The sequence below is a fragment of the Marasmius oreades genome, chromosome 7 (genome assembly GCF_018924745.1).
Source record: "Marasmius oreades isolate 03SP1 chromosome 7, whole genome shotgun sequence".
In the NCBI taxonomy this organism is placed as follows: Eukaryota; Fungi; Basidiomycota; class Agaricomycetes; order Agaricales; family Marasmiaceae; genus Marasmius; species Marasmius oreades.
Window position 1 is genome coordinate 3,218,919 of NC_057329.1, and position 259,448 is coordinate 3,478,366.

Here is a 259,448-nt window from a genome sequence, read left to right on the forward strand (position 1 = left end):
TCACTCATGATCATCCCCACCATGTCGTTCCCAATTGGCACTACTACTGCTAGTTGTAAACACAAAATACCCGCCTAAATGCTCATCCAAAATCATCCACGAAAATCAGAAATGCATCATTCGATGCCATGCCTTTTAAGATACTCGGACACGGTTACGCCCCGCAACGTCGAAGTTCCGAAGATCGGACCACGGAAGGTAGCGGATCATCTGCCCGCTTACTATGGACTTCGTCACTTTAGATGAGGTGAGGCCAACCATATCGTCGCGGCTGATTTTTGAAAACCCACTTGAATTTTTTCTTCCCAGTCGCCGGAAAGAAACGGCTGGAACATGGCTCCATCTACATCGATTTTCCGGTTAACCCATCTCCCCACTGCAGCGCTAATCACTCAGTTTTATGCTGACTCCTATTGGTGGTTCAGGCAACCCTTGCTCCAACCACTATCGCAATACGATGATCCATATCCTTTGTATCACACAGACTCGGATCTGAGCGAGCGGACCACGTCTCAATTGAAGGATATGTGGACGCTTATATCCGATGGAGATCGTAGCTAGCCCATCATCATCAAGGACGACGACGATTAGCACGTTGCCTGGCTGTTTCAGTTCAAGCCCAGTGGTTGAAAAATCACACCACCACTACGCCCGTTCTCTAAAATGCTCACCCAGCCCCAGAGCCTGTTCCGAGCCACTCTAGTATATCACCACGACCACCTGCTTCTTCAGTGCTCAGAAAGGATGTCAAACTTTCCGTACCCAGCGGCTGCGATGGAAAGTGGATTCACTGTGGCATGCAGTGCATGATATGAAGGATGTACTACTGGCAAATATCTGTTGCCGATGGCTATGTGGGCCTCGACAGGGCATTCCATGGTCATGTTCATGTTGCGATCTATACAAAACATAAATTGCACCATTGTGCTTCTCTGCCTAGTCTTCCCATCAATGAACAGATGGATGGCTTTGACCTCGCTGCCGGAAATTTAAACATACCCATGTTTTGTTTCATGCTTTCTTCGGTTATCCCGTCTCCGTGTTCACCTTCTTTCGCTCGATTCCAAGTTGTTTACGTTTCCACATAATTTCTCTACTCGGATTCTCCTGCAAATCGGATTACGAGTTGGGAGGCGGCTTATGCAAGGTTCGCCTCGCGCCAGTCGCGTCTTGGTCGCGTCGACGGACCTCGACCATGCGTGACGCGCGATGCGTTGCCAAGCCAGCGTCCAGACGTCCATGGCTGGTCTACGGAGTCCACATACACGTTCCCACGTTCCCAATTCCCCGACATTTTTTTGCGTTGCCGCGTACTTCCATGGCCAATTTACTTGATGCTATTCCTCTATCTATTCTCCTCAATCTACTTTCAGTCTGGCACCGACTTGGACTATCTCTTAAGCGAGGCTCAAAGTTACCAGCACTCACCAGCACCCTCTGTTCGCAATAGTATTATGCCAATGGGATTCCTTGACTCATCATCTCCCTTTTGGGCCATGTCTCCTTAACCAGTGGATGCCTATCCATAAGGTTTTTTTCAGATTCTAGTTTCAGACTCATGTCGTAAGTAGCCTAAATAGGTAACATTTGACTCCATTTGTCCAGGCTGTGCTCGCTTGCCTCTCCTGTGGAGCGTTGGTGGAGCGTTCCAGACTGGTTATCTGAAATGACCCCCCCCCCCCCTTTCCAGACGGTTTTCACGATTCCAGACGATATAAATGGTAACTCGACCGCGCTTATCATAAAAAAGCACCACATTCACACAATTTTACGTCACACCTTGTCGTCATGTTCGTCTGCCTCCCAATGGATGCCTATCCATAGGGTTTTTTCTAGATTCTAGTTCTAGATATGTGTCGTAAGCAGCCAAAATAAGTAACCTTTGCCTCCATTTGTACAGGCAGTGCTCGCTTATGCCCACTGTGGAGCGCAGGTGGGGCTTTCCAGATAGCTCATCTACAGAGGCCCCCCACCCCCCTCTGTAGATTTGCAGACGACGTTTATGGTAGTTCGACCGCGCTTAGCTGACGCCAACCCAGCATCTTGACTCCCGTGGCGATGTCACATTTGGTCATGTGATGCATGAAGGCTAATGAATTTTGAGCTGTTCATCGTCGTCTTCCCTTCTCCGGGTCGTTGTCGTCAATATATCAATACCCAGAATCAAATTAGCATCCTCTATCCAGTTTGTGACACCTTCATTCATTGAGTAACCTGCAAGAGAGAGCTATGTACAAAAATGCATAGTTTTCCCATATGGGGATTGAATTTAGAAAGTTATCGGGAAAAAAATTTGCCTGTGGTCTGGATTCGTCATTTCCAGACTGACCCCAACAATTATCCCCGAAATCTAGAAACAAAAATCTGGAAATAGGTTCTATGGATAGGCATCCAATTACGCGGTCACCCGTGAGTCCGTGACCCCACCAACGCTCAAGTTTTCCTTAAATTGCGCGTCCTTTCTGTCGTGTCAGTGCAAACTGCGTCTTCAAGGTAATAGGTAAATGGGTCGACATTTGAAGATTGCATTAGTGGGGTTGGCCAGCAGGGCTTAGTTGTTTGTATGTACAACCTATCTACTCACAAGTGCAGCCTGCTCGACGACACTAAGTGTCACGTGTCCCTTACTATAAGGGGAATAAATCTAGAGCAGAATCTGAAAAATTGGCTTATGGTCTGGAACTACCATTTCCAGATGTGCTCCACAATATTACCCCCGAAAATCTGGAACTAGAATCTGAAAAAAACCTTATGGATAGGCATCCAGTGTCGTGGTAACGAAGACTATTCAATTCATTTCTAGGTCACTTCATTGAGCCATGGGGAAAGATGCTGTGCTCGACAGCATTAAATGGGGCATTCCTCACTCCTTATTTGAAGTATCTTTCACTATCACCACCATTATCCCATCATTCTTGACCGCCTTAACCGTTCGTTTCCAGCTTCCTCTGTTAACCCCCACTCGAATTGGTCTACAATGGAGATGTTCACCGCGGCTACCAGGGCCACCATCAACAGAAGTCATTTCTCGAACGTCGGACGAGATCAGAACAACTACACCACGATTCATCAGACTATCGTCCAGACTCGAGGGAAGAGGAAGGCCAAAAAGGACGTAATCGACCTTTCCGATGTACGCGTCTCCGTATTCTGTATCGTTATTCAGACTGTAATATTGCCTTCCCAGTACACCGAGATCAAGCGAGGCGATATCTACAAGGATAAAGACGTCTGCTATTCTTGGCGGTTGTGCTCGAATGCGAGTGGCACAACTGAGGCGGCGGTCTATACCGCAGAGATCATGATAGCTGGACGATTTGGTACCAACAAGTTTACCGTCAAGACATATCATGGGAGAAATGCGATGAAGGTGAGAGCTGAGTTTCATCTGTACCTCGGTACATGTGGACTCATACTTGTGTCAACAGGAGTGGAAACGAGATTTTCAGCGATGTTCTCAAGACTGGCGCGGGTACTACTATGGATTTCTTCGGTTATACTCTACGGACTGAAACTTTCGATTAGCAATGTTCCAGTTTTTGGTTATAGCAAGACAACGGTTCCTTTGTTGATATTCCACGGAGGTATGTCTTCATTTGACAGAATCCTGAAATTTGTTAACCAATCTCAGAGCTCGTACCTCTGGCACATATTGAACCTCAACTAGTACGCTTTGCGGGGTTCTACTATGTCAATCTATTGATAGTCAGTAACCATGGTCAATCACGCAACCTTTTTGGAAATTGATGCCAGCAATATATGATATAGGGCAGCTTGGGGTGTACGCCAAACGAATTATGGATGGATCCTATCCGAGGAAAGTTTTGTCGTGGACCAATTGGGCCTGAATGCCGTGGTCCCTACTATGATCGTGGGGCTATTACGATTCCATCAGACGTGGAATTCCTCGGAGAAGACATGGTCGTTCGATATCTCTCTAACACACAATATGATTTCTGGTGCCTCAACGCGCTTAGTTTTTGTGCTTATATCGAAAGCCCCAGCTACATCGACACAGTCATTGATTACCCACAAGCCATTTCGGGTCAGACAGGATCGACAATTGCTTTTACTCGGAACGTACGGTGGTGGAAGTACAATGGTTGCCTTGGAAAAGGGCAAGTGATGATACCATTTGAAGTAACAGCGTAATATTTCAAAAGAAAATTCAACTTACCTTGACTGATACATCTTCTAGGTTCCGCCTCACCGACAATGGGCGTGACGTGGGAGTATTCTCTGATTCTGAATCATCGTCATGGCTATCGCAAGCCTTGAGTATCTTTCATACTCGTAACATCTCATTGGACGAGGACCTTTCCAACTACAGTGAGTATTCGTCGATGTTGACTGAGTCCGGTCTAACCATTGGTTCAGAGTACATTTATACCATGCTCGAGCTCACTGGAACACTTCAGAAGTCCAAACGCAAACGACAAAGACGCCAGTTATGCGGACCCATCTACTTGATTCTCCGACACCATCAGTCCCCTTTTGCACCTTCACATTTTTGGTCCTTTGATCCAACTGGACAATTTTTCCTCTCGCCAGACACGTGCAAGTACCTCGGCCTTCCCTTTAAGCTCTGCCTTCACCGTAGTCCCCACCAACGCTCCTGGCCCACTAAGGTCTACAATGCCCTTCGTGATTACCAGATCGCAAAGGGATTTGACCCTCGAACCACCGATTTCGCATATTCTCATTACTATTTCATCTATGAATTTCCTGTACCGCACGAGAACCGCTTCCAACTTGAAATCGAGGAAGGTTAGGATATATTCCAGTTCTTTTGCCCCGCCACGGCTGACGCAATACTTGCCTCTGAGTAGAAGAAACCGAGATTCTCTCTGGATCCAGAGATTCATGGCCAACGGCCACTTCTTCCGGACTGACCTGCGCATTCGAGGACGACATCGAAAGACCAGATGATTCTTTCTCGCTCGAGCTGCTATTCGATCGAATTCAAGTCAAAGGTGAAAACTTTCCGACGTGTTTGCTCGCCGATTAGGAGGTTTGACTCAGACAACGAATTTGTTATCTGTGTTTGGCGGTCGGTTTCTACCTTTTGCTTCGGACCTGTCACCCAGATTCTAAGTATTAGACGGCGTTCCACCAAGGTCGCGGTGTGTGGTATATAGGTGCTACCGATGTTAAGAGTTCAGAAAGATTACAGTCTACGAATGTCCTTGTCTTTAGCATTGTGAAATAGAAACGAGGGTTTACTATCTCAAGTGTAGGAATCCGGATGCTGATATCGAGCGGCCAAAATGAGAGTTAGCATAATCGTATGAACAGCTCCTGAGATTTGTACATGACAAGGAAACCTGTTTATAACATGTAGCGCAGGTTTAAATGAGTCGGTATTGTGGGAGCCTCAACGAATACCAAACACCAGATCCAATCAGGAATATCTGCAGTACATCGACTAGATATCTGCACAACCCTCCAGCACTTCCGAAAAGCTGCCAGTCGAGGGCCAAAGAGGCCGCAAAAAGCGAAGAAGCAACAGTAGGTGCAAGTCCTCGCAGACCCGACGAGATCATCTGTTGAATGCCGTTAACGGTTCCAAGCACGTCTTGCGGAGACGCTTTGATGATAAGCGTTGATATAGAAGCTGTGAAGAGCCGTTAAACTGGAGGGCAGGTGGAAAAGGGAATAAAACGTACTATACGCAGTAGCAGCCAACGTAGACGCAGCCATCTGGATACCAACCAACGCCCAAACGAACCAATCTACCTTCCCCGCTCTAGCTACCGCGATTCTAGAGAGCATCATCAAGAAGACTCTGATTATATGAAACGTATACGACAAAATGAACATGTTTTTCGGTCCGATGCGTTTTAGCATTGGCTTCCAGATGAGGAGTTGGAGGATACCGTTAGATACGCCGAATGTTCCTAGGATGACACCGATCTGGTAAGGTGATAATCCAAAACCGCCGTTGGAGATGGAGGTGGAGTATATGAGAGAGATGAGGACATTGTAAGACATGTTGGTGAAGGAATGGAAGGCGTGGCTGACGAGGCACCGGCGGAGAGGAGGGTTGGAAGTGACAATGGTGTAGAGGGAGGGAGGTGCTTTCTTTTGCTGACCTGACGTGTTTTGATCGGCGAGGAGTGGGTCATCCTCGGATGGTTCACGGTTAGGATTGGTGTTTATGTGGGGTTTGAGGGTCTGAGAAAGACAAGAAGATGCTATTACTGAGGAGAAGCGGAGAGGAAGAAATATATACCTCTTTTAGAAAGAAGAAAGAGGGTACGAATGCGGTGAATGCGAATACTGAAGCGGCTGCACATGCGAGGAAGTATGGGTTTTCAGTGAAGAATGCATTGCCAAATATTTGAGGCCAGCGCTTCGCAGGTTCTGATAGAAGTCCACCCATAGCTGGTCTGTCATCGCTGTCAGCGGCTTGAAGGGAAGAAACAAGGACAGACTCGCCCTATGGTAAGGCCAACAGTCCACATGAGTGATGTCAGCGTAAACGCGTCTGCGATATTCGTGTCGTCAGTTATCTGATGGTAAAGAGTCAGTTTTCAAATATATCTTCTTCACGCGTCTGACACCGACCTCAGCAATGAAGGTCCTTACTACACCTATGAGAGAAATTTTAGGTCGTGTTCGCCGAACATGAGATGCAGCCTTACCTATATTTCCGTTGAACACTCCCTGAGCACATCGAAACAGGACGAGTTGCCAAAATGTTCTCGATAAACCGAATGCCAACATTGCAAAGGTGAGTCCTAGTGGCCCTAGTAGCAATATAGGTCTTCTTCCTATCCGATCCGAAGCACGACCCCAATGAAAAACGGAAAGACATTCTGATATGAAAAACAGGGATTCCTGTATAGTTCGATCAATGTGGACGCTCGAACAGAGAAAAAGCAGTGGGAGTAGACGCACGATTATCCCAGCATAATAGCCAGTCTTTTTCTCGTCACCCTTGGTAATACCGGTCCTTCGAACGAATGCTGGGATGAAAGGGTAGATGACAGTCGCGGTCACAGGTTCTGCATGGAAGATGAGCAAGGCGAGTGATATTTGAAGTTTTGGGAGAGGCGTTGTTCGACGGATTTCAGTTCCTTCAGTCTCCGTCGTGGCCATTAAGGTGATGTCTGGGTCTCCGGGAACCTCGCTGATAACGTGAACGGGTGAGGGTGAGTCTAATTGTCGGTATTATGACTCATAAGCCAATCCCGAATTGATAGATCTTCAGAGATAGCCATGTAGGTAGTATTTTGATTTGGAATCGTGCTGTTAAGTATGGTTGACAGGGCTGACATTGACAGTTGGACGTTGGACAACGCGGTCGAATGGTCACACGTGACACAGCCACTCTGGCTTGCCCTAGTACCGTAGTACGATGTCGACGTCGTACATCGCCATCGATGTTCCGTTTAAAGCAGGTACGCTACGCTTGCTCCTTGTTAAGTACAAAATTGATTCGAAGAAACAGATATCTGCGTGATGGAGGGTTGATCGCGAGTAGGTGATCCATATGAATGAGCAGAGCCACCATAAATACTGGTCCGTGCTCTTCAGAAAGGGATGGACGTCTCTAGAAGTACGTCCAATGACAATGGCACCAGCTTCATTCTCCATTCACAAGCAGTAGTTATACCGATGAGATTCCATTAACCATTCACTTTTTGGCCGCGGTATCTCCTCAACCAGCGCCGAGCGACGAACACCACCCAATATGTTGGAGGTCATTCCATCATTTGGCCATGGGAGACATGCTGTGCTCGACAGATGCCATGGGCATACCTCAGTTATTATGTTATTCGACTACCACCATCATCCTATCCATTCTTGACCTCCATACCACTCTACGTTCGTTCTCCGGTTCCATACCTCAATGACAGACCATAGTCGTCCTACAATGGAGATTTTCACTGGAGCTTCCGGGACCACCATCGACAGAAGTCATTTATCAAACGTCGGAAGGGATCAGAACATTTACACTACGATCCATCACAATATCGTCCAGAACCGAGGGGAGAGAAAGTTGAATAAGGACATACCAGATCTTTCCGAGGTACTTATCTCTCATAATGCTACCTTCAGTCAGACTCTAATGTGACCTTCCCAGTTCACCGAAATCAAGCGAGGCGATATATTTAAAGATGACCACGTTTGCTATAGTTGGCGGTTGTGTTCGAATGGGCAGGACGGAACTGAGGCAGCTGTCTTTCTTGCACAAATCATGATAGGTGGCCGCTGTGAGAACAGCAGATTCACTGTGAAGACATACCGCGGGCGAAATGCGATGAAGGTAAGATTCGGGGGTTTGGTTTGATTCGGTAAATTGATAGCTGCATTGACAGGAATGGAGGCGAGATTTTCTACAATGTTCCAAGGACTTGTGTGGGTACGCGTCGTGATTATCTCTATGTTCGATAAACTGAAATGGTTCGGAAGGAATGTTCCACTTTTCGGGTATAACAAGTCTTCGCTTCCTTCGTTGATTTTCCATGGAGGTATTTCTGCATTACGCAAAATCCTGAACTGTTGCTAACGTACCCGTTTCAGAACTCGTACCTCTTGCACATATTGAGCCTCGATTAGGGAGAATGGGGGCGCACTACATCGACTTACTGATAGTGAGTGATCAATCACACAGCTTGCTCCGAAGTTAATGACAAGCGTTTTATGATGTAGAGCAATTTAGGTTGTTTAGCAGACGAGTTGTGGATGAACCCCATCAAGGGAAACTTTTGTCGTGGTCCGACTGGGCCTGAATGTCGTGGAACTTATTATGATCGCGGGGTTATCACAATTCCATCGGACGTCGAATTTCTCAAAGAAGACACAGTAGTCCGATATCTCTCTAGCACAACATATTATCTCTGGTTTCTTAATGCACTCAGCTTTAGGAGGTCCATAGAAGATCCCGACATTCCCTTTACAACTAGTTACCCAGGGGTCATTTCAGGTCGGACAAAGTCGATAATTGCTTTCGCGCCAACCGTATGCTGGTGGAGGACTCCGTTTTCTGGTTGTCTTGATAAATTCCCGCTCGAACTGGCTGGGGCGTCAAGGTAAGCCTAGTATGTCCAAAACATCCAACCCTCGTTGGCTGATCCATATTGTAGGTTCTACCTGACAGACACGAGGCGTCGCGTGGGAGTATTCTCTGATTCCGGAGCGGCTTCGTGGCTGTCGCAAGCCTTGAGCATTTTTCATGCTCATAATATTTCATTGAACGAGGATCTTTCCACCTACAGTCAGTACCTACCAAGCACGGACGGCTTCTGTTCTAATCCTTAGTTTAGAACTCATCTTCCCTAACTTCGTGCTCGGAGGAGCACTCAAGAAATCCAAACAAAAACGACAAAGACGCCAGCTATGTGGACCCATTTACCTCTTTCTCCGACTTCCCTCTGCCCCCGAAGATTTGTGTTCTTGGTCCCTCGATCCAACTGGTGAAACTGCACTGTCGGCAGACATGTGCAAGTACCTTGGCCTTCCCTTTCATCTTTCCCTCACCGTGAGCCACCACCAGAATTCCTGGTCCACCCAGATGTACAAAGCTCTACATAATTACCAAGTTGCGAGGGGATTTGATCCTACGACTACGGATTTTGCACGAGCTTGTGGACATCATATGTATGAAATGTTCGTAGAGGACCTGGACCGTTTTGAAGAGAGTTCAGAGTCCACAACCGAAACAGGTGAGCAACTCCTTGCCCCGTGTTTTCCTCTCAGCGGCACGATTACTGAAATCTATTCATCTTTCAAGCACCCACCAAGCGTTCGCGATTGGGTAAACTATTTGCGCCCTTCATTCGAGGGTTTAGATATCTCACCTGCAGAAATCCGGATGCTGCCTAGTTGGTCTAGCGGTAAAATGCGACAATCCGGCTGTCTATGTAGTTTATGGACACATCTTGTAAATACGTACATGACGGGGGACCTATTTATCAATACGACAACTTGTAATGTGGGATTAAACGAGTCGGTCCAACAGATCGAACCAGGAAGTATGCTTTCTCGCCCCCTTTTTGAATGTTGCTGCCGGCCGTTAAGTAGGACTCTCAAGTTCCCATTTGATTTTGGACCTCACCCGATATCGGAGCGCAGCCGCCGGTGGCTGGCCATGAAAATTCGTTGGATGAGACTCGGATGTGTCTCCCGTAACCATGCTCACGGAACCGTATGGCAATTAATTACCTTGCTTTCTTTTTCTCTCCTCAACTTTCTTGGGCCCCCGACTGGTCGAGTTCTTGAGAATTGTGGTACAGGTATACTGCAGACCTTTGTACTCATTTATTGAAACTCCCTAACTATCGATTCACGTTACACGGTGGCGTTGGAAAAAAAACAACATGTGTACCATTTGAACATTTTCCCGTATTCTATTAGTAAGCTTCAGTTGGGATCCTTTTCATTTCAGCAGCTCGACCGAACTACTAGATGGTGACATCCGGGCTACAGGCGAGAAATTTCAACCCTCGGATGAACGTGTATAATAAGGCACCCCTTAATGAGCGTTTCGTGCCTACTCGACAAAGACGATCAGACAGACGTGGAAGAAAATATCAACCGATAATCGATAATGGCTCACCTTGTCGAGTAGAGATCAATTCTGTTATCTCAACGTTCTTCGGGGACTCTGATGCACAGGAAATACTCGTAAATAGACATCTGCAAGTATGAAAAGCGGATTTTTACCTTCGGTGTTATTGAACAGCAATTCGAGCAAGAAAGACTCCGAGGAATCATCTGCTTCTTCGGAACTTTGGTCTAAGCGACATAATGCAGGTAAGATTGTGTGTGTAACGAAAAGAAGTAATAGTTTTTTCACCTTCCACCCAGTTTTCGTAAGATATGGATGAGTCTGGAACAGGTAATGGTGACGATAAGTACCAATGATCAGACTACAAGTTGAAGTGAGGGCATCTCACGTTCCGAGTGTCCTTCAGGATTGTTGACCTGTGGCAATAGTTCGGCTTCCGATTCTGTGGGCAATTCATGGCATTTTTGTGCATGAGTAAAGATGGTTGGATCTGAAGATACTAATTTACCTTCGACAATCTCGTGGAGGCGGTTCTCGGTAGGAATGACATTAAATATAGGGTACGAAAGAGACTGTGCGAAATCGGTGGTTTTGGGGTCGAACTTCCTCGAAATTTGGTAATCGTGAATGTGTTTGTAGACCTTGGTAGGCCAGGACCATTGGATGGGAGACACTTGGAGGGAGAGCTTGAAGGGAAGGCCGAGGTATTTGCACATTTCTGGTGAGAGCTGAGTTTGGCCAGTTGGGTCAAACGACCAATGATAGACGGGATTTGACGAAGGAAGGATAATGAAATAAATGGGTGTACGTAGTGATTGGCGTCTTTGTCGTTTGTGTTTAGATTTCTGAAGTGTGCCGCTGAGCTCAAGCCAAGGGAAGAGGAGCTCTGGTGACGTTAGCGCAGAATCGGCACTGTTTTCAATAGATACTTACTATAGTTGGAAAGGTCTTCGTCCAATGTGATGTTGTGAGCGTGAAAAACACTCGACGCTTGTGAGATCCAAGGGACTGATTTACTGAGAGATTCTACTTGTATCTTGCGCCGATCGTCTCTGAGACGGAACCTAAAAATAGATCAGTAAATGAAGGTCAATTCGATAGAGGAGTGATTACCTTCGTGCTCCATCTGGCATCACTCGCCTTTTATCAAGACAGCCTTTCGAACTCCACCACCATACATTATTGGTGAAAGTAATCGTCGGGTTTGTCAAACTTGAAAGGACGTGGTTGTGACTGATTGGGATATCGTCAAGTATTTCAAAATGGCCAGTATAAGTAAGTGTATAAAGAAACACCCGATCGTTTTGCTTCATAGCGAAGTGTCGAATGATGACATCTTCTTTCAGGAATTCCACATCGGAAGGAACTATGATATCGTCGACTCCACTGTGCCAATCGAGACATTTTGGCCCAGTTGGTCCACGACAAAATTTTCCCTGTGTAGGGTCCATCCACAGCTCGCTTCTTGCACATCCCAAGCTTTTCTGTATCATAGATTGGTCAGCTTTGATCGATTGATCATCAAGGCTACATTGTCCACTCACTCTCAGTAACTCGATATAGTGTAACCCGACCCATCCCATTCGAGATTCCATATGTGCGACCGGTACGAACTCTAAAGTACATTATCAACGAGAGTTCAGGATGCTGTGAATGAATATTTACCTCCACAGAATATCAATGAAGGAACTGTCGACTTGTTATAACCAAAAAGTGGAACTTCCCTGCCCAAACCGTTCATGTAGCACAATCGAAAGGATTCACGACATACCTGAGCCAATCCTTTGAACATCGTAAAAAATCGCGCCTCCATTCCTGTCAAATCCAATCATTATGAATTTTCCCGGACGGACCAATGCTCCACACCCACCTTCCTCGCATTCCGTCCGCGGTATGTCTTCACAGTGAACTTCTTCTGTCCGAAGGATCCAGTGATGTTGAGCTCTGCATGATAAACAGCTGCCTCGGTGTCGTCCTTTCCATTTGAACACAGCCGCCAAGAGTAACAGACTCCGTCTTTACTCTTGTATATGTCACCCCGCTTGATTTCGGTGAACTGGGAACGTGTCATGAGGAACCAGGGTTGTACATATGGAATTAAACAGGTATGTACCTCGGAAAGCTCTGGTACACTGCTGCCAACCTTTCTCTTCTTGTCCCGAGTCTGGACGATGGTATTATGGGTCGTGTAGTTATACTGATCTCTTCCAACGCTCGAGATGTTGCTGTTGCCGATCTTGACTTTGGATGCACCGGTAAAGACCTCCATCGTAGAATGCTTCGAGTCCGTCATTGAGGGATAGGAGCGGAAAACGAGCTGGGGAGGTGTCAGAGGGAGAAAGAATGGGGGAAAAAGTGTTAAGGGCAGAAGCTGTATGGCATATCTGTCACGACAGACAGAACTTGATCATCTTCATCACCTCAACACTTCTTGACGAGATATCGTGGCCTAACATGTCTAGCTCGGTTGTAGCTCGGTTGTAGTATTGTTCCCATGAACTGAACGTCAGGACTCGGACTCAGGCCTCAGGTATAGTTGACCTCATGAATGTCCGGCCTGGCTCGACTGCAGTGAACTGAAAGACGATCGATGAACCTCAGAACCTAATCGACATTTAGAACACAAGAGATACGCACCTCGGGATTAAAACTCTAGTCCGATTTCTCTCACCTTATTCTTGTCCATCATAGAGTAGTGATTAACCTTATCCAAGTCCCATGCAACCAGTGAACATCGGCGGACCGAACCTAACCGTCTCCATCGCCCTTGAAGCAATCTTGAAGAGATAGTATCACAGCCCAAAAAAGAACCAAGTTATCGGATTGTGAATAGAGGACCAAGAATCGGTCAGGCCTCCAACGACTGTCGATTATAAGACTGAGATATGATGTAAGATAAAGCATGGAAAGAAGCTTACGCGTTAAAGTGGGCAACTCACCAGTGGTATACCGTTATGAGCATTCATTGGAGCCGTTGATGAACGTCGCGGACGACGTAGTCTACAATAAGACAGGCTCTTGAGAAACGCCGAGAGGGAGAGGAAAGGAAGAAGAGATAACAGACTTAGATATCAGTGAATCTAGATCAGTGTATCCTGAGTTCTGTTATATCTCAGTAGGATGGGTTTGCCAGAGGCTGGGCTCCATGCGTTTGGGGGCACGTGGTAAGCACGTGGTGAGGCGCGTCTCGAACGCGAAAGGAGAGAGAAAGGGGAAAAAGAAACCCAAACGAAAGGAGCCTGAACGAGAGCAAAAGAGCTGGAGGAAGTGATGAGAGATGAGCGCGTAAGTAGGAACTTGGCGCGCTATCTGTTGTACAGGCGTGACTACACGTGTGGGCGCCTGTACACCCTCTGTCCTTATGGGAAATGGCGTGATTTAAATTATGAGTATTTTCGCCGTCAGCTGATTAGTAGTCGCGTACATTACTACATACCATGTCCATGTAAATAGAGTTTGCCTACTGTACAAAAACATGTAGTCAGAATATCTTAGGCCCTGTTCGGTAAAAATAAGCTGCAGCTTATTCACAGCTTATTGTGCGGAGCTTATTGTGACGGAAATGTTACTAAATAGTGACTCAATGTGACCAGCTTACACAATCGTTGAATGACTCATCGCAACGCTCTTCCGCGGGACTTTCCGAAATCAAGAGAGGTTGTGGGAATCCTGGCAGGTCGGCTTGACACTGGCGGCACTTGGACGGCAAGGTCACGGCACCAACCAAGAATGCGACGGTGTGGCTTTAACCGTCGCCTCGTAGATTATAATGTCATTATTGTCAGTATTGTCACTAAAACCACCTGAGCAGGCCAACAACAAGATGTATGCAGTAACATGGGGTCCGAAAAGGATAACAGAGTCGGGCTGAGAGAAGGGCATCTACCATGATGCCTTGATTTGATGTTTCTGCCTCGCCGCCGCCCGGCAAGTCATCTTTTCCTTGATACCATGTGCCAATGATGTTATTTATTCATGTTTACATTACCGTCACTCCGAGCTAGCCGTCTATCACACTGTGACAATACAGGAATAAGCTGCGCACGAATAAGCTGAGAATAAGCCACGAATAAGCTGCAGCTTATTTTTACCGAACAGGGCCTTAGCTCGGAGTCGGGTGTTGTCCCTCAAACACGTCGAATATTCCCCAAGTTGAGGAACTCAGCTCGAAATGTACGACCCATGATGTTCATCAGCAACTTACACAATTTACTGGTAAACTTTCTTGGCTTTTCTCGGCTTTCTGGGCTTTTCGGCTGGTTTGACCAGCCCACCAGTTCATGAGTCCACCGGCTTGTCTGTACCTCCCAACTATCCCCCCCCAAATAGGACCCAAATAGCTTTATTTAAATTGCTGAACATGATTTCTGCACTCCAAGAACCCCCAACATTGGAGGCTGTCTCATAAACACACGTTTACCGGAAAACTTTGGCGGACGGACCCGAGTAAATCTGAGCTTGTTGGAAATCGGACATAACTTGTGGCTGGTGACTTGTCGACTTGTACAAGCCCTAAAAAGCCCTAAAAAGTTCCCACCAGTAAATTGTCAAGTTGCTGATGTTGATTGACTGGCCAGCGCAGACAGAGCCAATGGGGCGTGAATGGGAGACGTTGTCGAGGGATTTCGCGCAGGAGAAGAATCCCTTGCGAAGAAGAGAAGGTGCAGAGCTCCTCAAAAGTCATGTAGTTATGCGTATCGGAAGAGAAGGCGTTTTTTCTCTCTCTTCTCATCGAACTCGCGACGCGGCAGCACCGAGTTACATACTACACGTGACATAAAAAAGTTCCCACAGGGAGTGTTGGTTTAACTTATAGTCTACCTCGCCTCAAATCTGGGACTAATTCAGGCCCCATACCGTACCTATCATGTGCAACTCACAAGATACTTATAAGGAAATTTTGATTGCGGTCGTGTCGCGCAACGATCTGCGCGATTTCTCCTCCTTTCAGCCTTCCTTTCCATTCAAGTCTCAAACAGGGTCAAGAATATATCGAGACTAGAAAACATCTTCTCTTCAACCTACATCATGACTGGAGTCTTCAACTGCGGTAAGTATGTGCGTGCTGACGTGTTATCCGGGCATTTGTACTTGTATGTTTCTCTCTGATTCTCGGACACTTACATCATTCTCGCCGAGCCGACTGTGCTTTGGAGCCGGACCAGTGCTCTTACATTTTCGGACTCTTATTTACTTCCTTTGGACTGCATGTATTTACAGCCACTGTAGTCTAGTATTTTTCTCTTGTATTTGTGTCTTACGGTTTCCACAGGGCACTGTTAAATGGACTTGGTAGCCCGAAAGTATTGTAGTATAAATAGGCCGGAGTAACTCAATATACGGTAGAATTCTCTTGCCTTATTTATCATCTGACCGTCATCAGATCCGACATAGAGAGGGCAATACTTCAGACGCGACGTTGCACGTGGCTCGCTCGCGTGGCATCCGATTCCATGACGTCAATTTCTAGGTCGAACACTTGAGATTAATCTGACGAATATGATTGGCTAATACATAAACCATACCAAATTAGGACATACGCCTCCACTGACACTGTCCACGAGCCGAACGCTTGACCTGTTCGAGCTTCATGATCTGAAGTTTCAACAGATAAATTATTTACTCTCAAATTTCAAGACAGGTGTTGAGTCAACTCAAAGTCTTCCTAACTTTATTATTTTTTCTTGTCATATTCTCCAAAACCACTACTACTCAAAATCCCATTTTTTATTGAGGGTACACCTCGTCCCAGTAATCGCAACACCAAGAAGAACGATATAAACAAAGTACCCTCCAGCAATTTGCGAATCTAGCGATAACGCAAACAACGAAGATGCTACAGACGGTGCAAGGCCTCGGAAGCCCGATGCAAGCATCTGAGCTAACCCGTTGACAGCCCCTAATGTTCCTGGCGTCGCAGCATCAACCACTAACAGAGTTATAGCACCTAGTCGCAAAGAAATCCGAATCAGATAAAGAGAGCAAACGGTGCACAGTCGACAGACGGGAAGACGAAGGTACTCACTATACGCTGTATTAATCAGTGTAACGACAGTAAATTGAATCACGATCGCCACCCAAACCCCAGCGGTCACTTTCCCATACTTGTTCACAAGGAACTGTTCGCACATGAGCATCAAAATGGGGATGGCGACGCTAGGATAGGCGATCTGATACATCTTTCTCGCGCCTATTCTTTTCAGTATCTTTTTGAGGAATGTTAATTGGATAATGGTGTTGGAAAGGCTGTATAGACCTAGTATGGCGCCGACTCGTTGGCGAGACCACCCAACGACAGACGCAATACATGATCTTCATCACCTCAACACTGCTTGAGATGATAGTCGTCGGATAGTTGAATAGATTAAACGTCATGGTCCCTCCAGACCTGGTGTGGCGGCCTAAGGAGAAGGGGAGAACGTAAAATGCAGGATGGAAGGAACAGGCCTTACTTTCTGTCATAATCACACAGTCAACGCAGATGGCGTTCGAAGTTTTATCGTGCTGCCAAGTATCCTAAACAAAAACACGTCCATAAACCGTTTGAATCTACATCTTTCATTTCTGATTCAGACCGCCCGCGAGACTAGGCGTAACCATTCGGATCGCTACAATTGAGATACTTAATACCTCGAATGAATGGGATAAATAACACGCCCAGTATTGAACTCTTCGTGCCTAAGAGAAAGATGATAAGCACCGGGAGGAAACGTCAAAAGCGAGAGGATTTCCCACGTTTTCGAGTAACAACGGCATTTGCTTTCTTTTCGTTATTCGTAGATCCTGACGAGACAAGGGGAACTAGTCAATAGACATCTAGAAACAACGCAATTTGGAGGTTGCTGTACCTTTGGCCTGGATGTCCTCGAACAGCAACTCGAGCAAGAAAAGTTCATCTGATTCTTCCAAGCTTTGGTCTGGGCCGAAAAAACGTGCAGGTAAGTAACAGCGCGACGAAAGAAACCATTTATTCCACCTGTCCCCTGATTGTCGTCAGATAGCTTCGGTTCGGAAACTGCTGTATTGACGATGAGTACCAATAATTTGAAACTGCGAGTTAGAAGTGAGTATAACTCACGTTTCAAGTCTCCTTGACGATCATTGACCACCGGCAATGGTGCATTTTGCGATTCAGGAGGATTTTCATGATGTTCTGTTCGTAAAATAGTATTATTACATCGATGGCGATGGGCAGATAGTTCGACTTACCCTTCAACGATCTCTTGGAAGCGGTTCTCGGCAGGAATGACTGTGAATATAGGGAGTCCAAGGGATCGTGCGAAATCCGTGGTTTTGGGGTCGAACTTCCTCGAAATTTGGTAATCGTGAATGAGTTTGTAGACCTTGGTTGGCCATGATACTTGGTAGGGAGTGACTTCGAGGGATAGCTTGAAGGGAAGGCCGAAGTATTTGCACATTTCTGGCGAGAGCGGTGTTTGCCCAGTTGGGTCGAACGACCAATGATAGAGGGGGCGAGGGGAAGGAAGGAAAATCAAGTAAATGGGTGTGCGTAGTAATTGGCGTCGTTGTCGTTTGCGTTTGGATTTCTGAAGTGTGCCGCTGAGCTCAAGCCAAGGGAAGACGAGCTCTAACGATGTTAGCGCGGATTCGGCATTTTCAATAAATACTCACTGTAAGTGGAAAGGTCCTCATCATATGAGATGTTGTGAGTATGGAAAACACTCAAAGCTTGTGTGAGCCAAGCAGCTGATCGGCCAACAGATTCTACTTGTATCTTGCGCCAATCGTCCGTGAGGCGGAACCTAAAAATAGATCAGTCGATGAAGGTCAATTCGATAGAGGTTTACCTTCTTGCTCCATCTGGCATCACATACCTTTCGTCAAAACAATCTGTCCAACTCTGCCACCGTGCATTCTCAGCGAACGCAATCGTTGACTTCGTCAAACTGGAAATGAGCTGGGTGTGACTGGGGATATCATCAAGTATTTCAAAATGACTAGTATAATTAAGGGTATAAAGAAGCCCCTGATCGCCTTGCTTGCTAGTGAAGTATCGAATGACAACATCTTCTTTCAGGAATTCCACGCTGGAAGGAACTATAAGATCGAGGTGTTGTTCCGGCCAATCGCGACAGATTGGTCCAATTGGTCCACGATAGAAGCGTCCCTGCGTAGGATCTATCCACAACTCGTTTCTTGCACATCCCAAGCTTTTCTGTATCATTGATTGGTCAGCATTGTCTATCATACATTGTCCACTCACTCTCAGTAACTGGATGTAGAATAACCCCACCCATCCCATTCGAGATTCCATATGTCCGACAGGTACGAGCTCTGAAAGTACATTATCAAAGAGAGTCCAGAATTTTGAGAATGAATATATACCTCCACAGAATATCAACGAAGGAACTGCCGACTTGTTGTAACCAAAAAGTGGGACATCCCTTGCCAAAACCGTTCACGTGGCGCAATCGAAAGAATCCATAGCGTACATACCTGAGCCAATCCTTTGAACATTGCGAAAAATCTCGCCTCCACCCCTGTCCAATCCAATCATTATGAAATTTCCCGGACGGACCAATGCTCCACACCTACCTTCATCGCATTCCGCCCGCGGTATGTCTTCACAGTAAACTTCTTCTGTCTGAAGGATCCAGTGATGTTGAGCTCTGCATAATAGACAGCTGCCTCTGTGTCGTCCTTCCCATTCGAACACAGCCGCCAAGAGTAACACACTCCGTCCTTAGACTCCTTACTCTTGTGTATGTCACCCCGCTTGATTTCAGTGAACTGGGAACGTCACGGTGTCGTAAGCAACCAGGCTGTACATGCTGAATCAATACGTACCTCGGAAAGTTCTGGTAGACCGCTGCTAATCTTCCTCTTCTTGTCCCGAGTCTGAACGATGGTATTATGTGTCGTGTAGTAGTTATACTGATCTCTTCCGACGCTTGAGATGTTGCTGTTGCCGATCTTGACTTTGGATGCACCGGTAAAGACCTCCATCGTAGAATGATTTGAGTCTGTCATTGAGGGATGGGAGCGGAAAACGAGCTGGGGAGGTGTCAGACGGAGAAAGAATGGGGGGAAAAGCGGTAGTGACAGAAGCTGTATATTGGCGCACGACAGACAGAAATAGATGATCTTCATCGCGCCTCAACACTGCTTGAGGAAATATTGCGGCCTAACATGTCTAACTCGGATGCATTGTTCCCATGAACTGAACGTCAGGACCCGGGCCTCAGGTATAGTTGACCTCATGAATGTCCGGCCTGGCTTGACTGAAAGATGATCGATGAATCTCAGAATCTAATCCAGGTTTAGAACACAAGAGATACGCACCTCAGGATTAAAACTCTAGTAGTCCGACTTCTCTCAACTTATTCTTGTCCATCATAGAGTAGTGATTGACTTTATCCAAGTCCCATGCAACGATTGAACATCGGCGGACCGAACTTAATTGTCTCCATCGCCCTTGAAGCAACCTTGAAGAGATATTGCAGCCCAAAAAAGAACCAAGTTATCGGATTGTGAATGGAGGGCCAAGGATCGGTCCACGCCCCCAACGACTGTCGATTGCAAGACTGAGAAAAGATGTATGAAGATAACATGTGGAAACTTACGCGTTAAACTTAAACTGGGCAATTCACCAGTGGTAGACCGTCGACTGGAGCTGATGAACGTCGCGGATGACGAGCAAAGACAGCTTTGTCAGCCGCATTCGGCCAAAGCTAGGCCTACGCTTGACCTGTTCGAGCTTCACAGATAAATTATTTACTCTCAAATTTCGGGACAGGTGTTGAGTCTACTCAAAGTTTTCCAACATTGTTTTTTTTTCTAAATCTTGACATATTCTCCGAAACCACTACTACCCAAAATCCCATTTTTACGACAAACTTCGGGGAAGCATGAGGGTACACGTCATCCCAGCGATCACAACCCCAAGAAGAACGATATAAACAAAGTACCCTCCAGCGATTTGCGAATCTAGCGATAACGCAAACAACGAAGATGCTACAGACGGTGCAAGGCCTCGGAAGCCCGACGCAAGCATCTGAGCTAACCCGTTGACAGCCCCTAATGTTCCTGGCGTCGCGGCATCAACGACTAACAGAGTTATAGCACCTAGTCGCAAAGAAATCAGAATCAGAACAAAGAGACCAAACGGTGGCACAGTCGAACAGACGGGAAGACGAAGGGTGCTCACTATACGCTGTATTAATCAGTGTAACGACAGTAAATTGAATCACGATCGCCACCCAAACCCCAACGGTCACTTTCCCATACTTGTTCACAAGGAACTGTTCGCACATGAGCATCAAAATGGGGATGGCGACGCTAGGATAGGCGATCTGATACATCTTTCTCGCTCCTATTCTTTTCAGTATCTTTTTTAGGAATGTTAATTGGATAATGGTGTTGGAGAGGCTGTATAGACCTAGTATGGCGCCGATTCGTTTCGACGAGAAGGCGAGACCTCCCAAGGAGTTGGAGGTCGAGTAGAGGATTGGGATAATAACAGCATATGCCATGTCGGTGAATGTGAGGAAGCTGTAGTTGACGAGGACGATTGTCAGCGTCGGGTTAAAGATCGATGGGGCAGCGGTCGTGGTAGCGGTCGTACAATTCGTCGGCGAAGATTGATTTCGCGTTGCATCGTAGCTGTGGTCATTACGGTCGGCAAGAAGAGGTGTTTGAGAGGTAAGGTCACCAGTGTCCGCTAGGACTTGAGTTTTGGCTTTGAAGGAGGGATGAGTCTATTTCGCAAGCGGCTGATGAGCCTAAAAACACTAGGTCATAGCTTAAAAAACGCCTACCTCTTTCAAGCCGAACAGAGGAATGACAAATGTCATGAACGCGTATAACCCAGTAACAAAACATGGCAGGAAATATGGATAGTCCACAAACAGTGGTATCCTCCCAAAGAAGTTAGGCCAGCTTTTTGCGGGCTCAGCTAGAAAACCACCCATCATGGGACTAAGTGACGAGTATAAGTCAAGGTTCAGTGGCCATATAGCACAAGGAGATAATTGACGTACGCTATGGTCACACCACAAGCCCACATGATTGGAATGAGCATGAAGGCATCTGCCCTGTTGGTGGAATCGGTCAACTGAAGTCAAAATGAGTATCCGAACACCATCCAAAGAATTGATCAGCAATTTACTTCAGCCATAACGGTCTTCGAGACACCTAAAACATCACTAATCTTTAGAAATAAATACTCTTCAAGGACTGAATTGACGTACCAATATTCCCATTGAAGACACCCTGCGCTGCCCTAAAAACCACCAACGACCAAAAAGAGTGAGACAATCCGAACCCTGTCATCGCGATAGCCAACCCGAGAGGTCCCAGCAATAATATCGGTCTTCTCCCAAACTTATCGGACGCAAGACCCCACTGGTAGCATATGAGGCTTTCAGATATGAAGAAAATAGATTCCTAACCAGTCGTTCAGTCAGTCCTGAGACTTCAGCCAGCGCAACTAGATAACTCACAATAATCCCAGCATAATATCCGACTTTCGCTTCTTCCCCCTTCGTGATTCCAGTGCTGCGAATAAGCTGGGCGATAAAAGGATAAATCACGGTCGCAGTAATTGGCTCCGAAGATTGAATTAAAAGCAAAAGAATGAGCTGGCCATAAGGTAGAGGTGTCTGTCGTTTTCGTTCGCCAGAGTTACTCTCAGAATCCATACAAAGTGGTCAAGGTCGTATGGGAGGACGGAAGAGGCACAAACCACATTTGTATGTAGGTCCTTTTTATCGTGGTTCTCGGTTAAGTCGCGGGCCCGGCCCATTCGGCAATTCCTTTTTGCCATTCCGAATTCACCGCGTAATCGGCCAAAGCTTTTGGCTCCCGAAGAATGCATATCAGTCGACATTTTTATCTACACATTGTACAAATATGACTCCCTCGATGCTTACCCATTATGAAGTCTACTGTATGAAGAACCCTTGCCAGGTGCTCTGCTGATAAAGTTGACGAGTCAACTGATCAAAATCCTGAACGTCGAAATATTGCGATTGGCTCCGAACCGGTAAAGGAAGGAGTCATTTACTCTCAACAGGCGCGACATCCGGAGGTTCTAGATCGTGTCATTAACGGTCATTACACTGTCGTACAATCATTATTAGCACAAACGGAGGCGAATGGAAACAGCAAAAGGAAGCAGGTGGTGCAGAATTGAATGAAATAACTCAGTGTTTAAACGTAAAGAGATGCAGCAAACGAAATGGTGAGACGATATCAGTATGCAAAACAACAACAGAAAATGATGTAGATGAGAGAAATGAGATACAGCAGTCCCAGATATGATGAGATGACAGAGAGAGAGAGCGAGAAAACAGATACAAAGATATCATGTCGACTGGCCCTGATATTTCTTGATGAGGTCCCGCAGTCGAGCTTGCCCAAACGCCAGTTCAGTGGCCGGAGATTTCGACGGAGGCGAATCAGATTCATCCGTGCCACCGCTTTCAACAATCGCCTTGAGATTATTCACTGCGGCACCGGAAACACCACTCGATTTGGATGAAACGGCGGGCATCGACAACCTCTTCCCCGGTGTATCTTTCCTCATTTCGCCGACGGTATGTGGTACCCTTGTCGGGAGTGGCAATGACCGCTTCCTATCGTTAGCCGAACTGGTAGGTTTGGCAAGTGATGCCGTACTAGACAGAGTAGGTATAGCGTGAGAGGAGGATAAGGCAGCAGGTGACGCCTTGATTCCGCCCGTACCCACGTCAAACTTCCTCGAGACACCGACGGGACGAGGGGCCGCTCCTGCACGACAAGATGACGAAGAATTAGAGCTGGTCGACGATAGCTGATTGGGTCTGAGTGATTTAGGTGAAAGGAAATCGTTGTTTTTCGGTCTAGAGGATGTCAATCCGGCAGGGGGCTTAAGTGGCTTCGGTAAAGGTAAAGTTATGCTTGATTTTGGTGGCTTGAGGGGCTTTGACGGCTCCTCTTTCAAAGTAGAATCCGGTCGTTTGCTCGGGTCTGTGACTGAGGCCCAAATCGCAGCAACAGCAGTGACCTGCCCACCTTTTCCACCTCTTGCAGATCTAACATCGTACTTCACTTCCGAGTATAGCTCTCGTTTCAAAGGTGGAAACAGTGGACCCCCATTCGATTTCCTTGCGAAAATAGGTGAACGGATACTCTGCCACGGATTTGAGTGTTGTGTGACCTGGGGGGATGCCGCGGATGCCTTTGCCTTGGTGTCTTTGTTATCCTTGGACCACAGTTGGGTGATCCTCCTGGCATCCTCCTCGATACTGTTTGAACTTGCAAAAGGCGAGTCCTTTGGTACAAGTGTGCGCTGATAGATATCAGGCTTGAGTGTACCAATAGGCACGAATCCGGACGAGCGAGGATCAGGTAACCGAGACGAAGTAGACGGGAGAGGACCATTCTTTGTTGGCTTCTCCTCCTCGCGCTGAGAGAGGCCTTGTCTCGAAATTTCCTGTTCTTGCATTGACACACCGACGGGGACCGGACTAGGCGTGTGCGCGATAGCATCTTCCACCGGTGGTGTCGGAATTTCGGCCTCAACATCACCCAACCAGGCGGCCACTCGTGCATTAGCAGCCTTCCCCCTTCTTTTCCCATGTCCGCTTCGACGTTCTTTCTTCTCACCTCCTTCACTAATCCCATAACTCCCCTCCCCGTCTCCATCGCCAGTTCTATCGCGTTCCTTGTCTTTTCTCTTCTGCCTCTCTGTCCTCCCAGACAGAGATTTGCCACCAACGCTCGTCTTGTTATCCGAATCCTCATCTGTCTCTCCTCTCCTCGTTCTACGTTTCTCACGTCTTCTCTCCTTCTTTTCCTGTTTCTGATTCTCTTTCAAGTTCTCCCACTCTCTGGCATTCTCGAATTCCAACAACTCCTTCTGCAGGGCTCTCCCATCAACACCTGCACCACCACCACCACCAACTTCACAATCCGGTAGTGTCAAACTCGAAATCGCCGAGTCATTCAATGGATCGACAGGCCCTTGCCTGGGTGTGGGTATGGTAATTGGACTCACACCCCCGTTCATCTTCGGAGTATTCCCGTTATCAACTCCAAGAACACTCCAAACATCAGGTCTCCTCTCACTCTCAATCTTCCTTGTTCCAACCTCGGCCAACAACCTCTTCTCCAACGCGTCTAACCCACTTTCTCCTTGTCCATGTCCAAGCCCGAATCCAAGCCCTTTGGCACCAAACTTCTTCACAGGTGGGACCGCTGCCGCCGCCACCTCAAGTGCAGCAGTCGCACCTCCAAAGTAATCTTCGTCAGGCTTCTTTTTCGCAATCGCGGCAGGCGACAATAACAGCGGTGAAGTCTGAAGTTTAGGCAATGACTTGTTGATATCCACCATGTCCTTCTCGGGCTTCCCCACCTCCCCTTCCTTGGGTAAATCCCCGCTCAAATCTCTCGTCTTCGCCCCAACTTCATCAGCCATCCTCTCTAGTTCTTCCACTCTTTCGCTCTTCACGCTCATACCACCGCTGACGGCGTCCTTCGTAAAACTCCGTTTGGGGGACAGTACCGGCCTAGGCGAATGTAACGGCGGAGACAAAGACGCGGTAGCAGTGATGGGGGGTGGCATAGGTATGTGAAGTCCTTTACTCTTGTTTCCATGGACGGTAGCGACGGCATAAATCTGCTTATCAAGTTGTTGCTGCTGGTCAGGCTGCTGACCCTCCAACTCATGTCGATACCGCATCCCACCGACAGGAGAAACACTCCTCCCTCTCCCCTTTGCTGTAGAAGTAACCCTCAGGTGGTGGGCGATCCTCGAGGCACGAAGTCCAGTCCCAGACCGGGCAAGTTCTCCGGGATAGTTCGTTGTCTTCGGCTCTTCAGACAAAGGCACGGAAACAGGAGCGGAACTCAGCTCCAGATTCTGTATACTCTTCGTTCTAGATCTTGCCTCAGAGGGCGCAGGGACAGAGGGAGGAGAGAGTGTGGCCCCGCTAGAAACCTGTCTGACGTCTCTAACGGACGACGGCGGTAATCCGGGAGGAATTAGTGAAGGACCTGGCGGAAGCATTGGCAAGGGCTGGGTGCTTTCCCGCCCACCGCCAGGTCCAGCAGATGCAGGTCGAGGTGGTATCGCCCAAGGAACTTGTGGACCAGGAGACATAGGTGGTTGATACAGTTGATGGTGATATTGGTGATTCTGTGGGTAGCCGTACTGCGCTTGCGGAGAGTATTGACCTCCAACAGCGGGGAAAGAACCGGGAGGAGGCAGCCACACTAATCCCTCATTAGGATCAAACGAGTATGACGCAGGAATTGGCGAGATGGGAGGTGCAGGCGGCGCATGATTATAATAAACGTTTGATAAAGGCCCAGGCGACATCATAGGTGGTGTTGAGTGATAGAGATGTGGATCTGGGTGGTGAGGATAGGGATGGAGATACTGGTTTTGAGGGTGTTGGTGTTGGTGATGATTGTAGTCGTAGTCGTAATATGGCACTCCTGGAGGTGGCAAGGAAGGGAGTGCGGATGGATGTACGACCGTGACCGGAATATCCACAACGATATCTTTACTGCGGTGATTGGAGCGTAATAAGAATAAGAATTCGCGAGAAGGGGTCGCAGATAATGAGCCAGAAGCGAAGAAGATCAAGGAACACGAAAGTCCAGACGTATCGATGATGAAGGGCGGAGAAGAAGGCATGAATTGTAGCAAAGAGGCGTTAGTTCATTGAGGACGTTAGAGAGTGAGTATCACCGACCTCCCTAGACCCATGACCATCTTAACGCCTAGAACGCATGTAACTTCGAATAAGGCACAGGTTGTCTTCCTCTTTCCTACTTCCTTGTCGAGTTCCACGTCTCCGAGGTACATGCCGCCCTTAGCTCCCCTAGCGCTTCTTGGGACATCGAATACCAGACTGGCAACACCTTCGACTCCAGGCTGTATGATGTATTCTGGACCTTTGAAAGGTACCGTCGTGAGAGTATCTGTGATCTGGAGAGTGTTTGGAGGGGATTCTCCGGAAGGAAGGTGGGGCAGAATAAGCTGGCGCGATAGACCTATTTGAAGAGAGGAGTTCTAGAAAGGACATATAGTATCCTAAGCCGAGGGCAGACGAAAGATCTAAATGGAACATTACCTTCTTGGTAGAATGGTTCTTCACTTGCAGTTCTATACAAGCACTTTCACCTGCTACAATCAACCCTCCGACGACCCTTGCCTGCATCCAAATCTTTCCGTTCTCTGCCACGACAAAGCCCTGCGGGTCACCCCTCGGCGAATTGTCTTCACCATGGAAGGCCTCCTCATCAAAACTTTCAACGAGATCGACATCTTTCTTCTCCAACAACATTCTCCGCTCCTCCTTCCATAAAACACCCACACTCGCTCGTACTTCATACCGCACCGTCGCTATACCATCCCCAAACGATATAGAGTTTGGAGAAGACTTTGGAACGGGGAGTTTGAACAAGAACGTCGAATGGCCTTTCCTTGCGGTGTAGTAACCAGGTGGAAGTGGTGGGTCACCAGGTAAGGGATGGGGTTGGACAGCATTCGAAGGGGTATAACCCGGTCCTTGAAATACTCGACGAGAGTGAATGAATGTGGACGTCGCATGATGATCTCGAGAGCTTAATTCTGAGGCACAAAAGTCTTCAGTTCCACCGCTGTCAAGGCCCAAAAATTCAGCCAATCGAAGCTCACCCTGGATAGCAAACAATTCAACCATCATAACCCCAATTCCCAGCCCTTTATCGGCCTTACATTCCATCTCCATCTTTCCCGTTATCGCATCGCCAGCAACAAATGACGGATCAGAGAGTGAGAGCGAGATTCTGACTTTGGCGTGATGAGTCGCCACGTTCATAGGCTCTGGTCGATTCGGTTGCGTCGCCATTTCTTCTCAGGGTTGGAAGAGGAGAGTAATAAGGATAGAAATCCAGTAAGAAAAAAGCAGAAAAACTAAAGCGATTGGGTCTCTGTCGTCATGAGGGAAAGGTCAAAGGGTGTAGCGTGACAGTATCACATTTGTCACGGAAATCAGGGGGCGACTTCCGGATCTCGCCCGGGATTGCCGAGCAGCTGATTATAGCTCGAACAACTTCGAGTTGGAGATGTTTGCTCCTTCTTCCTTGAGTGGCCGGTATTGGGAATCATCAATAAATATAACAGCAGACTTACGAGTCGGCGGTTCAGAGGTGAGGATAGAGTCAGCGTTTCTGAAACGTGAGCGTGTTGATTTTGTTTTTTCGGGTGTTTTTCGGGCGCTTAGTACAGGAGGGTTTGTTGAATAGAAAGCATGCCTTCAATAAGCAGATACTCCTCGAATCTTTCTGTTCATTTCTTCTGCCAAATGTCTCCCAGTCTGTTCACTCGGATGAAGTTCGTCCCACCACATGAACGAGTCGCGTTGATCTGGAGTACAATCTCCACTGTAAACGACACAATCGTCGATCAGTCAACCTATGTCCACGGAGCTGGTTCGAAAGACTCACATATCGCACTGCCTCCAATCGTGAGGATCAGGGCATTGATGACAATGTCCTGTCACGTTTGCTGGGATACTGCCATTGAAATACCTCTCTGGATTGTGATAGATATCCTCGAAGAACCGATACGTGTCAAACCACCCCACATTTCCATCACCCTTCCACTCCCTATTCAAATTCTGCACTCCATCATTCAGTATCCTATTCAGAGAATGAACGAGGTTATATATCCCCTTATGCCAAACAGTCCCATTGTGGGGGTCAGGCCAATAGATGGTCCCGTCGTCAGATTCCGCGTATAGTTTGGTGAGGTGGAGAGGAATTAACGAGTTAAGGATGAATCGACGCGCTCCAAGTTTATGCATTTTACGAAGAGCGTTCAGCTGACAGTCAGCAACGTCTACCAGAGAAACCTTCGCGGGTTGGTCGGATGTGACGAGTGAATGAATTCCAACATCGTTCGTTCCTATCCAGACGATGATCACAAAGGAGTTTGGGTCCGAAAGAAGCTTTTGCTGGTGGGTTCCATTACCAGAGATGTGGTCTTGGATGAACCAGTCTTGTTGGCCTGTAAGAACATCTGGGGTTCCAAAAAGGGGCGTCAAGTCATTTGAACAGACCGATCCACCAACAGCATAATTTGAAATAGTGTAATTTCCGTACAAACCCAAGTAGAATGGCCACTGAAAACCGCCATCGGCGGCATGGTCAGCCTGTAGATACATCGAAATAAGCCCAAAACCGATGGAACGGGGGGGGGGGGGGGAAATGACTTACCGGTGGGTAAACTTGTTGGTAGTTCCTGCCGGGAAAGCTTCCATTGGATATACTATGGGATCGCGACTGGTCTAAAAGGACAGCTGAATGAGGTATATGATGAGATTCATTAATTGATATGCACCCGTGAAAGAATCGCCAAAGAGGACAACGTTGGTGATTCTCGCCTCAGTACTGAACACGAACGCAAGAAGGAAGAGAATCACTACCGGTATCATTACCAGTCACACTCCAGGATGGGTTCGTTCCTTTATAGTACGGCACGGACCATTCTTCATGGTGACTCTCATTCATAGATCACCTGGATACGATTCCTCGCCATACATCGCATAAATTTCGGTGGATCCATATTTTTGGAGCCAAGAATATATACTTCACAAGACAGGCGTACCTGCCTTGAGAAACATCGAGGGGATCCGGAGTGACCGTTGCGATTAGAGCGAGAAGGTGGCTGTGTAATAACGATAAGATATCGAAATACCACGTGCGTAAGTACTCCATTCAACACCACCACGACGATTAGTGGTACCAACCGTTGTTAGTGCAGTAGAAAGGCGAAACTTCTCAAGTGGAAATCCTGGTAATGCCATCACCACATGTACGAGACGTGTCACCATCCCGCATTTCACAGTTTTACACGATGTAAAGCCCCAGACGTACGCTACTCGCCTTAGAACCCAATTCGGGGGCGTCCAACCGTGAAAACCGTAGTTCATTTGAATTTAGGCTTTCAAGATTTGAAGATTTCCTCCGAATCGACCGCGTATCTCAACAGGTTACATGATGTCAATGTCAGCAAACATTTTCCCTCTCATTTCAAACAACATTAGTATCAGCTCAATATACCTCTCTGAAGCGAATAGCCATTCACCATGATTGATTTTTTGCGTCATAATACCTTAGGTGACCTGATAAATATGTGGCCGTCATCTCCAGCGACTAGGCGCATCCTCATTCCTCCATATCATCACCCGGCTCAATGGCCACGACGGATTCTGTAGAAACGCAACTTCATCGAACAACACCTTTACCAAAACTTCAAATATCACTTGCTTTGCTCATTTCATACGCAGAGCCTGTAACCGCGACAGTCATCTACCCTTTCATCCCAGCGTTCGTCCGAAGGACTGGTATTACCAGGGGCGACGAGAAAAAGACAGGTTATTATGCGGGATTAATCGCGAGTCTATTGCTTTCTTCTCTATTCGAACGTACATGCTGATTGAGCGACACAGGAATCCCTGTTTTACATATCGGAATGTCTCCGTTTTTCACTGGGGTCGTGCTTCAGACCAGATAGGAAGGAGACCTATTTTGTTGCTAGGGCCACTAGGACTCACTCTTGCAATGTTGGCATTCGGTCTATCGAAGACATTCTGGCAACTCGTTCTATCTCGATGTGCTCAAGGCGTGTTCAATGGTAATATAGGTAAGGCTGCACGTCGTGCTTGACGGACACGAGCTAACGTATGTCCCATAGGTGTAGTACGGACTCTCGTTGCTGAGGTTGGTGTCAAACCGGTTAAGATGCGAATTACTTGCAATCTGACTCTCGACGTACAGATAACCGACGACACGAATATCGCAGACGCGTTTACGCTCATGTCACTGGTGTGGACTATTGGTGTTACTATAGGGTGAGCTGGCTCTTTTTTTTGTGTCATTGAATAGCTAATATCGATGGCAGTCCTGCTATGGGCGGGCCTCTATCAGAGCCTGCAAAGCGATGGCCACAAATATTCGGCAATGCATTCTTCATTGAAAACCCGTACTTCCTCGCGTGTGCCGCCGCTTCAGCAATCGCATTCACACCATTCGTGCTCTCTTTCTTCTTTTTAAAAGAGGTATAGTATACACGTTCCTGCCTCCCGTTCCTCCTCAGTAGTAATTCTATTTTTCGTTCCCAGACCCGCAAAACCTATCCCGGGCCAGATCTTAACTATGAACCATCTGAGCGCGACCCCCTACTCGCACACCAGTATGCCTCAGATTACTCAAAGAAAGCACCACCCACCCTGTGCACTATCGTCACTTCCAACCCTCCTCTCCGCCGATGCCTCATCAGCCTCGCCTTGCACTCTTTCACCAACATGTCCCACCAAGTCCTCATCCCCCTCGTATATTCCACTTCAATCTCGAACGGTGGCCTCGGTTTATCACCTTATCAAATCGGTGTTATCTTGGGAACATTCGGCGTTTGTAACGCTATCCTTCAACTTTTGGTCTGGAAGCCAATGCTAAAACGCATTGGACCGAAAGGGATGTTTATCTTGTCGTATACGTTCCATATCATCAGAGTTTTCTTGATGATGCTCGCTAGAATCGCAGCAGCTAGAGCGGGGAAGGTAGACTGGCTCGTTTGGGCATTGATTGTTATCCAGATGGCAGCGTCTACGTTGGCGGCTACTGCGTATAGTAAGTTGTTGTCTATTTCAATTTCCCCTTTCCCTCGGCTTCCGGTTTTTAATAGCTCGATGCAGATTCTATATCAACGCTAATCGTCAAAGCGTCTCCGCAACACATTCTTGGAACTGTGAATGGCATTCAACAGATGGTCGCGTCTGGTCTTCGAGCACTGGCACCGACAGTTACTTCCTCTCTTTTCGCTGCCTCTTTGGCGCTTGACTGGCGGTTCTCTGGAGGCGTTGGGAGGTTATCCCGATATCTCGTTGATATATTGCAAATCTTCCTGATTGGATCCGGTGTTTGGTATTCGTTGCGGCTTCCGCACTACCGACTCATCTGATTCACGCGCTGCATGTTATTGTAAATGTACAGGTTTCCTGCTATGTATTACTTACGAGTAATATCCACAAAATACGACTACGTTGGGATTCGCATCCTCTCGTTTTCACTACTCGTACAGACACGCGCACGCCTGTCGCCAGTTTTTGCCTTTCCTCCCTCTGATTTGTCCACAACCTTCCGCATCTCAGCTATTTATTATGAGATTCGGTAGATTCTGGGTTATTTTTCCACGACTTTCATTACCTGTATTGTTATTATCCAGAAAGCGAACCATTTTGGCCTTGATTCCTGAACGTTTGAACATTGACTCTACAAAATCTTCCTTTAAGAGGGTCAATCCATAACTCGTCCGCTGTACACCCCATGCTGCTCTACAGGAAGAAATGGTTTGTCAAAAAACTGATCAGGACTACCAATCAGTTTGGCCACTCACCCTCAGTAATTCAATATAGTATACCCGATTCGATCTTCAATATGCGCAAGCGGTATGAGCCCTAACGAACGTCGTATACTTGGAATGGTGGGGGACATGGCGAGTTTGTAGGCGACAGATTAGAAACGGCCTAGCATGATACTTCTTGGAGGGCGCCTACAAGTGAACGCGCCATAAAAGTGCTAATAACACTACTGATTGCGCAGGTATGTAGGCCGGATATTTTTTGGCATGACGGAGATGAACGCCGAGGGTTGAACGGAACGTTGAATGTGCGAACAGCAAGACGCGTCGGCTGGAGAATTCGCACGGTTGACCTTTTTCTCGATATCCATGGCAATCCACGACCGCCTCAGTTGTCCTCAACCACTGGTCTGCTACCGAGACGTCCAAAGATCTAGACCGCTTTTCAGTTCTTCGGAAAACATGTTGAAGGCAGTCGCATTCAGCGTTATCATGTCGCTCTGTTGGCCACGTTTCGATCACAGAAAGATTCTTCCAATTCCGCTAGGGTTCCGCATATAAAACCCCACTGGATGTCGGGTCCTATATCATCCCCCGTTGAGAATGACCTCGATGGGGAAGAAAGCAAATTTCAAGGGTTGCCATACGTACGTTGCCGATCACATCAATGCTGTGTTTTCTTGTGCACACTTCATAGATGGCTAACCGCCTTCATATTTGACCACCGCCAGGACGATGAAGTCCCTTATACCCCGAGTTCTACGCACCCGGGTTACACAGAGACAGAAAGTCGAGGAGGACCTACTAGTTCGCATTCAAGCTCTGTTCATGGACGAACGACGATGCAAAAAGCTACTGGAAAGTAAAGGAAAAGAGGCACAGAAATGGTTGGACCTGTTACAAACAGTGCGTTCTGGCTTACACGTTTCAATTCCCCGTCAACTGAATCCTTTGAAGCTTTCAGATTTCCCGGGCATTTCTTCGACTTTGCGATCTTCGATCTTCAAGATGCTGCTTCATCTTTCCAAACGTTCAGGATTATGTCCTCAGTGTCTAACGATCAACAACGTTAAGAAATTGGGCGAACATCCTGTTGGAGGAGGAGGATTTGGAGACGTGTGGAAAGGGATGATTGGGGAACAAGTCGTGTGTTTGAAAGTCGTTAAGGTGTATCTTGCGTCAGACGTGCAGCAACTACTCCAGGTAATTTCGATTTTCCCCTTGAAGATCTTCCAGAGCTTGACCGTTCTTGTTGATGACTAGGAGTTTATGAGAGAAGCCATAGTCTGGAAACAGCTCAAGCATCCGAATCTATTACCGTTCATGGGGATGTACTACCTGAACAAAACACGTGGACAGTTATGCTTGGTCTCGCCGTGGATGGAAAGAGGCAACCTCGTACAGTTCTTGAAGGAGACACCAACAAATCTGGTAGACCATCGTGCACTCGTACGTCGCTCTCAGTTCGTTTTCTATGACCTTTGATCTTACTTCACCCTAGGCACGCGACATTGCAGCTGGCCTGTATTATCTCCATGCAATGAAGATTGTTCATGGAGATTTGAAAGGTGTCAGTATCTCTTGTTTTCGGTATCGCTACTCCGTTCAACACCAATCCAGGTCAACGTCCTGATCACCCCAGAAGGAAGAGCATGCATAGGCGACTTTGGGCTATCCTATGTCGTAGATTCAAACGCTCTGAGGCTATCATCTTCCATCTCAGGTCGCTCAAAAGGCACGCTAAGATGGCTCGCGCCAGAGCTCTTAATGTCGGAGCAGTCTAGTGTACCATCAACGAAAAGTGATATGTACGCGTTTGGTTGTGTGTGCTATGAGGTGCGTAAAAATCAGTCTAGCTCTTTGGTGTGTCTCAATGTTCGAACAGATCTTCGTAGGGCGTATCCCGTTCCATGGTTTAACGGACGGGCAGGCTCTTCTTGCCGTCGCGGTGGATAAAAAGCAACCTCCACGTCCAGATCCCCTTGAGTCGCCTGAACTGGGGGACTCAATCTGGGAAATGATGGTATCCTGCTGGGACACAGACCCGTCACTTCGAGCAACTGCCATGGATGTACTGGCACATTTAGGTGGCATGAAAAGTTCGAAAACGGGTCGTACTATAGATCCTGCCCCAGAATGGAACTATTCTGCCAATTTCGATCTATGGAACAATGTCAAGCAACTTCCGCTCGACCTCGAAGCTCTTGTTCAGCTGAAAGACATTTTGAATGATCCATTGGAAGAGCCGGCGGTAGGGGTACTGTCTTTAATCATTAGTTTCCGCTATTGACTGATCATGGTCTTCCACTACCTACAGGTAATCAATACCATTGGCATCCTTGAAGTATCGTCTGTTCCGTTATTGAACGTGTCCTCGTTACCCGGTCCCTTGGACAATATGGGCTCTGAGCTATCGAAGGCTCAACCTATTTCAGATGCCATACAAACACCACAAACTTCCTTGCTACATAAGGTTGTACATGAGATTCTGGTGTCAGAGCGGAAGTATATACAAGGTCTAGAAGTCATGCAGGTTTGTCCCAATCTTGTCTATGCTGCCGTATAACTAAGCATAGTCGTTCCCCGTTGCTCAGATCTTTTCAGCTGCTGTACTAAGAAGCGATGTCCTCCCCACCAATAACATGCTACATCGACTCCTTTCCTCAGTAGAATGGTTACTCTCCAAACAGCGTGAATTTCTTATTCGCCTCGAGGCTGCTGCTGGAAACGATATGTGGGATGTACAACGCTTGGGACAAGAATTTGTAAAAGCTGTGAGCGTCGCCATCTGTTATAGACTAATGTTCTGCTACTCAGCCCGTCAATTGCAGAAAGACGAGCTCCTGGCAGTGTATATTTCGTATGCTAGTCGCTTTCCGGCCGCCTCCCACTGCATTGATTCAAGTGAGTCGAGTCTTTCTGTAGGTCGCTTTTTTATTCGTACCTTGGTCGTGGGGTTTGAAATCTGGTGATAACAGGTGTTCAACCACATCCTTGATACCAGAGTTGAATTACATTGGTTGCTTACGCGGCCTGTTTCGAGGGTTCGCAATTATCCTCTCCTACTTGAAGTGAGCCTTTACCTGATTTTGGTGCTAGCCGTCAACTAACAACATGTGCAACCCTCACTGTCTTGCCCTTAGTCTCTCGTCAAGGCCTCCGCTTCGAACGAACATTCTGAGCAAGATCTCGATGCACTGAATGCGGGCGCCGAAGCTACGAAAATGATCGCTGACAGAGTCAATGCGGTGGTCCTTGACGCTCAAAACGCGATTGAAGCGGAAAATCTCCAAGTACGAGTTGAAGATTGGAAGGGAAACAACTTTGAAAGTTTTGGAAAACTCATATTATTGGACGATTTCCTCGTTACCCAGAAGGGTTCCAATTCTGGGAAAGAATACCGCGTCTTTCTGTTCGAGAGGGTTATCCTTTTCTTTACGCAAATTCGAAATGGGGAAGAGGTTTGGGGTGGAACGTTTCAGGATTTTTGGAGAAGGAGAAATATGCTTTTACTCCAAGGCCAGGTCTACGTTCACAGTATAACTAAAGTCGAGACAAAGAGGTCCTGTGAGTGTCACTTCCTGACACATCCTACCGTAGTCCTTGTCCTCACCGTTCGAACAGTCTCAGCTAGTGCGACACACTATCCGCTAACTGTTTGGTGGAGAGCATCGGAGGGTGCTCCTGATTATTTCGTCCTTCGGGCTCGCCGAGAGCACCAGATGCGAAAATGGGGAGGTGCGATTAGTGCTGCCGCGAATCAAACCCGACTTGGTTGAAAGAATATATTGATTCAATTCGCGAGTTCCGAATGTCAAGGAAGTCCTGCGTGTGGGACATCCAAATCCACAACCCTCCAGTCCGGCCGCTTTCACGACCCTTGCAATAGCATCTCCCCGCCATCGACTACTTGAAAGGAGTGGTGGACACCCGGGGGAGTTTGCTAACAGGGAGTAGGGAACAGCTATGCAGGATGAAGATGAGATGGTGTCTTCGTCGCCTTCAGCTGTATATGCTGAGAAGATTGATCATGCGAGAGGGAGGTGTTGTTTGATTGCAGGCACGGCGTTGGCTGAGGAGTTTGAGGAGGCTTTGGAGAGTGCGGAGATGGGTGTGCTTGATAGCGAGGATGTCATCGACAAGTTGAGGATTTGGAATCAAGGCAGAAGGAACGTGGCTGCGAGAACCCGAGAAAGTGGTCACGTCGAAGTCCGTAAAAGAATAGACCGGGACGTACATCATGGGTGTTCACCGTATTTATACTGTAGACCTTGTAAAGCGGTTGGCAATCAAGAAGTCCTTGCATCCATACAACTTTTTCTCCCTGACTCTTAGTTGGGGAGCTGGACCGAGAGCGTGGCAAGAGGGTAACTGGTGCTGTTGAGGACGTTGAGTGGTCGACGCCAAATGCTGACAAAGCCATGTTGCTCATCGTTCGCGACGTTCATCAACGGCTCCAGCGGACGTTCATGACGGTATACCATCCCAGTTGACGCGTAAGTTTCCATGCACTAATTTCATACATTTTTTTCTCATTCTTGTGTCTTATCGTTTCCTTTCCAGTCTTGCGATCGACAGCCGTTGGGGGCGTGGACCGATTTCTTTTTTGGGCTGCGATATCTCTTCAAGGGCGATGGAGATGATTATGGTCGTTCTGCCGATATTCAAGATCTCGTTGCATGGGACAAGGTCAATCGCTACTCTGTGATGGACAAGGGAAAGTTGAGAGAAGTCGGACTATTAGAGTTTCAACCGAGGTGCGTATTACTTGTGTTCTAAACGTTGATTAGATCCTGAATTTCATCTTCCAGTTCACCGAACTCGAGCCAGGCCGAGACTTATGAAGAATTATACCAGACATTCAGCTTACTGTATGGAACAATGCAAGCGAGGTTGGAGGTTTTAACCGCGATATCTCGATCTCAGCAGTGAACATATTTCCGTCCGACATGTTCTAGGCGTACAGCTTTCGCTGGTCAGGTGGCTGCCCTTATGCAATCTGCCGTCGCCCATCGCTTTTTTCCTTCACCCACCAAACTCCTCAACTTTCGTCCACTCGTCGAAAATGGAAGCATTGACAGGTACATCTGCCAATATTGGCAGAGGAAATCAACGATTTCACGATCATTCAGACACGAGGCAAGAAGACGAAGGTTAGCAGAGAGGCCTACTAGAACTCTCCTAGGTGCAAATATGTGTAACTCTACATGTCCAGCCAAACTTTAATGACTCGTTCCCAGCTCGCCGAAATCAAGCGGGGCGACGACATCTTTAAGGACAAAGTCATCTGCTATTCTTGGCAGTCGTTCTCGAATGGGAAAGAGAGGCAACCGTGTATATTGCACATATTATGATAGCTAGTCGACGGTTGACTTGGGGACAGCACGTTGATTTTAGTGACACGTCTTCCTTGTCGCGGTAGGATCTACGAATAATGCAACGCCGTTTTACTCGAGAAAGTGAGAAATCCCCTCGCTTTCGATGTCTCCTCCCAGTACTTATCGTCTTTCTATTCTTCGAGTAGGCACAAAGCGCTCAATATTGAGGACGTTCTTTACCACATTCATTCGAGGGATTAAGTATCCCAGCTGTGGTGATCCGAATGGTTACACCATCGAGCGGATGCGGGTTCAAACGCTCCATGGACATTTTGTTTAAGAATAGCTGACGGGACAATAACATCTTTGAACGCCATCTACGTTGCACCGACATTCTACGTTCTGAAGCCGTGATATCAGCTCCGGGTTCCGATCTCGAGGACGACCAGGCCGTGTAATCTATCCGTCTCCCCATCTATCCATCTATCTTCTCAAGCAGTGTTGATGCGACGAAGATCATCTATTCTATCTGTCGTGATGGTAGAAGATATTCAGCATTCAAACCTGTGCCTTCCTGCCCTAGATTCTACCGCCATCACCTTTAGGCTTTCTTCGTCTACCACACCACTCCCCCTTCATTTTCGACTTCCTTTCAACAACTTTGACAGACTCGAATCCTTCTACGATGGAGATCCTTACTGGTGCATCCAAAGTCAAGATCGGGAACAGCAACATCTCGAGTGTCGGAAGAGATCAGAACAACAACTACTACACCCAGACTACCATCGTTCAGACCCGAGGCAAGAGGAAGGTTGACAGGAGTCTACCAGAACTTTCCGAGGTATGCATTCATTTGGTATGTACAACTGGTTACTCACAACACGTTCCCAGTTCACCGAAATCAAGCGGGGCAACATATACAAGACCAAGGACGGAGTCTGTTACACTTGGCAGCTGTGTTCAAATGGGAAGGACGACACGGAGGCAGCTGTCTATCATGCAGAGCTCAACATCAGTGGATCCTTCGGACAGAAGAAGTTCACTGTAAAGACATATCGCGGGCGGGATGCGATGAAGGTAGGTGTGGGGCGTTGGTCCGTCCCGAGCTAACTCATAATGATTGGATTTGACAGGAATGGAGGCGTGATTTTTCACAGTGTTCAAAGGAGTGGCTCAGGTACGTGCGCTATAAATTCATTCGATTATGCCACGCGAACAGTTTTGGAAAGGGATGTCCCACTTTTTGGTTACAACAGGTCGGCAGTTCCCTCATTGATATTCAGTGGAGGTACATATTCATTCGCCGAATTCTGAACTCTCATTGATAGTCTAGTTTCAGAGCTTGTACCGCTTTCACATATGGAAGCTCGAATGGGATGGGTGGGGTTACTCTACATCGACTTACTGAGAGTGAGTGGACATTGTAGCCTTGATAGTTACTGCCAACCAAACAATGATACAGAAAAACTTGGGATGTTCAAGAATCGAGCTGTGGATGGATCCTACGCAAGGAAGATTCTATCGTGGACCGAGTGGGCCAAAATGTTGCCATTGGAGGGATGAAAAGTTCATTGTCACAGTTCCTTCCGATGTGGAATTCCTGAAAGAAGACGTCGTCATTCGATATTTCGCTAGCAAGCAAGAGGATCGGGGGCTTCTTACTACGCTTCGTTACATTGGTCATTTTGAAATACTTGATGATATCCCAGGAACCAGTCACGTCATCTCCAATTTGACGAACTCGACCATTGCGTTCACCGAGAGTGTGCGATGGCGGAGTTGGTCAGATTGTCTTGGCAAAAGACGAGCGATGCCAGATGGAGCAACAAGGTAATCAATTCTCTATTGAACTCGGCCTTCATTGACTGATCTATTTCTAGGTTCCGTCTCAGAGATGATCGGCGCAAGATACAGGTAGAATCTGTCGGCAAATCAGCTGCTTGGCTCACACAAGCGTCGAGTGTTTTTCACGCTCTCAACATCTCATTGGACGAGGACCTTTCCACCTACAGTGAGTATTTATTGAAACTGCCAATTCTGCGCTAACGTCAACCAGAGCTCGCCAAGTTCCCTTTCATCAAGTTCACAGGCACACTTCAGAAATCCAAACGCAAACAACAAAGACGCCGAGTACTACGTACACCCATTTATTTCATTATCTGTCCTTCCGATCACCCCATCTATCATTGGTCGTCGGACCCCACTGGCCAAACACCGCTCTTGCCAGAAATGTGCAAATACCTTGGCCTTCCCTTCAAGCTAGTATACCTCAAAGCAACTCCCTTCTGTTATTCCTGGCCTACCAAGGTTTACAAACAAATTCATGATTACCAAATTTCGAGGAAGTTCGACCCCAAAACCACGGATTTTGCACGATCTCTTGGGTATCCTATATTTGATGTCGTTCCTCCCGAGGACCGCTTCCAGGAGATTGTTGAAGGCAAGTTGACTAGCAAATCCAACATTCTCATTTGATGCAATATTTTATGAACAGGACAGCACCAAGTTCTCGCTGAATTGGAAGACCTATATTTGCCAACAGCCAAAGACGACTCGGAACGTGAGCTCTACAAGTCACTTCTAACTCGAAATCTGAACCACTCATATCTATTTCTACCAACATAACAGGTCTCAACACAAACCTATCTGATGATAATCAGGGGAAAGGTGAAAGATTGATTTCTTGCTTTTGTCCCGCTCCTACTTACCTGCATCTTTCTTAGACCCAATTCCCACAGAACCGGACGATTCTTTCTTGCTCGAGCTGCTGTTCTATGGGATCAAGGCCGAAGGTAATCCCCAATCACATAGTACTTTTATTTCCATGAACAACGCAAACAGAGTAAAACCTCGAAAACGTGAGCTATGTTCCCGTTTCCTTGTACGTCAGAACTCCTGTCTGATTGTTTTCCTCGAGTAGGCACGAAGAGGAAACGAATAAGCGCGTTATTCGCTCCGTTTATTCGGAGGCTCAGATACCTCGGCTGTAGCAATACAGACTACTGACTCGGATACCTAGCCTTGTCACGCGAGGCGAGATCAAACTCTGAGTTTATGGACATGTTCTTTATGTAAAGGATACTTGACAGGAACGTACTTCATACTTTCCAATGCCATGTAGCGCGGACCGGGTGAAATGATCGATAGATACTGAACTCCCAAGTACAAAGACCTGCGATAAATCAAACAGATATTATTGTGATCCATCAAGATGACCTCGAGAGTCCAACGGGGCGAAGATTTGCAAAGACACGCCTAGACATTGAATTAGGGGCACTCGTATACCAAGTAAAAGGCACGCAATCGGACAGTACTACGCGCATTGGAGGTCAGAATGAAGGGGAGTTATCGGGATGATGACGCCTTTACCACATCTACATTGGCCGGTAGTGAGTATAATAGATAGAATGGCATAAAGAAAAACCACACACACTTAGACGGGCCTTCAGATTGCGGAGGACCTTGGAGAAAGCCATCGGTAGCTAGTAACCAGAATATATCAGTGATACGAGCAACTTTCAAGTAATCTAAAATCAACGTTGGAAGGCCTTCATCAGCATTTGGGCACTTTGATGGTGCGGCTGCCCCGGGTTTTGGCGGGTTTTGGCGGGTTTTTGGATGGTCACACAACCACACCACCCGACAATTCCACACAACCTCACAATCCACATATATAAATTGTACATTAATCAATAATTTTATTTATACATGAGTTTAAAATCTGCCAAAAGGATGAATGAAAAGAATTACTATAATTTAGAATGGTCTTATGGTGAGTGGTAAAGTTTAATGGTAGAGATTTGGGTGGTCAGACAGGTCCATCAATCGATTGCGAATAAACGGACTGGGGTTGCTGATGGCGTGGTTGTCAGTTGTTCTGGGTTTTCTTGGGTTGCACAACCCAAGAAAACCTGCGGCAATCAAAGTGCCAAGATGCTGATGTTCAGTTAAACACATTCCATGATTTGAGAACGGAGAAGGAACTGGAATCGTCTATTACCTTTCGTAAATAAATAAGCTGTCCAGTTCAGATCATGAAGCTTGAACAGGTCAAGTGAGTGCACAGACTGCTGGAGAATTACAATTATTTAATCCCTCTCAAGCGTTTGAACGGCGCTTTGGCCGAATGCGGCTGACAAAGCCTTCTCAGTTGCTTGTCATCCGTGGCATTCTCAATGGCGATACCTGTCCAGTTCGACACGTAAGATCTTCATATATCTTTTCTCATTCTTGTTGAACTTATCGTTTAACATGTGACCGTGTCAGTCACAAGACTTAGACACAAGACTCCATAGACATTAGTAGTTACTCATGTACATACGTCTGTCACTATATTTACACTATCATTCACATGGATAGTTTACTTATCTACCAATAGCTTATAGACCTCACAGTAGATGACTGAGCATTCTCTCACATCTACTTATATCTACCAATAGCTATATGACCTCTAGAGATAACAAGAACCTTGTTACTCATACACATTCATTAGATACTATCTTTAGTTCTAACTCACACAGACGTGCTTAGCACGACATAGCACGACATACCTATTATTATACCTACAAAGTAGTATAAAAGCTAGGTAGTAACAGCATGTAAAAATAGGCTGTTCTATATGAATATCCTACCTCTTAACTCTAACAAGTTATCATCTCAAGTCCTACAAAGTAAGTCATCCACTGTGCATATAGGCTGACAGCCTTGCACCCTGTTGCTTTCAATAGGTTATGGGCCCCGCACGCCACAAACATTCTAGTCAGTGTCAGGCGGACAGACCTATGACCCTTTGCGGGACATAGAAAAGTTCACCAGTGGATAGTAGACATGGCACAAAGGCAAGAGTTATTTCCTTTATCTCTTTCCCTCTATACTAGTATCATGGGCCTTCATTTTCGTACAAGCCCTATATCTACATTTCACACTTCTTACTCCTCTGGTCGTGCCCGCACGCTTGTGCAACGCAGACTGAGAAGGTTTCATCCATTTACACGGATGATTCACTTGGGACAACCGTTCGGACCCCAAGTTAGATAGCTTGTAAAATAGTCACGGTCACTTTCGTATTTAAATAAGTAAAACCTCCACTATATGCTATCAGTCATATAAACGCCTAGTAGTTTATAAGCTTGTTGTTTTGGGATCGCTCATTGGACAATGCCTAAACATGAACCTGCGGGTTTCATGTGAGAAAGCTTGTGTAATTGATGCAGATCGATCAACAAACTTTAAAACAAAAAGCTTTCTATTGGCATATAGATTTTTACTATACATAGTGAGTCCGGGATTGAGACCGGATCACTGAAGTGACACATGACACATGGAATTAGTTATCTTAATTGATAACGACCGTTTGTGGCCAAACGGACTCATAATCTAGAGAAAGCAGATTGTTTAAAAGCTTTTGCTTACAATCTTATTTCTTCTAGCAAATGTCTTCTTCCGAAGAATCAGGTGTTTTCGTCAAAACCCCCGCTGGATTTAACATTCCAGTAGTCTCTGGTTCTGACAAAGCCTTCTCTGTGAAGAATGATCCAGATTCAGACTTCCTAGTCGCCAACTTCAAGCAATATCCTCTTTATACCCAAATGGTCAATAACACCGAAACTCCTTCTACTGCCGGAATTTCCGTCATCCCGATCTTCGATGGAAATGCACGCAAATGGGAAGAGTTTTCTGATACATTCACGAACTACTGTAGAGTACAGAAATGTGTAACAGCATTGACTACTGTGGCACCTACTATTGCTGCTGCCGATCATGCATCTTATCACACATCTGTCTCCACATACAACACCTGGTCTGAGAAAAATGAGCAGACTCTTGGTTACCTCCACCTTCGCACTTCAAAAGCTATTAGAATTTCATACGGCAAAGACAAAACCGCTATGCAATTCTTTGACGCCCTGAAGCTGGCATTCCAATCAACTAAGGTTGCCAGTGCAAATGAAGAATATATTAAATACAATAATATCTTCATTCAGGATGGTGTAAATCCAATACCTGCCATTACCCAGATCACTTCCCATGCAGCTAGACTCCAGGAGAAAGGATACCCACTTGCGGATAAGCTCATCGCTTTCCAAATTGTTAGCAAGCTACCTCCTTCCTTCGGGAACGTCATATCAATTATCAACAATCTTACTGAGCGGGAGTTTACCACTCAAAAGATTATTGAAATGGTATCCACGGAGTGGATGCAAAAACAGTCGATGTCTTTGGTACAATCGAATACTGCGAGAGTCACTGGGCTGAAGCACTTCAATCCAAACTTTCGACCACAATGGAATAATGGTCAAAAGAATCGGAACTTCAACCCGATTCAACAATATAACCCTGGTGCTCAGCAGAGCAACCAGAAAAAGAACTGGAAAGGAAAAGGAAAGGGGAAGCAGCCACAGCAGAATCCTGGACAGGGTTCTAAGAAACAATTTAATAATAACAAGAAGCAGAAAGGGGGAGGAAAGAAAAATAAAAACTCTTCCGCAAATCATTCTGCTCCTGTTAAAATCAATTGTTCACGACTAGCCGATGAGCTCCAACTCGTCGAAATACACATGAATCGTGTTGGCTACTCATGGGATGGAGAAGAAAGACAAATTGCGTCTACTTCAAATATTCCCAGCACTGCTACCCGAGATCTTCAAATGATAGGAACGTCTACAAGTCGCAATCTTGGACGACCACTTCCTGATCATGAACCAGTTTCCGATCCAGATTTCAAAGACTTAATGGAAACATTTGGTGATAATCCGGATTTCTTCCAACCACCACTTGCCCGATGCACCATCAGTTCCACCGCATCTGATATAAATCCACAATCTGACTACCAGGTTGAATTGGATACCAGATTGCCTCATACTGTTCCACCATCTCCTGTATTTATTCCTGAAGCTCTTCAGTATACACAACTCGAAGCTACGCAGCAAAATTCCTTTGGAGAATCTATCCAGTCTAAACGTCAAGAAGCTACGCTTTGATCGAGGGGGAGAATTCGTCTCTAGGAACTCAGATGAATTCTTCAAACAACATGGAATTTCTGTACAATCATCTGCACCGCACATACATGAACAAAATGGACGAGCAGAACGTTTTAATCGGACACTACGGGACAAATCTGAAGCACTACGGCAACAAGCCTGTGCACCAGAAAGCTGGTGGCAATTTGCCATTGAAACGGCTGTCCATGTATACAACAGAACTCCGATTCATTCTAGAGAATGGAAAACACCTATAGAAATTTATAGCAACAAGCAACCTGATGTTTCATACTTCAGAACGTTTGGTTGTGGGGCTTATGTTCATAATCACAAAGAAGTGCGCAAAAACAAACTAGCACCACGATCAGAAGCAATGATCTTCATTGGCTATGAACCAGGATCAAAAGCTTATCGTTTTATGCGCATTACTAGCAACTCTATAGTTGTTAGCCCCAATGCTACCTTTGATGAATCATGGTTTCCGAAATGCAAACAAGAAGCACCTGGATCTATCGAGATAGATCAATCTTCCAAACCAATCCACTCTACGCCTTTTTCCCAATATCCTTACGACGGTCATGATCACAATGATAATCATCCAAATTCAAATCAAAAGGACGCTTTTGACGAATTTTGGAACCTTCCCAATGATGACTCTGAAGATGAGACTCCTATACTGGATCCTGAATGTAATATTCCCAAGAATGAACAACCTCAGGAAAAATCTCATGAACAGAATCATCCTCCACAACCTCCTCCACGAACTCATAAAAGATCTCAGAAGGTTAGAGATCCTTTGCCACCTAGAGAAGTCGAACCTAGAATTCGCATACCTAGGATACAGGAAGGAAACGTCTATACAGGCGATCCTCTTGAAAACCAACAACAAGGCATGCGAAGTTGGCAGAAGACAGTTAATCCACTTGGAATACCTGAAAAAATACCAGTAAAGCCGAAAGAAACTGTCATTCCTGAGCAAGGAAACTCTGAGAAAGAGCTTCTGACTAGACTTATTCAGGAAGGGGGAGAACAATTCATTAAAACATTCCTTTCATCCGCTATCAAACCAGATTTTGATACAGTCAAAGACTGGTCTTATTCTGAAATCCTAAATCTTCGCCCAAGAGAGGAACAGATAGAATGGTTGAAAGCTTGTGGAGAAGAACTGAAATCACTAAATGAAAGACAAGTGTTTTCAGTAGTAAACCGTCCTACACACAAGAAACCAATCAAATGTAGATGGGTATTCGACAAGAAGTCAGATGGACGCTACAAAGCGCGATTAGTAGCAAAAGGATTTTCACAAATCCAAGGCATAGATTACGACGAACTATTTTCACCAGTTGTACGCTTTGAAACAGTACGACTACTTCTGGCACTAGCAGCACTAGAAGACTGGGAAATCTCAGCGCTCGATGTCAAAACCGCCTTTCTATATGGCGAGTTAAAGGAAGAAATCTTTATGGAACAACCAGAAGGATTCGTCAAGGATAAAGACAAGGTTTGGAAGTTACGCAAAGCATTATACGGCCTGAAGCAAGCCAGTCGAACTTGGTGGCATACGTGTACACAATCAATGATGAAAATGGGCTACACACGATGCACTTCAGATGCTGGCGTATACATCTTCCAAGAAAACGGCAAAACAGTAATTGCCATCATTTATGTCGACGATGCCCTATTCATGGGATCCGACAAAGACCTTCTCAATAGAAAAAAGAAGGAATTTATGAAAGTCTGGGAATGCAGAGATTTAGGAGAACCGAAGGAATTTCTTCGAATAAGAATCAGGAGAGATCGCAAAAATCGAAAGATCTATCTTGATCAATGCGACTATCTTGAAAAAATAATCCGAAGATTTGATATGACAAATGCGAAATCAGCAAACACACCATTACCTGGTGGATATACACCAGTTACCAACACAAATACTCCAGATCAAAAAATTCGATCACAGTTCCAATCAGTAATAGGATCACTACTTTACCTCATGCTTGGAACACGGCCTGACATTGCACATGCTGTTATTAAACTATCACAGCATGGCGCGAATCCGTCCCGAGATCATCTTGATCGATCAAAGTATATCCTCAAATACCTCAGAGGAACTTCGAAATATACACTCACATACGATGGAAAGTCAAACATGGGATTCATGGCCTATTCAGACTCAGATTGGGCAACAGATCCTAGTAATCGAAAATCACACACTGGATATTTAATCAAGTTTGCCAACGCACCAGTCTGTTGGGTTTCTCACCAACAAAAGACCATTGCATTATCATCTACAGAAGCCGAGTACATGGCACTATCCGACTGTGCTAGACAAATCAGATGGATTGAAAACCTCTTTGGAGAAATAGGATTCCCATTAGAGTCAATTCCACTAATTGGCGACAATCAAGGATCACTATTCCTAAGCAGTAACGAAGTACAAGAAAAGCGAACCAAACACATGGACATCCGCTTTCATCACATTCGCGAATGCCTCACCGAAAAGAAGATTACACTCTTCTATTCTCCTACAACCGAAAATCCTGCAGATCTTCTCATGAAGAACCTAGACAAAGTCAAGTTCGAAAAATGCCGTAGAGAACTTGGATTAACCTTCCACTAATTCTACACCATATGAATTCAGTGAGGGGGAGTGTTGAACTTATCGTTTAACATGTGACCGTGTCAGTCACAAGACTTAGACACAAGACTCCATAGACATTAGTAGTTACTCATGTACATACGTCTGTCACTATATTTACACTATCATTCACATGGATAGTTTACTTATCTACCAATAGCTTATAGACCTCACAGTAGATGACTGAGCATTCTCTCACATCTACTTATATCTACCAATAGCTATATGACCTCTAGAGATAACAAGAACCTTGTTACTCATACACATTCATTAGATACTATCTTTAGTTCTAACTCACACAGACGTGCTTAGCACGACATAGCACGACATACCTATTATTATACCTACAAAGTAGTATAAAAGCTAGGTAGTAACAGCATGTAAAAATAGGCTGTTCTATACGAATATCCTACCTCTTAACTCTAACAAGTTATCATCTCAAGTCCTACAAAGTAAGTCATCCACTGTGCATATAGGCTGACAGCCTTGCACCCTGTTGCTTTCAATAATTCTTACATCTCCCAATTCATTTTCAGTCGTGCAATCGACAGTCATTGGGGGTTCTCAAAATCAGCGTGGAACCAATTCTTTGACCCTCCATTCACAATCAGACACCTTGGTCCTTTTTTCAGGCTGCTATATCTCTTCAAGGCGATGGAGACAATCAATCAGTTCGTTTCGCCGACGTTGTATTTTTGCATGGGTGACAAGAATAAGTTGAGAGAAGTCGGACTACTAGAGTTTCAACCAAGGTGCATATTACTTGTGTTCTAAACGTTGTTTCATCTTTCAGATCACTGAAGTCGAGCCAGGCCGGGGATTATGAGGACAATTATGCCAGACATTCAGCTTACTGTACGGGAACAATGCAGCCGAGTTGGACGTTTTACCGCGATATCTTCAGCAGTGAACATATTTTTATCCATGTTCTAGGGCATACAGTGTTGTCCTTATACAATCCATCACTACCTATCGCTTTCTTCCTTCACCCATCAGACTCCTCAACTTTCGTCCACTTGTCGAAAATGGAAGCATTGACAGGTAAATCTGTCAATATCGGCAGAGGAAACAAACGATCAGTGCATGATCATTCAGACATGAGGCAAGGGGACGAAGGTTGGCAGAGGCTTCTCCTAAGTGGTGTGATTCTGTGTAACTCTATATGTCCAGTCAGACCCTTATTATTCATTTCCAGTTCACCGAGATCAGTAGGATCTGCGAAGAATGCAAAGAACGCAAACACTGTGTTTACTCGAGAAAGTGAGAAATCGCCAGGCTTTCGATGTTCCCTCCCAGTGCTTATCGTCTTTCAATTCTTCGAGTAGGCACGAAGTGCTCAATATTGGGTGTGTTCTTTACCACATTCGTTCGAGGGATTAAGTATCCCAGTTGTAACGATCTGAATGGTTACGCCTAGTCTATCGAGCGGGTCGGAAATGAAGCTTTGAAGGATGCGGGTTCAAACGCTCCATGGACATGTTTTGTTTATGTAAGAATACTGACCTTCGAACGCCATTTACGTTGACCGTTGTAGAAGGGACAGTGTCGACAGAGGGAGACAATGGGGGGAAAAGAAGGAAAGGCTCCCTGTATTTGTACATAACTAGTACTATATAAGGAAATACGGAATATGGAATACATCTATCTCGGGATGGACGGCGATGTCGGAGCGACCACAGCCAACAACGTTCGGCTGATCCTCAACAACCGTATAAGTAGATAGGACAGAAAGTCAGTAGCATTTTTATCGATACGCCTTCCACAGTTGTACTGGCATTTTACATTCTTAGGCCATGATATCTCCTCAAGCAGCAATGACTCACATGATCTAGTCTGTCTGTCATGAAAACATGTGCCTTCCTGCCCTTATACTGCCGCTACCCCCTTTCTCCGTCTACCACACCACACCCCCACTTCCATCCATCAACTTTGATAGACTTGAATCCTTCTACAATGGAGATCCTTACTGGTGCATCCAAAGTCAAGATCGGGAACAGCAACATATCGAGCGTCGGAAGAGATCAGTACAACTACTACTACTACATGACACCGACATGAGGCAAGAAGAGGAAGGTTGGCAGGGGTCTACCAGAACTTTCCGAGGTATACACATGTTAATTCGGTATATACAACTGGTTGCTCACAACACGTTCCCAGTTCACCGAAATCAAGCGGGGCGATATATACCAAACCAAGGACGGAGTCTGTTATTCTTGGCAGCTGTGTTCAAATGGGAAGGATGACACAGAGGCAGCTGTTTATCATGCAGAGCTCAACATCACTGGATCGTTTGGACAGAAGAAGTTCACTGTGAAGATGTATCGCGGGCGGAATGCAATGAAGGTAGGCATAGAGAGTTGGTCCCGAGCAAACTCATAGTGATTATTTGACAGGAATGGAGGCGTGATTTTTCACAATGTTCCAAGGATTGGCTCAGGTATGTACGCTATGAAGGCTTTTTGATTGTGCCACGCAAATGGTTCTGGCAGGGATATCCCACTTTTTGGTTACAACAAGTTGGTGGTTCCTTTGTTGATATTCAGTGGAGGTATAGATTCATTCGCCAAATCCTAAACTCTCATTGATAATGAACTTTCAGAGCTTGTACCTATGGCACATATGGAAGCTCGAATGGGATTGGTGGGGTTACTCTACATCGACTTACTGAGAGTGAGTGAACAATGTAGCCTTGATGGTTGCTGTTGACCAGTCAACGATACAGAAAAGCTTGGGATGTGCAAGAAATGAACTGTGGATGGATCCTATGCAGGGACACTTCTGTCGGGGACCAATTGGGCCCAAATGTCGGTTATGGAGGGATGAAGACTTTGATGTCACAGTTCCTTCTGACGTTGAATTCCTGAAAGAAGATGTCGTCATTCGATATTTCGTGAGCAAGGAAGACGATCGGGCACTTTATATGCTTAATTATACTAGTCATTTCGAAAGACTGCACAATATCCCGGCAGCCAGTCACACCTGTGTCATTTCCATTTTGTCGAACTCAACAATTGCGTTCATCGAGAATGTACAGTGGCACATTTGGACAAATTGTCTTGGCAAAAGGCGAGTGATGCGAGATAAAGCAACAAGGTAGTCCTCTATGATCAAATTGACCTTCATTGACTGATCTATTTTCAGGTTCCGTCTCCGAGGCGATCAGCGCAAGATAGAAGTAGAATCTGTCAGTGGACGAACTGCTTGGCTCACACAAGCGTTGAGTGTGTTTCACATTCACAACATCTCATTTGACGAGGACCTTTCCACCTACAGTGAGTATCTGTTGAAAATGCTGATTCTGGGCTAACGTCAATCAGAGCTCGCCTACCCTTTGATCAGGCTCACAGGCACACTTCAGAAATCCAAACGCAAACGGCAATGATGCCAATTACTACGTACACCCATTTATTTTGTTATCCTTCCTTTGTCAACTCCCATCTATCATTGGTCCTTGGACCCAACTGGCCAAACACCGCTCTCGCCGGAAATGTGCAAGTACCTTGGCCTTCCATTCAAACTATCCCTCCAAGTCACTCCCTGCCAATTTTCCTGGCCTACCAAGGTCTACAAATACATTCATGATTACCAATTTCGAGGAAGTTCGACCCCAAAACCACGGATTTTGCACAGTCTCTTCGGTACCCTATATTTAATGTCATTCCTGCCGAGAATTGTTTCCAGGAGATTGTTGAAGGCAAGCTGGCTAGCAAATCTGATCCTCTCCAAAGTTGATGGATTATGGTATGAACAGGACAGTGCAAAGTTCCCACTGAATCAGAAGATCTACATTTACCAACAGTCGAAGACGGCTTGGAATGTGAGTTCTACTCATTTCTAACTCAAAATCTGAACCACTCCTATCCATTGTTACAACACAACAGGTCTCAACGCAAACCTATCTGACAATAATCAGGGGGAAGGTGAAAGATTGATTTATTACTTTTGTCGTGCTCCTACTTATAACCAAAGAACCAGACGATTCTTTCTTGCTCGAGCTGCTTGAGATCAAGGCTGAAGGTAACCCGCAATCACATAGTACTTTTATTTCCATTCACAAGTGCTTCTTGTCCATCCAGGATCCATGAACAACGCAAACAGGGTAAAACCTCAAAAACGTGAGCTATGTTCCCGTTTCCTTGTACATCAGAACTCCTGTCTGATTGTTTTTCTCGAGTAGGCACGAAGAGGAAATGAATAAGCACATTATTTGCCCCATTTATTCGGGGGCTCAGATATTTTGGCTGTAGAAATTCAGACTGCTGACTCGGATACCTAGCCTTGTCATGCGAGGCGAGATCAAACTTTGACATGTTCTTTATACTTATAAAGGATACCTGACAGGAATGTACTTAATTTTCAACGCCATGTAGTGTGGACCGGGTGAAATGATCGATAGATACTGAACTCCCAAGTACAAAGACCTGCGATAAATCAAACAGATATTATTGTGATCCATCAAGATGACCTCGAGAGTCCAACGGGGCGAAGATTTGCAAAGACACGCCTAGACATTGAATTAGGGGCACTCGTATACCAAGTAAAAGGCACGCAATCGGACGGTACTACGCGCATTGGAGGTCAGAATGAAGGGGAGTTATCGGGATGATGACACCTTTACCACATCTGTAACATTGACCGGTACATCAGCATTTGGGCACTTTGATGGCGCGGTTGCCCCAGGTTTTGGCGGGTTTTGGCGGGTTTTTGGATGGTCACACAACTGTACCACCTGACAATTCCACAATCCACATATATAACTTGTACATTAATCAAAATTTTATTTATATATCAGTTCAAAATCTGCCAAAAGTATGAATTAAAAGAGCTAGTATAATTTAGAATGGTGTTATGGTGAATGGTGAAGTTTAATGGTAGCAAAATGGTAGAGATTTTGGGTGGTCAGACAGGTCCATCAATCAATTGCAAATAAACGGACTGGGGTTGCTGATGGCGTGGTTGTCGGTTGTTCCAGGTTTTCTTGGGTTGTGCAACCCAAGAAAACCCGCGGCAATCAAAGTGCCAAAATGCTGATGTAGTGAGTATAATAGACAGAATATAAAGAAAAATCACACACACTTTGATGGGCCTTCCTGTTCTACAACTGAATCCCAGGTAGTGAACGAGATTGTGGAGGATCTTGGAGAAAGCCATCGGTAGCTAGTAACCAGAATATATCAGTGATATGAGCAACTTTCAAGTAATCTAAAATCAACGTTGGAAGGCCTTCAGTTAAACACATTCCATGATTTGAGAACGGAGAAGGAACTGGAATCGTCTATTACCTTTCGTAAATAAATAAGCTGTCCAGTGAGTCAGATCGTGAAGCTTGAACAGGTCAAGTGAGTGCACGGACTGCTGGAGAATTACAATTATTCAATCCCTCTCAAGCGTTCGAACGCTTTGGCCGAATGCAGCTGACAAAGCATTCTTGCTTGTCGTTCTCAATGGCGATACCAATCCAGTTCGACGGATAAGATCTTCATATATCTTTTCTCATTCTTGCATCTCCCAATTCATTTTCAGTCATGCAATCGACGGTCATTGGGGGTTCTCAAAATCAGCGTGGAACCAATTCTTTGACCCTCCATTCACAATCAGACACCTTGGTCCTTTTTTCAGGCTGCTATATCTCTTCAAGGCGATGGAGATGATTGATTAGTTCATTCCGCTAACGTTGTATTTTTGCATGGGTGACAAGAATAAGTTGAGAGAAGTCAGACTACTAGAGTTTTAACCGATAATGGGCGAAGTATACCACTCAAGAGTCAACCTAATATCAGAGCTACGGGAGTAGCACCAACACCAAATCAACCCAAAAACTAGTAAACCTCCATGTAAAGTCTATCAATAACTCTACACACCAGGAAAGATTGCAAGGGTGGACTGCTTGGCAAAGGTTACGCACAAGATCACAGTCTCAATATCGTATGAAGGTCTTATAAAATCAATATGTAACTGCAAGTGTAAAAACACCACAGCTACGGGGTTTCTAGGGTTTGTAGGGGCTCTGTTTATTGTCCAGTGGACTAAGTGGGACTATGAATTTCGTCTACAGTAAGACTAATTCAAACGATTGGAGACTATTGCCCTCGACGGACATGAAAACTAAGTCCTCGACAGACACAAATGCTAAGACCCTCGACAGATCACGAAACAGTAATCAAGACCTCGGCGGCCTACGGACAGATAGTTCTCAAGTTTGACCTCGACGGTCTCGTATAGTTCAAATCAAATCTCATCATATCACTGCACAATGACAGGGCAAATCTCTCTATTGGGTGTCAAGAGCAGTTACTCATGGGCAACCCACTCAGGACTTTTCTACGCACAGGTAGTACTTTTTTATCTACGGATACATGAGCTGCTTTTATACTACTTCTACGCTAGCTTTGTAATCCTATCTCTACTTGTTTCATCTCTAAAAATAATGCACTGTAGCTACGAATCCATGCGGAATCTTATCGCTGGGGACCGTTGCATGTGCAGAATCTCATCTATGGAGCTTTTCTGTATTCGAATCATATGTTTTGGACCAATCTGGACCGTTCTTCATTCTTGTTTCAGCATGTAGAATGGACCTACATAGGCGTACCATATGGTATTTCCTGCCTACAGACCTTATCCTGCATTTTGACATTATCAAATCATATGGACTTTGTGTGTCCAAGTGGTTCCAGCATATGGATCCAGAGTTCTGAATCGCTGTAGCACATGAACAGTGCGGACTCCGAGATCTGTTGTTCATCCCTGCCTGGTTCCTAGGTACTCTATCTGTGACCTGGGATCTGTATCATGTCTTTTTGTCTTTTCCTCAGATCGGGACTCGATCTACAGTCATATCAAATTTCTCCTAGTCTGCGTGGTCCTATGTCCGATTTCTTGTCAACTAAATCCCCTGTAGAAGTAGGTACTCCTAGTATGAAGGTCTTTAGACTTCGTTAAGTTCTGCTATGAACGGTTCTGTAAAGATTACAAGTCTTCTAATAGTACAATCCCTTGATATGCCAGTGCATAGTAGAATGTAGAGAGTAGAACTCGGTGAATTACCACTTAAGTCCTCTGCTCATAGTGTTCTACAGGTTTCGAATGGTCATACAGTTTTCTGACACGATCTACGGCTCTCTCTAACTGGTCTAGTTGCACCTACGACACATTCTACTAGCGGCACTAGCTTTAACTAGCAGTTCGGGCTCACTCTAGTTCTTAATACGATAAATATCACTCTGTAGCACTGTTTAAAGTGCAAAAAGAACCTTGTAGCATAGTCAACTAAGTCACATTACTGAGGTGCGTATTACTTGTGTTCTAAATATTGATTAGATCCTGAATTTCATCTTCCAGTTCACCAACGACACTTATGAGGATAATTATACCAGACATTCAGCTTACTGTACGGGAACAATGCAACCGAGTTGGACATTTTAACCGTGATATCTTCAGCAGTGAACATACTTTTATCCATGTTCTAGGGCGTACAGTTTTCGCTGCCTGTCCTTATACAATCCGTCGCCGCCCATCGCTTTCTTCCTTCACCCACCAGACTCCTCAACTTTCGTCCACTCGCCGAAAATGGAAGCATTGACAGGTAAATCTGTCAATATCAGCAGAGGAAACGAATGATCAGTGCATGATCATTCAGACACGAGGCAAGGGGATGAAGGTTGGCAGAGGCTTCTCCTAAGTGGTGTGATTCTGTGTAACTCTATATGTCCAGTCAGACCCTTATTATTCATTTCCAGTTCACTGAGATCAGTAGGATCTGCAAAGAATGCAAAGAACGCAAACACTGTGTTTACTCGAGAAAGTGAGAAATCACCACGCTTTCAATGTTCCCTCCCGGTGCTTATCATCTTTCAATTCTTTGAATAGGCATGAACCACTCAATATTGGGCGTGTTCATGACCACATTCATTTGAGGGATTAAGTACCCCAGTTGTAGTGATCCGAATGGTTACGCCTAGTCTATCAAGCGGGTCAGAATGAAGGATGCAGGTTCAAACAGTCCATGGACATGTTTTGTTTAAGAATAGTTGAGGGACAATAACATCTTTGAACACCATCTATGTTGAGTTTGTAATAGGTAGGACAAATTGAGGCCTTTTCCTTCCAGCTTGCGCTAACATGCTGACATTCTATGTTCTGAAGCCACGATACCAGCTTCAGGTTCCAATCTCAAGGACAACCAGGCCGTGTAATCTATCCGTCTCCCCATCTATCCATCTATCTTCTCAAGCAGTGTTGATGCGACGAAGATCATCTATTCTATCTGTCGTGATGGTAGAAGATATTCAGCATTCAAACCTGTGCCTTCCTGCCCTAGATTCAGCCATCACCTTTAGGCTTTCTTCATCTACCACACCACTCCCCCTTCATTTTCGACTTCCTTTCAACAACTTTGACAGACTCGAATCCTTCTACAATGGAGATCCTTACTGGTGCATCCAAAGTCAAGATTGGGAACAGCAACATCTCGAGTGTCGGAAGAGATCAGAACAACAACTACTACACCCAGACTACCATCGTTCAGACCCGAGGCAAGAGGAAGGTTGACAGGAGTCTACCGGAACTTTCCGAGGTATGTATTAATTTGGTATATACAACTGCTTGCTAAGTTGCTCACAACCATGTTCCCAGTTCACCGAAATCAAGCGGGGCGATATACACAAAACCAAGGACAGAGTCTGTTGTTCTTGGTGGCTGTCTTCAAATGGGAAGGATCACACGGAGGCAGCTGTCTATCATGCAGAGCTCAACATCACTGGATTGTTTGGACAGAAGAAGTTTACCGTGAAGACGTATCGTGGGCGGGATGTGATGAAGGTAGGTGTGGAGCGTTGGACTGTCCCGAGCAAATCATAATGATTGGATTCGACAGAAATGGAGGCATGATTATGCCACGGGAACGGTTTTGGTAGGGATGTTCCTCTTTTTGGTTACAACCAGGCGGAAATTCCTTTATTGATATTCAGTTGAGGTATATATTCATTCACAGACTCCTCAGGCACTCTCGTTGATAATAAATTTTCAGAGCTTGTACTGCTTGCACATGTAGAAGCTTGAATGGGATGGCTGGGGCTGTTCTACATGGAGTTACTGGGAGTGAGTGGACAATGTAGCCTTGATAGACAATGCTGAATCAATGACATAGGCCAGCTTGGGATGTTCAAGAAATGAGCTGTGGATGGATCCGACGCAAGGGAGATTTTGTTATGGACCAACTGGGCCAAAATGTCTCGATTGGCACAGTGGAGTCGATGATATCATAGTTCCTTCCAATGTGGAATTCCTGAAAGAAGATGTCCTTATTCGATACTTCGCTAGCAAGGAAGATGATCAGGGGCTTCTTTATACGCTTACTTTTAGTGGTCATTTTGAAAAACTTGATGATATCCCAATCAGCCACACCCGCGTCATTTCCAGTTTGACAAACTCTCTCCAAGAGTGCGCGTTGGTGGAGTGGGACAGATTGTCTTGGCAAAAGGCAAGCGATGCCAGATGGAGCAACAAGGTACTCCTCCATCAAATTCACCTTCATTGACTGATCTATTTTTAGGTTCCACCTCAGAGACGATCGGCACAAGATATATGCAGAATCATATGGCGAATCAGACACTTGGCTCACACAAGCATTGAGTATTTTCCATGCCCACAACATCTCATTTGCTGAAGACCTTTCCAACTATAGTGAGTATTTGCTGAAAAAGCCAATTCTGTGCTAACATCAGCAGAGCTCCATCAGCAAACCTGTTTTTGACTATGTAACCGCCGCCAAGGCTACATGTAGTACTCATATGCCCCATAGCACCGGGTTAGCGCTACATAGCACTACATAGTTCATGCTCGTTGCTATGTAAGTTATGGCTGCTATGAAGAAAATCATCAATTATATAGTTAACGTTATACATCAAGACTCTACTTACGAATTTCTAAACCTTCTCCATCATTAACCTCAGGCTCTTCCCTCATCCTTCCTGCATAACGAATGGTATACAAAGATGGCCAAAACTGAAGAAGTAAGTAGTCTCGGGGCTGTAGGTAAGGGTTATGAAAAAACCAGGATGCCTGACCAAGTACATTATCCGATGTCCATAATCTGTGATGTTTGACTTAAAGAATCCTCGAGTCACCACCAAGATCACCAACTTATCCAAGGGACAGGGTATGCGTTGCGACATGTCGTAGCTATATATATTATTATTGTAGTCACCGCCGAGATCACCGATTTATCCGAGGGACAGAGTATGCATTGTGATGTGTTGTAGCTATATATATTATTATCGTATGTTTTACTTCCCTTCCTTCCACTTTTTCCCCTTCCTTCATTACTACCACTTGCACTCCAAACTTCCTTCTCTCCCCAACTCTCTTATTTCCTTTTTTTGTGACAGGCTCGACAAACAAAGGCCGGCAAATCTGGACCTGGAACTTTCAAAGCCACACTAAGAGTCAACCGGCATAAGTCTTGACTGGAATCAAGGTTGTTCTCTAAGGCTTATGCTTTCTTTTTCAAAGCACGGCCTTCTCCCGGGTGTCTAAATCCTCCGATGTCCAGACTCTCTCCGACAGTTTAGTCAAGCATGCAGCTATGGAAATGCAGGAAAGAATGGGCGAAACAGATAGTGAAGTGGATGAGCTGGAGTCAGGTCCTGAAATGGATGATGGGAATGAGCCTGGTGAATGGGGACCAGTTGGTGCCACAGAACTTGCATGGACATTGCAGTTGTTGGGCTCAACACTCGACGGCACAGGGTTCTTATTTCCTGACACTATCATACTATACATAACTCGTGAATAATATCCGGTTTCTTTTGATTTATTGCCTGGGGCAAGCTGCCTGATGAATGCACATTAGATACAGATACACAATACTATCATATTGGTTCAGGAGATCAGTAGTCTATCTAGTCTACATAATAGCTATAGCCCCTGGTTATGGCCAGCTATGGTGTGCTATGTACCATTGTGTGAGTACTATATAGTGTTACATAACTTATGCTGTGGGCTAATTAACACTATATAAAGGGGCCACTTTCTAATCTGCTATGCACGCTAGATAGTCTACATACAACATGAACAGGTTTGCTGATGTCATCTTGCCTTATTTCAATCTCACAGGCACACTTCAGAAATCCAAACGCAAACGGCAACGATGCCAACTACTATGTATACCCGTTTATTTCATTATCCGTCCTTCCACTCACCCCATCTATCATTGGTCATCAGACCCAACCGGCCAAACACTGCTCTCACCGGAAATGTGCAAATACCTCGGCCTTCCCTTCAAGCTATCCCTCAAAGTCACTCCCTGCCAATATTCCTGGCCTACCAAGGCCTATAAATACATGCATGGATACCAAATTGTGAGGAACATTGACCCCAAAACCATGCTTTTTGCACAATATCTTCGGTGTTTCATATTTGATCTCATTCCTGCCGAGAACCACTTCCACAAGATTGTTGAAGGTAAGTTGACTAGCGAATCCGGCCCTCTCCATTGATGCAATATTTTATGAACAGGACAGCATGAAGTTCCTGCTGAACCAGACAGTGTACCGTCTTTGCCGATGTTCAGAGATGACTCAGAATGTGAGCTATGGACAAGTTGGTAATCTAATCACTGGGACTAATTTTACCGACACAGCAGTTCTCAACTCGAACACTGACAGTGATCACGTAGAAGGTGAATCACTCCTTTTTTTCATGCCCACACTCACCTACATGTTGTTTCTCCCAGATCCCGAAGAACTAGATGAATCTTTTTCACTTGATTTGCTGTTCTATGAAACTGAAGGTAAACCTCTGATTCAATTAACTTTACTTCTAGATTTCCATTCATTTCTGTTTCTTTTGTGTCCAGGATCCTCAAATATATCAAGCACAATCAATGCTAATCCCATGCAAACAGGGAATTCAGAGTACACTGAACAAGGTGAGCATCCGATGTCACCTGCCACAGTATAACCTACTGAGTGTCACCATTTTTAGGCATGATGCACTCGATACTGCACACACTATTTGCCCCATTCACATGGGAAGCTATCAAAGGCTCAGGTGTTTTAGCAGCAGCACTCTAGATGCCAACACTATCTCGGAGATTGGTAGTATGAACATCAGCATTTTGGCACTTTGATTGCCGCGGGTTTTCTTGGGTTGCACAACCCAAGAAAACCTGGAACAACCGACAACCACGCCATCAGCAACCCCAGTCCGTTTATTTGCAATTGATTGATGGACCTGTCTGACCACCCAAAATCTCTACCATTTTGCTACCATTAAACTTCACCACTCACCATAACACCATTCTAAATTATAGTAGCTCTTTTAATTCATACTTTTGGCAGATTTTGAACTGATATATAAATAAAATTTTGATTAATGTACAAGTTATATATGTGGATTGTGGAATTGTCGGGTGGTGCAGTGTGTGACCATCCAAAAACCCGCCAAAACCCGCCAAAACCCGGGGCAATCGCGCCATCAAAGACAAATGCTGATGGTTCAACCACTGTGCAAAGGCGAAAATGAGAATTCACATAGACAGGTGACAATGGGCCGGGTAACGATCTTTCGGACATAAGCCAGTCCACGAAAAACAGGAAGTAGACGAAGCCTTCCTTGCCTCCAATTGCCTTCGAATCACAGCTTTCCTGGTCCAAATGATTAACGGAATCCAAGTTTACAAATCATAGTAAAGCGAAGAGAAAATTGAACTCTATAACCTCACACTGAATTCGAACTTAAAACTTGACATCCCTTTCATCCTCAACTTTTTCTTCATCGTTAGCATTGTAATGAGCACCCGGAACCGCCTCTGTAAGACTCCCGGCGACAAATCTACCCTCCCTCAACTCATTTTCGGCAGCATGTCTATCCTCCGCCTTATCATAACCACTAAATGGAACGAAAATCGGCGCTTTCTCGAATAGCGCATCCATTTCTGTACAACGCGAGACACCGTGAGCAACTCGAGGCGAACACCGAGAGGAGAGTGGGATTAGTCACCTTCAAGCCGACGACCACTGGTCTCAGGGAAGAACGACCAGATGAACGCAGCACTAATACGAAAGTAAATCAGTCTCCTGACAATACGGAGGAAATCGCCATCGCGTACTTTGTATGACTCAGAATCGCAAATACCAAGTAATATCGCCACCCAACAGCCTTGAACGCGAACGGTGTTACTTGTGCGATGAAGCTGCCAATTACAGGTCGCTCAAACCAAGGCTTCTAAATACGAAAGGAGAAGTGGGCGCACAAGTTGGATATCCACGATGAAGCACTGGTTATTGCTGTTGCTTTTGCCCTTGTCCTTGTGGAGCTAGTTCAATTGAAGGTATGCGTTAGTTGTTGGGTTCTCAATCCAGAAGGTCTTACTAGATTTCCGCGGGGTACGCCCAAGAGAGAGGACCTATACATGCACTGAAAAAGAAGTTGAACACCCAGGTTCTGAACAGCCGTATTGGTGATATTATAATCAGCTTGGAGGGAGAAAGTCGTGGTGATGAGGACGTACGTGACTGGTGTTTCGGAAGCGCAGGCGAGGTAAAAGTGAGTGGATGTAACGAGCGACATGACCTGAGTTGCAACGTACTGATAAAAATCTAAGAGAATCAAGAGTCATAATCCGACACTCATTGTACGAATCCAAGATGCTCACATAGTGCGCGGCATCACTACAAAGACGAATGAGTACAGGCACCACGAAGTAAAACAAGATCCACATACTTATCAACACTTCCCGGCCATCTTGCCATCAAAATGCTCCCGACCACAAATGACAGTCCCGACACTATGTTTCCGACGACAAGTGGCCTCCTTCGTCCAGTATGGTCAACCCAAATAACACAACATGCTTCCCCGATGAGCGCGATAATACTATTGATCGACTGGAATAACAAAATTCGGGTGGAGGTGAAGCCCATCGTGGTGAAGATCTACAGGGGCAGGAGGTCAGACGGACATACCAATGGCCAAGGAATCCAAGGAACATACATCGGTCGAATAGTACTGTATCGCACTGACACCTATTCATTCAAACCGTCAGCCTCACTTGATAGTTGAAAAAGATTTGGCCATCCTCGACACTCACCAGTCATCTGCACAGAGAACTGTAGAATAAATCCCAAACTCAACCTCCTAAAATTACTCGGCACGCGAAACAACTCCCCCCATGAAGCAGAACCGATTTCCTTCGACTTCGCGATTTCGGCCTGAATATCCTCGATCTGGGCTTGAACGAATATGTCTGACTTGTTTCCGTGGGCGTGAAGCCGGGCCAGAGCGGATGTTGCTAGTTCAAAGTACAACAACGGTGGGTGAAGTTGTTCCCAGGAGTAGTGAGTGTAACTGACCATCCTCAATGCGACCCTTCTCTGCTAGCCATCGCGGTGATTCGGGAAGGAGAGGAATGAAAGCAAGAAGCGGAAGAGCTGGGATCATCTGCCATGCAACAAATCGAAACTCGGTTAGAAAACTGCACAAGATGAGCAAGACGAAGCCGAGACCGTACCTGGATACCTAAAGGTACTCTCCACTCGGCTTGTGTACCTGGGATACCTTGAGCACATCCGTATGTCTGTTGGGAGACGCGTCAGCATGGGGGGTCAAACAAGGAAGAAACAACGAACATACAATCCAGGATGCACAGAAGGCTGTAATCGGTAAGTAGCAGGTTCTTACACTCAATACTGAGGATATGCGTACCTCCGATCCCCAACATGAACTAGTCAATACGAACGACATGAGTAACAGATTTATTAAAGGCGAACAATCAAGCGCACCTGTTGAAGCGTTGTCAGTCTTCCCCGGATACTCGGATGGGCAATTTCAGCTTGGTAAAGAGGTGCAAGGTCCGCCAAGATTCCAACTCCAAAACCTATGCAACATGATCAGCGAGGCTCCGGAAGGCGAAAGTTCGAGCCAACCCTACCGGCAAAGAATCTCCCAGCGAGCATCATGTCCATATTCCGCGCTCCTGCTTGCATCGCTCCACCGAAACTACGTTCGAAGATGATAAGCAAGGACGTTTAAGGAAAGACGGGGCCTAAGAATATACATACAGATAGACCAGACACGCCATCTGAATCGTCATCCTCCTTCCAAAGTGGTCTGCCGCATACGCGACAGGGATCATTCCAGCAAAACTAGAGGTTGAGATAGTTTGTTCAGACCGTGGTAAGGTTTATAATTTTAGCAAGAACGCACCATCCAAGCACTGTGCAAAATTCATCAACAAGGTGATCACTAACAAAAATATCTGGACGATCAATGAAAGAACACACCAAAAATACTCGTAATCAACCCCACAAGATTCGGATTGCTATATCTCGGACCCATAACAGTTTGGAAATCCTTTGCTGGCAATACACCTGCGATGACACCCAAGTCATATCCGAAGATAACACTTCCCAAACCTATTTATTTTGCAAACGTTGAGACTATTTCGCGACGGAGCGAACAAACGAAATTACTTACTCGCGAACAATCCACAAAGCCATGTATAAACCTTAGGAGGAAGTGGCATCTCTGGAGAAATGCTAATGCTGGGGAAGGCGGGGAAGGATGTATAATGAGTCCAAGACCGTGAATTATTTAATGAGTGTCGTCCCATGTGCCGAAATCCAGGCGGTCCGGAGGTTGGCGAAGGCTCAAGTTATGGGTCATGAGGTATAATAAACCCCGGCATAAATAAAAAAGAAATAAGCGCATGACTGATGTCTTCCCGCTTGGAGCTTCGTCCCTGGCGTTGCTAACGGAGCAGTGCACTAAGAAGTATGGGCACCTGATTCAAGCTGTGGTTCGGTATAACAGTAAGCGGTCGGTCGCGACGCGTCGTCTCGTGCGGAGATAAGAAGATTATAGGCTGGTCGGAGAAGGGATAAGAATGATATATCTGTCGTACAATTGCGTAGTACACACAAATGGTGTGGAGCTCTCATGAGATGCTATTGGGTACGGCTCATCTACGCCTTCGTTTGAAAGACAAGCACTGGAAGAGAAGAATTCAGAGATGCCGACAGTAAAGAAGACAACTCCCTTACCTTGGAAAGAATGCTTCTTTACCTCATACTTGATTCCATCCTTTCCCTCTTCTACTAGATCCACCTCTTTCTTAGCCGTCTTCACCTTCTCTCCTCCATCGGCTTCAAACCCATTTGTATCTTCCAAATGATCCGAGTAAACCTCATACACTTTCACCTTCCCTCCAACAATCTCCGTTCGAGGACCAAACAGGATTGGAACCTCAAAATCATCTGTTGGGTGACGATTCACGATCGCTACACGGATCTCCGAAAGAGGTTCCAAGAAAACAGCCGAAACGTCTATCCATTTTCTCAAATCCCTCGAGCCACCAACTTCTTTTCCCTTGGGTGATAGATCTTTCACAAACGAAGGGACCGTCTTGCCTTCGTACACGGGCGATTCAACGTGCACGCTTAGGGAGGTGCCGTGCATGAGCGTTGAGAAAAGGTGAAGTGGATAGAATGTCGTTTGTTTGTATAGACCAGTAGGGGAAGTTATAATTGGAGATATGACATTGACCGATCTGGATGGGGCAGCCATCAGAAAACTAAACAACGTGAACTTGCTTGGCGCACTCACTGGGCGATACAAGCAATTTTGACCACATCGGCTTTCCGGACGAAGACGTTTAACCAAGACGCCACGGCTATGTGGGGGAGGGTTAGGAAGGATGTTGAGACATTGAAGCAACGTGGATATGTTCACCGAGAGCATCACTCAGATCGTAACGCTCTTCAGCACCTTTCTCCCCTGGCGCACGGACTGGATCCCAGACGTTCCACTCGTCGAAGCAACTGTGGATTCAGAAGTAGAGATCAGACAACGAATCGTGAAGGACAGAGGGTCCGAGACACACGTACACAGGGATTTCCTTGTCCAACCCTGCCTCGATTAGAGCGAGGTCAGTGAGAGATTTAGTTATTTCGATTGCTTTTTCTGCCGCCGCCGCTGAGGGAGAGAAAACAAGTGTAAGTTGCGAGATTTCAAAACACTGGACGCGACATACGACCCATGACGTTGATAGCGTGGTCGCCTTGACTGACGGTATAGACTAGAATGAGGGTGAATCCGAGTAGTAAGGCAAAAACCCAGGCGTGAGGTCGGGAAGTCCCTACTATGGATAGAGTGAAAGTCAACGACAGGAGCAAGCTTCTTCAAGACCACTCTATCCCAATCCGCGTAGCCAGTTTCTGAATACGAAGTTCAGCCCACGCGCCATCTGTGAGATCAGAGGGATTCCGCACCCCCACAGCTGATGAGCTTTATGCTCGGATCCAACAACTTCAATGCTTTTGCCCACTGATACGCCTTCTTGGAGTAATCTTCCGCTGTCATTTGCCCGACCTGCCAGGGTCCCCACACTTCGTTTCCTAAACTCCAGTACTTGACATGGTAAGGCTCTTCATGACCATTTTTTCGGCGAAGGTTGGCGTAATAAGTGTTAGCGGAACTGCGAAAGGTTGAGTGAATAATCGATTCGTCATTTGATTTCCTCTACTTTGCGTACCTATTGCAATATTCCAACCAAGCCAATGCGTCTTTGAGAGTACCAGTGCCCATGTTGAGACAGATGTAAGGTTCGGCATTCATTTCGCGACAGAAAGTCATAAATTCGTCGGTTCCAAATTGATTCGATTCTTCAGTTAACCACGCGAGTTCTGGCCGACGAGGACGATGTTCCTTGGGACCAATTCCATCTAGAAGGTAAGGTTCATAATCAACACCCTTGCCCCAGTTGTCACGCATTAGATTGCCGCACCTTGCCATCGATAATTACTGACGAAATTTCCTCCTGGATACCGAAAAATGGGAACACTGAGAGACTTGAGAACGCTCAGAACGTCTTTTCGTAAACCAGTATTGGGGTCAGAAAGCCCATGTTTGTTGTCTATCGTTAGGTGGCAACGTCAGGTCGCGTCAAACAAGGACGAATTCCATTCCTAAAACTCACCTGGCTCGTAGATCCCTCCATAGATACATCTTCCCACATGCTCTGTGAAACCAGAATAGATTCTAGGATCCACTGGTGCAATTTGACGGCTCTTGTCGATATAGATCGCGGGCATCGCTCTTCTCCGTCGGATAACCTGAAGGCAAGTTGGCGGTCCCGGTCGATGATCAGGATCATGAACGACAAACGGCGAGGTGACAGTCCAGATGACCTCGAGAGCACGCGTCAGAAAAATCAACGAGGTAATTTCTAATTTGTCCCACAAGCCGGGCCGACGAAAAAGCTGCAATTCAACGTCGTTCGTACTGCGACCCCGATGACCCATATTTAAATATTCACCACTCAAAGACCTCCAGTGCCAATGGACCTCGACAATATAAAGACGTCGGAAATCATTAATCAGGTAAGGCTCATTCAGTCGTCTATTACTTATCTCTTATTGATTTCCGACTTTCGTATACTACCGGCTATGCGAGAGCGTGCTATCGTCCTCGCAGCTGCATTAGCCTGCGCATCCATCCTTTTGCCCTTGTCCCGGTCCAGATAACGCGCAACCTCAGGAATCATTTACGCATTGAATTTGTTGCCAAATCTAAAAAATAAACTAAGACTTCCTTCGCCTCGTGAAACTAGAAGATTGTGTCCTCATGGTCTGAGGAATAATCGCTCAGCGACGACATCGAACATCTTGCTCAACCGTTCCTTCATCTCCTTGGTTTTCTCCTCCATCTTCTCGATCCGCTCCATCAACTCCTCTACCTCCACCACCTCCTCCGCCTTCTCCATCATCACCTCCTTCTCCTTCATCTCCTCTATCTCTTTCTCAAATATGGCCACTCTTTCCTTCATCTCCTTCAACTTCTCCTCAAATATGCCCTTTCTTTCCATCTCGTCCTCAAGCTGCAATGGCTTCTTTATGAAAACGTTATCATTGTCAACTTCTGTGGCAGTGAAGTTACCTGATTAGTACCTTGACTTTAGGAAAAAACTGAAGTAAAAGTGTTTGCGTAGACGCACCTGAGACCATTTGCATCAACGTGGAAGACGAGAGGGGACGGCGAGAAGGTGAATGGGAGGAGGAAACACAGTCAGCGATCGAGGCAAAACCCCTCTTTTGACAAATGCCTGCCGCGGTGACTTTCATTCTTACGTGCACGTGGTTCCGAACATTTCTCTCTAATAAGTCTCTCTCACCATGTCCGATGGATCTATGTCAAGTCAACCAATTGAGTTCTCTACCGGCAAAGTATGAAAGGCCTAACACAACAATGACTGAAATTAACAAGGTGCGTTTCCTTGGGGTTCTCGCCAGTGGCTACATATTGATTTATCGTGCGGTCGTGGTTGATCTCTAGACGCTAACGCTTGACTACATGCTTCAACACGAACCATTTGAAATTCTACCCGCGCAATATTTTCCAGATGAGGAGTGCGACCATTATCCTCCCATTTTCGATTACGGCTTCGCACTTACCGACAAACAGGCCAGCGACTACGCTCGTGAACAAGGCATAATACCTGCGGATGTGGTAGAGCCGTCATCAGGTCAATGGAGTGTTATTTCCTGGCGTATATTATGCGTATTCAACGACGCCTTGGGACTTCGGATACCAGGCCAGCAAGTGGAGCTCGTGTTGCCATGCATCAACACAAACGTGGTCATACTCAAGATTGGAACAAATTACGAGGTCCCGTTTCCGCCAAAGAAGGCGCGTAAGCTCCTGGAGATGATGAAGGAAGCTTTTAAAGTACCTCCGACATGGTATCTTAGTCAGGAGAACGGTGGAGAATTGGAAGCTCACTATCACCTGGATCGCATTTCACCTAGTGAGTGGTTCTGCATCGATAGTTCTTCTCCCTAATCTCATATCTTCACATCCCAGAAATTCAGAGGGGCATGGAAGTGCTTTCGAACCTGCGAAAGCGCAAGGACGAGGTGCAATATAAATAACAGATGCGCCCCTCGCATCTTGGTCTTGTCGTGCTCATGGCAGCGGCCCTAATTGCTGTCTAATGCATGTATACTTAATCGCCCCAACCAAGGCGCGCGACGCGGCATTTTGAGTTTTCCGAGCTCTGTGACCACCATGCTACGAACTAAACGTCCTCTTGGATCCCATCTCACCTATATGCACGAACAATTCTCTCGAAATAGCTTCTGTCGCATAAGACACGCAGTCACATTTCGATCACCCAAAAAAACGGCGGTTTTGACCTTGGTTCATCTAGTCTCTAACGTTTGCGTTTGGAACGACAGTGTACAAGTCTTTTTCTTTATTTCATCAGCCTGAGGTTCTGCTATAACAAACAAAGAATTTTCGAGCTGGTGAACAAACGCGGTCACGGGACGTATTAGCCTGTCTGAAAAGGGTTTCTTCAAGCCTTCTTCTCTACCCTCACGACCTCTTTCCTCGATTTCCTCAAATATGTCCAACACAACTGTGGCGACTCTCCAAACTGACGAGATCTCCAAAAAAACCTCGAATGAGCCTTTAAAGACGTTGATTCTAGATGAAATCAACGAGGTGCGGCCCATTGGACTCTCGCCACGACTCAAAGACACTGATCTGTTGTAGCTATTCTCTAGACACTAACCCTCGACTACATGATTAAACACGAACCATTTTGACATTCTACCCGCATAGTATCATCCAGATGAGGAGTGCGATCATTATCCTCCCGTCTTCGACTACAGCATCGCACTTATGTCCAAACAAGCCAGCGAATATGCTCGTGAACGAGGTATATACCTGCAGAAGTGGTAAAACTGTCGTATACCACGGTTCCACGTACTTTACATGGAGTCGTTGGTGGATCTAAACCTCTAGCTCTGATTCGCCGACCCTCGAAACTCAGTCCGTTACGCCAGCAACAAGTTACAACTGCCTACTAAACTTTCGACACACCCAGCTTATATCGAAGCAAGTTAGCAACGGATGGTGGGGTATTCGTGTGCGGTGACCGATATTGGCGCGAACCGCTTGTGCTTGGGGAAGCGGATGATGGATGAAGCTTTGAAGGCTAAGGGTTGAGTTATGTGATGGATGGTAGAACGGGTTCTGCAGGGACCACTGACTGCAATTCTGGACCGGCTCTTCAGTGGTATGGCTGGACGTGTCGGATATCCATCCACTTTCTAGTTTCTGCTTGGTTTCTGCGTTCCACCGCGGCTTTATTTGCGTTTTTGGTTTTTTAGTATTTTCTCGTTTGGACTCCATGGACCATGGTGATACCTATCTTCAAAATAATGATACAAGTATCTTTATGACTTGTATCTCGTTTACGGTTTTATGGAACAACGCGGTCACGCGTATTACTTAACATTATGTCCAACACACCTGTGGCAACTCACCAGACTGATAACATCTCCCAAATGGCATCGAATGAGCCTCAAGAAACGCCGACTCTGGATGAAATCAACAAGGTGCGGTTTCCTCGGGGCTCTCGCGACGATCCAGAGATATTGATCCATCGTGGTTGTGGTTCTCTCGACACTAACGCTTGACTACATGCTTCAACACGAACCATTTGACCTGCTACCCGCACAGTATTTTCCAGATGACGAGTGCGAACATCGTCCTCCCATTTTCGACTACGGTTTCGCACTCACGGATGAACAAGTCATCGACTATGCTCGTGAGCAAGGTTTAATACCTGCGGACGGGGAATGGTCATCAGACCAAGACCCATGGAGCATCATTTCCTGGCGTATGCTATGCATATTCAACTACGCTGTGGGACTTCGGATACCGGGCGAGGGAGTCGAAATTGTTTTACCATATATCGACCCTGGAAACATGGTGTTGCTCAAGGTCGCAACAAATTACGAGGTGCCGTTTTCGCGAAAGAAGGCGGATAAGCTCCTGGATATGATAAAGCAAGCTTTTAAAGTGGATCCGACATGGCACATGAGTAGGGAAAACCGTGAACGATTGCAAGATAACTATTACCTGGATCGTATTTCACCTAGTGAGTGATTCTATACCGATTGTTCCCTTTCTCTGATCTCATCTTCGCATTACAGGTCTTCAGTGGGGCATGGAAGTACTTCTGAAGGACGAAGAGGAATCTGGAATAATAGATACCCCCTAGTATAACCTGGCCGATGTTCCAAGTTCAACGAGTCAAAGAATGGCTTTGTATTCTTAGAGTAACAATTATCTCTATAAAGCCTGGGGCCAGGTTCCTTTTTGAACTTGAGCGCTTGAGCGCTTGAGCCCCCAATGTCAACACCCATGCTGCAAACCAAACGTCTTCCTCAATCATCACGGTATATCTTAAAAAACATCTCACCTACACGCACGAATAGTCCTCTCGGAGCCCTTCTGCTACATAGAACACGAAATTATGCATCACACTCGGCTCTAGAAGACTTCTATCACCCGAAAAAACGGCGGTTTGGACCTTGGTTCATCGGGTTTCTAGCAGTTGGGTTTGGGATGACAGCGTATGGCGGGTATGAGTCAATTTTGGTGTTTTCCTTCTCATAGATCCCGCTGAAAAATCCTGCCATAGATACATTCTGTACGAAACACTGACAATATGGCCACCTGAAGTTCGCGCCGACTTGAGAGACGCACTGACGGCCAAGATGAAGGGTGATTTGCATCTCAGCGAACGTTACTTTCATCGGTACGTAGAGAACTGGATCGTTTCCTTTTCATTGCTTTGAATTCAGGCAAGGTCTTTATTTCTAGGGCTTGGAAAACGATTCAAACATTACCTATATCATCTCTCGGCACTCAGCCTTATCTCAAACTCACTGGCGTAGCCGTTTCTCTCGCGGATGTTTTGGAAGTGGCGAATAAACCTGAACGGGCATACGACGTGTGTGCAGAAGCACTAGGGATTCTACAACGAGAAGATGTCATGGGCACCCTGAAAGGGCCAGAGAGGCTGAGAGGGGTAGCTCTGGCTTCAAAATTAGGTGAACTAGCGGAACAGTTGGGGAAACCACGAGAGGAAGAAGAAAAGTGGAAAGTCTGGGCTGTGGAGGAGATATTACGGGTTGTCAAGGCCGAGGCTACAGAAGAAAAGAAAACGCTGGATTTGCCTATGATGCCGTTGCCTAAATGGATCACGAAAGCCGATGTGGGAGCTCCCTTGCAACAACTTGGAGCGTTTTATGCGAGGACCGGAAAGTTAGAGTAAGTGTTGTCTGTCTTCCCGTCTTCGGAGCAAGTGGTAACTAACAGATTCGCCAGATATGCAATGCCGCTTTACCTTCAAGCCATATCTCTTCTCATACCCCCCGCTCCAAAACAATCATCTCCAGAAGATCGATGCAGAGGTGCAAATTTCCATTCTACTTCTCCCGGCTTGAACTCGCTTACCCTAGTTTTCGTTTCTCATCCAGGGGCACAACTCATGGGGGACCTATCCGAGTTGCTAATGCGGGGTAAACCAACACCAGAAAGGATTCACCAAGCCGAAGCCTGGGCCACACAGGCACTTGCCGTACTACAGAAAACGAGAGGAGAGTTGAACCGAAAGGAAATACGGATATGTGAGGCGGCTTATGCAGCTGCCCTTTTTAATGTGGCTGCTTTCAAGGAGGTATGGCTAATTTTCAACACTTCCTTGAGCTCATATGCTCACTATTGTCTTTCTAGATGGCCAATGACACACAGACCGCGAGAAAGTTGTACAAGGAAGGGCTCGAGCAATCCCGAGCTATTTCGATGCAAGAGGGCATTGTTGAAGCGTCAGAGGCGCTGATGAGATTAGACTCTGAACCAGGCAGGAAGGAATAATGATCTTAGCTTAGGTTTCTTTGGAATATTAACCGCTATCTGCGCTTCTTCTCATTCTCGTTCTCGTTGCGGCTTACCACGGTCAAGACAACCCGTGGTGTAATCCTTCTCGCTTCAACAATCATCCGTTTCCCTCATCTCCCATCTCGTCGCGTTAAACTGCGAGCATGCGGGTACTATTTTTGGCGACCAAAATCTACTCTGCGTTTCCCTCCCCCGGCTATACTCAAAACGCTGGACGCTCTAAATCCTACCGCACCGCTGTTCAGCTCGACCCATCGAGTTCTATCGTCCATGTGGAACGTGATGTCTAATAAATAAGGAATCACTCTCGTCATTTAAGCGGGATCCGCATTCAGCGCTGTAAGGCCAATACTTATATGACCGAAATTCTCGTTGTTTTGGGGACACCAGACCGGGTAAATTTACCTCTCCGTTTCCACTCTTCTTTGCCTCCGAGGCCATCCCCACGTACCCATGAGATTCAAGCTCTTCACGTTACTCGTAACTGGGACAGCTGGTTTTGGTTTTACTTATGCTCAAATTACGTTCGGATCAGCTTCCACCGGTACCGTTCTCCAATCTGAACTTGTCAAACATGGTATCAAGACGGTCTTTCCCGGTGATGTAGGGTATCCTAACGCGACTCGAGCGTGTAAGTGCACGCGCGCTTTCACCACGCTAGCCGAGCTAACATTGTTTTTTTTTTGTTATCAGACAATCTACGATTCACAGTCCATCCAGTAGCTGTGACCTTCCCTCAAGATACTCAACAAGTCTCTGTTGTCGTCAAAACAAGCGCAGCGCTCGGTCTCAAGGTCGTAGCACGCAGCGGTGGAGTAAGTATGTGCTTATAGACTTCGTTGGGCTATCAACCTAACCCCGGGCATCTCGTAGCATAGCTACATCGCCAACGGCCTAGGAGGAACCAACGGTTCACTTGTTGTCGACCTGAGCGTGTTTAAGAGAATCAGCTTCGATCCCGCCACTAATACTGCGGTCGTTGAGCCTGGAAATAGGCTGGGTGAAGTTGTGAGTAGACTGAATGAAGTAGGGAGAGCAATTCCGCATGGGAGATGTACGTTTGTTGGCTTTGGAGGACATTCTGGTCAGTAAAGATCCGTTTTTTAAAAAAAATATCGATTGGCACACCCACTTTCTGACTGTTGTCGGTTCTTTCTAGGTTTTGGAGGGTGGGGGTTTCCATCCCGGATGTGGGGTCTCACCCTTGATAACGTCGAGTCTGCAACGGTGGTTCTTGCCAATGGGACAGTCGTAGATGTGTCGGATAGTCAACATCCAGAGTTGTTCTGGGTACGTCTTCCCCCACTTTCTCTCTCCCTGGGTGATTCTTCTCATCAAGAACGGATGAACTAGGCAATCCGTGGCTCCTCTGCTTCCTTTGGCATCGTCACATCCCTGACCATGAAGACCTACGCCGTTCCTCCCGTTGGAACCTTCTTCCAATACGCGTGGGATATGGACGTTACGAACGCGACACACGCGTTCTCCTCGTTCCAGACCTACGCTACCGATCCAGCGCTTCCCAACACGTTCGGTGGTGAACTACTTGTCCTGAAAGGGAGTGCAAGAGGCCGACTACTCGTTGTGTTGTTGGGGAGTCATTACAGTGCAGTCGAGGAATACAATCGTACTGTGGCTCCGTTTCTCGACGCATTACCGGCCCCCACGAGTGCGAAAGTGGTATCTGGGAGTTGGATTGACGTCGTGACGGCAGGAGCGGCTGGACAGTTGAATACTACTGGGGTTGAGATGCCACGAGATACGTTTTATGCGAAGTCGTTGATGACTCCTGAGGATGGCCAGTTATTGACTGAGGATGCGTTTAATGGGTTATTGAAGTATTTGGCTGAGGAAGGGTACGATTCTGATACGGTGAGTCCCCCCCTCCCCCCCTGTAATGGTCTGGAATTCTTCGGGATGACACGGAGTTTGGTAGTTTTGGCATGTGGAGATGGAGCTTTATGGAGGACGAAATTCTGCGATTAATGCTGTCCCTCTTGACGCGACGGCGTTTGGACATAGAAATACTCTATTCACCTTCCAGCCCTACGCTTCAACCGGAGATCTTCTTCCGCCATTTGATAATGACATCTTCGGTTTCGTGGATGGTATGTCTCCCCTTCATAATTTTTGGATGACATTGGTTTAACCCTGCGTTAGGTATGGTGTCGAGTATTACGGATAGAATGCCAAATGACTGGGCCTGGGGGTACGTTCGAACTCGTTTACTTCGTTTCTCATATATTCTATGTAATGACAATTCTGGTTTCCCCCAGTGGTTACGCCAACTATATTGACTCCAGGTTAGATGACTGTGAGTTGTGTTATTAATTACGACATTTGCGATCGAGGAGCAGTTTGACATTGACATTTATGGTTGTGGACTTGCTTCTAGGGCAACACCGTTACTACGGGCAACACTATGAAAGGCTTCAGGCACTGAAGAAAAGTGTGGATCCGGCCAATACGTTTCATTTCCCCACTTCGATCGAGGAGTGATTGGAGGCATGTCAATGAGGTTTTCGGACCCGTGCGCGCAAAGGGTTTATATAGCATCGTAATCCAGTAGTAGACCTAAGTAAAGTGTCTACATACTCTATGTTGTCGGGGGATTTAGACCAGAAATTGAAATTGACCAGGGTCCTTCGTGAACTTGGCATGTATAGACGGTGGCCGTACAAATGTTCGACCATATAGTCGCGAATATCACTTAACTACTAAGACTTGTCAACCTCCTTCCCGTGCCGTGGAGATTGCTGCGAGATGGGCTTCCCGACCCCAGTTGACAACATAGTACTCGCCGATGTACGTTCATGAATTATGCCATTGAAGAGAGGCAGCATGGAAGACACGCGAGTGGTTCGGAATTCACCCGTCCGTCCGAGTGTCCGAGCAAACACTGGGTCACTGGTCACTGGTCACAAAACGTGAGAACTCAGTATAAGTAACCCCGAAAGACTTAGCCCGGCGTGTCACTGTCAGTGACGCCGGGTGAGCATGTGGTCGCTGGTAACGGAAACTGTCGTGGCGGGATCAAATACAGAGCGGGCGCAGCGGCGATATACCGACGACAGCGACAATCCCGACTCGGGACAGCGTGGGGATACCGATGTTGCCGTGCGCCACGAGCCCCTTTTCGGTAAATTACGGGCCGCTCGGGACGCAATAATGACATGTGACGTGTCACAAGGAACTCCGTTTACTGTGTGACCCTCCCCACAAGGGCCCGAGAAATGCCAGCATCATTCTTGGTTCTTCGGGACGCAATTTTGCCAAGAGCGTTTGTGGCAACGTTTTCAAAAACCTAAATTCGCATTGCGTCACCCAAGAACCCAATCTTGCTCATGTGGCAACAGCGGGGAGTCAGAAGACAGTTGGAAGACAGAGGCGTCGGAGGAAACTCGGTGCCAACTTCATCGCCAACGAGAACTCATGCTCGTGAAATCGACTGTCGAAATTCACGAAACGCTAGGATTCGAGAGGTTCACAAGAAGTTGAGCCTGAGCGGGCGTGTGGAACAAACTTTGATCGTCGGGCCTAAACCGGAGCTGCTCATTGGCTGTCCAGGCCCCAGTTAGGTTTTACAGCCTCGTAAGGACTGCAGATCCAAGCCCCTGAAAGACCCGGTCAACTCATGGGCACTATATGAAAACGACCACCACACTGTAGAATTTGGGCTTGAACTTCTGGGTGGCTGCAAGCTGAAGCGCTGAAGCTCCAGCGTGTGAAAAATCCGGGAATTTGTGACTTTCCGTCCGGCAAACGTCTTCGGAATGTCCAGGCAACACACTACCTTCAACCGTCTCGGGTTCTGAGGCGTGCCCTCTCACTTGCTATCTCCTCAGCTTTCCTTTCAGGCTATGAAGTTTAGGTAAGTAAAATTTCTTATTCATCTAGCATTGTCTCAACTTACAACTCGAACAATCAAAAGCTCTGCTCTCAAGTTCAATGCCGTTTCGGAGTGGTGGGACGAATATATCGAGTAAACGTTTTCTTAGGAGATTGTTATCAACTCTCGCTGATTACCAAATTTTTAAGCTATGACACGTTAAAGAAACTCATCTATCAACTGGAGAAGCAACAGCAAACTACGGTTACTCCATATCAGGACCTAGAATCCAACGAGCGCAGTTCTTTGGTCGGACGCCGTGTTGACCGCCAGACCGACGCCGCATTCATACCCAAGCTGGATCGCGAGCTAAGGAAGCTTACAGCATTCTACGAACATCAGGAGAAGGAGTTGATGGATGAGCTGGAAGATCTCGAAGAGCTTGTGAAGCAGCAGGAGGAACTTGGACTAGAAGGAGACCATTACAGTGACGCATCCATAGATGAGGATGATGAGGACGATGAAAGCCTGTCGCATAGCCGTGAAGCAACAGCAACTTCAGGTCGCCGACGACGAGGGTTGTCCACTTCCACTGGGAATGTGAGAGATAGTGAGAACCTGCCCAAATCATTCTGTTTCCTCTTGCATTAATATATCGTTTCCCAAGGTGAAAACGTTGCTTCCGAAAGCCCCTTATTACCTACAGACCGTCGAAGACGCTATAGCATCGCCTCAAGCAGCGAAGGCGAGGCCGATATGGACGGGAGTCTACTCTCCTTACGCCGAAACAGACCTCTGTCTGGTACCATAAGCAAACTTGCAAACAAGCTCAACGCCATGAGAGATAGTGTCACTTCCAGCATGCCCTCAGATATTTGGAACGCAAAAACAAACTACGCCTATGACACTCGACTCCTGTTCAAGAGACGCATCACGACCCTCTTCATCTCTTTCTCTTCCCTACGTTCCTATGTCGAAGTCAACTACTCTGGTTTTCGTAAGATTCTCAAGAAGTACGATGTTTTCCCCCTTCTCCCATTGAATCTCAACTGATATTCTATTCCTCTAGGTATGACAAAGTTACGTACAGCGAGGTGAGATTCAGTCCCTTTTGCGACGGAATTTAGGGTTAATATTACCTTTCTTAATAGCTCAAGGATGAATACCTCCATGAAGTCGTGGAAAAGGCACTCCCCTTCACCCAGTCATCCAAGGATCGACTGCACAACGCCATGAACCGTCTGGTGGAACTGTACACAAAATGTGTATCACGAGGTAACGCAAACATCGCCAGACACCAACTAAAGCTTCATCAGCGGGAGCATATTGCTTGGGAGCGAGATACAGTCTGGAGACAAATGATCGGTCGTGAACGGCGTGGAGAAGGGGGAGGGGATGCGGATCGGCCTCTTGGAGCGACGCTGGTGAAAGAAGAAAAGCCGGGCCTGTTCGAGATACCTACACCTGCAGGAAAACTGAAGATCACGAAAAAGAAACTTTACCTGCTCATCTCAATGGCGATATTCGCCGCTTTGCTAAGCGTGTCGATTGTCCCCGGGAAGGAGGCAAACAGATGTTTCGCGGTCTTGGTGTTCTGTACCATTTTGTGGGCAACGGAAGTGAGTTTGTTCCCTTTTTTTTTCTTGGAGGTTGCTCGATAAATGAACCTACTCAACAGGCAATACCGTTGTTCGTTACCTCACTATCGGTACCATTCTTACTCGTTTGTCTACAAGCCCTGCGTGGACCTGCACCTGAATCTGAACCCCTAAGCCCACGGAGAGCAACTGAGTGAGTGGAAATTGCATACCCATACCCCCACTGATTGGTGTCTTACGAAACTCCAGGTTCATCTTCTCAGTGATGTTCTCACCGACGATCATGCTTCTCATAGGAGGATTCACCATCGCATCTGCCCTGAGCAAAACAAATATCGATCGGATCCTAATTACACGTGTGTTAGCCCTTGCTGGGACTAAACCGCGGACGGTGCTATTGGCGTTCATGGGTGTCTCGTGCTTTGCTAGCATGTGGATTAGGTGAGGTTTCTGGGTGCAACTGTTTGCCGGTAGGGTTTCTCATCAGGCTTTTTTTTGGTAGTAATGTTGCAGCTCCTACGCTTTGCTTCACGCTTATACGAGTAAGTTAATCCCCATTCGGTCGAAGGGTCAGCTAACGATTTGGAATATCCAGCCCATCCTTCGGACACTTCCTCCGAAAGCTTCATTCGCTCCATGTTTGATTGTACGTTCTTCGCCATATCGCATATCAAATTTCGTGGGGTGAACTAACAAATATGAAATTCCTTCCCCCCCCCCCCCCCGGCAGCTCGGTATCGCATTAGCAGCAAACATAGGCGGCCAAAGTTCCCCTATCTCGTCACCTCAAAACCTCATCGCCCTCGGGGAAATGCTCGACGGAGGTCTAGACTGGGGGAGATGGTTCGCCGTCGCCCTCCCCGTCTCCGCCATCTCCGTCTTCTTAATATGGGGTCTCCTCCTAGCTTCATACCAACCTGCACGAGGCCCAGACGGGGAGAGTCAGATTGAGATTAGGCCAATTAGGGCTACAAGGGAGGCGTTCACGCTTAAGCAGTATTGGGTGGCGTTTGTGTGTCTACTGACGATTGGGTTGTGGTGTGTTGCGCATAATATTGAGGAGTATGTTGGGGATATGGGGGTGATTGCGATTATACCTATCATGGCGTTTTTCTCGACTGGTGTTTTGAAGAAGGTGATTGCTCCGAAATTTTCGTGCTTTTTGGTTTCTCTTTCCTCATTTTGCGGCTTCCCTTTTGCTACAGGATGATTTTGAGCAATTCGCGTGGACAATCGTCTTTTTGGCCATGGGAGGAATTGCTCTTGGGAAAGGCGTCACTTCTAGTGGGCTGCTGGACGTCTTGGGCGGCCTCATCCGTGATATGGTTGATGGCTTTGAATTATACACAGTTGTTTTGATCCTATCACCCATTGTTCTCGTGAGTGGTGCTCTTCCGTCCTCATGACGACCTATCCTTCTTTCTTTCCATTTAGATCGTTTCGACGTTCATCAGCCACACCATTGCTAGTGTCCTCTTGGTCCCCATCGCCAAAGAGGTCGGAGCTAGTTTGGGTGGACACCACGAGAATCTGCTTATATTCATTACTGCTCTCATCTGCTCTACTGGAATGGGTATGCCAGTCTCGGGCTTCCCAAATCAAACAGCGTGAGTTCTTTTTCGTGGGGAACGTGTGGGGGGAAATAGTTTGAATTTATTTCCTATTTTAGAGCTGCACAAGAAGACGAACTAGGAGAACTCTATCTGTCCAACGTTGATTTTCTCAAGAACGGTGTTCCCGCGAGCGTTGTTGCAACATTGGTAAGCAAAATTCCCGTTCCCGTTCTGCCCCGCTGACGTTTGGACTAAATGTATGTTTTTAGGTTGTGTCGACCGTCGGATTTGTATTGATGCAGGCCATTGGGTGAGTAGATTTTATTTATTTTATTTTATTTCTATCATTTCGAAACGCCCGTCACCCTCTCTGACAACGTGTCCATACAGTTTATGATGATCCGTTGCAACTTGACGTGCATATTATAGATCTCTTGGTTAGCTTTAACCCCCTCCCATTTGAACGAAACCCGCACTTTGGGTTATTCGGCTTAATCTAATTTATAAATTCTGGTAGTCGGTCGCGAAAAGTGCCTGTACCCCCTCGTTTCAGGGCTCCCTCTATTCCGTAAAAACGTGGACCTGCGGCGGAAACGGGAAAACAAAAAGACAAAAAGAAACAACGTGGCCCGAGGGGCTCATTTCGCTTACTATCGATAACTCATGTGTTGAAAAATTCGGGTACAATAGGAAAAAGAAAGAAAAAAGAAGGAAAAAAATTCCCTCTCTCTGCTTGAGGAGATGTTGGAGGTGTTGTAATGTGACGTTGTACATTGTCCGTTGTTCGCGAAGCTTATTATCCGACGCGTCGATAGACACACACACACACGCGAACCTGGGGTTGCTAATTGTTATATTTGTTGCTCGGAATCGGAAGAGGGGACCCGTTTCCGGTTTGAGTGGGTGGGCACACTCTCTCGAGTAAGGGAGGACAATTGTTACGGTATTTGACGGAAAATGAGGGATCATGGGCGTTGAATGGAACTTACCGTAGCATTTGGAGTGAAGATTTCTCTTCAAGTTCGTGGTCCGACTGTCAGTGTGAAACCTCTTAGCCGAGCTTTTAGCAAGTTCTTGGGACCCGGCTCATCCGGAAGGGAAAGCGGCCTATTCTAGTTCCAGCAACAGTAACGCCGACTCCCCCGACGCCGACCCCCACCCCGATGTCGTCAGGCTTTTCCATGACTGATTTAAGTGGTAAGTGTTTACTTAGATCTAGCTATTTTATTTTATTTTATTGGATCTGGCCGGTTGCAATTGAAAAAAAACCACACTTGTCACCAGACCTGTATATGATTACAACTATAGGGTAGGGTAGGGAGCTAGTCATGATTCAGAACGCCCCCAGATGCTATTGGGATTTGGAGTGTGGGAAGTTCCATCGACATTCGCCCATATCATGATCTCATTTCATTTCAATCCGCGGGTGTTTTTTCAGTTTTGAGATAACTGATACTCCCGTTGTTGGGGGATGAGCTTAGATCTTGCGGAATTTGAACAAGTCAAATGGCAAGGGAGTCAGTAGTTAAATCCCGGTTGTAGGGGAAATGGCAGGACCAGGGTTTCGGACTCATTTCGGGCATACACAAGAATCCAAAAAATTCAGGAAATTTTTACAAATAATCTCCAAGAAACCAGTAACTAAGTATAATCCTATGCGACCGTATTCTCCAAGACTGAATTCGTGTAACCATGAATTCACGGTTTACTGAACGTATTGTACTGGTATAATTATAACTAAAGGGCAACTCCCAGCTGCAGGTTGGATAAGAGAGGGGGAAAATAAAACTATAGACTTGTGAACTCGAAATTAGTATGTTACGTGCGTGCCGTCGAAAGAATCGAAGGGACAAAAAAAGCGGTGGTAGGGAGGGGCGAATTAATGTACGAATTTTGAATGGGCTACTACATTACGGTCGGTCAAAGTTAATAATAATACAACAAAAAACTTTTTAACTTGATGAGTTTGATTGAGGGGGCCCTAACATAAAGAGGGGGGGAGACGGAAAAAAAATTAAGAGAGAGAAAAAAGAAAGACAAAATTCCAAAATACTACAAATTCAAATAGGGAACAAACTACCAGGGACGATGGGGCTGGTGCCGATGATCGAGATGCATCTCTGACGATTCCGACGACCGTCGACTCAAGGATTCACTACCAGACGAACCTCTCCTAGAGTCAGTGGGGAGCGACACTCGAGAGTGGTCAGAGGACGGGTGTTGGGAGAAAAAGAAGTGATGATGTTCCTTTGACACTGACTCCCGGCCAAAGGCCGAAACCATGCTGATAGCGCTATGCGGAGTCGCAGGAGTCGACGGAGAAGGAGGGGATATTGGTGAGGGAGCACACGAAGAGTCGGAGGTTAACGAGACGCTTAATCTACTCGAGCTCATGCTGTCCCTCGAATCATAGCTCCGGAGGGTATGATGAGAGCGCATTGAGGGGTCCGAGGGTAGCTTATGGATAGAAGGCAACGCAGACTGAACAGATTGATACTGTGGGGGCGGCCAAGACAGACTAGAAAAGTTGGAGGTAGAACTTTTGCTCGAAGAAGACGGTCTTGGAGTCCCCAGATGGCGAGGACCATCGCCAGGCTGGTCAGGACTTTTCAGCCTCCTTAGTACCGCAGCCGAATCGCTCGCGTCCACTCCTCTCAAATCCTCCAGAGCGGATATGGGAGGGAGGGCGTACGAAGCACCCCCATTCATGAATGTTGACCCCGACTCTCTTCCGATTGGTGGTAATACGATTTGGGGGTGAGGGTGGTGTTGTGAAGGAGATAGAGGCGAGATAGATCTGACGTCGTGGTGTGTCGACGGAGGCACAGATACGGACAGCGGAGGTGAAGGGTTGGGGTAAGGAGCATATCTCACGTTTCCTCGCTCCCTAGAAATGGAGTAACCCTGAGATTCGATGGGTGAGGGTGATGGACGGTTAGGAAGGTCCGAGAATGGCGCATATTGTGGGATAAACTGTGAATGTGATTGAGAGGACCCTACTTGACCACCCGACTGAGTCTGGGAAGTGAAGACCGTCCATCCTTGGTGCATCGATCCAGGTGCGGCCGAGTTGGATGGGTTGGTCGGGGCCACAGAAGCTTGGACTGCGTTGCTTTTCCTCGTCCTTCGTCGGCCAGGGCCAGAGGCCACTACTTGTCCATACCCAGGTTGGTCAGGGGATAGGCATGTGGATGGAAACGTGGGCCTGAAGTGAAATGAAACAATGGGAAGTGTTAGTCTAACTTTCACAGCAGTAATTTGAATGAGGTATTCTTACCCGAACAGTGGTACGAGGTCCTCACGGATCGTCCAAGCAACTCTAAGAAAGTGGGCGGTTAAGATTCATTTCGGCTTCGAGAAGATAAAACCATAATTTCTTACGTACCGTCTTGATAGACGAAGAGCGACCTAGACAATAAGAAGAGACATAAGCGACCTTTGTAAACGTAAGGTTAACAGAAACGTACTTCATAGGGCATCCATGTCCCTTGTATCTTGAGGTAACCACCTCTAACCCTCCTTATTTGGGCCGCTAGGTCAGGCTGGGAGTCGATCATTTTCACAATGTCGGCTGCAAGGCAAAGTGAGTCGAGGCTAGGTATGAAGACAAAAAGCGGGGACTCACCCTTGGAATTTCCGAGTGCTAATGTGGCGATCAGCGAGTGTGGGTTTAGAAAAGCAGGGCAACGCGATCAAAATCTGTTGCCACGAACCTTTCCATATTCCAGTCCATAGAATGTACCCATCGTCAATGTCCATCATGATCCACTGTCCATGCAAGGGATATTCATATACGGGTCTGATAATCATCTTATTCTGAATTGTCTGAAAGAAAGGCGTCGCGAATGGAACTCACATGTAACCTCTTGGGTCATTACTCGTAATGTATCTCCCCTTCGTAACATGATGGTTTGAGCTCGCGTAAGGTCGGAATTTGGGTCCTCCGGTGTTAGAGGAGGAAGGTGGCGAGGATGCCGTGTCCTGAAGTTTAATAGTTTCAGTAAGGCCGTGCATAGCGAGAACGAACAAGGGACGAACGCACTTGGAATGGACCATTCGTCATGCTGTCCTCCGGTATGAAAGTAAAGCTGGGTGTGGTGGGTGCAGGTATTGTGGGTGAAGGGCTCGCGCTTTCTGTGGTGTGGCGCATTCCACGAAAGGAACGACTTTGGGGAGGGGGGTAAAAAAAGGGAAACAGGGCTAGATATGAGGGGATATATATGTATCGAAGTGGTTTGTATGTATGTTTGTGGTGTTCCTCTTAGCGGCGATTTCGGATTGGCATTATTATATCAAGGGGCCATTTGAAAGCGCGTAGTAAAATATTCCGAAAACGCGCGCGACAACGTTCCAAATTTGGGTATTGGGGCAGATTTGATGATTTCGAACAGACGCATAAACAGGTTAAGCGGGAACCGTTTCCATTTCTGGCAGTAATAGGCCGCCACAAGTGGCTCTCGGCCCCGGGTCTCCGTTTGGGTTGGATAATTTGGCATTTTTCTGCATAGGGAAGTGTTAACCCCCTTCAGCGTTTTCCTCCCATTTCTTCGAGATTCAGATTCGACGATGAATCACCGCTTTTACTCCCCTCCCTTTTCCAACGCTGCGTACTTCACAGAAAGTCCGTGAACGCCAATGAATATTAAACGGACAATACAATAAAAGACTGACCTGTGACTAGCCAGAAGCCCTCAAATTTTAACATAACATATCGCATGCCGTCTTCCAGCTCACTTGCTCCAAGGACAGGGCAACATAAATCAATCTCTGGATCTTGAATGCGGCTACGGGGCGTTTTTTTTTTGTGTTTGTTGCGGGTCATCAGGTGAGCCTCGATTATGTTGCCCCCATTCGGTTGATTTACCGCCGTTGTCCACTGTCCAGGGATATTTGAAGATGCCTGTTTACGGCATGTTGGGTTTAGGCCGGCACTCTCTCCATTCCTCCGACCCCATCAGTTGGGCCCTTGAAATTGACCCGTCGAGGTATTTCGAGAGATTTCGAGAGGGGGGTGCTAAGATTCGAGCTGTCGAAGAAGCACTTTTGTGAAAATTTTCTACACAGGTTACCTCTCGAGTTTTCGTATTTTTATTTATTTATTGGAGGGACTGTCGGAGTCGATCGGGATTTAGCCTAAAAAAGGTTAAATATGCTTCGATCATGACGTTCTTTGTTACCAAGGACAATAAGTTGTTCCTGAAATGTTGATTCTCGATCACCATTGCCTCGAGAGCATGTCACGAGTTCTCGGCCTCGGAGCTTTTGTTACCCTGAGAAATTCACCTCCAAAAAGGGTAATGACGGACCGCGATAAGAGCGGGCCAGGTTTGAAAAAGAATACGACATAGAAAACAGAACAATTGGCAATCCGAAGCTCGCATCTGATTCGTTGTCGTATTCGTGGTTCGGAACCGCGATGTCAGTACAGTCCTAACACGCGTTGAGAAACCTTGTTGTTGGGGGAATATTGGGGGGATTAAGGCAAGTTTAAAAACAGACATCAGCGAAGGCTACTTAGAATGGTGCATGAGTCCAGCTGAACGGCGGTGGGTAAGACGGCTACTCTAATGAGACGTATCCGTTGTATCAATGGAATATGGATAAAAAATCTGCTCCCGAAACCCACCACTCTCCGTCACCCGCGCTGTCTAGAAGCAGATGCGAAAGCAGCGAGTATGTTTCGTACTTCAGTGGCGGCGGCGCCACCACCGGTGGTATAAATCACTTTGCTGACCTCGAATCCGTTGAACTGGCTGGCAGCACATACAGTGTACGCGCCCATATTATCAAATCCAAGCCAGTCACCCACCCGAAGACTGCTAGGCAAGCGGGTAGATGGGCAGACGCAATCGATAGAGTCGCAGGTGGGACCCCAGACGCTGCAATTGGTTTGAATCTCCGTCGATGGAACGTGGAACGAACCGTCGAGGGAAAGAACGTAAGGTTGCACTGTTTGATGATCAAACATGATACAATTGAAGGCACCATATACCCCATCATTGATGTAATCTTGAAATGAGAAAAAAAAAGCATGAAAGTTCAGATACGCGTCAGTCAACACGGAAAGATGAGAAAACTTGAATACAACTCACACATAACACTCGGTTGATCAGCTTCAGCGTCAATCTGTTGCGCAGCCTCGTTCCAATTACAGGTGGGGTGCGGGAACGGGGCTCTCCGAGCAATGATGTTCGCGGCTAAACTGAACGCTTTTGCCACAAAGAAACGTCCAGGTTCAGCGATCATCCTGATCCCTCGACGATCAGGGAAGTATTGATCGATGGCCTCTTTGACAACCGCGGCACCTTGTTCGAACAATCCATCTTCAAAGCCGCCTCCAATGTCCAGCAGATCAAATGAATATCCCGCATTTAACCCCATATCGAAGACAGACCTGGCGCGCCTGATAGCGTCCATATAAACGGAAGGATCATAGCACCCGCTCCCAACGTGAAAGGAAACCCCAATCACGTTCAAATCGAGCTCCTTCGCTTTTGCCAGCAAACCAGGCACAGTAGACAGAGGAGCGCCATACTTAAGTCCGAGCTGGCACAAACTTTTCGTATCGTCCGTGAGAATACGAACAACCAACTTGGCGTTCGGATGAACACGTTTGACCTTGTACAGCTCATCGCAGTTATCAAACGTCATCATGTCGACGCCCATCTTGCAAGAATTCCGAATGAATGAAAGCGCTTTACACGGGTTGGCGAAGATAATTCGGTCGGGACTGATACTTCCTCCGATCTGAAGAACCTGAGATATTTCGTTGTTCGAAGCACAGTCGAAACCGGTGCCCAACGCCGCCAGAAGCCGGAGAACGAACGGGTCCGGGTTACATTTAACAGCTATCATACACAAAAGAAGAACCCGACATCAGCACAAAAGAAGCCTCGGGGGTTTTAATAAGTGAGAATGATAAATAGCTCACCGTAGTAGGGTTTAAATTCGGGTAGACAAGATACCCATCGTCGGTATTGGGCATAAACCTTGCTGAGGTCAGCGACAAAAAAGGCTTTTTCAGCATCGACTTCGCCTTCACTAGCTAAATGAGAGGCGTTCATGATGCCTTTTCGGAGATGTAGATCTGAGTGGCCATAATGAAGAGGCGGAAGAGATGGGAACAACCGTTCCCCATTTGTAGATGAAGCAGAAGAGGGTGATTCTGCGGAGAAACCTTCGGCTGTTAACCGAAGATGGTTGGGAGATGAAAGCAATTCTTGAACAAAGTCGTGATAAGATGTGGTAGATGTAGCTGTCGTCGTAGCTGTCGTAGGAATGGTAGGAGATCGGGAGATATCAAACTCAACCGGGTTGTGTGTAGGTCGCAAAATTTCTACAGTTGACATTTCGTGTTCTTCGAGAGATAAGGATAATCTTTTGATATGGGTATGTGTCTTTGTGCTAGTAATTGGAATGGAAAAAGAAGAGTCTATGGTGGAAGCGCGTTTGGAAAAAGTAGATTCCAGTTGTTGATCAATGGTTGAGCAAGAAGCGAAGGTGGTTGGTATGTTTGGGTGGCAGAAAAGCAGTTTTCGTCGTTTGGATAGGTCGAGCCGGATTACCGAACCTCAACCGCCAGGGTCTGCAACGATCCGGGCGGGAGTAGGACGGTAACTATAGCAGGAGCTTCAGCAGTTGTGGGTTCCTCGCTCCCTGTACAGCGAGGAGAGAGCTTGAAGGGCGAAAATGTTTGGGTTGAAGATGAAAGATGAAAGGGGAAAGGAAGTGTGTTCTATTCTTGACAATTTTCTTTGTTAGGGTAAACGTGTCAAGGCGGTTCACCTTTACAGGAAGAAAGGTAAAATGAGTCAAAGAAACGTGCTGGATAGAGTAAAAAGCTGGTTCGTACCTCTAACGGATGACCACCTCCATGAAAAGAAGAAGAAAAAGCAAGCGTAAGTGTACGATTTGAGGAAGACGACAAAGGAAAAAGCGTACTCAAGGGTCAACAGACGAAGATCGCTGTTTCTTGCTTGGTCAAAAATATTGAAACAGAGTGTCTGCAGTCGTTCAGCTGTACGACTACAAAGAACTGAAAGCTTTCTTTTGTTGTCGCAGAAAAGTCGTTGGGAAATGCGTATGGAGAAAGAAATAATCGATGGTTGATTTTTTTTTCGACACGTGCAGCACGGACGCATGGTTCTTCCTGACCCTGACTGACTCACGGCAGCCGCAGCCGCGTGTAGAGTGCCACCGCCATCGGTCTCCTCTCCAGAATAGCACTGGCGTTCTCCTGGGAGCCAGTTTTCGAGCGTGCATCGTTGTTCATGTCGGCCCAATAACGCTGTTGCTCTGTACGAGGTATTTGCTATCTGGGATTCAAAACTCGATAGGGAGGATGAGCCCCCTCCGACGACACTTTCTAGGCTACAAATGCCAGCTCTTGAACTTTCTTAGCCTTCGTTCATCGCGGAGACTGTACTGCCAAAGTCCTCTCCGAGGTGCACGAGGAACGCGAGTTGCGCGAACGGGATATCAAAGAGCTTTTCATGGACCAGTCATAGCGGGTTCCAAGTGAGTGTCTGGTTACCTGGACTCCTCCCCCTTTTCATTACAGGCAACATCTCGACTATATCCTGGTATATTGTTTTCGGTTCACCGGAGGACGGCCCGCAGCTATCGAAATGAAAGCCACGCCTCTTTACGGGACACTTGACGTTTTTATTTTTTCGGTGGCGTTGCACTGCACGGTGGATAGGCACCGGTAGAACCTGGTTCATCCAACCGACCTAACCTTCTTTCCTTGTTTCGTCGCTCTCTGAGGTACCCCGATCTTCCCGCGAAAATGGGTCAGGGAACGTCTTGAATATTGCAATACAAGGCACTCTTCGTGGAAGGCGTGTAAAATTGAAGCATCTATTCAGTCGAAGAAACCTTTACGTTACCTTCACCGACTATCCCAGTTCGAAGCCTACCAGAGCCTACCCGGGGTAAGGTCAGAGGCTATCAAGGTTTTCGAGCACGCGGGTGCAACGCTTGCTTCGGAAATAACACAGAATCCCCATGTCGTACAATTCGGTACGTGACTATTCCGTGTCTTCCCTTCCTTGCCTCACTTGTGTTCCGAAGACCGTGATTTACAAACTACAGGGTGGAGACCCGTAAACATGACGTTCCACATTTATTCTGGTTTCCTTTCAGTTTTCCTTTTATATACCCGGGCTATCGGAACTTCCAACCTCAGGTTGGCTGTGCGTCTTTTTCAATCGTTGCAAGTTCTCAATGACTCGACCCAGTCTTTTGGAACAGGATAGGGTACGTATAAGGTCTGGACCGAACTCGGCCTTCTCAAAGGAATTGAAATGGTTGTCAAACAGTGATACAAGATTTCTGGCTGACCATTGGAAAGGAAACTATTCGATACACGGTCTGGAACACCATTTCTCGACAACTTGTCAGCTACTGTGTATATCATAGATGTCAGTGCTTCAGACTACTTGTTATGGACTTCGTTCACACATCACCACCACAGAAGACGCTCGACCTGGACTAGGGGCGAAACGCTCCCCGCAATCATCGCATCACCCCAAGTGGACATTTCTACAATACTTGATTGGTTCCCATCTGGAGTCGAGGCCTTCTTTTGGCGTCGTGTCGTGTCAATTTATTTTGGGTGTAAAGATGCAGAATTCATTACCCGGTAAGTTACGACCCACTTTTACTATACTCATTCCCGAAGACTTCTAATTTCTGAATTGAGTAGAAGAATCATACCTGTAAAAACCTCCGAATCCCGATGATCTTTCAATTCAATGTGGGGACACGACAGGCCGGGATGGCGTGAAGCAGAAGCTTAGGTCATTCGATTTTCAGGTTTGCTAAATCTAATTCTTTTCCGGGATGCCCAGGTAAAGTGGCGCTGGTCACCGCACCTCTCGATGTGCCATTGCGCAGTTAAAATGGAGGGGAGCTCAGGTTCAGAGCGTCCGGATGGCGCCTACAATGGTGTCGGTTTTTCATACCCAAATTAATACTTCAAAATCGAGTCCCTCGGCAGCAGTTGCTCCTTTTTGGTCTAACATAGTTACCTGAACCTCTCAAGATCTCAATGGACCATCCTACATTCCGATATTTGGGGCCCTGACTACGGCGAACTCTGAAGTCTGAATTTTGTGAGTACCAGACGTATGACGCGAGATGTGGTCCCGGGAGGTCTGACGTTGTCGAAGACTCGAATCAGAAACTGGGTGAGGGAGATTGTGCCCTGGAAAGCCGACCTGATGCTGTAATTGCTGAAGGCGAACCTGCAGCGCTTGACGTCCCCTGGCCAAAAGCAATCTTTTAATCATAAATAATAATAATATAATAATGGGTACGTGCCCGAAAACATAACATTTCAGGGTCTGTTTCGGCCGTGCAAATCCGTCTTTCCGCACACAACTTCATTCAACCAGGAGTCTTACTCTACTCCTCTACTACGCGTTGTCGATTCGAATTGGCCAAGCTCTAGAGCCTAAGCGACTGTAAGGGACTGAGGGAGTGACATTTGTGGAGCCATATCCCCAGTGGACAGACGAATTTATTACATGTTTGCGGATTCTGAAACCCACTGGTGGCAGGCCTGTTGGGATACATAAAATCTATCTATCTAACTTATGCATGTTCATGTCAAGCGGCGCTAACGGTAGCTTGACGTAGGGCTCGGACGCCGACTATTCCAAGTCATTCAAGTTCCTTCCGTGCCAGACTCCAGTTGATGCCCGCGGGATCGTATACTCAAATCGTACAGTAGGCTGTACTTTTTGCATCCATTCCATCCGAAGAGCGCTATACCGAAGACCATCGGCTAATAATTTGAAATCCGATAAGCGCTTCAAAGTTTCAAGCTTTTCCCCAAACTTTCCAACTTCCCAACATCTCCTCAACCATCGTTACCGTTCTTAGGTATTTGACCTGGAAAAATAGAAGGGGCGGGTTCTTTTACTTGCAAGAGTTTGGGACTTGACATCGCGGGAAACCAGCAACTGATTTCCGAACCCTGAACTCGGGTATGCGTATGACAGGATATGACAACCTGTTGTTCTTTTTTTCGCACGAATTGAAAAAGACCTCGAAGTTTCCCTCGCGGTTTTCCACGAGCTCTGAGTGGTTATGGAAAAATACGGTTGTCAATGTGTAGCTGCTTTCCCGTATGCAACGGACATGCATCATGCGAGCGGAGTGGTCGTCTAGTGAGGTAAGGATAAGAATATCGTCATGTAAAAGTAAAAGTCGGTCGTATTGCCATGAGTAAAATACATATGTGGACCCTACTTGCATCGAGCTCTCGTATCTACATAGGTATTTACGATTAGGCCGACCATCGTACAATTAGTATGTGTTGCCACTCGGATAGACGAACAGATGAATCGGGGGGCCAAAAGGAAATCACCCCTTTGCTACCAACTCGCCGGGTTCGTGGAAGAGGTCAGACTGACTCGGTGAGGGAGATCACCTATTGTTGGCCCATGGGGCTCGAGTCCGCGTATCCGTATCCATCCTACTCGCACCGTTGAGAATTACTGGGGGAGACGCTAGGGCTGGTAACGGTGAAGCTTTAGGGTTAGTCGAGGTCGTCTCTGTATTGGGAATGGACCATTCCAATAACCCTCCAAGCGGAATGTGCTGAACTACGACCCTCTTTCCAAGTACCTCTGCCTGTAAATACAGATTTGGGTCCTCGGGGGAAGATGAAAGTAAACATAATAATTACCTCATACATCTTGAAAAGTCCGGAGTTAACCTTACTCCAATTCGGGACGCCAACAGCAATAGAATGTAGTTGTGAGGAATGTTCGTGAAATGGGCCGTTCTTTACATCATGCACCCTCATAATTAACATGAAGTACAGGTTCGTGGGAGGTAAAGGGGGCCTGAGAACTGCCGAGACCGGTATTTCTTTTTGATCTATTCAAATACTTGTTCAATGAAAACCAAGGGAAGTGGAACGTAAGTGTTACCTCGAAGTTGGCCACTCCCGAAGATATAACCAAGGAAGTGGAAGTCATCCAGACCCCAAACCCCATGGCTACCAGCTGGTTCGAGTTTATATACGTCTTGAAGTCTCCAGCACAACCGGAGGTATCGAAGGAACACCCTGAGAACAAGCTCTCGCTCTTCATCTGGTTTTGGTTTGAAGAAACGAATGAGGACCAAACATAGTAAGAATAGCGCGAAGGACGTTTCATGGCCAGTCCCATAGTCCATTCGGAGAAATGAGCCGAACGAAGTGAGGAGGTAGGGTTTAAGGTGAGGAATCACTGGTGAGTATTCAGATGGAAGAAGGGCATTCAAAAGTTCATCCGATTTCTGGGGAACGAAGGCCATGAGCAGTCGGGCGATACCGTTGTAATCAACAACTGACATCTTCCAAACGTGCACCCCATTTGCGAAAAGAAAGGTTCCCAAATCTCTGAGGGGTTTCTTGCGGTGGGATCTCGTCGATCCAAGAGTCCAGTGTATCTAAGAGTTTCACCGTATTGATTATCGCCTGTAGCCATTTCAGTGAACGAGTATTCTTGACAGAAATTCATGGACACGCACATTGCTTGGATTCTCAGATGACCAGGGTAGATAATAACCGACTACTGAGTCGTTGAGCCGTCTGAGAAAGATGGCATAATCGCCATAAGAGCGAGTGGTCTGCCAAGCCCGAATATCCTGATCAGAACGAATTTTGGGGTTCGGGGTCTCGAGTTGTTCCAAATCCGAAAGAGGTACTTGTCGAATATCCATGATAACTGCTGGGTTATAATTCCAGCAAGCCTTGCAACATGTACGGGCTCAAGTCGATGACAAACGTTAGCTTGATCATGTGAGGTCACGCGCAAAAGTTTGGTGACACACGCGTCGTGACGAGTCACAACCTTCGTCTCCACCGCGTTTCTTGACCTACACGAATACGACTTCATGGCACCGTATGATGACTGGAATAGGGTAGACGATGAAGAGGACGAGGAACTTCAGGATACCTCTGTAAGTTTCCTCGACGCGCGCTGGCACTAAGTATTGACCGTGATTCGTACGAACTCCTACAAGTTCATGGAGGCGAAGAAAGATGTCATTCTATTCTGCATCGACTGCTCCCCTTCAATGCAAGAGCTTTACGACGACCCCGTGTACGAAGGGGTTCAAACATGTCACTTGTTTGCTGCCCTTGACGCGGCTGTTCAAATCCAGAAGAAGAAGATTATAACCGGCCCAAATGACTCTGTTGGAATTCTCTTATTCAACACAGTCAGTCACGTCCAATATGTTACACCACATATCGCTCACGTTGAGTCTAGACAAGAAAATCCGACGCTCCCAGAGGACAAGGTTCTGAAATAAAGAAAAACACGTATCTGTTCCAACCGATCTCGCCTCTGGGTGCCCCTATCATCCAAGAGCTAATGGTATTGCTTGAATGTACGCGTGGATTGGTGTCTTTGTCCGATTTCCAGCTGAAAGACAAGATTAGCTGCCAGAGAAAACCCTGAGGAGTTGCGCACGACTCTACCACCGTTAACTGAAAAACGCGTCGCTATGGGGGACGTTTTCACGAGTTGTAACTGGGTCATGCGGGATGGGTTGGTTTCTCCTCTATCGCTGCTCTGAAACCAATGCTGATAAACCTAGCGCGCCCAAGACTGCCTCGAAACGAGTCTTTTTGATCACCAATGAAGATAACCCTCATGCCGGACCTGGGAGCAAACAGTTGATAACTTCCGCTCGGACTACATTAACTGTAAGTGGACAATGCCTTCAAAGAGATGTAATATGTGACGGCTTTCCAGGATTTGACCCAAGCTGGAGTGACCATGGAACCATTTTTCATCAGCACAGAAGAGAAACATTTCAATGTCTCAAAGTTTTATTCGGTGAGTTCACACCCTTGCGACGCTTGATATTAATTTCGCTAAGCTACTCTTTCCAGTACGTATTGCAACCAACCTCATTGGCGGAGGATGAAGACAACGCAGACGATCCCTCCGTACTCCCTGAGTCTATATCGATATCACGAATAGAAGATCTTCTAGCTCAGATGCGATTTCATGAAGTTCCGAAAAGAGCTCAGTTCAGTATCCCATTTGAACTAGGCAAAAATTTCACCATTGGAGTCAAGGGGTAATGTGATTCATTGCTGTTGATGCTTCTATACAACTGACTGTCAAATTCAGATATGGCCTAGTGACACAACAAACGAAGGGGACATACAAATATTTCGTTGACCTTGGTGATCGAATGGAACTAGTAGTGGTGAAGACAGATAACGTCGATGAGGTACGTTTCAATTTTTCAAAATCATCATGGCCGCACGACTGAGAATAAACCCAGGACCGGCAACAGGAAGTAGGAAAGGCTCAACTCCTCTTTGGGATGGGCTTAGGTGCCTCCAATAAGGACGATGAAGAGGAAGAGGATGACTCGCTTTCGGCGGTCCGCGTCGTCAAAGCCGGTAAACGTGCAAGTCATCCTTTGTCCACTATAACGCGCTAGTTTTTCTTATGTTTTATAATATAGCCCTTCTACACGGCGGAGGAAGTACGAAACTTCCGGACGCTAGGTATGGAACCTAGTGAGCACCTCGTTGATATTCCTTCAATTGCTATCTCCTGACTTGTTCTTCCAGTCATCAAGCTACTGGGGTTCAAAGATCGCAGCGAATTGGCGTTTGAAGACAATGTCAAGCATTCCCTTTTCATTTACCCTGACGAGATGGTATGTATCACCTTATTGTTACGCGCGCTTCCCTCTGCTCATAACCTTTTCAGGCGTATTCCGGCAGTAGGAGAACTTTTAGTGCCCTGCTGAAGTCAATGGTCAAGAAGAACAAGATCGGCCTCGTCCTTGCCCTGACACGTCGTAACTCCTCTCCTACTTTCTGCGCCCTTTTACCTCAAGTTAGTCGCGGTTCTCGCTCCTGGTTTCGTGCATTCAAAGAACTAATCTTGCAATCTAGGAAGAGAAAGTTGAGGAAGGAGGCTGGACCGACCCTGCCGGCTTCCATTTGATAGTTCTACCCTTCGCGGACGATATTCGGGCTGCGCCCATCGATAAAGGCGAGATTGGTACGTGGTTCTTTGGACAGCAAGACCATGATTAGTACTTATTGAGATTGTGTCGGAAGCGTCTGACAATCTAGTTGAAGAAGCGCGTACATGGATGGATAAGCTCACCCTAAAGAACGGATCATATCCTCCTGATTCGTACCCTAATCCCGGTATAGTAACTAGTAATTTACCTTTGGAGTTCGAAATGCTGACCCGACTTTCGCATTCATTTTACGTAGCACTGGCTTTCCATAATGCTCAGCTCCAGGCGAGTGCATTCAATGAGGAGTACGACCCCGAGTCGTTTGAGGATCTTACAATACCGAAGTACGAGATGGTGCATAAGGTTCGTTAGGTTTCTCTGGTTAAAAGCGATCGGAGTTATCTCTTATGGTTTCTCCAATCACTTAGCGAGCAGGCAAAATGATGAAAGCATGGAAGGATGTTCTTATGGATGATCCGAGCGCTAGTATGGTGGTAGCCGTTACTGGGTCTAAACGCAAAGCTGTATGTTCCATTCTGACGGTTCCATTCGGTCTAAACGTCTCTCGTGAACAGGATACCAGTGTTAGTGAGGTAGAGGTGCGAAGTAAATATGAAGCGGGACAGCTGTCTAAGGTTTGTTATGTGTCTTGCTTTCACTGTTCAGTGTAATACTCAACCCTTCTGAACCTTCCTCTAGTTGCGTGTGGATCAGCTCAAGGTACTTGGAAACCTTAATAATTATTGGGTATGGCCTGATTGCTAACCTCGTTCCCCCCCCCCCCCTCCCCGTCTGTTAGGAGTTCTTGAAGAGCAAAGGAACATCGACTCAAGGCTTGAAAGCCGACCTCGTGCAGCGGGTCGGTGAGTGGCTGGAAGCGCATTAGGTTTTTTTTTTGCATACTTGCATACTTGCATATATCCCAGATAGTGTATATGATATTGATCCTTCATCTCATCTTGTCGATAATACCAGCTGTCTATATCTACAGCTATATCAAATTTTTTAAACTTTTGTTAGACGCGCTCCCTAACTTTAAGTTACATGAAGACGGACTTTATGATCCTTGACACCCGCAATGCCGAAGAATCTGAAAAGGATACCGATCACTATGGGGCGGGGGGGGGAACGCGCACGAGTAAACCGGTGTCTTAGAACTTATGACTCGTTCAGAGATTCAGCGCAGTGCTCGTATATTGACGTTACCGTGTTCCTTCCGCCAACTACGGGAAAAAGGGAGGACGTGAAAATTCCAAGTCGTATCTTTACATAAACGAGCAAAAAAACTAAACTTTTGTGGTCCATTATAACCGAAGATTCAAACACATTCGTGAGGCCCTAACTCCGTTCATACATACATACATACTCTACAGTAGTCGGCGACCGACGGAGAAGGGGGATGGCGATGAACGGGAAGAAGAAGAAGAAAAAAAACTCAACGAAAAGAAAACTCGATTCTATTCATACACTTCCCCGCCCACTCCGACCGCCTAAAAGCGGAACATATCTGTTCCTTGATCGTTTGGTCCAGATCACTATCCGACCTACAATTAAAAATCTCAAAATGAACTAGCCGGAGTTGTTGGAATTTGTTGGGAGCGTCCAAGAGGCTGATAACGTGGAGCAGGAAGGGGAGGTCAAGAGAGAACTGACGGGATGACGCGAATGCGATTTGTATAGAACACAAAGAGGACGGAGCGTTGCTGAGTATAGTAGGGAGCCATGATATCGTTCCCAACACACGATCAGGAGAGATGAATTTGAGTTCCGAAAGACGGAGGTTCTGTGAGATGTCTAATGATCGTATTACCGAGTCACCAAAGACCTCTGCTTTTTGGGATGGAATCAACCCATTTTCAACTTTCCGATAAAATAGCGAAAAAGAACAAGGAAGCCCATACCGGATGATACGATTTCTAACGTGTTCAAGAGTGGACCCAAATCGCGTAATAGGGCTGAAGAATCGAGGTCAACACGGGTTTGCGCACCAAATTGGGCAAGGGTCAAGCGAGAATTGGAAGTAGACACTCCCGACCATTTAAGCGCCTTCTGTAGAGAAGGACCACAGCACCGGAGGGTTAAACTACCCGTGCATTCCCTATCATCATCTGGATTCGAAAGTAACCCATACGGGGGAATGCTCATCGGATCCCATCCAGGCGACAACGAGAATCGTAGGTCCTCAAAGATGAGTTGTTGGAGCGACCTGAACCTGCCGACGAATTCGGAACATTCTTCATAATGTGCGAAATGGACATCAGCGAGCTCGAGTGAGTGGATGGAGTCGATGGAAGAGAGGAAAGACACCAAGTCGCAGCCTAATTCGTTCCAAGTGACAGCTCGGAGTGATACCGAGCGTACCTTTTGCAAACTGGCAAGATGGGATAGGATGGAGGTCACGGCCATGATGTGGGTTGGACTGAATGTAGGTGACCAATCGGAGCTTTGACCAAGAATACTGACGTGTTGAACAGGCGTGAATATCGGTGAGCGTGAAAAGGGGGAGTCTAGAAGAGATTGAAAGGCAGAGATGGACGATGGATGGAGTGTGATGGATGAAAATGCCGTGCGATAGACGCAAACCCGCCAATGCTTGCAAACGAGGCTGGTATGTAAGGACTTCGAGTCGGTATCTTTAAGAAGCATGTCGATGATGTTTTCCTGAACCTCGATTGGGATGTACCGTGACAGCCCTTGGATATTTTCAGGTTGAGCAGTGGACTTGGACATTTCCATTTTCTTTTTTTCGCGTCGAGATGTCAGTCCAGATAGTAGGATATCAAGTCGAAATAGAAAGGGACGAACCACGGTGTGTTAACTCTTATATACGAAACCCGCTGGCATCTAGTGAAAACGCCGAGGAGGTCAATTTCGGGAACATCTAGAGTTCATTTATCAAGCCCGATACAGGAATGCGCTGCATTGAAAGTCCCTGTTGTATATGTCGGGTGTCCAGCTGGGCGGATTTTAGAGGCGTAGAGGGGCTCGCGGCGAAAACCGTTCCCCAGCAGGCATGATGGTAGCTGAGCAAGGTAGCTCACGAGGTCCGGACCGTGACACCGGCTAAACGACTTGACTGCGAAAAAACAAAAAAGCAAATGGCGTAATCAGTTCAAACCATGCCTACCTCCAACTATCATCAAGTATCATCTCCTTCGTATTTCCAGAACATATTATCCGAAGACTTGGAACGAGTCTCTGTTTTGAATTTCTGGGCAGAATGGGCAGAGCCATGCAAGCAGATGAATGCTGTGATCCTTGAGCTTGCGAAAAAGTATCCGACAATTCTCTTCCTTGATGTACGTCGACTACAAAGTTCCGATAAATGATCTTGCCTGATTTTATTTTTATTCAGATTGAGGCAGAATCGCAGGAAGATATCTCAGAGTCGTTTTCTATCGAAGCTGTACCGGTATACATTATTCTCCGGGTCAGCAAGCCTTCCCTTCCCTAGCCCGATCGAACAATTGACCAATTGGGATTATTGAAACTAGGGACACACTCTTTTGAAGCGAATAGACGGTGCAGATGGTCCCACGTTGGCTTCTGCCGTTGCGAAATATGCCTCGACACCCCAATCTTACACAGACAAATCACCCCTTGCACCCGCAGCTGTGGAAAATGACGCTGAAACTCAGGAAGAGCTCTACGCTCGTATGCGCAAGATCATGAACCAAAGTAAAGTGGTTCTGTTCATGAAGGGAAATCCAGAAGTTCCGAGATGCGGTTTTTCGAGGCGGATGACTGTGCTGTTGAAGGATCGTGGTATTGAATTCACTCATTTTGATATATTGTCGGATGAGGATGTTAGACAGGGTGCGTGTGGTGTTTTCCTTTGATTCGATAATGGTTTAACTCTCTTCGATACACAGGCCTTAAAGTTGTGAATAACTGGCCAACGTTCCCGCAACTCATCATCAAGGGTGAATTCGTTGGCGGTTTAGACATTGTACAGGAAATGGCGGATAATGGAGAGTTGGATGAAACACTTGCGTGATTATGTCGTTTTTTGTGTGCTTTGTATTATGGTGTGTGTAGTATTCTTATCCTGCCTCATTACCGTACTATACACTTTAGTTTTTCTTTCCTTGATATCATCACGTGGTACAATGATTTTTTAGAACCTTCTTCCCGTAAAAAACATTATCTGAATATTGTCATTTTAGCTTTTCTTTCATCTAATTGGACTGCGCATAGCCGCAAGCGGAGTTTGGACCTGAATATTAATCTCAGTGGGTTCAAGCTTCAAGCTTCAAGTCTCCCTCCACCTCAACGAAAACGAACGGCAAAATTCTACTCTACTCACATGGACCCGCTCGACCCCGACTTCTACGATAACATCATCGCCTCTGCTCGCGTGCGTTTTTCTTCCTTTTTTTTATGTATTCGGTGTAAGTTGGCTCAGATCGTACTACACATAAAGGCAAGACTCGCATACCTCAAACAGAAACTATCGGAATACGAGGAAAAACGTCGAATGTGGGTTGGATATGAAGTTTCTCGGAGGATAGCTGAAGGTGAGGTTTGTTTTCCTTTCGTTCGTTACGCCGCGGTCGATGTGTTAAGCCTATCAAAACTCGGACCTACATTTACATTGTTAACAAATCTATTCTAAAAAAAATGACAGTTGCAGATAAAGAGATATCCGTGACGTATTCTGGGTTCCACGACAGGGTTCTTAGGTCTTTTTATGAAGGAGAAGAACGAGAACGAGAAAAAGAAAAGGAACGGGAAAAGGAAAAGGAACAAGAAAAAGAAAACACCCCTGGCAGTGTTAGCCCTCAAGCGAGTCAGCCTCAAGGAGCCCTCGTCGACCATCCCTACACCTTGACCTACAAACCAAACCCCGCCGCCGCCGCTGTCGTGACAGCAGTAACCCGGGACTTCTCATCATTAATCATCGACATCTTCGTTTCCTTCACCTTCCCTTCCTCCGACTTTGACCAACCCCAGAACTACATCGACCCCTACCACCACCCCGGGCCTTTGGTATCCCTCCGTCCCCACCTCCACCACCACCAAAGACTCCCACTTGAACTCGTACTCCCCGCATACCCCACTTTATATACCCACCGAAACGTGTTGGGAGGAGAGTTTAGGGATAAGGTGGGGTATTTGAGGCAGACCGTGACGTGTTGGCCGGATCCCGATCCCGATGTAGTAGATGTAAAAAACAGTGTTGGTGTGACAGAGGGCGTGTTGATACCTCTTTTGGGGTGGCTTGAGGATGTTAAGGTGAACGTGAACGTTCACACGGCTTCCGACCGGGGGTATCATTCGCATTCACATTCGGGTTTGCAGGTACCTGAGGGGCATTGTCAGTGGCAGTGGCGTACCGGTGCCAGTGAGGAGGAGGGGGTTGAGGAAGGGGGGGAGGGAGGTGCAGCGTTAATGGTACTTGCGGTTCATATGCGTGTGGTGCAGTGTGTGTGTTGGGTGAGGATGAAGAAGGGTAGTAAGGGTCGCGGTAGTGCCTCCGACGACGAATCGAAAAACCGAAACAAAACCCACAAACAGCCTACGACTACCACTCAACTCAACGGACGACCAGTCCCCCCACCCCAAGAGCCCTTTTTACTTCCATCCCACACTCGGACTCGGACTCGAACGCCAGCACCAATAACAAACCCAGAAATCCAAAGATTCTTCCACAAAGGCAAAGACGAAAGCGGCCTCTACGACCTTTTCAGTTCGATGTCAGAGACGGAGGGAGTTAAGAAAGTGTGTCAGGGGATTGTGGGTAGGGAGTGGGGGGTTGATGTTATGTTTTGAAAGTTTTTTGATTTTTTGATTTCTGATTTTGGGGTGCTAAAATGCCAGTGGGTACTTTGGGTTCCCGTTAAATGCGATCGATACGGTGCGAGTTGGTACATATATGGTTCGATTTTGGTCTCATGATGATCCGTTGTGGTTGGTAGATGACGTTAAGATACATCCCATTCAGTAGATTTCGGTGTTTGTGTATAGAACGGGGCTCGGAGGAATAAGTAAGTAGTAACAACTAGTGGGTAGGTAAGGGACTCCATATCGTTAATCCATAACATCACAAACACAATTTCACAGAGCGGGTTTAAAAAAATCAAGAATCAAGAATCACAAAAAAATCAAGAAATACTCAACACTAAACCCAACACCAGCGCCAGTAAAGAGCTCGATCTACTATGACTCAGAATACCGCCATTCCCTACGTTTTCCCTTTACTCTCGTAAACGAAACCGCCGTCGTGAATTGGGAGAAGTTGCCGTCAATGGTTCCCTGGGGGTATAGCGCGTGAGGTGGTTGAGTAGAAGAAAAAAACAAACTAATACACACCTTGGGAGGATTATTTGGGATAGAATCTTTCATCGAGTTCCAGGTAGCTTGACCAGCAGAGTCGTCGGGAAGGAGTTGGCTGCATCCCAGACTTTGGGGAATTTGCTTAGGTTGACGACGCTAGTAGGATAGGAGTACGCTGTGCATTTTTGAAATGGGTCCGTACGAAATGGGTTGGATAACAGGACTGTAGGGAGCGGGGGGGTGAGGGGGAAATACCAGCTCGCTCACCGGTGATTTTAGACTTGCGCCGCTCGTCCCTGCTCAGTAGTGTAGTCTTGAGCGAAGACTGGCGTCAGAAGAAGTGGCAGCAGAGTCGAGGTACGCATCGTGAATGCGAGTTACAGGATGCATTAGATGCGAGACAATTTGAGTTATTCGGTGGGAGGGTGGTGGAAAGAAGGAACTTTGGAAAAAATGGGGTAGGACTCGAACTCCAAAGCTTCTCCCGCCCATCGAATTCGTGGACGCCAAATATTTCAGTTGCTCAGTTACCTGAAGTTGAGAAAAAAAAATCAATTAATACTGCACACCGATGGATGGTCAAGCATCCGATTTTGCTGAGCGTCGATCGTACGGAAGGGTACCCGTGCGATCCACGACGATACGATACAGAGTACAGGCAGTGTTGCAGCACCACATTTTGCGAATAATAGTGATGTTGTAAAACCAAGTTCGACTTCGTTCGGCCGGTGTTCGGCCCCAGGAACTTCTCGTACGTTTCAAAAGGCGTTATGCTGGCCCATCTTACACACAAAAAATCCGTAGGGATCTCACGGTACATAGAACTGTGAGTTGGCAACACGACCGTGACTCCACATAGTAAGGAATATAACTTTTCAAGAACTTTCGGTTTCAGTCATAAACGCTGGAGGAAAAAATGGTGGCTCACCATACGACAAATCAATGCACGTTCAAGTTCAATATTGGATGTGACAATGGAAGCATTCAATCCGACCGGCGCCGCCAGTACTGACGAAATGACCAGTTAACAAGGTGGGAAAAGCTTGACAACATGAACGAAACAGAGCGACACTAAATTTTAGAAAGCAAGAAGAGGCTGGAAAGCTGTTGGCGGGAAGGCTACAGCACTGAGAAATTCTGGAGATCTGTGGATCCCCCAACCTCGAGGACAGAACAAACTATAGTCTACCAGCGTGTAGCCACATCAAATTCACGAACGACAAGGGAAAGATATTAATTGGTAACTCACGACTTGTTCTGAATCCTAAGATCGGAAATCTGCCTTTCTCATGTGGACAATAAGGAACCAAAGAACCATATCCGACGATGTCGATGAGTCCCCCTCGGAAAATGAAGTCCAAATGAAGTCGTAACACGATGGATATACGCTATCAAACATTGTGGGAGGTGGGCCAGCGGAGAACTGAAACTTGTGGAAAGAGGGAATGTTGGGCCCTTCTGAGTTCTAAGTTCTCCGTCAATTCGTTGGGTTGAGTACGTGCTAAGATGAGTAGGTCAACTGGGAGAGCACTCTGCGTCATCGCGTGCGGCGTCACAACATAATCGAGAATTCCCACAATCAGTCTTCCTCAACGTCCACCACGGTCTACAACGAGCACGGATCGCCACCAACAGTCTCAATCACCGTCAATCTGCTCTCATATCATCTCGACAACGATACATGGACCAGAGAATTCCAACTTCGGCAGATATGGACGGTGGCCAGTCCAAACGCGTCGGTTGATTGGCAACTTGGGCATTGCTGCTTGCCCATGTTTGGTAGCTCACCCATGAAAATAGCCTGCAATATTGGAATCGGGGGAACCAGGCAAAAACGTCTACGTGATGGATAAACCGGTGTGACGACTGTTGTCGTTGGTGTTGATCATGATTCGGTATGTCAACCCATAATGCATAGCCCTTCGTATTCATAGTCTTGCACTAGCATGAACCTCGCGAAATTCTACAGCTCGAGACGGCCCTCTAATCTCGATGAAATTCGCCGCGTTGTGGAGAGTGTGCTGAGCGATAAACAACAATCCAGGAATCTTTCGGAAACCAAAGGAGAAGATGCGCAGATTTGGCTGGATACACTTCAAGTGGCGAGTTTGTTTTTCATTCCTGAAGACTAGCAAGCGTCGTTATTTACTGAAAGCCCTCAAAGCTCGCTGAAGTTCCTGAGGTGGGGAACAAACTACGTTCGTCGATTCTCAAGGTGATGCTTCACCTGTCCAAGCGGTCCGGCCTCTGCCCACAATGCCTCATGATCAAAAACGTGAAAAGACTCGGAGATTATCCTGTTGGAGGTGGTGGTTTTGGAGATGTATGGAAGGGCAAAATCGGGGCGCAAATTGTGTGCTTGAAGGTTGTGAAGGTTTACTTGGTTTCTGATGTACAAGATCTACTGAAGGTGCGTTGATCGTATGGGCCTTTGGTGACACAGACCCAGCTGATGCGGCATCTCCATAGGAATACATGCGAGAAGCGATTGTTTGGCAGCAGCTCAGACATCCTAATATCCTCCCGTTCCTGTGAATGTACTACTTGGACAAGGGTCGAGGACAGTTGTGTTTGGTCTCTCCGTGGATGGAACGAGGGAACCTAGTACGGTTCTTGAAAGAGACTCGCAGGGAAGACGTGGATCATTATTCATTAGTATGCCCATCTTGTTACTCGACTTTACCCTTTTCTCACCATTTTATATTATTCAGGTGTACGATATCGCTTCTGGAGTATTATATCTGCACAGCAAGAAGATTGTTCACGGTGATCTGAAAGGCGTAAGTGGAAACTATACAGCTTCAATTCATTTCCGCTCATTGATAGAAACTTAACAGGTCAACATACTGATTACACCGGATGAACGTGCCTGTATTGGAGATTTTGGGTTGTCGAGAGTAGCTGACACTCATGCACTAAGGATGACTTCTTCCACAACGATCTATTCGAAGGGAACGACGAGATGGCTTTCACCCGAGCTCTTGAAGTCGGATCCACCGTGTCCTTCTTCAACAAGCAGTGATATATATGCTTTTGCTTGCGTGTGTTATGAGGTGCGTACGTATCAACCCTCGTTTGCGATAGCTTCTTAAGCTTTCTTGCAGATCTTCATGGGGAACGTTCCATTCTACGAACTTGCGGAAGGTGCAGTCATTGTCGCTGTATTGTTAGACAAGAAGGTTCCATCACGTCCCATATCGCCTCTGAACGTGAACGACTACATGTGGAATGTTATGGTGTCTTGCTGGAACACGAAAGCCCAGCTTCGACCGAGTGCATCTGAAGTGCTCGCTCGTCTCGATGGGATCCAGAGTTCGAAAACGGGTAGCAATATTGAACCTGCTTCTGCTTGGGATACCTTCGATTTGACTCAGCTCTGGAAGAACGTGAAGTACCCTCTCCTTGACACCGCAGCGCTTGTGCGACTTCAGAAAAAACTCAGAATACAGCGGGTGGTGGCGCCGACACAAACGTTTACTCTAGATATGCAGGGTACAGATTTCGGGGTTCGTGTGTATCATCGCTTTGGCCGTTTATCACATCGCTGAAGGGTTGAAACGTTGACATATCAGACCAGATTTGATACCACCCTGGACGTCGGAGGGTCGACATTTCAGCTCGAATGTGATGCCGCACAGAAAATCATCGTTGGAAGATGGAAGGAAGCACGTCGACAAAAGGTGCTTGATTTCGCGTACGCTGATCTCGGGGCTAGAGTCGCAGATTGGAGAGGGGCCCCACTGCACACTTGCGGTCGGCTCATCTTTCACGAAACCCTCGTCTATATCGGCCCGAACTCTGATGGTCAATATCGTGTCTACCTCTTTGAGAAGATCATCTTTTTTTGCTGGGACCCCACTCCTGCTCACTATCATTTTGCGGAGAACGGGAATATTGTGTTCGCGCCGAGACAAAGACAAAGACCGATTACAGTCCGAGGCCTCACTGATTCGAAGACCATAGTCAAGACCGAAGCAGCTGAAATAGTCGGAACGTGTATGCTGCACCTTCTTTCTTCTTTTCGATTTATGCTGACCTTTGCTTCCCACCCTTTCATCGTAGCTTCGGTGCAGTACCTGCTATGTATATGGTGGAAGGCAGACAATCGTTCAGGAAACTATTCACTGGAGTTTCCTCAGAAGAGTCAAATGCTCGCATGGTGTTCAGCGATAACGAGCCTCATCCGCCCACCTGACACTGATCGTGATCATGAAGCGCAGACGTCAACTTATCCATCACCTCCTAACACACCGAGCTCAGATCACGCTCCAGAACCGAACAACGTATCCAGGACAAATAATAAATCCAGTCGAGTGGTGGTTGTCGGTCATTCTGATCGCGAAGCTCTAGATGACGGGCGGCCCCTTCCTCCATTGGCAGACTTGCCGAGCTCAATCCAGGAGAGGGAAACCGAAAAGACAAAGACCACTGGCAATCAACAGAGTCGAGTCCATGGTCTACACACATCACCTTGTCCATCACCTCCTACTACGCCGAGCCCAGATCAAGTTTCAGAACCTAAATCCATCTATACGAACAATTTCAGTAAATCAAGTGGAGTGGTAGTTGCCGGTCATTCTGATCGCGAGGCTCGGCCCCTTCCTCTATTGCCGGTCTGGCCGAACTTTTTCCGGGAGAAGGAATCAGATATGAAGAACTGGCTGGAATGATTTGTCGAAGGATTGGCCGTCGTATGCGTTCGATACTTATTGATTGGGAGAATGAGAGGGAATTTGGTCGGTTGGTGACGCTTATAACGGATGCGGATGTTAGAAGGGCGTTGTCGGAGGTGTATGAGGAGGGGAAGATGACTATGTTACATGTGTCATAGCACCTACTTCGACGCTCTGTCTCTACGGTGGACTACGTAGAAAGTAGGCGCCGTTCCCACCTTTTGTTTTCAACGTTTTGTAAAGAATACAAAACAAAAGCACTCAATCTCGCGCTCCTTGTCACTTCAACTTGACGTTTTGCCAACAAGTTTGACAAGCATGCGCGGCTAAGCCTTTTCTCTAGCTTTTTCTCCCACCTCGACACGACGGCCCAGTCACAGTCATTCTCGAGAGTCGACTCCATATCTGCCGTCCACAACGAACATCACGATGGAATTGAAGGAACCTGTCAGATGAGGTATGTACATATCGATCAGGTTACTGAATCCTGATACAACCCTACAAAATATCGCAGACAGCTTCGTAACGCGTTCAGTCCCCTTCAAAATAGTCTCTACGACTTCAGGTGATAACTTTTCTTCGCTGCCTTGGATTTTGTCCAGGTGCTCTTCCTGAAAGAAACTGGGAAATCTCGACGAATGTAATTCGCGTTGTGATTCGTGAAGAGCGTACTATAAGGCGAGCCAGCAGTCGAGGAATCGATTGAATATGATTAGAGAGGGCGTGCAGATGTATACGTACATTATAAGTGGTAAGTCGTGATTAAGTAGGTAACTGAGGCTGTCTTCAGCTCGCCGAATTTCCCAGCCTTTTCGAGCAAGTTCAAGTTACGATCCTCAATGTTCGATCGAGATCATGCACCACCTTTCCAAGCGATCGCGTCGATATCCACAATGCTGAGGACGTGATGACTTCTGCAAAGTGGGCAAACAGATCGTGTTTGTACTAGGGTAGTTGGAGTCGTCGAACGCGTTCTCTGACGTGCCACAGCTGCTAAAGGTGTGTTTATCCCCGATTCTACAGTACCGCATACTTTAGCTCATGATGGCACAAGAAAAGCATTTGGCTGGCAACAACTGAAACATCCCAATCTTTTTACGAGGCGACCTTTTAGGCTTTTACGGTTCCTGGCACACGCAAGTGCGAAAGAGCCACAATTCTTCGACCCGCCTTCCGGTTATCGCTGGCCAACAGACCCGCATCGGTCTCAACTTCCAGACTTGCGGGTCTCAGAGATGATCCTGAACTTGGTCTTTTTTACTACCCCCGGGCCACTGAAGTTTGAACGGAGAACCGGTGCCCCCCTCCCCCGCCCCAATAGCCCTTTCCACTTCCACTTCCACTTCCGCTTTCACTTCCATCCCACACTCGGACTCGGACTCGGACTCGGACTCGGACTCAGACTCGAACCCCCAGTCCGATTCCCAATCCCAACCCCCTACCCCAATAACAAAACCCGATATCTCAAGATCAAGATCCTTCCGGTCGATAGGGAGTGCGGCCGTGGGTGGATTCATGTTTTTTTATTTTTTTATTTTTTATTTATTTTGGAGGGTGATAATTGATATTGTGTTTTAAATTTGATATTTGGGGCGGGGAGGGGGGTGCTAAGTAACAAGTAAATCGTAACTAGTTAGTAGTTAGTATTTGGTTCCCCCACCGTTAAATGCGATCGATACGATACGGTGCGAGTCGTAGGACGTCACGGTTAAGATACATTCTAATTCATTGGGTTCGGTGTTTGTGTCTAGAAGGGGGGGGGAGGGGGAGGTGAGGAATAAGCACTTGGGTAGTAATACTAGGTAGCTGATAGTACGTAGGCCAGGGAAGTCCATATCCATAACATATCACAGACACAAAAGCGGATAAAAAATCAAAAATCACAAAAGCCACAAAGCGGGTAAAACCCTCAAAAAAGCACAAAAACTCAAAAAAAAAAAAAAATTCAAATCCGCAAACACACAACCACGAACCCCACGACCATCAGCAAAAAGCTCGAACCAGTACCTCCACCAAACCTCGAAATCGCACCATTCCCTGTGCCTTTCCCTTTACTCGTTGACGAAACCGCCGTCGACGACGACTGTCCGGGACCGGCACCGGTGGAAGTAGTACCAGAAGATTGGGAGCCTGAGCCTGAGCCTGAGGGCGTAGAGTCGGAGTCGGAGTCGGAGCTTTTTCGTTCTCCAGAGACGTCTAGTAGCAATAAATCAGTTTCAACTGACCCACCCTACCACCAAAAAAAAAAGGAGGGACGACGACGACTCGGAAGGAATGAAACTCACATTCCGCAAACGAAGGTTGCGTATGATCTTTCTCCACATAGGGCTGTGTCTTGTTGTAGGCTACTCCTACAGGTACTAGGTGCTGTTGTTGTTGTTTTTTTGTTCCGGTGTCAGTAACCCGAAGCCTCCGACCCCAAGGGAGGGGACGAACCTGAAAAGCCTGTTTCATCACAGGATACCACTTCATAGCTTCTCCCATCGTATAGTTGTTAATCTCATGTGTAAGTATGATTCCTCCCCTCTGTAAAAAGAAACAGGTCAATCGTTAATCCCCCCAAAAACCCAAAACCCAAAACGCACCTCGTTAAACTTCCCATTCTTGGCGCCATCCACAAACGCCTGATAATTATTATCCACCTGTTCCGGTGTCGCTTTCCCAGCGTTCACTTGCCAATCGTCTGAATCGTATTCCCAGAGGATGGTATCGAGACCGAGAGCTTTGGCGATGGCTCGGATGCGGTTGTCGACGTCGCCGAAGGGGGGCTGCCAGTGGGCGCGGCGGGGGGTGGGCGGTGGGTGGTGGGGTGGGGATTGGGGCGGGGGTAGAGGCGGGGGCGGGGATTGGGGATTGGGGCGAAACGGAAGCGGAAAGGAAATAGAATATCAATATCAATATCAACGCCAATACCAAGGAGGGGGGTACGTACTCTCCAGCAAGTCGGAGTTACACCAGTGACGAGTTTGATCGCTTGCATCTGTGTGTTATACGTTAGTGAGTGACTTCTTCTTCTCCGGTACAACGAAAGTTGCGTACGGCTAGAACATGGGAAAGGATTTTAGGATTAACGTTAACGGTCGGCAACGGCCATGCCGAGGGGATTTTTAGAAACTTACTATACCACAATTCTGCAAACGCGTCTTCACTTGCGAACGCGGTCACTTTGTGTGTGTGTGTATGAGGGAATCCGATCATTACCAAGGCGGTATGGATAGTACTCACTGTAATGATGAGACCAGGTATCTTGAGGGGGTGGGCGGTTAGTAAGTACTATACAGCAGTAATGGATAAAACCAGGGTTAACAACTCACGAACACAGATCTCGTGGCCTATCCAATTCATTAGTTATCAACGAATCATGATGCATGATGGAACAACGATAAAGCTCACGTACCATCCGCAACGCCTCTCTGTGCTTCGAGTGGCCAGTTCATCACATTGCTCCCGATGAAAAACATAGCTGGTGGTTGAAGTTATACTAAACCGCGGCCGATTAAGAAGAAAGTTATTCTTAGGACTCACTAGCTTTTTGATCTTGTTGTTGAAGAAAGTCGTAGAACGCGTTGTGCGAGCAGTTCGGACCATCGTCAAAGCCGTAGCCTACTGTCAAGGGCTAAGAACAGGAATAACAATTAACATCGATTCAGTCGCGGTGTCTTTTTTTGGTATCATACCTCCGGTACGTTAGCAATATCACTTGGAGAAACACATTGCTTATAGGTCCACCAGCAGTCGGGATCAGATGTACTGTAGGTTGGTGTGAATTGGGAAAAATTGCCGTCGATGGTTCCCTAGGGGCGTGTGAGGTTGTTTTCCTTGAGTAGAAAAATATATATACCTTGGGAGGAGTGTTTGGGATAGAATCTTTCATCGAGTTCCAGGTAGCTTGTCCAACGGAGTCGTCGGGAAGGAGTTTGGCTGCATCCCAGACTTTGGGGAATTTGCTTAGGTTGTTGACGACGCTAGGATAGGAGTACGCTGTGCATTCTTGCAATGGGTCTGTACGAAATGGGTTAGATAACAGGACTGTAGGGGGGAAAAACACCAGCTCGCGTACCGGTAATTTTGGACTCGCCCTGTTCATTAGTGCGGTCTTGAGCGAAGACTTGGGTAAGGAGAAGTGGTAATAAAGAGAGTAATGTCGAGGTACGCATCGTGGATGCGCTTTTTTGTTTTGTTTGGAAAAGAAAAAAACGAGTGACAAGATGCAGTAGATGCAAAAAAAAATTAGAGTTATTCGGTTGGAGGGTGGTGGAAAGAAGAGACTCGAAAAATTGGATAGACTCGAACTCAAATGCTTGACCTCCCGCGGCGTCTAAAATTAAATATAAATTTAGTGACCGCAGCGCGCCCGACAAATTGTCCGAGTGGAGCGGCATTGTGGGCGTCAAACATTCCAGCTGAGCGTTGGCACCCGTGATAACGACGATACGATACAGACGGTGCACCACATGTCGCCCAAGTTCGGCTTCGTTCGGCCAGTGTTCGGCCCCCAGACCTTCTCGTACATTTTAGCAGGTGTCATGCTGGCATATACAATCCGTAGGCAAGTGGACAGCCCATGGCTGTGAGCTGGCACCACGTAAGGAATATAACTTTTAAGAGTCAATTTCAGTAACGGTGTGGCTCACCATACGACAAATCAAAGCACGTTCAATATCGAGTCAATGGAAGCCCGGCCGGCGCCCCCATCAATAAGCTCGTCTAGAAAGAGAAAGCTTGACAACATGAACGAACAGAACGAACAGAAGCTTGGCGGAAGGTTCGTGGGAACGTGTCCACAAATGATGGTTGTAACGTGACTAGACTAGGTCACGCGTGCGATTGCGATTGACGATTTTGGACCCACAAGTTCCCTTACTTAATGCGGAAAGTTGCTCGGAATGCCATAATCAGAAACTTAGTTTAGGGAAGATCCTATTATGTGCTACGGGTTAGCCTTAACTTCCGTTGAGGGTTACAGTTACTAGGAGTGGTCTGTGGCGGTGGTTCAAGCACTATGTTTCTTTCATCCACCTAACGGCGAAAACAACATTATTCGCAATGGAGGTGTCGGTGTCTTGCGCCCGGTACCTTGGGAAGAGCAGTGTACTTTCCGAGGGTGATGAAGCGGTCTATTTTATCGCCCATACATGCTCTCTAGGGATAGGTTTCGGAATTCGGATAACATTACATACAAGAGGAAAGGAGAATCTTCACAATCACATACAGTCGGCGTTGCGGCCACCGTGAACCTTCGAGTGGTCACGTTGTTTACAAACTTGAAGGCTGCAGCGGTGAGGGAAGAGGCGGAAGATTAAAGCGCCTTTCATTGGGAAGGAAAAGGAGAAACGACTTACCGGAGCTGAGAGGTTGGAGTTGCGGGGTACGGGATGTTCGGTTGAAGCCTGAAGGAGTTTCCCCTTTATATTGTTGAGCACAAGTTGGGAACTCCAAACATATAACCTAATTCTAACAGATCCCAGTGACAGTACTGAGCGATGAGAAATCGAAATCGAACGAGGTCAGTTCCATTCGGAGCTAGTAGATCGAGGTCAGCAAGGTCCGACTCGCCGTGATTTCATACTGCCATATCATGCACCAGGGTCCGCAAACGGTTCTATGATCTTGGAACGCTTTGATAGCTCAAGTTTGACACACACTGCACAGCGGCCTGGTGAATAGGTAAGTACAATGATCGAGATGATCAAAAGCAACTTTCATTAACCAAAAATTGGGGGGCAAGGCCGAGATCGAGATCGAGATTGAGGTGGAAGTGGGGTGAGGGGAAAGACTGAGGAAGGTCGAGATTGAGGTGCGCGCTGATATCATGATCAACCCATCGATCTGAATTATGATCGGGGGGGTCGCTTTGATCATGACACACAGTGACAGCATTGCAGCAAAATAGGTCGGAGTCCGCGTTGGCTCAAGCACGCCATTAATGAGATTCAGATTCCACCAACACCCGCTGAATCGTGGTCGGAGACGGTACTGTCCCATCAAGAATGGAGATACATGTGGGATGGCCACCGGCTTCTGCGAGGCTGGTACATTATGTATACATCAGTACCGCAATGCAAGAGACGTTGGCGTTTCAAACTCACACACACATGAAGGATGGGTGACCTAGTGGCCTCCCACACGCATGGGGAGGAAGGCAGCGTGAGGCTCTTGAGCGCTGGGTTATTAGAGCACTTTGACGCCCTGTGGTTTGATTTCTGCCGAAAGAAAGGCCCTTCCATGCAAGCTGTCTGCCCACAATTAGACTCAATGCCTCGCCACATTGTTGCACTTGCCACATATAAGTTTCTTTCTATTCGGATGGCAGCAGGCTCCAACTCGTGGCAATGAAGTAAGTATCTGTGCATTTGAATCCAGAGCAACAGGTTCTTCAGAAGATCTCGAATGCCGTGGACACGTCAGGGAGCTGGCTGCCGAATGTGCTTGTGAATCGTCGTGGCTTTTCAATTCTAAGCTTTGATCGAACCGAACACTGTCAAATTGTGTGATTAAAACTCTGCCCGGTCTCGAAATTTAGAATTGAAAAGTACGAAGAACAGTTCCTTGATGGGGGAGGACTGAAACTTGTGGAAAGAAGGAAATGTTGAGCCCTTCTGAGTTCTAAGTTGTCCGTCGACTTGTTGGGTTGAGTACTATGCGCGAACTTGATCATGATGAGTGGGTCAGAGCACTTCGCGTAATGTATAAAATTCCCACAATCAGTCTTCCTCCACGTCCATCACGGTCTACAACGAGCACGGATCGCTACCAACAGTCTCAATCACCGTCAATCTGCTCTCATATCATCTCGACAACGATACATGGACCAGAGAATTCCAACTTCGGCAGATATGGACGGTGGCCAGTCCAAACGCGTCGGTTGATTGGCAACTTGGGCATTGCTGCTTGCCCATGTTCGGTAGCTCACCCATGAAAATAGCCTGCAATATTGGAATCGGGGGAACCAGGCAAAAACGTCTACGTGATGGATAAACCGGTGTGACGACTGTTGTCGTTGGTGTTGATCATGATTCGGTATGTCAACCCATAATGCATAGCCCTTCGTATTCATAGTCTTGCACTAGCATGAACCTCGCGAAACTCTACGGCTCGAGACGGCCCTCTAATCTCGATGAAATTCGCCGCGTTGTGGAGAGTGTGCTGAGCGATAAACAACAATCCAGGAATCTTTCGGGAACCAAAGGAGAAGATGCGCAGATTTGGCTGGATACACTTCAAGTGGCGAGTTTGTTTTTCATTCCTGAAGACTAGCAAGCGTCGTTATTTACTGAAAGCCCTCAAAGCTCGCTGAAGTTCCTGAGGTGGGGAACAAACTACGTTCGTCGATTCTCAAGGTGATGCTTCACCTGTCCAAGCGGTCCGGCCTCTGCCCACAATGCCTCATGATCAAAAACGTGAAAAGACTCGGAGATTATCCTGTTGGAGGTGGTGGTTTTGGAGATGTTTGGAAGGGCAAAATCGGGGCGCAAATTGTGTGCTTGAAGGTTGTGAAGGTTTACTTGGTTTCTGATGTACAAGATCTACTGAAGGTGCGTTGATCGTATGGGCCTTTGGTGACACAGACCCAGCTGATGCGGCATCTCCATAGGAATACATGCGAGAAGCGATTGTTTGGCAGCAGCTCAGACATCCTAATATCCTCCCGTTCCTGGGAATGTACTACTTGGACAAGGCTCGAGGACAGTTGTGTTTGGTCTCTCCGTGGATGGAACGAGGGAACCTAGTACGGTTCTTGAAAGAGACTCGCAGGGAAGACGTGGATCATTATTCATTAGTACGCCCATCTTGTTACTCGTTTCTACCCTTTTCTCACCATTTCCTGTTACTCAGGTCTACGATATCGCTTCTGGAGTATTATATCTGCACAGCAAGAAGATTGTTCACGGTGATCTGAAAGGCGTAAGTGGAAACTATACAGCTTCAATTCATTTCCGCTCATTGATAGAAACTTAACAGGTCAACATACTGATTACACCGGATGAACGTGCCTGTATTGGAGATTTTGGGTTGTCGAGAGTAGCCGACACTCATGCGCTCAGATTGACTTCTTCCACAACGATCCATTCAAAGGGAACGACGAGATGGCTTTCACCCGAGCTTTTGAAGTCGGATCCACCGTGTCCTTCTTCAACAAGCAGTGATATATATGCTTTTGCTTGCGTGTGTTATGAGGTGCGTACGTATCAACCCTCGTTTGCGATAGCTTCTTAAGTTTTCTTGCAGATCTTCATGGGGAATGTTCCATTCTACGAACTTGCGGAAGGTGCAGTCATTGTCGCTGTATTGTTAGACAAGAAGGTTCCATCACGTCCCATATCGCCTCTGAACGTGAACGACTACATGTGGAATGTTATGGTGTCTTGCTGGAACACGAAAGCCCAGCTTCGACCGAGTGCATCTGAAGTGTTCGCTCGTCTCGATGGGATCCAGAGTTCGAAAACGGGTAGCAATATTGAACCTGCTTCTGCTTGGGATACCTTCGATTTGACTCAGCTCTGGAAGAACGTGAAGTACCCTCTCCTTGACACCGCAGCGCTTGTGCGACTTCAGAAAAAACTCAGAATACAGCGGGTGGTGGCGCCGACACAAACGTTTACTCTAGATATGCAGGGTACAGATTTCGGGGTTCGTGTGTATCATCGCTTTGGCCGTTTATCACATCGCTGAAGGGTTGAAACGTTGACATATCAGACCAGATTTGATACCACCCTGGACGTCGGAGGGTCGACATTTCAGCTCGAATGTGATGCCGCACAGAAAATCATCGTTGGAAGATGGAAGGAAGCACGTCGACAAAAGGTGCTTGATTTCGCGTACGCTGATCTCGGGGCTAGAGTCGCAGATTGGAGAGGGGCCCCACTGCACACTTGCGGTCGGCTCATCTTTCACGAAACCCTCGTCTATATCGGCCCGAACTCTGATGGTCAATACCGTGTCTACCTCTTTGAGAAGATCATCTTTTTTTGCTGGGACCCCACTCCTGCTCACTATCATTTTGCGGAGAACGGGAATATTGTGTTCGCGCCGAGACAAAGACAAAGACCGATTACAGTCCGAGGCCTCACTGATTCGAAGACCATAGTCAAGACCGAAGCAGCTGAAATAGTCGGAACGTGTATGCTGCACCTTCTTTCTTCTTTTCGATTTATGCTGACCTTTGCTTCCCACCCTTTCATCGTAGCTTCGGTGCAGTACCTGCTATGTATATGGTGGAAGGCAGACAATCGTTCAGGAAACTATTCACTGGAGTTTCCTCAGAAGAGTCAAATGCTCGCATGGTGTTCAGCGATAACGAGCCTCATCCGCCCACCTGGCACTGATCGTGATCATGAAGCGCAGACGTCAACTTATCCATCACCTCCTAACACACCGAGCTCAGATCACGCTCCAGAACCGAACAACGTATCCAGGACAAATAATAAATCCAGTCGAGTGGTGGTTGTCGGTCATTCTGATCGCGAAGCTCTAGATGACGGGCGGCCCCTTCCTCCATTGGCAGACTTGCCGAGCTCAATCCAGGAGAGCGAAACAGACTCAACTAGCCAGTGGGGTCAAGCGGCGGTCATTAGTCGTTCCGATTCCAGTTTTGAAGGCAAGAACAGACCAGTGATACTAGTTCGTGTGAAGGTGCATTTCCTGCAGGATATCTTTCTCCTCGATGTTCCACATTCAGTCGGATATGAAGAACTGGCTGGAATGATTTGTCGAGGATTGAGTATTAACCGTTATGTGCGTTCGATACTTATCAAATGGAAGAGTGAGAGGGAATGTGTTCAGTGGGTGACGCTTTTAACGGATGCGGATGTTGGAAAAGCGTTGTCGGAGGTGTATGAGGAGGGGAAGATGACTACCTTATATGTGTCATAGCATCTACTTCGGCGCTGTTCTACGGTAGAAAGTAGGCGCCGTTCCCACCTTTTGTCTTTAACGTTTTGTAAAGAATACAAAAACAAAAGCACTCAATCTCGCGCTCCTTGTTGCTTCAACTTGACGTTTTGACAAGCTTGACAAGCATGCGCGGCTAAGCCTTTTCTCCCACCTCGACACATTCTCGAGACTATCCACAACGAACATCACGATTCACGATGGAGTTGAAGAAACCTGTCAGATGAGGTGTGGACTTATCGATCGGGTTACGACTGAATCCTGTTACAACTACTCTAAATATCGCAGAGCTGAACGCCTTCAGTGGTCCTCTTCAAAATAGTCTCCATGACTTCAGGCGATAACTTGGTTCACTACCTTGAATCTTGTTCAGCCCACTTTTCATGCGAGAAACTGGGGAATCTCGAGGGGCTCAACGAGCAGCAGCACACCACAATGAAAAACCAGATGTGCTATGTGCTGCATCTGGTTTTTCATTGTGGTGTGCTGCTGCTCGTATAGACCCGAATCTCGACGAATGTACTTCGCGTTGTGATTCGTGACTGAGAGCGTGCTACAAGACGAGCCAGCAGTCGGGGAATCGTTTCAAGTTTGAATATGATTATTAATCAGAGAGGGCGCGCATCAGATGTGGTTGGATACATTTGGGATACATTGTTGTAGCGTTCAGGATGCTTACATCCTGGTTTCTCCCCATTCCGACTGTCTCCCGTTTGCTTCTGTTTGGCTACTAGTTAAATTTCATATATAAAGAGTTTTAGTTACTTTAGAGTAGAGCAGCACTCTTGAAATCTCACGTCTTATACCTGTTATTTCGAGGGATCGACTCTTCGTGAAACCTTGCTGTACAAGCGCCGGTTTCATATTTTTAACAGTCCAAGACTCTTACTCTTACTCTCTACTCTCTTACTCTCATCCTACTCGACTATCGGATCCCCTTTGTCTGATCAACAAAGTCCCCCGACAACGACTAGGACAACTAGTGATGTGCGGGCTCGGGCTTGGCCTGAAGCCCGGGCTTGGGCTCGGCTTGAGAGGGCTTGGGCCTGTAAATTCTCAAGCCCGAGCCCTGAGCCCAAGCTCCGGGCACTAAGCCCACGGCTTGGGCCTGGGCCCAGGCTTACTGTACAAATTTTTAAAAGAAGTATGGCTGTAAAAATATCAAATTTTTAGTACATTCTATGAACCCAGAGCCACCTTCCTTTGTGTCTGTTGAACTTAGTGCCAGAATTTGGCAAAGAAAGCCGTTTGGAAGTAATCGGCAACAGTGGGGCCAGCAGCCGGCATATATTTACGGCAAATTTACGGTCATGTGAATTATTTATATTAAATTCAGAGCCGGCCATTAATACTTCGGTGTAATGGACCATTTTGGTAACCTGCCAGTCCCGAAAAAGATGTACATTGATTACATATTAGAAGCCCGGGCTCAGGCCCAAGGCTTGGGCTTTCCAAACTGCAAGCCCGAGCCTTGAGCCCTTCAAAGCCTTATCCCGGGCTCGGCTTGGGCCGGCCTAGGGCCTGAGCCCGAGCCCGCACAACACGAAGGACAACAACCCCAGAAAATCTCTTTTTGACAAATTTTCGCAAATCTTTTGACAATGGTATCTACTCGCTCTCGTACACGCAAACAAGGACCAACTGACTCCGCTGACGGCGTCGAGAAATTGGTCCCTCCAGGTGAGTCTCCATTGTTATCCTCTAGTTCTGATGCCTCCGACAGCGACCACCCTGATCCCAAGGGTGCGCAGGCGAAAGCCGTAAGTCGGTCTGGGTTGGCTGGGAAGCCCTCCTACTGCGACATGGTAGTGGCTGCTGCCCGAGATTCCGGCTCTGTTGAGACCGAGACTGTACTGGTTACTAGTAGCGGCTCTACGTTAGGCACAGATGTTAGAATTACTACCTCAAATAATAGTACTGGTTCTGCTAATGACAATACCCCCAAACCTGAAAGGTCTAATAGAGCTCCAGACCCTGAAGGTTGGATTATGCCACGCAGAGCCCGTAGCCATGAGGAATTGCGCCATAAGGATACCATCTCCAGATTAAGATTTGAGGTCCCACAGGACTATCTTTCTCTGGATCAGGTCCACATGGTGAAGTTGGCTGAGAAACAGCTTACTTCAGCACAACGGAATGCCATCCGAATGCGCCAGGAGACTGTAGGTCAAGACCGAACTGACCATGATGATACCCCTAGTGAATCCGAGTCTGAAAATGATTCGGATAGAATTCCCGCTGAGCTAAAGTGAAAGGGGAAATTCTCATCAGATAACAGCTCCGACGACATCAGTGACCTGGAAATAGATATGACTGCTCAGAAGGCAGCGTACGAGGCATACACCAATGCCAAAAAACCTGCTAATGATAAAAATGTATCAGCAGATAATGTTCCTGTTCAAAAGGTAACGGGAAAGGACGTACCGAAGAAACATGGTACCACTAAGGTCATGCCAAGTGAGCATGAATCCGAAACATCCGATGAAGCGGATGATGAGTCCGACGAGCAACCTAGGAAGTCTCGCCGTAAAGACAAAATTAAGAAGTCCTCACTGAGGAAGTCTCAAACCGGTCAACGGGTCAAACCGTTAACTGAATATTTTGACCGCCAGCTGCAGGATGTAGTCAGGGGCAAATCCAGTACCCCGACAGTTCGGAAATGCAAGGATAACGTTGCTGTCCCAGCGAACCAACTCCCTGGAAGTAACATACTGGGAAAGATGTTCAATAAGTCTAGCCGAGAACATGGGCGTAGCAAGTCCAAGGAAGCCAAGAAGAAGAGGGACCGAAAGAAGAGAAAGGAATCCTCATACCCATCATCTGATGGTAGTGGATCCAGTTCACCTCCTTCGGAATCATCAAATGATGATACTACTTCACCATCTGATCCCTCCGAGTCGGATTCCAGGGATACGTCCACTGATAGCTCATCTTCTTCCATAACTGGCTCTGTGAATTCCCGGATTAACCGAGCTTTTCCCACTGATCCCTCTGATCCGTCATCGTCAAGTGATTCGAGCTCTTCGGATCGCCGAGATGAACGACGACGTAAACGGAGGTCAGAATGGAAAAAGAAACAGTCCTCGAGGCAAAAGAGCTGTGAAAGAAAGGGAAAGAAGCGACGTACAAATAGGTTGATCAAGCCTATTGCTCCCAAATCGTATGATGGTTCTCCAAACCAAGAAATCTACGAAATGTTCATCATGGAAAGTACACAGTATGTTAAGGAAGGTCTAATTCCTAAAAAGGAACAGGTTATACTGATTTCCCATTTCCTCACTGGTAAAGCTCGTAAATTTTTCCTACACAAAGTGGCGAGAAATCATTCTAAGTGGGACTTACTTAAATTCTTCCGAGAACTCTTCAATTACTGCTTCCCGTTGAATTACCGAAGCTTGCAGCGAGAGAAATTGAGGAAATGTTTCCAGAATGACCGGACAGTTTCCGAGTACGTATATGAACTTGATAACTTGTATAGTCTTGTGGGTGCCACTAGTAAACGTGAAAAAGTGATTAAACTTTGGGATGGATTTAACTCACATATTCGCCGTGAACTACATCGCGAAAAACTGAACAAGGAAATCCATAAATGGGATGATATTGTCAACGCTGCCGAATTGATTGAAATGGCAGAGTTGGAAACGGCCCCCAGGAATAAACACAATAATAACGGACCCTCAGGCTCAGGGTCCCATAGTGGGAAAGGTTCTGGTCCGAGTAGCAACGGGCGTAACAATCGTCCGAACAATTCCCCAGGTGGAAATAACAAGCCCAGTGAACCTTCGAGTAAGAAAAACTGGGACAACCGTGGTAAAAGTTCAACCCCGGGAAAGAAAGATTTCACAAAACCCTTGGGTCCTTCCAACTCAAACTCGGGCTATAATCAAAGCAGACCCGGGAATGGAGGGCGAGGAAAATCCTCCACGCCTCACCAGAAGCAACTCACAGATGCTGAGAAGGCTGAACATATGGCGAGCAATAAGTGTTTCAGCTGCCATCAAGTCGGACACTTCACCCAAAACTGTCCCGAGAAAAATACATTCAAGGGGAACGGAAAAAAGGGTCCGCCTGGCGTACAAATGAATAGCATGAGGTTCGTTTTAGATGATGATCTCCTCCACACTACGCAAATTGTGGACCATGTCACGATAAACATGATGTCTATAAGTGAGGACTTGAGCGACACAGATAGTGATTCTATGCCGAGTCTCCAGACAGTGTCTGACACTGAGTCATCCGAAATGGATATCGACTCGGATAGTGACAGCGAGTGGTTTAGTGCGCGATCGAGTCTCTTGGATGATTTGGAGAATGATGGCGATGACAGTATTGTGCTGAATTATGAGTCTGAAAAAGAAGACTTGTTTGATTTTTCTGATTATATTGAGGAATGTAAACCACTATCAAAACGCCGACCTGCGATTGAGAATTTGCGCCGAAAATTTGAAATATCGGAAGCATTCGAAAACCGTAAAAATGGGAAGCCTAGGTTCTGTTGGGCCGATGAAGCTAAAGAGAATTATGGATATCCTGACTCTCCATGGTCGGATTTTTACTTGAATGAACAGATTGATCCGTCGTTCTGTCCTTGGATGATTGGTAACTTCCACGCCAAAAACGCCGAATTTATCCTCGAACATTACGCGCCTTATCCAGGAGACGAATTCCGCTGGGGATGTACTGAATCCCATCGGATCAATGTCTTTCAGATAGATGAAGACACTTTTGAAATCTGCGACTTGGAATCAGAGCAAGGTCCTATAAGTTTGCCAGCTCACCTGTTGCGCAATCCAAAGTTCAGACTAGCTGCTTGGTACGCTAAGCGACGGGCTGAGGAACAGGGCCTGGATTACCGATACTATAGTGAGTATCGAGACTATGATACGTCGGCTGTCGGTGACGCTTACCGAAGAGGTATCAAAATGACCCTTGCTCATGGATCGCAACGATACCCAGATCCTGGTCTTCCAGATGAACCAAGCTGTGGGAGATTTATTGTGAATCAATCTCATAAAGATAGGGTGAAGGAACAGTACCATGTCCACGATCTGGTTGAAGGATTTTCAAGGAAACTAAGTTCGGAGTACCTTGAAGACCCGAATTTTGATTTGATCAGATGGTGGCGTGAAGCGATCCTCAGTGTCCCGATGGAAAGCCCTCGAGACTGCTCAGAACGTCGGTATCAGGTGGCTAAAGAACGGAAGGAATACTTACAATTCGAAAAAATGCGTGCCTGGATTAACTGCAGACAGGATGATATGTATGCAAGAAGACTCGAAGCTTGTCTAGAAAAGAGTCAACCATTCCCTGGAGATGAAGGGGAATGGGGCAAATACAGCAGGTTCACGGCCTGGTCTAATCCTCGGGAGGGCGCGATGGAAACAGTGGAAGTCATTGACCACGAACGGGACTTGCACTGGAAGTTTGACGGCGACGACCTATGTAACCCGAAATTTATACCTGGAGAAGTGTGGTCTTTACTATGTGCTTCACAGTCAAATATCCTAGACTTCGAAGACATGGATCTACCTAGAATGGGTGACGTACTCGCTAAAACAGCAAAATTAAAGCTTACCCGATGGGTTCCAAGCGATTCGACAGCCAAAGTTCCAAGAGAACATTGGTATTTCGTATACAAAAATCCTGAACGGACTGATCAGTATGTAATCGAGGACAATGTCCGAGAATTCAAAATAAACGTACCGTCAAAACTGTTAGCTAGCAGGAATTTCAATCTACCAGCCTGGTATCAGAAACGGCTGGATAAAGCTGAAGTGGAACTCCGGCGTAAGCTCGCTGGACCTGTTGAATACGAGTTCCTATCTAGATTATTTGAGGAACCTGAAACAGAATTCCAACGAGAATTAGACCAGCTTGTTGAATTTTCAGATAACTATCTCCACTTACGATATGAAAATAACCTTGAATGGGAAGAACGAAACGGTTATGCCCATTTTGTAAGCATTGCCAGTGTACACATTGAACCTAAGACGTTCCCAGGTCTCCAACGTACTTCGGCGCTGGTTAAGGGTGTGGCGCGGGTCATACCTAGACCTATAGTGATTGTAGTTCAGGTCAACGGAAAATCGGCTAGAGCACTCGTAGACTCTGGCTCGCTTGGCGATTTTATGTCAACACAATTATCGGATCAGTTACAGGTAAAAAAGAATTATCTAGACAAACCGTTGGCTTTACATATGGCAGTTCAGAGTTCGAGATCTAAAATCCACTGTGGAGCCACAGTAGACTTACAATATCAATCAATAAGATGTCCCCATTATTTTGACATTGCGAACATAGCTGGGTACGATCTCATACTCGGCACGCCGTGGATATTCCAGCACAAAGTCCGTATCGGACTTAACCCATCCACAATCGAAATTGGGAGTAACGAACCCCAACCTGTTCAAGGAGATAATGTCAGTGAGATACGGGCACAGTCTATACAGGTGGAGGAACATACCTTGGAAGCTGCTCGTGAAGAGCTACGAAAATATGCACAACCCATATGTAAAACCTCTGCCGAAACTCCATTCCCCCCGTTACGAGCCATCAATCATACCATCCCGTTGATTGATGAAAATAAGGTTTATTCGTGGCGACCGTCGAGATGTCCTGCTGCGTTTCGTTCCCAGTGGGATCAAAAACGGAAGGACTACGTCGGTTCAGGGAGGTGGGAGATAACGACGGCTCGAAACCCGATGCCGATGATGTTGATACCTAAATCTGCCAAGCAGAAGGACCTACTACGAATCGTTGTGGATCTACGTGAGCGCAATGCGAATACGAAAAAGGTTGCCTCACCACTTCCGAATATCGAGGAGATCACGCGTCGAGCAGCAAGTTTTCCCTTTCGAAGCATAATTGACGGCAAGGATGCCTATGAGCAGATTCGGGTAATACCTGAACATGTTCCCCGTACAGCCGTATCGACACCTGACAGAACCATGGTCAGTCATGTTGTTCAACAAGGCGACTGTAATGCGGGCGCAACATACCAAGCGTTAATGAACCACATATTCACGCCACTGATAGGTGTATGTATGGACGTTTATCTTGACGACATCGTGATCTACTCGAAAACAATTGAAGACCATATAAAGCATGTCAAAGAAGTCATCAACATCTTAAAACGCGAGAGATTATACTTAAATGAAAAGAAGTTGAACTTTCTCGCGCGAGAACTCAAGCTGTTGGGACGCGTCATTGACGATAAAGGTATTCGCATGGACCCGGACAAAGTCGATTCAATTGCGAAGTGGAAAACTCCTACATCGAAAGACCTCATATCAGGTTTTTTGGGGGCAGTAGGATTTCTCGCAGACGACTTACCTCAGATCCGAGCACCTATGGGCATTCTACACTCGCTTACAGCGAAATCGGCCCCATTTCAGTGGACCTTTACCGAGCAACGAGCCTTTGAAGAAATAAAGAACATTGTTGAGAAACATAGGAACCACTGCCGAGTACCGATAGACTACTCACCAAGTCGGAAACCTATATGGTTAATTACCGACGCTAGTTCGGCGAGTATTGCTGGCGTGGTCTCGCAAGGAGATGAATGGAAGTCGTCCAATGTTGCAGCATTCTATTCGGCGAAGTTAAACGCCACCCAACAGAACTACGCCGTTCATGAACTGGAAATGTTGGCGGGTGTCGAGGCCATGCAGAGGTACCGGGATTTACTACAAGGAATTAAATTTACTTGGGTAACGGATCATAAAGGTCTGATTCACTTACTGAAGCAAAAGAACTTGACGGGTAGACAGGCACGTTGGGTTGAAAAGATGAGCGAATTTGATTTTGAAATTCGCTATGTTCCGGGTACTGAAAACGTACTGTCAGACGTGTTGTCACGGATATATACGAATGACGCACCTGGCACTGTACGGTCTCGCTCCGAATACACGTTATTTGACGATGTTGATAACGAGCACTTGTCTACCCATGCCATTTCTATGCCGTTGATTGTCGGGGATGAAGCTGAAAGCGTTCGGTTAGCGAACCACCGGCCAAAAAGTCGGAAATTGCCCACCTCGGATGCTGATTCTGGACGACCAGAAACCTCAGCTGAATTTGCCAGACGGATGGTGCATAATGTTCGAGTCAAAGGCCCACGACTCGAGCAGGAGGGCGGGAATCCTACGAAAAATTCAATTCAGTCTACTAAAACAACTACTGAAGACTCACCTAAACTGATTATCCGAATACCCGTGCAACGTGAACGACGCTTGGTCAATGGCGAAGGCGGCGACGACGGTCATGACGGTCAAGAACAGGCTGTACACAGAGGAACCTATAAAAGGAAGGATTCGTCATGCGTGACCGAAACGATAACGCCTAGCGGAAAAGACTGGACTACCGAATCCGGTAGCTCTTCCTCTCTGGTTGACGTTGTCACTCGAGCCATTGGAGGCGCCGACTTCACAGCTCTCATCAAGAATAAATATTCTGAAGACCTATTATTCAAGAAAATCCTAGACAACCCAAAACAATTCAAGAATTTTGAGTTACTAGATGGTTTAATCTATCTAAAACATTCTGACTCTAGCAAAGCTTTGTGTATTCCTAGAATTACAATCAACCAAAGAAGTGCTCAAGAGATTTTAATATCAGAGGCACATTCTGTCTTAGCCCACCTGGGAGCAGCCAAAACAGTGGATTACCTTAAGGATCATGTATGGTGGAAAGACATGGTTGCAGACACTCGCTCTTACTGTGAGTCCTGTCATGTCTGTAAAACCACCAAACCTGATAATCAGAGGCCATATGGTTTGTTGAACCCATTAGGAATTCCGTCTAGGCCCTGGGATGCAATTGGAGTGGATTTTGTGGGTCCGCTCCCAGAATCAAGGAACCGCGATGGTACGTTTGATTCAATCACGGTTATCATTGATTTGTTTACGTCTATGGTACATCTCGTACCATGCAGAACGACCTATACCGCACGGCAAGTCGCCGAATTGATGTTTGAACACGTATACAAATTGCACGGACTCCCTCGTCGGATTATTAGCGACCGTGACTCGCTTTTTACCAGTATTTTCTGGCAACGCTTACATGAACTTATCGGTACAAAGCTAAACATGTCAAGTGCGTATCATCCCCAATCGGATGGAGCGACCGAACGGGCTAACAGAACAATCACACAGATGCTTCGTCAGTGTGTGTCCCCAAACCAGAAGGATTGGGTGGCTAAACTACCGGCTGTTGAATTTGCGATCAACAGTGCACGTTCGGAATCGACGGGCTATGCTCCATTCCTCCTCAACTCTGGCCAGATGCCCAGATCGATGATCTGGAGCTCCAACGTCTCAGATGAGTATCCATCTGTCCGAGTTTTTGCACGCCAGAGGCGATTAGCGCTAATGGAGGCTCATGATAGCATCCTCGAAGCCCGTGTAAAACAGATAAGACTGGCGAATCGACGACGACGTAACGAACCATTCAAAGAAGCGGATTTAGTATATGTTTCGACAAAGAACTTGTCGTTCGAAAAGGGACTCGCCCGTAAGTTAATTCCTAAGTATATTGGACCTTATAAAATTCTCAAGGATTACGGAAATCATTCATACAGAGTTGATCTCCCTTCTAGTTTCCTCCAGCAAGGCATCCATCCGGTGTTCCATGCATCTTTACTTCGAATTCATATTCCCAATGACAACCGTAGATTCCCTGGAAGGATGGAAAGCCAGCTCGGAGAAACTCCACAAGCTGAACAACAGTGGAAAATCGAAGCCATTGAAACACACACTGGTGCAAGAGAACAATCCTTGTTCAGGGTCCGTTGGAGCACAGGTGACAAAACATGGATGTCCTACCAAGAATTGGCAGGGCTGCCATGTGTCAGTGAGTATCTAGATCTCATTGGAGTGTCAGATATCTCCAGTTTGTCATTAGGTCCAGGGAAATCCGAAGAAATGGAGGACTCCCTTGATGGAGTCTTAGTATCATTACTAAGAATAGGACAGGAAGAAGTCTATATAAATGACAGCGACATAAATTTAACCCACTCTCTTTCGTCGCCGTCTATCTCTTCTATCCATCCATCTCCCTTCGAAACTCTCTCCTCCTCATCGTCGCCCACCGCACCAACACTTGCCATTATGCCACCCAAAACCGTTACTGTCCCTCATATCATCTATAGGCCTGGCCACTTCGCCGGTGATGGATGTATCCAGCGCGCTCACCCCACCATCTTCCACTACACCGATCCTATCCTCGGACATGTTCGTGAGCCCGCCATGGCGGTTAATTTCTACCTCAAACACGATATGGACTTTCGCGAGAAACAATACTCACTCGAGTATGCTCCCGGGCCCGGCTATCAGTTCTTCGCCACTCTTTTCAACAATTGTGTTGATAATTTCAAATTTGCAGAGTGGGATTACAGCTACAAGAGGGACGAAGACGATCCAAATGACAAGTCACCTATCCTCTACCTCGACAAACCCTCACCACCGCCGGAACTGTTCGGAGTTGAACTCCGTCAGTGTGTCGAAAGCGAAATCCTCCTACCCGGCCATATCTCTGTTCCTCGTGTCGAGTACGAACAGCTCTCTCGCCTCGCTAGTCAGGACGCTCTCCGCGTCAACAAATTTCGGAACAGGGCAGTTAGGGATCGTGCCGAGAGGAAGGCTTACAAGGAAGCCACCTTATTCGGCGCTGGAGGCTTCGGATATGTTGACCCGGTCGCTAAGGCCAAGATGGACAAGGCTAAAGGTCGTGAAGAGCTTCTTCATGGCGTGGGTCAGTCCTCTGCCTCCGCCATCATTGTTGATGAATAAATTATTCAGTTGGAATATTGTTACGGTGTCGTATTCTCATTACTTCCTTTCTTCAATTACTTTGCGTCCACTCGATATACGACTTTCCTTTTATCTTCTACTATTCCGTATATTTTATATATCTCTTATGGTCTACTGCGTAGCCCAGGAGGGCGTATGTAGCGTTCAGGATGCTTACATCCTGGTTTCTCCCCATTCCGACTGTCTCCCGTTTGCTTCTGTTTGGCTACTAGTTAAATTTCATATATAAAGAGTTTTAGTTACTTTAGAGTAGAGCAGCACTCTTGAAATCTCACGTCTTATACCTGTTATTTCGAGGGATCGACTCTTCGTGAAACCTTGCTGTACAAGCGCCGGTTTCAATTGTAATAGATAAGTCGTGATTTCAGAGAACAGTGTAAAGTAGGTAACTGAGGTTGTCTTCAGCCCGCCGAATTTCCCAGCTTTTTCGAGGAAGTTCAAATTACGATCCTCAACATTGAGCGCTTGGTGAATCGGATACCCACAAACTTCAAGCTTCGGTAGTAGCTCCAAGTAAGTTGGTCATCAATGCATCACCGGTCATCCCTATAGTATGTATATGATGGGCGTTTCTGTGCTGCGTGGCGGCGACGTACTGTACAAGAACCGTAAAAGAGAAACCTTCTGAGAAAGGCGCCAAGACGACGGTCACGTGTAAAATTTTAATCGGGATTCGGATTCCCTCCCCGATGTCCGATATTACTCTCTTTCAACGTCCTCGATATTGTTGGCTTGGTCGCGTTACCAATGTTCTATATCTCGCACGTATATACTTAAGAACGGTTTTTGAAGACAGTCTTAGCACCAACTTCCGTCTTCGCCATGTCAACTGGTGACATTGTTGATTGTTCGGGCAGTCCTTGTTCCAGTTCTGGTCGTCATCAGGCTTATTGTCGACCATGGTATAACGATCGACTTCAGAAGGGCAGTGTACAAAGAAACTTGACCTTTTCGGTGTTCAGGGAAGGGAGAGATGTACGTAGAAGCGTGCTAATAAGAGCTGGCAATCACAAAGGAGTAGGATTCAGTGTGAGTTTTTTGTTCTAACGTTTCTTTGTTCCGTCGCGGCTGAAAATGATCATGAACAAAGGTCTTTTCGAACCGATGCTGGGGAAAACAAAGCCTGCTTATGAGTGACTGTCATTGCCATAGTGCGGGGCTTGTATGTGACATCCGAGTCGCTAAGCTTAGGCTTGACCTTAGTAACGCCCAGGACGAATCTCGATTTGTAGGCGAACGAGAAACACTAGAACAGACCACGCATGGGTTTGAAAGGCTGTCTCAACGCGTTCAACTCGCTTTCAGGCCCTTTGTTTAGGAAAACAAAGCAAAGCCTCGCTTACTCCACGACACGAAGGTTCTTAATCTTCATCTAGATCCACTGAGGAACGTGCAAGAAACGTTGACCCTAAAAAGCTTGCTTCCATCCACGCCACTTCTCGCTCGCTCGCTACCCACCTCAGCCTCCTTACCTTCCCACTTCAATGGCTCAGTTCTCCAACTCTTTCTTTTCTAGCGCATCCCACCTCAATATCTCAGGTGGTGAATTCAGCAATGTCAATGGAAATCAGACCAAGAACGTTCACCATGACACATCTAACATCACTGGATCATATAATACGAATACGACGACGAATACGAATTCCGGGAATTGGAATTACAGTTCGAAAAACGAAAGCAGTATGTTTTCCCCCCTTTGGATCGTTTTATGTGGTGGTTGATTCAATGAACAGGGGACAACCGTCAAGTTTATCAAGACCGCAGAAGAGTGGATGGTTCATCGTGGAATAGTCAGTCATCAGAGCGCCGCTCGGTCTTTCTCTCTCTTCGGATTCTGAGTCCTGACGCCATTGTTTTTTTTTTCTTTTTTTCAAAGATAGTGGATCGGGTGGATATGCCACTCGTGAGCAGCCCTGGGCACAGGGCAACGCACCTCGGTCGTACCAACAACCGCAGCAGCCAGTACAGACTGCTTACCCGCAGCACCGAACGATCGAAGCCCTGCCCAAAGCCCAACCCAGACCTTTACCTGTCCAACATGCCAGGCATGCGATTACTGATGGTGATGGTGGTGATGGCTACAGTGGCCAAGACAAAGTCCTGAATGACCAGATTATGGCGTCGTTGAAAGTGAAGCCAAATGTAGAGAGGGTCCCTAGACAAGTTGGTGTTGGTGCACGGCCGGGGTCTGCACCAGTTCCGGAAGTCTCACAATCACAATCACAATCGCAGCTACGCCGGCAAGCTCAAGAAGTTAAGCAGGTGTCTGCGGCTTCGACCTCGGTTCTCCAAGTTCCACAGGTGAACATGAACTCGCCTCGACCTCTTCCACCGGTGGTACAGGCGAACCCTTTTCGCCGGTTGATGATGACACAAACACAGAATGGGTTGGGTGCGAGTTCGGGTGCGAGTACTAAGGTTGAGAGCGGTGGAAGAGAGGAAGTTCAGGTTCCGGTTTTGCCACAAGCTCCTGCGCCTGAGTTACTGCCGTCGTTGTCTCCGTCGTTATCCCCGTCCGAGTCGCCGTCACCGACACCGACACCATCGCCTTCGTCGAAGCCGTCTCTTTCAACAGACCCCCAAGTGCCGGTGATCCCTCATAATCAGGGAAGCGTCACTGGGTCTGGGTCTGGGTCTTCCTCTTCCTCTTCCTCTTCCTCTGTTAACCAGAACCATCCGAGTCGTGATGAGACGAAGATAGAGGTACTGAAAGCGGCGCATAGTCAGCCTGCCAGTGAGGTTCAATCTCAGGCTCAGGCTCAGGCTCAGGCTCAGACCCATTCTCTTAATCTCAGTCGAGTTCCTACGAGAACTGACCTCAAGTACCACCTAGAGCCCGAGACGAATCCGGAGCTACAGGTTAAATATCAGGAGAGTCATAAATCCAAGCATGGAAAGGGGTGGAAGTTTTGGAAGAAGAAGGAGAAGAGGGTGAAGGAGAGGGTTTGAAGCTTGAGGCCGAGGGTTCGGATCCGGATTCGACTTGAATTGCGAGATTTTAGTGATTTCGTTTGCCATTTACCTCGTTGGGGGGTTCGCAGGATTTTCCTGGCTGGACCGGGAACGGTGTATGATGATTGTTGGAGTTTGCATGTACATATGTATCGTCATTCGTCAATGCCGCTTTGGGTTCTTTTGGTATTGGTGAGCACTGAGTACTGAGTATGGACTCTCGTTTCCTTCTGATTAGGGAGTCTAAGAGAATTAAGAATGAGAGTGGTCGGTATGATATGGCTGCCACGGCGGAAGAACTGCCGGAATTCGAACGGCGCGGCTGCCGCTTCTCCACAACCTTCATCACCTGGAATTTTTGCTCTATCTTGGCCGGCTACGCCTAAAATGTTATCAAATATCAGGTCAGGCAGCTGCATTAATCGTGCGCCTGGGTCTGCCAGACGTAGAGACATGGGCTTCGGAGCTGAGGTTCGTCATCGCACATCGATTTGCGTTTCTAGTGTTTGATTTTACGTTTCACTAACCTATTATCCATCTGAACCTCATTACTCGTTGTTCGATTTTGTTCGAGCACCATATGGATATCTCAAGAATCAAGTATCTACCGCGTCGTATAAGGAACTCAAAAGAATAGTGCGAGAAATTTTCAAGAGAAAGACTCCGCAGATGAGGGCTGGATTGTCTGCATGGGATGGATAAGATCCAGGAGAGGTGCTGAACGACTGGTACCGGTAAGTGCTTGTTTCTCTCTTCTGCTCATCAGTCACAGGTGTACCAGCTTCACTGCCCGAGCTGTACTTTCCATCGAGTCTCTTTCGCACAACACAATGCTAAAAATACTGGCCTTCGATCTCAAACATAGTACGGTGATGCCCATGCCAAATGTTGGGAGTCCCTTGCCGTCAAAATCAAGAGACTTCCTCCCTATGGCCTCGTACCCTGTTCGCGTTACAGCCTTCGAAGCGGTACGATATGCCTCTTTCTCAGAAAGTTCTCATGGGTGACTCGCTACTGCCTGAGACCTCAAGTTCATCTGAGAACCTGACAGCTGCCGTGCCTGAGAGTGTCGTTCATCCATGCAAGTTCTAGATGATTCGCAAGGATATGATGTTCTGCCGACCTGCCAGGAGCATGCTTTCTCTATCATGTGTCAAAAAGGAGTACTAGAGAATTCGGTGAACGAAGATATTTAGCCGTGGGGTCCACATATAAATGGTGCCTTGCTCTGCGATTTGGACAATCTGACTCCTCGACTGTCACAACTTGGTCGTTTTTCATCAGCTATTTCGAGGAATTGTGATGATAGCATATGGCAATCAACGAGCGATCAATCGATCATGCTTTTCATGCTTCGGAGCGCTTCAGTATAAAATTCCAGATACTGTATCGACTCTGTGTCCTGAACCGCCTCGCGTGTGGAAGTTAAAAATGACTCTCACTCGTTCTTTCACCTTCCTGTTGTCCCTCACAGCTTTCACCGCTTGCGTTGCAGGCCCTGTACAAAGTCCGTCATTGGTCCTACCTCCAAGTGCCGCAGATCATCGTCAAGCTGTCAAAGATATCTTTCAACGCAGTTACAATGCTTACAGGTATGCTTGTTAAACACTCTCTCCTTCCGCGATCTACTTGGATTTATGCTCTTCAAGGAAGTTTGCTTTCGGGCACGATGACTTGGAGCCTTTGAGCGGAAGGTTTAACGATGGACGTAACGGATGGGGAGCTTCCATCGTGGACGCGATGCCGACAATGGTATATATTGCGGTGTTCATATGGGTTGTGCGTCATTGGCAATCTGACTCGTTATTGTTTTATTTTTCCTCCAGTTCATCATGGGATTCGATGTAAGAAAGAGACCTCACCGTCCTCGGAAAGCAGAAATACTCACGGAATGAACCTCAAAGGATTTTTTTAACGAAGCGCTCACATTCGTCGGGAATATCGATTTCAGCAAGTCTCAAACACCTGATACCGTCAGGTATGTTTCGTTTCTGAAATCGTCTGTTCACTTTCGCGAGCTAAGGTAGCGATTATTGAAGTGTCTTCGAGACGACTATCCGCTATCTGGGAGGACTTCTTAGCGCCTACGAACTCAGTGGACAGAATCACGGAGTTCTTTTGGACAAGGCTAAACAAGTTGCAGACAAGATGGCTTTCGCTTGGAAACAACCTGTGAGAACCTTGATCCTTCTGCTTCTAGGAGGCGAAGTATTTCTCTAACTGCGAACCTGGTATAATTAGAACCGAATCCCATATGGGAACATCGATTTTTCTACTAATACTCCGACTGTTGGTTTGGTGAGGATAGCTTATCATGATATGACCTGGCGGATCACTGAAATTCCCACTCTTCTCGAAAGAGTAGTATCGCCGGGGCTGGAACGGTGGGTACCTCGGGCATTTGGGTACAATATCCATCCGACTGACCATAGTACCGCTATTTTATTGAAGCTTGACCTTGAGTGGGCCACCCTGACAAAACACACCGGCAACGACACGTACAGGAGCCTGGCTGAAGGCACTGTCCGAACTATTGCAGCTATCGTGAGCATGATCTTTCGCGTCTCCTCTTGCGACTCAACCAAAGCTGGTTCAGCCTCCTCCTTTGCCAGGTAATGTTGAGAGATACATGCTTCAGGAAGCCTCGTTCATAGTGATTTCCTCTATAGGTCTCGCGGCTCGAACCGTTGACCCTGCAACCAACAAGTTCACCGATCGCATTATAGTGAGTACAGGTCCAGTTCTGTTATCCTTTTTCCTAAAAGCGGCCGTCTTTACAGTCTTGGGGAGGAAGTTCGGACAGTTATTTTGAATATCTGATTAAATACGCACGACTTACCAATACCAACGACAACCTGTTTGCGGATACTTGGGCTACCGCCGTCGATTCTTCCATCAGATTTTTACTTCGGGTGTGTCTTTATACTATTCAACACTACTTGAAATTTGACGAGTTCTGTATGAATAGATATCGACTGTTGGCGATCATGTCTATCTAGCTGATCAGGATGGTTCCGGCAACATTATTGGCGTTGGTTCTCATTTGGCGTGCTTTAACGGTGGAAATTGGATCTATGGTACGTGGGCCGAATGTCTAGGAAGGCTTCGATTTTTTCTTTCTGAAGTACTAAAATTCTTTACTTCCTCAGGAGGACGGCTTCTGAATAACGAGACTATTTTCAGGATCGGGCTGGACCTGACAGAAGCATGTTGGAATACCTACGCCAGCACTCAGTGCGTATACATTTCCCCTCGAAGGTTGTTGATTGGTATCATCGATATGTCGCTAGAACGGGTATCGGTCCAGAAGTATTCCGATATGTCACCACCAACAAGACCGATTCTTCGAATAATGCAACGCTCACTCCAGAGCAACGGACCTTCTATGAAAAACACGGGTTCTATATCACAGGTGCTGATTACATTCTCAGACCCGAGGTATTAGAGTCCAATTTCTACGCCTGGCGTGCTACGGGGGATACGAAGTATCTCGATCGCGCCGCTAGCGCCATTGAGAGCTTCAACACGCACCTCCTGGCGTCGAAGACGGGGGGATACGCAGGCTTAAACAATGTCAATAACGTTACTCAAGGGTTGATCGATGATACAGAGAGCTTTTGGTTCGCTGAAGTGTTGAAGTATTTGTGCGTTTCCCCCCTGATATAATCAGATCTTTTCTTTGAATCTAGAACTGACGTTTTTGTATGCCTTCGTTCTTTAGGTATCTAACATTTGACGATCCTAACCACATCAGCTTGGATGAATGTTGGGCCGTTCTTTCCGTTCTTAGGACTGTGGTTATACTGATATACATCTCGTTTCTTCCCTTCAGTTGTATTCAATACCGAAGCTCAACCTTTTATAGCACCGCAAGGAAAAGGTGTATACGGAAGCGGAAGGCTCGTAAGCTACACCGAAGCTTTCAGCCCTACGTCCATATCTGCGCCTTCACCCAAAGTCAGTCCCAGCAAATTTTTCCCTGAGGGTGTCAGCGACGGATTCTGAGTTGGTGTATTGTAATGTCATTTGTCTAAATTCCAAAAGCTTCTTTTACGATTCTCGTGATATTTTGAGGGCTCCTTTAGAGTGCTCTTGGGTGAGCGTGGTGAACTGAGCCACGTGACGGTACAAGAGGCAATTTTGTCTATTTCTCACGCTTGCAGTCCGCAATTCGACCATGCACCCACCAACGCACACATACTAAACAAATCTTCAAATCGTCCGCTTTTCTTTAACCTGCAGATGAACTGAACTTCTACGCCATCTCCGTGTCCTTGCCGTCCTTTCGCTTTATTCCCTTACATGTTCCGATGGACGTTGACGAGACGAGACGCGAAGGACATTTCCCAATACAGTAATTTCTACGAGTTTTGCTCAGCCTTGCCTTTTTGGTTGGGCCCCCACATTCTCCAAGGGTATATAAAGGACTCTGTACCGCCCGAGGGGTCTCTCCCACTTCTTTCCTCCCATTATAATCATCATGCGTTTCTCTTTGATTCTCTCTGCTCTCGCCATTTCTGTTGGTACGTTTTCTTGAGCTCGCCTTTAATAGAAGACTCGTATAGTTATCTTCCTTTCCTCTTAGTCGCGACCAGCGTCAACAAGCGCCAAGAAGCTAACGAAGGCGAGAACGGATCCACTGTCGTCGACTCGAGTGCTGCAGGCGAATCTTCTACGATGATCATGAGCTCCAGTTCAGGTGCAGGCGGAAGCGTCTCTACCAGCGCCCCGGCATCCTCTGGCAGTGGAACCTCTACCTCCAGTCAATGCGTCGCGCTTTGTGACAAGGCTTCTACGATCTACGAGGTACGCTCTTGTTTCGTCGCCGCCATCGTCGAACATCTATTCATCTCTATGCTGATATAGACCTGCCATAACCAATCCAACTCGCTCACCTGCTTCTGCACGCCCGCCAGCATCGATGGTCTCGCCGATTGTGCAGCCTGCAAGGATGCCATTGGAACGAGTGACGCTAAGATGGAAGCTTCTGCTCTGAAGGATCAGATTGGCGGTACGTGCCGTGCTTAACGTCCTCTGTCACCAATAACTCAACTCGTCCATGGCCCCACAGGTATTCTACAGGCCTGTATGTCCCAGAGCATGACCGTCGCCTCACCAAGCAAGATCACAATCACCTCCACTGCCAGTGTTGGAAATCCGTCTCAAATCACCGCTCCCCCTGCTGCCAAAATCACCGGAGGTGCAGGCACCAGCAACAAGTCCGCTTCTGCCTCTAAATCTGGAGCTTCGTCCTCACCCTCGGGAACCTCTGCCAACAGAAACGGCGCGGATAATGCCTTCGGTATCTCTGCTAGTCTTGTTGGTCTCGCCGTCCTCGTCGGTGCAGCTGGTGCAGTCGCGTTTTTCATTTAGAATACAGGGACTCGTGTGATATTGTAGCTTAGGTTCGTTCGGTTACGATTTTGTTTGAGTTAGGACATGTAAGTATGTAGCACAGTACTAGTATTAGAATTGAGAATGTATATGACTTTACTAGAGCGCATATATGTGGTGAAAACCGCGCTAACGATCCCTTCATGGAACGACCATGAAACAATGTCCGTCGATGCTACGTTCGTTTTAGTTCCATATGAATCGACTTGCAAAGCATAAGTACATTTGTTACGATGCGAGGCTTAGTATATACAACAGCGAAGAGGGAAAAAAAAAGATAGAGAAAAGATAACGATAATGTCGAGAATTAGACGGTAGGGTATATCAACCGTCTCACTGCACATGTAAAATTTACCTCTCCTCCCTTACCGAGAGGCATCTGAACATCATCGTTCGTCGGATAAATCAAATCCCCGTGGTCATCCTCATAGCTGATACACAACGACGCCGAGTCCACGAACCGGTCATCCCATGGCTGTAATGTGCTACAAATCCCATCGGCTAATTCCTTGCGGGAAGAATCCGCTGGCAGTTGAAGACGAGTGACCTTCGTTCGGAAGGTGTACCTTCACTTTCACGATTTCCTCGTGGTCCTTGGAGTTATCATCAAGGGCAGGAGTCGCTTGCAGATGAACCGCTGTAATTGCAGCACCCAGAGCCGTCTCCCATTCTCGTGCCCGAGACTCCCGACGACAATGTAGAACCAAATAATCTAGACCATTGTCGTCTTCAGCTTTCCACCAAATGGCTAATGGATAGTGTGTTCGTGATCCCGGATATCTTGTAACTGAAACCAAGTGGGGTCAGCGGAGAACAGGGAGGAACCGATTAGTAACGCTTACAAGATGTCAGCGGCGTAAGTTCCGTGATATTACGAAGGTATATCCGCCCTTTGAGTGCTAGCTTCCCTTTCTTGCTTCTCAGATCCACCGGAATCCTGTTCCGCTTCGACTTATCCACCGAAGAAGAAACTTCTCCACAACAAAGAAGAATCCCTTCATACAGAAAGACGTGATATTCCCTCTCACTGTCCTTCCGAGTGACGGTAAAGACGTCTTCGAGAAGGAGTTTTCCGAGTTTGTCTACCGGGATTCCTTTCCAATCTTCCACACGAGTCTTGAGATTATGGGTTATGACGGCATTTTCTGATCCACGTATGAACTCGCGAATCCGGTCAGCGTTTCTTTTTGCGGCTTCCGCGCCGGCTTTGAGTTCATCAAAATAAGGGTGGGAGGTGGAGTATTTAAGGAGATGCTGGAATGGTAATACGATGAGGAAGGAACAACCGAGGGAAGAGATCGCACTCACGTTAAGAATGAGAGGGTACTTGCAAACCCTTGATATAGGTCTGGTGATGAACGCAGGTACTTCTGTCCTGACGTTGTATAGATGGTTGAATGCCTAATTGTAAATTTGAGTCAGCAGGTATGAGGGAAAAAGTTGGGGAACCTGGCTCACCGAAAGCTTGTCTTCGCTGACTCGAAGAATTTCCATTGCAGCTTGGTAGTATTTAGAGTATGATGCGTACACAAGAAAATCATATTCCTGTTTGGTGGAGGCATCGTAAGTCCTATAGGCGACTCGGCCATGACGACTACACTCACGCACTGCAAAAACGCTTCCCCCCACCGTTGTTCGTCCCGCGATCGTTGAGCATTAGCCTCAAGCAGTTGAAGGAACCGTTGCTGAAAACGAAGGAGCTTGTCGACATATGAAAGGAGCAGATGGAGCGGGTCGTCATCTTTAAGGATATTGGCTTTCAAAACAGCAGCTGCATATTGCTAGAAGTTCGATGGTTGGTGATAGGTCTTGGGCAATGTAAGCAAAAAAAAAAAGACCGACCTGAAATCTTTCCATATCTTCGACAAAGTTTTGATCTGTGCAGACGAGTTCCTGTGCAATGTTCCGTGTCCCATCTTCTTCAACGAAATCTAGTATGGCTTTGACAGTTTTCGTGACCTGTTATCGCCACAACCAGAGGCTGAGATCAGAACTTGTGGGCGAGGGATTTAAAAAAAACGGCCAACCTTTTTCAATCCGTCCACCGAAGAACTGCGAGACCACAAATCGTCAACTGTAAATAGCTCCACTCCTGGGATATGTTCAACTATATCGTGTAAGTGACGTATAAACAGCTCAAGACCCGTTTTCGCTACGTATGGCTCCGCCAAATATTCGGGAGGAATGTATCGAATTTTGTGAGCAATATGGTTGGGTAAGAGGTCGAAAATGTGACAGAGAGGGGTTCCTTGTGAGAATAGGTCGAGAAGTTGGGAGGGTGCGTCCTTTGGAGAGCTAAAGGAGTAATAGCAGTCAAAGTCGTGGAGCCGAAGTAGGCGGGATTTAAGTTGTTCACATTCTTGCTGGAAAGAGATAGAGGTTGGAGAGCTTGGGTTAGGCCTATCCGGCTACGACAGAAAAAACAAACAGCTGAGCCGTCCAGCAAGAAAAACCAAAAAGTCGCTTCCATACCTCTGGCTGTGCTTCGTCCTCATTACCCAAACTCCTCCACATCTGAATGATAGACTCCACGTCGATCGTTGGGTACTTGACATGATTCCTGATTTCGCTCTGGTCGATAGAGTCCGTCCAGTCTCGTACTGCTTCATTCCCCTGCCCCACGTCACCAAGGCGCGACAGCAAGTCTGCGGCAGTCGGTCGTGACTTTGGGTCTGTATTCCAGCATGATAACATCATCTCCCACATTGAATCCTGTATTTCAGGCAGGCCAGGTGCGACAGAACGAGACGGGTGCTTCTTGTCCAATAAAACAGCGACTATGACTGCGCCATCATTGAGCTCGTAAAAGGGAACGCGACTCGCAAAGATCTACGTAAATGTCATCAATACAGGTTCTGAACAAGCAATAAAGGATTTCTGCGCACCTCATAACATACGCAACCAAAGGCATAAATGTCGCTCTTGGTGGAAACGACGTTTGGCGGGTCGGACCTCAGTAATTCAGGCGCCAGCCACCGTATTGTACCCTTGAACGAGCCTGACATAGAAGACGAGAGACCAGGCGCATGGGAATCTGCAATACGAGCAAGTCCAAAGTCTCCGATGCAGGCCCGTTCGTCTGGCATGACAAGGACGTTTAACTGTAACGAGAGAGAACGAAAGAAGTCATGATCGGATTCGCCCAACGAACGATGTAGAACGTACACCTTTCAAGTCGCCGTGAGCGATCTTCATGCTATGGAGGTGGGAGAGACCGGCCGCAACGTCTCGTGCCTTGCGATGCAATCATCAACCACAAGTAAACAAGCCATAGTTGATGTTTAACTTGCCAATGAGTGACGCTTCACAAGGTGCCTCGGTGTTTCCTTCAAGAACCGGATAAGGTTGCCTCGGTCCATCCATGGCGACACCAGACATAACTGTTCTCGAGCTTCGCCGAGATAATACATGCCCAGAAAAGGCAGGAGATTGGGATGCCTGAGCTGTTGCCATACGATTGCTTCTCGCATGTACTCCTAGCAGTCGGAAAGAAACAATCAGTGTTACGCAAATTTTTTTAGAAAACTGAACAACGCACCTTGACCAGCTGTTGTGTGTCCGTCGCAAGATATACCTTCACTACCTTCAAACAAACCACTTGTTCGCCGATTTTTCCTTTCCACACGTCTCCAAATCCACCCCAATCGACAGGGTGGTCTCCAAGTTTCTTCACGTTTCCGATAGCGAGGCATTGCGGGCATAAACCAGAACGTTTGGAGAGCTGAAGCATTAACTTGAAGATCAAGGATCGCGAATTCGTTGGAGTGCCAGGAGATTCTGAAATCTTCAGAGGAAGTTAGGTTCTTGAACCCGAGTTTTAAAGACTGAAGCTCACCGCTTGCAACAGATTCAACCATTTCTGCGCCTCGTCTCCGGTAGTTTGGAGCAGCTTTCTGCATCGGGGCTGGTCTTCTAACAAGGCTAAAATACGACCTATCTCTTCCTCCGCCTTTACGCTAGCGACGGACTTCATTGTTACGGGTTTGGTGGATCCGGCCAATCAGTAAGGAGGAAAGCAGAACACAGCATTCATGATAGCGTGGTTACAACCATCAGAGGAACTTCGAATTCATGAGAGAAAAATATTGAAGTATGGTGAATTCTATATTCAATTGTGGAAGACTCAACGAAGGGGCGTCGACGGTCGTTGAGCGAAAACAAGTAGGGCTGCAGTGTGCACTGCGCACACGTGTGCGGTTGCCGCTTGGCCGTATCCATAATTCGACCGTGACCTTGCTCCTCGATTTACTCCATCCACACGGTGCAGTAGTCGCTCGTATAAGGTTCAAAATCTGGTATGTCTATTCTCTCATATGTTCTCTATAATCTGAAAGCCCCTCTGATTCAGTCTTTCTCTAGCTCTTCAATGTCAAATTAAAAATACGCCCAATTGTTGCTACTCTCAGAGGTAATCCGACAAATACACGCGGAAAAACACTAAAAAAAAATACGGAAGCGAATGTCCAAAGGGGTATCGAAAACCAATGTTCAGAGCAACGAAAGCAATCATAGAAAAAAATAATTCACGACGTCCAGGATAGTAACGAAAAGAACAACAGAGTAAACCGTTCAAAAGTGTCCAATGCAAACAACAGCTTCGAAGCAATCAAGGCAATCCCCTTCGAAGGAGACGAACACCAAGTTCCAACAGACTCTCAACGGCCAATGTGAGAGTGCCTCGTTTTCTGTGATGTACCCTGATCTAGCTCTCCTGCCCCTCTTTCTCTCAGGCTCCACTACAAGTCAAGGTGACCGGGACCTGGTTATTCAAGGGACGTTTACAAGTTTATTAGCTCAGGGGGAGGTTGGGGGAGAAGGTTGGGAAAAGCAGTCTGTTGACCACACGATTCCGAATTGAATGCCCGCTTCTTTCAGTCGGTACTATCACGAAACCAAGAAATAATTGTTTAAGCTTCAAGAATAAAACGATTATTAACAATCCCAGTTATACGTGAATTCAAGCACAGACATATTTCAATTATCAATCAACGTCGATCAATGTTACCACCTCGCAAGGAAAAATATCGGACAGGCCATCGCTAATGAACTTGGCGCCGTCCTCCGTCCCGATCTTAATAAACCTCTCGTCCGTAAAGGCCTTGGTTCAGGCGTAAAGGTTAGCTTCGAGGACGCCGAGGTAGATATTGGCTTACCTCCATAACCTTTGCAATTGACTCCGCTTCGAATACGCCGACTCCATCCCAATCCAAAGGACTCCCAGGCAAGATTTCCGGTCCCTGTTGAACATGAAGCTTTGAGAGAAAAAAAATAGTTAGTCTACACGCCGTCCTTGTTGAGCGAAACCATTCACCTGCTCGTACTTGGAAATAGAGGCACTGGTAGCCAGTAGATCTTTGAATAACGGAGCATGGACGTTCAACCAATGTTGACTGAACTCCGCATGACTAGATCCATCTTTTCTGTGAAGGGGTAGAAGCACCTTCCCAACATCCTCTCGAATGAAGCACCCGACTTTGGGCTTGGAATTTTTGGCCGATTTGTCCACGATAACAGCGATGTTGAAGACTCCTTGGATAATATTTTCAAGTTGGAGGATATTCACTGCATCACCAGCCACTTTTTCTATATATTCAGGGTCTCGGTTGACCTATGTATTGGCCTGGAGTGGTCAAGGAAAGCAGTCCGGTGGTTGAAAGGGATTTACTTTTTCCCACCTCTATGAGCTTTTCCAAAGACTCTCCTTCCAATACGACTACACAATCGAAGTCGGGTATTCTCATTCCGGGGCTTTGACGAAGTCTTTCTTTCCATTCTAGATTCACATAAAGCTACTCGTCGGGATCAGTAAGCACATTTTCGTTTTTGAGAAGATAGCGAACCAACGAGCCTGTTCATATTTCAACAAATTTCTCTTAACGATTGGAACTCCTAGAGCAATTTGAGCGTGGACCTCCATCCAATGGCGCCATTTTTCGTAAGACATGCCTTTCTTCTTCTGTAGAAATGTAAGCGCCCGTATGCGGTTCTGCATGAAAGGAGGATTCAACAGTTCTGCCATCACTGTTACAAAGGCTGGGATAAATCTGTGTAACAGAGGCTCGCTTTGTATTTATAAGTAACTGTTTTATCAGCCATCTAAAAGCCACTAGCATAAAAAAATGAGCGGCTGACCTAGTTCCTGGCAAGGGGCTGTGTGAGTAAATTTGTATATCCGAAGCTGCTGATAGCCGATGCGGCAGTCAGTGCCGAGAAAGGCGGAAGGCCAGTGCAATTGACTTTAGCTTCGGGTGTTAATGTATATTTCATAGATGATTGACATCGTTGCTGATCTTAGACAACTTTCATCAGCAAAAATCCGGAAACGCTGTAACCCCAATACCACAGGTAGCGACGGTTACAATTTAGTACTATGGTTGGGGATGGTTAGAACAGTGTTATGAGAGTCTTATAGCAATCTTACAATAGTATCAAAATCCAAAGTAACTGGATGAAACTAATAGTATGAGTTTTACAAGTTGAATTCCTGTTATACTACAGTTACCGCTAATGACAATCCGATGGAACCATGGCAAAATTTGATGCAAGAGTGTTGAAACTTGATACTATTGTGGGAGAAGGTTGTTTTGCTCCCAATTGGTAGTAAGGTACTTAATGGTTAGTGAGGGATTTTGGTGTACCAGCGAGTTGTGGCCGTTGTATTGGCAGGCCGGCCGGCGCTGCACAGCGACATTTTCGGTGATAACTCGGTTGACAAGGCCGACGTGGCAGTCCAAATTATTTTTCCCACGATCCTTTGCCCTCTACCACTATCGCGTCTTCCACTCAACGCGTCTCCCAAGGCTTGTCCTCCCTCTCCTGCCCTCTTTGAGTCTTGGTGACAATCAAAATGACGTACAACTTGTCTTAGCATGCATGGACTCACCCAGGATCATATATAAGGCCAAGAAACTCGAACTTGCCCCCGCCCTTCCTTTCTCCCTCCATACACCGCCGTCTCGTTCCTTCTTTCCCCTTCTTACCAACACTTTCCCTCAAGCCTGATCATTATACAGCTCTTCGTAACTCATTAATCTTCAGCTCCCAAGTACTGAATGTTATTGCTTCATGGAGGAAGCCCGTAAGGTATGTCGCATGTTCTCTTTAATATTCAACGAAACTGAACAACGCCTAGTCATCAACCCTTTCTCGCAAGCTTGTACATTAACCTTGAAGCACTCAACACAGTTGACAGTTGTTGTCATCGTCAAGTATCCCACATATATGCGGCTAATCCGACTACCCTGAAGGTTCGTAATACGTACCTGTGACCTACGGCGCGAACGAAGTTCATTGTCCTTTACAGCCCACCAGAAGTACCTTCACTGACCCTATCACCGTGCTCTGCAGTAAGTGCCCATCAATTAGACCATACCGACTAATGACAAACTGCGGCTATTAGGTTGACATCATCCAGAATGTAATTGAAGCTTCAAGTGTCTATGACGATGTCACCGACCCGCTGCCAGATTGTTCTTATGGTATGTAACGTTCATTAATCTTGCCTACTATTACTTAATATTTTATCAGGTCTTCAGGGAGATCGGACAGGAGGGTGCTGGGATGGTACGTATGTGTCGTATTCTAACATTCTGAGTACAGTGTTACTGATACCTTTCTAGGATGACATTGTTAGTGGTAGCGAGATACTTTTAGGGAGCGGTTCAACCAGCCGAGCATATGCTTATGTTTTTGTGTATTTAAATTGAATATAAGCTTTTTTTATTATTCTCTTTTCGAAGGTTTCAATTGTTATTGTTTTTTTTTTTGAGGTCGTAGCAACCTTGAGTTGTAACTGCATGATAACGGCCGCTACACATTCCAGCTATCAATATCAGTCCCAACGGTTTGAGGCCGTTATAACCTTCACAACTGGCTGCCACCTCCACCTTTCATTATGAACGCAGATACTCATTGCAAGCCCCGCATTTGATTCTAACCTTCCAAACTCGCTACAAGTATCACAACTTGCTACCACTGGCCACAACTCGTTGAAAACTCCCTCAGGTGTTACAACAAAATATAGGGTTTGCGACAGTCTCGCAACAGTGTCGTGACTGTATTGTAAGACTGTCGCGAACCCCCGAGATTAGATAACAACGGGCAGCTTGGAGCGTGCCCGTTATACCAGATCGTGAGGGCTGTAATGGCATTACAGCATGTCAGGAATTTTGCTGATGTTAAGAAAAATGATAATTGGTATGTGAGAACATGAAGACTACTTACATTGACAGCAAGATTGATGCAGTGATTATGTCATGTCCAGCACCCTATCATGCCGTTATCATGCTGCCTTGTGTATTGGTTCCTGGTTCGATCGGAACTAAAGATACACAGCTAGCCATTCTATGAAATTCTATCCATGTATTTTACATAGTCACAATGTGCCAATGAATTAAAATTTTGTGGAACTTTCTTGAAAAATGACCGAGGTTCAAACAAGAAAATTTAGTATACTGTTGGAGCCGTGGATGCCAGACAGCTTGTTAGTAGATTCTGTTTACCACAATGAATATGAAATGTATTGTACTGTATTTTAGCTCAATCTCTCACCATACCTCATGGGTAACTCTCACTAAGATATAATAAATTTAGAGACTGTTGAGCCTGAGCTATGAATATTTTTCATGTGCGACCTCCAAACCTCAGTTAGATTGGGTAGCCGGACATGTGCATACATAGGTGGCAGGCACTTGTGGTGGCTATGCAGCAGAGACATATACTGCCTGTATACCTGCATATCTCACTCAGTTTTGGACCAAATTGAACAAGTAGGGGCTCATTACATAGGGAATTTTAATTACAGACTGGTAAGGTCAAATATTTTTTTAGTCTTCAGATATGCTTCCAATGCTTCCAAATCCTCAACATTGTCCAAAGGTTCCCAAGTTTTGTCACCATCTGCCCAGGAAACCCAGAATTCCAATATACCAGCCTTGCGACGGTGCTTGGTAATCTCCAGGACATGGATTTGTCAAAATACTGAAATTTACATGTTTTAACTATATTTAGGGCACATTTTGACACTGTGAGTCATATCTGCCACTCCAGAATCATAATTTCAATGAGTGGGAATGTTTTTGTGACATTTGACATCACTGGTGGGTCATATGAATTGCTCAGATCCAGATTTGAGCTCAAATCTAGAAATATATATGAACTACTGTAACCCCCTGTATATATCTGTCACAAAAAATCTATAAAATCACCAAGTATGGTTAAAAGCCTTATTTAGTAGTGTACTTCAGATCCCCAATGTCTGAAGTTGATTGGATAAGGACTTGGCTCACAATGGTTCTGTCATTGTTTAGTCAAAAAAAGGGGGGGAAAAGGGAAAAAGTGAAAAGATTCAGTGTTAACAAACTCTGCATGAGCTGAAGGCCTAATATTGCATCTGTTAGAGCTTGGGGAGTGTCTATAGAGCATATAATAATAGGGAAGAAAGGGATTTTGGTAGGAGTGTCACCTTGTGTGGACATGTGCTTACATTGATCTGTATTCCCAATTAAGGAATTGGTGCCTGATTCAGACAAGACATGTGAGAATTGCCATATTTCCCTTAGTTGTGCACACCTTGCCCTCAAACTCATAAGAGAGCTCAATGAGATGGTAAGGTACATTTTCATTACTATACATATCATAGGAAAGTTACTAATTATCATGCTAGGACGCTGCCGTCCGAGACAGTATTATATCAAATATTATATACCATGTACTACCACTCCTGTGGGCACCACGTTCGCCGTTCAGCATCCGGTTTGCTGGTTTGCCAGTCCATACCCTTTACCCTATACTACCCAATTGTTCTCGCTGCTGGGGTTCCAGTACAGTAGATAATAAAGAACTCTTATATTGCTGTAGCAGGAAAGAATACAGATGTGTGCCCCTTTGTCTACCTCTCGTCAAGCAGACATGAACACGTTGAAAGTAGCGGATGCCTATAGATGAAAAGACGACGTTAATGGGCGAAGTATACCACTCAAGAGTCAACCTAATATCAGAGCTACAGGAGTAGCACCAACACCAAATCAACCCAAAAACTAGTAAACCTCCATGTAAAGTCTATCAATAACTCTACACACCAGGAAAGATTGCAAGGGTGGACTGCTTGGCAAAGGTTACACACAAGATCACAGTCTCAATATCATATGAAGGTCTTATAAAATCAATGTGTAACTGCAAGTGTAAAAACACCACAGCTATGGGGATTCTAGGGTTTGTAGGGGCTCTGTTTATTGTCCAGTGGACTAAGTGGGACTATGAATTTTGTCTACGGTAAGACTAATTCAAATGATTGGAGACTATTGCCCTTGACAGACATGAAAACTAAGTCCTTGGCGGACACGAACACTAAGACCCTCGATGGATCATGAAACAGTAATCAAGACCTCGGCGGCCTACGGACGGATAGTTCTCAAGTTTTGACCTTGACAGTCTCGTATAGTTCAAATCAAATCTTATCGTATCACTGCACAATGACAGGGCAAATCTCTCTATTGGGTGTCAAGAGCAGTTACTCACGGGCAACCCACTCAGGACTTTCCTACACGTGGGTAGTAGTACTTTATCTATGGATACATGAGCTGCTTTTATACTACTTCTATGCTAGCTTTGTAATCCTATCTCTACTTGTTTCATCTCTAAAAATAATGCACTGTAGCTACAATTCCATGCGGAATCTTATCGCTAGGGACTGCTACATGTGTAGAATCTCATCTACAGAGCTTTTCCGTATTCAAATCATATGTTTTGGACCAATCTGGACTGTTCTTCATTCTTGTTTCAGCATGTAGAATGGACCCACATAGGCGTACCATATAGTATTCCCTGCCTACGGACCTTATCCTGCATTTCGACATTATCAAGTTATATGGACTTTGTGTGTCCAAGTAGTTCCAGCATATGGATCCAGAGTTCCGAACTCCTGTAGCACATAAACAGCGCAGACTCCGAGATCCATTGTTCATCCCTGCCTGGTTCCTAGGTACTCTATCTGGGATCTGGGATCTGTATCATGTCTTTTTGCCTTTTCCTCAGATCGGGACTCGATCTACGGTCATATCAAATTTCTCCTAGTCTGTGTAGTCCTATGTCCGATTTCTTGTCAACTAAATTCCCCGTAGAAGGAGGTACTCCTAGTATGAAGGTCTTTTGACTCTGTTAAGTTCTGCTACGAACAGTTCTGTGAAGACTACAAGTCTTCTAATAGTACAATCCCTTGATATGCCAGTGCATAGTAGAATGTAGAGAGTAGAACTCGGTGAATTACCGCTTAAGTCCTCTGCTCATAGTGTTCTACAGGTTTCGAACGGTCATACAGTTTTCTGACACAATCTACAGCTCTCTCTAACTGGTCTAGCTACACCTACAGCACATTCTACTGGCAGCACTAGCTTTAACTAGTAATTCGGGCTCACTCTAGTTCTTAATACGATAAATATCGCTCCATAGCACTGTTTTAAAGTGCAAAAAGAATCTTGTAGCATAGTCAACTAAGTCGCATTAACGTATCAGCAACAGTTGTTAGAATAAAGACAGTAGGTGACTCACATCGAGATACAGCTGCTGTAACCGATCTCTCTGATTGCCCGATGCCCCAAAATGAGAAACCGCGGACAGTTGAATTGTTGAACGTTGAGGTCTTGAGCTGTTTGAGCCTGGCCTGACTTTGGAAGACTCGGGGGGTTGAGGCGTTGAAGTTTTGAAGACTTGAAATAGATGGTCTTTGAAGCTTGTCACTTGAGATTTGCTTGAGAGCTTGAAGTTTGAGGCGTTGAGATGAAGGCGTGTCTTGAATGTTTGGATGCACGGAATGGGCACTTGCTGGCCTTGAAGAAGTGACTTGATTGAGAATTGACATTTTGCGACTTGATGAGTTGGCTATGTTTCTTCTTGTGGACAGAGGTCTGAAAGCGTGTAATTGCAGGAGGTTGTCTTGGGACAATATAGTGAGAACAGAAAAGTTGAACCTGACGTAAGCAACACGCCGACCTGATATCAAATTTTGTAGACCATCTCAGAGACACATTCAGAAAATGGTAAGTTCAATCACGATTTGTTGCAAATATACAGTACAATAAATTAAAGAAGATTAAATCTCAGAAAACGTTGACTTTACAACTATACAATTAATGCCGCTTCATCCAAGTTCAAGTTCAAATTGTGCGCCTTATGCTCAATCCGACCACCATATGGCGACGGCAGGGGCAGCAGACACGTGATGTTTGACGCCATGATTCTGCCAGCTTTGCACATTGTGTAAACTTTATTTACATGTTGAATGTATTTTCCATAAATATACACAATATTTGGGGAAACATTTGATACATCCTATCTTTAACATCAAGGTAAATAAAAGCTGAATTTCTATCTATATACTTTCTGTATTCTGCTGAAACTTCCACAATATTTGAACAAAATTTGATACATTGTGGGTCATAGATCAACATACACAAAATTTGCATTTATTGTTTATATTGTATCAAATCTGGGTTTGTACATTGTATCATGCACACTTTTGGTAGAAAGCATCATCGAAGGGTTGCCTGTGTAACAAACAACAGCAATGTCTGCGAATCTTGCGGCTACAGACAACGCTGACAGTGTTGACAGAACGGCTCTACCTGTATGTCTACCAGGCTTCCAGAACAATCAAAAACACACCCCGATAATGTTTTCCTTTTTCTCCAGAATCTGACATTTCAGTCCATGTTGGAAAGTGAGCCTTTTGAGGTGCTTCTCCACAATGTTGGCCATGTAAACCCATAAAACACTATCCACCGCTGTTTTAGTACAGCATCGCACTCATCATCCAAGAAATTCAAGACTATGCTGATCGTAAAAAAATATTAATGGAAGAGTAAAAACGTGCCAGAGTGGACATATTCTCAGCTTGATTCCCCAAAGATTGGCATCCCATTTCCAACTCACTCCCCAACAGTCAGTTACCATTGGATTGCTGTTTGCCGAGGGCACAGGACTAATCCTGTTCACAATGTTTAATTACAGATGTTGGGTCACAGATGAAAAATCAGAGCCTGTCATCAACACAACGGAGGAGTTTGACAAGACTGCCCAGTGGTATTTGAGTAATGCAAACGAGAATCTGAAAGAGGACTATAGTATTCCAGGTATATATTCCTCTGGTTGCCCACTCTGTGTTACTGAGTCTGCCATCATCTTGCTATAGCTCACAAGCATGACAAATGGTTTGCTCTATTGAAAAGAGATGTTAATCGAGAAGAAACAAGAGATATTGCAGAAACAAGACTGTGATCCATGTGCTATATATTCTAAACATCTATCATTGCGTTTTCATAATTGATTTCTCCTTGTCTTGCTGGCACTACGCTTCTCTCAATAGAATGAACCAAGGTTCTCTTCGAACCTGAAGTGCTATCAATAACCGCCAATTCAGACTGTTGGTCCCGACTCGCAAGGGTTATACTTTAAACTAGTTCTTCTCAAACTTGCTCTTCTAGCAGTGAGCACACATGCTATCCTATGTGAGGCCCACGGCCTCAGCCAAGTCCTCCTCTTCCTTCCTCGGGAAATAGAACTACACCGCTCAGAGAGGTTGGTAGAGAAATTGAGGACGGAAACACGTAGCATGAGGGTGGTTTGATGAACATTCTACACTTGCATTCCATGCCTTACACAGATTTTCTTTGGCCACGATATCTCCTCAATTAGCATTGGCACGGCAATGAAGGTGACTGAAGTCACTGGTTCATGGGAGAACATGCTGTCCTAATAGACCTGTGCCATCCCACCCTTTATATTCCGCCACTGACACTCAATTCTCAACCCATTTCCTGACCACCACATTAAACTCGAGGGTGTCTCGCCTCAGGAACCGGAGATAGCGTGGGTGTTCTGTGGGCAAGGACCAAGTCGTAAGTTTGTTTTTGTTTTCTGAGCTTGTTCCAGACAATTTAACGCATTCGATCCACAGTGGCGGTGCATACAATGTCTTTCTTCAAGTTTCATCCTATTCAAATTTTTGGCAGGAAAGTCGACCTCTTTTCAATCCAAGTACACTTATCAGAGAGGAGGGTTCACAAAATTTCCGGTAATTGCTGGCTATATAATACAAGCTAGGCTATCATACCCATTCGACCTCATAGTCAGCACAACCTCCAACGAGACTATAGTCAATGGTAGCCATCCTGTGGCCACTCTCAAGTAAATGCTTCTAGCCACCAATAAGGACGACCACAAGATATTTTGGAGGTAGGACAGCATTAATTGCACTCATCGGTCGACATGTTGATGTAACCCGAGTTTCAGGTGTTTCAGGTCACACTGCTGAGGTGACTTACAATCCAACAAGCTGTAAACTTGTAACCAGAGAGAAATGTTGTTAGGAGAGAAATGTTGTTAACATCTTCAGTGAGTCAGACTAGTCCTGTTTTATGTGCCAGTCTAAGTCGGCCTTTTGGATAGGGAGAAATTATAGGTGGTGCATATTTGTCGAGCGGTGCCCAAATCCTGGTATAGCTGCGCAAACCCTATGAGTTATGGCATCAGTTCTGGTCATATCACCAAGAATTGGATAATTTCAGTATCAACACTGGGTGTGTCGTGAAGTTCATCTACCCCACACTATTGTCTGAAAGTAAAGGAACCCAAGGCATGAACAGTCAGCTTATGACAATATTGAAGAAAATGAATGTGAACTGGCGTAGATTGCATGTGTCATGAACTGAACCAGGAGTAATACCTACCGCTGACTTTTCCGCCTATACGGTCAACTGCAGTTGGACTCAACGTACGATCAAGGGAAATATCATGTGAATGGGTCGATTCATAGGAGAGTACTCCTAACCCTAACCCTACCATCTATCTATGCTCTCATTGTCATTGGAGTACCGGCTTGTGAGGATACAGTCCTCATCATAGGACACTCTCATTGCTGAAGGTCTACTCTTGTTATAGGAGTATGGTTTGTCATATGGTTCACCACACGGATCACGGATATTCACGATACCGGACATCATCATTATTCATTCTCCTTGGTTGCCAGCTCTTGTCATCCTCTATTGCCGATAGGTCTGTAGGATGGTCTGCCAGCATTAGTCTGGAGTATGATCTTGTAGTAGGTTGGAGTATTGAGGCTTGGTACCCCTCAGAGTACACCGTACGTGGGTGTTGGGTTGTTTTAGGTGTATGCTATCCTCAGCGTCAGGGCTCAAGGCCTGGCATATGCATAGGCAGTTCACCCTCCTGACAGCATGCAAATTTGACCAGAAAACGAGCTGCTCAGGGGTCAATTCTGTTGAGGTTAGTACTTCACCCTCCATTCCAGCCCCTATGTTATAGTTCCGGTTTCTATCGCTACTAGTTTGGTTGCCCCTATTTTCCTTAACTTTTCCTTATATACTTTTTCTCGTCATTCTGGCTCCCTCAGTTGTCATTCATCACACTGAGGTGAGCCCTAGTATTTTTCCTTAGTTATTGTCTTTCTAACTGTTCGTTATATAGTCAGACTACAACAGGTATATACAATACATTAGTTGTCGTTCATCACACTGAGTCAGACTACAACAAATTCGACTAGCCGAACCAAGTTTCAAAAGACTTGAAAGGTGGTAACCCAATCCACGTTCTTCAATCTTCCAAGGCTCAAATGTTCATTAACCATACGGAGGTTTCAACTACATCTTAACAATTTAGTAGTAAGGTTGTCCACTTTTTACGGCTTTTTGGGGCTTGTACAAGCAAGACCCAAAGTGTTGCATGGTAAGCTGATAGGCAAATCAGCAGGCCATGCTGGGATGGCATGTGACTATCATGTCAACGATCGATGGCAAATCGACTGTGGTCGTCAAATGTTGTTGAGCTGCTTTCTTCCTCACACACACCCTCACAAATCTGCCAATTGATAGATTACATGTAATCTCAGAATTGAATGAATTTTCTATCTATGCTATCACAGTGTTTTGCATAATTCCATGCACACGTGAATTTGTGTTTCGCACTTGGCAGCGCTCATGAGATTGAAACTCCACTGATAGTGTATCACCACAGCAATCATCGACTGTCCCTCTTCCTCAATGTCCCTTAGGAGGAGTAGCTGTCACTTGTAAGAGCTAAAAATAATTGAGTGGGCTAATCTATATATCTACAATATACTCTCAATATTTCTATGATTCAATTTTTGTTTTGCCCTTTTAGTTGAAGATTCAACAGCAAAGGTGGCACAAAATCAGTACTAGTCTGAAGTAGGGCTGCTAAATGTAACCGTACACTGTACGGTAGATGGGCCCCGTACTACAGGTCCCGTACCGTACCCGTACTCGATCCTGGCAAGGACCTGGTATGGTACAGGTACTGGTGTGCCGACCCTGTATGAAACCGTACTGTAGACGGGCATAGTACGGGCGTAGTACAGTTCAAGCTGTAACTCATAAAAAACAGTGTTGCAAGCACCTGTGATGCTGTGTGCTGCCCTGTCGTATATGGCCCTACTTATTGGGGATAGGGCTCAGTGGTTTATGTCAATTTAAATTCCTAATAATAATAATAATAATATAATATCAATATTCCTCCAGAACAGATGAATTAGTAGTGAAATACACAACACTGTTTTACCTCAGTTTCTGATGGTCAGCAAGTTCAATGAAAAGAGTTAAACAAAGATTGGATAATAGGCATTTTGAAAGTATAGTTACTCACTAATTTTCGGACGGAGTGACAGCCGACTCCTCGCTATTGCCTACCTGTGCGCTGGTGACTGCACGGCAAGGCGGGCCGAATCGCCTACTTCATCACCTACCGTATACCGTACCACGGCCGTACTACGGGCCGTACCGTAACTGTAATGCGCTCCACCAACCTCAACATACGGGCCGTATAGATACTGCTGTCGCCCGTACATAACCGTACAAATGTACGGGCGTACCCGTAGTACGGTACGTTTGCAGCCCTAGTCTGAAGGAAGTTATTAGTACTGCTGCAGTTATGGTTGCCAGCTGGTCACACATCGGAATAATGGATTCTAACATCAAGTAGCCAAAAAATAAAGGCAAAGATCTGCATTAGAGGTGTACATCAGAAAGCAAAGGGAAATGCAAAGATAGAATCACGTAGATGTCGGACTCGGCTTCTTCGGGTTGAAGTCGGAGTATAAATTTCAATCAGAATGCCAGCTGTAGCTGTCCATCGCCCGATGCCGCCTGCTTAGCCAACTGACATGAACATCTCACTTTTTTTTCTGAGTCTTCTCACAGGTCCTCGAACGACGAGGGGGTAACGGGAATAGTCAAGGTACGTTTGTGAGCCTTTTTTCGGTGGTGTAATTGGAGGCGCAGTGATTTTGGCATGCTGTGGCGGCCACTGCGCGCCTTTTTCTCAGTGTGGAATTCCAACACAGAGTTGATATAGTGAGTCGTGAGAGCGGATCACCTGTTAATCCCACTTATTTAGTCAAGTAAGACCCACCGTTTCAAGTATTATCCCCTCTCGTTAGATATAACAGGAGTGTTCCCCACTGGTGGGGCTAATTTTCGTTAATAAATAAAATTTTAACGCCTCCACCCGCCTAATAATTAAGACTGGAAGTCGGCATACGTCACCCCACCGTGGTCATTGCGGTCAACGTTCCCGACGCATCAAAAAGACGCGCCGTTGTTGCCTCCAATAGCGAGCTCGTATCTTCCCCAGATTTAATTCAAAAAACCCGAAAAAAAGCCTGTATGTATCCAATAGTATAATACACACAGATCTATATCCACTAACGAGTGCCACTCTTCCTTCTATGAATAAAACCATCTAAGATTTAGCAGTATATAACCTATATCTGATAGCAACAGCCTGGGTTTCCTGTACAGCAACTGGTAGCCCCAGTGTCCTCCCATACATCTCAAGTCCATGGAGCTCTATTGCTCGTCATAGAGCATGGCAGTTAGAGGGCCAGCAGAGTGGTTGTCGTAGGTTGGGTGCAAGTCCCCTGAGTGCATGCCCCATCCAATCAGGCCCTGCAGCTCCTGCTCTGTAAACATGGGTGTCTGCATGGCGAGGCTGGTGATATCTATACTCGCGGTGTTGACAGGAATATGGTTTGCACCAGAGGTCAACGAGACGTCGGCGAAAGGCTCGCGAAGCTCCTCTGGTTCTGAGGCTGGGTGGTTTGGAATGTGGTACGCAGAGTCTATCAATTTTACAGAGCTGTTGGTCAGTGACAGAGAAGGGTTTTCGAGATGGCCAGGGGTATTTGGGGGATAGTCGGATCGTTGGAGGGCCGTGGCTGTATGTGGCAGAATAGGAGCTGGGGTAGAGGGAGGAGGTTGTCCAGCAGATGGGGTTGCTTCGGCGTCGACTTGACGATTGTTTTTTGGAGGTCGACCACGGCATCGGGGTCGGGGTGATCCAGACCCGCTGTTTCTCCTCTGCCTCTTGCTTCTGCCAGACTCAGGGTCACGTTTGGCGCCGGCTCTCTTCTTTTCCCTCACTACAGCGTCGGTGGAAAGTAAAGAGACACACGAATGCGGCAATGGTAGGTTTGGATTGGTCAGTTTGGTAGAGGGGTTTTCAGGAGTATGGGGGGCGTGGAGAGTGTGTGTTGGCATGGCGTCGTCCCCAGAAGGGTTGGCTTGGGTAGGAAGTACAGTAGCTGCATTCTAAGTTGATGAAGGAAGGGTTTCTGGCGAATCGTCGATGGGGGAGTCCAAGTTGGCGGCTTTACAGGGCTTGTACTGGCCTCGCGTTTTGCCCTTGTCAGCTCTTGGGGCTCTCTGTTTGGCTTCCTTTTGTCCAGCATCCTGCTCCTTCGACAGCCAGTCCTTATGTGCGTTTACTTGCTGTGTACTCATACTTTCCCAATAGCATGCCCCACTCTTCAACGTCTCCAGAAGTTGTATGAGGTGATCGCGGTTGGTCATCGCTGAGGGACTCTTGAAGTCCACACCTTTTGGCCAACCCACTATATGGCAGCGAAGTTTCAGGACGATTGTTGCATCGTAGTTGGCCCAGTTCATCTGCGTATTACTGCCTCGAAGATTTTCTGTATACAGTCAGTTAAAAAAAGCTGGAAATGACTCAAAAAAGAACTCACTCAACCCGGTTGTAATGAATGCGACGCACTTCGCTCGCAAGCTGTCGATGCTAAAATCTTTCTTGGAGTCTGTAGTAAAGGGGCTCTACATGTTAAAAGTACCCACAAAAAGAGGAGTTCAAGGCCTACCGTGGTTGTTTGTTGCCCAGAGTTCAAACTTCCGCGTGAACTTCCACATGTCCATGCTGAATGTTTCTTGAATAAAGTCGGCGGCATCACCATATGCGTAAAATCCTGGTACGCCATACTCCATAACGTTTGGCTTCGATACGAGTCCAAAGGACGGCGCCTCAGTCTTGAGAAACAAACGTCTCATCTATAGGTGCAAAGTTTCAAGTTGGTGCTGAAAACAAAGCAATAGAGCGTACACTCACAATGTCAGAGCTTTGCTTCTGAGCTTCGCTAATCAGGGCTGCTTGGGATCGTTCTGTAACACGCGCACCCGCCGCCTTCGACTGCCGTTGGTCTTTGATTTCCTCCAGAAGCTCTCTCTGCTTGTCTTCATTGCTCTCAATGTCTTTGAGGTATACCTCAGTCTTTGCCATGTCTCGAAGCTCTTCCAGTGAGTATTTTGTGCCTTTTGGCCGTTCTGTTTGTAGTCATAATCAGTTACACTTTACTACTGATAGATTGAAACGTACCGTCGTTGTACTTGTTCTTCATGTAGTGTAGAATGGCGTTGTCAAGCCTCGGGGATCTGTGTCGTCCATAGTGGCAGGAGAGGTTTAGTAGCTGACGGACTCTGTCCTCAGTCTTCCCATACTTCTCTGCAATCTCTCGTAGCTCTTCGTCAAACTTCCCAACCGCTGCCTTCAAATCCAACGCAAACTTCTGCTCTCTCTTCTCTCTCAACTCCTTTGCTGCTTCACGAGTTGCCTTTTCTGCTTCAGTGAGTTGTCCAGTTTTCCCTCTTGATGGTGCTTGTCCAGCTGTCAATGACTTGCTCGTGGGCGTATCTTGAGAGCTTGGTTGGGTAGACGCGCTTGAACGTGGTGAGAGGTCAACATCACGATGAGAGCCAATTGAGTTGCTGCCGGCGGGAGAAGCACCGTGACTCAATAGCGTGTCATTGACTGCGGAATGAACCGCGTTAAGTGCGCCATTCATTTCAGTCTGAGTATTGCTGATCATCATGGATAGGGGAGGCTGAACTATCGCAGAAAACTGGATACGAAGGTCAGTCGGTGGTCTCGGTCTTCTGTACACTAAACGTTACTAGACGTGTTTTAATTGTCATACAAAAAAACGTGATATGGACCTACAGATGAAAAACATAAACGTGCCCAGCCCACTACGGCCAAGTAGCTATGGACCAACATCAGCTGGTGAAGGCAGCTTTACGGTTGCGGGACTCTATCGCGGGTGAGTACTTACTGCAATCACTTTGTTGGACTTAACTCTAACAAGATCTTCCATAACAGTTCTACATTGGAATAATGGCCGCACGAGGGCAATGCTAGAAGAAGTAAGGGAGCAAGTGGAAAGGTTGGAGGGGGCAGCGCAAGATCTGGAGAGCTCTCTCAGTGAGTGTTATGTTACTCTTTCTTGCCGGCTCCTGATTTACCTTACCTATGGTTAGATAGCATCCTGCAAGCTCTCAGGCTCGATATTACGCCAGCTAACTCGACAAGGTCTTCAATGTCCACAGAACTACCTTCAGCCAGTGACTACAGCGACTACAGCAACTCTCGTCGCTCAAGTACCTTCTTCACCGCCACTTCCGACCATCCGCCCTCCTGTCCTCCCTCAACCCATTACGACGACTCTGACTTGGAAGAGTTGGTGGCAAACATGACCACAGAAGATTTCGACAACCTTTGTGGTCAGTCTACGGCAAATACAGAACCTCAGCTTTCATTCGTACACCCCCTGTTTATCCCTTCTGCCGAACCGCCCAAAACTCCACCTCCACTGGCTCGACACGTTAATGTAGCAACGCCGGCTAGCAATTGCAGTCAGGATTTGCACTCCTCGCCTTCAATAAGTCGACAGGCCAACTCAACCCTTCTGAATCTCAATCGCTCTACGACACCTGCTGTGTCATCAAGCCCTTTAAGAGGAAGATCGAAGACGGCTGCCTACATGATCTTGAATGGAAGAGAGAAGTACAGCGGCATTGTTACTAGCTGGTAAGCAGGTCTTTACGGTTCGATGGTTAACATGTATCATGTCCTAGTATTATAGGCACCGTTCTCAGCATTCCTTGGGTGCCTTCAGCCTCTCGAACTCTGTTCCAGGGGTCGTTGTTCAAGGATTTCGACAATTAGATGAAGCGGAACGTGCCTACTCAGCGTGTGTCATATCCGGTCTCGTTCAGTTTCTCCGAGAGCCCTCCTACCAAGAGAGCTGGTTTGTTGTCGCTATCAACTCCATGGTCAGCAAGTGCAGGAGGTATGTTCTGCGTCCTATTAGCAGAAGTGTCAAAGCTAAAGATAGCGGTATCAAATAGATCTGAGCTTGTGGAGATTATCGGACGTCGAAACTTATCGCTGCTGAGAGAGGACTCGATCCATGTCCGAGAAACAGAGGAGGAGGCAAACCTCCTCCTCAGGAAGCTATGTTGGACCCGTAGTACTCAACCTGTGTAACCTAGGCTGTAAACTTATAGATGGCCACGTTTTGTTACTGCACCCCAACGAAAGAAAGTTTTATAAATTCCCTCACCAACAGGTGAGTGTACATGACTTTGCAAGACTCCCTTAACAGATGTTGTCTGAGCCCAATTTCCACCGCTCCTCTACGATTCTGTCAATTCTCTCATTCTCCTGCTGCCGACGTCTGAAGTCCTTCCCTCGTTTCCATCTATAATGAGCGCCTTCATATCGGTGTCGTTTCTGTGGGTCATCTCTCATGGCCAGAAGACTGCGCGGCTGGACGTCACGTGAGGGATAGTTTTCGAGATCATTCTTCTGTTGATTGAGCATGTATTCACTGTACAGGAAGAGTATTGAGTGAACGTAGAGTTCGTAGATAGAGGTACTTTACTTACGACTTGCGAGCATTCTCCGCATTGACCAATATCTTTTCACGATTTCTGAAGGGAATTCAACAAATGAATTGACGATTATATAGAATACTACGCACCTGACATAGTTCTGTCGAGCCCAGCCTTTCTGCTTTTCTTTCGCTTTATTCTTCTCTTTCTCCGATCGTGCTGCACGAAGTCTGAGAGGAAAAAATTTAGACAAATGAAGTCCAGCCCAGGTTTTCTAGCCCAACTGAATCTCACCTTGCCATTCTTTCTCTAGCCTTATGTTTTAAGATCTCTCGGTTTCTGTACATGTTTATTTGAGTGAGTGGTTCAAATGAATAATGATGTAAGCGCAATGAAGGGCTTAGGGTGGTGACTTACTGTTGTAAATACACCTTTCTCGCAATATGAAGTTTGTCCTTCTGTTCAGCAATTTCCGATGGTGTAAAGACTGTTTTCTTGCAGGGCATAGGTAGTTTAGATGTTTGGGAAGATATTTTGAAGCGTTACAGGTATGAGAGTGAGAATGTATGGGTAGGTCATGGTTTGACACAATTTGAGTCAAGTCAAGGTGTGTACTGATAATCTGCCGACCTGGAGGTATGCTAATTTCGAGTTCGCACATCAAACCTCATGGCCTAACTGTAGACTCTTGTCAAGTATTCCACCCAAACACCTATAGTTAAGGTTCAAAAACATCTCACAATGAACAGGTAGACAGAATGAAACGGAATAAATTAAATTTGAGATTACTACAGGCAGATTTCATGAAATCTAGTGTACAAACCCTCTATCAACAAGTTCTGCTAATGTAGAGAAGCGATTTATTCCCTCCAACCCAACCTTTGCTTTAACCCCAGCTTTGTGCTCATTGTACACTGCAGGATCATGGACTTTCAAATCTCCCATGCTCTGTCCCCCATACTTTGCCCAACGAAACAATGAGCCGGCGCTATATTGGGTGTAAGATGTCCGAGTCTCCTCCGGACCAACAGCGAGGTTGCTGTGGATGAGTGTCGCAGAAGGGAGGAGGATCGTTGAGCCGGGCGGAAACTCGACGACGAGTTTCAAGTCCCATAAGACCAGATGGCCTCCCTTGTGAGGGTTGAAGTGCCCCATTGCAGTCACAGCACACCAGCCGTGTGGGAGGTTTTGGACATCACGATGCTTGTATGTACAAGTCCGTGGCCCAAAGTTAACGGTCGCACAGGCAAACACACTGTTGAGAAAGTTCCAGCGAACGCCCTTGGTGCATGGGTGACATTCAATGAAGTTCTTCGTCTCCCTATAAAGCGCAAAGTTTCGGGGTGACCAGCGAGCAAAAGAAGCTGCAATCCAAGGTACATTAGTCTCGCGTTTCGGGCAGGGGTAGAGGGCGAAGGGTACTCGCAGCTTTGGTAGGCCGAAATGCGCACTGCTACCTTCTCTTGCATCAGTTTCTCCATCAAGTGCCCATACCTTTTGTTCAACAGCTCCATCGGGGCTGGCTGGCCCATGCCGTACACTACTCCGCGAGCCTGAGCGGGAAAGTCGCCTCGCAATTGTGAGCAGTCAGGGCCCGTGAATTTCTTACGCTGGGCGAGTATCAGGTGGTGGAAAGTGAGGCAATCTTGCTGGAAAGTCGGATCGTCCAGTGACCCAACGAGGGCGGCGATTACGCGCTCTTGACAGTCGAGAATAGGTATGTGAGCTCTTAATGGTGACAATTGAGTAAAGCAGGATACATGTGAGAGTATGGCATGTACTTTCCATCCCAGTTGACCAGTTTAAACCCTTTTTCCTTCAACTCCTCCAGCATGTACAACGCCTTTGCCCCTTCCCTCTCTCCTGCCGATACAGTCTTCGCCGTAAACCCGTCTCCCTTCGAAGGAAGACTCCTTGCCTCATATGGTAGCTTGATTGGATGGGCAAAGGGTTGGGGATATCCTGAAGCCCGTTGAAGCGGGTCGCAAAGCTTTGCACGTTTGCGCGCACGTTTTGCATTCGTATGGCTTTGCCGTCCTCCCTTTGGCTCTTCTGGGAGCTTGCGCTTGAGGGCCACGTTCGAGGGGTTGGGTTCTGGCAGGAAGGCCTCAGAATCATCTCGGTCGAGTGCGTCATGTACGTCTCTATCAACATCAGCCTGCTTCTCAGTCGACTTCCACTGCAACTTCTCCTCCCTCTCAGTGGCCAGATTTAATAGCGGGGCTATGTCGATGTCTTCAATGACTATCGGCGAGAACTCTTTGCCACCTCGTAGCTGAGAATTGGTTAGCGGGTGGACGAAATCAGGTCAAGTCGGGGCACTCACCGTTCGTTTCCAGCCGTTGCTCGGAATGCTAGACATTCTATTGAGTGGAAGGTAGGGTCAGTAAGGGTGGAAGAGTTTCGTAAAAGAGGTGGCGGATAGAGCTCGTCGTTAGTCTTGGGGATCCAAGTGTTGAATCCTGCCAAACCAACGTAGCAAAGCCAATGGAGGGATCCAAGTGTTGAATTCTCAACCAAAGGCCGACCGCTAAGCGAGGGGGGGAGAAAAGGAGGGTAGGAGAGCAGAAATCACGGCTCACCTTTGCTCTTGAATGTGTTGATGTGGTTGAGGACAAGGCGCGCCTCCAGCACGTGATTGACGCGTCGCGTTTTCGCTGTCTTCCACAATCCTACCCAATGCATCGACGGCGTGAAAACGCAACCTCTGGAAATAGCTCCGGCATCAAGGGTTTCACCTCCTTAAGTCCTCTAGATGATATTCTCAGTAAAACCAAAACAAAGGCCCTCAACCTCAAGCACATCAAAAAAAAAGCCAAGCTTGATGAATCGCGCCGACTGCTTAAGAAGCGGGTTGCATCGAAAATGGATGAAGACGACGACAATGAATGGATGGACACTCAGGGTTCGGCTGTCGATACCTTTTCTTCACCGAGTATCAATTTGGAACGCATATACCGAGGGGCAGACGTCATCAACATTAGCCATGCAGGAGGGGAGCTAGAAGCTCTGGAGCAGGCTGTGGAGCAGGAACTTCAAAGGTACACGCCTTTCTTTGCTGCTGATATATATTTCATGGAGTTTTTTTAGTGGCTGGAGACAGCGCAAACAAAAGGACAGCCGGATGCGAAGGGATCGAGTGCAGGTGCGCGTCGATCTTTTTCAAGCTCAAATGCCAGCTGCTGCTCGAGCGTATATGGAATGGGCTGCGAAGGATGGAGGAAATTGGGCAGAGGCTAGTCAAACCTGCTCGGACGCTACAGATGGAGACCAAATTGGGCGTAGAGCTGTTCGAGTGGTTGATATGTTTTGTACGTTGCTACATTGAATTCTCACTCTTTCACAATGACAGATGCTATCCACACAGGTACCTATACATACGAGTGTTGTATTGAAGCCGAAGACACGAACCTACTGTCTTCCTTTATCCGTCAAGGTCTTCTGCCATGTGCGCCGTCTCAACCCTCTGTCGCCATCACAATCCGCACCATGGAAGCGTATCGAACCATGTTCATGCAAAGCCCCCATTTTACGATACAGCCGTTTGTGAAGGCTCTGTGCGATATCCACGGCATACCGTTTCGCTCATATCTCACTCAACAGTTCTCTATCTGCTTCGACCTATTTTTCGCAATCCTAGCTGATGTCCGTGCCCTCGTTGAGCAGAAGCTGGAAAGGCATTCCGAAACATGGCGGCTACAAAATGCATGTCCGTGCTGCACGTATCGACTAGAAGGCGAGAAAGAGCTCAACTACTCGATGCTCTTTACGATGGACGGAAACGATTCGCTCAAACGCATAGCACGACGCAATGCAGGTGAGCAAGGCCAGTTGGGAGCTTCAAAAGAAAGACTTGACAGCCGAGAAGGAGGAGGCAGCTACTTTCTCTCAAGGGAGAAGGTGGATGAGTGGTCAAAGGGGATGTTGGAAGAAATCCTGGCTGCCAGTGATGAGGGTACTGGGGGCAATGAAGTAAACCCATGCGCCGACAGGTGGAAAAATATGATGCAGGAGATGGTGGCAAGAATGTGGGGGATCTTCGACGAGACGGGGGTGTTTCTTTCATTGTGTAGGCATGGGTTTGTTCTCTTGGCCTGCGATATGGTCAGGAGCGGCGAGCTGTGAGTCCCTATGTCTTTTCAGGCTGAACAGATGCTTACTCTGTTTCAGAGCAAAATATCCCCTTGCTATGGTCAGCAGACTTCTCGATGTGCTCGGAAAGAATCTCGGCGGTGCCTACGATATTGGCTGCAAGTTCCAGTCGACTCTCAACAAGAGCACTATAGGCGAGAAGGCACGTCGCCTTGGATTCAAAACTCTCGTTGGACTTTTCCATGGCCACGCACATAACCGTCGCTGTCAGCTCAAGAATCTTCTGACATATGTGGAGTCGGTTGGCTTAGAAGACCTTGAGGGTTGTGAGCGTTTCTTCTCCAGATCAAATGCGCTGGCGCCTGCGGTTCGACATGCCAGTATATTCCACCGACGGCAGGCAATTTCAGAGTTCTGTCGACATCTCGATGCCTTTGACACCCTTCAGAGCTTGTCTGACTTCCTCTGCAATAATTATTACCAAGCGCTCGATATTCTAGATGGTGAATCAGCCTGGATCAGCTCAATGAGGAGCTTCGTCGGCAAACATGAAGCCGACGCTGAGGAGCTGAGGAAGCTGTGTGAAGATTGGAGAAAAGAAGAGCAGGAATACCTCGAAGGACTGACGAAGACGCCAGAAGTTGAGACCTTGCAGATGGAGTACCTAAAGACTCTACGGCGTCTTGTCAAGACACAGTGAGTAACCCCGTAACCTTATACCCTTGACTTTACTCATACACTCTTCACCTAGGGAGAACCTCAATCTCGCCAGAGATATGTTCGTCAATGAAACGCCCGATACGATTCTCAACTATGGTACAAATACAGCCAATACTAATGCAAGAGAAGCTCAACGTCGACACCTTTGGGAGCTCCATCAGCTAGCTTTGGAAGACACTCAAGTACTGGAGAAACGCCTAGAAATTCGGGAGCGTTGGATACCCTCGTCAGTAGAATGGAAGGACGCCGAGAAGTTGGTTGACAATATGGAGTACCAGCAGGCGTTGGATCGGTTGGAAGGTCTTATTGTGTCAAGGCTCTTTGAGCTAAAGGGAATGAACAAGGCTGGCCAAGGTGTGTCTGAACTTTACTTATGCCAAAGACACCTACCGATTCCCGAGCACATAGGCTACAAACTTCGTCAACATGTTGGCAAGGCCCTCAAATCATGCTCCCATGCAATACAGAATGCTGTAGACCGCTACAACAAAGCTGCAGTCAAGAGAGGCCGACCGGAACTCGACTTCCAGACTGTCGTGGACTACACCTTCCTTGCTGAGTTTGACCTACTTCGTGAAGGCAGGAAGGACATTCGGGACCAAGCATGGGCTGTCCCTGCAGCGCGTAATCTCATGGACCAGTACTACAAGATTGAACGTGCATGAGAAGAGAAGGAACGCCTCGACATCGAAATACAGCGGCTCGTGACATGGATGCAAGATGAAGAGGCTTACCTGTTAGCCAAGGAACGGGAGGTAACAGATCCAGCACTTTCGTACCAGATCCAGCGCTACAGAGCCCGCCGTACTCGATTCAACAACATTCACTTCAAGAAGCTCGCAAAACTTTTGAAGCAGGACGGTTGTACAGCGACATTTGTAGCAGGAGTCGGGACTTTGAGCTTGTGGAGACAGGGCAGTAAAATGGCAGAGGGAACCGAGCAGGAAGACGAGGAGGAACTGGTGGAAGAAGACATTCAGGAGGAGGAACAGGTCACCTCAACTTACGATGATCTTGTACTTATAGAGGGACTGGCAGCACTGGGCAGTTAGATGTAGCAATGTATTATATTCTATCCAATTTATGGAGGTTTTTAAACTATATTTGGGGCAGATACGAGCTCGCTGTTGGAGGCGACGACGGCGCGTCTTTTTGATGCGTCGGGAACGTTGACCGCAATGACCACGGCGGGGTGACGTATGCTGACTTCCAGTCTTAATTATTAGGCGGGTGGAGGCGTTAAAATTTTATTTATTAACGAAAATTAGCCCCACCAGTGGGGAACACTCCTGTTATATCTAACTAGAGGGGATAATACTTGAAACGGTGGGTCTTACTTGACTAAATAAGTGGGATTAACAGGTGGAGCGGATGATAATTAGCGCAATTGGAGACAAAGAGTGCGAGAATCGTCGATCGCCCTTGCTCCCTCAATCCCCCTACACCGTGCAGTGAGAAAGAGTTGGTGGAAGAGTTATCGGCAAATCATGACCATGCCGGCTCACACTGGGGACACTTCGGGTGGCAAGTCAACAAGTTGCCAGCTGCCCGCCCGGTGCCATGTCCATTTTTTTCCCGGGTCCGTCTGCCAAAAATATCCAATCAACGTGCTTTTTTGAACTAAACTCCCCTGCTGGGGGCTTTTGGAAAACAGATAGCAAATTTGAACGTTCAGGCAAGCCAGTTTGACTCTATTTGATGGAGCATACAGCCCGAGATGCCTAGATAAGTTGGTGGACTGGCGAGCTTTGCAGACGTCCCCGAAAAGCCCTGAAAAGCCGAGAAAGGGCATCACTCAGAACTTCTAATGCATACAGAAGCCCGATGCATCACCGACCCCAGCGGCCCAGGAGAACGTTTCGTACAAAAGAGCAATCATTTAGCCTCGCAGTTGTATCCTCCCTCCCTCCACCCTCGCCCATCTGATGACCACGGCAGCCACACTGTTCGGCGCAGACTCGCCCTTTGATCCCTATCACAAACTCGTGACTTCGCCTTTTTTCTCGCCTACTCTTCTAGCATGTTTCCGAGCTTTGGTGGCCCTCTACACGACTGCTACGCTGGTATTCATCCTTGCATACGACGGCACCGTCACCAAAGATGTTCAAACGTATGTAATGTCGGCTTCGGATGACGGATGAAAGCTAATTCGCAACTTGAACTTGCTTTAAAACAGGGACTTTTCTTATCTCACGGACCTCACCTTCATTGGGATATGCTCGTACTACTGGGCATCCTTAGTTCAGACTGTTTGGTATATCAGAAGAGGCTTTGAAGGGTATCCGTTACAGAATTGGGGGAAAACGTTACAGGTCTTGCATTTGATGCTACAAAACACGGTGTTGAATCTCCGTATGTTGTCAACTTTCTTCCTGAGTCTTGGGCGGGACTGCCAGGCGCGTCTGCCACTAAATACCTCTTTTCGATCCAGCTATCATTGTCACCATCGGTTTTTGGTCCCTTATTGCCACTCCGTCTAGTGTTGACACGCCTGTTAAACGTGAGTTTTGTATTTCAAGTTTCTGCCTCCCCCCCACAAGTCTCCAAGTCTCCACCGCTCATATTTGAAATTTATAGTCTGGCGAAACATCTCCATACATGGTCTAAATTCGTTCTTCTGCATTTTTGAAGTGCTATTTACGAACAACCCCCCGCCACAATGGATATTCCTTCCGTTCATGATACTCATACTTGGACTCTACACCGCTCTCGCATATGTATCACATGCTACTCAAGGGTTCTATTGTGCGTCGTATCTGGGCCCCTCGTCATTGGAGTCGGTCTCTAACTACCCCGGCGTTTCTACTAGCTTATGAATTTCTCGATCCAGAGAAACAGCACTCACTCGTAGCTGCGTACGTTCTTGGGATCGTCATTGGGGAAATTCTGATCTTCGCTGTTGTGTGGGGAATTATGAACCTGAGGGGAAAGGTATTCCCTGCCAGCGTGAGGAAGACTGGCAGTGATCTTGAGACGAAAGGTCGAGACGATTACACTTACGATTCACTTGTAACTAACGTTAATTAGTTATGGTAAATTACTCAGTAGCCACAGATTGTTATTTTTTATTGTCGAGTAAAGGGAGAAAGATCGCGGTTCCTCTATCCTCATACATTGATTCAATAAACTCTTGTAACCGACCTTAGCTCAGTTGGAAGAGCACAAGACTGTAATGGATATCAGAAATAACAGGATTATCTTGGGGTCGCCTGTTCGAACCAGGCAGGTCGGAATCCCATCGGACATTGATATGGCTTTTTTACGCAAGGTTCTGGACACAGAGGTCAATAATCGGCATCTTTTTTCCGACTTGTCGGGCATCAAAAAACGACGTCGGAATGAGTGGAGGGCGAAAGCACACTTCTCTCCAGACAAATTATTTGAAAGGTTTCAATGATAAGTACATTCCCAATACTGGTTTACCGACTACACACAAGGTACGGAAAGGGTGGGGAGGGGGGTGGAAGAGGTGTCTACATAGCAAACGCCAAGTAAGCAGTACCAACGGCCGTAGCTCCCAACACAGCGTAACCAGAGCTATATGCTCCTTTGAGCGTTAAGACTAAGAAAAAAAGGGAGAATGTTGCGAGTTTAGTGCGAGGAGAAGAGAGAAGAAGCAACAGCTACGCACACTTTCCAGAATCCCACAACAAGTGCCTTATCCCATTAAACGAATGGAATGCAAACGGCGCAGCCAGGAGGGCTTTTCCAGCATACTTGACGCCTTCAGGTAATCCCGCTACGAATTCGATGATGTGGGCGCTGTCGAAGGTTCCTGGAAAGAAGAGATAGGCTAGCGAGAAGCTGTAAAGCACTACGAAGAAGAAGAAAGAGAGAGCGTGTAAGTAAACTCGCCACGGAATGGAAGGTGGAAAAGAAAGAAGAGACGCACGAGCACTCAACGCTCCACCGGTGGCACGATTGAAGATCGACCCTATCCATGTAAGCTGAGGTTCGTAGATCGTAAAATGCGGACTCGAAGGTCGTTTTAGACGTTGTTTATTGAGGATTTCCATCGCGGCTGAAGGTGGGTGAGATTCTGTTTGTATGGCGCTACATCGTCCAAGGAAACAAATCAGTCCTTTTTTGAACCTTTAGCGACTCAGAAACTTCGTACCGTTTTGTCAAGGCCATTCGAATGGCAGGTCTGGATAAGGCTAACGCATGGGTTCGTGCTGGAGATTGGTTATAGGTTAGAACCAAGAAAAGAGTAAGAGGAAAAGTAATTAGCTTACCAGGAGCAAAAGCTGCCTGTCGCAATGAAGGCCCAAGGCCTACAGCTCGAGTAGAGAGCATTGGGAGAAACGAGGGTGGGTGGAGGAGGGTAAAACGGATGTGTCCGTGTCTTTCCAGTTCCTGCCAATCACATGAGCAGAATTACGGGCGGTCCCGGAACCGGTCTACGGCCGATTTATCTCTCACAATTGTGGGCTTGTGTGGGTGCTATTTCGCTCGTGCTTTAGACAGGTCTGAGACAGGTGCCATCGCGATATGAAAAGGTTTGACCCGAGATTTTATTACAATGCTAAATGTATAACTATCTTGGAGGTTCTTCTATGCTAGGTATGTTACACTTTCCCGGTGATAAATATGGGATGATCCTTGAATGCAGTGCTGAAAATGACCATAAACGAACTGTAAGTTACAGCTAAGCGGACGAAAACAGATTGAGATGAGATAAAGAAAAACAAGAAACATATCCGAGATTGCAAGTAAACGATAGCACGAAGGATAGGGACATAAGAGCGAGGAACCAAGAAATGAAAAGAAACAAGGGAGTGGGGGGGAACCCGCCATCCGGGAAGGTAGAAGCCACACACAGCACCGTTCGGTCCTGAACTGCTGCAAGTCTTTGATTTCCACCGATTGGTTCGTGTGTTTTCAGGGCTTCAGTATCCTGCCCGTGTCCCGCTAACGATCGGTAAAGATTCCAGGTATATCCTTCATTTCTAACACATGAACGCCTGCTTCCTCTAGCTCTTCCTCAATCTCGGTCTCGATGTTATGTGCAGGGGTTACACCTCCACCGTAAAGCACCTCTACTCGGTCGTATGTCCCATGAGCATCTCGGATCAATAGGACTTCGTTCCCTCGACCTAGGGCGGCACTACAGGCTGAAGAGAGAAAGCCATTAGTTGGATTTGGCAAACGAAGGGAAAAGAAAGGACAAAAAGATATCAAATGTACTCGCGAGGCGACATAATTGTCGAAGAAACAAGAAAACAAAAAGAGCGAAGGAAACAAAAAATGTTGATCCAATCACTTACTCGCTCTTATCGAATAATCCGACATCACACCCACAACAACAATCTCTGCATCATCTCTGACCCATTCCCCCAAATTCGTTCCAGCAAACGCATTATTCTTCCTCTTATCAATCACCCACTCTCCATCCAAAGCAGGAAACATCAACCCCCATGGTTCTGATCCATATTCATCCGGCTCTCCAACATCACCTATATTCCGTACATGGATGATCAAAGGCGGTGGTTGCGACTCTCTGGCTTGTTTGAGGACTTGAAGGATGTTATCGCGTAGATTGGGAGCGTTAGGTACTCCAGTTTGATCTGATAGGTTGCATTTTTGGACGTCGAGAAGGAGGAGAACGTGGCGCGAAGAACTGATGCATGGAGGAGTAGTAGATGTCGAGAACGAGTTAGAAGTGCCATTGGTGGTGAGGCCATCTGAAGGTAGTATCGCTGTAGGCATTATTCCAAATTCGAGGACTTTCTAGTCGTGCGATTAGAATGACCGTTACAGGATGTGACAAGCGGGACGACGAATAGAGGTGTACGAGGTGTAAGGGATGGTTTTTGTTCGTTTTGGGGGGACGTCGAGGAAGCGAAGAAGGACGAAGGCGGTTGACAGCGGGGAATAATTTATACAGTCGATTAGACTACCCTGAGCGCGGTTCTGGAGTTGTTGCCTGTTACACGTGTACATCGGATTGCGGATCACACGGGTAAGGAGATGGAACGATATTGGATGTAGGCAAGATATCGATTTTGGTAGGCTGGCTTCGTTCATCTGGCGGATGTTCATGTAAAGAGGGAGGAGTAGAACAAAGCTCCAATTACCCATCCACGAATAGCAAGCTTTTGCTCGGCTATCCGGATTTATTTAGTAAATCTATTTCCGTTTAGTCCGAATGTACAGGACAGAAATATCCAAGAATCGATACGTAAGAATCCAACGAGTTGGATCCCAGACTCCGCCGGAACATACAGCTAACACGGAGTCAATGTTTGGAAGATCTTTGCGGCTGGCACTTTCCTTTCCGCCGTGAACGCCCACCGCATGTTTAGTTTCTCTGCAAACTTGGTGAGCTCGATCTGAAAAGTGCCGCTTAATGACGACTCAGAACAAGAATCATGGAGAGCACCCACGTACGAGCTTCATCGATTTGCCTTCAAGTCTTCGATCACGACGACTGTCCTTGGAGTCATTTCATTCGAGTGAGACTGTATCACGAGAACCGTAAAAGCGAGTAGTGGAGCTAATGTAATGATCAGTGATAGCCGTGAAGGAAGCGCCACGGTTCATCCATTTTTGCAAATGCCGTCGAATCAACGTCGAACATGTGAGCTGGGGCATGGTATGGTTCGTACGCGGTACGGATTTCGTCAAGCCTCCGTTTATGATCCACCGAGAAATATCGACCATGATCAACTACGTGCACCGCTCCTGCACGTCCGCTTCCAAGAACAGACCCATAGTTGGCCGTTTGAACATCGTGAAGTCTTTCTTTCTGATCATGGGCACCGAATGCGTGCGTCAAGAAAGTGGAAATCGACGTCAGGAGCTGCAAGACTTACCAAAATTTCGATCTGTCCTAAAACCAACTTCCCAAATAACAACATCCCAGATCAAGACCTAAATATTAAATCGTCGATTCTACCGTCGGCAGATGAAGACTTGAACGTAGGCAGTCATGATCACGGAGGAACTTGAGATCTCCGACTGAAAACGTGTCCCAGAGTCGATGTAAAGCTTGCTCCAACAGTTACACGACTTGCAAGCTGCTACCCAAGGTTGATGCTTTTCATTCATCTAGATGTACAGTATACTTGTTCGACATGCTTCCCTTCGCGTGCTTGGTTAGGAGGCTCTGGGGCTCTAGGTTCGAAAGGTAGAACGCTCCGTCGAATGACCGTGGAGATGGAATTCCAGAATGTCTTTAATCTGGAAAGTAGTTTCGACATGAGTGACTTCAAGCCTAAAGTCGGGAGGAACAACCTCACCTGAAGTAATCCAGACGCCTTGTCGTCCGTAATTTTAAGAGCTTCTTGTATCGTCTTTCACCTTTAAAATACGCTTAGATTGAGACATAATCCGAGTAGAATTCCTCGAGTTTCTTGCCTGAGTTAAGTACAGAGAGGCCAAGCTTTCATAGATTTCGAGACCAAGGTGATGTGACAGAGCGGAGCTGGCGTCTTCAGGAGAGAGTTGGGGCGAGAAAGAGGCAGTGAGACGATACCAGAGAAATGGAAAGGACTGATGGATGTTTCGAGAGAAAACGAGACCGGTCCGTGAATGTCAAGCGGGCCGATCAACGGTTGAGGTTAACCGTTTTAGGCACCGGCTCGGTATGGTTCGGTTCAGACCGAAGGTACCGTTGGTCACGCCAATACCAATACCGCCATCTTCAAAGAGTGACTCTGAGGTCTGCACCCGAATCCGACAGCTTGCGAGGATCGAATCTATCGATGGAAACAACGAAACCTGAACTGGGATTGATTAATGATTTATGGCTGCAATTGCTTAGTACTGTCTACACCACCCCCGAACGAGATTATTTCGATAATGACATCCCCAATACTGTGTTCTTGACAATGCAGAGTAAAAGAAAACTGTGCTCAAGACATCAAACATATCGAACAACTTCGATACTCGTCATTCAACGTTCCATCCTCGGTATCATAACCCCACCTCATTTGTCCAGTCCTGTCTCGAAAAAATCATCTAAACCAATGTTACTCCGCACATCCTTCAAACATGTATTCGACCAAGCATTCCTTATCTTGGCTCATCGTTGGAACTTGGAAGCCTCCGCCCTCGACCAGGTCTCCAATACACAGCGACAATTTATATACACTTGAAAAGTCTAACTCTCGCCGCTCGCACGCAGCACCAGCGTCCAGTGAAGATAGGGAGAACACCTACCTTGACTCTCCGAGTCCTTCACAGAGTTCCGGTGCTCGAGTCCTCGCTTGCACAGTCTTAGCCTCAAATGTTACTCAGATTCGGAACCGTGCGTGTTCTCGATATCAGCTCATTGGCGCACCTTACCGAAAGTGGAAGCAGCCTCGAAAGAGGTGAGGGAGATTCATCTGCAGTGCCCGGGCGATAGAACAAGCTTAAGGGCGAAGAGCTGGATAAGGGTTCTTGACACGAAGCCATTGAATGAGCCTTGAGGGATTGGAATGATACATCGCTTGAAACTCTGCTTATTTGGCATATGAAAAGGTTGGTCAATATATTGACACGGTACTATTAGCGTATGGTTCACTTCCAAAATTCTGAAATAAATTTGTACGTACCTGTTATATAGTTGCCATTATCATTTATGCTTATCGCCGCCCCATCCTTTCCAGAAAAAAAAAACAACGTCCAGCGAGCCCTTCCATCGATTCGAGGTAGCTAAACTGTAACTCTTCCGGGGTGACCAAAACTCTCGGGGAGCTACATAGGACAAACATAGGATGCAAGTGTAACTATGAAATCACCAACCATCAATTTTCCCGCTTCTCCGAGTCCGCAGCGAGTGCACAGCCACCAGCCTTCTGGGCCTCATGGACTCACGGTCATCACGACCCTGTACATAACCTATTCTTCTTTTCGTTCTTCCTTTTTCCCGCCTGATGAAAGTCACCGTCTTCTCCTTACTCAAGGATCCGACCTGACGCGTGTCCTAGAACGTAAACAAACCGTTGACCGCAGCCCATTTAAAAAACCCAAACCTCCCCATCGCCCCCGAAAAACAGCTGGCAAACCCATCCGGATGGAAATTGGCAGTGACAGTGGAACTAGAACTAGACCTTCAACTCCAAGGTGAACGTGGGTTTTTGTTTCTATTGGTGGGCTACTACAAACTAATCTAAGAGGTGTTAACACGCTTTTTTCTCCCTATCTCTTTTCTCAAACTATCAGAAACCAAAAAGTACTTGTACAGCGAAAACCTGTCCCCCAAGTCAACGAGGATGAACTCGTTCCGGTGATGAAGGTGGATCAAGAGAGGGGGCAGATGGTGAATTCGGATCCAGGTCGAGATGAAATCAGCATCAGTTCCGCACTGGGCTCTGATCAGGTTCAGGTTGAACAGTTGGAGGTGGAAGATGAGGGTGCTACTAGTCCTGTTTTGAGTTTGGAGGCACCTGAAGCTGGCTCGAGCTCCTCTACGAAGCTACCAGAAGCTTCCACATCAACGGAGACGGAGACTGTGGGGAACACAGAGATGGAGAGTGAAGAAGATCGATTGGTTCGTTTGTTGGAGGAGAAGAAGGAACGGCGGAAGCAGGAGAAGGAAAGATGGGAACAAGAGGTGGCACGACGCGTACAAGAGCTTCGTCAACGCGATGAAGAAGCCCGGAGGATGCGTGCGCTAGAGAAGGCTCGTCGGCAGGAAGAAGAACAACGGAAACGAGAGGACGAGTTACGGCGGATAGGAGAGGAATATCAGCGGCAGTTCGAGAAAGAACGGCGGAAAGAGGAGGAGAGACGGTTACGGGAAGAGAAGATCAGGCAGAAAGTGGAGGAACTTCGACGGAAAGAGGCGGAAGAGCTACAGCGGAGACGGGAAGCGCGACAGAGGGGTTCGGTTGAAGTTCAACAGGTGGAGAGACAAAATACAACGCCAGTAGCTCAACAAACCGACCATGTGCAGATGATGTTCGCATATCACTCTCGGGCGGTTAGGGAATGGCGGTACAGCACCCAACAGTAAATATACAGACATTTCTACTTTACATGTACATGTAATGGGATAAATAGGATAATCAATTGTACATATTCTCCATTCAAGTCATATTTCCAAGTCTTGCATAGAGTGCTACCACATGTCATTGATCATGAGTGTTCTAACCTGTTACAGGGTCCATATCTCGTGAGGAGTGTCGGAAGACTCTGACAGAGCGATATGAACCCGTAGGCCGTCGTCAGAGAACGGCCTCAGACCCAGGCGAAGCGTATCAACATCTACTCTCTGACATAGAACCCGAAGAGAGGATAATCTTTTTGTGGGTTCTATAGCCATCCACCTCGATCTAACCATTTCAAAGAACAGCAGGTCTGACTCTTGCGTCCACCGAAGGTAGTCAAATTCCAATTCCTCTAGGTTGACCAGAACTTGGCTGGGGAGTATCAAAAAACGAACGAATTCATCCCATCTGCTATCAGCAGCGTCACAATTAAAGAGGCGTAAGTGTGACAGGGTTCCTGAGAGCGCACGTAGAATAGTGAACAAATCGTCAAAGTCTTGCAACTTGACTCGTGAAAGACTGAACGAGGTAAGTGGTGGTAGTGCGCTAGTCAGGAATCGGCGAAAGGCTGAGGCCATTTCGTAGCCAAATCCCGCTATATATGGCCTGTCAGCAGAGATTGAGAGGGTTCGTAACCGTGGCATCGCGATAGTTTTGAAGAAAACAAAAAAGCGCCGATTAGGGTCAGCACCACATGAGACTAATCGTGAAATCTGCAGAACAGTGATGGGGATGGATATTGAAAAATGATTATTCGCTGGTAAGCGATGGAAGGTTATTTTAGATAATTCCAGCGAGAAGAGACTAGGGGAGAGGCGTAGGACATTGCTGAACGAGGTGAAATCCACCTTATTCATGACCACAAGTTTCTCCAAAGAGTGTGTATCAAGGTGTGTTCCGATAACCAAATTTTCGCCTGTCGATACGAGTTTGCGTAAAGAAGGGGTGGAAACTTTAGCGGGTAAGGTTCCATTCCAGTCCCAGCATCGTCCACGAAGAGACAACGTCTCGAGGTTGGGGAAAGAAACGGGGAAGTAGGTAAAATCCGTAAAAGTTTCAAGTTCTAGAGTCTTCCATCGTCGACTTTGCTTGGCTAACTCGACAAACGCGTCCTCTCTGGATGAATAAGAGCGGAGTGAGATGTCGAGTGGGAGTGCCTTAGATTTCTCTAGAATAAACCTGGCAATGCGACGCGTTTGAACAGGATAATCGATATAACCTGGAGTGCCGTGAATGAACAGATAATGCGTCCGTATTTTTGACCAAAATATAGGCATCGAGTGCACGATTGTCCGCCACTGCGAACATACAACACCCAAAATGAGTGCTGGATGGTTCATGGGGATCGAACGGATAGGGAGGTCAGCATTTTCACAATAAATGTGGAAGATGCTCAGCAAAATCTCCAATGGAAGTTTTCGAATAGATGATCGAACCATTCCGCTCATTCTAGCGCTCGCCTGGAATAAGATAACTCTCCTGTTCTTCAGCTCTTCCAACACCCCTTCAATCCTCTCGATTTCAGTATCATAGGCTTTTATTTCGCCCTTCGCCTGGCGAAGATACATTTCGAGCTTTGGAATGTCCTCATCTGGCGCGGTGCGGTTGCTTGGGTAAAGCGAGAAATATTCGTTCATCTTTTGTATAGTGAAACTTGATTCTCGGGTAAAGAGATTATCGCAAGATTCGCAGAGCTGTAAAGGGTTCTGAGCCCTTATTTTTCACTACTGGACGAGAACTAGAGTCAACTTGCCAATGTTGCCATAGTCGTTGACGGTAATGGGTGTGCGGTCCCGGTTATCGGCCGCTGTCATTTTCACCGCGGGCCGGTGGTTGGGCTGCGCGTTCGTTGCTTCTTGTCCCTGTCACTCATGTAGTACATACCCAAACCCTGCTCAACTAAAGTAAGTTCTCGAAAACTTCAAGATTCATCTACATTATTGAGGTCTCTGTTCAGAGGAATTGCAGGAAATTGCTCGCCGCGTTCGCTTTGTAACCGCTCGAGCCGTGTAATCTATCTATCTATCTATTCTTTGATCCATGGGAATTCGCTCGGCGCTTTTTCTAGATGACTCCTGGTTATTATAGCGCCGTTATGCATACCTCCTGCTCTTGGTTCAATTGTCGTGGGTTACAACTCTCAACGATCTAGATCTTCCCGGCCACGATATCTCCTCAATTCAGTGCCATCGTGTGAAGACATTTTGATCACGAGGCCGTCGTCATACTCGGTGTCAGGTAGTACATACATTGACTGGCCTTCGTCGTTCTAAATCACCCTCCTCCATCATCCCTCTCTTTTTCCCGGCTTCTAATGACAGATTCGAGTGGTCCTACGATGGAGGTCCTCGCAGGCGCCACCGGGATCACTATCGACAGAAGTCACTTTTCGAACGTTGGAAGAGATCAGTACAACTACTATACAACCTATCAGACTATCGTTCAGCCTCGCGAGAGGAGGAGGAGAATTGAAAAGGACACGTTAGAGCTCTCCCAGGTGCGTGTTCATGTGCTACTAAGATATCTCTCCAAGTTGGACTCTAAAATCATCTTTCCAGTTCACTGAAATCAAACATGGCGATATATACAAGGACAAGGATGTTTGCTATTCTTGGCGGTTGTGCTCGAATGGGAAAGACGCGACCGAGGCTGCCGTTTACATCGCACAAATCATGATAGCTGGTAGCTTTGGAGAGAGCAAGTTTACGGTCAAGACATATCGCGGACGAAATGCGATGAAGGTGAAAGAAGAAGTTTTGGCTTCCAGCGGTCCATTTACGACTGCATCGACAGGAATGGCGACGAGATTTTCGACGCTCTTCCAAGGATTGGTGCGGGTGTGTCATGCACTCTAATATTGTGTACGTGCTCTCAGAATGATTTTTGTTAGGGATGTCCCTCTCTTCGGGTATAACAAGTCGTCGGTTCCTCTGTTGATATTTCATGGAGGTATGTGTCAATTTGACGGAAAATTAGGCCATTTGTTCACATTGAAATCTCAGAACTTGTACCTCTTTCACATGTCGATGTCGAACTAGGGGACTTGGGGATGTTTTACATTGAGATACTAAAGGTGAGTGGTGACGTTACCTATTTGATAGTCGGTGCCGAACCAATGGTGCAGAACAGCTTGGGATGTTCAAGGAACGAGCTGTGGATGGATCCCACCAAAGGGAGATTCTGTCGCGGTCCAATTGGGCCTCAATGTCGCGCTTGGCGCGAAGATGATGTCAACATCACAGTTCCCTCCGACGTAGATTGCCTCAAAGAAGATAACCTCATCCGATACTTCTCTAACAGAAAACACGATTGGGGATTTTTTTGGGCAGTTAGTTATAGTGCTTGTCATTTTCAAAAACTTGAAGTTATTCTTGGGCCCACAAACAATCAAATACAGCTCATTTCAGGTTTGACCAATTCGACGATTGCTTTCACACAGATCCTACGCTGGTGGAGTCGAGAGGGTTGCCTCTGCGATGGCCAAGTGATGTCCGATGGAGCAACAAGGTAATCGCCCAATGTTAATCCAACTTCATCGACTGATTTATTCTGTAGATTTCGCCTCAGAAGCGAGCCACGCTTGATAGAGATCTTCTCTGATGGTGAACGAAACATATGGCTTTCACAAGCGTGGAGCGTTTTTGATGCTCTCAACATCTCGTTGGAAGAGAACCTTTCCACTTATAGTATGTATGATGTATCTGTTGAGGACTTGCTGTTTTCAAACTAGCGATTTACGTCCACAGAACTTGCCTACCCTTTTGTGAGGCTCAAGGGCGCACTCCAAAACTCCAAACGGAAACGAGAAAGACGCCAACTTTGTGCACCAATTTATTTGTTTCTGATTCCCGACCCCTCCGAGCATTTCTATCACTGGTCGTTTGACCTGACTGGCCAGAATCCGTTCTCGTCAGACAAGTGCAAATATCTCGGCCTTCCTTTCAAGCTTTCCGTCGTCATGTATCGTTTTGAACGTTCCTGGCCCACCAAGGTCTACAAAGCCGTTCGTGATTTTCAAATTGTGAGGGGGTTTGACCCTAAAACCCCGGAATTTGCACGATATCTTGGATGGCCCGTCTTTGAAATTGTCGCGCCCTCTGAGAACCGTTTTCAGGAACTGGAAACAGGTATGATATTCGTCGGGTTCCTTTGCGACTACAGTAGCCATCTGCTGATACATTGTCTGCCTTTTGTGGGCAGAAGAGACCGAGATCCTCTGTAGGCTAGAAACTCCGTCGCTAACGGACAACAGCGGACAAGAAGAATCGAAAGGTGAGCGACTATCCAGCTCCACTCTTACATGGTTTCTTTGACGCCTAGTCCAACTAACCATTCATTATTACAGGATTCGGCTGTCCAGACGACTTGCTCAATCCTACGAATTCCGATTCGGCGTCCGCCCAACAAGGTGAGCATTTCCTGTTGTCGAATGATGTCTTCTCGAGTTCGATTTTCAAGTCCTGAATGTTGATTTCTCAAGTAGGCACCATGCGCTCGCTGTTGGGCGGACTGTTTGTCCCGTTCTCGTGGGAAGCGATCGAAGGTTCAGAAATCCCCGCTTTAGCAATCTAGGAACCAGACTGTACGCCGAATTGAGACTCAGAGAATGCGAGTATAACTGTAGTTTTATATTGAACGTGTTTTGTTGTATTAGCTGATAGGGATAATGTACAGCTTGGACGGTGCGCCGCATGAGGTTAGATGGGACTGTGGCTCGAAAGCAGCAGTGAATATGATAACCCGCCAAAACTAGCTGAGAGCGAAGAGACGTACTAACAAAAGGGTGTCTCGCTACCCAGATAATCAGGAAATGGCTTCAAATTGAGGATGGCGTCCGACAGGATGAGACACTGGCACTGTCGTCTCGTAAGAGTTGGCAAGTTCGTGATAGCCTTTGGACCAAAGGAAGAGGGTATCGGAAGTTTTAGACCGTTCGTTCAAGAGGACGACATCTGAGACGCTGAGGACGCGTTCAACGGTCCAGCAACCATGGGTCCAATACAGTCAGCGAGCCTGAGGGTATTTGATTTGTTAGGTAAGTAGGTTTTCGGGAACAAGTTGGTGTTTTATGGAGAACGCGTCGACTACGTTCGAGTATTTCGGTCTGCAAGTATATGTTCAAGGTATCATAATCGATGTCTATACGGTTTGCACGAAAATAAAGGAATCAATTACGTGACTCTTCATAGAAGAACTCGCCTAAATTCACAACGACTAACATCATCGGATATTTCTCGTGGTTCCAAGAAGTAAATAAAAGAATGGATTTCGGAAAGTGTTTTATGGGGATCGGGTATGTGATGGTCGTTGGACCATCATATGGATATGGCAATATTCCATCGTTAATCGGAGGTTCTACCTCCCTGCCGTGGATCTGCAATACATCCGATACATCTTTCGGTAGACGACCAATCGAGAAGTATTTGAGAAGAGACGTTGGACCAAAACAAGGTAACCATAAAAGCTCTACGGGACGAATTAATTTGCATCACACTACTCTGATTTGGTTCGCTCGTAAAAAAAGAGTCCAACTGTTTATTCCGTTCGTAAAAATGTACCGCTTGTGTAGTATATTGATTTCAATAGGAACTGTTCTTTGTAACCGAAAATATCGAAACGGTCGGAATTGTGAGGCCGCCGGGACACAAAAAAGTAGCCCGGTCAATGTGGTCGAGCAACACTAGTCCTTCACAAGGTGATGTTTGCGGACCATGGACTCGACTATGTTGATTGCCATTGGTCTTTGTCTTTTCGGTTTCCCTCTTCTGGATTGAGCTCGGCAGGTCTGGCAATGGAGGAAGGGGCCGCCCGTGATCAAGAACCTGATCAGAATGACCGACGACCACCACTCGACTGGATTTATGATTCGTCGATAGATTGTTCGGTTCTGGAACGTGATCTGAGCTCGGTGTAGTAGGAGGTGATGGATAAGGAGTTGAGGTTTGCGCTTCATGGTCACGATCAGTGTCAGGTGGGCGGATGAGGCTCATTATCGCTGAACGCCATGCCAGCATTTGACTCTCCTGAGGAAACTGAAGCGAATAGTTGCCTGAACGGTCGTCTGCCTTCCACCATATATTGAGCACGTACTGCACCGAAGCTGCGATAAACAAGGGAAAGTAAAGGTAAGCATAAATCGGAGAGACAAAAGAGGTTATCAACATACACGCTCCAACTATTTCAGCCATTTCGGCCTTGACTATGGCCTTCAAATCAGTGAGGCCACGGACTGTAATCGGTCTTTGCGTCTGACCCGGCTCTAACACAATATCCCCGTTTACCGCAAAATGATAGCGAGCAGGAGTGGGGTCCCAGCAAAATAGGACGACCTCCTTAAAGAGGAAGACGCGATATTCATAACTAAAATTTGAGCTAATATAGACGAGTGTTGCGTGAAGAATAAGTTGACCGCAAGAGTGCAGTGGAGCCCCCTTCCAATCTGCGACTCGAGCCCCGAGATCAACGTACGCGAAATCGAGCTCCTTTTGTCGACGCGCTTCCTCCCATCTTTTAACGTTTTTCAGGGAGGCACCAATTTCGGTCTGAATGTCAACCCTTCAGCGATGAGATAAACCGCCAAAGCGATGATACATACGAACCTTGAAATCTGTAACCTGCATATCTGGAATAAACGTTTGTGTCGGCGCCACCACCCGCCTTGAAGTCAATGGTGGGAAGGTAGTAGCCAACTGTATTGAGGCAGGATGGCTGAGCTTTTTCTGAAGTCGCACAAGCGCTGCCGTGTCAAGGAGAGGGTACTTCACGTTCTTCCAGAGCTGAATCGAGTCGAAGTTATCCCAAGCAGAAGCAGGTTCAACATTGCTACCCGTTTTCGAACTCTTGATCCCATCGAGACTAGCGAACACTTCAGATGCACTCGGTCGAAGCTGGGCTTCCGTCTTCCAGCAAGACACCATAATATTCCACATATAGTCGTTCACGTTCAAAGGCGATATGGGACGTGATGGAACCTTCTTGTCTACCAATACAGCGACAATAGCTGCACCATCCGTGAGTTCGTAGAATGGAATGTTCCCCATGAAGATCTGCAAGAAGGCTTAAGAAGCTATCGCAAACGAGGGTTGACACGTACGCACCTCATAACACACGCAAGCAAAAGCATATATATCACTGCTCGTTGAAGAAGGACACGGTGGATCCGACTTCAAAAGCTCGGGTGAAAGCCATCTCGTCGTTCCCTTCGAATGGATCGTCGTGGAAGAAGTCAATCTCAGCGCATGAGTGTCGGCTACTCTCGACAGCCCAAAATCTCCAATACAGGCACGTTCATCCGGTGTAATCAGTATGTTGACCTGTTAAGTTTCTATCGATAAGCGGGAAATGAATTGAAGCTGTATAGTTTCCACTTACGCCTTTCAGATCGCCGTGAACAATCTTCCTGCTGTGCAGATATAATAGTCCTGAAGCGATATCGTACGCCTGAATAATAGAAAATGGTGAGAAAAAGGTAAAATCGAGTAACAAGGTGGGCGTACTAATGAATAATGATCTACATCTTCCTTGCGAGTATCTTTCAAGAACCGTACAAGGTTCCCTCGTTCCATCCACGGAGAGACCAAACACAACTGTCCTCGAGCCTTGTCCAAGTAGTACATTCCCATGAACGGTAGCACATTAGGATGTTTGAGCTGCTGCCAGACAATCGCTTCTCGCATGTATTCCTGTGGAGATGCTTCATCAACTGGGTTTGTGTCGCCAAAGGCCATATGATCAACACACCTTCAGTAGATCTTGTACATCAGAAACCAAGTAAACCTTCACAACCTTCAAGCAAACAATTTGCGCTCCGATTTTGCCCTTCCATACATCTCCAAAACCACCCCCTGCAACAGGAAAATCTCCGAGTCTTTTCACGTTTTTAATCATGAGACATTGTGGGCAGAGACCGGACCGCTTGGACAGGTGAAGCATCACCTTGAGAATCGACGAACGTAGCTTGTCCCCCACCCCAGGAACTTCGGCGAGCTGTGACAACTTTCAGTAAATAACGACGCTTCCTAGACTTCCAGAATAAAAAACTCGCCACTTGAAGTGTATCCAGCCATAGCTGCGCATCTTCTCCTTTGGTTTCCAAAAGATTTCTGGATTGTTGTTTATCCCCCAACACAGTCTCCACAACGCGGCGAATTTCATTGAGATTAGAGGGTCGTCTCGAGCTGTAGAGTTTCGCGAGGTTCATGCTAATGCAGGACTATGAATTCCAAGGGCTATGAATCATGGGATTGACCTGGGGAATCAACCATCGTCTCACGGGATTATCCATCACGTAGACGTTTTTGCCTCGTTCCCCCGATTTCAACGTCGCAGGTTATTTTTATGGGTGACCTACCACATTCCGTGGACGGTGGCTGAGACTGTTGGTGGCGACTCATGCTGTAGACCGTGGTGGACGTGAAGGAAGACTGATTGTGGGAATTATCTTATGCCGCACGATTACAAAGAGCTCTCCCAGTCTTGACCTGCTTTATCTCAGCGCATCCTCAACTGACCGAGAACTCAGAACTCAGAAGGGCTCAACATTCCCTCTTTCCACAAGTTTCAGCCAAGGAACTGCCGATGAGTTCCTCGAGGTCTGTCGCAGTTTTTTTGGAGTGGACCTTTTTTTGCGTGAGATAGATACGGCATGATCCCACACGTAATGTCGCGGAGGGATGTCGATGCGCACGGATAACTGGTGATCATGAGGTCACGATTGCCCAGAGCCATATATATAAAAAGCCATGGCGGCAGGCTTCGGCCTCCAAACTCTCAACACATCTAGGTCACCATGTCTTGTGAGTAGCTCTACCCGGATTCCGCTGTAGCGGCTCTACTGAGACGTTCTCGTCTTCGCAGCTCAAGATGGTAAGTCTTCAACATGCACATTCCGTTTTTTCATAAGCATGATTCACAACACGTTCTTCTAGTCGAGAAATGGCTTGAGCGCCACCACCGCGTCTCACAAGTCCATCATGAAGCCCCGGAGAAGGCCAATACTAGTCAGGACCCGAAACCAGAAGACAGAGAGAGAGATCACATAGATCTTGAGCAGTCGAAAAACTATCAATCTTCGTAAGTTGCTCCTGAACCCTGTGTCCAAACCTGCTGCCACGTATTAGTACTGAAGAAGAATCACGTTCCAGCACAGACAAAGGTCTTGGAGAGAGACCGTTGGTCGATTAAAGAGTTCTCAAGCCAATAATGACCTCAAGCTTACTTGCACCCTTCGTTCCGAATTTCTCAAATTTAAATCTTGTACCATAGTCTGTCAATCTATGAAGTTTTCTTTTTCTAATATTAGTAGAGGCAGCAGTACCGTCAAAAGACTAGTGCACAAGAGAATATCTGGTAGCTCCGTCTTTGATTCAGAAGCCTAACGGTCGTATTCATATATATCCACTGTCTACGAGGAAACTCGGAGGAATGAGCTTTCGACGGAACTGAGAAAGCGATCTGACTAACGAGAAAGCCTTCCCTGACACTGAACGCTCGGAGTCGCAGCTTCTACATCCCATATCTCCTCCAGCCTGGAATTTTTGAAGCGCCGTTTGCCGTACATGGGCTAAGCATCCACGAGAGTAATAGTCAAGTTCGTGCATCGCCTCAACCATTTTCAGGCAACCATCAACGTCGGCATAGAGTTGAAGCTTGAAGTGTCAGGTCAGCCTATCCTCACAGCTACTAGTACCATAAAACAGACCAAGTTCAGTCCTGCAAGAAGTTGAGACCGATGCGGGCAGCAAGCTCCACTTGCTGCCCTGCTCCTCTCCGGGTGTTAGCCAGCGACAACTTGGAAGGCGGTCGAAGAATTGTGGCTCTTTTGCGCTTGCGTGTCAGGGACTGTAAAAGTTTGCCTCGTTTTATCCACGGTAAAGGATTGGGATGTTTCAGTTGTTGCCAGCCGAATGCTTTTCTCGTGCCATCATGAGCTAAAGTATGCGATACTGTAGAATCTGGGATAAACACACCTTTTAGCAGTTGTGGCACGTCAGAGAACGCGTTAAGACGACCCAACTACCCTTCAAACACGATCTGTTTGCCCATTTTGAAAAAGTAATCGCGTCCTCAGCATTGTGGATATCGACGCGATCGCTTGGAAAGGTGGTGCATGATCTCGATCGAACATTGAGGATCGTAACTTGAACTTGCTCGAAGAAGCTGGGAAATTCGGCGAGCTCAAGACAACCTCAGTTACCTACTTAACACTGTTCTGTGAAACCAGGACTTACCACCTATAATGTATCCAATCACGTCTACGCCCGGCCGCGCCCTCTCTAATCATATTCAAACGGTTCCTCGGCTGCTGGCTCGCACGCTCTTTATAACGCGAAGTGCATTCGTCAAGATTTCCCAGTTTCTTGCAGAAAAAGTAGGCTGGAAAATCCTCAAGATAGTCGAAAAGGTTTATTGTCTGAATTCATGGCTACGACAGAACGCTTTGAAGAGGACTGAAGGCGTTCATGTCATTCCTGCGTATCAGGCTGTCTCAGGAATCAGCGTAGCCTGATTGATATAGGTTGATAAGTAGATACCTAGGTTCCCTCAACTCCATCGTGGTGTTCGTTGTGGAAGGTAGTTTCACCTTGATATGGAGTCGACTCTCGAGGATGACTGTGAGTGGGGGTGGGAGAAAAAGCTTAGGCGCGCATGCCAACGCGTTGAGTTGCAGATTGCGATTTTCTGGCTTTTAGTTTCATTTTTTATACATTCATAGGTATATACGGTGAAAACAAGAGATCTGGCCGTCGAAACGAAGGTAACTACACTCTAGTCTACCGTATAAAAAGAGTGTCGAAGTCCTAGATGCTATGACACATGTAAAGTGGACATCGTCCCCTCCTCATACGCCTCTCCCAACGCCCTTCTAACATCCGCATCCGATATAAGCGTCACCCACCGACCAAACTCCTTCTCATTCTCCCAATCAATAAGTATCGAACGCACACCACGGTAAACCCCACAGGAATAAATCCTCTGACAAATCATTGCAGCCAGTTCCTCGTATCTGATCGAGGGTGAAACATCAAGGAGAAAGATGTCCAACAGGAAATGCACCTTCACTTGAACTAGTGCTTTCGACACCGCTGGTTTGTTTTCGACCACATAAATGGAATCAGAATGACTAATGACCGCCGTTCGACTCCACTGACTGCTAGTTGAATTTGTCTTTTCGGTTTCCCTCCCCTTAAACGAGCTTGGCGTGTCTGGCAACGGAGGAAGGGGACGGCCAGCCTCACGAATGGAATGGCCGACCCCCGCCACTCGACTCAATTCACTGGCATTGCTCGTAGATACCGTATTCGGTTCTGGAGCGTGATCTGAGCTCGGTGTGGTAGGAGGTGATGGATAAAGTGAGGTTTGCGGCCCATGGTCCGAGCTATCAGTGTCAGGTGGGTGGATGAGACTGTTTATCGTTGAATGCCATTCTTGCATTTGGTTCTTCCGAGGAAATTGAAGTGAATAGTCGCCTGAACGGTCGTATGCCTTCCACCATATATTGAGCATGTACTGCACCGAAGCTGCGATAAACAAGGGAAAGTAAAGGTAAGCATAAATCGGAGAGACAAAAGAGGTTATCAACGTACACTCTCCAACTATTTCAGCCATTTGGGCCTTGACTATGGCCTTCAAATCAGTGAGGCCTCGGATTGTAATCGGTCTTTGCGCCTGACCCGGCTCTAACACAATATCCCCGTTTACCGCAAAATGATAGCGAGCAGGAGTGGGGTCCCAGCAAAATAGGACGACTTCCTTAAAGAGGAAGACGCGATATTCATAACTGAAATTTGAGCTGATATAGACGAGTGTTGCGTGAAGAATAAGTTGACCGCAAGAGTGCAGTGGAGCCTCCCTCCAATCGGCAACTCGAGCCCCGAGATCAAGGTATGCAAAATCGAGCTCATTTTTTCGACGAGCCTTGTCCCATCTTTCAACGATTTTCAGGGCGGCATTGAATTCAGCCTGAAATGTCAACTCTTCAGCGATAAACCGCCAAAATGATGATAAATACGAACCTTGATATGCATATCCTGCATATCCTCCACCACCCGCCCCACATTCGCCAACTGTACTGGAGCCGTTCGACTGAGCTTTTTCTGAAGTCGCACAAGCGCTGCCGTGTCAAGGAGAGGGTACTTCACGTTCTTCCAGAGCTGAGTCAAGTCGGAGGTATCCCAAGCAGAAGCAGGTTCAACATTGCTACCCGTTTTCGAACTCTTGATCCCATCGAGACGAGCGAACACTTCAGATGCACTCGGTCGAAGGTGGGCTTCCGTCTTCCAGCAAGACACCATAATATTCCACATATCGTCGTTCAAAGGCTTCGATCTGGGACGTGATGGAACCTTCTTGTCTAACAGTACAGCGACAATGACTGCACCATCCGTCAGTTCGTAGAATGGAACGTTCCCCATGAAGATCTGCAAGAAAGCTTAAGAAGTTATCGTAAACAAGAGTCGACACGTACGCACCTCATAACACACGCAAGCAAAAGCATATATATCGCTGCTCATCGAAGAAGGACACGGTGGATCCGACTTCAAAATCTCAGGTGAAAGCCATCTCGTCGTTCCCTTCGAATGGATCGTTGTGGAAGAAGTCAATCTCAGCGCATGAGTGTCTGCTACTCTCGATAGCCCAAAATCTCCAATGCAGGCACGTTCATCCGGTGTAATCAGTATGTTGACCTGTCAAGTTTCTATCGATAAGCGGGAAATGAATTGAAGCTGGGCAGTTTCCACTTACACCTTTCAGATCGCCATGAACAATTTTCATACCGTGTAGATATAGTAGCCCAGAAGCGACATCGTACACCTGGATACCAGCAAATTGTTAAAAAATGGCACAATCGAGTAACGAAATGGGCGTACTAATGAATGATAATCGATGTCTTCCCTACGGGTCTCTTTCAAGAACCGCACGAGGTTGCCTCGTTCCATCCACGGAGAGACCAAACATAACTGTCCTCGAGCCTTGTCCAAGTAGTACATTCCCATGAACGGTAGCACATTAGGATGTTTGAGCTGCTGCCAGACAATCGCTTCTCGCATGTATTCCTATGGAGATGCCTCATCAGCTGTGTTCGTGTCGCCAAAGACCCGCATGGTCAACGCACTTTCAGTAACCCTCGCACATCAGAAACCAAGTAAACCTTAACGACCTTCAAGCATACAACTTGTGCCCCGATTTTGCCCTTCCATACATCTCCAAAACCACCCCCTTCAACAGGAAAGTCTCCGAGTCTTTTCACGTTTTTAATCATGAGGCATTGTGGGCAGAGACCGGACCGCTTGGACAGGTGAAGCATCACCTTGAGAATCGACGAACGTAGTTTGTTCCCCACGTCAGGAACTTCGGCGAGCTGTGACGACTGTCAGTAAACAACGACGCTTCAAAATGGAAAAAACTCGCCACTTGAAGTGTATCCAGCCATATCTGAGCATCATCTCCTTTGGTTTGCAAAAGATTGCTGGATTGTTGTTTATCCCCCAGCACAGTCTCCACAACGCGGCGAATTTCATTGAGATTAGAGGGTCGTCTCAAGCTGTAGAGTCTCGCGAGGTTCATGCTAACATGCGAAGGGCTATGCATGATAGGCTGACATAGCGAATCAGCCGTATCAGTATCAACGTCTCACGGGTTTACCCATCACGTAGTCTCGCTCGCTCGATTTCAACGTTGCAGGTTATTTTCATGGGTGAGCTACCGAACGTGGGCGAGTGGCAACACCCAAGTTGCGACTGAAACGACGAACATTTGGACCGGCCTCCGTCCATATTTGCGGAATAATTCTCTGGTCCATGTATCGTTGTCGAGAGTGATAGAGATTAATAGATTGACGGTGGTTGAGACTGTTGGTGGCGATTCGTGCTCGTTGTAGACTGTGGTGGACGTTGAGGAAGACTGAATGTGGGAATTTTCCATTATATTACGCCGCACGCGATAACGAAATGTTGACGAAATGCCGAGTGCTCTCGGACAGACAGCTTGCATGGAAGGCCCTTCTTTCGGCAGAAATCAAACCACAGCGCGTCAAAGTGCTTTAATGACCCAACATATAAATACAGATGCTCACCCTCCTCTCAAAACAAGTTACTCAACTTCATGCACAAATCCTCGCTCAATTTCATGAAGGGACTCCTTCTCTCCATCATTTTTCTCTCGGTCCTTTCAGCCACTATTGCCCAGCCGCCTGAGGACGAGTGTCCATCCAGCTGGCACCTCGTTGAGACCCCACCTGGTCCAGGCCAGTGGGAGTGGGTATGTAGATTGGAGGTATGTATCCCCGCACCCTTTTACCTGAGCAAGCTTGACTATCGGTACCCTTCTTTAGACCAGAGAATCCTTGTCATCCGGGAGACAGGTCTAAAAGCTAACTTGCTCAGACTTCAACTTTGGAAATCGCGTTTGGAAAGTTGAGGGAAAATGGCATGTAGACATAACAAAGCGCACTTCTGATACACGGAATTTTAGCGACCAGAATCCATAGTTATCTAGTAGTCCCAAGATCAGAGCCCTTGTAACCAAGTTATAACAATTTTGCAGTGACCTTTATTTCCTTCACTTGCCAGATGTCTGATAATACTAGTAACGCATGCAAGCGGCTTCCTGCGGCACATCCACGCCTTCTGGTGCCTCCACAAAATCATTGCTAGCCATATCCGAAAGTGGCTTTATTGGCGTCTTGCCCAAGATCAGTCAGAGGTTTTTCTCATGCGCTTATTGAGATTGCACATATCGATGGGTTTTTTTCCTTTTAATTATTATTACAGGATACATCTATACTAAACCAAAATAAATTCATCGCGTAGAGCTTTGAAGATTTCACGTCTAGTAGCCTAACCCCAGTGAATCACAATGACTCCAACTTCTCTAGAACCTCCTCAATGGAAGGCCTCGCAGAGGGCGTACGGTTCCAACACTGAACTAGTAACCCCCACATCTCATCATTCAACCCCCTTTCAACGACCCGGCTCTCCCCGGGTCTGGGAGGAGTCCGTCCGTTGGCAACATTCAACACAACCTCAGGCGGGTGCTTTATTTTGGGGTATGGGTGCTGGTGAGTGAGAAGCTGAGAAAGTAAAACACCATTAGTCATCGTCGAAATCGAGCTAACGAAAGAAATCCCACATACCTCAAGTACGGTCATCCCAAACGAATAGATATCGCAAGCAAGTGATACCGATCCCTCCCCGATATATACCTCAGGTGCAAACCACCTGTAGAGATTAGCTACGCCATTACTCTGCGTGAAAGGCGTATTCGTCATATCCTCCACCATCTAAATCGGTAAATCGTCAGTTGGGAATATTCGACAAACATGACGGAGGATGCAAACCTTGGATAGTCCAAAATCGCCGATAAGGGGATTACCCTGTGAGTTGACAAAGATGTTTTCCTGATCCATTGTGCGCTTTCAATAGGAGACGAAGATCCGAAGGAGGTAAAGACGTACGGCTCTGACATCACCATGGACAACCGGAGGAGTCATCAGGACATGCAATACCCTCAGTCCTCGCGCAATGTCTATGATCTACGTACATCGCTAATGAGAAGGAAAAATTAAAGAGATGACTAGTAACGCTTACCATTTGCTTGTAGTTGACCGTTGCGTCGTTCTTTTTGACATACGACAACGCATTTCCATTCTCTTGCCACGGACTGACCATGTACCTTCGCAAATCGGTTAACATCACTGACACGAATGATATGATGAAGCAACATACGGACGCAAATCCCCTCCCTGACCAAAGCCATAGAATGGGAGAATGTACTTGCCGTGGTCAATCTCAAATATAAGCTTCCAAATTTCCACTTCTCTCCCAAAGCGCTGCAGGAACAAGAGGTTAGTACAAAGTGATTGAAAAAACGAGACAGACCTCACCCTCGTAGTATGTTCATCAACGCTCACCGAGCGCAAGACCTTAATAGCAACTCTCTCCTTGTGTAGGTACCGCCCACGAAAGATATCCATCGACGTTGTACCAGTCACCGCTCGTTCTTCGATATCCGTAATTTCTCCAGAAACGAGATGTGGATTCGGCAGCAGAGTCTTCGCCGTGACTTGCAAGTCATGAAGGTTTTGCGATAATCCGACGAATTGCTTTTCCGATGAGTTTTGTACCCCGCTCATGTTCTGATTATCGATGAGGTTCAGCATTCGGATATGGTTCGAGAACTGCAACATGCACCTCCTGCATAAAAGCCATTATCCCCTTCAGCTCCTTCAGCTCACTGATCGTCTTCTCATGGTAAGAAAGTATTTCTTCCCCATAGCCACTCATCATCCCGTGCACTATATCCTGAGCATTACGAATATCGGCGAGATAAGCGATGATCTCTTCGTGGTCTGATCGAGCTACGACAGCAAACTCAGCTTGCCACCGACTTGTGTCTGCATGGGATGCCAACTGATTACGACTGATCAGTTTTCGCAAACATGTAAGGGAATGTTGGTGTGCTCACCTGAAATCGAAGAAAACAGTCCGTTATTTCCGCCTGACTCTTCTCTAAATCGCCTTGAATTTCCTTCAGCTTGACCAACGAGCGTGCCCACGAGAGGCGAGCCCACTTTGCCACTCGATTTTTGACATCCGTTATGCACCTGATAGACGTTCCAGGTAAGCGATATCCAATGATCGATATAAGTTTCCTCCGTACTTGGTAACGTCATCGAACGCGGCTTGTAACGTATTTGGAGGAGGAGGTTGGTATTTCTCGACTGCAAGTAACAAGCTATGACATCGATCACAGAGTTCACGAGTTGCGTTCCTGCATAAGAGTGAGTCGATCAACGTGATTTGATGGTCCGAAGTCAAGGTAAGTACACACCGACTTGCAGAAACCTCTTCACACAAAGTGATCAACGAGCATAATGCATCAACGCCCATGCTCAGGCCTGGAACTGGTGCGAAGTCTGCGGCAATCGAGGCTACATTCTTGCCAAGAGACAACCATGGATCCGACGGCATTGCATTCAGTTGCTCAGAGTCGTTGGTAGGTGATTGCGAAAAGGAGTGGAGGACAACGTCGCAAACATCTTATAAGGTTTGATCGATGCTGTATCAACGTTGCAGCGGCTTCGAAGATTCTCGTGGGAAGAGCGCTGGCGCCGAGTATGCAAATGAATGGGGAGTGTTAGTATCCCACAACACCTCAAGCGTACAATCACAATCGCCACACCGTCATAAGCACCATCCCTGCAATCTCCCAATATGGTGTAGATGCCTTCAGGTCGTTCTAGTAGTAGATGTCCCTCGACTTGGCTGTCCTGGTGGCAACACGTTATATGTTAACCGCTTGCGTCGTCACGAAAGGTATTTTAACCGAGTTCGCGCGGCACGGATGCTGTTCGTTCTCTGCCCAGAGCAGGCTCAATTTGGAATTGTAGGATAGCTACGCAGCAGAAGCACGATGATTTTTTCAGCGATTTGTACTGATAAGTCTTTATTTTATTCGCGGCTCACTATATCCGAAAAACAGTGCCTTGATATTCAGTTTCGCGCCATTCTTGAGAAGGTTTCCGTTGAAAGCTACAGCCCAGGATCAGCCATGTAGATAATGGCAAGAAAACATGAGCAGAATACTTACTGAGCACTGGCCATGGGTAGTTCAAAAGAAGAGGGTGAGATATCACTACAGGCGACGTTGGTGGAAGAGAACAAGATTGATTTTGCGCATCGGCGGAACTCCGGCCATACCGCCCAGGCCCGCCGACCTTCAGCTTCCTTTGGGAAAGTCGTTCTCCGTCAGCCGAACTCAAGTCTTGAAGAGACAAAGTCAAACGAAAGGGCCCATTGCCTGCATTTAATTGAGGCTCAATACCTCGGAACATTACCGTCCTCTTTCAACTAACATATCGATTCTCTCTCTGGAAATCTGGAAATATTTGGGTTCAATAAGGGACCAATAACATGTGAACTGTGAGGCCTAATATACTAGTAAGTATGTACTCTCTAGGTACTCATTAAATGCAACAGTAATCCCATTTAACTTCAAATACCCTCGAGCATTAAGGGCAGAAAGTGACTGGAAGGTATGCATCAGAAAAAGGCCAAACGGAATCGGACTGACGCTGATGAGAAACATACCAGTAAAACCGACATTTCCAGCTCCACAAGCCCTTACCGGGCTGTCAACCGTGCTTCCGCAACCAGCCGTGTTCTGTACGAAGTTTCAAACGAAATTAGTTCTCAGAGCCGATTATAACTTGATAATACCACGTACTCCAGGAGGGTAAGCACTCTTGCAGTCGCATTTGACGTTGGTGCAGGTCACAGTGTCGCATCCATCGGCCTTGATGGATACGGACTGAGTGAAACCTTGAATGTTGGAGATGTCGTACGTTTGCGGGGTGAACTTGTCTCCAGAGTCTGTATTTGCCCAAATGTAAGTGAAACTGAAAAGACCGAAAAACACAGAGCACGAACCTAGGTTGTATTCGGTAACAGTGCAGCTCTCTCCCTTAGCTCCACAATGTCCATTTTGAGCGAAGATACGACCAACCCACTGAGGCGATATTCGTAAGTATCCAAAAGCGTGAAGAAGAAAGGCTCGAAAGCTCACGTTAGAAGGAATGGTGATCGTCTTCGTTTGCCCTGCTCCAATTGAGCCAGGCTGAGCGGCGGTGTAGCTCGAAGCGCCTGCGCAGCCTATGAGAACAGTATTGATAAGTACATGAAGCGAGACATTGTATAGTTGGACGGAAAGACTTACGAGGACTGTAGCCACACTTGGTATCAGCAACGACAGCATTGACAGCGTTTCCACATCGGTTGACGAGGGTGAACTGGTTAAACCCGCCATCAGCAAAAGATCAGACAGATAGGAATTCAAGATTGAGCCTTACCCGATGGTCGGCAGCGACGAGCAAAGGGACGACGGCGAGGACTGCGAAGGACTTCATTTCAAGGCGTAGATGAGCTTGGAGGAATGAACAGAAAGGAACTTGGTTGGTGGTTTTTATACCGTCGTGTGGTGTACATCTCAGATGCTTAGGTTTCCTAATCTATGCGTTGTAACGAAACTGCTTCGTAGAAAAGAGTTGCGCCCGAGACTCACCTTGGTGATCACTATATGGAAACTGCATCGCATTCTCGGCGCACACGGGTATCGGTACCCGCTGAGCTAGAAGTGTAGCTTCGAAGTCGATACGATCTTGGTGGATTAGCTGGCATGCAATATAAATCTACAAGAATAGTCAATTTCAATTTGGGATGGTACATAGCCGCAGCGCCTGCAATCCCATTTTTATCATGACGTCGAGCCTAGGGTAACGTTTGGTCGCGATCGCCGTCCAACGGCCTCGATGAGCATCGTTGACCTACAGGTTCCAGACGGCGGATGCTCCTCACCAGTCTAGACTGGGTTTCGACCACAAGGAACCTCAACGAACCTGTTTATTCCGTGTGGTCTGCATAATAACAAGAGGAACTAGACGAGTACGTACGATGGAGTGATGATTCAAGCCGTGGTTCCGACTAAGTAGGAGGAGTTCTTCGAGATCTTGAAACAGCTCCATTGAATTGACTTGTTCGGGAAGTGCACCTGATACGTACTAGTGATGGTATGTGGAGCAACCGAACAGTACGTGATATTCGGATTGTTGACAGAGTGTTTAGGCTGTTTTTGCATAGTTCTGTAAAGTTGTAGAAAGGCGGGGGACTTTATACTGAGGGGCGTAGTCGATAGCGTACGTACCTTATCTGGTTAATCCTATCTTGTTTTTCCCGCGATATGATATCTCCGCATCGGCCGATTTTCGTCATCGGCGCAGCCCGCTGTTGTCGTAAAATGCCCGCCCCGTGCTTTTTCGGTTCATACTGTCTAATACAATATAGAGGAGATTATATGCCGGTAAGAATTCCTAGAACAGTCTCTGCGGCCTCATAGGCCTCGCACTCCTCTTCATCACCCTCACTTTCGCCGGAGTCCTCCCCTCCGTTGTCCTCCCCAACAAGCCCTTCATCATTGCAAGCTCCTACTTCTCCACCGGGAACCAGCGGTCTTTTGAGTCCTCGTCCAGGCTGAAAGAAGGTGCAGTGTTGTGGATTAAAGCCTGGCAACTGTTTGATGTTGTTGAGCCGCATATGGTGGAGGTCGAAGAATCGCCCCCGTTGTAAGCGATGGATGTGGATCTGATGGCAGAGCTGAGGGTAATGAGGCCTGTAGTATAACTCCATTCCCTTCAGATATTCCGTTTCCTCCTTCATCCAGGTAACCAGAGACTTGATTTCATTGTGTAGCCGTGGAAGGGTTTCTTCGGCTCGGGCATACTTGAAAAATGCGGTGGCGAGTTCCCGGTTGGCTGGAATAGCCCAAGGCTTATCTCGAACATCCTCTCGTGCATCCTTCAGCAGGTCAAACTCGGCCAGAAATGTACAGTCAACCACCTCTTTCCACTTCAGTTGACGTCGTCCAAGTGCTGCTGCTGCAGCATTGTACCTTTCGAGAGCGTTCTCGATTGCCTTAGAGCGAGATTTGAGGGCATGTGAGAGATGCTGCCTCATTTTGTAACCTGTTGGTTGTTAATAGAGGGATAGGGAGGATAGAACGGTTACTTACCAGTGCCAGCTACATTCATTCTGGATAATTCAAATATCCGTGCGGTAACGAGGCCCTCCAACTGACTGAGTGTCTGCTGGAACTCCGACTCATTCACGAGCTTCTCTGCATTCCTCCACTCAACAGAACCCTTCTCCCATCGTTCACCAGGCGGAATGTTAAGGACCTCTTCCAAGTGCTGAGCATCACGTAGCAGCTTTGCTTCATGCTCCATCTCCTCCCTCACTGTTCGTTCTTCCTTAGAGGTGCTGTCCCTACTTCTTGGGCCTGTATAACGCTTCCAAACCCTCCTTGCTGCCGCTAGTTTATCCCTGAGCTTGAGTGAGTGTAGCATCGCTTCAAAAATGCCAAGACTTACTGGCAATTGTCCAACTTCTTCAGGATTTGAATATATTCCATCTGCCTCGTCTCAACCTCAGGAACCGTAGATCGAGACTTCAAGAACTCCGCCTCCTCTGCTAGCCATTGGGGGAACACGTCGAAGTCCCTGATATTCTGCTCCTTCATTTTCCTAAGTAGGGTGGGGAGAGCGGCTTTGGTTCTGAGGGCCTCTTTGTAGTTGGCGTATATAAGCTTTGAGACGTTGGCAAAAGTCTCTAAGTTGTCTTGCTGATGGGCATATTCCACGATAGCCTGCTTTCGATGGAAGGTGCTCATGTATCTGGTAACAGCTGCCAGCGCATTAGACTTGGAGAAGAATCGCTCACACTGTTCGAGGTTTTCGTTCCCAGCTCCAAGCACATATATAAGGAGGTAGACGAGCTGGCAGAGTCGACGATGTGCATGACCATGTAGAATGCCAACCAGCATCAGGAGTTTTTGGCGAACTGCGAGTGCGTTCAAGGGGCTCCGACCTATGGTCTTGACGATTTTGCAGCCTAGGTCGTACCCGATGCCTAGGTACCCCCCTTCATCGTCTTCAGGTATTCCGTGGGCCTTCCGCTCATCTTCGCATGAGCTAAGGAAGTCATATAGAATAGATAAGGGGAGCTTGGACCTTGGGAATAAAAACATCAGTAGAAGCTTTAGGAAGGTTTCGTTTAGACCTACTGTTCACCCGATCGATACATGTCAGCAGCTTTCAGAAGGAAACTATGACGACAGAGGAGGATGAACCAACCCTGGACGTCGAAAACACCCCATGCCTTAGCAGTGTGGGCGTCGTTCATATTCTTCCATTTCTCCTCGCACGGACTGGCGCCTTTGTCATCACTGTCTTCATCATCAACCTTCCTAGTTCCATCCTTTTTGATATCCCATGTTGATAGGCTCCATCTATCGACCTCCTCTTGAGAAAGAAAGTAGTCGTCATCAACCCGGCGGGGATCTTCACGTTCCTTCAATGCCCCGAGCCTAGGGCCAACAACCTCTGTCGCCATCTCTCGCCTTTCCACCCTCTTCAAAGAATCATTTCCGTCGATGCAGCCTAGCATCCTGATATGTAGTTTTGGTTGCCCTTCCACCGGATACTGGCATGCTGGACAGCAGTTAAGCATTCTCCAGTTTGGGGTACTGCGGCTGAGAGCCTGCTGCACCCATTTTCTGATCGTCCGCTTGACCTGAAGAAACCGATCATACGCCGCAGAGAACTGTACGCAAAGATAATTTTTGAACCGGAAGCCTTGCAAGTCACAGAGACCTTTGATGAACGGCTGGATGCCCAGGCGAGGACAGCGGGTGGTAAGGAAGTAGAAGAGCTGTAGAAGTTTTGTTGAGATGACGGAGTTGTGAACAAGAGGAGAGGTCGGGAAGTAGCCCTGTCGAACAAAGCTAGCTGACTGGTAAAAATCCTCTGCATAATGCTTGAGGCTTTTGGGTGCATGGTCTAATGATGAAGCTTAGCCACACTGGAGCAACGCGAGGAAAAGAGGAAACAAACGCACCGAAACAGGTGAACGCCTTCACCGTCAGCGTTGTATTCACGGCTCCTGTAAAGTCGTCCTCCCTCCGGTACTCCCAATCCATGTGTGCAAGCGCCATTTTTTCCATCTGTGGGGACCAGTGCTGCTCCTCGATAACATTCTTATCCTTGTGCGTGCGGTAGTCTCGATATTCGCTGTCTGATTAGTTAGAAATCAGATCAAACAAACACAGGAGAAACACTTACATGCGACGGTGAGTGTCCTTAGCGCAGAAATAAACAGTCTTGAAAACGTCGGCGGTTTGTACGTTGGACATATCTACCGCATCATCCACATCCTCCCATTCGGTGTCACCACTCTCTATTGGTGCATCGCTGTCATATTGCTCCGGATCGCCTTCATATTCGCCATAGTTGCCACCGTTCAGAATCATGTCGTCCACCATTGCTTGACCGTGTTGAATTAGCGAGTCGGTCACATCCAGCGCCACGTCTTCATCTTGTTCAAATCGTTGTTTTTGAATGCGAGCCGCTTTTTGAATCTCGTGTTGGGAGTACCAGCATAGGTCCTTTTTTCGCCGTAGTTTACCCGCAGCATATGAGCCAAGATCAAGGATGTCGACCGGCGCACGCATCCGCCGTGAGCTGCAAGCCTTGGTTTGGACTTTCTTGCTTCTGCCCATGGTGGAATGCGTAGGTGTACTTGGATGACTTGGACTTAGCGGAGTCAACCGGAAATGCGGGCCGGGAAAGGTACGCACGTGCCTATGTTTTGAAACACGCAGAAACACGCAGCGTTCGATTTTGCCTACTTAAACCTCTCCGTCTCACCGTTTCCCTGCCTTCTCTTTCTTTCGCGTTTGTCGATGGCCGAGTCAACTAGTGGCGGTAGGTGCCTTCCTTCTTTTGTTCTCGAAGCAGCCCCGACCTTGGGGCTGCGGTGTTCTTTATTCATAATCATGGTAGCCCCGACCTTGGGGCTACATCGTTTATTTCGCCCAACCGTTTGTTTTATTTGTTTTTATCTATGGGTCCTGACTTCTTTATTACTGTATCTATAGGTAAGCGGCTTCGGAGCAACAAAGAATTCAGCCCTTATACGCTGCTTGGGCCCGACATCAGTGTCAGCGTCAGGATATCCTCATTAGTCAATAAGGGTGCAAGGAATGAGGAGGAGAGGGTGACTTGGACAGAGAACGAGAAGGAGCAGCCGTCCGAATGCGAAGATGATGAGGATGGAGAAAGATATGAGGATGGAGAAAGTTGTGAGCCAATGGCAGCCACTCCCATCGATACCCTCCCTCCAACGTCGTCTTTCGTGGTCTGAGCTATGTACGAGGGAGCTGTAGGTTGGGCTGAGGGCAAGCGTTAGCTTGGCCAGGAACGCAGGAAGATCACGCTGCTTACCCATGCTGAGGAAAGACCCGCAGTGTGATCGCTGCCTGCCCAGCCTGAGTGACGAAGCTACAATCCTGAGGTGTCCATGTGCCTTGTTACTACCTTTTCGAAGGCCCTCAGATATGCTTCATAGGCTAGGGATTTCCATCTTCCTGCCAACCTGATGATTTCTGGGTTCTTCCCTAGCGACAAATAGTAAGATGCCCCACCTATTCTGAAGGAGTGGCCGAAGGATGTTCCCCAACCCCACGCCGATGTAATTGCATTGATGCGAACAATTGCAGCCTTCTTTACCATGGGCCTGATGCAACCTTTGGTGTCTCGCCATGAGAAAAGTGGGTCTTTCGCCTTTGCTGGTACAATGGCTGCTAAGTTCTTGAGAGCTGCCAGTGGGCAAAGATCCTTGTGTTCTGATATGTGGACCTTTTGGATCTCACCAAGCTTGGCTGTTTTGGCTGATGGTAGTAGGAGGGTCGCATATGGATTGCCTAGATCATCTTGTCCGAAGATGACGTCTTCCCTTTTGAGGTGAATGTTTGGGTCAAAGTCTGCTCTGGATTTTACCGATACTTCTCCGAACCTCATCATTCCCCAAAATGCACATGTCGCCATTGCCCAAATGCAAGCGTCGAAGGGATCGCACAGATTCAAGGTTGTCTTGAGTGCAGTGAGCATGGATGGGGTGAACGGGGGCCTTGGCGGTCGCTTGCGTGAACCCTGCAAGCGCTCCAGGCCCCTTAGATGCCAGTTGATCCTGTCATGATCTTCCTTTGTCAGTGGAGCATTCCATCCTTGGGCGATATGCCATGCTCGGACTGCTGACAGGTATTTCTGCACCACATCGGTGGAGACTGGTTCAAACTGTACTCCTTCGGATAGATTCTCGTCGACAGATTCAGGTAGTGTTGCTGCCCAAAGTGCAAAGGAGAGTAAGACAGGGAATTTGGCTGGGAGTCGGTCGTTCTCAGGCACTGAGAAGATGTCGCAAAATATGTGGTATTTCCGGAGGCCAGAGCCGTAACCCGCCGTATCTTTCAGAGAGGCTTCCGAAGAACGCTCTGCAATGAACTGCAGCAGAGGATGATCAAGGACCCTTGCTGGAGGGGTGTTGGTACCTATCCACTTGAAGATTCGTTCATTTGCGCGACATTTAGGCCGCAGAGGTGATTCTTTCATTTCGAGTAGCCCTCTACCATTTACTCCCAGAGGAACATTGGGCGGAGATTGATATGGGCTAAACGTCATCAAGACCAAGGTACAAGCATTTGTGAAAGATGGGCTGGTAGGGTCAGCGAGGTGTTCTGCGAGGCTGAGTGGAAACTGCGCCGGAATGATGCTATGTCTCCGCGAGATAACGAGTCGCTGATGTTGGTGGAGCCCGGGATGTGGATCGCCTTGATGGAAATCTGGTTTTGCGCCTGAAGCAAGTATACATGCCTGAGTGTCTGGTTCACTTCTCTGTTCTTGGCGCGTCCCTTGTGTACAACCCGGACTACACCTTCGTTGTCTGAACGGACGAGAATTCTGTCTCCTGCTGTGAAGTCTATATGCCCTCTGGTGCGCAGTTGGAGGAGTAGGCGCAATCCAAGTTCCACTGCGACTGCTTCTGCCCATCCAATATCGTATTGGTGACCAGGGCCAACTTTGACGTCTTGAGCCCACTTCCAAACCGCAAAGAAAGGACCGATTGCTATCCCAATGCCGAATGAAGTGCTGGCGTCCCCCCACCATTGCATGTCTATTGGCTCCCTTGGCTTCAGTGGCATGATAGGGTTTGACACCCGCAACAGGTATTGTATCCAGGACAAGTCCTTCTGGACAGCTGGGGTCGGTCGAAGGTGTGATCTTGCTGACTGGAACATTTGGGCGAAGTAGGATATTGACGGTAGGAAAGGCCTTATTAGTTGGTAGATGCATGAGATATGCACCAGCTTCCCATGGAGACTCGCTGCCTCCTTTGCTGTGAATTTGACATTCTCCTTCTGCCAATCCTCTAACAGTTTCATCATCGCTTTGAGCTTCTCTTCTGGAAGTGACACTGATTTCGCGTCCAGGTCCCAGTCGAAGCCAATATATCTCTGTGTCACTGCCAGTCTTCTGAGTTTTGTCAGACTCCATGGTACTCCGAGACGTGAGGTCAGCGAGATGAAGTACTCCTCTGTCCATGTGTCCCCTGGGAACCATATAACGAGAAAGTCGTCCACCCATTTCAATAAAGCCTGAAACCCGTACGACCTGTAGAGCGCAACCAGCATGTCCGCTACTGAGCCAAATACGCCTGCACTTGAGGTCAAGCCAAACATTACTGCACGGTCTACCCAGACCTTGCCCTCCCATAGGATGCACAAGGCCCACTGCTGGTCTGGGCGAATAGGGGTGAGACGGTAGGCTGCTGATATGTCGAATGTTGCTGCTCGACAACCTGGGGGTAGGGAGAAGATCAGGTCTACTGTTTTGTCGAAAGTCCCCCATTCGGTTGGGAAGTCCTCGGAGCGAATGTTGGCGTTGATGGAGTGCATATTCGGATCCTTCCTTGGATATGACATGTCCTGCACAAGGCGGAACTTGTTTGTATGTGGTTTTGGCACTAGTCCTAATGGAGATGTTCGGAATGGCCCAATTAATGATTCTAGCTCTGCTGGGGTATATGGGCGGGAGTATCGTCCCGCTGCCTCCTCTTCTGCAATGTACGTTGATATAAATTTTGGGTCTAGTTTTGAAGATGCATGGTTCTTGAAAAGTGTATGTGCAAGTTGGCTTGTCTCGTATCCCCACGTCGAAGCCGTGTCGGATGCCATGTACAATGTGAGACCAGTCGTCAAGAAGATTTTGCTGTTTCAATGTATGTTCAATGAGATCTGCGTTAAGTGGTGTGATGATCTTGCATGGATGATCATCCGAGGTGTTTGCAGGCGGCTGCACCATGTCCTGACTCGCCACAGATGCTGCAGTCATGTAATCCGTAGCAGCTGGATTCGAAATGGCATGACGAGCTTCTGGCATTCCGAAAGCAAAAGAGCTTACCAGAAGGTGCTGCCAAGGCTAGATGTTTGCCACGTTTCACTACAACTGCACAGGAGACTCCGGCTTTGGTGGTTGACTCACTGCAGGAGTCAATCAGGTGACCAGAACCACCGCACCTGTAGCAGGATACAGGCTTTCGCTTTGATGGGATGGGAGAGGGGTCTCGTGCGTATGATTTACGCTTCTGCGGAGAGGACATGCCGCCCAAGAAGGAGCGGGAGCCTCCACCTTGGAGGGCGTTCACAGACGCTTGGAGATTCTCGAGCCTACTCGACGATAACGACGCCGTCGCTGATGCAATAAGGGTTAAAGATGCTAGATCGAGAGGGGCAACGTCATGCCTTGAATTTGCACAGGCTAATTCTCGTTGGCGTATATCGTACTGATATGCTACCGCCATGCCATGGCTGTTGTAGATGCTCTCTACGCTCTCGAAGTGAGTCTCCATCTTGTCCGCTCTCACATTCCCGTGGTGCTCCCGGATTAACTTGACGTACACCTTGCTAGCGCCTACCCACTTATTGAAGGGCAGAGATTTTTCACCCTTTCGGTCTAGGGGCTTTGCCTTCCAGGTTCCATCTTTGAATGTAATCTCCTCCTCCTCTGGGGCAAACTGTTCAGCTTGTGCTGCAATTACTGATAAGGCGACATATTTGTTCGACTTGACTGCCTCGCTCACTCGATCGGAGACCGCTGTGATATGCATGACAGCATTAGCAACTATGACTTAGTGCAATTTGGAGTTTACGGCGAAGGGTCTGTACTTAGCTGGGAACATGGTCATCGAGATCATTCCCCAGCAGTCGCACCTATGGAGGGGTTGAACCGCCTTTGAATGTAATCGAGGCCCATGTTCCGCTCGCTCTAGGGACGTGGCATTCACGGAAAAAAATGCCTTTACCGTAGCCTTTGGCCTGTTTCTGTGGCTCTCAGGCCTTGAACGTGGCTTATAGCCGTTTCCGTGGCCAATGGCCTATGTGGCACTACGTCTTCTGGTTGTAGCGCCGGAATGTACGTGGCTCTCATCGCCGGGAAATATGGGGAGAGGGGTGGGGGTAGGACAGAATTACTCACGAAAATTCAGTGGGTCCTCCTTAAAACCTTCTTCGGGATCTGGGAGCGGTTTGTTTTTCGAGAGTTCAGCTGTAGCTCGAGCCAGCTCTCTTGCACGCTCTATATCCTCCATGCTAGCTACCATCGGTTGCCTGTTTGCTGCTTCGAGTACTGCTAGACGTTGCAGTACCGAGTCCATTTCCGCCTGTGTGTACGTTCGAGGCGGGTTGGGTCGCTCCCCTGGGTTTTGATGTGGAGCCGTCGTCTCTGTACTGGGTTGAGTAGTAGTTTGACTTCGGTTCGCTGGCGTTGGGAGTGTTGAAGGGCCGCTTTGATTTTGGTTTGAATTTCTTCCTGACGAGGCTCCTTCCGTCGCGATACCTTGGATTAATGCTAGTGCGTTTCCTCTCGAGGGTTGCGCGGTGTTCGTGCTGGATCGGTGGGAGCCCGGAGGGTCATTTTGGTGAGTCATTGGAACGTGTACCCGATGGACTTGACTGCCTCGAGTCGAAAGGAACGTAAAAAACGAGTGAAAGGTTCGAACGCTGAGCGAGCGTCGAACGTGGAGTACTGTGACAAGGCAGGAGCGATGAGCTTAGTCACCACTCTCGCTCTGTTGGAACCTCGATGCCGACTCATGCTTCGACGGCATCTGCAGTACATCTCTACAAACCCAGCGAAGGCTTTACTATTCCTCAAGTCGCAAGCAACACGAAAAACAAACAGCACACCCCCAAACAAATCCACAACCAAAGCCGTCGAGCGAAGTGGCGAGTCAGGCGCAAGAGTGAACGCATTGCAAAACAGAGCATGGCAGACACCAAGGTGAAGGAGTGCGCAGCGAACAGGATACGCGACACCGTCGATTCCTCAAACAACGTTAACACCACCTATATGCAATCGCCTCGTGAGTGGACAGGCCCACGTATTCCGCCGAATACAGCATCGTACAGGCTGGCGCGTATTCTCAAAATGCCCGGTATGCGCTTAATCGAGTGGAGGAATATGCGGTGAGAACTACCTTCCTACGATGCTCCCATTGCTTATGTGGCACCTCACTCAGACAAACACGACTTATCAAAGATGTTAATGAGCAGCGCATTGGCGTTCTCGCTGGATGGCCTTGCGATGATTGGGGTGAGGTGTTGAATAGATTTCATAGGAAGTGTAAGGAAGTGGAGTCAAGGATGAAAATACCTGCGAAGAAGAAGTTCAACCGTCGTGGACCATACCCCTCACTAGGTATGGGCATAAGCTTTGGAGGCGGTCAAGAGGAACCAACAGAGCTGTCCAATGATGAATGGAATGAGAAGCTGTTGAAGGAGTTTCGAGAGGACCCAGATGTGCAGAGAGTAGCAAGGTACCATGACTGTGAGTTGCGCTTGAATTCTAGCATACATTTACTTATACATTACGCCTTCAGATGTTCTCAAGGCTTACTTCCCAGAACTACACACTCACTATGCCCACGTTCTTGAGAAGATCGTCCAAGACAACCCCGATCTTCATCCCAACTTTAGCCACTGCTGCTTCGCTGCTGCAACACTGAACATGGGAAGGGCGTTCACTCGTCGTCATCTCAATCACCTCAACCTTTACTGTGGCCAGTGCACGGCATTTCCTTCCGGATCATTCAACTATATGAAGGGTGGTCATCTTGTTCTCTGGGACTTGAAGCTGGTCATCGAGTTCCCTCCAGGCTGCACCATCGTATTTCCCTCCGCCCTCATCGAGCATTCAAACATACCCATTGCTAGTCACGAAGAACGTTCCTCCTTTGTACAGTATAGTGCGGCGGGTTTATTCCGATGGGTCAACAATGGTTGTATGTCTGACAAGACATTCACTCAAGTTGCAACACCGAGCCAGGAACAAGCCTGGAAGGAGCATAGAATAGCATTAGCTAAAGATGGACTGAAGTATTTCCTCAGTAGCTAGTAATCCAGACATTTATTGTATACCAATAGTGATGTATTAACGAAATATCAACTGGATTATGACGAACTCTTAGTTTAGGCTTGGCTGACACCCGAAATGAATTACGAGTGATTGGAATTGCTATTCATCTTAGCATATATATATATCTGGGTAGAAATAGAGTATCTTCACTAGGATCCACATTTTCTAGTAGGCTGAATGGTGGTGGGATGTGGAAATAGGATTGAAAAGGCATAGTGACGAACACTTTGCATATTGTAAGATCGTTATGCCGCGAGTGATATATGCCTTTACACCTCTTTCACCACAACTTCGTGCACCTTCAACGATCAACATCATTACTCACCAACAAAAATCCCAATTTTAATGAAGACGACGCCCCTTGTCAAAGATCCATCAAAAAAATTAGCGAAGGAGGAAAACAAAGAGATAGAGAGGAAGGAGAAGGCAAAACAGGCGGCAGCGAGGTATCGAGTACGGTGCGTCAAATACTTGCGATTTTAACAACATTGAATTATACAGTGTTGTTTTATATATACACTTATAACTAGAAATGACCATCGTGTGCGAGAACGAGCGCAAGAACGAATGCAACGGTATGGCTTTCGATGCGATACTTTCCATCATCACCCAAATTGCATCGACCATTCAACCTTTCTCATAATTCTCGTGGTCACATCTTGATTCTCAATCTTATTAGAAAGAGGGCGTCCATGTCTGAAGAGCAGAAATTTGAGGAGAAAAGACGACAAAAGGAGGCGAACCAGAAGTATTACTTGAAGTGCGTATTCTGCAAACACCAACATTCTTATGAAGTAAACCCCCTCCTATAGAAACCGGGAACGACTTCTGGGTGATGCTCGCACTAAACGTTCAAGGTGTATATGGCATCTTGTGGATATAGCGATTGTTGACCCATCTTAAGCACTTTTATATCGAAATACGGCGAGACCGCCTACTGGAACAACTACGAAGTTCGTCTGTGGCCTTACAAAATTGGCTTACTTGGTAAAAAAGAGAAGAGGGATCCAATGGATGGAGTTGTCGAGTATCTACCCTGAAAGTTAGACTTCAAATTACAACTTTCTCAACCATAGTTGATCATCTTCTAGAGAACACGAAGTATTGATTTCTTGAGATACGGTACGGACTTTACAACACACAGCACAGATCACAAAACCTACAGCAGTGCATAGCATCAAGAAAGTGCAGTAGAGGGGTGACTAAATATCCCTCTCATTGATATCAGTGGGATACGCTTGGACCAACCCTTGAGCCATCCATTCCCTGAACTGAGCCCTACCAGCAGCAGAGGTACCAACCATAACGGTAACCTCCCCGCTGCGCCACTGCAGACCCGTTTTCATTAGAATGCCTCTGAATATAATAGAATCAATAGAAGAGAAGAAGGGCGATGGTGGAGATTACCGTTGTGAATAGACGCCAGGTCGAACTCCTTTGGTAACGATGTACTGCTCATCAGGGGACAGGCGTGGGGTATTCAAGATCGCAATAATCCCGTCCCGAAGAGCTTCCTGGTAATACTGACGCGCCATATTTAGGTTTCGAAAGCCACGGAAAATGGCATCTCCCACAACATTCAAGTCGGCGATTGACTTAGCATACGGGAGATCACCACAAGAAACCCTAGGGATCCTCAGCTGGCAGTTTCGCATAGGAACTTGAAGCTCACCAGCTTTCGAAGACGCCATGCGCATTGTCTTTGCCATGATATACGACATAGGCAGGCAATCGGTTACCCGGGTGTACGGTGCCAACCAACGGCGACGCAGGCTCCATTACGATAACGCCACCGGGTCTCTTTGAGGGCGTTGTAGCGGGAGTCATGGTCCTATTCGTGGAGGGCGTTGATGGTGGGGATGATGGCATGTGGAAACCAAAAGGAGTGGAGGGAGGTGAGTTTATGACACGGCGGGTGGTGGGGGTAGTAAAAACATCATTCACTCGACCTGAAGAAGGAGTCAGAATGTAGCGAAATATAGGGTGTCCGAGCTCACTCATGGCTTGATTGAAGAGGGCCAAATCGCCATCGAGAGCGTCCATGTTACTATTGAGAGTGACCTCAGCGGCGACCAAAGTATCTTCACACTGTTGACGGTGACGTTCCGCATTCAAGAGTACTGTACAGACCTCCAAGTACATGGGTCTGGCAAAAAAAGAAAAAATACCTTCTTGTTTCTGAACCACTCGGACGCCAGCTCCTAGAGCTTCTGCAATGGCCCTGTCACGAGCGGCTCGGCCTTCTGGGGTAGAGAGACCTCGTCGAGGCTGAGTTGGTTCTGGTTCAAGTTGTTGTCGAGGCTGGGTGGAAGGGGGCTCAAACTCGGTTGATTGAGGTTTAGGTGCCTCGCTGGCAATCTGGAGCTGGGTAAGCTCTTCCGTTTCTGGAAAATAACATTAAGAAACATCATACACACAGTCACACGGTAATCATGATCCATTACACACCAATTTTCATACCGTACATTGACTACGACGGCAAGATTGAGCTCTTGAAGATGGACAACGACGACGACAGTAGTGAAAAAATGAGATGGTTGGGTTTTATTAAGTAAGCTTTTTTTTTCATCCACTCAACGGACTCTTGAATTTTACTATCCAATCAGTTGTACTCGGTCAACTGAAACTGACTGAAAACTCACCAAAAAACAACTGTTCTACCTACCTCAAAACTTTCTCCGATTATCCGTCGATAAACACCATGTCTTCACATCCGAATCGAGGGATACACACCCTGTCTTCACACTCAAACGGGCGCCCACCGTTCTTGAACGAACGTCCCCTTCTTGCTGAATCGTCCATCGATCCAATACGTGGAAATGCCCAAACCATGCGGCTTCCCCCTTTGTCTTCTATCTATCAACCACCCGCGCAAATTTTGAACGCGTGTGCTGGCTTGCCATTTGACCCAAATATTCGTTCAATGTGATTGACAAACTTCTCTCGATTGACGAACACGTCGAACCTGTCCCGTTCGATACCGACCCAGTCAAATCAAAATATAGCAGGAATGAACAATCCTGCTTTCTGCCCACCCACACCGTTCCAACTTTGCAGTCAGAACAATTCATTTCCGTTGCGATCTGCATACCCTCAGGTAGTCTTTTCCGCCGCCGCTTCCTCATACCTGAGCTCAAATTTATATGTTATGTTCAGCAGGCAGTCCCAAGTCATCCAGCCCATGGCCTGACCCCCCCTAAAGACCTCAACCCTCGCATGGTTCTCAGTGACTCTACCATGCACAATGCCGCTGCTTTGGCACCCATGAATGCCCACCCTTCCTCATTCAAGAGGACTCTGGATAACCGAGATCTCAGAAAACCTTCCCTATTTAGACCATCTCAACCGGTTAAGGCATCTAGTCTGCATCCTCTCCGTTCGCCTTCTCCCTCTATTGTTCAAGCACATTCCTCCACTCCGTCTTCTTGGTCTATCCCTCCCACTGCCCTTCAATGGGCGCCCATTCAGTATGTTGATAGCGTGGATGCTGATGCATATGAATGTAGGGAGCTTCAAAAACGAATCGATGCGCAAGTTCGAACTGGGGCCCAGTCAAGTAACACCTCAGTAGATTCCGCCGAAACCTCGAACCTAGCCACTCCACAATCCTCTATTCCCGCCTCTTACCGTCTGTTTGAATCGCTAACTGTAGGCTTTAGCGGTTCAAAATTGACTACTGAGGAGTCAACCATGCCGCCAGCCTCCCCCCCTTTCACCCATGATTTTGGTGCGCTACATTCACCATCCCACCCATCTTCTCCTCACCACCCATCTTCTCCCTCACCTTCTTCACCCGCTTCCAATATACCGGCGTCTGTTCTTCCCACTATTCCACCTGCCATTGATCCACTTCCGCTGCCCAGTATAGAGGGAATCGGTGAGGATTCTGTTGGAGATCAGTCCAATGAGCATCATTCCTTCGAGGTCGATGCTGTCCCTGCGGCAACTACATGCTCAAGAATGGGGGAGGCCGAAAAGGCGTTGAAGGGCAAAACCCGAACGGAGCGCATCAACACTGCTCTTGTCGATTACTTGAATGATACGGAGCAGCCCGAGATCTGCAAAATTGCATTGGAGCACAAGGTCAACGTTCGAAGGGTCCAGCAGCTACAGGGTCGGGTGACATCTCTCAAAAATTGCAAAGCACCCAGTGCATACAATGCCGTGTACAGGAAGAAAGCCCAGGAGCTCAACATAGGTAGGCAGCCCATTTTTGCCAGCAGTATTCTGACGCTGATAGCTCTATGTCAGGTGTCGCTAAAGGCCATAGGGCAGGCCCTAAGGAAATTCATGCTGCTGTCAAGGCTGATGAGGAGCTTCAAGAAATACTTCAAGATCCTGTCCTCTCGAAGGAGCTTCAAGAAGATATGGAAGCTACTAGAGACGAGAGGATTCGCGGTGCGAGATTCTCCAACAAGGCCGCCGCTACCGACGCAGTCAGAACACTCACTCGCATTACACAAGAGGTGGGTACTTCGCATCATTCATTGTTTGCCTATCGATTTTCAAGCTACTCTAGGTGAATGATCTCTCAAGTCGTACAGGTGCCTGCGCCTTTGGTTTTATCACCAGAGGAGGCTATGACTCCAGTATAGAAGGCGGATTCTTCGCTCGCGGCCCGGTTCAAGAGTTCCTACAGCAGTGTTTCCACATATCCATATGGGACTTTGTGAGTATGGCGGAGGGTTTCTTTTGCAAGGAGGAAAAGCGTCAGTGGCCTTTCCAAAAAGTGCCGCGTGTCTCGTGTACTAATTGCCGACTGTTTTAGTTCAGAGAAAAGGGCCAAACGGCAAAGACATCAAGAGTAAGCTGGCTCAAATGATTACCGAACGCTTTCGTCAGTACTTTCCACCTTTTTTCAATGTAAGCATGCTAACTGATGATAAGGAGAGATAACCGGTGGTAAAGGGATGGTGGTGAACTATGTTCACTACAAGTCCCAGGTCGTCGAAAAATTCAAGGTTCATATCGTTGGGTGGCCCGAGAACGGGCCGTCAATTATGAGCCCATACAGCCTACCCATGGCAGATGCTCGGATGATTTACGACTTGTGGAGGACCAACTCTTGCCAATGGAAGAAGATGTCAGCCGCTGAATACAAGGCCTTCGTTACTGAAATTAACAAACTTCGCGAAGATGGAGCTGATGTGGACCCTCAGCGTACTAAGCGGAGTGACTACGGCGGTACCCATAAGAGAAAGTATGCGGAGGACACTGGGGGATCAAGGAAAAGGCTTAGGACTGGTGGAAGCACAACTGGCAAGGCAGCTTCGGAGAAATCAAAGGGACACAAGAGTAAGGAAACTATCTCTGACTCTGATTCGGGCTCCGAGAGTGGTGAGGAAGAGGGATGTGTGCCTTAGGTAACTGGCTGTCGCTGACAAGGGTTTTTCTATGTTTTTTTCATGGACAGAGTATATATTATGTTCTTTATGTGCATGTCCTGTGTTTTTGATAGAAAAAGCCTGTCAATTAGAAGCAATACACTGTTTCTATTGTTCTATTGTCATATTTAACACTCAACTCAAATTTCTGACAAGGTATGAGCTGGAAAAGCGCGGGAGGTGGGAGGCGGGCATTTTACGACAACAGCGGGCTGCGCCGATGACGAAAATCGGCCGATGCGGAGATATCATATCGCGGGAAAAACAAGATAGGATTAACCAGATAAGGTACGTACGCTATCGACTACGCCCCTCAGTATAAAGTCCCCCGCCTTTCTACAACTTTACAGAACTATGCAAAAACAGCCTAAACACTCTGTCAACAATCCGAATATCACGTACTGTTCGGTTGCTCCACATACCATCACTAGTACGTATCAGGTGGGGAAGTGAAGCCTATATCGTTGGAGCCGTCGGCTTGAGTACATAACATGTAACCAAATCCATCTCGCTGATAAAGTGAGATGGAAGTAGCTTTGATTTTACGGAACACGTACTAAAATCGACATACCTATCACGCGGATCTGAAACTGTTCAGCGCTCCATCATCCCGATTCCCCGAAACATCTTTATGTGTTGTAGTCAATACAAAGTGAATTGCAAAATGATGAACTGCAAACACACCCTATATCGTGCGGGAAGGGAAATGTTTGAGGTTGCCAGTGAAGAAAGAAGCCAGTAAGGATACCGAGAGATACTGTTCCGGGAAGCAGGCGGTGTACGTTGCGCCGTCGTCCGTGATTCGTGTAATTGAGCGCATTTGGAGTCGAAAAAAATAGCGCTCCCTGTTCACCGGAAATTTTGACAATAGCAGCATCGAGTCAATTCGGTTCTCTCAGCGGCTGCCGTTTGCGTTGTGAATTGCACTTTCGTTAACGTTTGATCCGATATCCATTGCCTTCGGATTCCTTGAGTTCAAGGTCGGTTATCCGATGCTTTCTGAATCTGCAACATCAGTCTTGAGCCCCAGGATAAAGAAAATGCACACACCGGTCCCTTTCAAGCACTATACTAGTTTCAACAATCCCTGAGTATAAGTATAAGTAATAGCTCGAAACTGCAGTCATAGACCAAGAGCGTCTTGCGAAGTTTACGTTCGGGGTTACAAATTGAGTTCTACAGGAGGCGCAAAGACAAGGTGAGCAGAATAATTAATTAATCCTTTACAACAAAACATACATACCTAAAAAAAGTTCATTACTCGCGAAATGCTTCCAGAGCGCGAGTCCGAAACGACAAACACTCAACGTTTCGTGAGATATTGACGAAAGAATAATACGAGTTAGAACTGCCAATGGCCTGTTGTTCTCAGCAACGGCGAAATACAGGTACTAACTAGGCTGATGGGGTGTTGGTGAGTGTGGGCGAGTGTCGAAATTCCCACGTCACTTCACTTCTTCCCTTCTGCCCTCACGAGTCGAGCCTACATGGACCGCCTCTAATCTTTTTTCCTTTATCTTACCAACACAAATTTGGTCACTGTCAACTCCCGGAACTCCTCAATATTTCTAAGAGAAATCCGTTGAAACTTGAAATGGCAGCTATTTACTTCTGCCTTTGGTAGCGAATCTTCACGTACTGGACATTGTTTCTAAACGTTTTGTTATTCTGTGAAGGAGCTACTCAAATTTGATATCGAACGACGAAGTGCGAATAAACGAGGTTCTAGCTTCCCGTGGCTGGTATGTCAATAACTGCTGCCAAGTATCACCCTGATACTCATCTGTAGGTCTTGTCTTCGTTTCATCCTAAATTCTCTGTTTCGGACACGGCTATAACAGCAGATATATCCTTTCTCCGTCGCGATGAGCTCAGTTGAAACTCTACTTCAACATCGCCACGAAATTTAGATGACATACGTCGCATGGTGGAAAACGTGTTGACGGATGACCTTCAATCACGAAACCTTTTAGAATCCAAGGGAGAGGATGCTCAAATGTGGCTCGATTCACTGCAGATGGTGAGCGACCCTGGATGAGATCCTCCGTCGTATCCTGAAAAGCTTTTTCACAGCTCATCAATATGCCCGATGTTGAACCCGACCTACGGCCATCGATAATCACAATGATGATCTATCTTTCGAAGCGCTCTGGTCTCTTCCCAAGATATCTAATCATCAATAACGTGAAGAGACTTGAAGATCCACGTATCGGCTGAGGTGGTTTTGGGGATGTATGGAAGGGAAAAATCGGGGAACAGATTGTGTGCTTGAAGACCCCGAACGTTTCGGTTAATTCCCGTCAGGGACTGAAGGTGTGTGGTTATCTCCAGGAATGAGTGGAATGAACTCACGCCATTCTTTACTACAAAGGAATACATGCGAGAAGCGATCGTCTGGCAACAGCTCAGATACCCCAACCTTTTGCCTTTCAAGGGCTTGTTTCACTCGGATGACACTCAACACCGTCTTTGCCTAGTCTCTCCATGGATGGAACGAGGCAATCTCGTAGACTTCTTGAAGAAATCCTCCACAGAACAAGTGGATCATTATTCATTAGTATGCGTCCTCCTTTTTCGACCTCATCACCCTCTTTATTGTATCTTCCAAGCTTACGACATTGCTTCCGGTCTATCGCATCTCCATAGCAATAAAATCGTTCATGGTGATCTGAAGGGCGTAAGTCACAAAATTCTCTTCTGTCCGATTTTATCAAAGTTAAACGCGTAGGTCAATATTCTGATCACCCCGGACAAGAGAGCTTGTATCGGCGATTTCGGTTTGTCGCGAGTGGATGAGACCTTAACTAGCGTCGGTTCAGTGGGCACAGTGAGGTGGATTTCGCCAGAGCTGTTGTTGTCAAGTTCACATTCTGCTTCAACTGCGAGTAGTGACGTTTATGCTTATGCCTGTGTGTGTTACGAGGTACGTTCAGAACATCTTGAACTTTTGATACTGTATTCAATTTTTGTAGATCTTTACTGGCAAGATTCCGTTCCACGAACTTCCTCAACCTGCAGCCATTTTCGCCATTCTCGAAAAGAAACATCCATCATGTCCTGACCAGTCCCCGACCAACTGCATCTGACCTTGTCGCGCGTATCGGCCGTTTCAAGAGCATAAAGACGGGTAACGCTATCGTGCCTGCGTCGGATTGGGATACCTTCGACCTCGATCGGATATAGAAGAACGCCAAACATTCTGTTATTGACACCGCTGCACTCGTTCAACTGCGACAGAAGTTGTTGGAGACGCCAAGTGCGACGGTTGCTGAAGGAGCGCAGGAATCCAAGCAGGGTCGGACGATGGTACCCAAGGTTCGTTCCTGAGCTTGGTACATGATAGGATGCCACCACTGAGATTCTCCTCTTTTAGACTGATGATATATCCTCTAATCCACTCACGGTGGAATCGAGCTGGACTTCCAGCACTGCATATACTTTTGACGCGGATAATAGCCTAAAACTTCCTAATGGTGGCCCAGATCGGAGATGCTGAGCGCTAGCTCGCGAAGGGTAAGAACAGCGAAAGAGCTTGCATAACTCGCTGTACAGAAGTTCGTTCTTCCTCTCGATTGAATGCAGAACAATTACAGTTCTGTCAATTTCGTTGTTTTATATACCCAAAGAATAGTAGAATCAAAAAAAACCTCTACATGTACATTAATATTATGCGACCTTCTTCAGTCTGGAGTCTCGCACCGCCGCGTATGGAAGAGCACGTGCTGTCGCGTTTTGTCCCTGGCTTACTAGGCTTTCCTCGACGACGACGGCCTCAACCATTCTTCGATAGTGCCTCTAGCCAAAGCCGACTTCGACCATGAGAGGGATCGAATGTCTTGTTAGAATTTAGCATTAATTGGGTATGTGTCAATATGTCAACCCCGCCATGTATCGCCTGATCCGTATTCAAAAGTTGTGCATTGCGGCAAGGCCTCGATTTATGTTCCCGCCGGCGGTGACCGGTGACGGGCTGTAGATCTTCTCTACAGTCATGAACTTCTTCACAAAACTCTATGAACCAAGAAAACCAGCGAGTTTGGATGATCTACGCTGCATCGTGAAAGGTGTGCTGGAGGATGAACAACGGTCGAGAAAGCTTTTAGAGACTAAAGGAGATGACGCGCAGTTATGGCTTGATGCGTTACAAGTGGTTAGTTTCGATTTTCCAGGCTACAAAATGTTGCTTGTATCTTGATTCTCAATTTTCAACGAAAATTCTACAGCTCGGCGAACTTCCTGATGTTCCATCAAAACTACGCTCCTCGATACTCAAGATGATGCTTCGCCTTGCAAAGCGGTCAGGTTTGTGTCCACAGTGTCTCATGATCAAAAACGTGAAGAGGCTCGGAGATTTCCCCGTTGGCGGCGGTGGTTTTGGGGATGTATGGAAGGGGAAAATTGGGGAGCAGACGGTGTGTTTGAAGGTTGTGAAGGTTTATTTGGTTTCCGATGTACGGCAGCTGCTGACGGTGCGCTTCTTTATGGTTTTTCGGAACACAAGTCTGGCTGACGATGCGCTGAAGGAATACATGCGGGAGGCGATTGTCTGGCGACAGCTCAAACACCCCAATCTCTTACCGTTCATGGGGATGTATTATCTGGACAAGACTAGAGAACAGCTGTGCTTGGTGTCCCCTTGGATGGAACGAGGGAATCTCGTGCGGTATCTAAAGGATACTCCAAGAGAACAGGTTGATCACTATTCCTTGGTATTCACCGATCCTTCTATCTCCCATCTCTCAACCAACCCTCCGTGTTATAGGTGTATGACGTTGCATCAGGTTTATCATATCTTCATAGAATGAAAATCGTTCACGGGGACCTGAAAGGTGTCAGTAATAAAACCAGCTCTATCTTATCTATTCTCGATCTCCATTAACCTGAAAACACAACTAGGTCAATATTTTGGTCACCCCCGATGAAAGAGCCTGTATTGGAGATTTCGGCCTTTCTCGAGTTGCCGACACCCATGCACTCAGGTTGACTTCCTCGACCGCAACACATTCCAAAGGAACGACGAGATGGCTTTCACCCGAGATTCTAAGCTCAGATCCACCCTGTACATCTTCAACATTCAGTGATATCTATGCTTTTGCTTGTGTGTGTTACGAGGTAGCTATGTTCCGCTTCTCCGTCGTTTTTGACACACGCTCACAGGTTTTGGTAGATTTTCACGGGAAACGTACCTTTTCACGAACTCGTGGATGGTGCAGTCATTGTCGCTGTATTGATTCACAAGAAGTACCCACCACGTCCGAACTTGACCTCGGTAAACGACAGAATATGGAAGATTATGGTGGATTGTTGGGATAGTAACCCTCAGTTGCGACCGGCGGCTTCTGAGGTTCTCACACGCGTCGCTGGGTTCGTCAGCCTGAAGACAGGTGGCAGTATTAACTCTGCTTCTGACTGGGACACCTTCAACCTCTCTCAGATCTGGAAGAATGTCAAATATCCTCTTCTCGACACATCAGCACTTATCCGACTTCAAAGTAACCTCGGAAGGTTTCCTGCCATCGCTCAACCGACTGCTCTCCCTTCACAGGAGACCTTGAAACCGACGGTAGAGGTTGAAAGGGATCATGTGCGGGAGGTGTGGGCCATGGCATGCATGAAGCTTGAGGTCTGTTTTATCGTCAATTTGATGCTATTTTCGCCCAACTGAATGCTTTGCAGGCCGAACTGGAGGCCGCTCAGATGATTATTGAAGGGATGGATGAAGCCCGACGACAAGCCGAGATCAATCTCACGTTGATGGACCTCCAGTCTCGAGTTGAAGATTGGAGGGGGTTCCCATTAGAAACCTTTGGTCAACTTCTACTCCACGACACTCTGATTGTCATGAGCTCCAACCTCATGAAAGAATGTCGCGTTTTTCTCTTTGAGAAGGTCCTCTTTCTCTGCACGGATCATAATCCAATTCCTATCCGTGTTCGTTCCCCCCTCAATGTGGACGCTACGACAAGTATTTCTTGGAAGAATCGCTCACCGATTGTGGTTAATGGTCGTATTGCCATCGCTGCTGTAGATAGGGCCGAAGTAATTTCGACCAGTATGTGCACGTTCACTCAATTCTAGTCCATAAGCGCTAACCCTTCGTTCTTTTGCCGTTCTAGCTCCGGCGCAATGCGTTCTTGGTATATGGTGGATAAACGACGGGAAGACGGAGCTCTTTACTCTTCAATTCGATCGGGAAGATCAAATGCGGGAATGGGTGTCAACACTAAATCGACTGATCTGTCCAGACACCGACGCAGAGTCTCAAATTTCACCCCATTTCCCCTATTCCACTGCATCGAGCCAGTTACTAGACACCGAAGACATGTTGAACGATGGTGGATGGAAGAGACCGTTGTCGGCCATCGTTGATTCTGGCACTTCTAGACGCTTCTCATTCGACGTGAAGGGTGCAGTCCGTCGATATACTAGTCCCCTTTTCAACCGTTCTGCATCAGCCAGTTACGATCACCTTCCCAGACCCCATATGCTTGGGAGAGATGCCCACTTTCGGCGTTTATCTCGCACTACATCCAATCTCACTCGAGCGGGGAAGCGAGCAAGCCTACGATAACATGGGTTTAAAGCGAGGCTAAATGTCTGCCTTAGTGGCCATCCGTAGTTAAAGTTTTGCTATGCAGATGGAACTATGTCTATCGTTACTTATAAGCTTGTGGTCCTACAGTACGTTCATGAATATCACAGGAAACCTGTTAGATCTGAAGGTCAACCACTGTGCCCTCGGCGCCGCGATCTCAAGCTTCCATCTCAACTCATCTTCCCGCATACCTTTTCACTTCATCTCACTCACATCCCATAACCGCGTCCAAGAATTCTCAAATTCCCTCACTGGGTACTAGCGCTAGGTAGCCAACTTCAAGGACTTGATATGCAGGTCCGTTCAGCTAGGCTGACAGAGGGCAGGTTCGAGGGACAAGTATTCATTGGTAGTAGCGAATGTGATTCTTCCTTCTTGTGCGCCGGTTCCATCTAGAGGATCGAGGAGAACGTTGAGTGAGACTTTGAAGATACGGAAGGTATGTCATTACATGTAGCGGAAAAGATACAAGAAAGACTAATCATTCTTGTGACGGTTTCGTCTATATTCTTGTCTGAAACCGAGCCCCACAGGGTCGTAAAATAAATCCACCGCTGTCTCGCAAAAATGCCCAAACCTCCTGATGTCTCGAGGTGTTGAAGATTCAATTCTACTGTGGGAAAACTGGGATAAATGCAGCGCTTCAGCGTTTATATAACAACCTCGCTACCCACTCAGTAGGAGCACATGTCCGCACTGGATCCAGATTATAAAAACAGGATCCCTTGACATGATACAAATTGGGGAGTACTGTCATCGATCAAGTGCCTCTTCTGCGGCCAACTTACAGCCTCACGCTGCTCGCGAAACCATTAATGATGACGCAGCTGAATCAGGCTTATCTTGCACCTTATTCTTTACTTCTCCAAACTTCTCCGACTATCTCAACGGGAGGACTAATCCCTCAAACTAATGGCAGTAATCTTAATATCTCTCAGGAAATGTTGGGGGATCTACGTCATCTCGTGGAAGGTGTGCTGAAGGATAAAGAACAGCTGAATGATCTTTTGGAAACTGATGGAGAGGATGTACAATTGTGGCTTGACGTATTACAGATGGTAAGTTTAAGTTTCGATTCTACAAGTTATGAAGTGTTGGCTGCATCTTGTTGACGGAAAACTCAACAGATCATTGAACTTCCTGATGTTACAGCGGAGCTAAGGTCCTCGATACTCGACATGATGCTTCGCTTCTCCAAGCGTTCAGGCTTGTGTCCGCAACATCTCATAGTCGAGAACGTCCGGATGCTCGGGGACTTTCCCATTATTTACGGTGGTTTCGGGGATGTATGGAAGGGGAAAATCGGGGAGCAGGTCGTGCATTTGAGGGTTTTGAGGACTCATGTTTCGGATGGCCCGACGCTTCTGAAGGTGCGTTAATGAATCGAGTTTTTGGCGTCATGGCGAGCTTGACTGACGATGCACCGGGACAGGAATGCATGCGAGAAGCAATTGTCTGGTGGCAGCTCAAACACCCCAATATCCTACCATTCATGGGTATGTATTACCTGGACAAGGCTAGAGAACGGCCGTGCTTGGTTTCTGCGTGGATGGAACGAGGGAATCTCGTGCGGTATTTGAAAGAAAGTCCAAGAGAACAAGTTGATCACTCAGTATACATTGGTATTCACCGATCCTTCTACCTTCATCTCCAAACCAACCCTTCCATGCTATAAGTATATGATGTTGCCTCAGGTTTATCGTATCTTCATATGATGAACCTCGTTCATGGGGACCTGAGAGGTGTCAGTAACCACGTCGATCTTTTCTATCTAGTGATGTGCGGGCTCGGGCTTGGCCTGAAGCCCGGGCTTGGGCTCGGCTTAGGAGGGCTTGGGCCTAACAAAATCCAAGCCCGAGCCCTGAGCCCAAGCTCCGGGCTCTAAGCCCTCGGCTTGGGCCTGAGCCCAGGCTTACTAAGGAAAATTTGTATCAAGGCCGAAGCTTCATTATTTAGGTTATTTAGTACAACTACACATCTAGAATACTTTTAGAGAAGTGGTGGTACTTACCATTGGCAAGTGCGGCAGCAGCAACACATGTGGGAGGTTTTCCCTGGCGGGAAGTATTGATAATAAGGTTATGAGGAGTTGGATATTGTGTATTTGACTCGAAAAAATTGAGCTTTTTAGTCTGTACAAAGAATTATACAGTCTTTAGTGACTTGTCAGCTGCATAAAAGAAGTAAAAGAGCGGTTACTAAAAGCCCGGGCTCAGGCCCAAGGCTTGGGCTTTCCAAACCTCAAGCTCGGGCCGGCCTAGGGCCTGAGCCCGAGCCCGCACATCACTATTTCTATCCAATTGTTATTAATCTGAGAACATAACTAGCTCAATATCTTAGTCACTCCCGACGAAAGAGCCCGTATTGAAGGTTTTGGTATATCTCGAGTTGCCGGCGCCGATGCAACTTCTGGGCCCCGCAGTGCCTCTGTGAGATGGATGGCACCAGAGTTATTCACAACAAACACTCGATACCTCCTCGACATCCAGTGATATCTATGCTTTTTCGTATGTATGTTACGAGGTAGACTGCCATACTTCCCGTTGTTTTCGATACGTACTCATAGGTTTGATAGATTTTCGCCGGAAACGTGCCTTTTCAAGAACTCAGGAACGCTGCAGTCATTTTCGCTGTATTACGGAAGGAACGGCCATCTCGCCCCCACATAGCTTTGTTGAACGACAGAATGTGGAACATCATGGAGGATTGCTGGGAAGATGACCCTTATCTGCGGCCGGCTGCTTCTGAAGTGCTTACGCGTGTTGCTCGGCTTCAGCGCCTAAAGACTGGTAGCAATATCATCAAGCCTGCTCCTAATTGGGACACTTTCAACCTCGCTCGACTCCAGAATAACGTGAAATACCCCGTTCTTGACACCGCAGAGCTTATCCGACTTCAGGATAATCTCAAATCTCCTACCCTTGTCCGATCGCCTGTTCCCCATTTGGACGAGATTCAGAAACCGATGGTGGAAGATGGAGAGGATGAGAAGTTGGACGGTGTGAGTCTCGGTTCTTCGGACCCAAAATGTAGGAGTACCGTTCTCCCTCAGAGCCATTCAACTATCATCGCCGGTCAGCAGCGAGCTTTTGTCGGTCAATCTGCAGAACTAACGAATGATGGCTCCGATTTCGAAAGGGTAGATGCCGAAAAAGCTGTTCGTGCCTTGGGAGAGTTCGATGATCTACGTCGTCTCGTGGAAAGTGTGCTAGAGGATAAACTGCGACTGAAACGTGTTTTGGAAACTAAATGGTGCGCAGTTGTGGCTTGACGCATTACAAATGGTCAGTCTCAATTCTACGAGTTACGAAGTGTTGGTTGTATCTTATCAATTTCACAGCTCGCCGAAATTCCTGACATCCCGGCGGGACTACGGTCTTCAATACTTGACATGATGCTTCGCCTTTCCAAGCGATCAGGCTTATGTCCACGGTGTCTGATGATTGAGAATGTGGAGAAGCTCGGAAACTTCCCCGTTGGTGGTGGTACTTTTGGGGACGTGTGGAGAGGGAAAATAGGAAAGCGGACCTTCGTGTGTTTGAAGGTTGTGAAGATATACCATGATTCTGATGTGCAAAAGCTTTTGAATGTGCGTAACCGAATCAAGCGTCCTCGCGGCACAGGCTGACTAAGTGGCACTCGAACAGGAATACATGCGAGAAGCAATTGTCTGGCAACAGCTCGAACATCCCAATCTCTTACCCTTCATAGGAGTGTATTTTATGGGCAAGAATCTAGAGCAAATATGTCTGGTCTCCCCGTGGATGGAACGGGGGAATCTCGCATGTTACTTAAAAGATACCTCCAGAGATCATGTTGATCATTATTCATTGGTATCTGTCAATTGTTCCAATCAACTCTGCCGTATTAGCCACGAAATTTCCGTGTTCCAGGTGCACGACATTGCTTCTGGTCTATTATATCTTCACAACAAGAAAATCGCACACGGTGATCTGAAAGCTGTAAGTGATAGCACCATTCCATCTGTGATGCATCTTATTAACCTAAGGGCACCAACAGCTCAATATCTTGATCACCCCGGATGGAAGAGCATGTATCGGAGATTTTGGTTTATCTCGGGTAATCGACACCTATGCACTCAGCGTGCCAACTTCCTCGATGGTAACGCAGTCTAAAGGAACAACAAGTTATCTCTCACCAGAACTCCTATGGTCAGACCCACCCTGCACCTCCTCAAGGTCCAGTGATATCTATGCTTTTGCTTGTGTGAGTTATGAGGCGAGTTTGCAACACCGTTGGTCATTTCTGATACACGCTCACAGATTCTTAAAAGGTTTTTACTGGAACCGTACCTTTCCATGGGTTCAATGATGGTCAAATCATTGTCGCTGTAGTGTTCGAGAAGAAACACCCACTTCGCCCCGACTCAGACTCGACTTCGTTGAACGACAGGATGTGGAATATCATGGTGGACTGCTGGAATACTGACCCTGATCTACGACCGCTCACTTCTGAAGTGTTCGCACGTGTTGATGACCTCAAGGGCCCGAAGGCAGATAGCAACACCAAGCCCGGTTTCAATCTCACTGAGATCCGGAAGAATGTGAAATATCCTCTCTTTGACGCAGCGGCACTTACACGACTGCAAACGACCATCATGCCCACTCCCAACCTTCAATCCGAGTCGACAGTGGGAGGTGAAAAGGACAACGTCCAGGGTGCCTGTACGAGCTCAGGATGAAAGCTCGGATGTAAATGCTTGCACCCGAACCATGCTCGGTTTCGACCAGGTGCGCAACCCATAAACGTAAGACGGGGTATCCTAACCACCAAATTAGACCAATCCAAACCAGACGCCTTTCAGCTCATTAGCATCCCTATAGCTTCGGTTATCTATCCCTTGTATTAATTGATCCCAGCATTTCTGTACATGTGTAACATCACATGTCTAATAAACATTCTCCCTTAGCAGCCTCACTCGCCGCGACTGAGTGATGACAATCACGTCCGTCTGTGGAGTATGCCCCCAAGTGAATTATAGAATGCGGGGGTTTTCTGTATTTCTATTTTGTAGATCAGAGTATTATTTTGTGTACCAGGATCATGAATGTGGTATATCAGACCGTAAATGGGTATCCGATAATCCCCCCTCACTCTGCCCCTCCTCTCTCTTATTAGGTTCCCGTTTCCGTCTCTCCTCTCTCCTCTTCTGCCTCTCTTCCTTCCTCCTCTCCTTCTCTCTCTTCTCTCTTAACTCAATCTCAATCCATCCTCCAAGGTTCTTCACCGCATCCTCAGGACGTATCTTATACGTCATCAGATACCCCTGCAAACTTGCCATCGACACCTCTCGTTCCGGAACTGCATCCGCAAACTCTTCCGCCATACGTTCGAGCTGACGTTTGGTCAGCTTTGGACCGTGCATGTGGCAGTGTTGGTGCATAGCTCCACATACAGCGGGCTTTGGTAAATCAACATTTCCGGAAGATCGGAGGGAAGGGAGGGAGAGGGTAGATGACGACGACGAAGAAGAATCGTTTGTGGAGTTATATCCCGAATCCCCTTCCGACTTCTCGTCCTCCTCATTCTTCTCGCACCCCATGCTTTCGTTCTCCTTCCTATTTTCTTGTTCTTGTTCTTCTTCACCACGCGCATTCGGATTATAGAACCTCTTGAATAGCTCCCTCGCCTGGTACTTGCTAGCCAACTTGAACTCGATGTGCAGATCCATCCGGCCTGGTCGACAGAGGGCAGGATCGAGCGAAGAGTATTTGTTCGTAGTGGCGAATAAGATTCTTCCTTCTTGCGCGCCGATTCCGTCGAGAGCGTTGAGGAGACCGCTAAGACTGACGCTGAGATAGTAAGGGATACTATCAGTTATGCACGTAACACAATGAAAATGTTCTTGAAACAAGACTCACCGGCTTGCATTCGGAACAGGCATTTGACCCTTCTTTTTATTGTTCGGCTCATCTCCCGAATCTTCATCGTCCTTAGCACCCAACCTCTTCTCGTCCAGATCTTCATCCAACTCTCGGGTCAACCCATGAGTGAACGCTGCATCGATATCCTCCATCAAGGCAACGCATCGTTCCGGTAACTCGTTGATCAAGGAATCTAACCCGCTATCGTCCAATCCGATACGCGAGAGAGAGATGATGTAGACATCCAACTCGAGTTCACCAGCCAGACTGTGGATGAGAGAGGTCTTCCCACTTCCCGGGGCGCCGTACTAAAGAAACATGATAAGATAAGCTAAAAGATAAGGTCATGAGCGATGAATGGAGGACTAACCAACAGGTAACCTCTCCTAAAAGGAATACCCCGCTCATTATACCACTTCCGACTCGCCAAAAAGTCTCTGGCGTCTTCCATGATCGTGTCCTTAACTCCAGGATCCAAAACAATCGACCCCAAACTCCTCTTTGCACGACGAGCGACCTGTCGCCAGCTGTTGGTAGAATCCGAGGTCCATATGCACATTTTGTCTTCTCGACAAACCATGTAGGCTCGACGTGCATCTTTGAGGAGTTCAGCAAGTAATTTTGGATCGCGAGTCGTCAATCTTGATAGACGAAGGACATTTAGGTGTGATGGGAGAATACATCCAACAGAAAAACGCACGTCAAATGAAGTTTACTATCCCTCCCCCATCTTCCCTGTTCCTCGCTCCTCGTGATTGTCAGAAATCGTCCCTTGTACCACAATGTGTAGGTTTTGGAAGGTGTTGGAATATAAAACATTTTTCGGGTATTTACTGCATCTTCGTCGTCGTCGGCGTCGATGCTGATTGCGGTTCTATCCGCGCCGTATGTGTCCGTGCTTACTTGAACTTGTCGTATCTTGGCTGTTGTGGAGGGAACACGAGTCAACCATTCGTCGTGAAGAGGAAAGGAAAGAGTCACAACGTACCCCAAGCAGGTTGCGTCGATAACCAGACCATCATCCACTCTACATCGAGGGAATCAGTATGGCTTCAAAGAGAAGAAGAAAAAAGAACAGTGCGTACGATAACTAACATCGTCCTCGTCAAACACCGCCGTCATATAGAACGAATCCACAGCATTTTCGTAAAAAAGGCCAAACCACCTCCTACACGTCTCAACAAGACCGCCAATCAGGAAGATCTTGACCCAACCACTCAAAGCCCCAAAAGAAAACAAGAGGGGAAAAAGGGCTAGGATGTTTGCTGGCATGCTTCCACTGAAGAGGGACGTGTTCAATGTCGTCCCTTCTGTATGATTTGACGACGATGAAGTGGCATTTAGAATACCAGAGATGATTTCAGTGGCGTTCAACCCTGAAGCGTCGGTCATTTTAAGGATGCCAGAGAGAACTTGCTGGAGGGGTAAATCCATGATTGAAGATCTAGAAAAAGATTTTTTTTTCTTGTTGGAGGAAAGAAAAGCTGTATAAGTACTCACGAGAACCCCCTTACTGCCAGCGTCTTTGGTTTAATGATGGGCGGTTACCGGACGCGCTGCGGCGACTGGCACCGACTCGAAGATGACATACATGGTTGGAAATCGGTCATCTGGATGACTCTTGATGGAGTAGACATTGCTCATGGATGGGTAGGTCGCAAGCTTCTACATCGTTGACGTCGGCGACAAGGGAAGGAGGAGATGATGGTGGACGGCCGGAGTAACTCTGGTCACGTGCCTGTTTACATAGCAGGGACAGTTCGTGACATTGGTCAACGCTCCTTAATCCTTCAACCTCATTCAATTCGATTGCTGCTAAATTGCGAACGCCGAATTCATTTTCGGTTTGTCGATTTATCTTGTGCTCGTACTTGAAGGGAACTTCATATAAGCTGATCTCCCCACGTCGCCACTATGCATCACACATTAAATTTCGATCTATATAAGCAACGTTCAAACTGATATGCAAAGTTGCCATTACATCTCGAAGTTAAACAATCCTAACACACTTCTTTAACGATTACAGTTTTTAACCGCGACTTGTAGGTTCAAGAAACCTCTAGCAAGACTATGAAATGATGATGTAAGTTTTCGCACCTCGATTGAAAGATTGATTGAAAACTCACCGTGCAGCAGAGTGTGATACTCCCTGCACCGTTACATGCCAGTGGATGATCACCAGGGCAGCTGTCAGGGAAGAACACAGTGATCTGACGTAGGGACACATAGCGATTAGCACCTCGCCGTTCGAATGGCAGGAATATGGATGGGTACTCACGCAGTCTTGGGGAGCGGGAGCTGGGACGGCGAGCGCAGTATTGGCCACAATGGCAGCAGCAGCGAAAAATGTAGCGGCAAAGCTGAAATGCATAACTGGGTAAGGTTGGTTGTTGTAAAGGATGGGAGATCGCAATGAGGAGGTAAGGTTTCCATTCGATCTTTTATACATGCACCGGGGCCCGTTATATCGACCATAACTCCACAGAAAGAACACTGGCAATGCTAAGAGCCGGTTTCTAGGGTTTCTTTCGCTTTCATTCTTAGTTCGAGTTCGGACAGCCACAGTTGTTAATACTCCTCTTAGGCAGCATCTGTCATTGGAGCTCAAAACAGTCGTCCTTTCTACTCAAACATCTGATGGACGGGATTTGAGACCTCCATGTTACCCGTGAGCGACTGTACGAGGTGGTACTTATTGCAAAAAGTCCGCTATACTAGCTCATCAATGCGGAGTACTCGGGTTTCAAGCTTGCGCACGAAAACTTAAGACGATATCTCCAAATTCCTACTCCTTGTAAGACCTTCCCGCTCTGTGTTACCCAAAATGCATATTCTGATTCTTAACTTTATATTGCACAGGAAAATAACCCTTGATCTCTGCAGTTCAGCGTCCAGCAACCCCGTACCGTTTCCTCATCCCGCTAAACCGCCAGCTTGACCTCCATGGGGCCTAGGTTCGCGAAACGTCAACTTTTCGTCATGCCGGTTGAATTCAGAGTCGCCTCGTCTCAATACAGTAATACGACGACACTGAGCAAGTCGATGGTGATAGAATAGAAGATTCCTCTACGGATAGACAGGATTATTCATTCCGCATGTTCTTTCGCCCATCCTGTGACTTCCTTACCCTTCTCCGCCAGCCCTTTGTGAAAGAAGTCCAGGACGGTCCATCAAGAGAACTCGTACCAGCCCCCTCCTTGATCCAACCGCTCCTTGGCGTCCTCCGAAACTCGTCTGCAAGATCCATCAATTGCAGTCCGTGGAAGAACATGCACGATGTGGATAGATCGTCTGGATAAAAACCAACGAGCTTGTCAGTGTCCTGTTTGATGATGATATCGTGAGCCTGTTGCCAGGCCGCCTTCGAGACTGTAGAGAGGATTTGTTGCGTTCCCATAAAGAATATCAACAAGATGCCTCCGCGCTTCTTCCAGCCTAGAAGCGACCCGAAGAAGTTTTCCAGACACCTTTTCTCGCCTGTCCGGGAACTCTGCCGCTATGTCATAGGCAGCCCAGTAGGGGGAATCGTGGTCATCAACGAGGGACGACCAAATATGCTTTCGAGGGAGCCCCGCCTAAACAACTTGAACGTGAAGGAGCCAATGCAATGATACGAATCATCGAGATTTGAGACGAACTCACCATGACATTGTCAAGGGTCGTAGCCGGATCCCTATCCTCCAACTTCCGTTTCTATACTTTGCATTCAGGAAAAACAATTTGTACTGCTTGGCAAAGTCTCTTAGCGTGCTGGTTAACACGTCGTTCAGATTGAAGTCCTGACTCTGGACATTTAAGTTTCCAAACTCTAGCCCCTTTGGAACCTAGTGATTGTTGGGAGACCAGCCCGTTGGCAAGGCTTCCGACTTACGGAGAGCGTATGCGAAATCGTTTTTCTGGCGAAAGTCATAGAATTAGCTGAGCATCGACACTATGGAGGTCTTTCCATATCGAGGTTAGTAGTGCCCTTAGCAGAGTACAACGATGGCGTCGAGTGAGTGATAATGGACCTTCGGTCATGGAAGTGAATAAGGTTGATGAAGGTTTTGAAGTCAGTTGTGGTCGACGGCAGCTATTAGAAGGAACGAGTAAGTGAACACGGCAGTTACACAGAATGACGGGATGAAATTCGAAGTTCGAACATCTTCAAGAAACGTTTGGACCCTAAGTGGCATAGCGGAAGAGCCTGAAGCCATTCCGGTCAATCTATAAGTATCACCAAAAAGTACCACCTGCTTTAATAATGTGGGACCGATGATGTGGAACCCGTGTATTGGCGTACTTGCGTCCACAGGTGTTCTCGGAGGAGACGATGGAGGGGGACTACAAGGGGACTATTGTAGAACTTGAACCCAAGGAGGAGGTGAGCGAGCTATTCCTTGAGATTAAGGTTGGAAGGGTCGAGAAGGCCACAAGTTCAGGTTCAAGCCCCTCCAGCGCACTTGAATTTTGAGTCTATTTGGGTGTAGCACACTAGTATAAGGTATGATTACCAGTAACCGGAGGACTACAGTTCAACCGTTCACAGGTTGCTTTACAGGCATGCCTTTAATGTTGCGTTCCATTGCGGGAAGACTTGAAGTTACGCTCGACCAGACCGTAGACAGGGAAATACCTGAACGAAGTCATAAATGGGAAAATACGACGATAGGATGGAATGTAACGTACTTGTCAAAGAAGGGGCTCAATTCAGGGTAACCAGGAGTAGCCCTCCAATCTCTCATGAGATCGCAGGCAATAGCGAACATCGGCATGACCTGCACGCCAGCATCTCTCAATCGGTTGTTCGTCTCATCTGCGACACGCCTGCTGTAAGTTCCAGATGCCTCCATGTTGGCGAAAACGGTGTATCCCTCTTCTGCGAGAGATAGAGAGAGGAAAGCAGTGCAGACCTAATATTTGAGTGGAAACTCAGTATGCAAGGTTGCGGCGAGGAAAGATAGGAATGTGATCGAAGACGTACATCGGTGACGATACTAGCGACAATAACTTGACTCTTGCCGGTAGCTTTTACTGCCGCACGGAAATCTGCGTTGTCCCATGCGTTAACTTCACCTTCACGCTTGATAAAGGGTGCGTCCGGGTACATGTCTAGAATCTCTTGCAGCATTCGGCCGTTGGGTCCTGAAATAGGATGAGCCTAGAGAAAATGGGCGACAACGAGAGATACACACCGTCTTCTGTGCTAGTAGTCAGAACAGTCGGAAGGTTAAAAACCTTTCCAAGTTCCGCATGTGCGAGAACGTTATTCCTGAACTCGACGGGTTCATAGTCCTTCACCACCTCCATAAGTCCGATTTGGTGGTCAACGATGAGCAGAACCGTGTCGTTCTTGTCGAGGCGAGGGAATTTGTATCCGAGAACTGTGATCAAAGGGTGAGCAGAGATTTTAAAACTATTCGCGTTGTAAAGGAAGACATACCACCATTAAGGCCGGCAAGAGTAGCGAGCAAGGCGACAGAAACGCGCATGATTTTTGACGGGATTAGAAGAAGAGTGAGAAGTCGGATTCTGAAACTCGGCTTTCGGTTTGAGTATGGTGCACAAAGAGCACCCTCTTATAGCTAAAAACCCCTTCGCACAAGAGGTTATCCCGTTCCCGTTGGAGGCCATCCCCTAGGCTTGTTAGTCATTGTTCTTAGCGAAACCGGGACGAGAAGTTGATTTGGCTCTATTAGAGACCTTCAAGCCGGCTTGGTGCGGTATCGAGGGGTGTATCGTGAGGATAATTCGACTCGTTGAGGTAGAAGCTTCCCTCCATCGTGATCGTTTGCAAGCAAGGACGCCACGGTGAAGAACGGGTTACACATGGTGTGACGGCGCGGCACGGAACGGCATCGCGTGGTAATTAAGTTGTTCTCTCTTTGATCTCTACTGCTCCTCTTACCGAAGGACTCTCTCAGTCACTAGAGCAACTTTGAATTCCCTCGGCTCCATCATATGAACTCATACATCAGCAAGAAAGTTGTTTCAAAGAAGTTTCAAAGTGGAAATGCAGGTGAAAAGTGTTGAGGATCAGCTGAATGTTGTTGGCTGCGGTCGCTCCAGCATCGCCGTCCATCCCGAGATAGACGTATTTCATATTCCGTATTTCCTTATATAGTACTAGTTATGTACGAATACAGGGAGCCTTTCCTTCTTTTCCCCCGTCGTCTCCCTCTGTCGACGCCGCCCCTTCTACAAAAAGCGACGAAATTTCTGTACATATAATTAGAAAATCTGCGGTTTCAGCTAGAGCCCTGAACTTTAAGTAACCAGACATTAATGAAACAGCTCTTAGAGTCGGCAACACGTAGCATCAGTCACGATTTTTCCTCAGATACCATGTGCAAATTATTGTCTTTTTCTACAGTCTTTTGACTTGTTTAGAGTAGAAGCAGGATTATTGCATCAAACTCGAAATTTTCATTCCGACTATGTCGAGCGGAATCAACTGGAAGCGGAGTTCAAGCAGCGGGAGACAGGTCAGGGGAAAACTTCCACGCGTATACGGCTAATACCTTATCTTATCTTATCGTCACAATCCCACGCTTGAACTCCGCCGACACGGACGTCTCTCCCCAGAACCTTCATCTGAACCTTCGCTCGTCCAGCTGCATCAGCAAAAATCCGGAAACGCTGTAACCCCAATACCACAGGTAGCGACGGTTACAATTTAGTACTATGGTTGGGGATGGTTAGAACAGTGTTATGAGAGTCTTATAGCAATCTTACAATAGTATCAAAATCCAAAGTAACTGGATGAAACTAATAGTATGAGTTTTACAAGTTGAATTCCTGTTATACTACAGTTACCGCTAATGACAATCCGATGGAACCATGGCAAAATTTGATGCAAGAGTGTTGAAACTTGATACTATTGTGGGAGAAGGTTGTTTTGCTCCCAATTGGTAGTAAGGTACTTAATGGTTAGTGAGGGATTTTGGTCGTACCAGCGAGTTGTGGCCGTTGTATTGGCAGGCCGGCCGGCGCTGCACAGCGACGTTTTCGGTGATAACTCAGTTGACAAGGCCGACGTGGCAGTCCAAATTATTTTTCCCACGATCCTTTGCCCTCTACCACTATCGCGTCTTCCACTCAACGCGTCTCCCAAGGCTTGTCCTCCCTCTCCTGCCCTCTTTGAGTCTTGGTGACAATCAAAATGACGTACAACTTGTCTTAGCATGCATGGACTCACCCAGGATCATATATAAGGCCAAGAAACTCGAACTTGCCCCCGCCCTTCCTTTCTCCCTCCATACACCGCCGTCTCATTCCTTCTTTCCCCTTCTTACCAACACTTTCCCTCAAGCCTGATCATTATACAGCTCTTCGTAACTCATTAATCTTCAGCTCCCAAGTACTGAATGTTATTGCTTCATGGAGGAAGCCCGTAAGGTATGTCGCATGTTCTCTTTAATATTCAACGAAACTGAACAACGCCTAGTCATCAACCCTTTCTCGCAAGCTTGTACATTAACCTTGAAGCACTCAACACAGTTGACAGTTGTTGTCATCGTCAAGTATCCCACATATATGTGGCTAATCCGACTACCCTGAAGGTTCATAATACGTACCTGTGACCTACGGCGCGAACGAAGTTCATTGTCCTTTACAGCCCACCAGAAGTACCTTCACTGACCCTATCACCGTGCTCTGCAGTAAGTGCCCATCAATTAGACCATACCGACTAATGACAAACTGCGGCTATTAGGTTGACATCATCCAGAATGTAATTGAAGCTTCAAGTGTCTATGACGATGTCACCGACCCGCTGCCAGATTGTTCTTATGGTATGTAACGTTCATTAATCTTGCCTACTATTACTTAATATTTTATCAGGTCTTCAGGGAGATTGGACAGGAGGGTGCTGGGATGGTACGTATGTGTCGTATTCTAACATTCTGAGTACAGTGTTACTGATACCTTTCTAGGATGACATTGTTAGTGGTAGCGAGATACTTTTAGGGAGCGGTTCAACCAGCCGAGCATATGCTTATGTTTTTGTGTATTTAAATTGAATATAAGCTTTTTTTATTATTCTCTTTTCGAAGGTTTCAATTGTTATTGTTTTTTTTTTGAGGTCGTAGCAACCTTGAGTTGTAACTGCATGATAACGGCCGCTACACATTCCAGCTATCAATATCAGTCCCAACGGTTTGAGGCCGTTATAACCTTCACAACTGGCTGCCACCTCCACCTTTCATTATGAACGCAGATACTCATTGCAAGCCCCGCATTTGATTCTAACCTTCCAAACTCGCTACAAGTATCACAACTTGCTACCACTGGCCACAACTCGTTGAAAACTCCCTCAGGTGTTACAACAAAATATAGGGTTTGCGACAGTCTCGCAACAGTGTCGTGACTGTATTGTAAGACTGTCGCGAACCCCCGAGATTAGATAACAACGGGCAGCTTGGAGCGTGCCCGTTATACCAGATCGTGAGGGCTGTAATGGCATTACAGCGTGTCAGGAATTTTGCTGATGTGGTTCCTTTTCTCATTGTAAACCAATGATGATGGACTCGAATACTCCGATTACATTCAATCCATGTAAAATCAACATTTATCCGCTACTAACAACACTCGTCGTACGCATTTAGACTTTGTTGGGTCTCCTTGGAGTCTCCCGAACTTTATTCAAGCAATTTTAAAAGAAGCTTTAAAGGTCAGGCTTTTAAGCTCTGCATTGACATCTTCAAAAGACTCAAACTCCCTCCTAGAACCACTCCTACCCTAGTTGAATAGAGCGTGGAAGGCGTCAAACTGTATACCTTACTAGGGAAAATTTACCTTGGACCTACGCCCAAGACATGCCTTTTCAAGCACCTCTTCATGATCCAGATATAGCAAGAAATAGTTCCCACCCACCGTGGGAACGATTTGACGACCTAAAACCCACTAGACAGCAATCCTTTTTTGCAGGGTCTTTTGTTTGTTAACCAATCCGTCCTAGAATTTCCTTTCCAGAGCAATATTTTGCAAACATATGCAAAGTAACAGAAACATGATGCAGAGTGTATAAATATTCGAGCCTGGCACCCTATCATAAAGCCCTCAAGGCCTCGCCTCCAGCGTTCTCAATCGTCTCTGTCTTCTTCCCGGCTCAGAATGACTTCCAGAACCAATACTGGTCAAGGAAACAGTCACGGTGTCCTTACAAGAACGTGGGTACCATTGTGTGTCCCCTTGACCAGATGCTAACGGGAAAACCTTATCATTCTGTATGTCCCATATGATGGAATTGCGTTGTGTTCGCTGTCCCGTTCGGTTACCTATGCAGCAACTTCAGGCCCGGGGCCGGGAGTCGGTCACACACCTTCGATACTTTCGGAGGTCATGACCACCTCCAAGACCCTCGCAGTAACTCTTCTTCTGTATCCCCTTCCTATAGTGATCCCCGTCTACCAATGCACCCGTCAGAATTGCAGTCTCCTCCGAGGTACAACACCAGCCCACTGCTACAGGAGTCCCGCCAGGCTTATGATGACAACTACCAGCTGGTAAGTTCACATCGGTGTTGGTCCACTTCCTGGCTTTGTTGACGCCGGCCTTTTGTTGTAGAGTTTTCAAGAACAAGCACCACCGACAGGGACACTCACATACCCGCCGGGTCGCCAGAGTTTTACCGCGTCACTCGGTTCCTTTCGAGTAGCACCTCCCCAACTTTCAGTCGAAACGCTTCCGCTTGCCAGTGAAACCCAGGATCTCCCAGACCCGCCAATACTCGGAATCGACATCAGTGTCCCCGCAGTCGAGAGTATCTTCAGGGAAACCTATAGCATACCCAACACCATTCCTGTTCATATTAATTCCATTCCCGACCCGCCTCCACCCTCATTCACTTATGTCGCCCTCACTCAGATAGCTATTTGGTCGAGTCAGGAGAGGAGACTTACACTGGCCGATATATATTACGTTCTCGGAAACAGGTTTACGCATCTTCGTAATCCCGACACGATCACCAGGTGGAAAGTGAGTGACCATAGATGTCATCGTAAAACAGACTCTCTTACTGACTAGGTATCAATCTAAAATCACTTTATAGGGAAACATCCGCCATCTACTTTCTCTCAAAAAGTGCTTCGTGAAATCGTCCCATAAACAGGGTGGTCGGCATTACTGGACACTCGATTACCGGTATTTGAAGGGGGGCGATAAACGTGAACGAAAGAGGGGAAGAAATGCTCGCGGCAGTGATCCCGTTGAAAGTGAGGACGTAGACGAACAGGATCCGACCAGCAAAGACGATTCGTCCCCATCGTCTTCCCCATCGTCTACATACTCTCTGAACCGAACCGCATCCACTTCCACTGCACCTTCATCAGCTTCGAGCACGATGGATATCCGTTCAGACCCGAACTATTCCTTGCATACTCGTTCCCTTCTCCCTTGTCCTTCTTCCTACTCCGTGACTGGAGGAAGCCAGACTTTTAGTCCTGGTCCGGTCGAAAGCTACGATCCCTCGATTTACCAGTCTCACCCTCACCAGTCGCGTCATCCACAGAGTTACCATCCCGCGTCTGCTACACCTTCATATTCTAATGCCTTTGGACCCAGTCAATTTTTGACAGAGTACCGTCATCCAATTTCGAATCCCGACTGTTCCTTTCCTCACAGTTTTAACGCAGGTGCCAAGTCCAATACGCATCAAAGGCTAGGTTAGTAGGTCAAGGGCACATCGGAATGGATGAAAAGGGCATAGGTCACGACATATAACGCCAGAACGTTGCACTACTTCGAAAAAGTACTAGCCCTAAGGCTACTTCCTCTGAATGCACGAATTGTGCTACTAGTCACTTTCTTATTTAAATGTCTTTCTATGATACACCACTTTGTATCTATATACATTTATGCATTTCCCTAGGTCTTTCTAGTATTGGTATCAACCTCGACGATTAAGCGCTTGAAACACAACCGGCGTACGCTCTTGATATTCTTCAACTCGAATCTCATTTTCACCATCCGAGGTTCAGGAAGCTGTTGACGCAGATGTTACTTGTGCTCGTTCGAGCACACCGATCAAGACTCGAGCGCCTAGAGATTGAGAATTTGAGATCCGCCACTGAGTACTGAGCGCCTGAGTAACAAACACGAAATCTGACACTTGGAACGGGCGTGCGATGTGAACACCGTGTAACAAATGAATTAAAAATGAATATTTGAATGCCCACTGTCATTTCAGTACATATTCTTCGAGTATCATTATGGCACAATTCTCGCCGCTCGGGAGGATGTGTGAAAATTTCACTCTCTATTCCTGCCCTTGTTCATCTGCATCCCAACAGGATCACCATGTGCATGACTTTTGAGAGGCATATCTCTTGATAAGGCCCAGAAACAAAGATAAAAAACGCTCGAAGCAACCTTCTCCCGCGTCTTTCGCAGCATCTCAGCAAGTGAACCCACGCTATTCGGACTTAATGCCAAAATCGGAAACGCACTGATACGATAGCACAATGCAGACCATCCGATTGCACGTCCGCCACAGTTGTATGAATCATAGCATAGAGGTTCGGAAGGTCTTATATCCATCGTGATGCATATGGAGGAGACCGAGGTCTCCATTTCTATGTGAACAGAGGCGAGATGGAAATGTCAATGTCTGGTCGTCCGAGGAGAGATCGGACGCTTCCTGTACCACCTGCATATCCTTAGTCAGGAATAAATTTGAGGAAATAGGACATACTTTCGAAGAGTTGCCCAATAAGGTTCTGTTCAACGCTGAGCCCGGCTCGGTCGGTCACCGGCAATTGTACCGGTCCTTCGGGAGATTTTTGACCAACATTTGACGATTGAATATAATTTCGGCTGAATCTGACAAAAAACCCGCCAAGTAGATTTGTCAAAGATTTATGTTTAAACGCTCAGCGCTCAATCGTCGACACTTACGGCGATGGTCATGGCGCCTCATTACCGATCTAGACTGCATTAGTTGGGTAGACCGTCCTAGCATGTCCTCTATCACGCTAGGATATTTCCCTTGTCCTTTTGGTCAAAAAGGCTTAAAATCCGGTGCGTAAATGACGCAATTTTTTGATAGGGGTTCGAATCAACGGCATGATAATATGGACGTATAAAGAGAAGACTGACAGTCCCCGCGGGGACTATACGTCTTCCCCACCCATTATTCCCATCCATTCTCGAAAATGTTCACCAGTCATACCTACGAACTTTCGAACAACATCCAGATTTTCTTCACTGACAGTGGTCCCCCTCCACATTCCGACAATTACACGACTCTCGTCGTCTTTCACGGAAGTGCTTTCAACGGAGGTAAGTGTATATTGTCACTGGTTATCTTAAATTGACTCACTGCTCGCGTTCTAAGCCGGCTATGAGAAACTTCATAGCGTCGCGCATCCACTCAATCTACGCACGGTCATTTGGAATCGACGTGACTATCCCGGTTCGACACCATACACCGATTCTGAGCTCGAAGATCTGAGACAAGGCCGCAGAGTTTTTATGGAGAAGATCGGAGTGCAGGTTGGAGAGTTTCTTGAACAGTTCATTGAGAACGAGAACATCCCAAAGGTTTCGAGTGACCACAAGGCGGGAGGTATCGCTATCATGGGTTGTTCTATGGGGAATTCCTCAGCCATGGCATTATTTTCCGATCCGAAGTTGTCGCCTCCCGAGACTTACCTGAAGCTGAAGCCGTACATCAAGGACCTAGTTTTGTATGGTGCGTCTTTTGAACTATCCGCTTTCGGCGGTGCTGAACGGTTCATACCCCAGAACCCCCTCATTTATGTTTTGCGTACCCGCTCCCTCCTGGGGTGGACGTCTACAATCCATTGAACAATTCCGATCAGACTATTCCCGGCTCAAAGGCGCCCAACTTCAAGTTTTGGGTTAGCTCCTTCTATAATCATCGCGATATAAATTCTGCAGACCTTCGTGACATGGATACACCCACCAAAGGAAGTAGTGATGCGACAATCACCAAGTGGTCACAAGAGGAATTTCAGAGGTACGTGAATGAGACTGCGACTGTGAGGTCAGAATTACCGATGTGAGCGTCTCTAATAACGACGTGTATCAGTTACTTTCAACTGATCCCCTCAAAGGTTTGTTGAACCGATGCAAACGACGCTGAAGGAACTATCAGACCGTGTGTTTTACGATGAGGGACTGACTCGGACATATTTCCCCGATTTGAAACTCACCATGGTTGTTGGTACAAGATCGAACTGGATGTGTACCTGGGGCTCGTTGGAGACTCAACGTATTCATGACTTGCGCGTGGAGAAAGGAGCTGCAGTGCGACCGATGAAAACGTATAGGATCATTGGTGGAAATCATTATGTGGGTCTCTTCCATGTACAAATAACGGCGTACCTTGCTGAGAATTCCGCTCGTCAGGCTCACTGGGAGGACCCTAATACCTTGTTGAAGAAAGCGCTTGAGGGGATGACTCGGGATAATTGATTGCTGTGATTTGTATGGTGTATACGTGTATTTCGAATGATTAGACGGACAAGATTGAAGGTAGCTCCAGGAAAGGGCTCTCCGTTCGAAGATAAGGCTAATCAAGGTCATATTATCCAAGGAGTGAAAACGGATAGACTCGCCACTCGACATAACAAAGCGGCAATGTTGTGTGGCGGAAAAACATTCAGCGGCCACAGTGCATCCTAAGAGTCACAAAGATACCTGTTGTTGAGGGGTGGCAGAAAATCGAAGGTCATTTTCTGCAAGTTGAAACGAAAAAGGCTTATCGTAAAGGTAAGGGAGAAAACCGGCCAGAGATTATCCATTTAGACCGCCGGATATATGGCCAGAAGCTATTCCTGCTATACCAAATCTAACTTGACTCCGAGAGGTTTTGGACTAGAGGGGAAAAATATAAAGGCCCAACAGAGTGGAGGAGAGTCAAAACGTGGGGCTTTCCAAGTCACGCGTGTAATATAACCTGTCACATGACCGTGTTAATTCCCCACGTGTCGAATCATATCCTCTGTTCGGAATTCCATTATCTGTAGCGCCTTTCATGCAAATATTTGGCAAATATGGGCTGAATGAAGATTATGATTGGGCGGATCGCGGCGAGTCCTCAGATCGGCGCATGGTAGGCTGCTTGAGGGCCATCTTTCGTTCCTCACAGCGATTATAGCTACCACAAGGCTTCCCAATACATCTCTATACGACACTGCCATTTCAGAAGCTCGAGTTCCACGGTAAGCTCCGTGATACCTCTAACCGAGAAACTAACGTATTTGCCTTACAATTGTTTAATAAAGGCTTTTGGCTTCTCTTAGGTCCACGTACGTCAACTCAGTTCGACCTATCGATTGAATACTCACCCAATTTTTTCCAGTTCATTCAAAGTTTTTACTTTCATTTCTGCACACTTTTGAAAATGAACGCGCTGGATACGAACTTGACAGGTATTATGAAGTTGAATGTTAAGGTCTCTGCACGCGAGGTACGATAATCTATACATATTCTCATCCTGATTTCATTTCCCGAGGCAAGGTCAATGCTCCACGTGCTAGAACGAAGCCCCGATTCTTTTTTTTACACATTCAACACATTCTTCAATCACCGCCATTCCACGCCACATCTACCCGTCCATCCCTGGCCCACAACATCCATCCAATATCCGATCATGTATTGAGGGATTACGATGTCCGAGAATGTTCAGAATGGACGATCACACGTAACATTAGGAGAAGAAGCCTTCAACACCATATCGGGTGAGAGCGAACGATTCGGAGAGTGCTCAGGCTACTAGCGACTCAAGTAGGGAAATATTTGGTGCCGCTTTATTGTATGGAATCTTCAACCCGGTGTATATGTCTGGAAAGCATCGAATTGGTGGACTCGCCGGGATCACCCTAGTGCTCTCTATCTTGCACTCTCTTGGCGACCGCCTTCAAGTTCCTCAAGTTTGCCTCCAATCCTACCAACCTCAGTTCTTCTCCTTTCAGGCCAACTTCCTAGCGATTCCTTCCCAATCGAAGGCATCAAACAGAAACATTAGGTGTGATCAAGAAGGGTGAGGCTGTAGATCGCGAGGGACGCTAGGAGAAGTCGAAAAGTGAAAGTGACAGCAATAATGCCGGTAAGTTGAAGTTGTTCTTGACGGTTTTTATGGTTTTTATCAATTCGTCTTGCAAGCCGGCCATTTGCATTTTAACGGCTGTATGCTGCAGGGGGGCAGCCGTTTCTCATCGATGCATCGATGCATCGTCCGTCAGTGGCATGTTTTTCCCAGTCCGCCCCCTGTTTCTGTTTTTACTTACGTTCTTTCATTTTAGGTCGATGTTTTAGTAATACTGTCGTGGTTCATGTGTTGTCAAAAAGCGCCGAAATTTTGTCAAACAGTACGTTCCGTTTTTTTCGGAAGTCTTCTACATGTCTTTGCATTTTCGTTAGGTAGCAACGATGCCCACGCTTGACCTTGAGGGGTGTGGATTATTTTTATTTCTCGCTAATGATTTCTTTTGATTAGGTCTCCGAATGTCTGCGAGCGCTGGCCTAGCCATACGTCCATTGGCTTTTTATATTTCAGGATCAGTTAGTTGGCCCACGTTCGTCGGTGAGCTGAAGAATCTCCTTCTGATTGGATTTGATATATCATTTAGAATCTCGTAGGATACACAATCTACCCTGATAAGTACAAGGACAATAAACCTGTCGCCATTTAATATCCACCGTTCGATTTTTTCAAACGTGAAACGACGCATGAGTCATCGCGATTGGACTCGAGGGGGCAACTGGAATGTATTAGGAATGTATGCTCGATTGAAGAACCACTCGAATCGCGGGAGATCCTTTTAATGACGCTGTAAGCTTTGCTGCTTCGAATTTTCCGTTTCACCTATTACTTACTGCTGTGATAAAGTAGGGATCTCAAATTAAATTGATCTTCTCGTTGTGTGGTCAGCCCGCCAAGCTAAATCTGGTTACAGACCCGGTGTTCTAGCTTAAATAACCTCTATCGGACATCCTTCAAACCGTAGTCTAGCTGCATCAACCTCCCCAGAACTATGGCTTCCACCGTTCCTGTCGCTACTGCTCAGCTAATCGGTACATTTGTCGAGACCTTTAGCTATGGTAGGCCCGTACTTACTCATCACCATCATCCGAGACCAACACTGACACGCACATCCTCCAAGGAATTTACATCGCGATTTTTCCTCGATGTATGGCGATTTTTTGGAATCGGTACAAAGGTCGTCAAGGCCAAATCGGTAGTTCAGTCGCTATCTATTTCATCCTCACGATGGTACTCTTGCTCTTGGTGATTACGCTGGTATACATATCTCTCTTTCGCTCTCTTGTAATGCTTGTTTAACGTTCAGCCCTTCCTACAGCACGTCGTTACAAATCTCACCAGAGCTTTCCAAGCCTTTACGGCCAACATCACTGTCGGAGGCGCTGCTGAAGTATACTTCAAGAACGGAAACACCTCCCTCAACATGTGCAAGGTCGCATCGAATGTTACGGTAACGCTTATTGGCGATCTCGTCATGGTACGACTTCCTTGTTCTATATAAACCGTCCTATATTGTAATGGTGAATGTGAACAGTTGTATAGGACTTCCATCATATGGAGACAAACGTGGTGGATTCTGATTCTCCCTACGTGCTTGTTTTTTTTCAACATCGGTGAGCGCTTTTAACTTCATCAACGAAGGTTCCCGGGCCGGCAATAATACTGTTCAGCGATGTCCGCCTGGCATACCTGGTCCGTGGGTGAAGCACAACCAGGAAGCAGCATCCTCAATTCCGCCACATATGAGCGCTCGCTATATTTCTTTGCCGCCACTTTGGCATTTAATTTCGTTTGCACCAGTACGTCCTTCTACTCTATCAGTGATCAGGTGTATTGATGGTCTCTACGTCTCGGTTTCTCACTTACAGTCCTTGTTATTGTCAAACTGTGGCGTACGCGCCGGGGTTTCAAGTTTGTCGCGGTCAATAGGCCTCGTTGGCGTTATTACGGAGTTAGCAGTCACCAGGTGACGAAAATGTTTGCTATCATTCTAGAGTCTGGTGAGTTGGACCTGTTTACCTACTATGCGAGTCCTCGTTGAATTTATTTTTACCTTCCATGAACTATAGCCGCCATATACTCCGCTGCTTTGGTGTGTTTGATTGGAACTGCATTGGTCCATCATTCGGCATATTTCATCTTGTATAATTCGGTACGTTTCGCGCTACGCCCACCTTTTCGCCGTTATCGTTCATCTTTTAAATGACTATCACATCTGCTGACCAACTTCTGACCCCAATAGATGCCCCCGCTTGTCGTCAGTGTTTCTATTTCAGTTTAATTCAAATCGCATATCCTCACTCTAAATCGGTCTTTGAAAAGGGTTCAGTCTTCTCATTTGTCATTTTGAGAAGTACCGTCCAAGACGACAACGACCCTGTCACTGGCACACAGACGTCAAGTTTTACAAGTGCGAACGTGAACGGGGGAGCTTGGGCTTTGCGACCTATCTCGTCTCCTCTTCAAGTTCACATCACCCACGATGTAATCAAAAGGATGCCGGAGAACGACTCTTGGGACGCTGAACTCGGAGATGAATCCCCCGTTGAGCGGGTTCGGGAAAATATGGTATATTAGGTTTGAGGCTGTCGTTGGTTATTTCTTCTGGCCTGATATAATTTGTTGACAGGTACGAACCCTTCGCTGCACAGGTGACGATTAAATGGGATCGACAACCTGCCGACTCTTTTTCAAAACCCTCTTTTATTCAAACCCCCGTCTGATCGTGGTAAATCTCTCAATCAAATCATCGCAGTGCTGCTGTGTGTACTTGTCGCTCGTTAGCATGTCTCAAAAATTTTTACCCAACCGGCATTGTTGCCGCGAATATACTGTGTAATGTGTGTAAACGCCTTTCACCTCAAGATTGGTAATACGAGGAGCAATCGAAGATGAATATTCTTGAACGTTTATTAAGGTTCGGCCGATCTGGCGTGTCCACTACTTATTCGACGGAAATTTAGGTGAACTTGCACGTTGTACTCCACAGACATGATTTATGCACGCATGGCGCAAGGATTGGTAAGAGGAGCAAGCCGCCCATAGTAATTAATATAGGTGGAGGATGACATCGTAGGTAGCGGCGAGTGTTATTGATTTGATGAGGATGGGATTTGGGGATGTACAATCATGACTAAGGTATCCGCAATGACTATAAGACATCGCGAATCGCGATAACGCGTCGTGAAGAGTGGAACCATGAATAGTGAGCCGGAATCGAGTCAGATGTAACACGGGAACCCAGAAATCTTCCAATAACGGAGGAGGAAAACAGCCTGTGGATGGAGACGTTAATTCGTTTAGGACATAGATTAAAATTTTACTAACCTTCCAAGCCCCATAGCCGTGGAGCACTCCTTTCCTCTGTCCTGTTTCCCGTCCAGTTCTGCGCCCCCGATATACATGCCGCCCTTAGTACCATCAAAACCCTAGCCAGGATACGTCTTCTGCACCGAAAAGAATGATGTATTCTGCGTTGTTGAAGGAAACCGTGACGTTTCTGAGTGGACCGGTAAGCTAGAGTCGAGGATGCTGATAATCCGGACGAGAATCGAGAGATCTGATTTTTTGTTAAAAACCTGAGTAAATAGCGACAGCGAAATAGTTCAGTAGAACGTTACCTTCTGTGTTTCTTCGCTTGCAGTTTGTCGCTTGCAGTTTGAGGCGAGCATTTTCGCCGACCACGACGAGACCTCCAATAACTTTGGACTGCATTCAGATCTTTCCGAAGGCTTCGTCAAACTTCCAACGACACCAAAACTCTGCTTCTCGATAACCATTGCTTTCCGCTCTCCCTATGCTCATTCACACTTCGTCCTGCTCCTTAAATAGTTGACGAAAAGGAATGCCGTCGCAGAGGTCAACGGTGCATCTGTTCTCAGTCAGTTGAGTCAGTTGAGTCGAAGTTCAACCTCTTTCTTTTTATCGCATCGCCAGCAACAATGAAGGATTACAGCAGGAGAGTGTGATTATGATTTTGGCATGACGAGTCGCTATAATCATCGGCTGTAGTCATTCGTTTTTGCCAACATCGAAGGATTGAGCTGGAGGAACATGGAACGGGGCTTGTGATGAAACCAGCATGAGGTGAAGTTGTCGGCAATCCAGGTGTCGAAAGATACAATCCGTTCGAATGCTCTGAGAGGAAAAAATTCAGACGCTAGAAATATAGAATCATTGAGTGTCTGCATACCTCACAGTCCAAATCCTCAACTGTCAACCAGTAGCACTTGAACACGCCATGAAATCTTTTTGTTGGATGGTACTGGAGATACAATTGAGCAACGAGCGTTGGTTCGAGATCGATGTCATGGTGAGAGAACAATTTCACCGCGTGCTACCCATTGCGGTGTCTCCTACAATCTTACAAATCTCTGGTCCGTTGGATGAACATTTTCAAACTAATAATTGCCTGAGTTTTGAATACACTGCTCTCTACATAGAAAACGCTACAGAAGACTCCGTAATAGTGTTGTTTCTAGGTTCGTCATTAGAATCCCTCATTCATATCATCTACAATCGTCCATGACATCTTGGGCTACTTATCGTTAAACGATCCTGGTATGCGTGTGCTTTTCTGGGGCCGTGAAATCTGGACTTCGAGCGCATCCACGATCGACAGCAGGTCATCACGAATCAAGATTGCATCATCCAGATCTTTATCCTTTGGGATGGCCCCGCGCTTCAGGTCAGAACTAACGCCGACGAAATTCTTGCTTAAAAAGCTTTGGAGGATTGACAAGGCGCGAGGAATAGCACTTTTTTCGTCATCCGCCGCTTCGACAACGGAACCATCATTCGCAGGTTGAACATTGTCCTTCTGAACGGTATTAGGTGGATAAACTTGAATGGAACTGGCGCTAACGATGGGCTCGAGTATTTCTCCCTTCGAGAACGCTCCTGAGGGGAGCTTCCGTGAGGCGTTAGCGTTAGCTTCCGCGCGACGCGAAGATAATTCAGGATCTGAACTAGCACGCTCAACTTGTGCACGAGAGGGGTTTCGGTTGTGTGAAATGCCAGTAGTGACATTGCCCGTCAAAGGCGAACCTCGTGGAGCACTTATATCTGGTTCAGATTGTGGACGTGGTGCTTCACTTGTTTTTGCCTGGCTTCGACTTGACGTTTTTGAGACGGACTCTGGGGGAGTTTGTGTAGTAGCGCTGCCACCGTAGAACCAGGATCCGACCCACGATTTCTTAGAAGTAGAAGAGTTGCCTGTCTCGCTTTTCGTATCAGGGGGAGACGCATCTGAGATTGTCGGTTTCAGGTCATCCTTCATGGCAACATCAGACCGTGCCGGAGGGGGTTCATCAGATACCAGTGTCGAGGTGTTGGACCTGTCATCGCCTTCCATATCGACCAGAGATGTCGATTCACGCTCCTGGCCAGAGGGCACATCAGCAGCCATCTGGTTGACGGGTGGCCTATGGTGATTTGGTGCGCGATCATCTGCTGGGCGAGTGTTCTCCTCGGTCGATCCGGTAAGTCTCGGATTTGAGACAGTGTGAGGAGCGGCTATAGCATGGTCTGTCACCTGAACACCAAGAGTATCGCTATGCGCGTCCTTCGGAGCCACATCTCCCGAAGAAGGCGCAGAATGTGCAACCGTACTGTTCTCAGATGACTGAACGGCACCTCTGTCGAGCTGTACCTGAGAGTATGATTCCGACCCTGCAAGAGAGCAGACCGATAGCTGAGTAGCAGGAGTTGCCGTAGGAGTTGCCTCGTTATCCTGTGGTGTATAAAAACCGGGGGTCGTTGCTTGGGAAGTTACGTTCGAACCGCTTTCGTTGAAACCCTTTGCATTGGTATCAGACATCGCTTCGAATGACCGCTCAATGGTGCTGTCTACATCGAGGTTGTCACCACGAAGGCTGGAGCCGAGTGGGGAATCCGAGTGGTCCTTTGAAGGGAAGTGATCAGACTCGAACAACTCCATGGAAGGACCTCCACTCTCCTCGTGTGTCTGTTTCCCTCTCTCTCGTATCGTACTCGTTGGTGATGGATTGAAAGAAGAAAGCGAGTTGTGAAGACCTTCACCACTGCCCGCATTTAGGTTCAGTGTGGAATTCGTTTGACTGCTCTGGGTCGTGTCGTGGGGGGTCTCAGTAGCGGGAAAGGGGACGGGTGAAGAAGACTGGCGTCGATTTTCGTGTTGTAAAGGGGTCTCTTCATGATAAACTTCCTCCGTCGTGTCTGCTCCAGGTTTGCTCGAAGAGAGATATGGCCCACCAGCTCGAACCGGCGCTTCCCTTTGTCCCTGAGCAGTATTAGGTGGACCACGAGAGGCGTCAGTGGCATGACCTTGTAGGAAATATTGTTTATGATCCTGTGCAAAAGGAGGCGGATGAACGTGAGGCATCGCCTTTCCACTAACGATATCATTGGCTTGCGATTTCTTGGGAGGCTGAGACCCCACTTTGTCTCCAGAAGTAGGGCTGGAGGGTCTATGATAGGAATTTGAGGCACGGTCATCGTGAGGCAGGGATTGCGGCTGCTTAGGCTGCTGCAACTCCTGCAGTTCTCCACCTTCATCAGCCTTCCCCTTTGGCGTCGAGCGTAATGGGTACGTTCTCAGTCGATCCCCAACTGGTACCAATGGCGGGGTGGATTCCCTGAGACCTGATGGTTGAGTCACTAATCCATGTTGATGTCGGCCTTCAACGGCTTGTTCCTCCTCAAGATGGCTCCCAGTCTGATTGTGCTTCGATAGCTGATTGGTTGGTGCACTTGTCGCGTGAACGGATGATGGTGCTCCGATAGACAGCGTTGGAGCGGTTACGAGCGCCTGGCAAGGACCAATACCGACAACTTCGCTAGACCGTTGCGACCCAGTCTTTGTTTTCACCTCCTGCTCCTCGTGAGTTTTCACATTCGATGTCGAGCCACCAACTCCTACAGAGCAGTCTTGCACCTTCCTGATTGCTGTAGACGATGTAGAGCTCGCAGAGGTATTATGAGCGGCAGAGTGAGCTGAGGTGTATTGAAGGTGAGATCCTCCCTGTGTTAACGCTACAGCCTTTGACTGTTCCCCATTACGGGCCGCCACGTTCGACGACGAGTTCAATTTCGAATTAGCTTGGTCACCGTAAGTGGAGACTTCACGGTTCGAATGTGGAGCTGGCTGCAAATTAGACCGTCTCCCGTTATCGCCCGACCGCTCCAATGGAGATCCTGGGAGTTTGCTAGTCTTCTGACTATGAGAAGGTGCGCTGGTAACGGTATTCGAAGCAGAATGAGGGAAAGTCGGTTGGCCAGTAGGATATGCTTGTCCTGATTGCCCCATGACTGTGTTCGGAGTGGATGGGTGAGCAGTCCCGGAGGTATGAGGGCCTGAGCTTGAAGGATCAAAAGCGGTAGAGACATCAACAAAAGAGGTCTGTAGAGTGTCGAGACACTGTTTTCCATCATCTCGGGTCGACTCTGTCCGGTTCAGACCAAGGGAGATCTGTTTGGACGACTTTGAAGACAGATTGGCTGCGCCACGATCCCCTTTCGTCGGTTTGTGAAACTTTCCAACCATCGACTTCCATGGCTGACCCAACTTTAACTTGTGACGGGGTTTGAGACTACTCTCCTGCTCTTCAGACACCGGCACCTGCAAGGACTTTGCAAGGTTCTCTATATCCGATGCCTGTGAAATCTCCGCAAGCTTTTCAATAATCCTGTCACGCTCGTTCGATAGCTCTTCGATTGCCACAGAATCTTGGTCCTGAACAACATCTACAAGATGGTCAGGATACCTTGTGAATGTCGGAGGAAGTAACGCTTACCTGCAAGATCTTTGTCAAGCTGATTCAACTCCCTATTATATTTGTCAAGCTCCTCGCCCAAAAGTTCTCTTCCCACATCCGTGGCCATGAATGGCTTCCGGGAATCTACCATCTCCATTTGAATACGTAATGGTAGAGGCGGTGATTTCCTGGCTTCATCCAATAGTTGTCGTAAAATGCGTCGGGCTTCATCGCGCGTGTTATTGTGGCGAGTCAGCATTGCGCCTTGCGCAAGTACAGGCTTGAAAAACAACTCCCGTAGTTGTTTCTCCCGGCTTTCAGCCAGAGTTGAATCCACCTCCGCCCAACGGGTAGTGACAATGAAAACGTTCCGAAGTTGCTTATCGCCACAAAGTTTCATGAACATCTTGAGGTTTCTCGTCGAGCTACCGCTCATTCTCACGTCATTGATGCGGTGAAGATACAAGATTCCAGAGAGTACCGTCTTGTCTGAATATCTAAAATAACAAGTTCAGTCTAAGCTCATGCAACAGAAGACTTGACTCACATATTTGTCAGGTAGTCAGCAATTACTGACAGTATCTCGTTGTCGCTTCTAGTCGTGTCATCTAAACCTGGTGTATCGACGAGGATCACCTCTCGATCGTCGTCTAGAAGGAAAGGAAGAGTTTCTGCGACGTCGTGGGTACATGACTGCAGACCCTTTCCGACGGAGAGGCTTCCTCCACTTGCTTTGTTGATGAACTGTCAAGGGAGGAATTTTAACAACAAGTAATTTCGACATAAAGTGTATCTTAACAGTAGTTTTTCCGGTGCCGGTACCACCCACAAGCCTGTAACAAGAGATATTAGAATCAAACACAAATAATGGCAGATTGACGTTCGCTTACATCACTTTCATGGTTTTCGTAGACTTGGGTTTTGTTTCGAATATTCTGAGCTAATGAGACGTTAAATTTTGTTTAGCCCATGATGCGCACAGCGGGATAGATTGTTACCTTGGACTCTGATGAGTTTTTCTCCTGTTTCAAAGTCCGAGTTTCCGTGGGCATAGCGGTTTCGTCTTGTTCAGAGGAATGCAGCGTGCTTGAAGTCCAAGTTGAAGTCTTGACTCTGCGTTACTACACCGACTCAATACTTTGCGTATTATGTACCAAAAGCCTTGAGATGACGATAGAGTTGCACTCGTTGAAACAATTGAAATGACGAGGGGAGGGAACCTGTCAGTGAGGCCTGAAAACGTTGAGACTGGAGATTCGTTGAACTGTGCATCAGACTCACATATGTCCTTCATCCCAGCCCGACGAAAACCGTCAATCGATAAAACGTCAGACTTCCAAGCCCTTCCAAGCCCCTTAATCTCAGCCCATGCCAAAAACGATCGTCAGCCTGGAAAAGTAAAAGTGTGTCCACAACGTGTTCAGATCCTAGCCGGAATGAGCTTAGCAAGGTAGACCGACCGTCTCGTGTTTTGCGTTTACCGATCCACAGATGCATTTCTGTTTTCCAACTACATGTTTCAAGCTAACAGGAATTGAGTCGACGGAGAAAAAATAAGTGGTGTGACGCATCACGGTGACAGTGACTTCCACTGGTTGCCGGTTTCCCACAAAACAAATTTCCAAATGCAAATGGATTTCGCTCATCCTCAACTCGTACCGACTTTTTGAAGCAATCGATAAGAGTGCGGCATTTACGAACTTCGATCTTGCTAAGCCTCGGAAAGGTGATCGAATCCATGCACGATGCACGAGGCGATACCCAAATTGACTCAGGAATGCAAAGAATTGTGAAACAGCCAGTGGCATCAAACTCGCTCATGATATGCAAGACGACAGGCTGAACCACCAGTTAAATAAGCAAGTTTCATCCCCAAAGAAAGGTATGTTTTGGTTTACTTGATTGGCATCGAAACAACTACTTTTACATACACAGTAGTATTAAAAAATATCTTGCAAGAAATGAGGATTCTCGACATCGGTGTTGACATCCTCGTTGACCAAGACACTAAGTATCACCGTACTTCCGAGCTTCAGAGCCGCAACAATCACGGAAAGTATGCTGCCCGCTGCCAAACCTCTCCTAGTACGTTGGGCTGACTTCCTTTCTTCATCTTTGGGTAGCTTTCGTGAGGTCTGCAAGTTCACTGCTACCTCTGGATCGCATTCGGTCATGGTGGCCTTGTTTACCCTCCGCTTGAGATCCTCGTTTTTTAGGGCAAAGTCTCTCGACATCGTCAGGGCATGAGTTCTGGCTCGCAAGACTTCAGTTCTCAGTTTCTCTATCTCCGCCTCCACCTCTATACGTGCTTGTTCATCTTGAGTCCTTAACGCTTCTGGATGACCGTCAGATACTGCATTGTTCGGGTTGATTCAGGAAACATACCCTCCTTCTCTCTCCGAAGGCCCCGAATCGTGCCCTCATGCTTAACCATTAACACAAGGAGTTCGCGACCAATCTCTGCACCAGCGGCTGTCTCTTCAATACCTTTCCGCTCGACAGCAAGCTCAATTTGAATGCGCAAAGGCCGAGGTTCGGCTCTCCATACCAAGGGAAGAAGTATAGCTCGAGCTGTCTCTGGCGTGAGGTCGTACCGAACCAACTGTGCGCCATTATCGAGCATGGGTTTGAAGAAGGCTTCATTCCGTCGCAATTCTGCTTCTCGAGCCTCACCAACCTCCAGTGGGACCTGTCCCCAATTAGTGGTCACTATCATTACATTCCCAAACGCAGCTTCGCCACACAATTTCTCGAATATTCTGAAACTCCGTGTTGAGGATGCACCCATACGGACGTCAGAGATTCGATGGAGATACACAAGCCCCGCGAGTTTTTGTTTTTGGCGATATCTGGGAGATCGTCAATTGTCGTTTAGAAGAGACGGCACTCGGAACTAGTACACTGGAAATACCACTCACAGTTCACCGAGAAACATAGCGATCGTATTCAAAGCGCTGGCATCTCCTTTCGTCGTGTCGTCAAACCCTGGAGTGTCGACGAGTGTCACCTGTCGACCGCCAAGCTCAAAACCCGGTGATAACTGGATAGCGGAGGTGCAAGACTCTAGACCATTACCGACGCGAAGCATACCATCGTAGCCTGAGGCTTTATTGATGAACTGAAATTAATCGCGGGTTGTTTAAATAAGTCGGTTCTCTTCTGACAAGCTTTATGGGATCATAGCTCACTGTCGATTTGCCGCTCCCAGTAACCCCCATTACCCTGTCAACGGCGTGCACAGTCTTCAGAGCTGAAGCTTCTTGAGGGGTGGTGGCCACTCACATCACAACAGCAGCATCGCTGCTGGAGTTAACCTAAGATCTTTGCTGAGTTTTACCGAAATTCAGGTTGTGCTACTAGTCAAAATGAATCTCACTGCGTTGAACCTTGGATCCGAGTCTGTGTACATGGGAAGGGATTTGAGCGACAGGCCTGGTGTTGGACTAGGTGAGGGAAGAGATATGTATTTATTTGAGTACCACGACCCCGGCAAATCCATACATATGCCTGAGAACTGTTTCTTTTGTTCATTACACTATAACATAAATGAAAAATTGCGTACTTTGATCAGATCAGATTGTTTGAGGTGGGCTCAACATGAAGTCCGAAGCGTCAACTGAGGAATCGATATGAAGCGATTGTCACGTCAGCGAGGAAAACATGTGTACTTGTGGGCGGCGTGTGGGTGAGTTTCCGACATGGTGTCAGTGACTCATTAGATTACGGCCAAGATCGATTGAGAGAATTCCACCAGTAGAATTCTAAAATGTATGTAAAGCAGTACATCTCCGAAGTCACACAAGAACACGATCATACGGACCAGCGCCATTTACATGATTGTACACTCATTGGTTCGACGTTTCCTTCCTTTCGCCTCCAAATGCTTCAATCGCTTGTTTGCGTCCGCCAACTGGCGTTGCAGGCTCTTCCTTTCTGCGGGCGGAGCACCCTTCTTGAGGTCACGGATCGCACGTTCCAGATCTTCGACCCTCTTGCGGGCAGCCTGTACATCGTCTTTCTCCTTCTGCTCAAAATTTCCTTTATGTGTTGCGTAGTCGGCCGTGAGCCTCTTCCTGTCTTCCCTAAGTCGGGCCAGCTCATCCTCCAAAGCCCTCACTGCTTCGGCTACCTCCTGTCGCGCTGCCTGTCGTGCCGCATTTTCTCTGATCTTGAACTCCTCTGTGTGAAAGACTCGTCAAATGAATTGGCGATACGAGATCGGCTACTGAACTAACCTTCCATTTCTTCTTTGATTGCTTTGATCTCCCGTTCATGCTTCGCAATGAGGCGAACTATTTCGTCGTTGACCTCAGACCCAGCAGCAGTCTCCCCCAAATTCTTGTTTTCATCCACGACCTCGGTCTGAATGAGCAGAGGTAAAGGCACGTTGTCGACCAAGCTCTTCAGGATGGAGTGAGCTGATTCAGGTGTATTGTCGTAACGAACCATCCGGGCTCCCTTTTCTAGCACGGTTTTGAAGAAAAGATCCTTTGTTATCAGCTCTTTTTCCCGAGCCTCACCCACATCAAGAGAAACCTCCGACCACCTGGTAGTGACAATAACGACGTTTTTCAAACTTTCTTCCCCGCAAAGCTTTCGAAACATCCTGAAGCTTCGTGCTGAGATTCCGCCCACTCGAACATCGGAAATTCGATGGAGGTAGATGATTCCGGCCAATTTCTTATCGCCTCTGTACCTGTTAAGCACAATGGACCGTCAGAATATAACGACGCTAGCATAGTTTGGGATACCTACATCTCGGCGAGAAAGACGGAAATCATACTCAAGATATCCGTATCTGTCCTCGTCGTGTCATCGAACCCCGGAGTATCGATGAGTACAACACCCTTCCCGTCAACGTTAAACGCTGGAGAGGTATCGATAGATGATGTGCATGATTGAAGGCCTTCTCCTACAGGGAGCTTCCCTCCGCTTGCGGTGTTGACGAACTGAAGATAGTAGATCAACACCTCGGATCGATATACATCTCTTGACTACTCACGCTGCTCTTCCCGCTACCAGTAGTGCCCATCAGACTGAAGAGCCAAATGAGATGACTTCTTCTAAAGCATGTAAATAGAGGAACTAGGCATACGCTATGACTGCCTTCGTTGGATCCAGCGCATCGCCAATATCGTCCTCCTAGAAGCGAAAACTTAAGTGAGCTATTGCACTTTCACGACGGAAGTAAGATGCTAGTCCTGACCATAGAGACTGATGGATCAAACCTTCGAAAGGGGGAGTCGAATAACCTTCTTGGTCTCGTCATCGGCAAATGAGTATTCTGGCGGAATGGAGAGGAAAGACAGGAACGCGGCTTTTATTCCCAGGAGTACTTGCACTCAAAAAAAATAAATTCACGAGGATGCAACGAGGCCAAGAACGACGTCAATAATTCACGACGCCAGAGGATGACGAAGTAGAACTGAAGCGCTCGAACGAGTCCACCACAGCTATGAAACCACGCGTTTGTCGCATCGTTATTCCGAACGGCCTCTCGAAGCTGTCGAGGCATCTAGATCCGAAACACTGGCCCAAAATGCCGTATGAATGGTGTTGGTTATCGTGGGAGGTTTTGCTCCCACATGCCAGAACACGAAGGTAAACGGTGAGGCATCTGAAGGACAAGAAGGCCAGTGCGCCGAAGCGCTGAATGGCACCGTTGAGCGGAACTCTCTATCGTTTGTCATTCGGCGTAAAGAATTGAAAGCTCGTGTAGACCAGGATGATGATGCTGCGACAAAGGTTCATATTTGATGACCGATTGAAGGAGACCCGCACTGCTATGCGCGTGGTGGTTGGATTGCAGGTATAACCACCGCAAAACCAGTGCTGCGCCAACGTTACAACAACATGGATAGGATCTCCTTCCAACAAACAAAACCGTCTGTTTGTGATAGTATGACAAGAAGGACTCCATGGTAAAAGGAACAGAGGAAAATGTCACATGTCAACCGCCGCCGTTCGATCGTGTGAATCACCTTCTTAATTGAATATGTATCACGTGATCAAAGTAGTACTTTTTTTTTCCCCTGCTTTTCCACAACGTTAACGTTCAAGGGCCTTTCAATCGAAAATATCAGATTCCCGGCTCGATTTGAAAATCGCAAGCGGCTTTCAACTTCGTATGGTTCCGATACTCGATTCATTATCCGCGAAAGCTGCCATGCTAAAAAAGTAATACAGGTTCACATGCACAACCACCTCAGCGGCAATTTTCTAAATCTTACGGTTGCAAGGGGAGTATCTGAACTACGCGTTACTGCTTTCTCATGCCGCCCATGGGCGCAGATGGCTTCATTCCCAATACCTATGTCTGTCTTCACGGCATCCCTGAACCAGTGCACCCTGGCCCTTGAACAATTCTCACCGCCGTCACTACTCGGCGATAGCAAAGATGAAACGAGGAATCAGGAGAAGATCAGTCAAGCGGATTCACGTATTGGCAGGAGGCTCAGTTCCTCGACGTCACGTCGCGGTCACGCAACCTTTGTTCGACAGGAGATCTAAGTCGAAGGTCGAACCAGTGAAGACGATGGCCCCTGGTCACAAAACGATACTTTCCATACGGAATAAAACCCATCTACATACGATACATTTCTCCATGCGGTATGCAAATAGGTTGTTAACCCGGAATATGGAAGGCCTACAACCCCCCCCCTTCAAGGTCCATAAGGTCGCAAAAATTATTATCAACCGTAAATATAGAGTTCGAGGGACGCGAAAGGGCAAGGGTGCGTTTCAAACCGTTACATTTACATACTATGAGGGCTCTAATACGACCTTCAGGTACCCATCTTTCTTTAGTCCAACCGGAAGCGTATCAACTAGATACATTTGGTCGGGTCAATGGCGGGATGCCGTGAGGCACTAGGGCAAGAATAGCCGCGCGGCAGGAGGTGGAGAGGATTGCTTCTAGGATATAAAAGCAGCTGTGAAAACCTAGGGTTTATCCAGCAGAAAATGCGCCTTTTCTCCTGTGTCATTGCAGCTCTCGCTGGAACAGCCTTCGCCGCTCCTAGTAGCATCGAGCAGCGACAGGTCAATAGCAACCACGGTACCATTGTGACACCCACAAGTGGTTCCTCACTATTGTCCGGTGGAACATTTGACTTCAAGTATATCCAGTCCGATTGGTGCCACGACGGATACAGCCCTGTCGATGTCTATCTCACCAGCTTCGCCCCAACAGCTGCGAATCTGAACTCTGCCGGTGGATTCTCCGAGGGTGATTACACCTATTTCTTTGGTTCTTTCCTGGCAGCGAACTTTGGTGAGTTTAACGGTTCTAACAATCACAAAACATTATTCCGCTTACCCGACCGCACAGGGCTCCCTGTTATCACTCCCGCTGTCCCAACTAGTCTAACACTTCCCGCCCTCAATGGGATTTCAGCGGGATCCCAACTATTCCTTGCCGTTGTTGAAACTGCTAGGAGCTGCCCGCCCGTAAGCTTCCTCTATACCTCCATTTTTCGTGAGATTGATTGATGATTTACAGGGAAATGTTCCTCCTCAATATGGCCTGACCTCCACCGCCATCGTGTACGGTTGAACCCGGACAGGTCCGAAACAGGAAAAAGGAACTTAACAACTAGATTGTATCGGGTCTGCGTAATTTAAATAGTTAAAAACCTCGATTAGATGTAGAAGTTAGAACGCTATCACTCCAGGATCGTCGATAACCGCTTGTTACGGGAAGTATCTCGTGTTCGATATTGGAGGAGAATGCAAAGAACGCGATTTTGTCTGGGGACTCAGCGAGAATCTTGTCGGAATCGAAGGGGAATGTGTTACTAGCGTGGCGAAGGAGTTCGAAGCTTCTGAACACTTAAAACTCAAAGCCACTTGGTACTTCCGGTCTTTTAAATTTGTACATGAGGCTAACAGCTGAGATGGCGGCCGGAAGTTAAAGGGCAATGTTAGAGATGTTTCATGAAGGCCCAAACTCCAGTTCTCCAGCATGGGCATCGCGGCGAGGTCTCGGCAAGCTCGGCAAATGCGAGATACACGTAAATTCCCACCCCAGATTTCGTTGCATCCCTCCTCCATCCTCACTGTCAAAGCACATCAACCCAGGACAAGAAGGCATGCAGGCACCAGTGATATTCAGAACCGAAGTTATACTGAACGTGTTTTGAGCATACAAATGGAAGCGTCAGGGAACTGTCAGGGAATATGAAGGCTGTGACAGCCTACAGGCACAGGAGTCAGGACTGACGTGTTTGTCGTCGGCCACCGATTGGAACTTCACGAGGGCACATCTAAGGCGCGACTCGGACACATTCATCTATCATATCATCTCCCACTTTCCCTTATTTTTCATACGTGTTAATCCCAAAGTCGCCATTAAACTCTGAACACTGTTCTTGGGTCTTTTGGTACTACGCTCTCAAGTTTAACCTCTTGCGGATAGTTTGTTGAAAATGGAATGATTAGTTGCGCTCACATGGACCCGAAAGTCGACAGTCTAAGGCCAGGCCGGGATCAAGTAGCCCAACTGCCCGGTGAGTTTCCTCTTCGTATCTTCAATATTTGAAATATAACTCAAGAGTCAGTGACTAGTGACTCGGCACTGGATGGCGATCTTGCCTGCTTGAAAGTATGTATCGGTTGAAGTTGCCGTCAAGAATCTAGTTTTGATAAAGAGTAACATCGGCTTTCAATCATGCAGAACTTCGATACCCACCATTCACAAGGCGAAAAGACTTCACCTGCCGGCCGTCGCAGTGACAGTGATCGGGGATCTTTTAGGCTTCCCCAGAGCTTCTTCACCCACAGTGTTCTACTTTCACGACAAGCCAAAAATGAAATACGACCCGAAGAATTGCTACTCCATCCGTCACATTAATCTACACACTGGGAAAGAAAACACAAATGCCTGACCTGTCCACTCGCGTTCCGTTTCCTCAAGCATTTAAGAAAGCGTCTCCGTATCCATCCCAGTCGTTTCTGCCTTGGTATACCCAACTTTTGCTTAGGTACTCGACTGTATTTTGATTTGACCACATCCCAGATGTCGAAATCGGGGACAGAGATCCCTCTACTTTCCAGCAGACACCAGGAAAGGATGAGCCTGAAGCCTCACCTTGAAGGATTAGAGTCTTGCAAGAACATCCGCACACATTCACCACTCAAAGACGCACCGTTGCCTATCATGCCATGCGTCTCGTCCGGGTGGTTCGACGACGACCGACACGACTACCTGAAAGTTTCAATAATCATTTCCGAATACTACAATAGACGGGGCCACAGTCTGTGGTGATCAGAATAGCAATCGCCATGCTACAAGAAGTAAAACCAATATCACCAACAATTACGAGTGTTGCTACGTGGCTCTTAGTCGGCACAAGGGCAATGAGCCTGCAGGACGTTCATAACATTCTTTATAGCATAAATTTCCTTCCTTAATCTAAACATGTATGGACGTTTCTTGTATGATGCATCATCGGTCTGCCTCGCTATGTACGCTGTTATCCAGTAACCATCCACAGTCTGATCATATGAATACCAAAGAGAAACGCGTACACTCGATAGTTTGATAACACTCTTTCTCCCCCCTAGTCCGTGGAAGAACTACCACGCCTGCGCCAGACGTCATGACACCGGCGCCCAAGGGAGTCCCTGTAAGAGCGCTCCCATCGTTCAACCTTCGATGGATAGATGAGGGCAATTTAAATAATCAAATCCTGTACAATATCCCGCAACAAAATGAGCAAATCGTTCAATATACAGAACCAAAAAATCCGCCTTCCCATTTCACCGATTCACAGCAAAATTCCATTGGGGGGGGGGTCGTAGCCAGCGAATGACGATCCCCTACCGTCAATGGATGCATGTCAATGGCCTCAGTTCGAGTCGACAGCCATGAAACCCGCTGGAGGAGAAGTAGCAGCGGTAGAACTCGGAGGAGCGGATGCATTATCTACACTCCGATTGTAGAATGGGTTATTGTAAGGATTTCTTGGTCCAGTCAACGATGGCTGAGAATCTGGGTGTGACCCTGGCTGGGTTGATGGAGGCCCCGAGGTGTCCGGGTCACTTTGGGGAGAGGAAGAATATTGATACGGAGGGTGCTGAGCGTATTGATGATAAGGAGGCTGGTTTTCATTCGGACTGTGCCGATTCGGAGAACGTCGGGGTGGGAAATGACTTTCGTCCTGAGCGTATTGATGATGCTGAGGCTCGTACTGGTTCGAACTGTACCCATTCGGAGAGCGTCGGGGTAGGTAGTAGCTTTCGTTCGGATGGGGTGCTGAAAAAGGTGGAGGATGGTTTCGCGGAGCACCGTGCGGGGGTTGAAGGTATCCGTACGAGTAGGGTGGGTTATACGAAGGCGGCCCAGGTGGCATATTTGGATCGGTCATGTCTGGATGAGGCAATTGTGGCCGGGGTGAATACATGGGATAGTTCGGATTGGTATTCATTTCAGCTTGCTTATGATATTTCGCCGTATTGACCTCCCAATCATCTGAAGGCGTTCGAGCCCGGGTGGCATTCATCCTAGGAGGTTGTTGAGGATATCCTGCATACTCATACTCCTGTTCCTCCGGCAGAGGACTTTTCCTGGGCCCTCCTAACCCATTCGCGCCATTTTGAAATGGGAAATCATCTGCGGATAGAGTTTCGTTGTGGGGCTGCTCCGTTATCGTCCTAGTTCTGGCAGGAGGTGCAGAACGTGGTGGAGTAGCCCAAGGCTGTTCGACCGAGTCTGTGTACTCCTCCCTGCGACGAGAAGAGGGTGCGTCACCGGATTCCCGAGTTGGTCCTGTCGAAAGACTCAGTTCACTAAAAAATGTATCAGATGTATCAAAGCGCACCACTACCATAGAAGTTTGCAGTATTTGATAGTTTCCTTTTATCAGTCTTGGTCACTTTATTTCGACGATGATCTTCGAATTGCAAGCAGGCTTCCGTCAACAATGGTTCCCGATCAAACACGAAATGGTTCACGTACTGTTATAGACATGGTTATAGGAATCATAGTTATTTGTATATCCCGTGTTGTATGAATCTTTGTTGAAGTTGGTATCGCCGTAATTGTGCACGACTTGATCACCACTTGCGAGGTTGTTGATGGTAGACGAGCCGATGGAAACCTCGCTCGCACCTTGGAAAATGTGCATCAGTGGGGGAGGTTGCGGGGCCATTTGTTCTTGCTGATGGGGAGAAGAGGTAGAGAGAGGGCCAGTCTGAGCAGGAGATATAGTAGGTCGAGAATTTAAAAAAAGAACGAACTTAGTGCAATGCTAAGCAGTGTTCGATTATTTTCCTCTACAGCATCTGTGGACGGAGGTGAAGGACACGAGGTTGGGTAGTTGTGACAAACACCGCCTTGTACCGATGACAAAACATTTGAATTGCGAAGATCAAAGTAAATGAATTAAGGAGTGCGAAAAAGGCAGGATTGACCCAAGGATTGCCCAGCGGTTGCTACTTGTCGGGCAAGTATAGTCATATGTTCAGATTGAGGCACAGGTTTATTCGCCTTGAGAAGGATCCATACAGCTTTGGATGGCTTTGAGTAAAGTCAAGGAAAGTGAGTGCCAGGCGCCATGGGAGCAACATGGGAGTGCAGTTTAAGTTAAGCGTGCAGCGTGATAGTACGCGCTGGCGGTGTTTGAAACAATACACGTGGAAGCACAAAGTACGGTCAGACACTGTGTACATTTCCACTTAACCTTTGTATGTACAAACAGCAAACCAGGCAAATCCCAGTAAGAAATGAGTAGAAGCAGAGATAGAGTCGTATCGCGTCGTAAAAGTCATAAGCATTAGATATCGTATAATAAGCCGTGAACCAAGGAACGAGGCTAGTGGGGGACATAGAGTCAGATATATGTGAGGAGGGGTTGGGGGGTCTCGAAATCGAAAGTGAAGGCGGAGTTACAACGCTGCAAGCAAGAAGTAGAATCACAATAATGATATGCCCAAAAAAAGTAAAAAAAGGAGCTTGAAATAAGGAAGATAAAAACGCAAAATGGCAACCAAGTAGGGATTCCGCGCAGACAAAGATCAGAAAAATCAGTAGTCATCCTGACCACGAGTAACCCACCAAATCCCAAAAGCACCTATCAAAAACCCCGGAAATGCTCCTCCCCACAACACAAGTCACCTCCCTCTCTTCTTCAACAACACCTTCGCAACGACCATACATACTCCCAACCCCACAAGAGCGATATAGGGAGGTAAATCGATCACAGATTGTGGGTTCGCATATCTAGATGTCGGAGAGCCGAAACCGCCAGGAGTGAAATCCAAATTCGAAAAAAGGAACCTTCTGGCCTTGTCGGCCGCAGAAGTTGCAGGTGCAACATCATCGTCCTTCGATTCCTCGGGTAACGGCGTAGGAGACTTTCTCGGCGTATCGAAGTTGTACTTGGCTTCTGCCTCTGCAACCTCTCTCTTCAACTCTTCAACATTCTTCTCGACCTCTCCAAGCCTCTTTTTCATCGCCTCAACCTGAGACCTAGTCTTGAGCACATCAGCAATGAGCGCCCGAAGTTCTTGTTCGTCTTCCAGCTCTTCTTGCTCCATGGTCTTGCCATATTGAGCTACAGCGACTTGTTCTTCCTTCCCCTCGACCGCAGAGCCCTCAGGTTGTGGTTGTGGTTGCGGTTGAGGTAGAGTAATAGCCGTGAGAGGAGCAATCAGAGACGATTTGTCGGCCGGAGGTGTAGGTAACGGTCGAACCACCGCCGCCATCTCCCTTTGTTCCGCTATCTGCTGCTCACGCCTGACAATCTCCTCCATCCTTCCAACAGTATCAATACCCGCACTATTAGTGACCTCCCGTTCAACGACCGTAACGGGCTTGGGATGTACAAGCCCCATTCCAGATCCATCCACGGATAAAGGTGGTAGTTCCGTCGTAACACGCATAGGACTAACAACTTGCGGAGGTATAGGGGTAATCTTACGGCTAGGCAGAATATCCGTCGCCACTATGGGCGTAATAACACGTTTGGCGTTGGCCATATCTGGCGCTAACGGCGAAGATGACGCAGCCCGAGATTTAGGTAGGGGTATCGAAAGTGCTGCAGGATTGACAGGTGACAGTACCGAAGGCATTGGTGAAGACAGTGAGGGTGACACGACGTTTGGCCGTGTCGGAACCCTCTTGACGGTGATAAAACCTATGGCTCCTTCTCCTTCTCCGTCGTCGTCTTCGTCTTCCCAAGCATGAACACCAACACGTTTCTGCTGTTCCTTTCCTTTCCCTTTCCCTTTCCGTCGGACACTATCGCCTGCACCTTCGAGAGCGAGAAGTTCCTCGACTGTCAACTCGTCATCGGCTGGGCCTCCTGCGGATGGGGGAGGAGTAGGCATGGGACTCGTGATGTTGAAAGGATGGGTGGAAATGGTGACGGTACCCTTGATTGGTAGGTTAGGAGGTGGAAGGGAGGCAGGGGGTGGTCCTGGCGGCAACGGCAGTGGTCTTGACGACGAAGACGAAGCCGAGGAAGTCGAAGACCCAGTATCGTGCTTCTTCACCATTGGGTATGGTTCGAAATCCCATGTCGGTATCGCAGGACCTGTATGATTCGCTTTAACGGTCGTGACCATATGATGATCATCCTCCTCTTCATGCGCGTACATCTTCGTAGGAGACTCGACTGGTAAGTCAACAGCCATCCTGATTTTATTAGGTGAACCAACTTCGCTTTCACTGCTCATACTAGTCCTCCTCTCCCTTTCCAACTTGACACGTCCTCTCTGCTTCAGCAACTCCATATCCCGAAGTATCCTCCCTTTACTCTCCCCGGATAGCATTCGCGAGTGCGTAGGAGATGAAAGCACATCGCTACGTTCTTCAATCGGGGAAGGTGATGGTTCCGAATCAGAGGTGCCCTCATCTACGCTGGCAATCCTCTCGAACCCTTTAGCCATCCCCTTGACCCTTCCTTTCGCATGTCTATCACCGGTAGGTGGGAAGCCAAAACCCGCCGGAGATTTTTCACCTGGAAGCCCGGTGTATTGTTCAGGTGGTTCAAAGAAGTCACTCGAAGTAAGGAAACGGCCCGTTCTACCACCCTTGGCCCTGGTGGAGCCTTTGGAAATCGATTTGAACCTCGCAGACCCTGTACCATCCGAAATGGACGTCGGCAAAAGAGGGAGATTCAACGGGCTCGAAGATTGAGATTCCGAGAGGTCCTCTACAGAAGAACCCGATTCTGCAGAGGAGTACATCGGGCGCTGAATGAAGATAGTCTTGCGATTGTTGGGGGTCGTCTCGTCTTCGTCTTTGGCAGGGAATGGAGATGGAGCGGATGTTTCATGGAGGCCAGGGGGTGGAGGTGAAGAATCACCGTTGTCACTGTCATTGTCCGAAAAACCCCAGATACGGCCTTTGAGAACATTCTGTCGGAGATTGCGGGAAGTGGAAAGTAAGGCTGTTCGCCACAGCTTGTTCATACCGTATCTGGAAAAGACATAATTAGTGTTGATAATTCCGAGTGAGATGCAACTCAAAAAAGAAAAGAAAACCATTACTCACTCCTCCAATTCTTCTTCACCCAGCCTCAAAAAGACCTTTCCGCTAATCTTCCTCTCCCGCATAAAGTTGGCAATATCATTGGCAATGGGTGCAGGTAGCTCGCTTGGGCCGCCACCTGTGACCCTCAACGCAGTTGCAAGATACACTGAGAGCTGCGACGGCGTCCATTGCTTGGGATTCGGAGGCAAGTCCTCCAGCGTCAGAGGTGCCGTGGTTGACGGTGGCGGCGTACCTGAGGTGAATACTGTTTCAGATCGTTTCAACCTCCTAGGTTGATGAGCAGGGGGTGGTCCAGTATGCAAGTTCCCGTTCTCTTCAGAATCAGAGGGTGATGGAGAAGGCGGTGGGATAGGTAAGGGCCTAGGAATCTCGACACTGGAAACACTCGAGCTAGTCCTATGCCTTTTGTTATTCGACGGGGGAGTCAAAGGAATGTAATGGTGTTTCGTATGCTTCGATGAAGAGGAATTTGACCTAGATAATAGAGCCGTGGAAGTCGTTTTAATGGCATATGGATGAGGATTCGGTTTGAGCTGCTCTGGGTCAGGCTTCTCTGGAGATCTGAGCTGCACATCCTGGCTCGGGGTCTGCTGGTATTTGTCGGGTGAGGTTGATCTGTAGTTGAAAATTGAGGGGGATTTAGCAGGAAATGTGAATGTCTGCATGGGGGAAGGGACTGGTGAATTCGTTGGTGAGCTCATCGTCACAACTGACTCGCTCATCGTCCCAGACGACGAGCAGTACGATGTCTGGGAAAGAGGAACTGATGTCACGCAGTGTGACGACCGACGAGGGGTTCAACATCGGGCCGGGTCCGATTTATGTGCCTGATGACGTCCTGATTTTCTTGTGCACAAGTCATGATCATGAATTTCCCCAACTTTCTTTCCTTATCATAATTCCATGACAGCCTCACTGGACCACGGGAAATCTTATTCATCTAACTCAATCTCGGATGCGACGAGCGAGAGCGGAACCCAGCTCAATACCGACTCCCGGCAGATTCATGGACGACGACGACGCCGCCGCAGGGGAGGAAAAGACAGGAAGCTATCTGTGGGTGGCGAAGGTGGTTTGGAGGCTGGAAATGGGCCTCTTGGTCATGGAGAGCAGCGGACTATTGTAGAAGAAGCGGAAGAACATCCATCAGAGGCCGTCCTCAACGATTCAAAAGGGAGCGACAGCTCCTCGCCTCCCACCACAAAGGCTAAGAGCGGCAATGGCGACCTGAAGTTGAGATTAGATATCAATCTGGATGTGGTGTTAGAACTGAAGGTCAAGATTCATGGAGATATAACACTGACTTTACTGGTGCGTGTATTGAATTCTGACGGCAACAAATGAACTGTATCTTCAAACAGTAATTTCAACGTCGTCGAGTTTTGCATATGAAAATTCTCAACTCCTCGACGCCTCCAGAATGAACCTGTATGTACTCGTGTTTTACAACAAGGCGGACAGACTTAACCCATTCAATTCTCTCAAGAGCTCTGCCATGCCACTACTTATTTTCAGACATTTTTCGGTTATCTCGGGACTTTGTATCGTGAATCATATTTGATGCCTCGATCGTGCGGGTCGTAGGCCTTGCCACGACTCGTTTGCGACCCTGGTCTGAAAGGACTATCACGGAAAATAACATACGAGCACACAGAAGGTGATCATCTCAGCCGCAAGAAGCCCAAAGGTAAGGCTGTAATATATGGTCATCGTGCAGTTCTGAAAGAGCGGTATAAGTGTTGCACTGTCAAGAGTATAGGTGCACCAACCTTTTCTTAGTTGAAGAAATTGGGAGACGAGATGGTCGTTTTAGAGCAAGGGGATGTGCGCCGACGTCTGACGTGCTGGCCGCAGCTGGACTGGCATGACATCACTTACACGCACATTTGTGACATCCGTGACATTTGTGACCACCCATCGTTTCATGAACTCATACAAGCTTATGACCCGGCCCTTTGTGCCGAGTTTTTTTGCATGTTTATACACCTGCTTACTTGTGCTCTGTAGGAGTTCTGCAGGTAGTGAACAGCATGAATCACCCATGGGGGGAAAGTTTGTGTCCCTTGGCCCACTGTATTCATATCACATGACCTGTTCTGTGAACATCCTGTGTCAGAGGCGTAATTACACCTGTCCTACCCGTTACCCATGGAAAAAAGTATGGTGGGTATGGGACTTGTACAGGGTGACTAATCCATTCCAGCCCCATCCCATGCACAGGAAAACCCACCAACCCGTGCTGTTCCAACTTCCCTATCTGCAGGTATGGCCATGCTCTATCCCATTTTACAGGTACAAACCCATGGGGAAAGTATTCTGTGCCAAATCAGTACATGTTGTATAGTGGGTGACATAAATAGCAGGTGGAGGACTTGTACTGTGTACAGAACTTTGTACAGGGTGGCCTACCCCATTCCCTCCCTGTCCCATGCACAGAAAAACCTGTAACCTGTGGAAAAACAGTACAGTTAGAGAAGGGGAGAGGAGACAGTGAGAGATGACAAATTATTACCAAAAAAGTGTGTGGGAATATAAAAGTTACATCTCATAACAGTTGAAGTATAGATGCATGTCAGATAACAGTAGGAATAAATAAACAGGAACATGAAAAATACTACGTTACTGTAGCTCAAAGGGAGGGGACATTGTCGTGCACGCAGGAAATTTCGATCTCCGCTTTAATTTACCCTGGTCCTGTCGCATAGATCATTTTTTGGAGATAATCGCTGATAATCGCTGATAATCAGGTCTCTTTGTCCCATTATATATAGGATAGTAGGGGGTTTCCATACGACACTGCCGTTCGGGTAAGATTTTGATTTCGAGACTTCAAACTTCAAGTACTAAGTACACACACAAGAGCACTGATTTCAAACCACGATCAGTTGAAGGTCAGACGGAGGTTGAATGCAAGGCGGTTTTGGAAAAGAGTAGAAATACAGTCCACGCTTCGTCGATGCCTTTATTCGTCGCCTGTAGGGTTCACACCCGCCACCAAAAGTCCAAAAACCAAACCTAATATACCAGATTCTCCCGACCCCATTCAATAGGGGGGTTCATCTCTGAGGTTCAGCGTCCCAACACTCGTTCTCTGGCATCCTTTTGACGACCTTATGGGTGACGTGGACTTGAAGAGGAGAATGAAGCGTTCTCAAGGCTCCGCGATTGGCGTTCGCGTTCGAATTTGTGAGAGTAAGACTTGAAGACTGTGTATGTGTGCCATCGTTGTTGTCTTGAACGGCGCTTCTCAAGATGACGAATGAGAAGACTGAACCCTTTCAAAGACCAATTTAGAGTGAGGATATGCAATTCGAGTAGAACCAAAAATACTGACGACAAGCGGGGGCATCTATCGGGGTGAGAAGGGTGCCTCAGCCCAAGGTCAACGATAGCGGCAGGAAACGTACCGAATTATACAAGATGAAATACGCTGAATGAATGATAGTAAACATTTTCGTCACCTGGTGTCTGCTAACTCCGTAATAACGCGAACGACGTTGAGTGACCATCGCGACATGCTCAGTGAGACCCTGTCGCGTACGCCACAGTTGGTGAACAACAAGAGCTGTAGGTACCATCAGAACACCTAGTAATCGATCGAACGGAAGGACGTACTCGTGCAGACCAAGTTGAAGGCCAAAGTGGTGACAAAGAAATACAGCGAGCGCTCATATGTGGCGGAATCACTGAGGATGCTGCTTCCTGGTTGTGCTTCACCCATGGACCAGGTATGCCAGGTGCCCATCGCTGAGGACATGGTTTATCACTGATGCTTTCGTTGATAATGTTGAAATCCCTAAAAGGCTCGTGACCAATGTTCATAAAAAATAAGCAGACAGGGAGAATCAGAAATCAAGGGGTGCCACAAAAATTATTAGCGGATATCATGCATGATGCTGGATTTCCCTGTCAAGGCCATCCCCTCCCCCCCCCCCCCCCTCCCCCCCCTCCTAGCATACATGGTATATTATTTCCATGTTCCACGTGCTGTGGCAGTTCTTTTTAAGTGTTCAGTCCGGGCCAGGTCCGCCAAAATATGTAGTAAGGGGTCAGTTTACATGGGTTTCTAGGTCACAGTGAGTTTATTTGAGTTTATGAATTATTTTGGAGTGCAAGGCTATTTTTTAAATGGTTTAATTAAATTACCACTTAATTGAATATGAGCTTTCACAGAGTTTCCCAGTTTCTTTGCTGCCAAAACTAAGCTTCACATTGCTGCTACTCCTGAAGTTTACTCAAACCATACTCTGACAAATGAAATTACACACTCTGGAGTACCTGGTTTTTTTACATCTGCTTATTTACTGAGTACAGGGTGAAAAAAGCTTACAAATACATTCCAGCATATAATTTTGGTGCAATTTCAGTCAAATTTTGGTGGTTAAGTTGCTGAATTTTGAAATTGGATGCCTAATGCTCTATATGGCTTAATAGGGACAAAAAATTATCCCATTGTTTTTTTTTTGTTAAGACCCCCTTGGGACCCCCCCCCTCCCAGGATGATATGACCAAGTTGCCCGAGTGACACCCCTTGATCAGAATCCACCACATTTTTCTCCATATGGTGGCAGTCCTATACAACTGTTTTCATTCACCATCACAATTTAGGACAGTTTATATAGAACAAGGAAGTCATACCATTCCGAGATTGCCAATAACCGTCACCGTAACATTCGATGTAGCCTTGCACATGTTAAGTGAGGTATTTCCATTCTGAAAGTATACTTCTGCAGTGCCTGTGACATCAATGTTGGCTGTAAAAGCTTGGAAAATCCTTGTGAGGTTTGTAACAAGATGCTGCCAGTTGGAAGGTTAAGCATTAGACGAGCTTCGCTAGTGAGAAAGGGAGATATGTGTACCAGTGTAATAACCAACAGTAGCAGTACCATCGTGACAATGAAAAAGATAGCGACTGAACTACCAATATGCCCTTTGCGATCTTTATGTTGATGCCAAAAGATCGTCATACATCTAGGTAAAATCGTGATGTAAATTCCTTTGAGAATTGTTGTATCAGTGTCACTGTCTCCAAAGCTGCTTCAAAGACAGGTATTGTAACCTACCATAACTGAAAGTCTCAACAAATGTACCAACCAGCTGAGCAGTAGCAACAGGAATGGTGGAATCTGGTGACATAGTCCTGGGGGAAGGTAGATGCTGTAACCACGCTTTGAAGGATGCGATAATGCGACTTGGTTGACTATGCT

At 47.0% G+C, this 259,448-nt stretch overlaps 76 protein-coding genes across 86 annotated transcripts; 41 read left to right on the plus strand and 35 right to left on the minus strand.

The window, feature by feature from the left end:
* Positions 1-2,895: 2,895 nt before the first annotated feature.
* On the plus strand, positions 2,896-5,226 carry E1B28_011769 (uncharacterized protein). The gene is made up of 9 exons (XM_043156819.1): positions 2,896-3,133; positions 3,188-3,370; positions 3,429-3,472; positions 3,526-3,584; positions 3,632-3,705; positions 3,769-4,148; positions 4,199-4,329; positions 4,378-4,767; positions 4,830-5,226. The coding sequence occupies exons 1-9, from the start codon at positions 2,978-2,980 to the stop codon at positions 5,006-5,008; spliced, it is 1,596 nt and encodes a 531-aa protein (XP_043006631.1). The 5' UTR covers positions 2,896-2,977; the 3' UTR covers positions 5,009-5,226.
* On the minus strand, positions 5,227-7,307 carry E1B28_011770 (uncharacterized protein). Its single transcript, XM_043156820.1, has 7 exons — positions 6,901-7,307; positions 6,645-6,840; positions 6,568-6,593; positions 6,439-6,512; positions 6,233-6,389; positions 5,667-6,174; positions 5,227-5,614 (listed from the first exon to the last, which is right to left on the minus strand). Exons 1-7 carry the CDS (start codon positions 7,099-7,101, stop codon positions 5,349-5,351), a joined length of 1,428 nt encoding a protein of 475 aa, XP_043006632.1. The 5' UTR covers positions 7,102-7,307; the 3' UTR covers positions 5,227-5,348.
* On the plus strand, positions 7,308-9,940 carry E1B28_011771 (uncharacterized protein). The gene is made up of 10 exons (XM_043156821.1): positions 7,308-7,403; positions 7,454-8,035; positions 8,090-8,272; positions 8,325-8,368; positions 8,419-8,477; positions 8,530-8,600; positions 8,659-9,038; positions 9,093-9,223; positions 9,273-9,671; positions 9,740-9,940. The coding sequence occupies exons 2-10, from the start codon at positions 7,856-7,858 to the stop codon at positions 9,829-9,831; spliced, it is 1,539 nt and encodes a 512-aa protein (XP_043006633.1). The 5' UTR covers positions 7,308-7,403; positions 7,454-7,855; the 3' UTR covers positions 9,832-9,940.
* Positions 9,941-16,224: 6,284 nt separating this feature from the next.
* E1B28_011772 (uncharacterized protein) lies at positions 16,225-16,653 on the minus strand (the record flags this gene model as incomplete). The annotated part of the gene is made up of 2 exons (XM_043156822.1): positions 16,225-16,463; positions 16,542-16,653. The coding sequence occupies 2 exons, from the start codon at positions 16,651-16,653 to the stop codon at positions 16,225-16,227; spliced, it is 351 nt and encodes a 116-aa protein (XP_043006634.1).
* Positions 16,654-16,672: 19 nt separating this feature from the next.
* On the minus strand, positions 16,673-16,978 carry E1B28_011773 (uncharacterized protein; the record flags this gene model as incomplete). Its single annotated transcript, XM_043156823.1, has 1 exon — positions 16,673-16,978. The coding sequence occupies one exon, from the start codon at positions 16,976-16,978 to the stop codon at positions 16,673-16,675; it is 306 nt and encodes a 101-aa protein (XP_043006635.1).
* A 3,244-nt stretch (positions 16,979-20,222) lies between these two features.
* E1B28_011774 (uncharacterized protein) lies at positions 20,223-22,214 on the minus strand. Its single transcript, XM_043156824.1, has 8 exons — positions 21,979-22,214; positions 21,727-21,922; positions 21,645-21,670; positions 21,517-21,590; positions 21,295-21,454; positions 20,916-21,234; positions 20,685-20,865; positions 20,223-20,602 (listed from the first exon to the last, which is right to left on the minus strand). Exons 1-7 carry the CDS (start codon positions 22,174-22,176, stop codon positions 20,816-20,818), a joined length of 1,023 nt encoding a protein of 340 aa, XP_043006636.1. The 5' UTR covers positions 22,177-22,214; the 3' UTR covers positions 20,223-20,602; positions 20,685-20,815.
* Positions 22,215-22,559: 345 nt separating this feature from the next.
* E1B28_011775 (uncharacterized protein) lies at positions 22,560-27,478 on the minus strand. Of its 2 annotated transcripts, XM_043156825.1 has the most exons (4): positions 27,165-27,478; positions 26,599-27,098; positions 26,218-26,537; positions 22,560-26,028 (listed from the first exon to the last, which is right to left on the minus strand). In XM_043156825.1, the coding sequence occupies exons 1-4, from the start codon at positions 27,355-27,357 to the stop codon at positions 22,842-22,844; spliced, it is 4,200 nt and encodes a 1,399-aa protein (XP_043006637.1). In that variant the 5' UTR covers positions 27,358-27,478; the 3' UTR covers positions 22,560-22,841. The 2 variants fall into 2 exon arrangements, with proteins under 2 accessions (XP_043006637.1, XP_043006638.1); XM_043156826.1 differs by having other exon boundaries at positions 22,560-26,537.
* Positions 27,479-27,690: 212 nt separating this feature from the next.
* E1B28_011776 (uncharacterized protein) lies at positions 27,691-29,158 on the minus strand. Its single transcript, XM_043156827.1, has 4 exons — positions 28,851-29,158; positions 28,727-28,797; positions 27,956-28,662; positions 27,691-27,892 (listed from the first exon to the last, which is right to left on the minus strand). Exons 1-4 carry the CDS (start codon positions 28,942-28,944, stop codon positions 27,766-27,768), a joined length of 999 nt encoding a protein of 332 aa, XP_043006639.1. The 5' UTR covers positions 28,945-29,158; the 3' UTR covers positions 27,691-27,765.
* A 75-nt stretch (positions 29,159-29,233) lies between these two features.
* Positions 29,234-31,472, plus strand: E1B28_011777 (uncharacterized protein; the record flags this gene model as incomplete). Its single annotated transcript, XM_043156828.1, has 9 exons — positions 29,234-29,324; positions 29,375-29,517; positions 29,583-29,906; positions 29,962-30,155; positions 30,207-30,232; positions 30,290-30,363; positions 30,414-30,570; positions 30,634-31,141; positions 31,207-31,472. Exons 4-9 carry the CDS (start codon positions 30,074-30,076, stop codon positions 31,470-31,472), a joined length of 1,113 nt encoding a protein of 370 aa, XP_043006640.1. The 5' UTR covers positions 29,234-29,324; positions 29,375-29,517; positions 29,583-29,906; positions 29,962-30,073.
* A 1,011-nt stretch (positions 31,473-32,483) lies between these two features.
* E1B28_011778 (uncharacterized protein) lies at positions 32,484-35,650 on the plus strand (the record flags this gene model as incomplete). Its single annotated transcript, XM_043156829.1, has 13 exons — positions 32,484-32,518; positions 32,603-32,777; positions 32,829-33,074; positions 33,135-33,320; positions 33,373-33,441; positions 33,492-33,707; positions 33,757-34,122; positions 34,189-34,404; positions 34,466-34,645; positions 34,703-34,792; positions 34,850-34,942; positions 35,015-35,438; positions 35,496-35,650. The coding sequence occupies 13 exons, from the start codon at positions 32,484-32,486 to the stop codon at positions 35,648-35,650; spliced, it is 2,451 nt and encodes an 816-aa protein (XP_043006641.1).
* A 187-nt stretch (positions 35,651-35,837) lies between these two features.
* On the plus strand, positions 35,838-36,206 carry E1B28_011779 (uncharacterized protein; the record flags this gene model as incomplete). The annotated part of the gene is made up of 1 exon (XM_043156830.1): positions 35,838-36,206. The coding sequence occupies one exon, from the start codon at positions 35,838-35,840 to the stop codon at positions 36,204-36,206; it is 369 nt and encodes a 122-aa protein (XP_043006642.1).
* A 134-nt stretch (positions 36,207-36,340) lies between these two features.
* E1B28_011780 (uncharacterized protein) lies at positions 36,341-36,803 on the plus strand (the record flags this gene model as incomplete). Its single annotated transcript, XM_043156831.1, has 3 exons — positions 36,341-36,346; positions 36,435-36,628; positions 36,683-36,803. 3 exons carry the CDS (start codon positions 36,341-36,343, stop codon positions 36,801-36,803), a joined length of 321 nt encoding a protein of 106 aa, XP_043006643.1.
* Positions 36,804-59,541: 22,738 nt separating this feature from the next.
* E1B28_011781 (uncharacterized protein) lies at positions 59,542-62,327 on the minus strand (the record flags this gene model as incomplete). The annotated part of the gene is made up of 19 exons (XM_043156832.1): positions 59,542-59,741; positions 59,807-59,859; positions 59,916-59,999; positions 60,060-60,122; positions 60,179-60,405; positions 60,462-60,477; positions 60,530-60,738; positions 60,797-60,828; positions 60,894-61,094; positions 61,156-61,243; positions 61,314-61,379; positions 61,436-61,455; positions 61,508-61,526; positions 61,585-61,679; positions 61,734-61,801; positions 61,864-61,947; positions 62,009-62,018; positions 62,086-62,217; positions 62,279-62,327. 19 exons carry the CDS (start codon positions 62,325-62,327, stop codon positions 59,542-59,544), a joined length of 1,716 nt encoding a protein of 571 aa, XP_043006644.1.
* A 439-nt stretch (positions 62,328-62,766) lies between these two features.
* On the minus strand, positions 62,767-64,893 carry E1B28_011782 (uncharacterized protein; the record flags this gene model as incomplete). The annotated part of the gene is made up of 11 exons (XM_043156833.1): positions 62,767-62,792; positions 62,845-63,350; positions 63,407-63,473; positions 63,533-63,621; positions 63,688-63,775; positions 63,834-63,878; positions 63,943-64,017; positions 64,072-64,277; positions 64,335-64,524; positions 64,587-64,715; positions 64,779-64,893. 11 exons carry the CDS (start codon positions 64,891-64,893, stop codon positions 62,767-62,769), a joined length of 1,536 nt encoding a protein of 511 aa, XP_043006645.1.
* A 378-nt stretch (positions 64,894-65,271) lies between these two features.
* On the minus strand, positions 65,272-65,922 carry E1B28_011783 (uncharacterized protein; the record flags this gene model as incomplete). The annotated part of the gene is made up of 2 exons (XM_043156834.1): positions 65,272-65,719; positions 65,796-65,922. The coding sequence occupies 2 exons, from the start codon at positions 65,920-65,922 to the stop codon at positions 65,424-65,426; spliced, it is 423 nt and encodes a 140-aa protein (XP_043006646.1). The 3' UTR covers positions 65,272-65,423.
* E1B28_011784 (uncharacterized protein) lies at positions 65,918-67,697 on the plus strand. The gene is made up of 4 exons (XM_043156835.1): positions 65,918-66,064; positions 66,134-66,605; positions 66,662-67,303; positions 67,355-67,697. Exons 1-3 carry the CDS (start codon positions 65,981-65,983, stop codon positions 66,727-66,729), a joined length of 624 nt encoding a protein of 207 aa, XP_043006647.1. The 5' UTR covers positions 65,918-65,980; the 3' UTR covers positions 66,730-67,303; positions 67,355-67,697.
* Positions 67,698-68,151: 454 nt separating this feature from the next.
* On the plus strand, positions 68,152-68,870 carry E1B28_011785 (uncharacterized protein; the record flags this gene model as incomplete). Its single annotated transcript, XM_043156836.1, has 3 exons — positions 68,152-68,202; positions 68,327-68,747; positions 68,803-68,870. 3 exons carry the CDS (start codon positions 68,152-68,154, stop codon positions 68,868-68,870), a joined length of 540 nt encoding a protein of 179 aa, XP_043006648.1.
* A 143-nt stretch (positions 68,871-69,013) lies between these two features.
* Positions 69,014-70,531, plus strand: E1B28_011786 (uncharacterized protein; the record flags this gene model as incomplete). Its single annotated transcript, XM_043156837.1, has 6 exons — positions 69,014-69,234; positions 69,294-69,410; positions 69,476-69,925; positions 69,983-70,068; positions 70,135-70,334; positions 70,391-70,531. 6 exons carry the CDS (start codon positions 69,014-69,016, stop codon positions 70,529-70,531), a joined length of 1,215 nt encoding a protein of 404 aa, XP_043006649.1.
* Positions 70,532-71,008: 477 nt separating this feature from the next.
* E1B28_011787 (uncharacterized protein) lies at positions 71,009-73,054 on the plus strand (the record flags this gene model as incomplete). Its single annotated transcript, XM_043156838.1, has 9 exons — positions 71,009-71,186; positions 71,249-71,370; positions 71,429-71,639; positions 71,715-71,845; positions 71,909-72,427; positions 72,492-72,663; positions 72,716-72,764; positions 72,832-72,869; positions 72,951-73,054. The coding sequence occupies 9 exons, from the start codon at positions 71,009-71,011 to the stop codon at positions 73,052-73,054; spliced, it is 1,524 nt and encodes a 507-aa protein (XP_043006650.1).
* A 1,258-nt stretch (positions 73,055-74,312) lies between these two features.
* E1B28_011788 (uncharacterized protein) lies at positions 74,313-78,376 on the plus strand. The gene is made up of 16 exons (XM_043156839.1): positions 74,313-74,426; positions 74,487-74,537; positions 74,594-74,994; positions 75,052-75,397; positions 75,454-75,478; positions 75,536-76,003; positions 76,063-76,175; positions 76,232-76,423; positions 76,485-76,524; positions 76,578-76,628; positions 76,713-77,117; positions 77,188-77,361; positions 77,417-77,589; positions 77,652-77,742; positions 77,805-77,845; positions 77,926-78,376. Exons 1-16 carry the CDS (start codon positions 74,416-74,418, stop codon positions 77,930-77,932), a joined length of 2,589 nt encoding a protein of 862 aa, XP_043006651.1. The 5' UTR covers positions 74,313-74,415; the 3' UTR covers positions 77,933-78,376.
* Positions 78,377-79,191: 815 nt separating this feature from the next.
* Positions 79,192-81,946, minus strand: E1B28_011789 (uncharacterized protein). Of its 2 annotated transcripts, XM_043156840.1 has the most exons (8): positions 81,578-81,946; positions 81,392-81,516; positions 81,249-81,334; positions 81,161-81,178; positions 81,003-81,106; positions 80,921-80,943; positions 80,813-80,854; positions 79,192-80,740 (listed from the first exon to the last, which is right to left on the minus strand). In XM_043156840.1, exons 1-8 carry the CDS (start codon positions 81,683-81,685, stop codon positions 79,612-79,614), a joined length of 1,635 nt encoding a protein of 544 aa, XP_043006652.1. In that variant the 5' UTR covers positions 81,686-81,946; the 3' UTR covers positions 79,192-79,611. The 2 variants fall into 2 exon arrangements, with proteins under 2 accessions (XP_043006652.1, XP_043006653.1); XM_043156841.1 differs by lacking the exons at positions 81,392-81,516; positions 81,578-81,946 and having other exon boundaries at positions 81,161-81,270.
* A 905-nt stretch (positions 81,947-82,851) lies between these two features.
* Positions 82,852-85,652, minus strand: E1B28_011790 (uncharacterized protein). The gene is made up of 5 exons (XM_043156842.1): positions 85,477-85,652; positions 85,388-85,404; positions 84,467-85,320; positions 83,628-84,383; positions 82,852-83,544 (listed from the first exon to the last, which is right to left on the minus strand). The coding sequence occupies exons 3-5, from the start codon at positions 84,882-84,884 to the stop codon at positions 83,171-83,173; spliced, it is 1,548 nt and encodes a 515-aa protein (XP_043006654.1). The 5' UTR covers positions 84,885-85,320; positions 85,388-85,404; positions 85,477-85,652; the 3' UTR covers positions 82,852-83,170.
* Positions 85,653-88,737: 3,085 nt separating this feature from the next.
* Positions 88,738-90,320, minus strand: E1B28_011791 (uncharacterized protein). 2 transcript variants are annotated; one of them, XM_043156843.1, is made up of 5 exons: positions 90,061-90,320; positions 89,882-90,007; positions 89,478-89,826; positions 89,231-89,424; positions 88,738-89,175 (listed from the first exon to the last, which is right to left on the minus strand). In XM_043156843.1, the coding sequence occupies exons 1-5, from the start codon at positions 90,250-90,252 to the stop codon at positions 88,969-88,971; spliced, it is 1,068 nt and encodes a 355-aa protein (XP_043006655.1). In that variant the 5' UTR covers positions 90,253-90,320; the 3' UTR covers positions 88,738-88,968. The 2 variants fall into 2 exon arrangements, with proteins under 2 accessions (XP_043006655.1, XP_043006656.1); XM_043156844.1 differs by having other exon boundaries at positions 89,478-90,007.
* Positions 90,321-90,387: 67 nt separating this feature from the next.
* Positions 90,388-93,546, plus strand: E1B28_011792 (uncharacterized protein). Its single transcript, XM_043156845.1, has 19 exons — positions 90,388-90,492; positions 90,556-90,753; positions 90,804-90,924; positions 90,977-91,085; positions 91,135-91,243; positions 91,293-91,376; positions 91,433-91,623; positions 91,677-91,779; positions 91,834-91,962; positions 92,020-92,074; positions 92,129-92,217; positions 92,271-92,399; positions 92,459-92,567; positions 92,627-92,719; positions 92,789-92,895; positions 92,961-93,056; positions 93,108-93,167; positions 93,232-93,252; positions 93,332-93,546. The coding sequence occupies exons 1-19, from the start codon at positions 90,427-90,429 to the stop codon at positions 93,416-93,418; spliced, it is 1,956 nt and encodes a 651-aa protein (XP_043006657.1). The 5' UTR covers positions 90,388-90,426; the 3' UTR covers positions 93,419-93,546.
* Positions 93,547-93,769: 223 nt separating this feature from the next.
* Positions 93,770-95,565, minus strand: E1B28_011793 (uncharacterized protein). 2 transcript variants are annotated; one of them, XM_043156847.1, is made up of 3 exons: positions 95,338-95,565; positions 94,434-95,271; positions 93,770-94,359 (listed from the first exon to the last, which is right to left on the minus strand). In XM_043156847.1, the coding sequence occupies exons 2-3, from the start codon at positions 95,266-95,268 to the stop codon at positions 93,968-93,970; spliced, it is 1,227 nt and encodes a 408-aa protein (XP_043006659.1). In that variant the 5' UTR covers positions 95,269-95,271; positions 95,338-95,565; the 3' UTR covers positions 93,770-93,967. The 2 variants fall into 2 exon arrangements, with proteins under 2 accessions (XP_043006659.1, XP_043006658.1); XM_043156846.1 differs by having other exon boundaries at positions 93,770-95,271.
* Positions 95,566-95,651: 86 nt separating this feature from the next.
* E1B28_011794 (uncharacterized protein) lies at positions 95,652-96,529 on the plus strand (the record flags this gene model as incomplete). The annotated part of the gene is made up of 4 exons (XM_043156848.1): positions 95,652-95,831; positions 95,888-95,962; positions 96,027-96,348; positions 96,405-96,529. 4 exons carry the CDS (start codon positions 95,652-95,654, stop codon positions 96,527-96,529), a joined length of 702 nt encoding a protein of 233 aa, XP_043006660.1.
* A 309-nt stretch (positions 96,530-96,838) lies between these two features.
* On the plus strand, positions 96,839-98,304 carry E1B28_011795 (uncharacterized protein; the record flags this gene model as incomplete). The annotated part of the gene is made up of 3 exons (XM_043156849.1): positions 96,839-96,889; positions 96,956-97,049; positions 97,160-98,304. 3 exons carry the CDS (start codon positions 96,839-96,841, stop codon positions 98,302-98,304), a joined length of 1,290 nt encoding a protein of 429 aa, XP_043006661.1.
* A 2,391-nt stretch (positions 98,305-100,695) lies between these two features.
* Positions 100,696-101,343, plus strand: E1B28_011796 (uncharacterized protein; the record flags this gene model as incomplete). Its single annotated transcript, XM_043156850.1, has 4 exons — positions 100,696-100,703; positions 100,754-100,910; positions 100,973-101,218; positions 101,278-101,343. 4 exons carry the CDS (start codon positions 100,696-100,698, stop codon positions 101,341-101,343), a joined length of 477 nt encoding a protein of 158 aa, XP_043006662.1.
* Positions 101,344-101,394: 51 nt separating this feature from the next.
* On the plus strand, positions 101,395-103,478 carry E1B28_011797 (uncharacterized protein; the record flags this gene model as incomplete). Its single annotated transcript, XM_043156851.1, has 6 exons — positions 101,395-101,463; positions 101,520-101,588; positions 101,646-101,861; positions 101,913-102,314; positions 102,381-102,804; positions 102,871-103,478. 6 exons carry the CDS (start codon positions 101,395-101,397, stop codon positions 103,476-103,478), a joined length of 1,788 nt encoding a protein of 595 aa, XP_043006663.1.
* A 1,948-nt stretch (positions 103,479-105,426) lies between these two features.
* Positions 105,427-106,461, minus strand: E1B28_011798 (uncharacterized protein; the record flags this gene model as incomplete). The annotated part of the gene is made up of 5 exons (XM_043156852.1): positions 105,427-105,677; positions 105,767-105,848; positions 105,918-106,007; positions 106,067-106,249; positions 106,414-106,461. 5 exons carry the CDS (start codon positions 106,459-106,461, stop codon positions 105,427-105,429), a joined length of 654 nt encoding a protein of 217 aa, XP_043006664.1.
* A 293-nt stretch (positions 106,462-106,754) lies between these two features.
* On the minus strand, positions 106,755-107,638 carry E1B28_011799 (uncharacterized protein; the record flags this gene model as incomplete). Its single annotated transcript, XM_043156853.1, has 6 exons — positions 106,755-106,813; positions 106,879-106,944; positions 107,007-107,097; positions 107,159-107,275; positions 107,323-107,483; positions 107,542-107,638. The coding sequence occupies 6 exons, from the start codon at positions 107,636-107,638 to the stop codon at positions 106,755-106,757; spliced, it is 591 nt and encodes a 196-aa protein (XP_043006665.1).
* Positions 107,639-108,617: 979 nt separating this feature from the next.
* E1B28_011800 (uncharacterized protein) lies at positions 108,618-110,163 on the minus strand. The gene is made up of 6 exons (XM_043160814.1): positions 110,018-110,163; positions 109,763-109,959; positions 109,571-109,713; positions 109,192-109,510; positions 108,824-109,137; positions 108,618-108,752 (listed from the first exon to the last, which is right to left on the minus strand). The coding sequence occupies exons 1-4, from the start codon at positions 110,137-110,139 to the stop codon at positions 109,466-109,468; spliced, it is 507 nt and encodes a 168-aa protein (XP_043006666.1). The 5' UTR covers positions 110,140-110,163; the 3' UTR covers positions 108,618-108,752; positions 108,824-109,137; positions 109,192-109,465.
* Positions 110,164-110,183: 20 nt separating this feature from the next.
* Positions 110,184-113,457, plus strand: E1B28_011801 (uncharacterized protein). Its single transcript, XM_043156854.1, has 9 exons — positions 110,184-110,501; positions 110,552-110,708; positions 110,771-111,016; positions 111,076-111,261; positions 111,318-111,386; positions 111,444-111,659; positions 111,711-112,112; positions 112,179-112,602; positions 112,669-113,457. Exons 1-9 carry the CDS (start codon positions 110,494-110,496, stop codon positions 113,352-113,354), a joined length of 2,394 nt encoding a protein of 797 aa, XP_043006667.1. The 5' UTR covers positions 110,184-110,493; the 3' UTR covers positions 113,355-113,457.
* An 11,449-nt stretch (positions 113,458-124,906) lies between these two features.
* On the plus strand, positions 124,907-127,266 carry E1B28_011802 (uncharacterized protein). The gene is made up of 5 exons (XM_043156855.1): positions 124,907-125,209; positions 125,271-125,342; positions 125,394-125,860; positions 125,914-125,970; positions 126,057-127,266. Exons 3-5 carry the CDS (start codon positions 125,665-125,667, stop codon positions 127,127-127,129), a joined length of 1,326 nt encoding a protein of 441 aa, XP_043006668.1. The 5' UTR covers positions 124,907-125,209; positions 125,271-125,342; positions 125,394-125,664; the 3' UTR covers positions 127,130-127,266.
* Positions 127,267-127,821: 555 nt separating this feature from the next.
* On the plus strand, positions 127,822-128,139 carry E1B28_011803 (uncharacterized protein; the record flags this gene model as incomplete). Its single annotated transcript, XM_043156856.1, has 1 exon — positions 127,822-128,139. The coding sequence occupies one exon, from the start codon at positions 127,822-127,824 to the stop codon at positions 128,137-128,139; it is 318 nt and encodes a 105-aa protein (XP_043006669.1).
* A 424-nt stretch (positions 128,140-128,563) lies between these two features.
* E1B28_011804 (uncharacterized protein) lies at positions 128,564-131,137 on the plus strand (the record flags this gene model as incomplete). The annotated part of the gene is made up of 13 exons (XM_043156857.1): positions 128,564-128,724; positions 128,782-128,884; positions 128,959-128,976; positions 129,037-129,110; positions 129,172-129,304; positions 129,374-129,676; positions 129,729-129,857; positions 129,913-130,044; positions 130,101-130,209; positions 130,282-130,366; positions 130,423-130,776; positions 130,854-130,897; positions 130,965-131,137. The coding sequence occupies 13 exons, from the start codon at positions 128,564-128,566 to the stop codon at positions 131,135-131,137; spliced, it is 1,818 nt and encodes a 605-aa protein (XP_043006670.1).
* A 164-nt stretch (positions 131,138-131,301) lies between these two features.
* E1B28_011805 (uncharacterized protein) lies at positions 131,302-132,590 on the plus strand. Of its 2 annotated transcripts, XM_043156859.1 has the most exons (5): positions 131,302-131,655; positions 131,718-131,938; positions 131,999-132,143; positions 132,204-132,482; positions 132,538-132,590. In XM_043156859.1, the coding sequence occupies exons 1-5, from the start codon at positions 131,613-131,615 to the stop codon at positions 132,561-132,563; spliced, it is 714 nt and encodes a 237-aa protein (XP_043006672.1). In that variant the 5' UTR covers positions 131,302-131,612; the 3' UTR covers positions 132,564-132,590. The 2 variants fall into 2 exon arrangements, with proteins under 2 accessions (XP_043006672.1, XP_043006671.1); XM_043156858.1 differs by having other exon boundaries at positions 132,204-132,590.
* A 59-nt stretch (positions 132,591-132,649) lies between these two features.
* On the minus strand, positions 132,650-136,699 carry E1B28_011806 (uncharacterized protein). Its single transcript, XM_043156860.1, has 13 exons — positions 136,362-136,699; positions 136,065-136,310; positions 135,817-136,002; positions 135,692-135,760; positions 135,412-135,627; positions 134,999-135,355; positions 134,554-134,934; positions 134,369-134,485; positions 134,131-134,307; positions 133,985-134,071; positions 133,835-133,927; positions 133,369-133,780; positions 132,650-133,313 (listed from the first exon to the last, which is right to left on the minus strand). The coding sequence occupies exons 1-13, from the start codon at positions 136,497-136,499 to the stop codon at positions 133,012-133,014; spliced, it is 2,781 nt and encodes a 926-aa protein (XP_043006673.1). The 5' UTR covers positions 136,500-136,699; the 3' UTR covers positions 132,650-133,011.
* A 32-nt stretch (positions 136,700-136,731) lies between these two features.
* On the plus strand, positions 136,732-137,481 carry E1B28_011807 (uncharacterized protein; the record flags this gene model as incomplete). The annotated part of the gene is made up of 4 exons (XM_043156861.1): positions 136,732-136,821; positions 136,886-137,193; positions 137,257-137,343; positions 137,402-137,481. The coding sequence occupies exons 2-4, from the start codon at positions 137,109-137,111 to the stop codon at positions 137,479-137,481; spliced, it is 252 nt and encodes an 83-aa protein (XP_043006674.1). The 5' UTR covers positions 136,732-136,821; positions 136,886-137,108.
* Positions 137,411-138,671, minus strand: E1B28_011808 (uncharacterized protein). Its single transcript, XM_043156862.1, has 7 exons — positions 138,659-138,671; positions 138,375-138,588; positions 138,202-138,315; positions 137,838-138,134; positions 137,680-137,778; positions 137,496-137,624; positions 137,411-137,438 (listed from the first exon to the last, which is right to left on the minus strand). The coding sequence occupies exons 2-6, from the start codon at positions 138,543-138,545 to the stop codon at positions 137,508-137,510; spliced, it is 798 nt and encodes a 265-aa protein (XP_043006675.1). The 5' UTR covers positions 138,546-138,588; positions 138,659-138,671; the 3' UTR covers positions 137,411-137,438; positions 137,496-137,507.
* A 22,202-nt stretch (positions 138,672-160,873) lies between these two features.
* E1B28_011809 (uncharacterized protein) lies at positions 160,874-162,465 on the plus strand. Its single transcript, XM_043156863.1, has 7 exons — positions 160,874-160,903; positions 160,979-160,999; positions 161,055-161,434; positions 161,501-161,676; positions 161,756-161,824; positions 161,956-162,069; positions 162,134-162,465. Exons 3-7 carry the CDS (start codon positions 161,250-161,252, stop codon positions 162,349-162,351), a joined length of 762 nt encoding a protein of 253 aa, XP_043006676.1. The 5' UTR covers positions 160,874-160,903; positions 160,979-160,999; positions 161,055-161,249; the 3' UTR covers positions 162,352-162,465.
* A 206-nt stretch (positions 162,466-162,671) lies between these two features.
* On the minus strand, positions 162,672-163,655 carry E1B28_011810 (uncharacterized protein). The gene is made up of 5 exons (XM_043156864.1): positions 163,560-163,655; positions 163,442-163,499; positions 163,217-163,377; positions 162,956-163,138; positions 162,672-162,886 (listed from the first exon to the last, which is right to left on the minus strand). Exons 1-5 carry the CDS (start codon positions 163,618-163,620, stop codon positions 162,798-162,800), a joined length of 552 nt encoding a protein of 183 aa, XP_043006677.1. The 5' UTR covers positions 163,621-163,655; the 3' UTR covers positions 162,672-162,797.
* Positions 163,656-164,235: 580 nt separating this feature from the next.
* E1B28_011811 (uncharacterized protein) lies at positions 164,236-165,033 on the minus strand (the record flags this gene model as incomplete). Its single annotated transcript, XM_043156865.1, has 2 exons — positions 164,236-164,438; positions 164,592-165,033. 2 exons carry the CDS (start codon positions 165,031-165,033, stop codon positions 164,236-164,238), a joined length of 645 nt encoding a protein of 214 aa, XP_043006678.1.
* Positions 165,034-165,832: 799 nt separating this feature from the next.
* On the minus strand, positions 165,833-166,184 carry E1B28_011812 (uncharacterized protein; the record flags this gene model as incomplete). The annotated part of the gene is made up of 2 exons (XM_043156866.1): positions 165,833-166,072; positions 166,140-166,184. 2 exons carry the CDS (start codon positions 166,182-166,184, stop codon positions 165,833-165,835), a joined length of 285 nt encoding a protein of 94 aa, XP_043006679.1.
* Positions 166,185-168,115: 1,931 nt separating this feature from the next.
* Positions 168,116-171,095, minus strand: E1B28_011813 (uncharacterized protein). The gene is made up of 2 exons (XM_043156868.1): positions 171,055-171,095; positions 168,116-170,995 (listed from the first exon to the last, which is right to left on the minus strand). Exons 1-2 carry the CDS (start codon positions 171,064-171,066, stop codon positions 169,409-169,411), a joined length of 1,599 nt encoding a protein of 532 aa, XP_043006680.1. The 5' UTR covers positions 171,067-171,095; the 3' UTR covers positions 168,116-169,408.
* Positions 168,326-169,267, plus strand: E1B28_011814 (uncharacterized protein; the record flags this gene model as incomplete). Its single annotated transcript, XM_043156867.1, has 2 exons — positions 168,326-168,375; positions 168,475-169,267. 2 exons carry the CDS (start codon positions 168,326-168,328, stop codon positions 169,265-169,267), a joined length of 843 nt encoding a protein of 280 aa, XP_043006681.1.
* Positions 171,096-171,147: 52 nt separating the features above from the next.
* Positions 171,148-173,991, plus strand: E1B28_011815 (uncharacterized protein). Of its 2 annotated transcripts, XM_043156869.1 has the most exons (13): positions 171,148-171,205; positions 171,259-171,539; positions 171,623-171,798; positions 171,860-172,042; positions 172,095-172,138; positions 172,192-172,250; positions 172,304-172,374; positions 172,426-172,808; positions 172,857-172,987; positions 173,048-173,428; positions 173,502-173,573; positions 173,647-173,709; positions 173,782-173,991. In XM_043156869.1, exons 3-13 carry the CDS (start codon positions 171,640-171,642, stop codon positions 173,871-173,873), a joined length of 1,638 nt encoding a protein of 545 aa, XP_043006682.1. In that variant the 5' UTR covers positions 171,148-171,205; positions 171,259-171,539; positions 171,623-171,639; the 3' UTR covers positions 173,874-173,991. The 2 variants fall into 2 exon arrangements, with proteins under 2 accessions (XP_043006682.1, XP_043006683.1); XM_043156870.1 differs by having other exon boundaries at positions 171,259-171,798; positions 173,048-173,573.
* Positions 173,992-174,772: 781 nt separating this feature from the next.
* E1B28_011816 (uncharacterized protein) lies at positions 174,773-177,723 on the minus strand. 2 transcript variants are annotated; one of them, XM_043156872.1, is made up of 9 exons: positions 177,574-177,723; positions 177,346-177,513; positions 177,042-177,287; positions 176,798-176,983; positions 176,673-176,741; positions 176,399-176,614; positions 175,901-176,347; positions 175,468-175,843; positions 174,773-175,401 (listed from the first exon to the last, which is right to left on the minus strand). In XM_043156872.1, the coding sequence occupies exons 1-9, from the start codon at positions 177,583-177,585 to the stop codon at positions 174,881-174,883; spliced, it is 2,241 nt and encodes a 746-aa protein (XP_043006685.1). In that variant the 5' UTR covers positions 177,586-177,723; the 3' UTR covers positions 174,773-174,880. The 2 variants fall into 2 exon arrangements, with proteins under 2 accessions (XP_043006685.1, XP_043006684.1); XM_043156871.1 differs by having other exon boundaries at positions 177,346-177,723.
* A 55-nt stretch (positions 177,724-177,778) lies between these two features.
* E1B28_011817 (uncharacterized protein) lies at positions 177,779-178,656 on the plus strand. The gene is made up of 4 exons (XM_043156873.1): positions 177,779-178,096; positions 178,158-178,166; positions 178,229-178,373; positions 178,445-178,656. The coding sequence occupies exons 1-4, from the start codon at positions 178,090-178,092 to the stop codon at positions 178,482-178,484; spliced, it is 201 nt and encodes a 66-aa protein (XP_043006686.1). The 5' UTR covers positions 177,779-178,089; the 3' UTR covers positions 178,485-178,656.
* A 1,367-nt stretch (positions 178,657-180,023) lies between these two features.
* Positions 180,024-183,209, minus strand: E1B28_011818 (uncharacterized protein). The gene is made up of 8 exons (XM_043156874.1): positions 182,712-183,209; positions 182,416-182,661; positions 182,171-182,356; positions 182,046-182,114; positions 181,772-181,987; positions 181,316-181,720; positions 180,887-181,262; positions 180,024-180,820 (listed from the first exon to the last, which is right to left on the minus strand). The coding sequence occupies exons 1-8, from the start codon at positions 182,889-182,891 to the stop codon at positions 180,108-180,110; spliced, it is 2,391 nt and encodes a 796-aa protein (XP_043006687.1). The 5' UTR covers positions 182,892-183,209; the 3' UTR covers positions 180,024-180,107.
* Positions 183,210-183,268: 59 nt separating this feature from the next.
* E1B28_011819 (uncharacterized protein) lies at positions 183,269-183,850 on the plus strand. Its single transcript, XM_043156875.1, has 2 exons — positions 183,269-183,575; positions 183,634-183,850. The coding sequence occupies exons 1-2, from the start codon at positions 183,405-183,407 to the stop codon at positions 183,667-183,669; spliced, it is 207 nt and encodes a 68-aa protein (XP_043006688.1). The 5' UTR covers positions 183,269-183,404; the 3' UTR covers positions 183,670-183,850.
* A 170-nt stretch (positions 183,851-184,020) lies between these two features.
* E1B28_011820 (uncharacterized protein) lies at positions 184,021-186,973 on the minus strand. Its single transcript, XM_043156876.1, has 13 exons — positions 186,891-186,973; positions 186,767-186,832; positions 186,132-186,695; positions 185,961-186,071; positions 185,766-185,904; positions 185,492-185,710; positions 185,185-185,436; positions 185,027-185,130; positions 184,889-184,973; positions 184,756-184,833; positions 184,639-184,698; positions 184,435-184,581; positions 184,021-184,371 (listed from the first exon to the last, which is right to left on the minus strand). The coding sequence occupies exons 3-13, from the start codon at positions 186,269-186,271 to the stop codon at positions 184,153-184,155; spliced, it is 1,554 nt and encodes a 517-aa protein (XP_043006689.1). The 5' UTR covers positions 186,272-186,695; positions 186,767-186,832; positions 186,891-186,973; the 3' UTR covers positions 184,021-184,152.
* A 197-nt stretch (positions 186,974-187,170) lies between these two features.
* E1B28_011821 (uncharacterized protein) lies at positions 187,171-188,993 on the minus strand. The gene is made up of 10 exons (XM_043156877.1): positions 188,858-188,993; positions 188,749-188,804; positions 188,361-188,694; positions 188,149-188,307; positions 188,016-188,088; positions 187,866-187,951; positions 187,730-187,808; positions 187,527-187,672; positions 187,391-187,463; positions 187,171-187,328 (listed from the first exon to the last, which is right to left on the minus strand). The coding sequence occupies exons 3-10, from the start codon at positions 188,391-188,393 to the stop codon at positions 187,312-187,314; spliced, it is 666 nt and encodes a 221-aa protein (XP_043006690.1). The 5' UTR covers positions 188,394-188,694; positions 188,749-188,804; positions 188,858-188,993; the 3' UTR covers positions 187,171-187,311.
* A 10,448-nt stretch (positions 188,994-199,441) lies between these two features.
* E1B28_011822 (uncharacterized protein) lies at positions 199,442-200,328 on the plus strand. 2 transcript variants are annotated; one of them, XM_043160815.1, is made up of 6 exons: positions 199,442-199,616; positions 199,689-199,733; positions 199,838-199,918; positions 199,971-200,015; positions 200,063-200,200; positions 200,250-200,328. In XM_043160815.1, the coding sequence occupies exons 1-5, from the start codon at positions 199,504-199,506 to the stop codon at positions 200,196-200,198; spliced, it is 420 nt and encodes a 139-aa protein (XP_043006691.1). In that variant the 5' UTR covers positions 199,442-199,503; the 3' UTR covers positions 200,199-200,200; positions 200,250-200,328. The 2 variants fall into 2 exon arrangements, with proteins under 2 accessions (XP_043006691.1, XP_043006692.1); XM_043160816.1 differs by having other exon boundaries at positions 199,689-199,918.
* A 1,278-nt stretch (positions 200,329-201,606) lies between these two features.
* E1B28_011823 (uncharacterized protein) lies at positions 201,607-204,659 on the plus strand. The gene is made up of 7 exons (XM_043156878.1): positions 201,607-201,709; positions 201,765-202,255; positions 202,315-203,356; positions 203,410-203,624; positions 203,678-203,867; positions 203,927-203,995; positions 204,046-204,659. The coding sequence occupies exons 2-7, from the start codon at positions 202,169-202,171 to the stop codon at positions 204,519-204,521; spliced, it is 2,079 nt and encodes a 692-aa protein (XP_043006693.1). The 5' UTR covers positions 201,607-201,709; positions 201,765-202,168; the 3' UTR covers positions 204,522-204,659.
* A 1,807-nt stretch (positions 204,660-206,466) lies between these two features.
* E1B28_011824 (uncharacterized protein) lies at positions 206,467-206,759 on the plus strand (the record flags this gene model as incomplete). The annotated part of the gene is made up of 2 exons (XM_043156879.1): positions 206,467-206,562; positions 206,616-206,759. 2 exons carry the CDS (start codon positions 206,467-206,469, stop codon positions 206,757-206,759), a joined length of 240 nt encoding a protein of 79 aa, XP_043006694.1.
* Positions 206,760-207,026: 267 nt separating this feature from the next.
* On the plus strand, positions 207,027-207,628 carry E1B28_011825 (uncharacterized protein; the record flags this gene model as incomplete). Its single annotated transcript, XM_043156880.1, has 4 exons — positions 207,027-207,099; positions 207,152-207,219; positions 207,271-207,465; positions 207,515-207,628. 4 exons carry the CDS (start codon positions 207,027-207,029, stop codon positions 207,626-207,628), a joined length of 450 nt encoding a protein of 149 aa, XP_043006695.1.
* A 905-nt stretch (positions 207,629-208,533) lies between these two features.
* E1B28_011826 (uncharacterized protein) lies at positions 208,534-211,113 on the plus strand (the record flags this gene model as incomplete). The annotated part of the gene is made up of 8 exons (XM_043156881.1): positions 208,534-208,692; positions 208,766-209,011; positions 209,066-209,251; positions 209,305-209,373; positions 209,439-209,654; positions 209,710-210,165; positions 210,219-210,594; positions 210,659-211,113. The coding sequence occupies 8 exons, from the start codon at positions 208,534-208,536 to the stop codon at positions 211,111-211,113; spliced, it is 2,163 nt and encodes a 720-aa protein (XP_043006696.1).
* A 692-nt stretch (positions 211,114-211,805) lies between these two features.
* E1B28_011827 (uncharacterized protein) lies at positions 211,806-212,894 on the plus strand. Its single transcript, XM_043156882.1, has 3 exons — positions 211,806-212,195; positions 212,265-212,507; positions 212,570-212,894. The coding sequence occupies exons 1-3, from the start codon at positions 211,953-211,955 to the stop codon at positions 212,810-212,812; spliced, it is 729 nt and encodes a 242-aa protein (XP_043006697.1). The 5' UTR covers positions 211,806-211,952; the 3' UTR covers positions 212,813-212,894.
* A 929-nt stretch (positions 212,895-213,823) lies between these two features.
* On the plus strand, positions 213,824-214,408 carry E1B28_011828 (uncharacterized protein; the record flags this gene model as incomplete). Its single annotated transcript, XM_043156883.1, has 2 exons — positions 213,824-214,211; positions 214,281-214,408. The coding sequence occupies 2 exons, from the start codon at positions 213,824-213,826 to the stop codon at positions 214,406-214,408; spliced, it is 516 nt and encodes a 171-aa protein (XP_043006698.1).
* Positions 214,409-214,528: 120 nt separating this feature from the next.
* E1B28_011829 (uncharacterized protein) lies at positions 214,529-215,839 on the plus strand (the record flags this gene model as incomplete). Its single annotated transcript, XM_043156884.1, has 4 exons — positions 214,529-214,726; positions 214,785-215,099; positions 215,158-215,376; positions 215,432-215,839. The coding sequence occupies 4 exons, from the start codon at positions 214,529-214,531 to the stop codon at positions 215,837-215,839; spliced, it is 1,140 nt and encodes a 379-aa protein (XP_043006699.1).
* Positions 215,840-216,133: 294 nt separating this feature from the next.
* Positions 216,134-218,748, minus strand: E1B28_011830 (uncharacterized protein; the record flags this gene model as incomplete). Its single annotated transcript, XM_043156885.1, has 7 exons — positions 218,108-218,748; positions 218,011-218,049; positions 217,723-217,945; positions 217,393-217,663; positions 217,020-217,330; positions 216,222-216,950; positions 216,134-216,161 (listed from the first exon to the last, which is right to left on the minus strand). The coding sequence occupies exons 1-7, from the start codon at positions 218,454-218,456 to the stop codon at positions 216,134-216,136; spliced, it is 1,950 nt and encodes a 649-aa protein (XP_043006700.1). The 5' UTR covers positions 218,457-218,748.
* Positions 218,749-221,383: 2,635 nt separating this feature from the next.
* E1B28_011831 (uncharacterized protein) lies at positions 221,384-222,794 on the minus strand. The gene is made up of 5 exons (XM_043156886.1): positions 222,445-222,794; positions 222,197-222,385; positions 221,986-222,146; positions 221,691-221,914; positions 221,384-221,637 (listed from the first exon to the last, which is right to left on the minus strand). Exons 1-5 carry the CDS (start codon positions 222,491-222,493, stop codon positions 221,571-221,573), a joined length of 690 nt encoding a protein of 229 aa, XP_043006701.1. The 5' UTR covers positions 222,494-222,794; the 3' UTR covers positions 221,384-221,570.
* A 3,620-nt stretch (positions 222,795-226,414) lies between these two features.
* On the plus strand, positions 226,415-227,579 carry E1B28_011832 (uncharacterized protein; the record flags this gene model as incomplete). Its single annotated transcript, XM_043156887.1, has 3 exons — positions 226,415-226,507; positions 226,569-226,979; positions 227,053-227,579. Coding segments are annotated over 3 exons (1,031 nt in total), but the record flags the coding sequence as incomplete, so codon positions are not given.
* Positions 227,580-228,989: 1,410 nt separating this feature from the next.
* Positions 228,990-230,485, plus strand: E1B28_011833 (uncharacterized protein). Its single transcript, XM_043156888.1, has 5 exons — positions 228,990-229,280; positions 229,336-229,692; positions 229,746-230,022; positions 230,078-230,315; positions 230,373-230,485. The coding sequence occupies exons 1-5, from the start codon at positions 229,154-229,156 to the stop codon at positions 230,436-230,438; spliced, it is 1,065 nt and encodes a 354-aa protein (XP_043006703.1). The 5' UTR covers positions 228,990-229,153; the 3' UTR covers positions 230,439-230,485.
* A 2,517-nt stretch (positions 230,486-233,002) lies between these two features.
* On the plus strand, positions 233,003-234,673 carry E1B28_011834 (uncharacterized protein; the record flags this gene model as incomplete). The annotated part of the gene is made up of 10 exons (XM_043156889.1): positions 233,003-233,069; positions 233,132-233,268; positions 233,330-233,488; positions 233,546-233,624; positions 233,682-233,810; positions 233,880-234,011; positions 234,081-234,163; positions 234,254-234,268; positions 234,334-234,579; positions 234,641-234,673. The coding sequence occupies 10 exons, from the start codon at positions 233,003-233,005 to the stop codon at positions 234,671-234,673; spliced, it is 1,080 nt and encodes a 359-aa protein (XP_043006704.1).
* Positions 234,674-235,044: 371 nt separating this feature from the next.
* On the minus strand, positions 235,045-236,336 carry E1B28_011835 (uncharacterized protein). Its single transcript, XM_043156890.1, has 4 exons — positions 236,204-236,336; positions 235,632-236,148; positions 235,339-235,570; positions 235,045-235,286 (listed from the first exon to the last, which is right to left on the minus strand). The coding sequence occupies exons 2-4, from the start codon at positions 235,788-235,790 to the stop codon at positions 235,060-235,062; spliced, it is 618 nt and encodes a 205-aa protein (XP_043006705.1). The 5' UTR covers positions 235,791-236,148; positions 236,204-236,336; the 3' UTR covers positions 235,045-235,059.
* A 58-nt stretch (positions 236,337-236,394) lies between these two features.
* Positions 236,395-241,308, minus strand: E1B28_011836 (uncharacterized protein). The gene is made up of 8 exons (XM_043156891.1): positions 241,205-241,308; positions 241,026-241,133; positions 240,743-240,977; positions 240,635-240,684; positions 240,544-240,577; positions 240,292-240,488; positions 239,784-240,241; positions 236,395-239,733 (listed from the first exon to the last, which is right to left on the minus strand). The coding sequence occupies exons 3-8, from the start codon at positions 240,794-240,796 to the stop codon at positions 236,549-236,551; spliced, it is 3,978 nt and encodes a 1,325-aa protein (XP_043006706.1). The 5' UTR covers positions 240,797-240,977; positions 241,026-241,133; positions 241,205-241,308; the 3' UTR covers positions 236,395-236,548.
* Positions 241,309-241,684: 376 nt separating this feature from the next.
* On the minus strand, positions 241,685-242,962 carry E1B28_011837 (uncharacterized protein; the record flags this gene model as incomplete). The annotated part of the gene is made up of 4 exons (XM_043156892.1): positions 241,685-242,079; positions 242,130-242,593; positions 242,663-242,862; positions 242,933-242,962. 4 exons carry the CDS (start codon positions 242,960-242,962, stop codon positions 241,685-241,687), a joined length of 1,089 nt encoding a protein of 362 aa, XP_043006707.1.
* A 559-nt stretch (positions 242,963-243,521) lies between these two features.
* E1B28_011838 (uncharacterized protein) lies at positions 243,522-245,033 on the minus strand. Of its 2 annotated transcripts, XM_043156893.1 has the most exons (6): positions 244,951-245,033; positions 244,840-244,886; positions 244,747-244,780; positions 244,500-244,693; positions 243,980-244,440; positions 243,522-243,923 (listed from the first exon to the last, which is right to left on the minus strand). In XM_043156893.1, the coding sequence occupies exons 1-6, from the start codon at positions 245,011-245,013 to the stop codon at positions 243,574-243,576; spliced, it is 1,149 nt and encodes a 382-aa protein (XP_043006708.1). In that variant the 5' UTR covers positions 245,014-245,033; the 3' UTR covers positions 243,522-243,573. The 2 variants fall into 2 exon arrangements, with proteins under 2 accessions (XP_043006708.1, XP_043006709.1); XM_043156894.1 differs by lacking the exon at positions 244,951-245,033 and having other exon boundaries at positions 244,747-244,920.
* A 903-nt stretch (positions 245,034-245,936) lies between these two features.
* On the plus strand, positions 245,937-246,254 carry E1B28_011839 (uncharacterized protein; the record flags this gene model as incomplete). The annotated part of the gene is made up of 1 exon (XM_043156895.1): positions 245,937-246,254. The coding sequence occupies one exon, from the start codon at positions 245,937-245,939 to the stop codon at positions 246,252-246,254; it is 318 nt and encodes a 105-aa protein (XP_043006710.1).
* Positions 246,255-246,707: 453 nt separating this feature from the next.
* E1B28_011840 (uncharacterized protein) lies at positions 246,708-247,299 on the plus strand (the record flags this gene model as incomplete). Its single annotated transcript, XM_043156896.1, has 3 exons — positions 246,708-247,017; positions 247,075-247,193; positions 247,246-247,299. The coding sequence occupies 3 exons, from the start codon at positions 246,708-246,710 to the stop codon at positions 247,297-247,299; spliced, it is 483 nt and encodes a 160-aa protein (XP_043006711.1).
* A 2,293-nt stretch (positions 247,300-249,592) lies between these two features.
* On the minus strand, positions 249,593-250,894 carry E1B28_011841 (uncharacterized protein; the record flags this gene model as incomplete). Its single annotated transcript, XM_043156897.1, has 3 exons — positions 249,593-250,512; positions 250,565-250,636; positions 250,702-250,894. The coding sequence occupies 3 exons, from the start codon at positions 250,892-250,894 to the stop codon at positions 249,593-249,595; spliced, it is 1,185 nt and encodes a 394-aa protein (XP_043006712.1).
* Positions 250,895-251,855: 961 nt separating this feature from the next.
* Positions 251,856-254,906, minus strand: E1B28_011842 (uncharacterized protein; the record flags this gene model as incomplete). The annotated part of the gene is made up of 2 exons (XM_043156898.1): positions 251,856-254,166; positions 254,242-254,906. The coding sequence occupies 2 exons, from the start codon at positions 254,904-254,906 to the stop codon at positions 251,856-251,858; spliced, it is 2,976 nt and encodes a 991-aa protein (XP_043006713.1).
* Positions 254,907-255,081: 175 nt separating this feature from the next.
* On the plus strand, positions 255,082-256,182 carry E1B28_011843 (uncharacterized protein). Of its 2 annotated transcripts, XM_043156899.1 has the most exons (4): positions 255,082-255,552; positions 255,603-255,669; positions 255,728-255,928; positions 255,979-256,182. In XM_043156899.1, the coding sequence occupies exons 1-2, from the start codon at positions 255,145-255,147 to the stop codon at positions 255,603-255,605; spliced, it is 411 nt and encodes a 136-aa protein (XP_043006714.1). In that variant the 5' UTR covers positions 255,082-255,144; the 3' UTR covers positions 255,606-255,669; positions 255,728-255,928; positions 255,979-256,182. The 2 variants fall into 2 exon arrangements, with proteins under 2 accessions (XP_043006714.1, XP_043006715.1); XM_043156900.1 differs by having other exon boundaries at positions 255,082-255,669.
* Positions 256,183-257,297: 1,115 nt separating this feature from the next.
* On the minus strand, positions 257,298-257,998 carry E1B28_011844 (uncharacterized protein; the record flags this gene model as incomplete). Its single annotated transcript, XM_043156901.1, has 4 exons — positions 257,298-257,516; positions 257,576-257,590; positions 257,649-257,806; positions 257,857-257,998. 4 exons carry the CDS (start codon positions 257,996-257,998, stop codon positions 257,298-257,300), a joined length of 534 nt encoding a protein of 177 aa, XP_043006716.1.
* Between the last annotated feature and the right edge of the window lie 1,450 nt (positions 257,999-259,448).

What these genes read in the sequence shown, in the direction of transcription:
- E1B28_011838 (XM_043156893.1), bottom strand. Translation starts at nt 245,013, where the DNA reads ATGACGAGACCAAGAAGGTTATTCGACTCCCCCTTTCGAAGGTTTGAT. An exon ending in CCAACGAAGGCAGTCATAGC is followed by an intron (nt 244,781 to 244,839) that starts GTATGCCTAGTT and finishes TTGGCTCTTCAG; the next exon opens with TCTGATGGGCACTACTGGTA. An exon ending in CTGGTAGCGGGAAGAGCAGC is followed by an intron (nt 244,694 to 244,746) that starts GTGAGTAGTCAA and finishes TACTATCTTCAG; the next exon opens with TTCGTCAACACCGCAAGCGG.
- E1B28_011792 (XM_043156845.1), top strand. Translation starts at nt 90,427, where the DNA reads ATGGCACCGTATGATGACTGGAATAGGGTAGACGATGAAGAGGACGAG. An exon ending in TTCACCATTGGAGTCAAGGG is followed by an intron (nt 91,624 to 91,676) that starts GTAATGTGATTC and finishes TGTCAAATTCAG; the next exon opens with ATATGGCCTAGTGACACAAC. An exon ending in TCATTTACCCTGACGAGATG is followed by an intron (nt 92,218 to 92,270) that starts GTATGTATCACC and finishes TAACCTTTTCAG; the next exon opens with GCGTATTCCGGCAGTAGGAG.
- E1B28_011809 (XM_043156863.1), top strand. Translation starts at nt 161,250, where the DNA reads ATGACCACGGCAGCCACACTGTTCGGCGCAGACTCGCCCTTTGATCCC. An exon ending in AAACACGGTGTTGAATCTCC is followed by an intron (nt 161,677 to 161,755) that starts GTATGTTGTCAA and finishes TTTTCGATCCAG; the next exon opens with CTATCATTGTCACCATCGGT. An exon ending in TGCTACTCAAGGGTTCTATT is followed by an intron (nt 162,070 to 162,133) that starts GTGCGTCGTATC and finishes CGTTTCTACTAG; the next exon opens with CTTATGAATTTCTCGATCCA.
- E1B28_011802 (XM_043156855.1), top strand. Translation starts at nt 125,665, where the DNA reads ATGGCTCAGTTCTCCAACTCTTTCTTTTCTAGCGCATCCCACCTCAAT. An exon ending in CAGTTCGAAAAACGAAAGCA is followed by an intron (nt 125,861 to 125,913) that starts GTATGTTTTCCC and finishes TTCAATGAACAG; the next exon opens with GGGACAACCGTCAAGTTTAT. An exon ending in GGATGGTTCATCGTGGAATA is followed by an intron (nt 125,971 to 126,056) that starts GTCAGTCATCAG and finishes TTTTTTTCAAAG; the next exon opens with ATAGTGGATCGGGTGGATAT.
- E1B28_011806 (XM_043156860.1), bottom strand. Translation starts at nt 136,499, where the DNA reads ATGAAGTCCGTCGCTAGCGTAAAGGCGGAGGAAGAGATAGGTCGTATT. An exon ending in AAGATATGGAAAGATTTCAG is followed by an intron (nt 134,308 to 134,368) that starts GTCGGTCTTTTT and finishes TCGAACTTCTAG; the next exon opens with CAATATGCAGCTGCTGTTTT. An exon ending in TCAGCGAAGACAAGCTTTCG is followed by an intron (nt 133,928 to 133,984) that starts GTGAGCCAGGTT and finishes ATTTACAATTAG; the next exon opens with GCATTCAACCATCTATACAA.
- E1B28_011776 (XM_043156827.1), bottom strand. Translation starts at nt 28,944, where the DNA reads ATGATACCGGTAGTGATTCTCTTCCTTCTTGCGTTCGTGTTCAGTACT. An exon ending in CTTTGGCGATTCTTTCACGG is followed by an intron (nt 28,798 to 28,850) that starts GTGCATATCAAT and finishes CTGTCCTTTTAG; the next exon opens with ACCAGTCGCGATCCCATAGT. An exon ending in ACCAACAAGTTTACCCACCG is followed by an intron (nt 28,663 to 28,726) that starts GTAAGTCATTTC and finishes ATGTATCTACAG; the next exon opens with GCTGACCATGCCGCCGATGG.
- E1B28_011774 (XM_043156824.1), bottom strand. Translation starts at nt 22,176, where the DNA reads ATGGATTCTGAGAGTAACTCTGGCGAACGAAAACGACAGACACCTCTA. An exon ending in CGAAGACCGTTATGGCTGAA is followed by an intron (nt 21,591 to 21,644) that starts GTAAATTGCTGA and finishes TTTTGACTTCAG; the next exon opens with TTGACCGATTCCACCAACAG. An exon ending in CTCTGTTCGGCTTGAAAGAG is followed by an intron (nt 21,235 to 21,294) that starts GTAGGCGTTTTT and finishes CTTGCGAAATAG; the next exon opens with ACTCATCCCTCCTTCAAAGC.
- E1B28_011789 (XM_043156840.1), bottom strand. Translation starts at nt 81,685, where the DNA reads ATGCGCCACACCACAGAAAGCGCGAGCCCTTCACCCACAATACCTGCA. An exon ending in GGACATGGATGCCCTATGAA is followed by an intron (nt 80,944 to 81,002) that starts GTACGTTTCTGT and finishes CTTATTGTCTAG; the next exon opens with GTCGCTCTTCGTCTATCAAG. An exon ending in GCTCTTCGTCTATCAAGACG is followed by an intron (nt 80,855 to 80,920) that starts GTACGTAAGAAA and finishes CCACTTTCTTAG; the next exon opens with AGTTGCTTGGACGATCCGTG.
- E1B28_011836 (XM_043156891.1), bottom strand. Translation starts at nt 240,796, where the DNA reads ATGCCCACGGAAACTCGGACTTTGAAACAGGAGAAAAACTCATCAGAG. An exon ending in CCGGCACCGGAAAAACTACT is followed by an intron (nt 240,489 to 240,543) that starts GTTAAGATACAC and finishes CTCCCTTGACAG; the next exon opens with TTCATCAACAAAGCAAGTGG. An exon ending in GCTGACTACCTGACAAATAT is followed by an intron (nt 240,242 to 240,291) that starts GTGAGTCAAGTC and finishes TTGTTATTTTAG; the next exon opens with ATATTCAGACAAGACGGTAC.
- E1B28_011816 (XM_043156872.1), bottom strand. An exon ending in TTGCTTGCGTGTGTTATGAG is followed by an intron (nt 176,348 to 176,398) that starts GTGCGTACGTGT and finishes GCCTTCTTGCAG; the next exon opens with ATCTTCATGGGGAACATTCC. An exon ending in GGCTGAAATAGTTGGAGCGT is followed by an intron (nt 175,402 to 175,467) that starts GTATGTTGATAA and finishes TGTTTATCGCAG; the next exon opens with CTTCGGTGCAGTACGTGCTC.
- E1B28_011769 (XM_043156819.1), top strand. Translation starts at nt 2,978, where the DNA reads ATGGAGATGTTCACCGCGGCTACCAGGGCCACCATCAACAGAAGTCAT. An exon ending in ACTATGTCAATCTATTGATA is followed by an intron (nt 3,706 to 3,768) that starts GTCAGTAACCAT and finishes TATATGATATAG; the next exon opens with GGCAGCTTGGGGTGTACGCC. An exon ending in ATACCATTTGAAGTAACAGC is followed by an intron (nt 4,149 to 4,198) that starts GTAATATTTCAA and finishes TACATCTTCTAG; the next exon opens with GTTCCGCCTCACCGACAATG.
- E1B28_011831 (XM_043156886.1), bottom strand. Translation starts at nt 222,493, where the DNA reads ATGCGCGTTTCTGTCGCCTTGCTCGCTACTCTTGCCGGCCTTAATGGT. An exon ending in TCGCTAGTATCGTCACCGAT is followed by an intron (nt 221,915 to 221,985) that starts GTACGTCTTCGA and finishes CTCAAATATTAG; the next exon opens with GTCTGCACTGCTTTCCTCTC. An exon ending in TTGAGCCCCTTCTTTGACAA is followed by an intron (nt 221,638 to 221,690) that starts GTACGTTACATT and finishes GACTTCGTTCAG; the next exon opens with GTATTTCCCTGTCTACGGTC.
- E1B28_011805 (XM_043156859.1), top strand. Translation starts at nt 131,613, where the DNA reads ATGCGTTTCTCTTTGATTCTCTCTGCTCTCGCCATTTCTGTTG. An exon ending in TGCTCTCGCCATTTCTGTTG is followed by an intron (nt 131,656 to 131,717) that starts GTACGTTTTCTT and finishes CTTTCCTCTTAG; the next exon opens with TCGCGACCAGCGTCAACAAG. An exon ending in TCTGAAGGATCAGATTGGCG is followed by an intron (nt 132,144 to 132,203) that starts GTACGTGCCGTG and finishes ATGGCCCCACAG; the next exon opens with GTATTCTACAGGCCTGTATG.
- E1B28_011808 (XM_043156862.1), bottom strand. Translation starts at nt 138,545, where the DNA reads ATGGCAGAACTGTTGAATCCTCCTTTCATGCAGAACCGCATACGGGCG. An exon ending in CTTTGGAAAAGCTCATAGAG is followed by an intron (nt 138,135 to 138,201) that starts GTGGGAAAAAGT and finishes GCCAATACATAG; the next exon opens with GTCAACCGAGACCCTGAATA. An exon ending in CAATTGCAAAGGTTATGGAG is followed by an intron (nt 137,625 to 137,679) that starts GTAAGCCAATAT and finishes GCCTGAACCAAG; the next exon opens with GCCTTTACGGACGAGAGGTT.
- E1B28_011775 (XM_043156825.1), bottom strand. Translation starts at nt 27,357, where the DNA reads ATGGCGACGCAACCGAATCGACCAGAGCCTATGAACGTGGCGACTCAT. An exon ending in TGAATTGTTTGCTATCCAGG is followed by an intron (nt 27,099 to 27,164) that starts GTGAGCTTCGAT and finishes TTTGTGCCTCAG; the next exon opens with AATTAAGCTCTCGAGATCAT. An exon ending in AGAACCATTCTACCAAGAAG is followed by an intron (nt 26,538 to 26,598) that starts GTAATGTTCCAT and finishes TGTCCTTTCTAG; the next exon opens with AACTCCTCTCTTCAAATAGG.
- E1B28_011818 (XM_043156874.1), bottom strand. Translation starts at nt 182,891, where the DNA reads ATGCATAGCCCTTCGCATGTTAGCATGAACCTCGCGAGACTCTACAGC. An exon ending in TTGCTTGCGTGTGTTATGAG is followed by an intron (nt 181,721 to 181,771) that starts GTGCGTACGTGT and finishes GCTTTCTTGCAG; the next exon opens with ATCTTCATGGGGAACGTTCC. An exon ending in TGCAGGATATGCATATCAAG is followed by an intron (nt 181,263 to 181,315) that starts GTTCGTATTTAT and finishes TTGACATTTCAG; the next exon opens with GCTGAATTCAATGCCGCCCT.
- E1B28_011819 (XM_043156875.1), top strand. Translation starts at nt 183,405, where the DNA reads ATGCACAAATCCTCGCTCAATTTCATGAAGGGACTCCTTCTCTCCATC. An exon ending in AGTGGGTATGTAGATTGGAG is followed by an intron (nt 183,576 to 183,633) that starts GTATGTATCCCC and finishes ACCCTTCTTTAG; the next exon opens with ACCAGAGAATCCTTGTCATC.
- E1B28_011800 (XM_043160814.1), bottom strand. Translation starts at nt 110,139, where the DNA reads ATGATCAAGTTCGCGCATAGTACTCAACCCAACAAGTCGACGGACAAC. An exon ending in CCATCAAGGAACTGTTCTTC is followed by an intron (nt 109,960 to 110,017) that starts GTACTTTTCAAT and finishes ACAATTTGACAG; the next exon opens with TGTTCGGTTCGATCAAAGCT. An exon ending in CACCCATCCTTCATGTGTGT is followed by an intron (nt 109,511 to 109,570) that starts GTGAGTTTGAAA and finishes ATAATGTACCAG; the next exon opens with CCTCGCAGAAGCCGGTGGCC.
- E1B28_011810 (XM_043156864.1), bottom strand. Translation starts at nt 163,620, where the DNA reads ATGCTCTCTACTCGAGCTGTAGGCCTTGGGCCTTCATTGCGACAGGCA. An exon ending in CGAATGGCCTTGACAAAACG is followed by an intron (nt 163,378 to 163,441) that starts GTACGAAGTTTC and finishes TGGACGATGTAG; the next exon opens with CGCCATACAAACAGAATCTC. An exon ending in GTTGTGGGATTCTGGAAAGT is followed by an intron (nt 162,887 to 162,955) that starts GTGCGTAGCTGT and finishes TTTTTTTCTTAG; the next exon opens with TCTTAACGCTCAAAGGAGCA.
- E1B28_011822 (XM_043160815.1), top strand. Translation starts at nt 199,504, where the DNA reads ATGAAGACGACGCCCCTTGTCAAAGATCCATCAAAAAAATTAGCGAAG. An exon ending in GCAGCGAGGTATCGAGTACG is followed by an intron (nt 199,617 to 199,688) that starts GTGCGTCAAATA and finishes ACTTATAACTAG; the next exon opens with AAATGACCATCGTGTGCGAG. An exon ending in AACCAGAAGTATTACTTGAA is followed by an intron (nt 199,919 to 199,970) that starts GTGCGTATTCTG and finishes CCCCTCCTATAG; the next exon opens with AAACCGGGAACGACTTCTGG.
- E1B28_011788 (XM_043156839.1), top strand. An exon ending in TGGTGGGACGAATATATCGA is followed by an intron (nt 74,538 to 74,593) that starts GTAAACGTTTTC and finishes CAAATTTTTAAG; the next exon opens with CTATGACACGTTAAAGAAAC. An exon ending in GGCTTCCCAAATCAAACAGC is followed by an intron (nt 77,590 to 77,651) that starts GTGAGTTCTTTT and finishes TTCCTATTTTAG; the next exon opens with AGCTGCACAAGAAGACGAAC.
- E1B28_011793 (XM_043156847.1), bottom strand. Translation starts at nt 95,268, where the DNA reads ATGGAAATGTCCAAGTCCACTGCTCAACCTGAAAATATCCAAGGGCTG. An exon ending in GTTAGAAATCGTATCATCCG is followed by an intron (nt 94,360 to 94,433) that starts GTATGGGCTTCC and finishes CCCAAAAAGCAG; the next exon opens with AGGTCTTTGGTGACTCGGTA.
- E1B28_011835 (XM_043156890.1), bottom strand. Translation starts at nt 235,790, where the DNA reads ATGGTTATCGAGAAGCAGAGTTTTGGTGTCGTTGGAAGTTTGACGAAG. An exon ending in CAAGCGAAGAAACACAGAAG is followed by an intron (nt 235,571 to 235,631) that starts GTAACGTTCTAC and finishes ACAAAAAATCAG; the next exon opens with ATCTCTCGATTCTCGTCCGG. An exon ending in ACGGCTATGGGGCTTGGAAG is followed by an intron (nt 235,287 to 235,338) that starts GTTAGTAAAATT and finishes CTCCATCCACAG; the next exon opens with GCTGTTTTCCTCCTCCGTTA.
- E1B28_011821 (XM_043156877.1), bottom strand. Translation starts at nt 188,393, where the DNA reads ATGCGATGCAGTTTCCATATAGTGATCACCAAG. An exon ending in CAAGTGTGGCTACAGTCCTC is followed by an intron (nt 187,952 to 188,015) that starts GTAAGTCTTTCC and finishes CTGTTCTCATAG; the next exon opens with GCTGCGCAGGCGCTTCGAGC. An exon ending in AGAGTGCTTACCCTCCTGGA is followed by an intron (nt 187,464 to 187,526) that starts GTACGTGGTATT and finishes AACTTCGTACAG; the next exon opens with AACACGGCTGGTTGCGGAAG.
- E1B28_011823 (XM_043156878.1), top strand. Translation starts at nt 202,169, where the DNA reads ATGAACAATCCTGCTTTCTGCCCACCCACACCGTTCCAACTTTGCAGT. An exon ending in TCACTCGCATTACACAAGAG is followed by an intron (nt 203,625 to 203,677) that starts GTGGGTACTTCG and finishes AAGCTACTCTAG; the next exon opens with GTGAATGATCTCTCAAGTCG. An exon ending in CTTTTGCAAGGAGGAAAAGC is followed by an intron (nt 203,868 to 203,926) that starts GTCAGTGGCCTT and finishes CGACTGTTTTAG; the next exon opens with TTCAGAGAAAAGGGCCAAAC.
- E1B28_011801 (XM_043156854.1), top strand. An exon ending in GGCTGGATACACTTCAAGTG is followed by an intron (nt 110,709 to 110,770) that starts GCGAGTTTGTTT and finishes AAGCCCTCAAAG; the next exon opens with CTCGCTGAAGTTCCTGAGGT. An exon ending in ATGTACAAGATCTACTGAAG is followed by an intron (nt 111,017 to 111,075) that starts GTGCGTTGATCG and finishes GCATCTCCATAG; the next exon opens with GAATACATGCGAGAAGCGAT.
- E1B28_011817 (XM_043156873.1), top strand. An exon ending in TCGAAAAACTATCAATCTTC is followed by an intron (nt 178,374 to 178,444) that starts GTAAGTTGCTCC and finishes ATCACGTTCCAG; the next exon opens with CACAGACAAAGGTCTTGGAG.
- E1B28_011790 (XM_043156842.1), bottom strand. Translation starts at nt 84,884, where the DNA reads ATGTCAACTGTAGAAATTTTGCGACCTACACACAACCCGGTTGAGTTT. An exon ending in CGAATTTAAACCCTACTACG is followed by an intron (nt 84,384 to 84,466) that starts GTGAGCTATTTA and finishes TGTGTATGATAG; the next exon opens with CTGTTAAATGTAACCCGGAC. An exon ending in TGATCAACCGAGTGTTATGT is followed by an intron (nt 83,545 to 83,627) that starts GTGAGTTGTATT and finishes TCTCATTTCAAG; the next exon opens with ATTACATCAATGATGGGGTA.
- E1B28_011770 (XM_043156820.1), bottom strand. Translation starts at nt 7,101, where the DNA reads ATGGCCACGACGGAGACTGAAGGAACTGAAATCCGTCGAACAACGCCT. An exon ending in ACTGTTGGCCTTACCATAGG is followed by an intron (nt 6,390 to 6,438) that starts GCGAGTCTGTCC and finishes CAGCGATGACAG; the next exon opens with ACCAGCTATGGGTGGACTTC. An exon ending in GTTGGCTGCTACTGCGTATA is followed by an intron (nt 5,615 to 5,666) that starts GTACGTTTTATT and finishes GGCTCTTCACAG; the next exon opens with CTTCTATATCAACGCTTATC.
- E1B28_011784 (XM_043156835.1), top strand. Translation starts at nt 65,981, where the DNA reads ATGGATCTATGTCAAGTCAACCAATTGAGTTCTCTACCGGCAAAGTAT. An exon ending in CAATGACTGAAATTAACAAG is followed by an intron (nt 66,065 to 66,133) that starts GTGCGTTTCCTT and finishes GTTGATCTCTAG; the next exon opens with ACGCTAACGCTTGACTACAT. An exon ending in CCTGGATCGCATTTCACCTA is followed by an intron (nt 66,606 to 66,661) that starts GTGAGTGGTTCT and finishes TTCACATCCCAG; the next exon opens with AAATTCAGAGGGGCATGGAA.
- E1B28_011827 (XM_043156882.1), top strand. Translation starts at nt 211,953, where the DNA reads ATGATGACGCAGCTGAATCAGGCTTATCTTGCACCTTATTCTTTACTT. An exon ending in GGCTTGACGTATTACAGATG is followed by an intron (nt 212,196 to 212,264) that starts GTAAGTTTAAGT and finishes AAAACTCAACAG; the next exon opens with ATCATTGAACTTCCTGATGT. An exon ending in ATGGCCCGACGCTTCTGAAG is followed by an intron (nt 212,508 to 212,569) that starts GTGCGTTAATGA and finishes GCACCGGGACAG; the next exon opens with GAATGCATGCGAGAAGCAAT.
- E1B28_011771 (XM_043156821.1), top strand. Translation starts at nt 7,856, where the DNA reads ATGACAGACCATAGTCGTCCTACAATGGAGATTTTCACTGGAGCTTCC. An exon ending in ACTACATCGACTTACTGATA is followed by an intron (nt 8,601 to 8,658) that starts GTGAGTGATCAA and finishes TTTATGATGTAG; the next exon opens with AGCAATTTAGGTTGTTTAGC. An exon ending in CGAGGATCTTTCCACCTACA is followed by an intron (nt 9,224 to 9,272) that starts GTCAGTACCTAC and finishes TCCTTAGTTTAG; the next exon opens with AACTCATCTTCCCTAACTTC.
- E1B28_011815 (XM_043156869.1), top strand. Translation starts at nt 171,640, where the DNA reads ATGGAGGTCCTCGCAGGCGCCACCGGGATCACTATCGACAGAAGTCAC. An exon ending in TCTGTTGATATTTCATGGAG is followed by an intron (nt 172,251 to 172,303) that starts GTATGTGTCAAT and finishes TTGAAATCTCAG; the next exon opens with AACTTGTACCTCTTTCACAT. An exon ending in AGAGAACCTTTCCACTTATA is followed by an intron (nt 172,988 to 173,047) that starts GTATGTATGATG and finishes TTACGTCCACAG; the next exon opens with AACTTGCCTACCCTTTTGTG.
- E1B28_011791 (XM_043156843.1), bottom strand. Translation starts at nt 90,252, where the DNA reads ATGGATATTCGACAAGTACCTCTTTCGGATTTGGAACAACTCGAGACC. An exon ending in CGGGAGTGGCCAACTTCGAG is followed by an intron (nt 89,425 to 89,477) that starts GTAACACTTACG and finishes GTATTTGAATAG; the next exon opens with ATCAAAAAGAAATACCGGTC. An exon ending in GACTTTTCAAGATGTATGAG is followed by an intron (nt 89,176 to 89,230) that starts GTAATTATTATG and finishes CTGTATTTACAG; the next exon opens with GCAGAGGTACTTGGAAAGAG.
- E1B28_011843 (XM_043156900.1), top strand. Translation starts at nt 255,145, where the DNA reads ATGACAGCCTCACTGGACCACGGGAAATCTTATTCATCTAACTCAATC.
- E1B28_011833 (XM_043156888.1), top strand. Translation starts at nt 229,154, where the DNA reads ATGTTCACCAGTCATACCTACGAACTTTCGAACAACATCCAGATTTTC. An exon ending in CAAGGACCTAGTTTTGTATG is followed by an intron (nt 229,693 to 229,745) that starts GTGCGTCTTTTG and finishes TTCATACCCCAG; the next exon opens with AACCCCCTCATTTATGTTTT. An exon ending in GTGAGGTCAGAATTACCGAT is followed by an intron (nt 230,023 to 230,077) that starts GTGAGCGTCTCT and finishes ATCCCCTCAAAG; the next exon opens with GTTTGTTGAACCGATGCAAA.
- E1B28_011820 (XM_043156876.1), bottom strand. Translation starts at nt 186,271, where the DNA reads ATGCCGTCGGATCCATGGTTGTCTCTTGGCAAGAATGTAGCCTCGATT. An exon ending in TTGATGAACATACTACGAGG is followed by an intron (nt 185,131 to 185,184) that starts GTGAGGTCTGTC and finishes TTGTTCCTGCAG; the next exon opens with CGCTTTGGGAGAGAAGTGGA. An exon ending in CGGTCAACTACAAGCAAATG is followed by an intron (nt 184,834 to 184,888) that starts GTAAGCGTTACT and finishes CGATGTACGTAG; the next exon opens with ATCATAGACATTGCGCGAGG.